The sequence below is a fragment of the Xiphophorus maculatus genome, chromosome 8 (assembly GCF_002775205.1).
Source record: "Xiphophorus maculatus strain JP 163 A chromosome 8, X_maculatus-5.0-male, whole genome shotgun sequence".
NCBI classification, from domain to species: domain Eukaryota; kingdom Metazoa; phylum Chordata; class Actinopteri; order Cyprinodontiformes; family Poeciliidae; genus Xiphophorus; species Xiphophorus maculatus.
In genome coordinates, this window is record NC_036450.1 from 21,994,456 (window position 1) to 22,238,248 (window position 243,793).

General features: G+C 38.2%; 1 protein-coding gene across 3 annotated transcripts; it reads left to right on the top strand.

Moving 5' to 3' along the window:
* Nucleotides 1–20,104: 20,104 nt before the first annotated feature.
* LOC102221672 (netrin receptor UNC5D-like) lies at nucleotides 20,105–242,204 on the top strand. Of its 3 annotated transcripts, none has more exons than XM_023338523.1 (18): nucleotides 20,105–20,516; nucleotides 138,425–138,631; nucleotides 166,293–166,436; nucleotides 166,637–166,740; nucleotides 189,318–189,498; nucleotides 190,316–190,483; nucleotides 193,064–193,228; nucleotides 193,532–193,564; nucleotides 197,610–197,795; nucleotides 202,218–202,367; nucleotides 207,412–207,630; nucleotides 209,087–209,171; nucleotides 219,736–219,904; nucleotides 222,569–222,799; nucleotides 231,186–231,335; nucleotides 233,776–233,940; nucleotides 235,486–235,664; nucleotides 238,474–242,204. In XM_023338523.1, exons 1-18 carry the CDS (start codon nucleotides 20,432–20,434, stop codon nucleotides 238,667–238,669), a joined length of 2,817 nt encoding a protein of 938 aa, XP_023194291.1. In that variant the 5' UTR covers nucleotides 20,105–20,431; the 3' UTR covers nucleotides 238,670–242,204. The 3 variants fall into 3 exon arrangements, with proteins under 3 accessions (XP_023194291.1, XP_023194292.1, XP_023194293.1); XM_023338524.1 differs by having other exon boundaries at nucleotides 197,610–197,714; XM_023338525.1 differs by lacking the exon at nucleotides 235,486–235,664 and having other exon boundaries at nucleotides 238,474–238,681.
* The last annotated feature ends 1,589 nt before the right edge of the window (nucleotides 242,205–243,793 follow it).

Below are 243,793 nucleotides of genomic sequence, written 5' to 3' on the forward strand. Positions count from 1 at the left end.
AATTTTTCACGTGATTGTTAAAACTGTCACTATCTCTTGACAGTATAATACAAGAAAGACATTCTGTGAAAAAAATCTGCCTCCTCTGTCTTCTCCCAGTGTTAAAATAACCAGCTCGGTCAGAAACAACCAATCAGAACCAGGAGGCGGACCTTAGCGCTGTCAATTTTGTACACAACACTCACATCGTCCCCCTTTTTCTCTGCTACGCTATAGCTTCTCCCCATCAGCAGAGCTTGTCATGAAAGCGTAGGATAGTTAGCATAGCCACCGAAGATGTCGAATAAACAGTTTTTCTGGAACCGTAAGTTGCTTCTCCACCATTAGCACATTGAACAGTGCATACACTGCCCAACCACAGCACAGCTGCCCACAGATTGACAGCGCTAAGACCCTCCTCCAGGCTGTGGTTGGGCTTTTTTGACCTGGAGCTCTGCATTTCTGTAGATGGTAAAAGTAGCAATGGGAGGAAGTGGAGGTGCTTGATTTTTTTTTTTTCAGATTATCTGTATCATATCCTTCTCTCACAACATGGAGACAGTTTTAATAAATATGTAAAAAAAAAAAAAAAAAAAAATATATATATATATATATATATATATATATATATATATATATATATATATATATATATATATTTCAATTAAACTAATACCCAGCTTTAAAAGACTTTCTCCATTACTATTGATTGCACAGCTGCCATGTATTAGATCATGCATATGTTTTATTTTTTTTGTGTATTTACTCATGTTTTCTCATGATTATTGCAAAACAGATTTTGATTTTGCACAATACCATAGTTGGCAGCAAAGTTACCTTCCGGATTTAAATTCCAGCCTGGAGTATTTCTGCATGAGTTTGTGTATTACATGTCCTTGTGTTGCCCTGTATGGACTGGACCATAGACTGGTGACCTGACCAGGGTGTACCTCACCTCTCGTCTCTCTTGGGACGATGGTGGTGATGGTGATAGGAGTTCATCCTGCAACCGGGGGGTTGCCAATTTGATCCGCCCGCCTCCGTCATTGTGTCCCTGGGTAAGATACTTCACCCGCATTGCCTGCTGGTTGTGGTCAGAGGGTCCAGTGGTGCTGGTTCGTGGCAACCTCGTCTCTGACAGTGTTACTCAAGACAGCAGTGGCTATTATGAATGTGTGTGTGAATGGGTGAATGATTGCATATACTGTAATCTGAACTTGATAAAGCGCTATACAAATCCAAATTCCCCGTACCCTCAATATCCCTCCCTTCCCTCGTAATCCTACAAGAACATGCAGGTATAGAAAAATAAATAAACCATTCCCCTCACAAATTATTGTGCTTGTTTGGAAAAAGGGGAAATTTAAAGTTGCGAGCTTGACTAGAATAAACAAGTAATTGGTCTCAGAGGACATGAGATATGATCTGAACTTTGTGCTGAGATAACTCCGTGCTGTTTTAAGATCTACACTGCCTATGGTAATGTTGGCAGATAGCCCAGTTTCTCACTTGTTTTTTCTTGTTTTTTTTCTTTGTTTTGCTCATATTTTCACAACTCTTCTACTTGTAGACTCAAAATGTGTTGAAAGTGGTGCTTAGGAAAAAAAAGGAAGTTTTAATAATGGGGATACATTATGTAGTTTTTGTTTTTATGAAGTATAATTGAGTAAATGAACCAGACAGTTTTATCTGTATCTGGATCAGAAATATTAAACCATCAAAACAATGAAAATAGTTTCATAAAAAGGTTACGTAAGCAAAGAAAACTAAATCTATTTGTCACAATGTAATTTCAGTATTCCCAGCTTTTCTTTCAGACAACCAATATCTGTTTGTTATTGCAGTTTATCCTCGACCTGCCCTCAGCTTTTGGTGCATTTTCACCTAAATATAAATAAAACCACTAAAAATTTTCATTAGACTTTTGGCAGAAGTGAAGTTAGACATACAATGAAATATGCTTTAACTTATCAAATGGTCAGAATGTTTATTTTTAGTTCTTGTGAACATGACAGACTTGGGGAGGGAAAAGGAGCTCTAATTGGCAGATACACTCGTCCTGCAGGCAGCGTTGCGCAAGTCGACAGACTCGGTTGGTTTTCATCTTTGCATGAATATCAGACCCTTCAGGGCAGGATTACAGGAGGGGAGTTTTAAACAAAAATATAGTTTTACATCTCACACAACATAAGATGCACCATACCTCTGCAGAATAACAAGTAAAAAGCAAATACTGACTTAAATAAGAAGAATGGATGAGAAAGGTGAGTGATGAGCTCAACGTTTTTGCAATTTTCTTTTTTTTTGCTACGTTAACACTGTGACATCTTGTCACTAAATAGGTAATTATGACTAGGCAAAATCTATAAGTATAACTTTATTTTTTAACTTCATTCTTCTAAACCATCCAATGAATAGTCATGTCATATACTTGTATGCGTGTGAAAAAATGAAACATTTTCCTTGACCTTGCATTTTACTTGTAGATGCGTCTCATTTTCGATCTTTGATTTTTATCTCCAAATGTGGCACTTAATAGTTTTTTCTTTAAAACAAAAATATTATCACAAAATAATCTCTCTAAAGGATTTTGAACCCATTCAAATGTTCGCTGGAACAACATTCTCTTTCAAAAACAGTAGATCATGCAGTGCCATGAGAGTCTCATGCAAATATTTACTTCAATAAGAAATTAACTTTCATTTCTTGATCTTGTTGTTCGTTAACTTTAGCTGAATCAGCAGTTGGTGATACTTCCTTATTTATTTATATCAATTTGACGTCTTGCCACATTCTGCTGTCCTCCCTGTGTTCGTTACTGTTCGAAAGGTCTTGCCGTATCACTTCACTCCTTTGTATTTAAAGCCTGTTTACATGGAGCTGGCTTTCAGAGAAACCATAACACTTTGGCTGCGATCCAGCCGTTCGTTTACACGTCACAGTGATTCGGCTTCTCTGACGCCGGAACATTTAGAACCAGGTTTCAGAGGGAAACTTTTCAGAAACTCTCCCCGCCGAGGTGCGAGCTGCTCCGCAGGTGTGCAACAACTCACAGCTGCAGGATTTGTTCTAGACAAATGTGACAAATAAAAAAAATTAAATCAGGAAGTGAGCAACCACTTGTCTTCTGTTAAACATCTTGACTCTGTTTACAAAATGTGTGCCTTTTGTTACAATCAATCAATGAATCAAATTTTATTTGTATAGCACATTTCAGCAGCAAGGCATTTCAAAGTGCTTTACGTCATATCAAACACAGAAACACAAAGTCATGCAACATGGAATCAATAATCAAAACATGACATCAAGTCAAGTGCCATCATTAAATTCAATTGATTACGTTTTGAATACAATTCTAAACAGGTGGGTTTTTAGTCGAGATTTAAAGGCACTCGGTGTTTCAGCTGTTTTACAGTTTTATGGAAGTTTGTTCCAAATTTGTGGCGCATAGAAGCTGAATGTTGCTTCTCCATGTTTGGTTCTGGTTCTGGGGATGCAGAGCAGAGTCACCTGGTGACATCGTAATGTAGAGCTGTGTGTCATCTGCATAGTTATGGTAGCTAATATTATTTCCTGTTATAACCTGGGCTAGTGGGAGCATATAAATATTGAATAAAAGGGGTCCTTGAACTGAGCCTTGGGTACCCCACATGTGACCTTTGACCTATTTGATGAGACGTTTCAAATTGAAACAAAGAAATCCCTGTTCTTTATGTAAAATTCAAACCAGTTTAGCACTGGACCGGAGAGTCCGACCCAACTCTCCAGTCGATTCAGTAATATGTCATGGTCAACAGTGTCAAAAGCTGCACTGAGGTCCAACAGAACCAGCACTGTGGTTCTGCCACAGTTCGTATTTATATGGATGTCACTGAACACTTTTACGAGGGCGGTCTCTGTGCTGTGGTAACCATGGAAACCAGACTGGAAGGAGTCGACGCGGTTGGTTATCGTTAGGAAGCTAGTTAATTGTTTACACACAGCTTTTTCAATAACTTTGCTGATGAATGGGAGGTTGGAGATCGGCCTGTAATTCTGCATTAGTGATTTGTCCAGATTGTTCTTTTTTGATCAGTGGTTTGATTACTGCTGTTTTCAGAGCCTGGGGGAAAATGCCTGATGAGAGCGATGAGTTTACTATTTGGATCAGATCAGCAGCAATAACAGGCAGGACTTTCTTAAAGAAATGTGTGGGTAAAACATCCAGACAGCAGGAACTGGAGCTTAGTTGACTTATAATTTCCTGTAGGGTTTTATAATTAAGTAGTTGAAATTGGGACATTTTTCCTGTATTTGTTTTGTTTGGGCACAGCACTGGTACTGACTTTATAGTGGATGTACAGATTAATCCTCTGATTTTTTTAATTTTCTCTGAAAAGAAGCTGGAAACCTGGTTGCAGGCGGCATTAGATTGAAGTTCAGGCGGTAACATCACAGGAGGGTTTGTGATTCTGTCAACTGTTGCAAATAAAGCTCGAGCATTGTTAATGTTTTTGTTTATGACATCTGCAAAGAAAGCCTCACACAGCACATTTAATTTAGGGGTATCAAAGTGGAGATACCTCTAACTGTTGTAGTACTTCCAAAACATTTAGAAAAACATTGTCTTATTTTTGTAATAATATAATCCTGCAAAAAAACCTTGATATTGTAATGTGACAAAATATAACAGTGATATCACAAGGACTTCCCTTGTGATATTAATTTTTATAAACAGTGTTCAAGTGTCATTTTTTCCCCCTCAATTGTAATCTACTATTAAAAAACCCCCAGCTGTAACAGTTGCCAGACGACCCTGTTGTAATCGGTTATGTATCATCACTGTATATTATTCTAGGCGGTACAACTTGTATATCTTTTTCTTTTTTGGGGGGATAAATTGCACTTTTTTCCCCTTGAAGTGTTTATTAAATAATGATGTATTGCATTGCTAAGCACTCATTTAGTCAATGAGCAAGGGGAGATAGTCCTTCGGATTTCCTGCATCCCGCTGTGTCCTTGTTTGTCAAGACTCTCCTTAGCATCCCAAATGAAAAATGTTGCCTGGGAGCATGTCTTTAGAGGTCTGGGCCTTTTTTTTTTTTTTTTTTTTTTTTGTATGCTAACATAGCCTTACGTCGTTATTCATTATCAAAATGGTTGAAAAACTGTTAGTGCTTTACAATTGTCTTTTGCTTAAACTCTTCTTTTCTTGGCTTTAATGTATAGCCAGCTGTGTCAATAATGCTACACTGCATGTTGCATCATGCATGTGGTAATGCGCTGACCTGACCAGTTCAGAAATGTGATGCCATACACATGGGCATATATTTCCATTCATTAATTCAGCGTTGTCCTGCGGTCATCACCCTGTTGAAGGTGTGTAACAAACAAAGGAGGAGAGGATTTGGTGGGTGTGGGGTGTGGAGAGATAATTTTAAACCTCTCTGTCCTTATGTGTTGTGAATCCCAGAGCATCAACAACTGAAACGGTCGTCTGTGAGCTTGTCCCAGGGGTCTGATTAGCTTCACGGACCCCCAGCTACAGCCACTAGAATGGCTTTCTCAGACTAGACCCCATTGTTTGTTGATAGCGGGTCTTTGTGTCGTCCCTGGTGTGCCGTTGGGCCCATAACACACACACAGCCACAAAGAATACATTTTTTAATACACGGGTCCCTCTTCTTGTGAGACCGGGACCTTGGAAGAAACACACACACGCACCTAGATATTCATTTTCAACTTTAAAGAAAGAAGAAGAAGGCACCCGATCCTCTCAAGGTCCAATTTCAAACAATGTAAGAATACCTACTCTGTCTTTTATTTATTTTTTTATTCAAGTAATTCCATCATGTCTATTAACTTCCGTGACCACATCCATCATTTGACCTTACTCTCTGAATGCCATTCATGATTTTTTTTTTCTTTCTTTCTAAATTGGCAGCTTTCTTTTGGTTGTAAAATAAAATGATTTTTTTTTCCTTCTCCCCTATGTTCAGACTCTCAAAAATAAAAAATTTATCAGCGAAATATCAGAGTATTGGGAGAAAATTATTAAAGAAAATAACTCTTTATGTCATTGGTATGGTAGTAGGTGCACAGAAAAGGTTTTGCAACTTCTCAAACGTCTCTTGGTCCTTCACCCCACCCTTACCTCCTCCATTTTATGTCTCCTGTGATGATTTAACAAACAGATTAGTGGTGGGGTAAAAATTCTATTAGTTTCGCAATAATAATTGCTTTTTTCAAAATGTGCAATCAAAACACGTTTTTAACAGCAACAATATAAATTATATGCATTTTATCAATATTAATTTAAAATGGTGTTAATAAATAATTAGTAATACCATGAGATGCACTATTTGTTTAAATCTGACGGTGCCTTTTAAATATTCACCCCCTCTATGGATGAATCTATTCTATTAAAGGTGCTTATTAAAATGGCATTTGTTGTGCAGGCTGTGGTCTGGTGGCTCTTTACTTCTTGGAAACACTAACATGTTTTTACTCTTTGCACTAGGTTGTCCCTTTTAACAAATTGCTTTTAAGTTTTCTATTAGAGATCTAATTGCCTTAGCACTATTTTAAGTAATTGAGAGAAACATATATTCTGAACACCAGTTTACATCGTCCTGATTGAATATACAGTGCTTTGTATTCTTGATGTGTCCTAAAAAGTAGAAAAACAAGTGCATAAATCTGAACTTTACTGCTTTTTCTGACTGTGAGTCATCTTAATTCATTCTGTTGAACTTTTACTTAATTTATTTTGTCTTAAAGTTAAATGTGTTTCTTTTTTTCGATCTCTCTGATTCAGTGCTTTGTAGAAACACAATTTCAGCAGCAACTCTTCGAGGATCCAACTCTAAAATGTTTGCATTCAGAGACTGAAAGTTTGTTCTCATTGTTTTTCAGAAAAGCTCAAATTAAAGCAGCGTCTTGTTCTTCGCTCACAGACGACCCTTACCTAGAAAGTCTTGTAGTCGCCTCCGTCACAGTAAAACTGAACTGTTTTGTGTATAAATTTTACTACTAAAAAAGATGTTGCTTGTTATACAGTGATTAGCTAACTTTATGTTGTTCTTCAGTTTACTACCAACATCTTGCTGTACATCAGTGCTGACATCCCTTTCGTCACAGTGCTGACAGCAAAATTTGCTATAGAATGTCGCAAATAAAGCAAAAAGACTGGGAAAGAGAAAGATGTTGCATTAAAGTTGGAGAAATCTTAATGAAACCCGGGTATAAATTTGAACTTCCATTCCCTCATTATCCGGTTTCTCCACTCCCTGTCCCCTTTATCTCAAATCTCGCGATATCTTTAATGTAATGTCAGCGATTCTCGCGAGATTTCTACACAGCCAATCGCTGTTGGGTATCAGTGTCACATGTACCATCGCAGCCTATTAGCAGGAGCCGGGAGGTATGAAACATTAGGACGCGTTGGGAGGAGCAGAGCTGTGTAATTCATCATTCACCTTAAATCTGTACGATGCTTACATAATGTGCTGAACTGTAGGAGCCATAAAGGAGGTGAAAAAAATCTGTTTGTGTGAGATAAAACTGCGGAAATGGTGAGTGTTTCCGTGTGTGATTTAGCATTAGCTCGTTGTCACTGTTTGTCGGTGTAGCTGCTAAATGACTGTTAACCCGTTTGATGGACAATAAGGTGCCTTAAATATTTATTGAGCAATTGTTTCGATTTGGTTTTTTTACATTTCATGTTGACTAATTTATATGGTGCATATTTATTGGATTTTTCATGGAGGTAATTTATATTGAATTTTATAATTATTGAAAATGCACATTGACTGAAATTGACTGTTGTAGAATTATTTATAGTGCAAAGAGTGACATTCAATGAATTTGTGTGCACACAAGAATGTTTTGATTATATATATATATATATATATATATATATATACTGAGAAAATGGTCCTGTTTATTATTCAGGCCAGGTTGGATGGCGAGCTAGAGCCAAGAAAAGATTTCACTTTTGGTGCTGGAAGACTTCTGCTTCTCATGCCAGGCTGGTAGGAGACTCCTTGCAGCTAATGAACAATTTTGTCCCCACTCTGATCTGACTTTGGTCAGCTGATGACCTGCACTGCACCAAGCATTTTATTAGTAATTTGCTTGGGACCTCTAATCAACCCCAGCTTGGGGGTAGATGAACTGAAGGGTTCATTTATGTCGGAACTGTGAGATTGATAAATTTTTGTTTTTTGTTTATTGTTTTGTTTTTCTTTCTTTGTTGCGCATTTTTATATGACCATTTGGATGTTTCCACTGTTGTAAATATGTATATAATTTTTTCACACTATAAATACAAGGCACTCGCAACTGCAACCTTCTAGTCTGTCTGCTCCTTCATGAGTCGCATCTACCTTCTGTGAAAACTAGCCCGTTGATCTCATTGGTCACAACCCATTTACATTTATTGAAAATATAATATATTATCTTTACAAATATGCTACATTAGTTTTAGAATTTTGAATCTACGTTTCTTTTCCTGGCTCTGACTTGTGCTTTGGTATAGGTCGAAAGCCTGAATATAATCTGCAAGAATAAATTATTTTTATTATTTGAGGCTGTGGAAGCAAAGTTCTCCATGTCCAGGGTGTTTCATACTTCACAAGAACTAAATTACAGAACTCCTTAGAAGTCTTCATAGTTATTTCCCAGGATGACACACCCACTTCATATTTCTTAGATGCAGCACAAAAGAAGGTTCTGCCCAAGACTTTGTGTGTAGACCGGTTTGTAAGAACAGAATCATGTCATGGAAAAAAAAATCTAAAATTTTGTACATTTAAATTTTATCTTTCTTATTTTTGATTGCAATTTGTGGCTAGATGCAAACGGAATTCATGAATGAAGAACCACACTAAGCCAGTCCTTAAATGCATCATGAAACTGAGAGCATTAGGCACCTGTGCTTTGAAACGTGTTTGCAGGCAAACGGTGAAAAGAATTTAGCAGTTCTGTGTTACTGGTACTTCTATTCCTACAAATTTGGCGTTTCTTCTTTCTTTACCAACAAAAAAAAAAAAAACACAGTGAGGTTTATTTCCTCTTAGAAATCCAGAGAAATTAGACACATTTACTATGTGCTTGGTTTTTGTTTGTTTTTCCTGAATGCTCGGGTGGCCTTCAACCAAAAATAATTGGACAGAACAGTGTTAGCGCAGGTACTGAGTGGGAGGCTTTATTTAAGAAAAATGTTGTTTTCTGTGTGTGACAAAGAACTCCTAGATTAAACTTCATTAAAAAAAAATCTTTTTTTTTTTTTTTTTTTTTCCAAAACTAAAGGTCAAATAAGAAAAGATAGTTTTGTCCAGTTAAATGGAAAAACAAAACCATTCAACTGGTTTTGTTAAATGGTTTTGTTTATACCACTTATGTGTGGTATTTTTCTTATACCATGCAAAAGAAAAATAATTATGCATTTTTCAAGAGATTTCATTGTCTCTTTTCATTCAGCTTTTGCTGGGAATAATGTGAGCAATGCACCAATTATTACAAGGAAAAAAAACAAAACAATTGTAGCCTTTTTCAAAAACTAGATCGCATTTTTTAATAACTAAGAATATGAAAGCCATAGATTGCAAGAAGGCATTTTCCACTGTGTATGTAATCGTAGTTTTCTGATTCATTCAGCACAGAAAGCTATAAGGAGATAGAGCTGATCAAAGAAATACTTTGTCAAGAAATTGTGATAGACAAACCAAGCCAAAAATAAAACTTAATTTATGTGAGGCTTTGCTTCCTGCCAAGAATAAAGAATAAGTGATGGAGGCTTATTTTGGCCCTGATGTGGGAGGTGGAGGGTTAGGTCAATATCCATTTCCACCCTCAGAAATCTGGATAAGCCCTCTCTCCAGCTTAAAGGGAGGGCTGGTTTGACAGCTTGAGTTCAGCAATACAGACTGCAGGTACAGTAAACACCTTCGTATTTGGTGTTTGCGAAAAACCTTTAGCCTCACAGTCGATTGTGAATTCTGGTTTTAGTGCTCCATGAGTTGGACATTGTCCTCGTTAATTGTGATGTAGAACTTTACACAAAATCGGTCACCAACAAATTCATTTTTGGAAATGGTAACAAATTCCAATGATTATCAAATGTTTTATATGACTTAGACAAAGGACACAGTGCATGTTAGCCCGTCTTAATGCTGCTGTACATAATATTTACACAAAATGTTTTGTCCGTATTTGTTGAAACCGTCACTGTGTCGTGACAGCATGTCGAAACCCCCCCCCCCCCACCATGCTCCTACATGAGCTGCTACTGCCATCTGATGAAATGCACAGCTTCCGGTCAAAAACGACCAATCAGAGGCAGGAAGAAGGTCCTAAAGCTGTCAATCAACCTTGTGTACACGCTGCTCGACGTGCTAATGGCAGAGAAACAACTTACCGTTCTAGAAAAAAAAAAGGTTTCCCTGTAATCGGTGGCTATGCTAACTAGCTTTCGTGGCGAACAGTCTGTAGCCGAGCAGAGCACGCTAAACCCCTCCTCCTGCCTCTGATTGGTTGTTTCTGACTGGTGTATTTGTGTAGCTTGTAGTCGGAGCACTGGGGGAAAGCAGACGAGATACATTTTTTCACATTTATCTGTCTTTTATGATACTGCCATGACTTAATAATTTTAACAAATGTGTAAAAAAAAAGTCTTTTTTTTTTTTTTTTTTTTAGAAGTTGCAAATGGCACCTTAAATGAGAGGTGATGTGCCTCATCAGTCTCTAATTTATTCAATAAATCCACTGCATTTAAAATGTATTTATTAAAACACCGATATTGGTGGACCAGTTCAAAAGTAAGATTTTTTTTTTCTTTACAGAAACTGTTTCGTTCAAACATTACTATTTTTGAAAGATTCATATTAGATCAACCTACATTAATGTAGATTAATACAATCAAGATCACACTAATGGTCCCTTGCGATTGATTGAAGGAGTAATTCTTAACCAGTTGAACGCACTCATAAACTGTGAAAAAGGCATTGCGTTGGTTATGGTTACAAACTTAATTCCACGCTGCACACACACACACACACACACACTGTACGAAACAAGGGCTGACCGAAAGCAAAACGTGTTTGAAAGCCGCAACAGGACCTCATGTTCCACGAAATGCAACTTCTTAACGTTCACGACCAACTAAGATGTTCCATATTTGAAAAGGTAATCCGTGTGACGGCTGCTTTTAGATTCCCTCTGCTCAGTTAGAGCTATGTTTTCATGTCCCTTTGTGTTTGGAGACGGCGTTAACTGTTTATCTGGTATGCAAAGCCTAGCTTAAGTCTTATTTTGTGCGTACCTTATATAACCGGTTTGCCTAACATCTACATATATGGTAGATCTGCTTTTCAGACTTCTGTTTTGTTTTTGTGTTTTTGTTTAATTTGGATTAAAATAACCTTATCTGTGCAGTTTTTCTTTAGCGATAGAATAGGAGCTACTCCTATTACATATATTTCCATAATACTAAATACATATATTTCCACCCTTTGCTTCATACCCCATTAAAACAGAAAATAAAAAAAAGGGAAAACCACCCACTCCTACTATATATGCTTGATTTAGTCACAGGAAATTCCTGTCTTAATGCAGTCTATTATGGTGTAGTTCTTCGGTCCATCACAAACTGATCTACTGCTTATGTTTTTTACATACATATATATATATATATATATATATATATATGTATATATGTACAGAGAAGCTGTGCAAAGCCAAGAAATCAAATTACAGATTCCGCAGACAAAGTAGGCGAGTGCATCTGTGATTTCTGTGTACATGAAAGCCATAGGTCTTAGAAATGATGCCTCGAGAGACACACATCAAGGGATTATTTAACATTAGAGCTTCTTGTTTTCCAAGTCATTAAAGTAAATCCTTCAGTTATGTAACCTGGGATAAATAGTCACTGTCATATTTGGTCAGGCTAAAAGGGGGGCGGGGGATTGTGTGAATGTATAGGGAAATCACTTTTACAAAGTTTAAAGGCCACTCCTCCAAAAAAAGTATATAATTATTTCCTTATACTAAGTTATCTTGTAGATCCTTACATTAAATAAGGTTTTGACTTGTCGCTATCCTTCTATTGAAATGACTGTTTTCACAAATCCTTGCAACTTTCCCATTACGTCCTACAGCATACAGCTGTACGCAGCTCCCTTTTTTCACTTGAAGTCATTTTCACTCGCTTTTGATCGCAAGAGTGCAACAACTAATCACACCCCCAATGAGCTTGTAGGAGGTATGCTTGACTGCCTGAGCATGTGGTTTGATACAAGGAGATCTGGTCCTTATCTAATCTTGAATTGATTGCTGTGTGTGTTTTTTCTTCCCTCTCAGTGGTAGAGCTCAAAGTCATCTCCTCTTAAGTCCAAAACGTCCCAAGTAAGTGTTTTAAGGAGACTCTCGATGATTCACTAGACATTTCTACTTTGTCTTGACTTTCACCGCCATAATATATAGCCTGTTTTTCTTTTTATTTATTTTGGGTCTTACTGTTGGCCTACTTCAAGTGGATGCGACACCTAGTAGTTATGTATTAGTTTTGTGGGGGGGTTTTGTCACACCTTGCATGTTACATGGTTCTAAATAGGAGAAATCGAAGCACATTTTGGGGAACATCGTATTTTTTAGCTTTTTATCTCGATGTTTTCTGTCATGTCTCTCACGACAACAAATTTTGCTGAAATTTGTTATCATGATGAACGGTAATATTGTTATCCAAGAACACATTCTCAGAGATCAATAAACTTTAAATTCTATCAAACAGTGGAGCTGGAAGATATTTTAAATATCCAAAATAAATAAACAAAACAACAGAAACCACAAACAAACTGGATTATGAAGTCTTTGCAAACAAAGATGTCTGCCATAAAATGAGCTTGTTGAGATCGAAGCACCAAACTGAAACTGAAAACTCATCCAGTTTTTGGTAGAAAGAGAGAGGGAAAAGAGAAAACGATAAATCATGCCATGATAAATTAAATTGTTTTTAATTTATCATGCGATTTATTGATTTATTGGTAATTGCGACAGTCCTGTGTACATTATGTGTGTATTGGGAACAAGAATGTAGAATTCATAGTTACTTTTGCTGTAAAATCACCATCTCCTTTTATTTAATTTGTTCCCACATTTAGAAATCGACTGGCCGTCTATAGTGGGGAAAGTCCAAGGCTGAATTTATCTGAAAGCACATGAAGAAGTGGGTGAGTCTTTGTCACCGTAGACAAAGTGTCTGCATGCCGCAACTTTGCAGTATTCCACTTTTAGTAATTCTCAATTGGTGGCAACAATTTCACAGTTGCCATGCTAACAATGACAGTACATTTTTACCACATGCAAAAACTGTGTGGCAGCTAGGCCATGTTGATAAAATTGAATACAGTGTGTGAAGGAGGACGATGCTGGACAGTTATTTATTCAAAGCTCCATGTTTTCCTTCATCAACGCAACACCAAAACACAATGACGTGCTGGAGATATTAGTCTCTGGCTTCTTAGCTGTCCTTCTGTCTTTCCTGTAACATTGCTTGTTTCTGTTCCAGCTTTCCCGTTTCGTTTGATTCATGTCACCAGTTTTATGATGTCTGGGACGTTGACTGCCCGCCCTGTTGTAGTTTCGGCTTGTTCGGTAAACAGCACGGTTCTTTTCATCTTTCCCTCCTCCATTATTGATCCCAACGACTGATAAATGAAAAATAAGTTGCCGACAAACGCACCCCGAAGACATTGATTCTCTTTCATCTCCTTTGTAACATAATTGAGTCTTTTTGGCTCCTTTACGCCCTCGTACCCTCTAAACAAAACAAGTAAAAAGTGCGGAATTGGAAAAATGAAAGTCGTTGTTTCAGGATCGGCCAACACATAAAGCAGATGGTAGAGCAAGTGCCCCGAGGAAATCTAGAGAATGTCCCGCTCAACAAAAAAAAATAAAAGGGTAACTTTGAAATGAAAGCACCACTTGTGTTTTTCCATTTCTCTCCCTCTTTCTTTCTCTTTCAAAAATCTTCACCAAAAACATGGGAAATAAATTTCAAACTTTGCTACTTTGCCTTGAACGCTCACCAAGGTGTTCAATGTCACAGCGGCTTTTCTATGCAAGTGAACGAGAAAGTCCTCACCTAGACTGGAATTTGTGTTCTAGTATGTGCAGCATGTGAAGAATGAGCCTGATACTGCGGAAGTTATGCAAGCTCAGCAAAATGCCGTGTGGATCAAAACAAAAATCATTTTAATACATAGTGCCTGTGTTAAAAAAAAGAAAAGGTGATTCTGCTAACTCAGTAAAGACCCTCCGATGTTTGGGGGAACAAAAAGCTGTAGATATGCTGATCAACATATATCCTGAGGGGAAAAAAATGCATTCTTTTATGTAAATTCAATTCAATGCACTGAAGACAAATGTGGACTTTGTGTCAGTCAAAGAGGTAGTGAGTCACTAATGCCGCAGGATGACGGTAGCTCTTTAGCTCTTTACACGGTTACATATTGCTTGGGCAGAATGTTTTTTATATATTTTTACTCATGAATTTGTACAAAGCAGAGTTTCGGAGACGATCCTAAACCCAGTGGCGCACGGTGAGGTTGACGACTGCAGGCGTACCGACTCCTCGGGAGTCGGATGTACAAATAGATTAACCCAGATATAAATATAGTGCTTCAATATTTTGGTATTGAAGCACTTGTTTTAAAAATAACTTTTAATTTTGCTTTAATTGGTTCTACACATTTAAAAGTCTGGCTGCTTCAACAGAGATGATCGCCCTGAAGAAGTTTCATCCTGTGTCAGTCCTATTCTGCATATATGTTTTCAGTCTTTCCAATGTGTAGAAGAAGAGCGACATGCATCTGTTGCTCATTTTGCCTATGGGACTCAGCACTGCCCCCTATCAGTGCAGCACGGTACTTTCTACCTCACCCTGATCAGAAAGATTAAATATGGTACACATATTCATTAAACATATTAGGCAGGCCATGGAATGTCGGCATACAATACATGTGTAATAAAATCGTGTATATTGCCGATTTAAAGAGACATGATGAATAGACAATGCAAAAATTCAGCAATTCTGACTATAAAAATGTTGAAGTTAGTGAGCGCATTTCTTGCTAGGCCTTACCCTAAAATCCAACATGGCTGCCAAGTGTTAGAAAAGTAGTGATAGTTATCTAATTGCACTTTGAATACTTAGTATTTTCATAAGTCTCATACACAGACAGTATGACACAACATATTAACACATTTCTTAATTGTTTGAAAACAAAATAAAAGAAACGTTGTCTTGTTAGCTTAGCGTTGCTAAAAGTGGTTAGCTTGTTGCTAAACACAACAACTGGCCTACTTCCCCTGTATTTACTTAAACCTTAACTATCCTTGTGTTGGGTTTGCTCTTGTAATTCTCAGATCCATATTTTGGCTTCAAAGCTAAATAATTAGCCACTAGGCCTTCTGTTAAAATTTGTAGTACTCAAACTGCTCTTCACTCCAGTCATTTCCTTTTTTAAGTGGTTTTTATCCAAGGCAGATACATGCTTCTTTTGCAAGTAAAGCTAATCCTCTTGACTGTGGCGTCTTAAACCTCTTGTGAATACAACTGTTTGAAAAACTCAATCTTAAATATTTTAATATTGCTTAGCGACAGACTCATCTAAATACAGCTCATGTTTAAAGAGTTTTTTTTTTTTTTGAGAGAGAGAGAGACTAAATATTCATCATTTCAGAAAATGTTGGGGAAGCTCAGATCTGCTTCAGTGCTTTCAGCTTCTGTATGTGGTGCATGAAATACTTCTACAAAGAGCGCAATTAATCAACATAATTAAGAAAGTACAAACCTGCTCTGTATATAATGGTTGGTCTTGAGTTGAAAGATTGCCTCCAGCTTTTAAAGATAGGACTGTGCAACATAAAATTATATGAATAAATGGATGAGTAACAGGCACCAAAACAGTGCTTAGAGGATGACTACTATACTTGAACAGGCTGCCTGCATCTTCCTGCCCAGCCAAGTAGAGTGACCAGTGGTCCTAATGGTGACTTGAGCCTGAGACACTTCATGAAGCAGGGAGACTCTTGCAGAAGCACAACCATATGCACAGCATCACAGCGGATGGAGTTTCTGTTTTTTTTTTTGTTTGCAAAATGACCAGAGAGAGGTCAACAGTCCTTCAGAGACAAATGGCAGCCAGATGGAAATTTGTCTTTTATTTTGAAAAAATAAAAGACATTTGGTGAAAAATCTAAAGATTTTTCACCAAATCTTTAGATCTGGTGAAAAAAGAAAATACAGAACTGTTTGGCAATAATTCCAAACAGCCACTGGGAAATCATCCACTCATTCATCCCCTAGCTACACTTTCCTAATTGTTGCAATTAATACAATTAATTCATTTTTTTTTTTAAAGAAACAATTACTTTTTGCTCTAGGACCTTAGAGCCACCTAAGTTAAATTTGTACTACTTGAAGAGTTATGTACTGCGAGTAAGACAATTCTGTCAGGATGCTTGTAGCAAGCCTAATGAAGAATCTTATAATAATAATAATAATAATACACTTTTTCCAAAACAGCAAATGTTCTATTAAAACAGAGAAAAAATAATTAAAACACGTTGAAAATACATAACTGTGACTGAAGGGAAAATGTTATTTCTGTTTCTATGTAATCACATCTATTTCATGAATTTTCATTATAATTAAGTCATTTGTTTACTAGAACGGCCTTGTACATTACACTTCTATCAAACTGTGAATGTGTGTTTTACACTTTCTGAGTGCAAGTATGCCACAATTAAAGGTGAAGATGGAGACGGAGTACCAAACGCTGGAGGTCAGGACACGATGCAGAATAAAATAACTTTATTACAAGCGGGAACCGGAGACGAGATAAACATAGGCTTGGCAAAGCTAGCTAACATCAGAGGAGGGAGGGGAAGCGATTTTCCTCGGAACAAAGAGACATTAACACCAAAGTTTAAAAACACTGTGAAAACTGATTCCACAAAACAAAACAAACCGTAAAGCTGTCAGTACAACACGGACCAAAACAAGCTGATAACAGATTTGAAAAATGAAGTCAGAAATCAAGACATCAGAGCCCTCAGTGGTGTTAAATGACTCTTAATACCTGCGTTCTTTGTAGTCTTTATCTAATAAAAACATATCAAAATGTTTACACTGTCAGCATGTTTTCATGGAAGAAAATATTCATATTCATATTTGATATTTGTAATTTAGGAATAGGTTGTCTTGGCTTACTTGATTTACTTTATTCAACAGACTCGTGGTCCACAAAGATGATACACAGACAACACAACATATAAAGAATAAAAGACAAAATAAAATAAAAAAAAATAAAAATCTTATAAAAGACTTGCATACCAATGTTTCCACAGAGCCGATTGGCATCTTGGCGCACTGGGAGAGGGATGTGTTATTGATGCTGTGCAGTTTGGGAGGAGTTTGTCTCAACAAAATAATGAAGCCTTGGCGTAAATTCAAGCTGGAAGACTCTCTGGTCTCACCTGCATCATCCAGTCAGTTGTTCCCAACACCACTCTGCAGTCTGGAAATTGACCAAAGCTCTCACACAGCAACTGTCTTCGGTCAGAGGCCTCTTCAGATTTGCAGCAAGACTGACTGCCACTGAAGAGCCTTTCCGTCTACAGCATCATCATCATCATCGACTGTTTGAAGATGCTTACAATGTTTTTTCTCCCCTTTGAGAGAAGTAAAGTATTTTTGAATTGAATGATGATAATCTGCACAGAGCAAGAATCTTCCTCCTGCATAGTCAGCTGTTTGGATTTGTCAGTTGGCTTGCTACAGTAAAAATAAAATAAATAAATAAGTTGTTGCTTAGCAACATCAATATCATTGTTTTCCACGGTGAGACACTTAAACGCTTTTTAATTGTCAAAGCCTTTAACACAAATATGGGACAATGTGAAGTCCATTAGAGATGCAAGGGGATATTGCTAGCATTATTGTTGTGTTTCAATATGTAACGTGTGTCCCGTCATATGTACTGATTATTTACAAGTTACTCATAACTCTGGCAAGTAGAACAACAATTGAGCTGTAACTCAAACATACAACAAAAGGCTGTTTTGCAAAAACAATTCCAAAGCCTTTCTTTTGTTCATAGTCGGACAGTTAGCTCAATAGCCTTCAGCCCATGAGAAATAGTTAATGCACGGCCTATGGGTCTCTTTTGGGTTATTATCTAGTTAACCTCGCCTGACAGTGGAACCCCAAGCTCCAAGCGGGGGAAATGAACAAATTAGGTTTCCATCAATACTGCAATAAGCAGGGTTAAAGTGGCACGATTTGCATTAAAAACAGACCTACGTTCAAATATATGTCTCAGAAACACAAGTTAATAAAATACTGTATGTAATTTACAGACGGATTGTGTCGAGATGGATAACTTCTTTCAAGGATCGTCACATTTCTGATGACAGCAGCAGCGCGTTGTGAGCCATTTACAGTTACTAATGAAAAGGCACGTTTGTTCTTGTTTGTTTTTTATGGTTAAATGCGCCATCTTAGAAACAGTGTAGAATTATCTTTTTGCCATAACACAAAAGAAATCCAGTGATGCCAATAAAACTGCTCAGCTGTGTGTGTAGTGAGTGCATGAGGTCCTTGACTGAAGCATCTTAATTTCACTGTAGTGTTTTCCCCCAGCATTTCAATAAGAATCGTTAATTTGTGCCCCACAACAATCTGACTGCTGTAATTACTTTAGAAATCCACATTTTTAAAATAAGCAACAACAAAAAACCTTTAATAAGCAAACCTACCCAATGGCAAGAATGAGCGTATCCTCTGCTATCTAGTGTTAAAACGCCATTTAAATCCTAATGCCTCTTCAGATACAAAGCCAGTTCTACAGTATACAAAATATAAAGAATTTCATAAAGACACATATAACGATGAAAGAAAATGTTTCTGGAATTGTTAATATGGCTTTCTGCTCAGGATGGCATGGCGTAATGGATGCCACAAAGAAAACAAAAAAGTTACCTGTCAGTTGTACAGTGTGTCCCTTGTGACTGGGTTAAGTTTTAATAGCTGAATAAAATCTGAATGTCAGAAATTGGTATCTGTAAAAAAAAAACTGATTGGTGAGTTAATTTTAATTCTATCTCTAATGAGTAACATAATATATATATATATATATATATATATATATATATATTTTTTTTTTTTTTTTTTTTTTTTTTTTTTCCTGCCAAAAAATCGTCCAGGTTTGTTAGGAGGTGGTAGAAACTGGGTTCCATTTTTGTAGGGATTGCCAAAGACAAGAAAAAAAAATTGATGTAATCTGAGCAGCATAGGAAAATGTTGTCACTGTTTATGGTCCCTGGCTGGTTTTACAAATGCACCAATATACGCACAAGATGCAGCATGAAGAGTCATATTTCAATACTTCTCAATAATTTATGTTGCCTGAGCTGTGGTCACATTTTCACTTTCATTATAAGGTACTAATAGTTTTTTTTTCCCTTTTTCTTGGATTGCTTGTAAATAAAACATTAATCTTTGTCCTTCGTCCCCCAACTCTCAGTAATTGTCATGACTTAGCCGGAAGCAACCCCTTTAAATAAAATCCTGCTCAGAGCCTCATACAACCGCGGGTCCGTTCCGGCTTTAATGTTCTGCTTAAGAAGAGAATATTCAATCATTTCCAATATAAAAGAGAAATAGAAGCTCTAATCATTACAGTGCAAGATGAATTATATTATCTTGCTCCATAGCCTCGTTTAACGGAGATAATGCACGCTTAATTGGCAAAAGGACACCAATCAGAAGCCATATGCTCAAAGGCTGCAGATAGTCATTAATTAGTAAAAACGCAATTTCAAAAGCCATTTGTAAGAGCCCACCCCAACCCCAAGACACCCGCTCCGATATCGGCCACCACACTGCTGTCTTGAAAACGAGGCGTGAATAACAAACAATTAAAACAATCTGACTGCTTGTATCTGCTCGTGGCAAACAAACAAACGACCGCACGTGCGTTTATCCACACATTTTATTTCGCAACAGGTCCTCTCTCTCTCTCTCTCTCTCTCTCTCTCTCTCTCTCTCTCTCTCTTTCTCTTCCGAAAACCCCCAAAAGCCACTACTGCTGCTGCTGGCCGCCGCGCGCTCAGTGATTATTCCGCTCTCGCTCAGCTGAGTGTCGGCAGCTTCAAAGCTCAGCATCACTTTCTTTCCCGTCTCTTTCCCAGTCACCGCACTGCGATTCCGCGAGGTGAGCTCCACAGCTCCACAGCTCGGCACCTGACTGACTGTGCGCACTAGCAAGCAGCCCGCCGGGACACCGAAACCGGTTAAAAAAATAAAAATAAAAAAAAAGGTGGGGTGTGGAGAGGGACGACAAATGCTCGAGACCCGCGCCAGGTGGCCCCAGACCCGACGGGGAGGGAGACGAGCACAGCAGTGATGGGACAGTTTTCCGGAGGATGCTGCTGGAGTTTTTCCATCCTCGTGCTCCTTGGTTTGCAAGTCCCGGCGACGTTAGCTCGAGGTAAGCGCACGACTTTCACGAGCTCCAAGTCTGCGAGAATAAACTCAAAGGTGTGTAAATGGAGATGTTGCTTCGTTTGGCGCTGGCTGTACTTACCTTGGAGGGTGAAGTGGGGGGAAAAAATAAGTAATTTTCCTATTTCTCACGTGCGTGCACTTCATAAGAAGTACCACTGGATTTTATTGACGGCAAGTTTTTGTTCTGCTTGGCGTGTTTAATTACATATAATTGATGTTTTAGACTGTATAGACATGAAGTTGAATAATTTCTGCTCCTCGTATGCTGCATTAAAACTGGTCACGAAAAATAATTGCATGTTAGTGAGTGAAGAAGTGTCCACTAGTGCTTAGCTGCGTATGTGCGCTTTTATAATTAATTAATTTATTATTTTTTTTTACATCATTTTTACATGACAGGTCCTTCAGAGTTTAGTGAGGGGGAAAAAATAGTGATATTCAGCAGGTTCACATGTATCCAAAAGCGTGGGCAGTTGTTTTCACACATGATGCATTGTTCTCCTGTAGGCTTGGTGATGCAGGAAAATAATTGCTTAGTAGCAAAATTGTCCAGAAATGAATACATGATAATTACATGTTACGTGCAGCTTGCAAATCGTGGCCGCGGAGTGGATGATCATAAAGTCTTTTTCTCTGGGTGAATCCATGCTGACCCATTGACTTCCATTTAACTTGCATGCCAGTGTAACAAAGCAGCATTTGCAAGTCAATTAGTTAAGTAGCCCTGAAGGTTTTCATCTCTTTGCGTCGCAAGTTTTGAAATTAGCTTCGACTTGGAAATTTGCATAGCATACATATTAGATTAAGCATAAGTATCTTAAGTACAGCTTTTCATGCAAGGATCAGGCTGCTTTTGTTGTGATATATGGAAGGTCCTGGAGATGACCTTTAAAAAAAATACATAAAAAAAAACAGGCTTGCAATTGCATTTTGTAGCATCTCCACTGTGACCATATTACATTCGTGAAATGTTGCTGTGATGTTCAGAAAGAGTGACCAGGGCTTGGCAGGGAAACAATGCTACAACTGCATGAAAGTAAAATGTGCCTCTGTGTTTGAGGAGGCAGTTTATATAAGCTGCATAGGTCCTTTTTGCTGGCTGGCGATGGCTCTTACTCAGGCGGTTTGTGATAAATATTTATGTTTTTCAATAATATAAATGTCAGCAGTCAAGTACATTATGCAAACATGAAAGGATGCACAAAGGAAAAGCAACTCTAAGGGCAAAGAAATAGAAGAATTTTAAAGCATTTCTAAGTTATGGTTGAATTAAAAAAAAAAAACTACCTATATACATTTTGCATTCCCTGCAGTTTTCTCGTTAGGTTATTCATATTTTCTGAAAGAACAGCTATGTTCCAATTTTGTTACTCTCTATTTTTTTAATGGATTTTTCTTGTTACTTCTTCTCATAAGCCTTGTTATGAAAGTGATGCATTTACTTTTCATGAATTACATTGCAATGTTCAGTTCTCAAACAAAAATATGCATATTAGGAAAAAAAACACTTGTTTTTCTCTAGAGATTTAAAGATCTCAGTGTTTATTTATCTCAAGTGTCAATCACACTTGTTGTACTTGCGAATATACAGTGTATATATATATATATATATATATATATATATATATATATATATATATTGAACCAAGATATATTTAGCACCGATTCTCAGTATGATGCTCATAACATGTTTGTGACAAAACATAATTCAGCATTTTCTCTAAGTTGACAGCTAGTTTCTTTTGTGTTGGAACTGGAGCATTAACAGTTTGAGGGTGTGAGCTACTGATGTTCTGGCAACGACATGTTCTTCTGACACTGGAAGCAGCCGTTTTAATATCTCCAACGCTGTAGCCACACGCAGACATTTTGGCAGGCTTTCAGACCCTTCGTTTTTATTCGTTTTGGGCGCTAGGAGGATTAGCACTTGTCGGGAAATCTTTTTTGCACTTTCATTCTCCAGACACATTTTTCTCAGCCTATAAGTGTTGTTGTTGTCACCTAACCTGTCTTCCCTGCTGCTCCGCTCAGCACTATCAGATACCCAAACACAGTAAGAGGAAGCGCGGGCAAGGAAATAATCCCACTGTAAATAACAGAACAAGTTGGATGTAATGCTCACGCTGAGCTGAAATAGAGTGACTGCACATACATTTGCGGACTAATGTAATTACAGAACTTTCTATTGGTTTTAGAACAGTGTGAATCTCATAAAGGCTCCCAGAGGCTGTTGTTTCCTGATGCAGGCTTTATTTGTCATGTAAAGATTTCATCGTGTTTCAAATTGTTGGGGGGGAAAGTTAGTTACTTCAAATTTAATAGCAAAGAAGTAAAAGTGGCAAAGTCAAGAGAGTTGTACAGCTTGGATGATGACTTTCATGTACAGTAGGATGTTTTAGTATTCTAATAAGCAGTGAAATTGTATATATTTATTTATATTATACATATTTGACTTGGTAAGCGGAGTTTTTTGAGCCCAATTTTGGTTACTGGCTGAATCTGTAAACACAATGTGTGTAATAATGCACATAACTTTAGATCTCAGTTTAGTAAAAAGTGAAATTTCGTGGCTTTACCTTTATGCTGTGACTCATCCAACCACACAGATCCAGATTCAGTAACATTCAAAAACGTCTGAGTGGAAAACCAGGAATTTTGCATATCATGCTTTTCTAAATCTTGCAGCTATGTTGGGGGTGGGGGATAAATACATCTATACTTTACAGTCACTTAGTTCTAATTATGCTGCAGGTGTGCTATCTCTCTGCATCTCTCTTTAAGGTCACTGCAGTTTAGTGGAAATGTAATTTTTAGATCCTCTACATGCAGTTTATTATTCTCAATGCCTCACCTCTCAGTCTTAAGGCTTTAAAATGAACCAAAAGCTTAAAGTATAGCATAACAACACTGACATATTCTGCTGTTTCTTGGGTATTTTCCATTGTTGTAATGCCCCATCATTGATATTGCTTGGCTTTAGGCTTTAAATGATGACTCTTTGAGGAAATAAACATCTGTGAAGTTTACTTACTAAACCCAGTTCTTGGTACACTTTAACTCCAGTTGTCCAGCACTGTTTAAAACGCACGATCTGGTCATTAAACAGGACTCTCCTTCCCTCGGTCCTCGTCACCTGCTCCCCGCCACCAGCCAAACACTTGAGGGAAAAGGAGCACTATGTAGCTCACACATAATTATACACTACATTCACTTGCTCTTGGATATCAGGTATTTACTCATTTCAACACTCGTTTGGATAGTATTTGGGTTTACATTCCACAATGCAATTTAAAGCATTTTTAACGTATTATTTGCTCTTGTATTATGCCCCCTATCTGTCTTTTATGCTTGCCACCGGTATAGTTTTTGTGGCTGAGATGCAAATGCTTACAGATAGTGTTGTAGGTTTGTATGTTGTTAAAATGTTATTTAGGTACTGATAAGCTTAGTTTCAAAATGAAAGTAACACCTCAGTCTGAAATGTGTAGCTTGTTTGCCCAAAGCAAGACACCAGCATCTCTAAATGTATAGAGAAGCTGGAGGAGCAGCAGCTTTGTGTCCTTCCTTACGAATGCCAAATTAACCTTAGATCACGTTCAGCTGAACAAACACCATTTTCAGCCCTTTTGTAACTAAAATGTCTTGCATTGCAAATTTTACATCACAACAACACAGCAGTGCTCCAAAGCCCAGGCACAATACAAGAAATTTCATTTTATTGTTTGATCAAAACGATTCAGCAAGCTCTTTGTTGAGGATTCACATGGGAGAACATGTAATCCAGACAACCTGCTGGTAGAAAAGCCTCATGGTCTGGCATGGTTAAAAAAACAAACAAAAAAAGACTGTATAGATGGGCAAGAAGAGAGCCAGAGAATGGAGAATAAAGGGCAATGGAGTCATCTCTGACATGTTTTATTTATCTCAGAAATGACTGCCGGAATCTTGCTCAAGCTTCGAGTTTGATTTCACTGACGTTTCACACGATATGAACTCAGTGGCACAGTTGGGAAGGCATCCACAGTTGTGTTATGGTGGTCATACTGCCCACTTCACTACTGTATTATTCAAAGGGAGTCCATTACTTTATTCAAACCCATCAAGCCCCTCTCCCATCATTTCCTCTCGACATTCAAAGAAAACCAGGCTCACCAAGAGCCAAAGACGGGTAGGGGGTACTGCTTAGGGAAAATGGACTTTAAAGCAAAGCATTTTGTAACCTTATACTGGGAAGCTTTAAAGTACAAGAAAATGTATTCTGTAAGATATTAAAATAGAGCAGTGAAGTTTTATGGCATACCTGTATGACTATTTTGTTGAGTCTTGAGAATTTCATTTAGCTTTTTCTATAAGGAAGAAGGAATCAGCCTAGCAACCATTTGTTTTCTCCTTAAAAAAAGTTCCTGCTTTCAGTCATAAACATTTTTTTTTTTTTTTTTTTTTTTTACCCCTCCAGGGGGTCTTTTTGTGGGCTCTAGAGTCCCTTTTTACAAAGTAGGCTGACAGGAAAGGGGGAAGGAGAGGGGGGGAAGACATGCGGTAAATGTCGCCGGGTCCGGGAGTCGAACCCACGACAGCCGCGTCGAGGACTTGAGGCCTCCAAATGTGGGTTGCGCTAACCACTACGCCACCACGGCACACCCAGTCATAAACATTTCAATGGCTAAATAAGGTTGTGTTTATGTATAGATTGTTTTGCTTCCAATTTCCTGTTTGTCTTGTCTTTTTTCAGTTTTAGAGCCTTAAATTGTTCTGATATAGTACCTTAGTTTTTTTGTCAAAAAGTACTGAATATTCTGGCCCAAATTCTGATCTAAAGATACTTGTAAAATTACCCCATACTTGCATTGAATTATTAATGCTAACGTAATAAAGTAATATTACCTGCTTTTAAAAAAGAGAACAGATACATCTCCATGAACTCTTATATGGTTTTCCAAGACACTCTGGACTGCATCAACAAAGACATTCACATAGTTACACACTTATCTAGGGATCATATTTTAACTATTCCCCATCAGTTACACGTGCTGCGTGTTTTCATGCATGCATCGTTCGACACAGTGCTAGTTTTTAATGTTCCATGTATGTTAGGGCGTGGAGACAATGACAGCATGTCAAGTGGGGCCATTTGCGTTACCTGTTTGCCTTGCAGCCTCTTCTCCTCAGCCTTGAGGCTTTCTCTTCAGCAAGACCCGGCATTGCTGTTATGTTTTTATACCGCTGAAAGGAAAGCCTTGGAGATAACTGCCCATCCCAAATGCACTCTTCAATGCCTCACTGGCCAACTCAAGGGCATTGCCACAAATGTTAGATTCAAACCATACACTGTTTACCTCAATGAGAAATGTTGTCCACACATCTATCTTTCTTTTTTCTGTCTTTCTCTTTCTGTGTTTCTTTCTGAACTTCCAGTTTGTGCCGATATGTTGCACTCTTGTACCCTCTAAAGTGCATTTATTTCATAAATGCCTCAGCCCTTCATCCTTTCTCGTTGCCCACTCTTCTCTCGCAATTTCTTTCAATGTAATTTAGTTTCAGTGGATTGTAGCTCTGACAAATGCTTGGGTTGTGTATCATTTCTCAACTCACCTGACTAAAGAAGAAAGGAGAGCTCGGTGTGGAGCGGAGGAATAAAACCACAGGGAGAGCGAAAGACGAATAGGAAGGTTACAGTGCAGAATCCTTAAGCAGCTCATGTTATCAGTAACTGCCACAGCATTTTGTCAGTAACAGCAAGGGCCTGTCACTGCTCTTCCTGATGAATTAATTTCAAGAGTAATCAAAAGCAAATACATATTTAATGACTTTGATCCTAAAGAGAGGGAGTATTTTTGGCACCCAGTAGTAACAATGACCATAAACGAATTTTATTGTTAAAATGAACAACAATTAATTGTTGTTAATTAACAATTAACAACAACAGGTCTTCATCAGGTTTTTGATTTAGATGTGATGTACCATATTCCTTCACCATTGAAGCCAATTTTGGCATAAAGCTATGAATTTTACTTTCAATATGCATGCATATATTTTCATTTTTTTTTCCTTTTAGTTGTAAAAAAAATAAAGTGGGTTACTAAAAAGGTAAAAAATTAATTCTCATAAGGATTCTGTCTCTAACAAGTATTGGACTCTTGTGACCCATCAGAAAAGGCATGCGTTAGGTGGTTTAATTCAGTCATGACATTTATCCTAATCTCTTGTAAATTAATTTTTTGCGGGGGCATTTTGAGTGTGTTTTTAATCATTTTATAGCATGACAATTTAAATGAATCTTTGAGTTGTCATTAAAATTATTTGACTAAATGCGCTGCCCCAATGTGGAGTTGTCTATAAATGACATATACAGATCTGCCAATCACTCGTCCAGATATCAGGATTATTTTTTTTAATTTTCTTTAAGCCCATAAAAACTACCCTTGTTTGGTCTATAAACAAGTCAACCATCAGGCTTTACTTTGAAGCTTTTTTTGTTGAGATGAATAAAAATTAAATAGCTTGGTAGCATATGCTTTGATGGATAGCCGATAATATTCTTATGTCTTTTCCACTGGAGCTACTTCTTGCATCAAAGTATCTGCTGCACATTTTTCCTCTTTTATGTGTTATAATACATAACACATAAAACAAATAGCAATCCACATCAGAGCTCAAAGAAAATCAGAAATTAGTATTGGTCAGGGAAACCCTGATCAGTGCATCTCTGATATAACTTCAAGCTTTCCCAAGAAGCAACAGTTACAACAGACACTCTTTGTTTTAATTATGTAACCGTTGGTTACCTCTGATAGGCCGGTTATGTTTAAAAGTCCTTGTCAAATATTTTTTCCTTTTTTTTTTACCCCTCCAGGGGGTCTTTTTGTGGGCTCTAGTGTCCCTTATATGATAGTAGGCTGACAGGAAACGGGGAAGGAGAGGGGGGAAGACATGCGGCAAATGTCGTCGGGTCCGGGAGTCGAACCCGCGACGGCCGCGTCAAGGACTCAAGGCCTCCAAATGCGGGTCGCGCTAACCACTACGCCACCACGGCACGCCCATTGTCAAATATTTTTAATGGGATGCAATGATATAAAATTTGGACTGATATTGATATCTGATGATATGACCACAATGCTTGATACACAATATGTACCAATTCTGTAACATTATATATGTTTCTCTACCCTTCTGACACCATAAAAATGACATCCCACAATTCCACGCTGCTTGATTGTCACATGACCAAACAAATAACACATGGTCAACACTCTCTCCTCCTTAAGCAAATGCACAAACATCTACGAGATGGAAATACTTATCAGTTGCTAATATTGACCCAGTTTTACTTATGGGATCAATATTGATGTGCTAAAAATGAGTAACATTGACCGATACCAACATTATGCTTATATATTGAATGTTTCTAATTGGCATTATAAGGGATTTGTTTTTCTTTAGGTGCAGGGTTAAAAAAAGAAAAGACAGAAAATATCTTGAAACAAATAAAAAGAAAGGTCAATGTAATCATGTGAACATCCCTAATTTATGGAATGTGGAGAAAATTTTGTTTATACTAACTTACTTAAGAAAAGTACGTTTCAGTAAATATAGGGGACATGCCCAGAAAATACATTAAATAAATGTGCGCAAGTAAAATCTTGTACAAAATTCTTGCTTTTTCCCCCATGTTTAAATTATAAAATGTGTTCATATATTCTATTTTCCATCCATCCATCCATTTTCTGTTCACCCTTGTCCCTAATGGGGTCGGGAGGGTTGCTGGTGCCTCTCCAGCTACATTCCGGGCGAGAGGTGGGGTTCACCCCGGACAGGTCGCCAGTCTGTCGCAGGGCAATATATTTTTCTTTTAAAATTTATTTCAGCTCTCACTCTTTCTAACTTAGAACAACAACAACAAAAATTCAGTGACACAAGTTGCAGAAAAAGAAAGAGGCTCAGGCTGTATTTCTTTCAGCACTATATGTTCTCAAATTCTGTTTGATTCTTTTGTAGGTGTCAGAAATACAAGATGAGGTTTAAGAGTCCCTCTTGGCATATGAAACCTGCATAATAACTCTCTGAAGTCATGCGTGGCAGAATGTTGTAAAACCAACAAGGCTCTATCATTCATAAATTGAAGCACAGAGCAGTTAGGTAGGTCCTTCATGCTTTCTCTTCAGAGTCGTTCAATCTTCTTTCAACAGAGTGAGTGTTCAGAAACACTGTTCTAAAGAAGTGCATAAACCAACATGTGCCTAAAGAAACTACCAAGGATACAGCAGAGCAAGGAGAATGTAGACGGTGTTCAAAATTAGGTGACTTCTGAAGGCAACTGGGTGCACTTGATTTTATTTAGAGGTGTCACAGTAATTAGTCAGGCTCTCTTTCTGAAAAAATAGAATAACTTGTATCCTTTTTTTCACTCTACAATAATGTGTTACTTCAAGTTAGTGTATCACATAAATTCCAAATTAAGTACGCCAAAGATCGTGGTGGAAATGTGAAAATATATAAATGCATTTGGTGCTTTTATCATTTTAAAATAGACTATTTTATACAAGTTGTGGAAAAAAGGAAACTAAAAACCAGGAGAGCATGACCAGCTGCTAATACTCCCACTATTAAAGATAAATTACAAACAAAATCAAATAGAAATGAAACAAATATTTTAATAAAAAATAAGTAAGTTGGCCAATGTGTTGCATTATTTCAAAAAGTCGCCGGTGTAGAACTGAATGTAGATTTTGTAAATGAATAAAGTTGAAGATAAATCGTAACTTTATTGTCCCCAATGGGAAATTTGTTTGCAGCGGGTCCACTCATCAAACATCTACATAAAAAAAGAAAGAAAACAGTAACAACCAAATTTTTTAAGTGTCGGCATCAACAAAGAGTAATAAGCAATAGTGTTGGAAATGGTGCTTATGGTTTTATGTTATGAAGCATAATGGCAGCAGCAGGCACAAAAGAAACTATAGTTTTAACTGTAGGCACTTTTAAAGATAAACTGTTGTAGATGATCGATGATGAGATGGATTATCCAACAATCAAAACCACTAGAAATGGTTAACATTTAGGAATTTTTGAATAAGACTGTGGATTAAAATATTTGTTGTATTTCCTACCAAGTCGTTTTAATACATTAAAGACAATCCAATCAATGAATGTACTATAGAAGCCACTCGATTGTTGAATCATCACATGTTGGCAATTTCATAGGAATCGTCTCATATTCTCGTCCGTTCTACAGTATTTACTTTTTAAACCTAATTGACTCCCTGTTACATAAAAATTAGCACATATAATCCAAATTAGTAGCATTTAAAGTGAATGTGCTGTCAGTAGATTGACTGTAGCAGCACAGTAGCAGAAAGATCAGTGGTGTGAAGAGTCCCATGCTGTGAAACAGCAGCTTAGCCAAATGCAGACAACACACACGCCATGCTACCCGTGTGACTGTGAGACATAAACCCTCCCAGGAATTTCTCAAGATGTTACCACATGTCATGTGTAAATTAGGACATTGTAGATATGACTGCATCACTGCTGATGTTCTTTGTATGTGTGTACGTGTTTTGTTTTTTTTGGCATCTGTGGTGATGCTGATATTTTAATAAATTAGAATTTAATCAAAGGACTTTTATTTACATATCTTCCCGTCCCTCTTGTATTGGAAACAGTTTCTCATAACAGGGCTTAAAAAGGCAATGCTAGAATATACTGGAAATACAATGTTGCATAAAATTTTGTATTTATGTTTCTTTCACTTCCAAAGCATTTCTAGTAATTTGTCATGTTTGGTTCCTGGTTGAACCTAAAAGCAGGCAGGACCAGAGGCAGAAAGGTGAAGTGATAAGTTTCTAGTAATGGAAAATAAAGTCTTACAGAGCTGCTATGAAAGGAACAGGGCATGGAACGGGCATGAGTATGGAACAAAACAAGAAGGAGGTTGAATAGAGGTGGAAAAATGACAAAGGAACCAGATGAACGGATCAAAGAAGATGTGGTACAGCTGTGGCAGAAGGAGACCAGGTATACTGAGGGGGGAGGATAACTAACAAAGTGATCTAAACTAAGACACGAGAGGAACCATAACACAATAATGCAGTAAAAGAGTTACCCGGATTTGAGAAACACAGCACGAGAAAAAACAAAGAACCTCAACACAAAACGCTTGACTAACATCTCCAAGTCATTGATTGCCTCTCAAAACAACCATCTAAATCTTATTGGTATGGTGATCAGTGATATTTTGAGATGCTAAGATGTTATTTGAAAAACAAAAACAAAACTTAAAAAAAATAAAATCTCAGGGGCGGTGTTACTACTTTCTCTGCACCTGACTGAGCAGAATGAAGATGATGTTGGAATCCCTGCAGCTTGTCTCATTTTCATTAAAGAAATTCCAGCAGGTTTGCCAAAAAAAAAAAAATCCTTCTTATTGAACAGTGAGTATAATCTTTAGGGGACAAAAGGCACATCTATGTTTAGTTTGATTCACAATGTCTTCCTTTTCAGCTGTTTACCTCTCTTACATTGTTTTGTGTTTGCATTCAGCAGCAAAGAGCAAGTGAGTTTAATAAAAGGGTAAAGCTTAGGCAGCACAACTTCCAGCATGCCTGCTGTATTGTCCCTTTTTAAAGGTGCTCTGCATCACATCTTAGACCCTTTTGGCTATGATCAGCAAATAGTGTCTTTATTAACAATCACCATGGCATTTCTTAGCTGCTTCTTTTACTCATCTAGCGAGGGCGGCTTAAGTAGGATTGTATGACGTTGTGTAAAATAGAGTTGAAAGGGGATGCGTCTATCGATTTAACTTAAAAATCTCAGCATTTTCTCATTATTGCAATGATAAACTGATGATTTGTGTTTTGTTTTTGGCATTTTTCTGCTGCCTGTCTTTGGTGCCAGTGTTATAAGCCTATGACGACATCAGTTTCATGTTTCACTCGTTTATATTGAGCGACATTTAACCAATAAAGAATTACGCGTTTCAAAAGAAAAAGATACATTTAAATTACCTCTTGACTTAGTTTAATCTTTTCTTTTCATTCTGTATGAACTTTGTTTGGGTTAATTTAAAAGCTTATCTACTCTTGGGGTTGAATGTTTTCCTTTTTCTTTCTGAACACTGATGCAAGGTTATGCATGTGTAGCTTTGATGAGGTTCCCCTTCAGCCAAGGACTCCCCTTTGTCATTAAGACAGATAACATCTATCCGGCTCATCGATACATTCATTTAAAGAGTACTTTTGTTTCAACCCGCAGACAGGGCAATCAATAAATAGCTTTGCCTATTTCAGCCTCATTCTATCTTGATTCAGCCCCAGTTGAAATAAAAATAACATTTTGCAGGGCTTCACATTTTATGTTTCTTAAGATCTATTATATAAGTAGAAACGTTAAAGTTTTACATGGACAAACTATGCGTAAAACCCCCCCAGGAAAGTAGATGTAATTAAACACAAATAAAAACTGGCTAAAAAGAAAAAAAATTGAAACAAATACTGTTTGCAGCTAATGGTTAGCTAGTTGTTGTATTTTCAAAATTCCTCTGTATCTTGTTTGTTTGCCAGACTGTCACAGTTTCTGTTTTCTACCACGTACCAGAAAACTGTCACACAAACAATTAGCAGTGGCCGAAGATTTTTCTAATTTTTGAAAAAGCTTTGACTGTTGTCAGCCAGCCTGTTGAGAAAAAGGAGAATTGGTTCCTTTCTAAAATAAGCATAAGCGTCTCAAACAGAGATACGACGGGGCGAAAAGCTTATCACACCCATTAATTCTTGGGCACCATATATCTTCACCACAAGGTGACATGTTGACATTAAACCACGCATTACCAGAAACACTTCACTTTAACAAGAAATATCGTCATTCTGATATTGCAACATTAGTGCATTCCTGTTGAACTTTACAGCTCTGCTATTTTCCCCACATTCAAACAAATCAAAAAAACAAGAATTAAACAGATACCTTGTTATGTTGGTTAACATTTTTCAGTCTGTTTCTTAGAAAATCAGCAGAATTTGAGGCCAGATTGTTGATGTGCCGGGAAAGTTTTTGTAGGATATGCAGTTTTTCACAGTAATGTTATGGCATTTGTTCCAAACATATAGCCTATTTTGAGTTTAGAGTTTGATATGATGCTGTAACTTAGGCTTGCTGATCAGAAAAACGCTGCATTTGAAATTCAACAAAGGTCGTAAATTCTCAAGCGTCGATTGCATTACGCTAACCTGGCCAAGCTAAAAGAAAAAGTATTTATTTCCCTCAATATCTCTTACTTTTGCAAAAGAATCAGTCCTTGGTGTCAACAGACATATCTATTATTTGTGTGAGAAACTGCACATCACACTGTTGCACATCTACAGTATTTCATTCAGATGATTTTTTATTTTTTGGGGGGGAATTGTTCACCTGTCATGGTCTTCAGCCTACGCATACATGTGCTGACAAGACCCATACTCAAAGCACTGAAATGAAAGAGCAACTGAAATTGAAATGTCAGCTTGAAATGAGCATGCCATGAATTAGAATGTAGACAAAAAAAACAAGCTGTTATGCAGCAGAATATTGTTGCAACTTTTTTTGGCATGCATTGTTTATCAAGTACGTCCAACTCTTTGATTAGAAAAGGGGTATACGAGTGTTTCCACTGAAAGCTTTCCTGCTGCTGACTGTCACGTTGAAGCTGCAGCGATGCTTTTATTCTAATTCCCCGTAAAGCTTCTAGAGATTTGTTAATATCTAGGTATTGCTCGCATTTCCCTTGCAAATTCGTGCTGTATTTCTGTAATCCAAACAAGTCCAGAGAATGTGATTATCAAAACCAATTCCAATCGGCAGTCCACATTCACCCTGTATTTATTTCAGACTTTATCTCCTCAGTAAACCTCTTTTTAATGTTGATTTGTATGGTTTACTCAGAAACCACCCCATCTGATGGGAATCTTTACATGGAAAGAAATGGGATTAGAAAATGTAAAGAAACTGATTAGATAGAGTGAGCTAATCGATGCAAAGCAGGTTGCACAAACAGATCCCTTTTTTCTCTCCACGGGGTAATCTTCCAGTTTGATTTTGTGAAGCTTGTGTGTGGGCGGGTTCTTGAGAGGACCAATTACATTATGGTGGGGCTCTAACCTCCTACCTGGACTGGTCCTGATCCACATTCAGTGGATCATTTTCTGGTTTTGACCAACCAATGGCAGCAATCAGATCTTGCATCACAAGAAAACAAAATTGTCATAACTAAATTTGTGATTGGGTCATTTGGACAATCTGGACAACAGAGACAAATGTTCACAAACATTTGTGAACATTGTTCACAATGTCTCCTAATGTCTACATGCGGACTTCGCATATAGAGCTCCTGAGACAACCCTGACCCTGATTTTGACCTTTGGGGGGGGAAAAAAAGTTTAAGAATCCCCTATTATTCTGAGCACTAAGAATACAATATCAGTACAAGTATATAAGTTTGCATTTAATGTCCTTGCTGCAGGCTTTTTACAGTGTAGCTACCAGATAATGGAGTAATGCACCCCTGACACTCAGCTCTCTCCGCTGACCTACAAGGTGTATGATAACCTACAGAACTACTTAGTTTGTTTTCAAGGCTAATAGAGAACACTCCCAAAGGCACAGTAGAACTGGTGATGCTATTACCCGTCCCACAGGGATTCCCCCATTGGTGTGGAGTCTATTTTACCATTTTCATTAAATAACTAGACATCATAGCTAATTGTAATCCTATATACAATATTCCATGTTTTACACCTTGTTTTCTATATTAATGTTTTATGAAATCCATAAAAATCTGAAATAAAACAAGCTTCTTTTTTTTTTAACAAGGCAAACATGTATGCATACTTAACACATTTATTAGAATTCAGGGGGAATTTTTGTTTCTCTATCCACAATGAAGCTGCTTGAATCTGCTTGTTGTTTCCTACAATCATTGCTGTGAATTCAGCCTCTTTAAGTTTGCAATGTATTTATCATGTTACATATAAAAATGAGAAATATTGTGCTAAGTACACATAATTGGATCGTTACTTCTTGCAGTTTAATTACAGGTCACAGTATATACCTACTCCACAGGAGAGTTGATGGTCTATAATTTAAACTTAAAATTTAACGTGTTTGGAAATCATAGTTTTACTAACAAGTTGCACTATGTTAGAAAAACATGTAGTTGTGATATTACTGCTGCTGAATATTATGACTATTGTAGTTAACCAATATTTTCCTTGCTCTTAACTCTGATTTGTCATTATAGTTTCCATACCAATTTTTAAAAATAACTTTACCATCTCAGCCACAAAAAATATATACAGTGTGCATCAAGGGCAAATAAAGACTGTCAAACTGCAAAAAATTAATTTGTGACAAGAGTCAACGCACAGCACTTCAAATATCATCATCAAGCTAATAATGCATGCAAGCAGGATATTAAGAATTAAATATTTTAATTACTTAGAAGCTTGTAGTTTATATTGTGAAGCTCTAAGTTGTATGGGTTTTATAACTTGCCTTACGTAATGAGAATGTTATACTATTAGGTATTTGTAGCATCACAATGACTGTGTAAAAAGTGGAGAAATATGTTTGACCCCTTTAAGTGAGCTGAAGTATTTTAAGGTTGTAGAAAACTTTTTACGGTGTCACTCTAAAGCCAAAATCTCAGCCATTGGTAACAATAACATTAGTGTTGAAAAGATATAAACATGCTGTTCTGTGCCGTCTCACTAGCTAAGCTATATACATGCACATTTGATATGACAGATTGATGACTGACGTCAGACTTTTCATTTTTAATCAAAAAACAGTGTCTTCACTAACGGCTCCCATTATGCAGCAAGTTATGCAGTAAGTAATCTGATTACAAAAACATATAGCGCTATATTTATGCTGTAAACAGTTCTTCCTTTTTTCTCTAAAGGTAGTTTTTTTTTTCTGTTGCTTTTGATCCTTGATCTCAGTTGTTTTCCTACAGCTATTGCCAAGAAGTACAACTCAAATCCTGCTGTCTGGTCTCTAAGTTGTCTAATTTATAGTCGATTAGAAAATAATTTCTGTCGTTCTGGCATCACCAACACAGGAAGCTCTTCATTAGAGATTAAACAAGACCTCCTGTCAAACGTTGCACAATTGAAAGGTCACTTATTTTTCCTCAACAGGAAGTATGTTTCATGAAGAACTTTTCAGCTGCAGTTAGCATAACTTTCACCAGTTAAACTAATGTACCTGTCCATGTCTGTGATTGCAAAATGGTTGGACTGCTCCGACAGCAACTTGCCCAACGGAGCTATTTTCAGCCATAGAATTTCATTCAGGGACACAGTTTTCTTTTTAAGCCTAACAAGGGTTGATAATGCAGCAGAAATATAAAAAGACAGAATGAAGTGAATTTTCTTACCAGGAAGCCAATGCAATTTTGTATTATTTTTTGGTTTCTAGGAGAGAGATACTCCAACTGGGGGAAAATAGTAGTTGTTTTTTTCCCTCTCCGGTGTTTACGGTTCCCTTACAACTGGTGTATTGCTGTCACTGTGAGAAATGTCACAAAGATCTGGGCATCACATAGACATTCATGAATAGTCTTGCTGTGCCGCACTGTGCAGACAGACATGACAGAATTTACGCCACGAAGGTGGGAACGGACAGCGGAGCTGGGACTTGGGGGTATGAATTAGTCCTTAGCGTTTAATTCCCCACCACTTTCAGATTGTTTATGACATTGACAGGCAAGGTGAGAAAGTTGTGCAAACACAGGAAGTAGCAAACATTGGCTTGCTAAAAACGCTAAAGTTGGCATCCAATGTGTACTTAAACACTCGTTGATGAGAACTCAGAACATTAATGCTGGTCAAAGCAACTTACCATACTTTTAACAGCTTACCGTTTGTGTTAAAACAGATTTGATTTGGTTCCATAAACTACAGGTATATGTGGTGTAATAGACTGAATGACATCCATCTGATAAGAGAAGAATGTTTATTTTAGTCATTAGAGACTTGACACTTGACTTGGTCTTTAAACGAAATGACTTGTGAACATAAAACCTAAATCACTTTTAGGGGTTTTTCTGCTCCACTTGATATAGTTGATTTAGTTGTAACATTTATGTGTTCTGTTTTCCTTATCAAATACCTTCTTTGCATTTAAAACAACCGTGCTAATTGGGATTATAGTTGTAAGATGCCCAACTCCTCCAACAAGCCTGGACTTTGGATTTCCGGTCTTAAAATTAATGAATGAGCTCAACTCGATAAGAAGTGCAAACTTAGGTTATGACGCTGCGTTTTAATAAGTGACTGCTGAGGAATATTTGCTGTTCCACCTTCTTTCCAATTTCAGGCTCTCTGTGGCAGCATTTTAACCCACCTACTCATGAGGCCCAATTTTCCTCTCCATGACTCATAAGAAGGGCTGATCCGTTATATTGATAGAGATTTAGAAGAGTCCTTTCTATTTGCCTTTACATCTCTACAACACAGTGGAGGGTAGATAATAAAGAGCTTTGTTTAATCAAAGAAAATGGCAGATATGAATTACAGGCCCGACCATTTTTATTGGCACTCTAGTGAGGATGGACAAAAAGCCTTTTGAATAATATCCTCTTTTATTGCAGAGACATAAAGCCAACTTTAAGCTTGAGTATATTCATTCAGTGGCCCAATCACTGCTACCCCAGCTGTCAATACTTCCTGAAATGCCCTTTTGCTAATAAGGAAGCATTTAGGGTGTTTTAATACATGATAGTCTAGTAGACTCTGTTCAATTTGGGACCAAAGCTACAACATTTGTTACATTTTTGTACTTTTTCTCTCACTGACTGATAATAATGAAGCAGTGAATGTCATAAAGCAGACATGACATCAGCATGCCTCTACCAAGGCTGTTTTGTTGGCGTTACCTTGGCATGCTAGTGAAATGCACAGGAATCCTTGTTACCAAGTTTTGTTTTAAGTTTAATTATTTAAAGGAAGAAAAACTTATGTAAAAAATTTTATGCTCCTGTTATTTTTGTAGTCACATTTTTTCCTGAGCATTTCCGTTTCTGTATGTGTGTATAAATATTAATGTGATTTGTTCCCAGAAGGGTAATCTTGGGAGTGAAGTGATGACAAAAAGATCCTTTGTGGTCTAATTGTGGTTTTTAGTGTCATTGATTTGTCTTTGTATGCATCCCCAACCACACAGCATGCAGTCGTACTAATTTATATCTCTTGCTCATTCTCATCTGTTCAAGATTTCTTTTTGTGTGCAAAAAAGTTTTTTTGGTCCTGACAAATCGCATGTTTTATATCTGTAACAAGGGAATGTTGCAGCATTACGTAAATGCAAATGCATGCACCTGTGCAATGTTAATTTTCCAAGCCATCAAGCTTTATCAGCGTATGTGAGGGAAAGTGCAGTTGTGAAGAATACGTATCAGAATATTTACTTCACCTTGATTGCTGACTCCTCTGACTCATCAGTTTTAAATATATTTTTTCCTTACAGAAACTACTTTCTTTTTTTTTTTACTTGCACGCTGCTGAGAGTTTTGTGTTTCACTTTACCTGCTTTTCATCTACTAAAAGAACAGGTTTATAACTGAGGCTACCTTTTACTTTAGGTTTACGGCCTTGAAGTAAAGATGAACACTCATACAAAACAGCTCTTGTATTTAAAAACAGGAGAAACACATAATATATTGCATCAGTTAACTATCATAATGATATTTACAGTTGTATTAAAATCTATATGACGTATCTTAATACAAACACAGAACTGATGCAGAGGTGTGTTGACAGCCATTGTCTTTAAAATCAATCACCTGTTTCATACAAATCACATATAATTCACTTCCTTTATACTGTATTGTAGATTAAATATTTTAATATAAAACCTTCACCCTAAAATATATCAATAATCTTCTGTTATAATTCTGGCTCTATATCTAGACACTTTTCTAATGAGAATTGGTACAACTATAGATAAATAATCCAATGATTTAATAGGGTTGAGGTAATGGCCTTTCTACAATCCTAATATTACCTCTCTTTATTCATCACCAACTCAATTCTGATGTGTGGTGATAATTTTTATTTTCGAGCGCTGAGCTTGAATAATTTGGAGACAGTCTTCCTTCATTATTCCACCCACTTTGAGCAGTGCACACATACCAGTCTTAGAATGACGCTACCACCAACAGGCTTGGCAGTGTTTATACTGTTCTTTGGGTGAAAGCCTCACTGTCCACCTTCTTAGCATAATTTCTTTTTTCCAAAAAGCTTTTGGAATAACTCCAAGTTAAACACTATTTAACATGTATAGACTTTTCTTAAAAGCGAGGTTTGTGTCAGGAAAGCAGAACTGGTTTTAGCCCCAGTTTTGCTTCAACCCTGGAGCAATCTCTGTGAAGGGTTGTACAGAGCAGGTGGAACATGAAGGGGAATGGAGTGACAAAAATACTCTGGTCCAGCTACCATTCTCCCTTAAGATGTTAAATTAAGTAAAATTACCCTTTCCTTCAGCTGAGAGCTCTGATATGAGCCTGTGATATTTTCTACAGTGTAGAAAGGGACATCAGTGCATCCTTTATTGCTTTCCTCAAAATATGACAAATTCAACTATGCTGTATTATTACTACCACATCTAGCATCCACATCATTAAAAGCCATGGTCAGTTATACTTTATACAGTCTTTCTTTTTGGGATTCTTGTAGAAAAATATGAAAACTCCAGAGCGAGTCCATCTACGATTATTATTAATGTGACATTATATTTAACTTTTCATGGCTTATTCTTCCCTTCTTCTATTGATGCAAATAGCCACCTTCAGGATGAAGTAATATTTTCACAGAGTTGGTTGCCTATTTCAGCAGCCGGCATGAAAGAACAGTACGAGAACCCACAGGGCGATGCAGCTGAAGTGTCTTGTATTCCATCTTTGTAAAAGTTATACTTGCACCATATCTAACCCATACTGAGGCCCTGTGTAAGTGCTTTCTTTCGTCTCATTTTCAAGTCCTTCAGACTTCTTGTATTTCAGTTGAGATCAGTGACAGGTGTTCAGGGGAAGCTTTTCTTTTCTTCCACCTATAAAGTCAGATACAAAGACTGATATATTTTTGACACCAAATATATTCTTTCTCCAACGTAAAGAGAAAAGAACACAATCAATGTTCAGAGCCATTTTTCAAGGTTAAGCTAACATGACACAAGCTAACCCTCTTCCTATAACTAAATGTTTTCTTTATATAAGTCTTGTTTCTCTATTCCTGAGATCAGCTTGAATCATATTAGATGCTTGTTCATTGTTTCTTCTTTATAGAATAACAAACAGATGTTCAAATGAGAGAACTATTTATGAAGCTACTTTTGGAACATATTTGCATTGAAATATTTGAACTAGTCTTAAGATATTTGAATGGAAATGTGTTGCAAGAGACGCTTTAAAAATATTTTTTTTTCCTTGATGGCTGGTTAACTCTGATTGCATGGGTGCACTTCAGTTGTCACATATTGCAGTTTAATTTCTTGCTCCCACTCAAACATTTTGCCTCAATTTTCCTGTAGATGAATTACAGAATTTAGGAAATTTACTTTGTATCTTTCATATATATATATATATATATATATATATATATATATATATATATATATATATATATATATATATATATATATATATATATATATATATACTGCTCAAAAAATAAAGGGAACACTTAAACAACACAATATAACTCCAAGTAAATCAAACTTCTGTGAAATCAAACTGTCCACTTAGGAAGCAACACTGATTGACAATCAATTTCACCTGCTGTTGTGCAAATGGAACTTTGTACAGAACAAAGTATTCAATGAGAATATTTCTTTCATTCAGATCTAGGATGTGTTATTTGAGTGTTCCCTTTGTTTTTTGAGCATAATTATAATATTGGAAGTGGGAATATTAAAGCAGACCATTAACCCTTCCAGATCGAACGTATTGGCAGCGATCCAGCCAAATTTGCAGTGCCACACTTTGCTCTTCCTGAAAAATTCCAGTGGTTTCTGAAAGGGGAGACGTTGCACTTTCCAGGCAATATTGGGTAATTACAGTAATTTCACCTTGCCATATCAGGGAGTGAAATTAATCTGAGGGGCATTCTTTTAATAGAAAATAACTTGCTAGATATTGAAAGTTTCAGTTTTTATGGATAAATGAGCAAATATATTTTTACTCACAGGACAATTAAAAAACTGCGTACAATTAAAATAAGCAAAAGTATCCAGGCGGAGATTTGAAACTTACATCTTATAGGGTTTAATAAACATCTCAATACTAAAATGTGGGGTTACTGAAAAGTTTACCTGAATAAATGTTATTTTCAAATGGTACTTTTAAGCTGACAAACAAGCCTCATCAAAATGCACGTTCTAATTTATTGGATGTGTCTGTATATAAGGTTATTTAATTTCTTATTTAACTGTTGTAAACTCAGTTAAATAAGAGAAAAAATATGATTTTTTTTTCTTCCCCTGAAGGAAATAAAAACTCTCTGCCTCCTTTTTATAATTTATTTCCATGTTGGTAAAAACAAGTCAATGAACAGGAGATGTAAAGACTATGTATCAGTCTTTTCTAAAGTGAGGACCCCAGACAAATAAAATGGGCATCCTCATTTCTTAGTGACCTGTCAAATTTGACCTGCAGCATTGTTGGTGATAATCAGCGGAAACGGTCAATCAATCTCTAATTAAACCACCTAGATCGTTGCTTCTCAAACTGCGTTGTGTGTATCACTGGTGATAGTTAGGCTCTCAAGTGGTTCTCCAGAGAGGCTTTGGTGTCATTTAATCAACAGTAAAGCAGATTTGTGAGGTAAAACACTGTAGTAGTAAAATATTAAGGGCTTAGAAACATTACAATCCCTGTGACAAACTATAAAACTCCTGGAAATCAAACCGGGTAAGACTTAGAGAACCTAAAGTGTTTGACAATGAATCAGCTATGAGTGGTATTAAGCTAGTGAAGTACAAAACATTGAGAAAGTTACTCTGATGGTATATAATATTTATATTTACTTGGTGTGGGAGCAGGAGAAGATGTTTTTTTTTTTTTGGTGGAAAACCTGAGCTGAAGCAATCCAACACAGGCATTCGAGTGTGTTAGTGAGCAGTTCTTTGCCGTTCTCTGAAGAGATTTAGTGCCACTTTTGGAAAAGAAAAAACAAACAAAACAAAAACAACTGTCACTGAGAATAGAAAACCTGGCAGATTATTAAACATGAACTATTTTTCCACCCAGCATGATGAGAAAACAAATCAAATTTGAGTAGTTTGCTTGCTTATCATATGAGGCAGTATAGGTATAATGGGTAAGAAACAGTCTGATAATTTGTGAGATGGCATTGACTCTAAAAATGACGATTCCTCATTTCATCATCTATCACAGGACAGGTTTTATATGTTTATTATTAGGCTGAACAGGTGATGTCGATCAGATAAATGGCAGAAATTTGTCCTTTTTTGCTACTGGTTGTACATACCAGTGTTTGCTGTTGAGTTTTTAACAGGTCACACTAGATAAAGGTAATGTGTTCATTGTCAGAACAGAAGCTTCTTCATTTCTTGTACTTGCCATGTTTTTGTGGTTTGTTAAAACATTGTATATGTGTACATTCACAAAAATGTGCTTTTATTTGTATTTCCCATTTAATATTTTTGTATGAGGCTGCTGTGCATCAGGGCTTCTTTCCACCGTCAAAATGTTTATATTTGTGACGTAAATTGAGAGCAAAGTGGAATTGAACTCAAATTATTTTTGTGAGCACAAACTTGGTGAAATAATCAGATTCTGATTTCCATTTGTTGTAAAGCTTTTAGTAAGAAGTAAGATTTCAGTCAATTGTAATTTCTCCTTATTATAATATACAATACAGTACAATACAACCTAATATAATATATTATAATATAATCATTCAACATATGTTTTGGTTTTCCTTAAGCGAGAGGTTATTAATTATTTATATCTCATGTCAAAGAAAATACTGTCTTCTTACATGTCTATGCTTTCTTTGACCTCATTTTCAAACACCTCACTCATATCAAGAAACACCATCTTTAAATGCTCTTCACTCAGTAACAACATCCACACTGCAGAATGCTGTCAGTTCAAGCTGGAGACGTTTGGGCCCGGTGTGTCTGGATTTCTGGTTTTTGATCACCAGGCACGATAAAGCTGAAAAGTCTTTGAATTCGGTCACAGCTGATATCGCCGCGTATTTGCAGTTACTACCGATTCAGAAAAGAACAGTTGTCAGGTCTACAAAAGAGTATGATGCTCGACCCTGCGGTGTGCACGTTTGTAGTGGTCTGGTTGTTGGGTGCGAGTTGACAGCTAAATATTGAAAACACATAGCAGCTGCAGCTCTAGGGTGAGTCATATGACACAGATCAAGCTGCCCCCGGCAACAACAAGAACAAAGGCACTTTGACTCAGTAGCTTCAAGTCTCACACAGACATCGTTTATTTTCTTACTAAAATAATTTTACTAATGAAATGTCCACCACTGATTTTTTCCCCCATCATTGTGCAGGCATTAGCTTGAAATCCCCCACCACTTACTCATTATTTTTCACCTAAAGAGCCTATTTTCTAGTATTTTGCTTTGCAATGCAATACTTTTTGTGCCATTTATAGTTATAATAATGAGTTTGTGGGTCACATACCTTGAATATATCTGAAACTCAGCAACTTTTGCTGCTGCACTTAGTATTGGTTTCTATTCCTATTCCTCAAACCTAAAGTCATTTTAGGAAAATGTCTAGAATTTCTGCATGCTCTAATTCGTCTTTTAGAGAAATAAAATATTGCCTTTTCAGCTTTTTTCCCCGTGTTGTGTGTTCCAAATTTCCAAAATGGAAACTAATGCAGCAGATACAGTTACAGATGCAGCTCATTTTGTTGTGGCTTGTTTTCATAAGAAATGTGTTATATGGGACCAGATGAAATATATGTCTGCTGTTAATCCTAGATTCTCTGGAATGATTCTGTCTTAAAAAGCTGTCATGTAAAGCTTTAAAAACTCGTAATATTTGAACCATAGCTGGATTAAAGCTTGACAAGCAGCAAAAAAAATAAATAAAAAATTAGAAACACTTTTGAATGCTAGGTGAACATCAACATTGATTGTTGATTCTATGTTGCATTGTGTTTCTGTGTTTGATATGATGTAAAGCACTTTGAAATGCCTTGCTGCTGAAATGTGCTATACAAGTAAAATTTGATTAGATTTTTGATTTGATTAGAGCTTATTGTACAGTCTTAGTCTATGCTCTTAAAATGAGAGCTATGTTGAAATAAGAGTAACAGGAAGTGATTACAAATGGCACTTCAGACATGTGTAGCAATATTAAGTGAATTGTAATTTATTTGAAGGACTGAGTAAATTAATGCAATTAATTTACCTAACCTTATTCAGTCTATTTATGGACTTTGTTATGTACATATTTAAAGTACATACACACAGCCTCATTCGCATTGTTTCAAACGTTTACTTAATTATGCATCACCTTCGCTGATTAAGAAGCACACAAGAGTATTAATGACCTTAAGCCATTTTTTAAATTATAAACAGAAACCAATTTTGCTCTGCTGCTCCCTCAGTATACCTTTATTCCCACAGCTGCAAACTTAATAAATATTTTTTAATAAAAATGTTTTACGTCTCCCTTTAATTTAGTTGTTCTTTCACTAAGGAATTTATTTTAGCTCCCCCCAAAGAAAACACACAGAGGAAAATCGATGAAAAACTGGAAAAAACAAAACACAAGTGTGGAACAATCTGTGTTTTTGACTTGTTTTAAAAGAGTCCCAGTAAATCTCATCTTCTAAGTATAAATTAAACTGTAGAGTCACCAAAAGATACAACCTGAGAACTTAGGTCTCCGTGCTTGATTTTCTTTTTTCTCCCTAACCCCCTCAAGCAGCAGAGCATTAACCTTTAGACGGTGCTTCTAAAATAAGGGCTGGGGCGGTGGGAGTCAGGTACCCTTACAGTACATCCCCAATTTAAAAAATCTCAGCTTTCTACTCTCATGAGCCTTCCTCATGCAGGCAGAACCAATGGCTCAGAAAAAACCTCTAAAAAGGTGCCTGACTTTAATCAAATGGGCTCCTTTCAGTGAACCCTTCATAGCTAGACAAGTGCAAAACCGCAATTGTGACTTTTTTTTAAAAGTGTTGTCAAGTCTTCAGATAAAAATATCCTGTTTTGACCTAAACTTTGAAAATATACTTCTTTCATAACTTGCAATCCCTCAATAAATTTTAAATACGCGACAAACGCTACATGCACTTGAAGTGTTTCGGCAACACACTAGCTGTCGCAATAAATGAAAGCTTGATTCATAGAACATTAATAGAATATTATTGTATTATGGCATGGCATACAGTTATGTTTTATATGTGTTAAAAATTTTAAATGAAATGGCCTTTATCTTGTCCTGATGACACCTGTTAAGTAGAATTTTCCTTCAAATGTTGGGAGATCTGTCAATGACCAAACAATAGTATTAGCCAAACTAGTCAGCTTAACAAACTTACCCTACCCTAAATGCAGTAACGTTGGTTGACCAGTTTTATTATTCACAGCACTGTCTGTGAGGTAGAGTAAGAAAAGTGTCAAGGAAGGTTGCAGATACACAGCATCAGCAGACATTTCAAGTTTCTTCTGGGTGGATTTTAATTTTAATTTTATTTAATGACACCTCATCTTAAGCTCCCATTTCCAAAACGTTTTGTCTTTATACAGAACTGGAAAACAGTAACTGAACAACAAAATTAAACACGAAGCAAGAATACAATTAATAATCTGAGGTACAAACTCATTTATTCGATTAAATCACAAAACACTTGATACAGTTCAGCTCAAAAGGTCATGGTACTATACAATAAAAGAAAACCCTTCATTTGGTTGTACCCAGTGATGCAATCAATGACATCATCGACCTGTACGAACAGGAAGTGCTTGGCCAACCCCTCCCAACACCTGTCTGGATGTAGGATCTAAATATGCAAATATAAACAAATATTAACAGAAACAATTTGCCAAAAAATACCGTTAGCAGAAATGAAATTCAGATTAATTGAGGATTCAATACCCTTTTCTTCAGAAGCAAATGCTTGGATATGAACTTCAACATAATGCTACCACTAACAAACCCAGGATAAGAAGTGAAGAAGAGTTACAACAGCAAAGCCAATCTTAAGCATCATGGCCAACTATAAAATCAGATGGAACAAATTTATAAGTTTAAGGGACAACAAGTTATGTATAGATACAAACTCAACTACTTTGATAGTTACATCAAAGTAGACAGTTGTAACTACTGTGGTTTTTTCCACTATTATATATTTGAACAATCCCACTGCTTTGTTGTATAGATGGCAGGTTGCTTGTTTGTCAAGCGACGTTGCTATGGAGTTAGTCAAAACCAAAAACTCAACAGGCTTGTTTGTAGGAGGACATGCTGCATTTATACATGCAGCTGCAAAAAAACATCCATGTCTAACAATATTACCGGGAGAAAATAATGCTGTAGTTGCTTCCTGCAGGTCAGCTCAAAGTCAATATAACCTTTGGCTACGATTAGTTAGAGCAGCAGAAGCTCAATGTTTGGGTGATGGATTTATATTGGCATATATAAAAAAACTGGAGTTCTGATTTTTTCTTTTACAAAACATTTCTGAAATTAGAAACATTTCCCACTAAATATTAAACAAAAATAAAAAAAGATTGCACTTGAAATAAGGTAACTATTCTCTTCAATTGAGCCTTAATAGTCATATTGGTCGACCGATTGTGTCCAGTGGTTTGTATTTGTTTGTCCGTTCACCCGTTGACTTGAAAAACTGGTCTATCTGTTCAAGCAATTCGAACATTTCTCCACACAGATCTGTAGGTTCTGGCTCGCCACCCAGCCAACTGGGATCCGTGTCATCCACAGGGTTGAATTAAACATCAGTTTATCTAATTTAAAAACATGGATTCAGATTGAAGTCATGGTTGCTAAGTGACAATCAGCAGCCAGATTGTGGCCGATAGGCTTAAAGATGAAGCGAGGAATATTGACTGCTGCTCTGGTCGGACTTCCCTCCAACCAACCACGCTGCTAGCTGATAAAAACTGTAGTCAGATAACAGTGAATACAGTCCCAAAATGGCAAACAATATTTCAACTTTTACAACATTTACCTTGCATGTACTAACGAACCGCATTCCTTGCATCCTAATTCAGTCAATAGTGGTAACCTCGTCGGCCGTCGGCCGTCCTCCACCATAAAAAATCCATCCATAATCATTTTTACAAATCATCTAAAGTCCATTCTACAAAACTAAAACTAAACCATCTTAGCAAAAGGAGCCAAAAAAATTTCTTGAGCAGGACAGGTCGCTGCGAACATGCACACGTCCAATCTCAAACAAATAATAGAGGCCGTCTGGATGCAAGCTTAGTGCTTATATCGGTATTCTTATAGCATGATTAGTTCACATACAGAATTTAATCAATGCAAAATATTGTAGTTAACTGTTTCACTATAAACGTAAAGAACCTCATTCTTTCATTTATATTCCAGGCTGTAAACTTTCTTCGTATGTGATTCTTCTAAGTTTATTTTTTGATAAACAAATCCAAGAAGGAAAAAGCTTGCCGTTCCTTGATGCCGTCTTATATTGCTTTGCGTATTTCACAAATCTTACATTTTAGTGGATTGAAAATGAAAGGTTTTACATGTCAAGACCTGTGAGAGGGGTTTTCTCTCACAGACTTGCATTTGTTTACTTTGCTCTTAACATCAGGTTATTTTTTAACAACTACAGAAAAATGTGCAAAGCCATCTTTCATGAACCACATTACTTATGTATGCAGGTGGGAGCAAGATTGGAAATTCACAGGATAGTTGATTTTAAAGTAGTGTTTTTTGGTTTGTTTTGTTTTTACTGAGTCAGAGCCATCTGCATATCTTTCATTGCTTTCTGGTGAGTCTATTAAGAATGTTGCTGCATATAATGGGTATTTTTGTTGTTTAATTAACTGACTAAATTTTAAATTCCTTAATCTGAATTGGTCATTCCCTGGGTTGCACAAGACAAAAGGAGGTTCTGGGTTCGGATCCCAGTCTGAGGTCTTCACCTTTGCATGTTCTCCATGTACATGTGGAGGTTCTCTCTGGGAACTCCACCCTCCTCTTACTGTTTAAAAAACATAACTGTTTAGGTATTTGTTTTTTTTCTAAATTGTCCTTAAATATGAGTGTGTGTGCATGGTTGTTTATTATGGATAAAAAACCAATCCATATTTGTCTGACCCATTGGATTGATCAATATTTGGATTGATCCATTGTCTATGGATTGAATATAGGATTAATCCATAGACAATGAATTGAATCTTTCTCCATCAAGAAAAGCTCAATTTAAATTTTCTGCAGTACAACTTTGGACACGTTGAATACAATAACATAAAAGATAAGAACTGCCTTTCTACCTTGCCAAATGTTTAGCCTTTAGCAAGGCCAGAAAGTGATGTCACTGCAATTTACTATTCTCAGTAGTTTTATATTATCAGTATCTTACCGGTCACAGGAGGCCATAAGCAATTTAGTCAAAAGTTGCATGGTTCAAATTTAGGATAAATGTCCCATCGCTGGGTAATTGCTTCTGAAACCCTAATGTACCACAAAAGAATTAAAAACTGCTGTAAAATCTCATTTGGAAGAGAACTGGAAGAAAGCAGGAATATAACTATGTCACGGTTGGATGACGGCTCGCATTTGATGTGAGAAAAAGAGACTTAGGAAATTAGGATTTCAACTCACCAGACATGTGCGGATTCCTCCACTTTAATGTCGCCCTATTTGTGAACATGCATTTAGAAAGGTGATGGGCAGTGAGTGTGAAAGCTTAATCTAACCTTTGGGGGAAAGGCTAAGAATAAACACTTCAATAAACCATTTTTGATAGCCGGTAACTGTTGCTGCTTGGACATTCAGGCAGTGCAGCAGTGTGAAAAGGTCAGTTGTCACAAACATATGGGTAATTGGGCCTAAAATACCACGTTGCATGATTTTTCTTTTCCCCATGAGGTGTTCTAGACTCTGTCAACCTTTCCAGACGTGCGTTTATGACTTGTACCTTAAAGGAAGGAAATGATGTCGTGTCAAATCCATATTCAGGAGCACTAACTTAATTTGTGTATTATTTTTAAAGTTTAGGAGAGATTTTCTTCATTAACCAGTTTGTATAATTAAAAGCCTTTTTTATTATAAAATCTACAACATTGCTATGAAACCTCAGGAGCTAGTTTTGTCTCAATGTAAATAGATGGCTCTTATTTTTCTCTAACTAGTTGATTTTGTTGCAGGAAAATGACATCAATATTACAATAAAAGAGCTGACAACATAAATAAAAGAGCATGAAATTCTGTAGATTGATCACTTATTATGTTATGTTCTATTTCTGTATGTTGAATTAACAATTTATTATCGCTATGGAATATAACAATACCACCCACTTCACACCTACTCCCCAACTTGGCTGTGTGTTTTCCTCCTTTGCCAGCTTAGATACAAAACGGTGTGAAGTTTTTCTTTTCTCCGTACAGGTCACAGTCGAGTCAAAGTAGCTTCTTTCAAATTATCCTTTTACGTTGTGATCTACACATCGTCTTTACGCCTTGTAATCGGCTGTAAAGACCCTGCATGAAATGGGTAGTAAAAGTCCCTACACCCCGTAATATGATCCAAACAACTATAAAGTGTAAGAGACAATATGGGATTGTGATACAAATGTGAGGTAGTAATGTGATACAAAGTAAAGACAGCTGCCAAAGCAGCAGGAGCCCCTGGTCTGTGGCGGGAGCAGATGTATCGCATAATTTTTCCGAAGTACGTCTGATCTGAGGAATATGCTGCCCGGCAGAGTCTGATACAGATAACAACAAGGTTTCTTGTGTTTGAAGCACTGAAAGGATTTGAAAAGCTCTTTGGGGAATTCCTCTGTGGGAATCTACCAACACATCTTATTCATTACCCGGGTGGATCCTGCAGGTTGTAAACCACACCCTTTTGATTCCATAATCACAGAGCATGCCGTGTAAAAACACAGGGTTCATGATCTGGAGAAGCCAACCTGTCTGATGTAATAGAACAAAGTTATTCTTAATTGGGGATTTAATGTTGGGTGCAAATATAAAAAATGTTCATGACCCTCTCAGATAATTTCAGTTAGACAATAAAGAAATAATTGTGACATACCATAAGTTGGACCCTTTGAAATCTGTTTTTTATTTCAAAATGTTTTTATATTTAGCTTTTAGAATTACATGTTTTACTTTATTTTGCCTAAAATGTATCCCATAATGGTTCAAGTGGGATATTTAATATTTAATTTCATAGGATGAAATGAAAGTGTTTAGTGCTTTCCTTAAAAGAAAATAAGTGCAAGAACCAAAGTTTCTGCTGATGAAATCTTTAGCTAAAAACACACAATTAGATGAAAATAATTCCAATCAACATAAGCAAATAAATTGTATCCGATTACAGCAAAGTGTCAAGGGTTGAGTTTTTTTGTTGTTGTAAATTTTTAATCTGTGTATTACAAGCTTGATTCCCAAACACTGGCTGGCTGTGTTACTTGGTTTAATCATTGCCTCCAGATTCTCATTTACAACAAAGCTTTTTGAAATCCATCACTTTTGATGTTATTCACTCTTGTGGAGGTGGGCAATTGCTGTTCACTCAGAAATGCCAACACCGAGGGGAGTTGTCGAGCTCTGATCTGCGTTAAGGGCATACATCGATCTGACCCGTGCTTGATAGTCCCAGCGGAATAACCACATCCAGGCCTGCTTCCCACTGCTAGCTGATGGGTGTGGGAGACCGCGAGGTGCCCTCTTCAGCTCATTTCTCCTTTATCGGGCTTTCCAAGTCTTGTACTTTTTTGTTTTACTGTTTCAAAGATGAGGAGTGGGGGGGCTTTGTCCTAGAGGCATTTCACTCCGTGCCCTTTGCGTTTCTCTGCTTCCTCTCGCCTCCTGCTTCCCTGCAGTTGTTCTTTTTTTAAATATTCAATGGGCAAAGTTCCCATCTTGCCTCTCTAGGTAGGTTTGCACTTTGTCGTAATTTGAACAGTTCTGTTTTCATCCCACCGTTTCAAAAACAGCAGCGTGCTGTACACCTACGCCACAGTCCAACTAATTCTTGTTGTTTGAAGTGTTTTATTTCCTATTACAGACTGCATGTCACTGTATTCATGATCTGCACTCCATGAAAAGAGGGTGGTCACTGAAAACTCGCACTAAAACATGAAGAACCAGATGGTTTCTAAGAATCCGTGCAACAGAATGTATCTATCCAACACTACCTCGTTATGAGAAAAAATGATTAAACTTGTATCTCAGGATGATTAAAATATAATCTTTTGGTTAAGGTTTTACACTGATTAACTATTAAATAACTCGGGATTCATAACATATTCAGCCACTTTTTTTTTACCAATTTTCGTCTTTATACACTCAGATTCTCTATTTAATTTTGTTTGCCGCTCAGGATTTTCTTTTTTTGTAGATAATTGTTTTATATTCAACTACAACGGGACTCATATTTTAATATATTTGGTCCTAATTTTTTCACCATATTAGAGAACCAAAGTCTTCAAAAAATAATCTTGCACAAGCGTTTCTCCCTTTATTTTTATGTCCAGTAAGAAAACACTAAAGCGTGATGAAAGATGACCATATGGAACAACAATTAGGTGGCTGCATAGCTACAATGAACTATTTTATTTATTCTTTGCTTTTTGGGTTGCAGAAATGTTGTGCTCAGCAACAGGGTACAAAATTTACCTTTTTAAAAGGAGATATGTTTGCATTCAGCAATTAGGCTCCGTCAAACCTGCCGTTTTTCTAGGGCGGTCGTATCGCGCTCGCTCTTAGAACAGGTGTGACTGCACTCCAGACAGACTGATGATGGCTTTGCAGGGATACCATTATCTGTACAAGTTAAGCAGTCTGTCTGTGGCACACATTGAGCAGCCGAGTTATTGGACAGATGCCTCCTGGTTGAGAAACACACACAGAAAAACTTTTAATGGCATTGTTAAACTCAGCTGTCTGCTAATTGTAGAAAATAATCTGAAAACTTTTCCTTCTGCTGAAGGTTTAAAACTCTTGAATGAAATTTTTGAAACTTCTTTAATAAGAAAAATACATCTTTCTGAAGATGCAACATTTATTTTATTTATTTGGAGCTCACTGTGTTAACCCATCCAATTATAACTGAATCAGTCAGTATCCATGTTTATGTCAAATCTGAAGATTGTGTTTAACCTTGAGGTGACAGAAAAGACATACGTGTTGTACACATTTCTTTAAAAAAAAAAAAAGTAGACATTTACACTTTTTCTCCAGTGTGTGCTTAGTTGCTGTTTATGTTGTACAGGTGTCAATGTTTTAAGCACATCACTGACTTTATAACTTTGTTCAAATTTACTAGAGGGAAGAACAATAGCTTATAAACCAATTCTTATACTGTGAAACAGTTGGGATGTTAAATGGAAAGCTATTTTCATGTAGTAGCTCTATACTAATATGTTTAGACTCTTTTCTTTCAGAGATGAATTTTAATGCACTGCAATGACAGCATATCATAGCGGAGGAAACACAAAGTCTTAAAATAGAACGAAAATTCAATAAGGGCATTGTTTTTCTCCATTTGTTCTGCTCCAGAAAATCTTCAAGAGCTAATTTAAGTGATTAATTGCGACAACAAAGTGTTCAGCCCTGGGAAATACTTGCTCGTGGTAATTATTTTACACTGATTCAGAAAAGACTCAGTCAGTCAAAAACTAATTTGGTAAAATGCACTGATTTTCACCACCTCCACATCTGATGGAGCAAGATTGTCTTTTCCTAAATGACATCTTAGCTTGCCTGTGGAAAAACATTGTATATATTACATACTCCCTTCTTATCTATTGGTCTTCATTCCTGTGTTTGTAGAATACAAACCATATAGAGTTTGTATGGTTTGTAAGTATTTATTTATTTGTTTTTTTGCTTGTAGTTTCTTTCTGCACCTTTTGCCAATTGTTTTCCAGAATGATCTGAACATCCATTTCAGTTTCTTCTGTCATTCTCTGTTTTATCCGTTTTGTCACTATGGATACTAAAACCCATCCATCCATTATCTAAACCTGCTTATCCTTGCAATGGGGTCTGATGTCGATCATTGGGCAAGAAAAGCAGGGCACACTTTGGATGTGTCACCAATCCAGGATACTAACACATTCCATCCAAAACATTTGCTGTGAGATACCAAAAAGAGAAAAAGACAATTGAAACAATTTTTTGTCACAATTCTGCAATAGTTGGAAAGTAGAAAGAAAAATGTTTTAGCCCGTCAAGCTTGTTTTTCAATGTCTGTCATTTTGACTGATGGGGACAAATATTCCATCATGAATTTCTACTTGTCAATTTTTAAAATAATAATAATAATAATAATTCAGTTGCACTGAATTTTCTCGAGTCAATGTCTTGATTTGGTCGCAACTTAAAACTGGGTCAGGGTTTTGATCAAAGCATTTTCAAATCTAGGTATTTGTAACCGTTGCTGTCAATAGCCGCTGTTGTAAGATGTGTAATGTTTTTGTTGCAGTGCAGTTGAAACTTTAGTCATTATTAGGGGTGCACCGATTGCAGTTTTCTGGTCGATTGCCGATTACCGATCTTTTAAAAAGCCTAACTTACTGTCAGGTTTGACACCTATTAAAGACAAGTTGAACAACACAGAAAAGACAAGAGAGTTAGATTCTTTTGTACTCGCGAGGAGAACGGACAGAGATGTGTTTACAGTTACAAATCTCCGACCGCTGTGAAACACATTTGTCCGCTCTTCTCTTTTTATTACTTTCAGAGTCCCTATCACAGAGAGCACTGCAACTCTAAAGGGTGTGGTCAAAGCATTTTAGTTGCAGCGCTAAATGACAATCACGAACTAAACACATGTTATCTTGCATTAGAACACAGAGTAAAAACAGAACAGGTCGTATATCTTCAAGGCGACGATTCGTCAGCTATCTAACCGCTCAAAGGAAGAAGAAGTCCCGGTGAGCAATGAACCCCGTGAGCATGGTTATCACTGCTTCTCTTCAGGGAGGCCCTCTTGTGAAGACGGAGATAAAGTAGATCAAAACATACAGAAACAGTCTTTATGTTTAGAGAAAAGAAAACAATCATGGAACATCAAATATGAAACACTATTGTTATAAAGGAAACAACAAATATATGATAATATATACATTTCACCTAACACTTACCGATTCCGATTTTGGCCGATACCAATTTTTTGTCTGAAATCTTGCTTAATATATCAGGAAAGTTGCTGAATTGGCAACAATGGTGTGACTATTGTTAACTGTAAATGTGCAGACATGACCTGGTCGGCCGGTTTGTCAGTCAAACCTCTCTCACTGGAGAAAAGAAAAGCACAGTGGTTGATTTTTAGACCTTTGCCGAGGTTGATAACATCGGCTTCACATATAAAAATCGGCACTGATAAATCGGTGCGCCCCTAGTTATTATGTTGTTTGACACTCAAAGCAAAGTTTATGGAACTAAATTTAAATGTTAGCAGCATATAAAAACTGAGCAAACATATCAAATAGCCTGACAGTACAGCAAACACCTCAACTTGAACACATATTCAACAGAGATGCGTTTGTTGAAGAAGATAGCTGAATGTGTAAATATCAGCCTCCTTTCAAAAGAATGATCACTGCAGTATTTATCACAATGTCATTGATCGAAGGTTAGCATATAGTCTACATGACGTTGACCTTAATAAAGTATTGAACTGGAACACTGTATCAGCATATGTCTAACCATAAATAATTAAGATTGGCATCAGGGACACAAATCCTAATAAGGGCATCCGTAATTAAAAGAAATGTATTGTAGTCCTCGTTAAACTGGGAGGAAGTTGATTTCAACTGTCGGTAAGATTATTAATTAATGACTTTAAGACAGTTAAAAGATTTTTCTCAAAACCTTGCTATTAAAAATAAATTGTAAAGATTTATAATTGGTATTTCAATTAAAATAGCTTTAAAAAGCAAGAACTTGCAACTGTTTGATGTTTTTACTCCTAATGTACACCTACATTACTGTAAATCAATTAGACAGACCTCATTCAAAGATATCTCTCCTCAAATTAACAAAATGCAAAATATTTGGAGATTAAGCAGTAGAAACGCACAGAAATGTATATTTTTGACTGCACTGTTCCATATAGTAGAACCTAAAATGTAAGCAGACAGGATGAATCCGCAGCATCCTGTATCACTCTGGTTTATGCTCCTGTGAGCCTCGGGGTCTTAAAGTGCAGTAGCTTGACAAATGGAGAAACAAGAGAGACAACACCAGTGGTAACTGTGGAGAAAATGTGACTGGTTTTTTTTTCCAGCTATCAAAAAGTAAAACATCTTAAAACATACATCTCTTAAACTTTCCTAACTTTCACAAGTAGAAATGTTTTTTTTTTTTTAGGAGTTTGAAGATTGTGTCTTCAGTACATCACTTTGTTAAAGGAAGAATAAAAGAGGTTTTGATTCTTAAAGTGGAATGAAGTGTTAACACAGTAATGGGGTTTGAGTCTCAGTCTAAGTTTAAGAGCGCTGATAGATATGAAAGTGTGCCGGGGGATGTAAAAAAAGAAAGAAAAAAAGAAGGGGAAAGCCAGTCCTGTTTGAAAGGAGCAAGTGCTCAGCTTTTTTTGAGGCTTCATACAAGGTTTCTTGGTAATTGGAGTGTCAGTACATAAAGAAAACAGATGAAACGCATTGACTCTGCTTCGCTCTCATCCCGCCGTAAAAATGGAAGGGAGCGCTTCAAAAGGTAATTACAATTACTTCAAATAGCGGGAAGCTTTTTGAGCTTAAAGCCCCCCAACCCCAATAAACACAATCCAAAATAAAAATATGTTTTTCTGCTTCAGTGTGTGCTCTCATACGTTTACTGTGGGTCAGCAGGCTGCGGGTTTGCATTGTTTGCATATTGTTCGTCGACTCGTCTTCGACACGAGCCTTTACGCTTCGGAGAACAAAGGCAATGCATCTAATTATATTTGATTTCATTTGGTTGTTGCATTGTCATGGCTGCAGACCTTGACAGGTGTTGTTAGTTATATAATATATGCATTAACTTCCACTTTTTTCTTCTTTTTCCCAGTCTGGGATCGCTGGAGGTTGGGGCGGCAGGGGGGGGAAGTAGGGCTTCTTGTTTTCCTATCCTGAGGGACGGCTCCACCACTCTGCGTATTTTATTCATTACGTATTAGAAAAACCATCAGTACCCTCTCCTCCTGGGAGTGTTTTGTTCAGGGCTGCTGCGGCCTTCACTGTTCATCTGGCACTCCTGCTTGAATGGTAAAACGCTGGGAGTAAATAATTGTTACTGAAGGAATGGCTCATCTCGGATTCACAGATGTGGAGTGATGAATATCAAATAGAAATTAGCATTCGGCGCTCGGGATAATGACACTGATGGTGACAGCATTGACAGTGACATTACTGATGACTGGCAGTGGTGGAAGTAATTGAGGGTGTTGATGACCCTGATACTAATGATGATGTCGGTATTAATGAGGCTGATGGGCCCAGTTGTCGAGGTCACAGGTGTTCGCACCGACGCAATTCCAACCTGACCTTACGCGTGGTTAATCAAAAACTCTTCATACTTCAGAGCTAAAAATGAAGACAGGGAAAACTAGATCATAATTGTGTCCTTCTATATTTGACCAACCATGTAAAGAGGCCCAGTAACCTTGAATGGCAGGAGCGCAGATTGAGCGGTGTCAGGGGTAATCAAGCGGTCTATTTTTCCCCGCGTTCTCATCACTTACGGAAACTGGGCCGTCGTGTCCCTTACTGGACCCATCAGACGCGCAGACACTTTACAGCCCAAACAATTACTGAGGAATTACGTTGGGTCGCTCATGCAATCAGCAGGAGTTGAGATAAAAAGTGAAGTTAATGATAATCCTTGTGAAAGACTCATTGGGCAGAGTTCAGACACCGGCAACAGGTTAAAAGGAAAATTTGCTAATTGTCAGTCAGTGTGCTCCACATTGTAGTGGAAGCAAATTTAATGTTGTATTCGCTGTGCTATACCTGGTCTTACCCACCAGTCTGAGTTAAAACAATAGGAATTTATAGAAAAACTTTAAAATTATTTAGTTTTTATATTTTAATTCAATTATAATAAAGATAATTCTGTTGAACTGAATAATCAGAGCAAGAATAAGTTGTGTGGGTAGTACATTACAGTGCCTCGCAGGAATTTTCATGTGCCTTGTGCCGCTTCACAATTTTGTCACGCTGCAGCTACACACTTCAGTGTAAGCCATAAGGGATTTTATTCGATAGACTAAAACTAAGCAGCACATAATTGTGAGGAGGCAAACCAATTTTTAAAAATGTACTGTACAGATAAAAATCTGGCACAGAAATATAACATTTTGTTTTCAGTCCCCCCTTGGGTCCCTTCTTATTTTTGCTCATCATTCTTTTGCAAAACCGATGAATGATAACCTGAGAATGCTTTGATCTAAAGTCGTAGTCTGAAATCTTTTGTAGCTTTTAAGTAGTTGGGTCCATCCTTGTTCCCTTTAACTGTGACCAACACTGATGTGTCCCCACCGGACAACACTGTGTCACAGTGAGGTGTGTTCAGGATAATGTACAGTAATAGTTTTGGTTGCACATACTTCTGCACATAATTCAATTTAGTCTCATCTGATCAGAGCATGAAACTGTCACCACCATGTTTTTTTTCCCTCAATATTATACTGAAGTTTCATTGTGATGTACAGTATTAGTTTTCTGCCTCACATTTTACATGAAGTCCAAAAGGTTAAGACTTGATCTCCTCTTACCAAAGTTTGTGGCAAACTGTAAAAGTAGATTTTAATTTGGGGCTGAGAATACAAGTTCACACCACATTTTTCAGAGTTTCAGGGAGTGCAAATACTTTTTCAAATCACCGTAATTGTTAGGAAAGCACTCTGGTCTGCTGTTTTATAGCCACTTGGTTTGCAGGCTGCTTGCTAATTTTCTACAAACATTACAAATGATCATATCTGTGTTAATTTCACCACAACAAGCTAAAATCTGTTCTGTGGATATATCCGCTGTGATAAGCTTTGAATTGCGGTCAATATTTCATGCAACTTTATGCTGCATATTTAATACCCTTCAGATTAGCGATGTTGTTTTGAAGAAGAATAAAAAGTCTCAAAAGAGCCACGAAATCTTCTTTCCGCCCCGATGGTAGCAGAAGGGAGAGCTGTGCATTTAAATAGAAATGTCATTTAAAGTTTAGCTCTATTCTCTTTATCGTCACTTCTGCTCTTTCATTTATTGTCCTCAGCAAAGCTTAAAACTCCTCTGCTGCTTCACAACTGGCCCTTCCCTGTGAAAGGGAACTTGTTCAATAATTGAATAAAAAAAGCTGAGTTCATGTTTTATAAATGCCCTCCCCGCTTAGAAGACCTGCGCTTGAGTTCCTGCTGATATTAAAATGTGAGGTTGTTGAGTTTGGTTACTCCATCAGGTGAGTTGATGATATTGCGCTTTATTATTCAGTTTACACTTGTTTTTATGTCTTTGGTACTTCCCCCCCCCCTCCCCCCCATCGTATCTGGTGTCTTTGTGTTCGCGTCGCTGTGTGTTTACAGGGTTTCTGCTGTACGTTTCTCCATCCTGACAGCATTATCTGACTTGGTGTAATACTTCCACTGTATTTTCTTAGCCATCTTTCCCCCCCCCCCCATACTGCTACACTCATACAGCATGTGGAGTTAGCTGACATCCTGTGTATTATAACCTTAGGGTAGTGCAAAGAATCAGAACTCAATCAATGCTATTAATTAATCACATTCCCTCCTGCACACCATGCTCTGTAGGCAGGTAGTGTGTTAAAAACACATACAGTAGAAGTGCTTACTGGACTGCTGTGTGTCTGAGATGTTGGGTTCAAAGTTGGAGGTTTAGCCTATAGCACATCAACCAAGCCACTCATTACTGTCCCAGAGCCAGTCTCTGCACTCTTCCCCTCTCTGCTGTCGGTCTGCCGCTTCCCTCTGATGAGGAAATATTGAGTGAAGAACCACAAACCTCGGGGTTGTGTCTCCAAAGCCTGCTCATGTGCCTGAGCTGTGAATGAGAGAGAGAGAGGGTAGAAGGAGGACGAGGGGGAGGCGATGGTGTTGTGGTAAAGGTGGGAGACGGGGCAGAAAGTTCTCATGCAGGTGGAATTGTTTTCTAACCACTGAACTGGAAAACATTTTAGAGAAAACGTGTGGGAGGTTTTATAGTGAAATGCCAAATCTCCGTGCTGAATAGTAAAGCTTCAACATGCAGCTGAGAAAAATCTTAGGAGAGCAGTGCATCACCAGTGAATGCTGTGATTATTGATCGCTTCGTTTAGGAATTATTTGTTTTTTAATCTAAATATTAAATTGAAATTCCACAAAGCCTGGGGCAACATTTAGATGCCATAGTTTCTCCTGTCAAAAGCACTATTACAATGTATTAGATGATGATATAAACTGACAAAAAGATACAAAAGAGGAGCCAGTGTACAACAAAATTTGGGTGTAATTCTCCAGATGAAAACAATATCTTACTTGAAAAAAAAAGACTATAAATAATTATGTATATTTCATTTGATACAAATCTTGATAGGTTAGCTTTAAATTAAAATAGACAAGGTCAAATTGGCCACTTCAGCATGGTGATGGCTGATGGGTAAAAATACACTGTGGGGGAGAAACTGTAGCGCAGCAAGACATCGCTGTTCTTTAGGGAACTGATTGATAATTACACCGTGTTACAAATTATTATGATATTTTCTCAGATTTTTCTAAATGGTCAATGCAAATGATGGTCAGTATAATTTTCAAGTCATGAATTATTACAGTATAAATCAAATTTTACTGAACAAAGCTCCCCATGATAACAGTATTTTTTCAAAAATAAAAAACTCAAAATGCAAAATGTTCCAAATTATTATGCACAGCAGATTTTCTAAACATTTTATGGATTATAAAGAACTGCAAACGGTCATTCTTTGAATGTGCAGCATTAAGTGGTCACATGTACTAAAACCAAAAGCTTTTTCAATGAAAAACATCTCAACAGACCAAGTTACATGTTAACATAGTAGCCCTGCTTTGATATCACAGCACAATTCTTGATCCATTGAACTTGTGAGTTTGTGGAAAGTTTCTGCTTGAATTTCTTTGCAGGATGTCAGAAAACCTTCCCAGAGCTGCTGGTTTGATATGAACTGCTTTCCACCCTCAGATCTTCTGCTTGAGGAAACTCCAAAGGTTCTCAATAGGGTTGAGGTCAGAGGTCAGAGGAGGATGGTGACCACACCATGAGTTTCTCCTCTTTTATGCCCATAGCAGCCAATGACACAGTGGTATTCCTTGCAGCATTCATTGTCATGCATGAAGATGATTTTGCTACTGAAGGTTCGGCTCTTCCTTTTGAACCATGAAAGAAAGTGATCAGTCAGAAAGTCCAGATACTTTGCTGAGGTCATTTTCACACCTTCAGGACTCTAAAGGGGCCGACCAATGATTCTCTCCCCATGATTTTGGCCCAAAGCATGACTCCACCACCTCCTTGCTGACGTCACAGCCGTGTTGGGACGTGGTGGCCGTCCACCACCAATCCACTACCGCGTCCATCTGGACCATCCAGGGTTGCACAGCAGTCATCAGTGAACAAGTCTGTTTGAAAATTAATCTTCATGTCCGGCTGGGCCCACTGGACCGTTTCTGCTTGTGAGCTCTGGTTAGCAGTGGCTGAATAGTAGGTTCATGCACCGCAAGCCTCTGGAGGATCCTCCATCTTGAGGCTCCAGAGGCTCCAGCAGCTTCAAATAACTGTTTGCTGCTTTGTAAGGGCATTTTAACAGCTGATCTCTTAATCTGATTAATGTATCTAACAGAAACTTTCCTCATTCTGCCTTTATCTGTACAAACCCATCTTTGTTCTGAATCAGCCACAAATCTGTTCACAGTACGATAACGCTTCAGTTTTCATTAAATATCTAATGTTTTCATATCTTGTCATATGGCTCTACACTATCTGATGATTTTCATCAGCAGAGATTCTTTCTCTTTTCCATATTGTTTGAAACCTGTGGCCTGCTTAATAATGTGGAACATCCTTCTTAAGTAGATTTTCTTTAATTGAGCTCAGCAGACAAACTAATCAACCAGCTCTCTGAAATTAATTATAGTGATTCAAAGAGCCCTGACACACAATACCATCTATGAATTTAATAGCACAACAAAAAATTTTTAACTTTATGACACTCAAATCCAATTTGCATAATAATTTGGAACACGGTGTATATGCTTCTCTCCTCACCTTAAACATATATATTTTTAAAATATTTTGCTTTAAACTTAATATAGAATGAAAATCCATGTTTACTAAACTAAACTACACTACAAAATCTAAATAAAACTCAACATAGAATGTATCAGTAGTTTTATACGGAGCCCCTAAAGGCACACTGAAGGAAAAAATAAAAAAAATAAACCATCTCATGCGCAGCAGATATTGTGTACACAAGATGCTATCAGGTGCGCACAAGATTTTTATTTTTTCCTTCAAAGTCCCTTCAGGGGCTCCGTACAAAACAGCCAAACTGATGCATTCAGTGTTTCTTTTGTTTTGTTTTTTTTGGACCCTGACTTTGTTGTTACTGCAGATGGTGTCCAGGGGGTATAAAAGTGGCACCATCTACAAATGTAGTCTCAAAATTTGGAAGCAGAAAACACAGCAGAGAATTAAACAGCTCTAGAAAGTTATCAACGGCAGGATTTGAAAAATTCACTTTGACATAATCATATGCGAGCTGAAGAAAAACGTCATTACCTGAATGTTGAGTAGTGTATGCTAGGACAGCAGTTTTAATTCAAGTTGTTTAGGTGGTAAACATGAAATAATTCTGTTTCAATCTTTACTAATATACAGCTATTCCTTGTTAAAGGTAAAGTTACCCTGATTGTATCTCTCTTTCTCTCACATATTTTTTTTTTGTTACTTAATTCAGGCAGGAAAATCAGTTTCCTGTACCTGTCAAGTAAAAAGTGCAACGAAAGGACTGCATGTCAGCCAGCGGACACCCCTGAGGCATTTCAGATAAAATGCTGATTTTATAACCACAGTGCTATTTCTCAAAATCGCACTTAAAGACACCGATTGTTCTATAATTTTAACAGATTTACTTGTGGGGTGATCACACTGTGAGAAAGTTGGAAGTAACGGACTCAAAAAAAACCCCACAAGAATAACTTTCTGCTTTTCTTGGTAGCGAAATGAGCTTGTTTTGAATATTGAACAACAAAAAAACTCTTAAATGTTCGTGTTTAATTGTGAAAAATATACAACTAAATATGTGCGTAAGAATAGTATGAGATGGCACGAGAAGACAGAAACGACATTAAAAGCTGAAGGTTTGGTTCTCTACGATTCTCCTGCAGCCTTAATGCCACTCAACTTTATCTGTAAGGCACTTTAAAAGCAGTAAGCAAGCATGTCCAAAGTGGTAAACCCAAAAGAACAAAAAATGAACTAAGAATTCACAGGATAAAGCACAATAATGCCCTCTCATAGAAAATTTATATTCTTTTGAATGGCTTCTTACATGTCTGTATGTTGTGAAAAGCTAAGGCTACGTTGACACAGCAGGTCTTTATGCCCAATTCCATGCTTTTCTTAAAAGCTGATGTTTTTTGTGCTGTCGTTCATACTACTAGTTAAATTTAGACTTCTGTGTACATGTTTTATAACTCCAAAGGATCCTGCAAGGTTAAAAATTTAACATTTACTTTAACTCAAAGCTCTTGCGCTTAATATTTGCCATCTTTCTCATTCATGTTTGTTGTCTTTGGTTTTGTTTCTGTAGGACAGAATCAATGTTTCTTAAATGTTCTGCTTATTTTGTCGGATTGCTTTAAGATATAAGGTTCAGCAACATGAATCGTGATTATGGTACTTTGCATATGGGGAAGTCGAGCGATATTCTGACAAAGAATCAGTAGAGGAAGTTGGATCGGTCCCTGGAAGACAATAGCAGATGTATTTTGATATATGTGAGTGCTGTTGATACTGAAACTGTTCACATTCAAGTAGAGTTTAGTCTTCGGTAGTTGCGCCCTTGACATGTTTGTACAGGGAACAAATAAAGTTTAATAAACAACAAACATTCAGAAATTGCTTGCTACTGTTCCAAGGGTGTTTTCAAACCTGGTAGTCTGGTATCCTTGGTTTGATTTGGCACCACAGCGGCAGCATTTGTTACATTTTCAGCTGCTACAGTTGGCTTTCACACAGCACTGTGTCAAACAAACCAAAACATTTGGTCTCTCATTTACTTGCATCTACGTATTTATTCGAACCGGGCCGTAGTTCACTTCAGCCGAACCGACACCTTGGTCTTTATACAGACCAGAGTTCACTTTTTTGTTCATCAGAGTTTGATTGCATAATCACACTTTCCGAAACAAACCGGACTTTCTAGACGAACAAACTAGAGTTCAGTTAAAGCAGACTAAACAGGGCTGGTGTGAATTCATCCTAATTCTGTTAGGCCTTCTGTACTTAGCATTGTGTTAAACTCTACAAAAAAATAGCTTGACCTGCTAACAAAGAGTTCTGTAAATTTATGAGGTGCATGCATAAACAATTACTGTGTTCAATTATAGAATCAGTTTGTGATAACCTCAAATGTCAGTCCACGCTCTTGTTGCTCTTTTAGGTTTATGAGGTTAATTTAGAGTGGATCCACAATGCAGGCTCTATAGCACCACAGCCGCCCTTGGAGAGAGTCACCTCCAGCTATGCGACTGGTGTATTGTGCTTTCCTACATTATTTGTATAAACAGCTATTGATCCTTTGGGGAGGACTGGCACTAGTCAGCAACTTTATCAACAGCTGAAAAGAAATGAAATTACATTTTTTTTGATGGATGCTCCTGTCAGGATAAAAGAAAAGCAAATGCCTACAGCATCAGGGGTTGCAGTGCACGCCAAGCAAGGACTGTGCAGGTGCACCAGGCCATGCTGCAAGATAACATGGGAGCCCTCTGATCCAGCATGGCTCTTATAATTTATTTATATGACTAGAGCACCTCTGACACTCTTGGAGGTTACTAATTTGTCTCTTTTTGGCTGTTGCACCTTTCACATTACTTTAATGTTGCCTTGTTAACTCCAGACTTGGTGATCGAAATGCAATTCCCCGGAGCAGAGCAGGCTTGAGCAGCAGCCCTTAGACTGAGAGCGCTAATGAGATCCCAGTGAGCTCTTTCATAATGAAACAACTTTGAGGCCAATTGTCCATCACTAATAATCATATGGTAATAACCACTGCTAAAGCCTTCACTGAGGAGCAGAGTTACAGTCGTTTACTCCTTTAAGTGTTCTCTCGTCTGTGGTGAGGACAAAGGAAGAGAAAAGGACAGTGATATAAAAGTTGAAATGGAAGAAGATGACAGCAATGAGGAAGGGAGGAGCTTTACAAGGAAGGAAAAATGTGTAGGTGGAATTTCCCAAGCCAAAAAACTTGGAGGACATTTCGTTGAAGGTAAAATTCTCAAAGAAAAACCATAAGAAGCAGCGAACAAGATTTTTCTGGATTCTCAAAGTGTGAAATTTAATTGGTATTTTCCAGGTTTGGTTTTCAGGGCTTCACTGAAAGGAGATATCTGTCATAAATTCATAGAGAACGCTAGTCTGGTAAAAACTATCCCCTTGTTCTTTGCTTTGGTTTGTTACTCTCAGCTCTTGTGTAAAAATTGCTTCCTGGAGGCATGGACTGTGTAGAAGTTTTCAGTTTTACCCAATCGCTAATGTTTACCTGTGATGCATGCAACGTGCCAGTTTGATGCTATGAAGCTTACCAAAAATAGCCTTCGCTGTAAACAACTATACTCCACTGCAAAGAAAGAAGTGGAGAGCTGAACACGGCGGCTATTAATGGCAAACACAGACTGAACGGCTTCATTCACTTCCATGGCTGCCGTTACTAAAACCACAGCCAGACTACAATTCTGAAATGGCACAGAAAATCAACCTCATCGTTCACAATTTCTCCTTCTGTTTGCTGATTGACCCGGTAGAAAATCTAGTGGAGGCACAGGAAGGTAATAATCAATCTAAGAGACTATATTCATAGTGTATTTACAAAGCCCCGAAGGAATTATTGCATAAGTTACCAGTCAAATCAGTTGGTGCATGAGGTCATTAAGAGTGTCTGCTAATATCATTGTAACGCAAGTGCTAACAATCCATCATGATGGGCTTTTATCTTTTATTATTTACTAGAAGCTCAGCTTGGAAGGACTGCATTAGTGCCACAACAGGGACTTGGAAGCTGGGACTGTAATAGAATCTAAATTGATGGCATCAAAAATGAGGCGGTGAGCAGACAGTGATCAGGGAATCAAAGCTGCTCCTGCGGCCCATCATGCAGGCTCGTTCTGCTGAAGTGACCGAGTCCTTAAAGAAAAATGGCAAAGAAGCCGGCTGGGAGTGTTATAGTTTTTATCTGCGGGAGGAATTTTTGTCCTCAAAGGCTAATCAGAGATGGAAAATCATTGCACCACTTCAGCCACTTTAAAAGAATTGCAATAATGTGGCCATGGAAGGAATATCTCTAATCTAAAAAAAAAAAATAAAAAAAATGTAGAAACATCAAGCACAAGGACCTCCGTGGTGTTTTTTGTTCCATTTCCATGGTTACAAGGACAAGCCTTATGAATGGTTTTGTACTGAAAGCACATCACTCTGCTGTCATCCATGTAACACTTTATTTTCCAATTTCTCTTTCAGCAAGGTTAAAATTACACAGAGAACAAATGGAAAACTACTTAAAGCTATCTTTTCCTATTTACAACCGATCTTTTTTTTCCTCTTTTTGAAACAGTGGGCGTCTCACGGAGCAACAGAATATTTCTGATGATTGTAATGGAAATATTTGATCTTTTTAGTCAAAATTCCAGCTATAGTTTGGAAAAAGCTTAGTGTGCTTCAAGTGTCAGCGCTTTGTCGCACAGTTTAAGAAGGATCACTCGAATTTGGTTATAGGGCTACAAAATAAATAGAGAAGAAGAGCGGAGGAATAAAAATAAATAAATAAAGCACACAATTCTACTTGGCCCGGCTCTGGTCACGCAAACATACACTGATACTTAGGGGAAAATAAACATACAGACACCGGACTGCTGGACCATGACAGAATGCTGGTCTGCTGATCCCGAGGCTAAACACAGCAAATAGAGGTGGCTCTATGCCCGGTAAACACATGCATTACAATAAAACACAGTCATTCAGTGGAGGAAAAGCAACAAAATCGTCTCCTTTCAAATATGAAACGATTTTGTAACTTACGACTAGCTGCAAGTACGTATCGCATCAAAATGTAATTCTTCCACAGACCAGTCATCAATTAGGAACTAATCAGCCTAAATTAAATTACAAAGAAGACAAGAGCAGTATTAACTTAGGTCCTCAGGTTAGTATTGATGAACTAATTTTGTAATTGCCTTCTAAACCAGCAACATTAATCAGTTAATTAATCAGTTCTGTCTGCCCAGGGGTTAATTTCAGGACTTTGTTAAATCATATTGTTTCCTACATGGCTAGAGTCTGTTGTTTTTATTTTTGTTTTACCATGAAGGTCAGTCAGAAGATTGTTTTATCTAGTGGGATTAATGAATTACACAATGTTTGGAAAAAGCAGTGAAAACCAGGCGCAAAAAAATTGCACACAAAGATGTTCATTTCTGTGCTTTCTGGGAAACGGGTTTCTCGCTCTTATTAAAAATAACTCCGGTGCTAAACCGGGTCTGCTGAGACACGCTGAAAACCGAGATCTGAAATCAAAAATAGCTGCGTGAGAATATTTTATTAAACCATATGCTCTTCACGGATCAAACATCTATAACACTGGAAGCATATCGGAATGTGGAAGTTCACTTTTTGAGGGATTATATTTGTGCATCGTGGCTCATAAGTCAAGGTATGTGGATTTCTTCCTCAACATATCTGATAAGGAACTGCATAACTTCACTTTATAAGGACAGAACAACCATGATGAACTTGCTAGTATATACTTTTCCCTAGGATATAAAAAAAGCTTTCCGATCTTTGTCCAAGGTGTAGTCAGAAAGAGAAACTAAACAAACAGCTGTCTTTGTCAGGCACCATCATTGAAACAGACATAATTTATGCAAGGAAAAGATTAAATGTCTTTTTTTGCTTGTTTATTATGACAAACTTACAATCTTGTCCCAGTGATGTTGATGCAAGTTTTGAAAGTTAAGCATGTGTTTGAGAGGATTAAAAAATGTTTTGGGAATTAATCTGAGGCATTCACTCATATTTTCAATTCAACGAACTTAATCTTGGATACAGTTTTGTTTTTTTTGTTTTTATTAAGTAGCTTGAAGACATTTGCGATTTTCCCTAAAAAGCAGCCATTCTGCATCTTAATCACCCAACTACTGATCACTGAAACAGTCGCATTTTTCCACCAGTTATTCAGCAAACGGTCTACTGTTTGCACTTTCCTTAAAAGTTAAATAATAGAACAGTTTGGACAAGTCGTCATGTTAAAATAAAGTGCGTTCTTTTTTTCTTTTTTAGATTCTTTGCAAGCTCATCATTCAGACATAACAATGAATATCACATTGAAGGAGACATTGCTTATTTTTACAGTTTGTTACATAAATAAAGAGTTAATGTAGCTGAACAGCAAAAACACTGCAGCAGATATTATTGCACCAAAAAAAAATTTAAATAAAGTGACACGAAATGGCTGGATGCTTTTCCTATGTTAACATAGCGGCATAACCTTGAAGAGAGTGTGTTTTTACCTCATTGTCTGTGAGCAAAGGCAGTCATTAAAACCCGAAGCAGTTGCCAGGAGCTGAGAGCTTATTTTTTTCGCCTCATTTACTTCTTTGTTGATCTCTTTATGTCCACTAGAGGGAACTCTGCTGATTTAGTTTGTCCCTAATATTTGGGATCAAAAGATTTTCAGTTGGTATCTGTAACATGAACATTAAATGAAAAAAAAACAAAAAAAAACAAGCTTACCTCTCTACTCCACAAGGTAGTCCACCAGCTCTCAGTTTTAAGCTGCAGTATGTAACTTTTATTTCAAAAAACAAAAACAATGATTTCATATTTGTTAAAATTATCATTATGTTGGGACAGTATAACATAAGACAAAAAAATCTGTGAAAACATCTAGCTCCTCTTGCCTTCTCCCAGTGCTACCAATGCTAACAGCAGAAATACACCACTCAATCAAAAACAACCCATCAGAGCAGGTGGTGGTAGGCCAGGCTACCAAGCTAAGGCTAGTTAGCATAGCTGCCGATGACAGCAGATAAACGGTTTTCCTGTCACGCAAAGTTGTTTTTCCACAACTACCACGTTGAGCAGCGTACAGGAGGTTGATTGACAGCGCTAAGACACGCCACCTGGCTCTCATTGGCTGTTTTTGATTAAGCTTGGGTCAAGAAGGACTCATCTTTTTGTACTTCCTACATCCATACCACATCCTAATTAGCCCCGCAGCCAGCTTTAATGCAAGGATCTTCAAATCCAGGCATGAAGGACCGGTGTCCTCCAACCTATGGATATGTCCCTGGTCCAACACATCTGAATGTAATGGATAAATTACCTCCTTGGTACGGTCAAATTCCCCAGAGTCCTGCTAGTTGCCTCACTATTTGACTCGGGTGTTAAAGTAGAGGCATATCCAAAAGTTGCAGGACACCAGACCTCGAGGCCTGGATTTGAAAATCCCTGACTCCATCCCAGTAGTCCCCTTTTCTTCTTGGATCGTCCATATTTGACTCTTAAGGATTTGCTAACAGCTGGTTCATTGACTTCCATGACTTTGAAGGTCTGAATTTCCTTATCTGTATTTTGTTAGACATGCCCTAATTTGCATAGATCCGTATCATGAGTGCGCATCTCATTGTGGGTGTTTATTTTGTCCCTTGCATATCTTAAAGCATTCCGTGCCTCTTTTGAAGGCCAGTAAATCATTTCCATATTAAAGACATGGTGTACTAGGTGCCTTTGAAATTACATACAGGGACTCAGAAACTTGAGAAAATATCAGAATAACCAGAGGAACTCTAAAAGATGGGAATTCCTTCATGCTGCTTTAATTATTATATTTAATTTTTAAACTGGCTGACATTTACTGAGTTACAATGGATTAATATAGCACACCAATAGACATTTAGACAATAACTGGTGTTTTTTTCTGTCCACAGACCACTCAAATGTCTGACGATCAATATAAGAGGTTGTTTATTCCTTTTGTTGACATATTATTAAGCTAAAATTAACTAAATTGTTATTGTCTGCATGGTTGTTCGGCTGTTATCAGTGCTGCTATGCAGTAAGAAAGTCCTGGCCTGTCAGCAGGTTTTCATGTAACCATTAAATGTTCTCTCTACAAATCTAATCTTTATACTGTATATGGCTAATGAGAAGAAAGTCCAGAAACCCAGACGAAGTCATTTGCAGGTTTCCACAAAAAAAATTGGGGACACGTGGAAGAAAATGGTCTGGTCAGAGGAACCAGATTTAACTTTTGGCCCACATGTAAAACACTGTGGGTGGCAAAAAAAGAAGCTGGTTAGAGTTCATGGACAGGTTGATGTGACCAAATACAGGAAAGTTGTGGAAGTAAACATGCTAAATGTTGCTGAAGACTTGAATCAGAAGCAGAGGTTTATCTTAGTGTGAAAACAATATAGCCAGAGCTACAATGGCCTGATCAAAGTATACAGTCTACGTTCTTGAGTTGCACAGTCTAAATACAGAATCAATTCCAAATGACAGTCTTTTGCTAGACTTAAAAATTTATGCTCTGCTAATTAGATTCAATCTGATCTATGCTGCAAAGGAGACTGGGCGAACATTTCTCTCATGTTTGTTGTAAAACAGTGGGATACAATCCCAATGAAATTCAAATAAAAATTGTAAAATGCAAAAAAAAAAAAAACGTTGGAATAATTGTAGGAGACGCTTTAAGCAACAATAATTTTGTTTTTAAGCTTGACAATGTGACACACAGTTATTGCTAGTATTTGTTTTTGAAGAAACTATCTTTTTTTTAAAAAAATGCTGCTATTTCTGCAAACTTGGAGATAAACACATTTTCTACTGCAGCCTTATCACTTTTTTTCTGCATATCTGTTGCTGCATTTAGAAGCACCAATGTAAGTGTGTGGACCACACATACACACACACACACACCCACGCACACACACACACACACCCCGTGCATAAAAAAAAGGTGCATACCCAATTTGGCACTGCATCCTAAATGAATGTAAGCAAGCATCTGTATTTGACCAGCTCATTATGATGTGGTAATTGGCTAGGGACCATCAGACTGTGAGATGGCAGGCTCCAACCTTGTTAATTCAAATTTCTCGTCTGCTGCACCGTTGTTTGTTAGTGGGAAATGGAGAGAGCTTTATCGTGTGTTCTTGTTAGCAATTTCCATATCTGTTCCGGTGAATAAACTAACTATCCCCACAGAACATTACAATAATGATTTAGATCGTTTCCTCAATGGAAATGATTGTAGTAATGTATTCAATTATGCAATATAGGTTTCTGAAAGATTTCACACCATGTGTCTGGATGATGACCTGTCCACAAAAGTTCGGATGCCAAGCAATTACTGAGAAAAGCCTTATTAGTTTATCTTGATTTGACATGAGCTGACAAGTTTGGACGACAGGTGAAACTTGGCACCCACCTTCACTTTCGATATTATGGTAATGTAAACACAATGTGATGTTTGCTTAGCAAAAAATCTAAAGCTAAGAATCTAAGATGGGGTAATTACTTGTGTATAAAAACATGTAAGCGTACCTAAAATTACCACAATAATTGTTAAAACTTGTGTAATGTTATGCATATCATCTCTACTATTTATATTAGATTTTAGAGAAAAATATAGAAATAAACATCTACTAAACATCACAGTCTTAAAACAGGTTTACCTTGATGAGAGCGATGGCTGGTGTTCCTATGACTGTCCCCCCCCCCCCCCCCCCCCCCACATCCAGAAAAATGTATAAACTGGTTAATTTTCTTCTAAAAAGGAGAAAACAATAAGGGGCTTTGTTACTGTGACTTTGTTTAATCTGATGCTGAATAGAGCAAAGAAAACATTTTTGTACTTTATTTGATTCATCAGACAGTTCATCATTCCAAAATCTTCCAATATCCTTACGCAATGTCTTCAAGCTTAAACAAATTTTTGCGCCACATCTAGGGCTGTCACAATAGCAAATTTTGTTGGATGAAAAATTGTTCCAGACGTTGCTACGATAAACAACGTTGTTTTGAGACCATTTTTAATTAATAAGATGGTAATGGCATAATTATAGTGCAAGGGCACATTCTAAAAGATCAGCAAACTTTAAATTCTAACGTTTAACATTGGAATTGGAACATTTTAAATATGCAAAACAACAAATACAATGAATTTTGAAGCTTTTGTAAACAAAATTATCCTTTAAAAAAAAGGTATGTTGAGACCAAAGCACCAAACTGAAGACTTTTATCATCCAGTTTTTGGTAGAAAGAGAAAAAAAGAGATGAATGATCAATCATGCCAATGGAAATTAGTGAGTTTGTTTTAATTTACCATGTGAGTAATTGATTTATTGATTATTGTGATAGACCTAGGCACATCGTTATCTGAGAAATAAACCGTTACAGATACAAGTTTTATATCTGCTTTTCCATAAAGCAATTTCCACACAGCAAGAAGTTGTTGTGGTCCACTAGTCCACCATATTTTTCCGTCGTTGTAATGCAAGAAGAGTCGGCCCGGGCCTTAAAATATGACTTCTAGGTGAAACAAGTCAATCTGCTTGTAATGTATCAATCCCCAAAGAAGCAGAAAGCGAGAAACACGCTGGAGAAAACAAAGACGTTGCAGAAGTGGGGGTGGGAGATTATGAATCAGGGGTCTTGCCTGTGACAGGGGCCCTAAGGCTGCATGACACCTGACATGTTTCATTTCCAGCCATGTCACGTTCCCCCGCCACAGTCCTCCAGCTAAGGATGCAGCCGCACACGGAAACAGAAATGACAATGTGGAACGAAGAAAAGGAATAATACAAAAACCAGAGGCTTGGAGTCTGGACTGCTCGGAGAGAGAAATGGGGAAGCAGACGTTTTGGCCTTGGATCTATCCCTATCAGTGATGCAAAGACGACCCCAAATCCATTACAAGCCAATTATATGAGCCGGGCCAGGGCTGGGTCTGGGCACTCACTCGTGAACTTCAGTGCTTAATCCATAAAGAGGAACTAATAGGAAATTTGAAAATAGAATCCACACTTGAGTAACTTCGGAGGGATTTGGTTGGATTAATGAACTGTCAGGCTCACTGTCAACACGCTGGGGAGTACAATCCTTTACTAGCCTCTGCTGTTCTCTTTCTAGTCTCAATCTTTCCAGTTTTTCTGTGCATCACTCCTCCATGCGCCACGTGCTTGAACTGCCACAGATGTCGGAACAAATGAAACTACCCATTGTACAACCTGTCTTTAAATCTGTTTTGCACTAATGTTTTGTTGCTTTAACTTTTTTGTACGTCCCATCTATCATATGTTCAGAAATACACGTATATAGATACGCCCACACACACACACACACACACACACACATACACCGGAAACATCCCAGTTCCTTCATGATTGAACAGCCTAAATGAGCTTCTCCTCTCTCAGGAAAGGAAGCATCTGCTTTCGTCCGAAGGGACGAACACTGCAATCACAGGCCTTAGCAGTTAGAGCTTGAAGACGGTGATAGAGAAGTGGGAAAAGGAGGGGATCGAAAGTGAGACGACGAGAGGTTAAAGCGTCTGAGTGGATGACAAGAATGAGAAAAACACTTTGAACAGAGGAGTGAAGTAGAACCTAACCGTTAAAATAGTTTGAGTTTTCAACAAGGATGCACAAAAGTAATTCAAAATCAATGGATTGCGTCCAACACAGTACATCTAGATTTGTGTGAGCAACATGTGCTGGTAGCGCTGGTGTTCATATAGCTAGCTAGGTAAATATGCCGGCCATAAACTTGAAACTTTAAGAGGAAGCTTTGAATTTTTCATTGTTTTGTAACATAATCAACTAGAAAAACAGATAGAATAAAGTGAGCCTTGTGGCTAACCTGGTGCATGAATGCCTGTTAGGACAGATACTGGAATGCCTAAATCCAAAACCAGTACACTAAATGAGCTCAGACCTAGAAAAAAGTCAATCTACAAGGTTAATAATTCAAATTTCATTTAAATGTCACTTTTACACACAAAAAATTTTTAATGCTGAAACAAACAAACCATATGATTATTTTTGCAATGACAATAGGTATTGACATCACTTTAGCAAGAGATGGATACGGCGGCGGGTCTCTGGCTGGAATTAAAGAGCCTAAAACTATTTTTTCTGAATTTATGTGCTTCATTTGATTTGTCCCTTTTCTCATTTCGTGGTAATAGCGTATTTGTACGGGAGAAAACAACATTTCAGGAACCAAGTCACATTTCAACATATGATGGAAAATATTGCAGCCAAGCTCCCTGGCAGTCTGTATTGCTTTCAAATATTTATTTTCCTTCAGATCAGCTGCTTCCTTTGCATTCTACCTCTGCTGAGTCAACACACGTACAGGTGGGGTTTTGTTCTTCTGACCAGATATAAAAATCCTCAAGGGGTTATGGATATTTTTGCTATTTGCTACGTGTAGTTTAGCACATTTTTTTTCTACAACATGTTTTGATTTATCTAAGTGTCTCATCTTTTCTAGAGTTACTCCAAGACACCACTTATTACATTTTATGTTATTTTGTCAAATAAGAATTAGTTCAGCAAAACATAACAGTAACCAAGTTTCTAATGACTTACTCGGTCTTGAGAATTATTTCTTTCCCTTTTTTTGGCTTCATAGAGCTAGACATTAAAACAAGAAGCAGTGCCACAGCTCTCTTAGATCACAATACTGTGCATCTGTGTATGCATATGTGTGTGTGTGTTGAAGATAATTAAGTGTGCCATAAAAGATTCAGTGCTTATTTGAGGCCTTGTTGGGGGCGGTTTTGCATTTCTGAGTAAAAATGAGCTTTTTCAAAATAAAAGTCCAAAGCTTCTTTCATGTTTCTACTGCAGGCGGAAACTGGTTGGCGAGGCAAATAGATGCGTTCTAAGTATATCAGCAGACGTACACTTCAGAGCACTAGCACTGATTTTACACTGAATATTTCAGTGAGGTGAAACGTCATCTCAGTTAGACTTGCGTGACAGAAACAGGATGGTTTTTCCTTGTTAGTCACACAATATTTTGGCAGAAAGAGCTGCAAGCAGCTAAAACAAAAGAACAGCACTCTGCTTAATTAATTTTGCAAAGGATTATTTCACAGACTCAAAAAAAAAAAAGTAAAGGAGGAGAAACTTGTGTGCAAAAATATACCTGATATATGCAGGATGGGGTTTTCTTGCACCAGTTTTAGACATTCAGTTTTTCTATAATGCAGCCATATCAATTGCCCGTGTTGTACATGAGAAGACTTTTTTTATTCTTTTATTTTTGAGAACTCAGAACTGAGCGAATCCATTTTTTTTTTTTAATTGTGAACTTGAAGTGAGCACCTTGGTGTCTCTTACAGATTCTCTATTTGGGGTTGAACAAAAGATTTACTCTGTTTTTAAAGGGCAAACTGGATATTTCATACAGAAAAGAGCGGGAACAACATTTTGCCTCAAGGCAATCTTGGTGTCTGTTCAGTGTGTACACAGCTGCAAAGACGCAATTTAGTTGTTACACTTTTGCAGGGTTTTTTTTTTTCAGGCTGATATTGATAATATAACGTTTGGCTCGCTCCTTGCTTTAAACTCTGCTGTAATGTCTTCGATTTCACTATAATGGATTTAAACTGAAGACTCATGCCCTGACCATCACAACTAATAGATTGAAGTTCTGCACCCCAGATTTATTATTTATGGGTGGGATATGCTGCAGAGACAAGCTGATGAAGCTTGATGTTCCACATCACAGATAAATAGCAGCACAGATGTTGCCTTTAATTTTCATGACTGAAGATTTAGTGAGCTAATGCGGTTAAACATAATTAAAAAGGAACCTTGTGTTGAGTTTTAACCCTCTTTTGACCAAACATCTATGGGCCACTTGTGGATTTCTTATGTTTTTTTGGCTATAGAATGATCAAAAAGGGCGGTGAGTGAGTATGTTTGTCTTAGACAACTTCAACTTTCAGTATGTTGTGTGCTTTTGACAGCACAGCATCAATTTAAAGGGCAAAACAAATAAACTCCTGCCAAATTCTGTCTGTCCTGACTTAAAGGTAATAAATGTGGCCACAGTTACGCTTATGGTGTAAATGATTGACTTTTAGAGCAAATTTGCAATTTTTTTGTCTGAGGAAAGCATTAAAATATGTGAATAAGAGCTGCTGCTTTGGTAGTTCAACTATTATAAAAGCTGCTTGGCTGAGCGAAAACAAAAGGAAAATAGAGAAGATATGGGGCAGGTTGAAAAGCAAGGCAAAGTTTATCAGCACGCTGATTGACAAATGACATCATCACTTACATGACTTGTTACTTTTGAACTGTTAAAAACAGCAAAATCTCCTCACTTCTTTAAATTCCCATAATAAAACTTTTTATGGCCGTAACAATTTAATTATTTGTCCTCTGCTTTTTAAAAACCGCTAACTCTTTTATTTATTGCTAATAACAAGCTTTTATGACCATAATTATTACACACAGCAATATTATTACAATATTGCATTTGTGTTATATTCGTGTTACACAAACAACTTTACAGGCTTGGACCAAGCTGTATAATAAACTGACTTTATAACTATATTTCCTCAAGGCATTGTATCGAGCTGTCGCTACTCTGCAACAAATTCCTCGAAATGGCTTTAGAAGGATAAATTTGGCATTTCCCTAGTAATATTGGCTTGCTAAATCTAAAATAACCTTTTCAACATGACTTTGGGATATTTTCAGGGGCCAAAAACAGTTTTTAAAGGCCATACTAATTGGTCGCAGTGTTAATTTAATTCCTTCTCACAATTAAAACACTTGTCCAATTTTCTCTTCGATCCTCTTTTAAATCTACGCATGTGAATTTCATTTACCAAAACTAATTCTGCTCCGTCCTCTCCGCTGTAGCTATATTTTTTATCGGCTCTTAACTATTCTTCTTCCTTACAGTTTCTCTCTTTTTTGACCTTCATACTTCACCTCAAACACCATAATCACCTTTCCATCCCACTCTTTTTCATCCTCCTCCACTTCTCTTTCTCTTAAGGCTAGTTCAGTGTGCGAGTGGGTGTAGAGAAGCTGCTGTGCTCTCCGCTCAGTTTTACTTGATTGCCTTGCATATAGAGCACATCTGCACGTACCACAGGGAGTACAGTGTCTCTCGTGTCCAATCAAACTGTCAATCCATCTGCGCAGGTCTAACCAGATAGAAGGGCCAGGGCAGAAGGAGCAGGGTTTTTTGGGTGTATGTGTGCGATTGGGGAAAAAAAAAAAGAATGAACAAGGGTGCCATTGATGTTTCACGTGGACTCACGACTCTATTAAAGCAGTGAGATATGTTTGGTATTCTGCCTGAAGAGATGAGACACAAAGCCCCGCGCGCGCACCAAACACCGGCCGCCACATGCTTGTCTTTATTATCGATTTTTTTTGTTGTTTTTTTCTGAACGTGATCCATGCGTTTCCATTTTCTTGTCAGATTTTATGTCCTCAAACACAATAGTGATCTAATAAAACACAGCCGCGGATCCATTCTCGGCGCGCCCCCACCAGCTAACGCAAACGTATTGGCCCATTTGCGTCGGGAACTGCAGAACGGCACGGCGGAATAAAACACCCGGCAGCCTCCGGCATTTTGTTTGCTTTTGTACGCGCACGAGATAGAGGAAGAGAGTGAAGCGATGTGGCATTTGAGGTGATGTGTGTTTTTGTGTGGGTGAGAGCGGGTGGCAGCACCAAGTGACTGCTTTTTCAACTGTTAACAAAGATGAGCTGCTAAAGTTTCACAAGCAAACAAAGTTAAATGTGAAAGTGCACCACTTTGCTCCTCTCTCGATTCAAACCGTGACAAAAAAAACTAACTAACTAAAGAAAAAAACAAGGAAAATTGAAACTGCACTTAAGTCAACAAGATGGCCGTTTAAGCCTGCCTAGACACCCAGGGGAGCTCTGCTGTGTCTTGACACGTCCAGTCTCAATGTATGTACTCTGCCAGGATGATATGGTGAGTGGATGAGGCTAATATTTGCTATGGGTTGACAGTGGAGAAACAAACAAGTCAATTTATCTGGATATTAGTCCAGTACGAGGTGAAGCCTGATTGATGCAGTCATTACTATTCCTGGGCTGGAAGCAGCATGCTTTAAACCTGTTTAATCTTGATTAAATACAATGTTAGGGGAAATGAAAGGATATAATGGCCGTCATGGTGAATTGTTTCTACATCGGGAATTATTTGCAACTCGATTTTCCTTTCATTCATTAATTTAAACTCTAATAAAAATCAAGACAAAAATACTCCTTTTTTCTTTTCCACCCCCCCACCCTGTGTGGTCAGTCCAATTATCCACCTCTTTTGTTCTTTGGTATTCATAAGGCAGCGCCGTGTCCTGCTTGGGCTGAAGTTTTCTGACGTTACTCCAGAAAGAGATAAATATGAAATATGAGAGCTTTCAGTACTGCTTAGGCCTGCAAAATAAGTCAATTAGTCACGGCAGGCGGCAGTCAAATGGAGATTCTGCATGATGGTCTTAACGAGGGCCGTATAGGACAAGCGTCCGACAGCTCGTTAAATTAATCCTTTGGGTCTGCTGCGAGTGGAATGAGGCATGTGTCTGCGTGACCTGCTTATGTCCTCCACATTACTGTATGGAGAAAATGTGCACACACAAACACACGCACGCCCACGCGCTTTAACACACCAGAGCCTGAGCTGTAAATGGACTGGAGAAAATATTTCCGATCAAAGTTTCTTTCTGGCCCCGTGGTCGCTCAGATTACATGAAAGACGCTGCCAGCAGGGAACTTGGGAGTCTCTCTCTCTTCCTCTCTCTCTCTCTCTCTCTCTCTCTCTCTCTCTCTCTCTCTCTCTCTCTCTCTCTCTCTCTATTACTCACTCTGTCCCTTCTTTTAGTTTAGTTTTTTTTTTCAGTCTGTTTGTGTTTTCCCACGTCTTACTCATTACGTCGTATAAACATGGCTCCATGCAAACACAAGCACGTCTCACTACATAAGATCTAACGTTTATTTTATGTGACAGGCTGATTCAGAGAGTCCGAGGTTCCTTTAATGCATGTGTGAATCACAAATTACACCTCGCTGTGTTGTACATTTGATATTATTTCTCAGCAAACATCTATACTTGTGCTTTGAATCGTTGTGTAGGTTTCTCTAATTGAAAAGGAAGTTGCTTTAGTTCTGAATTTGCTAAAAGCTTTATTCTGCATTTGTACCTGTTGTAGTTACAGCCTTAGACCTAAGGCGAGACCTGGATTTTTTATATAATCACTACTAATGTCAAGGAAATAGAGGTGCACCAAGAAATCTGCTGGCCACCAGAAATGACTGATTCTCTGGCCTGTTGAAAACACACATTTTTCACACTAAAAGTCAGACTGCATTAGCCGCTGCAGCTCTTTGTCTCTCTGTGGGATGTCTTTCCATGCTGCTGAAACACTAGTTGCAAAATTTACCAATGTTAAAGGTACTGCATTTTTCGCAATATGGGGCGTATTGGATTATAAGGCTCACTGTCAATGAATGGCCAATTTTTTTATCTTTTTTACAGATATAAAGTGTACTGGACTATATGGCGCGTTCAACGAAACAAAACAGTCAGATAAGTCAGTCAGTCAAAGGACAGTACGTAATACTCTGAGACGCTCCTGACTACAGTAGCCATAATGTAATCTAACAATCATTTTGGCAGTGGGTGCTGTGTACCACACAACATCGCTTTGAGGTCAGTAGGAACAACAAGAATTAATCCATATTAATTCACTACAGGGGCTGTTTTACTCCAGAATAATATATAAATAAGGCGCACCGGATTGTAAAGCACACTGCTATTGTTTGATCAAATTAAAGGTTTTTAAGTGCACCTTATAGTTTGGAAAGTACAGTTAACATTTTAGTTTATTTTTTTAAAGATGTTTTTAGGCTGAAGTGAACTTTTTTGAATAGTTCATACAGGAAATGGGGAGGAGAGAGAACGGGAAGACTTGCAGCACATGACCTGAGACTGAGAACTGAAGCCAGGACAAACTTTATGAAGCAACAGATCTTTCTGACATGATTAACTCAAAATATGCTACAAGACCAGTCATTTATAAGTTGGATCAAAACATCCAAGCATTAGCCCAGCATCAGTATGGAAGTATTGTCGGGACAAAGCTAAAGATGCCAGTTTATGAAAGACTGTAGATTAATGTAAATCCTAATCGGTTCATTTTTACAAAGGTCATGCACACTTTTATTTTTTAACTACAGCCTATCCCTGCATAAATGTGTTTTTGTACTTACTGATTTACTTACAACTTTTCATATGGAACATACAGTAACTCCAAATTGTGCTTGAAAAACTCGTCTATTCGTGGATTTTTTTTCGTAGAACATATCTACAGTATTCGAAAGAAAATACAGCTTGGGAAGCTGAAATACTGCAAACATGCGCTAAATATTATATGTCTTAAAATATCTTCGTTTGCACGTATAACAAAGTCACAGTCGGCCAACTCCTTCTGCTGTCATATATCACAGATACCAGGCGAGTCCCTTGAACCAACTCATGAATATCAAAGCATCCAACATGCTCCATATTGGAGAAGAGGCATTCAGCCGCCCTGGTCAGCCCAGGCTTTGTTCTATCCATCTCAATCTACACAGTCATGTCAGCCGCTGTTTACCCAACCAGAGGAGCAGGCTGCTCTGGCTCGTGTCCTTTATTCTGTGTATGAACAGAATCCAAGGCTCCATCTTGTTCTTGGGGTCCATCAACTAGCAATTTACGCCTCTGTTCTTATATCCCAACCACAGCAGAGGTCTATAAATTGCCCCGGAGAACCATTTTTGTAACCCTCATGGTTTCTGTTTTCCAACAGAAATGACTGCTTCGCCCTATTTGACTCGTATGTCTCTGTGACACAATCTAAACATCCAAAGAACAAAATGATCCAGAACTGCTTTGCAGAGGTTCAAAATGTACAAATATCTTTAACATTATTTGATGTTTTTAATCTCAAGAAATGCATAAACAGATTTTTTTTTTTTACACAGACAGTAATTGTGTTCCCTAGTTGGATAGAAATCTGAGGACAGCTAGGAAGGATAATGGTTGCACAAGATGAAGATGTGAGGCAGACTATTGAGGTTAGCTAGCGACCACCGTTTGTTTTCCTGGGTGCAGAGATTATCTGGTTGAGTGATAGAGGTGGCCTTGATCAGCCCCTCTCTCTGGATGCAGCTGTATATCAGATGTCAACCGGCTGCAAAAACCATCAACCCTTCACTTGCCGGGGTTGTACATATTTACCGTTGTAAATGGCTCCCCGACTCAGTAAATACTCCTGTTTTTCACCAGCCGTCAGCATGCAGGAGCGGATGATGCATCGACCGCCGTTCGTTCTGTGTAAACCGCTCGCTTCTGCGTGCCTGTGGAGAAAAATGACAAGGAGGAGCTCTTTCAGTGAAATGATCCAGAGGCGAAGCCGAGTTTGAAAACTCGAGCCCCTTTCTCTCCACTTTTGATTACGTCTCTTGCTCATTAAGCGGCAGCCGGTCGAATTGCACAAATCCATCAAGACAATCATAACTAGCTGCAGGTCTTGTTTCGTAAAAAAAAAAAAAACGAAGAAAAAAAAACTGAGGAAAGGCTTGTCATGATAGGGACAATGAATCAGCTCAGTGAGCAGGGAGTGGACCTCGAAAGCTGATTGCGAGGATGGAGAGGAGAGGGAAATATGTTCACTCAATAATTAATCTAATAGTTTCCACAGGACAAGCAGAGCATATCTCTGTCTGCATAATGAGTGCCTGAAACAAAGTCATTTGCTGCATCCCATAACAATTATGCAAGTATGTCTTAAACGTGCCGTAAAATTGACTTTTTTGAGTTTTACATCATGTTGTAATGTAATTCAATTCCCTCATCAAAAACATACCTGGAATGTTGCCTTTATTCTTTCATGCGTGTTTGAAAAATCTTTTAATCTCCTGTGGCAACCATTCAGCTGTGCAAAACGCCTGTATGGACCTAGCTCCGCCTTCGAGGACACAGCTCCTCCTTGGAGCTGCAGTTTCCAAAGCCTTCTGCCTCACAGAGAAACCCACTCAGCTCCTTCAGACTAGCCAGCAGCAATTAGCAAACACCTGGTGGAACTGGGCATCTGCGGAGCTCAGTACAGGAGCTTCTTTGCTGATAAAGATGTTGCTAATGGGTAAATAGAGGGACACTGTTGTGATGACTTCCTGAAGTTGGAGTTTTAGAAAGTGTAGGAGCTTCTTAAAGAGATGGAGGCCAAATTTCAAGGTGGTAATTTACAAAGTCAAATTTCTTTTAAGTTATATTTGATATATGCAGCATTATTATAAAAGCTGAATGAAGCAAAGTTTCTTGATTGTGCTATAAAATGGCACAATGTTTCTAGAAAATACATAACACTGCCCTTGTAATGAGCGGGAAAAGAGACAACAAAATATGGTGAAATCTAAAAGGTTCCATTTTAGACCTCTAGATGTTGTTTTGTATTTTGAGTGAGCTGGTAATCTCACATGTTTAAACGGTGTACAATATGCATTTTCTAAACTTTTATCAACTATGAGTGCATCACACTAATCATAAACTAATACATATTAGTTGTCGTGATTGGCTTAAATGGTATGGTGGGTTGTGGTGCCAGGATTTTGAGTGGAGCAGAGGAGTCATATCACAGTTCACTGGTGCAAAACCGTTTGGGAAGCAGCCTAGATCCTATTGAATTTTAATTCAATGATTCTGTGGTGCGTATGATAATAAAAAAAAAGGATTCAGAAACAAACTGCCTTCTATGCATCATAATTTGATTCTTTTTCCTGTGAAATTTTCATTTTATATCATTTTAATCATAGACTTTTTATTTTAACCCAACAAGTTCATAAAAAGGGTAAAAATTGTGACACATGAAGATGACTTTTTTATTTTAGCCATTGATTTTCATCTATGGATTTCATTTTTACGATGTTGACCTCATTCAGTATAACATAATATATATAATATAATACCTGAAACTCAGAGTATCACAGCGTTCTTGATAAGATAAAGGACATTATAAATATGTTATTATTAATTCTTCAGCTTGGCTTTGTGCTCATTTGCATACGTTCACCCTGAAAAGGCTGCTGGACTGCAGCAGATAATTATCTCAGCCACAAAAGATGGGATATTTTAAGCAAGTGGAATGACTTATGCTTTTTTTTTGTTTTGTTTCCAGTGCAACATGAATGATGAAAAGTATTCAGCTAATTAAGTTATTAAACATGCTGACTTCTGCTAGCTGAGGTCAACTTTTTATTTCACTGTGCGGTGTGACAGAAATTAATGGGAATTTAAATGAGAGGTGAGGAAATTCAGTAAAATGTATGATTAGAATGCAGTGATTTATAAAATGAGTTCTGCAAAAAAAATGTAAGATCTTTAAAATCCAAATATTTATCAATGAAAACATTAAATAAAAACACCAGCAATTTGTAGAAACCCCTCAAGTAGTTCCATTGGCAGAGGCAGCGCAATCAATCCAAAGTAATGCCAATTACTTTGTGAATTAATCTATTTAAATATGTTTTAGAGGTAAAATGTACAACAAATCTATTTATGATTAAAATCCCAAATCTATCAGTTACCTGATAGATTTGGCCTGGTTATCTGGTCCTGTATATAATAGGAGTGTTCTGCCAATATATTTACCGTTAGCTCAATAATGTTAATATTTTAATTTAGAATTAATTTTCCATTTTAATATGTTTGTTCAACATTAACAGAAGCAGCTACAAGACAGTAGGCAGGCTTTTATTTTGTTCACTAGATGTTAAAAATGTCAATTTATTAATTTTAGCAAAATATCCAACATGCCATCTATCCTAAAAAAAAACAAAAGAGGTATAAATCAAATTGTCTTAAACAGAAGTAATTCTATTTCATCCTCCTGGTTATTATGTTCAGCCATGATAGCAAATCTTTCCAAACACTGACAGATCTGTATGATGTGGTGTTATTGTGCACCTGGTAAAAGCTCCAAATTGAGGGATTTTTCTTAGTTTTTGTGACACCAACACAATACATTGTGAACAACAATGTGACACTGTATTGTGGAGTTAAAAAGAAAGAAACCACCATAAAAATTCAAACCCAGTTATCATGTCTTTGCAGCTGTGACATTCATTAAACTGTCATGAACCAATGCACACCTCATTAGTGAGAAATTATTAGGCTAAACGAGCTTAAAAAGGCCAAAAACATCAGCAAATACTGTCTTGTAAGGTTACCCATTCAAAGATTTTTAAACCGAAACAGTATTTAAAGCTTTCTTCATGAAATCCGATGTGTTAAACCTGACAAAATTCTCACCATGTGCTACATCAGCAGTTCATTTTTATCCCACTGAATCAATTCAATAATAATTTTAATTAAAAAAAATAATACAAATATTAACACATGCCAGGTATTTGAGCACTAAAAATGATCTGAGTATGTTTTGTGAGTAGAGCATCAAGAGATTTCTGTAACATTTTCTGATGAACAGATAGAGAAACTTCAATAAGTCCAGCTATCATGTTTGATTTTCAGCTTTATTTAAAACAATGGCTTTTTTATTATTGATAAGCAGTTAAGGCTGAACAGGGAAAAATTTGTGATTGAGTTAGAAAAAACACTTTGACATCCAAGTGAAATTTTTCTAAGGAGAAACTGAGCTTCTTTAATACGTTTACAGCAAATAATGTTTACTGCTGTTATAAGTGGTTTGAAAAACAGGCCCCATTTATTTAATTATTTGTTTCAGGACTTCTAAAGAAATTAAGCCACTGGGATACGTAGCTGGAGTGTAAAATAATAAAAAAATAATAATCTGTAAGATTTTCTGAGTGCCTATTTTCCTATGAGATGAAATATGCCGTTTGAACATTTTTAAATGTTTGTGTTTCATGCCACTGAAGAAGCAGCTTTGGCTTTTTTTTTCTGAATTGGGTGTTTCTTTTTAACTGCCTGAAACCTTGGGAAAAAAACAAAGTTAGATTCATTAAAGTGTAATTGCTTTAAAAGTACCCTGTCTGACTAAAGACTTAATCACTTTAAAACAGACTCTCAGCCTACACAGAGGAAGATGAGCCCGGTTCCAAATTAGTTTGAGAAACGATCACAATGTACTTTTAGCAAAATATACGGACTGGAGAAATTTCTTTTTCTTTCTTTTTTTTTTTAACAGGAAAGAGAAAACATTTTGGCTTGCCACGAAGAAGACAGCTGGGTTCCCTCAAAGCTGAACATAGTCTCCAAGATTTCTAGTTTGTTTTATAGTCAATTAATTAGACAGGCAGCAATCAGCAAGAGATCCAAATCATGCGATTTTTACTTGATCAACTACTGCAATAAACGTGCATTGAACCCAAAAATTACCACAATTTTTGGCTCTTAGTCATAAAAAAACACGTAACTTTAATCCACTTTTTACAGTTTGATTAAAAAAAGGAACAATATTGCATTTACAAAAGTTTCTTTTGAATTTAAAACTACCGTCTTTATGGGGATCCCACATCTTTGCGGGTTCCAGTCCTTAAAACATCAGAATTGATCAAAATCAGAGTCAGGGCTCCAAGAAAATCAGAAAAAGCTGAATTTTTTTTCTTCCTTTTTTTAATCTTTACATGCATCTTATTCATAATATGCTGAGAACGAACTTGAAATTTGTTTTAGTGTAAATGTTAATTTCTTTTACATTGTGAAACGACAGCACGACCATGTAAATGTGTGGAAAGAAGAAAACAAAGATTTATCTTGCCTCTGACTGTGCATCCATCTGTTCGGCTGTAGCTTCATATAAACTCTGGATGCAGAAGCTCTGGATGCTGCTCAAAGGGACTCGAGTCCCTGGGCTCCAAAGAGGAATGACGAACCTCAGGTAGTGACTCACAATTTATCTGCAGTAGCACTTATGTGAGCAGTGATGGAAATAAAGAGAAAAAGGACAAAAGAATCTAGAGGACTGCTTATCAACAAGCATTTAACTTAAACTAGACAGGATTTAGGTGTGCTATCGAAAACAATTTTTTGTTTCGTGGGCTTATTGTCCTTGAATGTTTGCATGGACTGGGCTAACGATGCTTTTCCAGTCGTGAAGGTTCTTAATGAAATGATTTCACTCTCGTGGAGTTTCCGTTTTTAGTGAAACCTCTCCTGGGGTTTCGTAAATTTTCTTGCTGGTGTGCCTCTCAGAGAACAGGCCCGACGTATTTCAAAAGCTTATCCCCTCTGAACAAATTCACCTAGGATTCTATTAATTATTAAACCTTTTTTTTTTTATAGAAAAGGTTTATCTGAGCAGTTAGTGACTGCTTTGGTTTCTCTGAAACCACTCAGTGGAGGATTTTTTTCTGACTGATATAAATAATACATATAAAACTATACATAAAGATTGTGTCTCTCTTTGTTAGCTCACAGTATGCAATTAATTTCATTTGTCATTTCAATTTTGTGTATATTAATCTCAAAACACTATCAATAAAATAGTTCAGCAGAGGGAAAACAGAATCTTCAAAATGAGCTGGTCAAGGTGTCGTCTGTGCCTGGAGAAGAGAAACAGGCCCACATCATCACGGGTCCTCCACCATACTTTAAAAATGGCCATAATTTGCTGTTCTACGTGTAGATGTACATTTACAACTGTGCTTTTTATTTCACGTCAAACTCACCTTTAGTGTTTGCTGCCTAAAAGCTCATCTGAATAAAAATCACATAGTTCCAGAAAGCATTAAGTAAACTCTAAGCATATAGAGAAAGGCTTCTTCCTGGCGTGCCTCCAGAACAGCCGGTTTTAATTGCATCTGATGGTTGCTTTAGAGACATGACGGTTCCAACATGCGACTCTTTGGTGCCGTCATGTTAACTTTCGATAGCTTTCTTCTCCTTTCAGATCCTCCTAACTTCGTAACATTAATTTGTGTACTTGTCCGGTCTTGTTTGTCACAGTTCAGAGTCACCTTTGTTTCAGTTTAGCAATCGAAAGTTTTTAAACTTTTCTACTTTTTTCCATTTTCAACAAATCCAAAGTGTGAAAATATGCTTCTACATACGAGATAAATTTATAACGAGGATTGTTACACAGCTTCTCCGCCGATGAATGTGGAAATTATTGTTTGACCTCTTCAATTGGCTCCGACTGCGGTTGACGCCTGCACCCAATTTAAAAGGCAAAGAAAAAAGAGAAGCGGGCAAGGAAATTATTCCTTTGTTTATTACTGAAACATTTTTCTCAGTAATGAATAGTAGTTGCAAAACTTTTCTCCTAAGATCTTTTTTCAGATGGTGTTTGATGTGCTCAAGATTGGGGTTTTAAATTGTTTGTCCCTTTACTTCGACTGGGGTTGCAGGTAGGGATGCTCGTTTATGGAAAAATAAAATAATTGGGATTACTTAGGTCAGTGTCGAAATCACCATTATTAATGAAGTAAGAAGAAACAACACATTTATTGCATTAGAACAGTGAATTGCCTTGAGGCGGTGATATCTTCTTCGTATCAAGGTTTAACAAATTATTTATCAAGCTGTAGGATCTTACCAGCAAAATTTGCACAAATGAATATTAAAAAGGATTTTAGTCTCCTTCAGCAATCAAACAAAAATGTTTACAAAATATTAATATATATGTATATGTATCATTTATAATGTTTCAAGGTAAACACTTAGAATTGCAACAAATAAGAATAGATAAGGTTTTTTTCAACCCACATTTCATTGAATTCACCAAAAGATACCATACATTTATTTACACTTTGGTATGATATAATTGCTAAAACCATTCCTTTCTGTATTGGTGAGTAAAAGAACATTCCCTGTTTAAATCATAGGTAGTTGCGCAGATTTATTACGCTGCTTATTGAAGCAAACGCCATCCAGTCTTGCACGTCATGTGTTTTTGACCTTCTTCTGTGTCTTTTAAATGTTCCGACATAAATAGACTATTTGCAAGAACCTTGTTACTGCTTTCCACATGGGTGGTGGTCATTTCATCCCTCTGGAGCGTCGCTCGTTTCATGCCCAACTTATTCCAGGGAGAAAATGACACCATCTACCTTTTATTTTGTACCAACCAGATGTCAAGTCACAAAGTTTCTTTTTGGGATCACTTAGACCCAGAATCAAAGTAAAAAAGAATATATATATATATATATATATATATATATATATATATATATATATATATATATATGTCTCCTCAAGGAGAATCATCAGAGAGGGAATCTGTGAACATAAAATTAAAAGAATAAAAGACCAAGAAAGGAAGTTGGAGTGTGGCACATTCAGCCAATGGAAAATAGGGGAACGTGGGAAAAAGGAGTGCGAGAAGGTAGGTAATGAATAGCAAATCAGCTCTTTCATAAAACTCCTGCTTGCACTGTTCAATCAGAGTAGTCCGGATTGGCAATTTTCCTCCAGCACAATAGCGCCAGGCCCAAGAGGACCCTGGCCTCGGTTCAGAAAGAGATAGGGAGAGGGGGAATAAAAAAAGATAAAGAGAAAAGAAGCTCTGCCAGTTTCCAACCCGACCAACCAAGCATTCTGTCAAGTTTGGCAAAAACAGTTCAGACAACAGGAGGTACTGAGTACTGACTTGCCCTTTGACTTCTCTCGTTTTTATGAATATTTCAACCTCTCATTGATGCATTGAGAATGACAGCGAGCCTCTGAAGTATTTTCAGTATTGAATAGAGGAACTCCCGGTTTTTTTTCCTCCTGTGGAGTCACACATGCAATAATACCCAGACAGTATCTGGGTATTATATACAGTATCTTTTTTTTCACTCTTTTCTAACTTCTTGGACGTTCTTGTGTCTCTAAAACTCTCTTTTCGACACTGTTTGGAAATAGATGCATATTAGCAGCTGGGCATCCGGTTGGCAGTAAATCATAATAATAATGAAGCTGTGGAAGAATCGTTCATTCGTGCTGTTTGCACACGAGACAAAAGCTGTAATGACACTGCGGATGAATGTTGTGCAATCTGTCTCTTTATTAATGTGTTTAGAGAACTGGCAGATAATGGCTATTGTATGAATACCAGCAGAAAGAGCATTAAAAGCTTTCATCAAAAGTAAACTGAGCATGAAAGAAGAACCACACATAACTAATTTAGTCTAGGCTAATGGGTCACTTGATCATACGTTTGAGCGTTCATGCTGTTAATTCTGCCTGCCTAGTTTTGAAACTGTGGCGGAAACGTAAAACGGGAGAAAACAAAAAAAAAAACCCTAATTGCCTGTAGAAATTGAGATGAAGTGCTTCAAAGCAGGCCAAGCAAATGAATGGCTTTGTTCATTCTGCGCAATCAGATGTCAAAAATATCTCCCCGCGCCCCCAGCCGAACACACACGCACACACAATGACCGTCTGATTTCTGAACACATTCTTACACCTGCATAGCAACGTTTTCACACAAGTCTCAGAATATTGCATACAAAGTAAGGCGAGCTGTATGGCCAACATTAGATGCAACTCTCTGGGGGAATAATTACTCTTGACAGTTGTGTGGCAGAATCCAGATGGACTTGGCAAAGGCGTGTGGAAACCTGCTCCCTATGTGCTCAACTCAACCAGCTACATTTCACATTTATACTCTAGGCCAGCCCGGCCCTAAAATGACACATTTCTCTCCCAATGTTAGCTCCCTTACTGCTTGTCAGCAGTTTAAAAAAGAAAAGAAAAAAACTCTGAATGCAAAATTCAACAACATTCTGGAGAGACAGAAGTAAGCCAGAAATTAAGTTTTTACATTACATTACAAGAAATAGGAATTCCACTGTTGTATTTTAGCTATGGATTTCATTTTACTATAAATTCAAATATGTTTTTAGAGATTCACTGAGAAATCACCTGGTTACTAGAATAAGGACTTTTTTAGCCTTATCGACCCTGGTGGCGCTGACGGCAACGCTATCCAGTGTGGATGCTGTTGCAGACTGAAGAAGACCTGAAATTAGCTATTTTTAGTCTCATTAAGGTTTTTAAAATGAACAGAGTTGGTAGGAGTTATTACAACATAAGCTGTATTTTCTGTGGTTTTTTGTTGCATTCAGGTTGCAAGAGAGCAACAAATAGCAATGTTTTATCAACACTTTTTGTGCACATTTTGAAGTATTGCATTAATAACTTACTCGATTTCAGAAAAAGAGATTTTACGGTAGCTCGAGGTGACTTTTGGTTTTTCTGAAAAAGAGTTAATGTGATAAAAGGGAGAAGGAAACTTGTTCGCCGATTGACGTAGCAAATCAGAGCCCAAACCATAACACTTCCACCTTGAACTTCAACGTGAGTAAAAAATTATATTTAAATTTCAATGTAATGTTGCAAAAGTCTTTTTAGTATTGTTAGTGCCCCTTTATGTTCACATTTTCAGGACTTCACAATTTGTATGCCAATGCCAACATAGTCACCCCATTGGATGTGGTGTCTTTGCAGTAGACATAGATGATGGTGTGCCAGATGAGTGAGAAAGAAAAAAGTAATTTATTTTCAGTTTGATACGTTGTTTATGCTGTTTTGCCTAATATGCCATACCGATGGGAAGGTCATGGCTGTATTGAAAATCAGAGGGAAAATCATCTTAAAAATTTTGATTGCTTCAAAATGTGTCTGCAACTTTTAAAGCACATATTTACATTTCTGCTCTGTAGATGTTTTATATCTGAGATTAATCCTCTGCTTCTCTCTCCCCATTTTATCAAAAAAGCACCCTGGCTCCATCTCTCTAGTTTTTACTTGTGCACCATGTAAGACAAGGCTTTTATTCTATTACTGAGTACTTATGGATGGAACATTTTGGACATTTCTGGGTTTAGACTAGTATTTTTAAAGTGTCTGCGTTTCTTTTCTACTCTGTGGTGCAAAATTCTAAGGAAGGAGAGGTTCTTGTCTCCTAATAAACTTGAAAGGAACAGACTGCGGGAGTTTATTGAGGATTTATGTGTTTGTTTGGTTATATCCTTGAAGTAAGTCTACTTCAGAGGATTTACCTTTTTAAACAGATTGTGTGTTTTCTATAAACGGAAGTATAAATCTTGCTTCTTCTTTTTTTTTATCCAAAACATTTCCATTTGTCTAGTTATTTGTGAGGCACTTTTATGGGATCTTTTTTAGTGAATCAGAGAAAAACATGTAGATTTCACATAAAATATGAAGAAAACTAAAGTGAGAATTGAGGAACATAAGATGTTATTTAAGGACATTAAGTAAGGAGCTACATCCTATGGACATGTGGACCATTCCTCAACAAAGATAAGGATCCACCACTTCATTTACTGATAAGGGGTGCTGTAGGGAATTGATCCACTGTAAAGATCTCAAGAAGCTTGTGCTACTTACTAAAATCTACGTAGCCAAAGGAGGCGGTTCACAGGGCTTTTCTGAAGGGGCGTAGCATTTGCAATTATCAACGTTCATCATGCAGATGGTAATCAGCCCGGGTTTAGAAAACAAATTAAAATGCCCATCCTGGGGGTTTTCCTCAACCATAGGGGGTTTCTTGAGTTTTGGATGTCACAGAAACTTGTCAGAATTAGACTATTACCACTTACTGGATTATCAGCAGTCTTTGTGAAGTTAAGTGCTCAGAGACTGCTTTTATAAGCAAGTGATCGGGTCTTTTATGAAATTCCAAGAAGTTCAAAGAAAGCATTAATTGCTTTGGACAAGGACTGCTGTGCTTTTGGACAGCATTCATTGAGAATTTATTAAGTTTCTTGAACTAGACCAGCAGCCTAGATGTAGTTGCCACTTCTTAAATCAAAAGGCATATAAAAACTGGGGCACTGAGTCTGCATTTGTAAAAAGCCTCAAGAAAAATAATTCAAGGCAAATATACCAAGTTAGAGATATATACTGTACTCAATACTTATATTCATTAATTTACATTAAATGCATCAAAAATAATTGTGAAATAATCTTGACTTCAGCCCCTCAAAAAACCCAAGTGGTATTATTTTAATCACAAACCACTGTCAGTCAAATGTCCCTCCCATTGGGGTACAGTCAGCTGATCCTAAGTAGTTAGACAATGTCTATATGATATCCTAGGTTCAATTCTAACCCTCCTAATGTCCGTCTGCCCATCTGTCACTGATTGACATAGGATGTAGAGTCTTTGATTGCAGACTGAGTTGAATATTCAGCTAACTTCCATTTGCATTGTGGCGTGTTTGTGCTGTGTACAGATCACCGCACTATTTTTGGGACTCTGGGGCCAGCCAGTTGTATGACGACCCCACCCACTAGAGCTGTTTCTTAATTGTAATGAAAAGCTACCAGAAATGTGTAGAGTTGAGGTGAGCTTAGCCATGCTGATAAGTACCGGTGGAAAAGAGCCAATAGTCCATCATTAAGACTCTCAGAGACTGCTAGAACTGAAAATTACTGGACAGGATTGGACACTCAAAATAAATCTAATTTATGCTATCTGATATCCCCCCCCAAAAAAAAAAAAAAAACACTTTAAAAGGTCCTAGGAGTAACAACTGCTTAATGAAACAGTAAGGATCACTTCTTTGAAATGATTGGATATTGTTTCTTTTTTGTAACTTCTCCCCCTTTGTCATTGTTTTTGGTAGTGATCCACAGTATATTGTTATTGACATTGGTATTGGTCAATATTTGTTTTTGTTTTTTTAACAAAGTAAGCAAAACTGAGCCGATATTAACCAATATTGATGTCCATCTTGTTTCTATTTGTGTTTTTGGAGGCAGAGGGCAGGAAGTGGGTCATGTGGTATTTATTTAGACGTGAGGAATAATGATGCAGTACAGGATAAATATTGGTTATAGGCTATAGAAGCAATACAAATTTCCAATATTGTATTGGTCCAAATTTTCAAATTGATGCATCCCTAATTTTTTAAATGTAGCACATAGAGTAGGTTAGTTCTGTATGTTCAGGGTTTGTCTTTTAGTCAGTTTGACTCCAGAATACCTTCTGATAACAACGAATAATGTGCAGGTTTTTTTTTACTACAAAAACATCAGAGAACTGATAAATTGCAGGATGCCCCTGTTTTGTATGGATTCACCTTCACATTCTGAAAAACAAACCCGAATTACCTGAATTGTCACATAATTCTCACCCTGCCAAATTTGACAAGTATTTGTCAAAGGAGTGAGTGTTGGAACTTTGTTTTTGCAGCATGAAGAAGAAGCACCTTGCTACATCTCATCAGATGTAGGCAGGCAAAAGTGGGTGTTGTGTTTTCTTTAATGGGAAGAAAAATGTAGTGGGAAATTTATGGATTATTTTGCCGTGTGGGTGTATGTGCGCACGTGCACTGTCTGGCTCGGAGGTGGGCAGTGGGAGGAGGCTTTGTGTAGAAATACAATATGAGACACTGACAGCAAAACCGGTTGGAAATCGCTTCTTTTAAGCATTAAAATAATTGTTGCAGTGTTGTAGAAAGAGGGGATTACTGAGAATGTTAGGATCCATGCACACATAGCTCCTCTAGTCCATGGATTTATTCATGAGCAAACCAGGCTAACATTTTTAATCACTTCATTAAAGGAGTTTCTGAAACAGATCAGTTTTAGGGAAAATTATCTTTAATCATATTGCTTAAATTCTAGGCATTTCACTCTACAGATTGAAAATTCATCAAGTTAGAGTGGTTTACTATTTAATACACAGTCAGTGGGGATTTTGGGGGGGTTTTTTTTAGTCACAGATGTTGTGGCAAAACAGTAAATGAGACAGGAAACACCAACTTGATTCTTTTATGTGGTTGATATTGAGTTTAAACTCCCCCATTGAGAAGGACATTACCACTGTCAGTAGAAAGTGCTCCTAGACGAAGACTATGTTCAAGATTTATTCTTTGATAGAACAACCACAATTACTTATCAACACAGTGGTCAAAATGACAGCACCGTGTCATGGTCATAGTTCAACTGACGTGACCTGAAGTATTATTCTTTCTGCTTCATGTGGTAAAGACGTATCATCCTCTTCCTCGTATGTTACTTTTATTTTATCACTCACTTTGTCTGGACAGTTTAAAAAGCGACTGTTAGTTTTAGGGAAACAAATTGTGCAAGTGTTGACAAGTGTTAAAGCGATGCTTAAAGTAGTAAGATAAGACAGTTGATGTTTGGATTTTCCCTGAAAAAAATTAGACTCTGTCATTTCTTAAACATTTGTACTGTTGCCATTTATTCATTTAGTGTCTACATAGTAAAAAGAGCGATAGTCCCTACTGTACCTACCTCATAGTGTTTTGGACCAACTTTGATTGAAAGTGATTTTGACTACAAATGAATTATGGTTACATGATTAACTTTTGAAAGATGGTGTGGTACAAAATATTTAGAAAACTAGAGTCATTAAACATAAAGAAATTTGATTCTTTTCCGTTGTATTTATGTTTTAGTAACAACAAAAAACACACCGCAGTCTAAGTGAGGCGTGTTACAATGCAGTGAATTTTTGAGCCACTAGTTATAATCCCAGCTTGTATTTAGTCCATGAGTATGTTGCTGGAAGTGCAACACACTCATCTCTGTGATTCATGACAGTCTCCCAAGAGAGAGCTTGAGGAAGGGATTCAATACGGACAAAAATGGAGCTAGAAATGTTTTACTTTATCACATTTATCTTTCTAGTTTTGTTTTTTAATCTTAAAGCGTATTGTGTGACAAATAGTGTGAGTTTTATGCAACCTACATGGAGAAAATCCATACATACTGCAGCAAAGGAAAGCTAAATGTGTAATTTATGTTTCATTGAAATCCAGAGCAGAAAATGGCTTCTGGCCATATACTGTTCCAGATAAAACGCAACAAACACTGTAAGGATTGTTATTTTTCTTATCATTTTAGTATTTCATTGTTTGTTTTCAACATTTGGTGTTTATTGTTTACAAACGTATTTCCTATTTCTCTAGAACAATACATTCAAGAGCTGGCTGAAACAATAACAATACATCTTATGTGTTAGTTTGTAGTTTCACATAATTTAGTGTTTTTATAAACCAAATTGACCTTTAGTGCACATTTCTCACATTTTCCTTCCGGCTCATCTTTCTGTCATTTACTTCCAGTCTCAGATCACTGGGACTCGGTTCATTGGTTTCCTTCGTGTGCACACCATCTCCATTTATGTTTTGCCCACATGTTCTGGCCCCATGTCGTCGTCCTCTTTCTGCTATCAGCTGTGCCCAGTGTGAGTCCCTGCAGGATGGACTCACAGATGGACACAGTTGGGGTTCCACAGTCAGCCTGGCTGCCACGCCAGCCTAGCGTCTCATCATGGGCCTCGCAGACTGGCAGCACATCACAGAGCAACATCAGGAAGATTTCTCCATTTATGCATTTGGTGGGAAATTGTTTAAATGCTAATTTGCCATAGCTGTTTGTCCGCACTGGTTTTGTGCTTTTTAGTAATTAACATCCAGGGTTGATTTATCCAGCTACCATTCACTCACTGATATTAAGAGTTTAAGACGAGTAATTAAAAAAGTTAAATATCAAAGGGCTATATCATTATGGGTTGTTTTTTTTGTACAACTACAGGTAAACACTTAATTTGTAGAAATAATCATATCAAGGATTTTTTTTCTAAAGAAATATACAGAAATTTGAATTCATTCCTTTATGAGATGGCGATCAGCAAAGCTCCTGTGCCTACGAATAGTGCTGCAGGGCTAAAACATTCAAAAGATCCGAGATTAGAAAAGTAGAAACTACATTAAACTTGCAGCTCATGTGCAGTAATAACTTAGTGATCCAATTCCATCTCTAAGAGTTGTGACTTCATCTTTAATTTAAGTTGAACGTGTCCAGAAAGACAGAGCTGTTAGCTTGTATGTGTGCAGCAGCAATCCTTGGTTTCTAGTAACTCAAGATGGCTAAAAAATGTTTTTTTAAAACTGCAAACAAAAGCAGCCTTCATCATTCACAATTGGTCCTGTTCTAACATTTAAAAAGATAAATAAATATATAGCATTGATATAAAAATGTACAAACTTTTTCTGGAGCAAGAAGCCCCTGAAAACTAGTAGCGATACTTTCTAACGTTTTATTTTTTTTTTTTTTTGATGACTTACAATTAGCTACTGCTAAGTGTATACTATCACAGTAGAAACTGAAAGATATTTTTTTTAAATATGTTTTTGAAATCATATTTTTTTAGCTAATCTCACAATTAGCAGCTTCGTTTGTTAAGGCTGTTATATATCCAAAAATCATTTCAGTACAATTTCATTGCATTTGTATAGAAAGCTGAATTACCTTACGTCTAAAACACTAGCTAGTTGTGGCTGTAGCTCTTACCTCCAGATTTTGTTCTGTTTTGCTCAGAACACCAGCTTTCATTTTGACTGATTATTAGTCAAATATATTCTGTACACCTTCCATGTGCTTCATTAGTTTCCAGAAACTTCCATCGTTTCGGGTGGGGAAAAAAAAAGAAAAAAGTACTTGAAATAATCTTTGTGAAGTACTCTGAAACCTTAATCATTTATTTATTTTGTTGCTCGGGGCTCAGAAAATTCATCAGCGGGTTGATGTATAGGTGTATTAATTTTCTTTCCCCGTTTTGATTGTTGGGAGGCAAGACATTTCTGAATAATTTCTGCGCAATTAACACCCCATGCCGTTCTGATGAAACATTTCGCCGAATTATTGAGGATGGATCACGTTTTAATTATCTTTCAGTTTCCCCTCAAAGCAGGAGTGAAAACAAAATGTGTTCTGACTCGAGCTCTGAGGTCATTCTGATTTAACAATTTTAAAATTGTTGATCACAAATGGTGGAAAGGCAGCCCCCTCTATCTGTTTGCCCCGGATTGGTGACTTCAGGCCGAGGTCATCGGTTCGCGCCCTCAAGATGACCATCAAACTCTCTCTTGAAATTAAGCGCTCGCTCGGTCGCCGCTCCCACCGCTGTGCAGAGGCCACGGCTCTTTATCTAAAAAATGATGACCTTGAGTTAAAGCCCCAATCTCTATCGGGTCCTCTAACAAGGCCAGCGTTTGGCACTGGAATCAGACTTTTCCCCCTGTGGGAAGGAGAAAGGGACCAGACCTCTGGCTGTCATGGTAATTGGCGAAAGGAACCTCAATCATACAGAAGCTCTGGCACACTGACATTCATTACCTTTAATAGTATTTTCTCCATCACTCCATCACCATCTCCTATTCTCCTCTTCTTCCTGTCGCACTTTTTTCCCCTCATTTTGTTTGTGCCTTCACCTCATCAGGACTCCCACTGTCATCCCTCGGGGGGTCACCATGCAAGGTCTCCGTGCCGCCGTTATCCTTGGCACCTCCGAGAGATAAAGTCACTCCCGATGACTGATGACCACTGGTCCAAGCGGGGGATGAGGACCAGTTTGTAATGACACAGATATAGCTGTGTGCTATTTATTCAGGCTCAAGGCTGTGTCTGTGCAGCCGTGTCAGGTCACCGGCTGGATCAGCACCGGCATTATGAGGTACATCATAAAGGCCCTTGTAAATAAACCAAATGTTCTTTCAAGCCGCATTTACAGAATAGACCGAGATAAAGCCATGTCGTCATGATAAACGGACGAGAGTTTCATCAGCATTACGACTGGACATCTGAGGAGATCTACCTGAGATTGGATTTTTTTTTCTTCTTCTTCTTTTTAAATATCTGTTTACGATTCTGCGGTGACTAGAGCAGATAATGACCAGCTGTGGTCGTCGCTCTCTAGGTTGTCTCCTGGACCTCATTGGCACACTAAATGATCTTGTTACGAAACTTTACAGATGCGGCTTGCGAGTTTCGCCTCCCGTGGTACGCTGATGGACTGACAGTCTGGCCACAAGTCAGGGTCCAGTTGGGGACGAGAGGTCAACAGGCGCTCTCTGACTGTGTGCTGCCGTTCATATTCCGCTTGAATTATTCAGCGTCTCTGAACTTTCTTCTCCCTCAGGTTGTTTTAAAAAGTGCATAAAGTGAGAAAGCCAAATGTATCGTAGATGGATTTTGAAGTGCACACAGACAGCATTGTATTTAATCAGGTTGTGGTGCTTTATATAAAGCCCTGCACTCGTAAAAAGAATCGCTAAATTGGTGGTGCGCTCTTACACACAATACAATACCCGCAGTGGCTCTTAGCCAGAGGCATTATTGTAATCATTTGTGCAGGAGTTTGTTTAAACCATTTTAAGCATTGCAGGATATTGATTTACCCATTTAAACCACCTCTACGCAGGATTGGAAATGTGGTTGTCCAAAGGTTAATCAAGTTAAAAAAAAACAACTGCACTTTAAAAAAAAAAGAAGCCAAAAGCTAAACTTCAACATGATTTTACCAAATTAAATACAATCAAATTAACATCAAGCAACGATTATTCCAATAGTAAGTTTGGTAATAATAAACTTTTACATTTTATTGACCAAGTTTGTGCAAAAAAGCAAGAAAATGATGGTGGCCATCTTCACTCACATTTAACAAACCAACAACCTATAAATGTCTTGCTTCAACGCTAGAAGAAATTCCTAAGTTTGAACGTAATATACAGTACAGTACACCACCAGACAATTTTGACTTCACACTTGAGCTTTAGTAGTATTCCAGGAAGAGGGAAAAAAAACTGTTGCTTTGATATTGCAACTTTAATAAAGGAGTTATTTTGAGAAATGCTGATATTTTTGTGTGATTAAAGGAGAACCAAATGTGGGCTGTCATATAAAACCATTTTTGGAGTGGACTTCATATTTGAAATCAAAGCAGAATAATACATATCAAACTACTAATGGACGAGTTATGAGCAAAATCTCACATCAGAATTTGGAACATATTCTTATTTCTAAAGAGTGATTAATCAACAACAGTCAATTATTGTTGACTGTTGTTAACACTTGCAGTTTGGTGTTTTAAAGAGCAGAAAAATGAGGCATTATTATCCTTCTACTACTACTCATACATAGACTGAGCAGAGTTATACGCTGCGCTTGACTACACCTAATAAATTACTTTATTAAAACAATAACCTTTAAGAAAGACACCATGTCAACTCTAGCACACTTTTATAAAACATGACTTAAAATAAAACCACAACCTTTAGGCTGCACATGTGACTAAGACTAATTTAGCAAGTCAGCAGTGAGCAGGAAAATGCATGTTGTATATCATGAACAATAAAGCGCATAGTTAGTTAACATGGCCTGTTTTATAACAAATTGCTTCATTGGTTGTTTTTTTTACACTTAAAATGCTGCTGCAAATAAATACCAATATCACTTATAAAAGTCACCTTCATAATCGCCCGCTGTGCTCTTCTATCACTAACTCATTCTGCACTCGTAGTTCTTTGCAGCACGCATCTGTACGCTTCATCTCCTCTGGGAATGAAAGTTAAGGTTGATATAACTTGATACTGTTCAAAACACACAGGCGTTTCTAAATACATGCTTTAAATGCATTCTTGAGTTAAGAATCAAGGAAGGTTCTTAAATCCCTTGGTTTCAGTTGTGGTATTGTGCTGTGTAGATGACTCACATTTCAAGGTGTTTCAGGAGAAATAAGTGCTGCTCACAACATGGGCAGTTTTGTAGAAAGAGTCCTTTGCTGCTGTTGTGGTAACGCTGTGGAAATAACCAAATTTGGAAGAAAAAGTTGTTTTACAACTGTTGTCAGCATTTGATTGTCTAAGCAAAACCGTAAACAAGGTGTCTGGTCGACTGCTGATTCTCTTATATGTGCAATTGTTTTTGGTTTTTTTTTACTATGGGCTGACCTTGGTTATTAAAGTAATATTGGGAGGCTCCTCTAAAATCTTCCCATAGTAAGGTGTTTGTCTGCAGCATCATTAGTCACACCAGACAGATGCATTAATGTTGGCATTTAATGAACTGCCTCTTGCGGCTAATTTGATTTTACTGCAAGAAAGAAACGGGCTTCTTTTGATCACTACTGTATCCGCGGCATTGATCAATATGATTTTATATTACCTAGTGTATGAAACAGTGAGCTGCTACTAATTACATGCATTGTAGTTTTTATCAATTTGCTAAAAAATCTACTCTTTTTTTTTTTTGTTAGAAGACACAATGCAGTGGTTTGCTCGTTATTTATTTAGTTTTTTCTCCAAGAAATGTACTGTCCCAGTTAAAGCATTGCAGCTCGGTAATGAAGCATGGATTCCCAATGCAGCGCGATGAAGAAACAAAACATGCTGTGTGTATTTGGGTTGAGGACATCACAAGCGGCACAAGGATCGAACTGATCAGCTGTCGTTAGTGTAAACACTGTGGCGGACGACCCTTCAGGAAAGAGTTCAGCTTAGATTCTGGAGCGTTTGCGTTTGCATTCCAGTGTTTTCTTGTCTAATTTTCGGAAATCCGTGCAGTGCTCTCATATGAGGCTCAAGCATTTTGCTATAACTGTACAGAATACTAGTAAACAGAAGAATTTTATTTAAAATGTGCAAACAAAGAAGGAAAAGTGTTGAGGAAAACACAAATGGAGCCGTTACTGTCTGGTTAATCACCTCCTGCCTTATGTGATGTCATCAGCAAGGCCATTTTTAAGAGTAGGCCTTACCTTACCTGATCTTCAACACATCAGCAAAACATAAAAAAAAACCCATAAAATTATGGGATTTTATTCTTTAAATTCTAAGCTGTATTTATGTAACTAATTTTTTTAAAAGTCCAGCAAGTTTCCTCAAACTTTAATACTGTGTTCCATACTATTATGTGAAACATGGAAAACAATATTGCATGCAAATGTAGATATGTATAGATCAGGGGTGTCAAACTCATTTTCATTTTGGGCCAAATCAAGGTCATGAATGCTCTCAAAGGGCCGGTTGTGCCAGAATGTATTGATAAAACCTGTTTACAAACTGTTAAAATTTCAATGAATTCTTAAACTTTTATGTTATTGAACAACTTTTCAGTCCCTCCAGGATTTTATGGTACTTTATATGTTTTTTGGGGGGGGATCTGCAAATCTGCAATAAAAATCTGTGTTTGTGGTACTAATTTGGAAATATTTGAGCTTATTTATGACGGTACATGCAGCTTTTTATTCCTCACTGTACAGATCATGTACTATAATCTGACATCAATTAAGGCTGAGGCAGCTGGTTAGTACAAGTAAAAATGCTTTTGACAATTTTTAAGAAAAATCTGCAATAAACTCCCAGTTCTGTGTTTACCTCAAAAAAAGTGCGGGGATTTGTTGATTTTGTTTGAATTTCCAGTCAAGAAACTAAAGGGACTGATTGATATAATTTGGTAGTAAACAGATAAAAATTTCATTGATTTGATTGATAAAATAATATGTCAGTACACTTAGTGTTTAGTCTAGGATCTAGAGGGCCACATAGAAAGCTACGGCGAGCAGGATTTGGCCCACGGGCCTTGAGTTTGACACATGGTTTAGATGATGCAGGTAAGTTGCTGCCTGTAAGAACTTTTTTTTCCTTGCAGGTAGAAGAAGTGTAGCATATATTTGCATAAGTGCTTCGATCAAACCTTTTTGTTTTGTGTTTTCCCCTTCAAATCCCTTCACTGATTGCAATCTAAAACCAGCTGTCACTGGAAGAATATTAATGCCTCGGCGTTCATTAAAAATCCTAATTTAGTTAGCGTCTTGGTGTGGCTCAACTCTAACAAGCATGTTAATTTTTGTTAGTCTTTTCTGAATATCAATATGATTTGAATCAATAGCATTATTTAGCTTTTTACCACACTTTAATGTTCCTTATGCCTTTGTGAGAAAGCACTCATTTCATACATTCGTCCAAATTAACCTCACTTAGTTCACCTTCTACCATTATTCCCTATATCCTATGTTGTTATTTCAAAAGTCTCCTGAATTGGTTTTTCTTGCTCTTGTATCGATTTAAATCTGACCCAGTCCATCCTTTGGGAGACACTTAGGAGTCTAACCTTTCTACTTCTATACGCAATTTTGCTGCATTTCCTCAATTTTTATTAATTCCAGACATGATCCACCCTCTACAGATTTTCCTTGGTCAATATGGAATACTCTGAAATAATACTTCTTCCAAAGCATGTTGAAAGCATCATTATATGTATAAAAAAGATATGAAAGCATGTTTGTCACAAATTGAGATAAAAGAAACATGTCTGTTCTGTCGTTAACTACATTTAATGATGTTTCTTAGAAAATGTTGTTTTAGCATCTGACTTTACTGCCACAACTTTTAGTCAGCAAGTTCAGCATGTTTATTTCAATAGAGCCATTCATACAGACTTAATTCAAAGTGCTTTACTAGAAAAACAAAGGAACAGAGATAGAAACAGAAGAAACTACCAAAAGCACAAGTTTAAAAACCTACAAGTGTGAGACAATCACACAAAGTGATAAGAAAAGAATTAGGCAAACCGAAAGCTAAAACGTTGACGAAATGGTAAAGCAAACTTCGGAGTGTTTGGGTAAGCTGTGGGAAACTGTAATGTTTTTAGTACTGGTTGTAATGAGCTAATAGTTTATCCACATTTGTTGTAGAGTTGTAGCACTAAATGCTGCTTCCACTCGTTCTCTGTATGGTTCATACCTAACCAACTACTCTGAATTGAATATAGATACATTATTCATTCATTTGTAGACCACCAATAAGCTTTTAAATTCTCTCTGTTCACAAACTGTGAGTCGGTGCTTTGATTCGTTGGCAGGTGTAATGTGATACATTTTCTTAGCGTTGGTTGAGATTTAAAAAAGAGAGGATATCCAGTTAGTGAATGCAATAGAACATCTTTGATGATGTCAGAGGTCAACAGAAAAATGTCAGAGTGGTTCAAGAGATTAAAAAGCCAATAGCTCTCTAAGTAAGCACATTTTGCTTCCGAAGTAATCGGTGGACGATCTCTGAATGTCCGACAACGAAGCAAATGATCTTCATCAGCAGAAGACCACAAGGTAAAAGTCCTGTTGGCTAAGAATAGAAAACTGAAACTACAGTTTTCACAGCCTTATTGCACAATGAGACTGGAAAAATGTTGCTTGGTCTGAAGAGTCTTGATATCTGCTGTAACATTAAGCAATATATAAACTTGGATTCATCCTACTATCTATCGAAGGCCATATAAATCAATGGTTAACCCTCACTCAGCAGCTGTCTCAAGAACCAAAGTCTTCACCGCAGTTCTTATCTTAAACTGTTTAAATGATAAAATCTGCCTCTCCTATCCAACAACAAGTAGCAGAAGAAGAGGACATAAAGGAAATGCACTCTATCACAATGCAACTACAGTTTCGCCTCATCTATGTAACTTTTAAGCCATTTTTGCAAGTGTAAAAACATTTTGGAATATGTATTCCTCTAATCGTTAATATGCTTGTTAAGAGGGGGAAAAAATAGTCCTGGTGCAGGTTGCTACAAAAATGGAGAACGGGTACAACTGGATGAAATGACTAAACATCCACAAACTCAACCACAAGTCATTCTATCATATTGACATGGATTAAAATCTCTGAATACTGTTTCTGCCTACACAAAACAGAAGTAAGGCAGTACTCTGTTAATAAAGCTGACGGTGAGCCCCTCTAGAGAGTCTGGATCTGCCCTGTGGTCTCTTTTATTCTCTGTAGGGAAGCGACCATGAGGTATTGATATACGATGCCAGAAGCCCCTAAGCCAACTTAGCTGGGATCATCATCTTGCTTTTTACTTTTATTTAGGGGATAAAATCTTTCACTCTTTCAGTCATGATCCATATCTCATCTCGATAGACGAGGGTTGAACCGATCGTCTCTGCGTTTCACAATTTGTGCTTGCCTGACTGATCTTTGTCACATTCCTCCGAACACTAAAATTACAGCTATGACAACAGGACACATATTGAATCAGGAAATATCAGATTAGCGAGGGATTGAGGGATTTTAATTTCCATATTTGAGAACAGACTTTGACGGGGGCAGGACTACTTGGAGCTACATGGCTGTCAAACCCGTCACCAGACTGGATCGGGGAAGCTACGCTGAGGCTGTTTACAAAAAGAAACAGAGCAGACTTGCTAGAAAAAACGAAAGCTTGGGATTTTCAACTTTTGCAGTGAGATGTTGCCTATCTTGTATCTTCTGGCAGGGAGTAAAATAATCTCCACAGCCATCTGCTAGGGCAGCAGCAGCAGAGTCGGCTGCTCAAAGAAACTGAACAAACGGATAAGAAAAGGCTGGTTGTGCGCTACGGACGGCTTTGGTGCCCAGACACCTGACAGGTTGAAGAAGAATGTAGACAAGCTGCTGAATACTGTTGGTATCAATAGGCAACCTGAACACAATGTACTGATGGACCAACAGAAAAACTTAGTCAGAGGTTATTTGTTTATCTGTGCAGCAACAAATAACATAACACCACGGTTGTTGATAGCAGTGGCTTTCTTCCTAAAAATATGCTCTTGGTAAATATTTACAATTTTTATTACATTACACATATAACTTTTTTGGAGTTCTCACAAATAAAATAAAGTTTTCATGAATTTCAAATAGTGTTTTCAGGGTCCTCCATTCGATATGGAATAATCTGGTTCACATTCAATCAAGTTTAAGCTGAAATCAAATGCTGGCACGGCCCAAGAAATAACTGTGAGCTCCAGTTATGAAAAGATGTGAGGCAGATGAAAACTTCTGCATCGTTTGCAGAATTGTCACTGCGCTTATGAATCATTGTATCGTCTTTCCACTCTGTTCCTGCTTCGTTTTGTCATCGCGTAGCCTACCGAAAATGCTGGCAAGCCATTTAAGTTTCTTACGTGCTTTTTGGCCCGACTGTTATCATCCAGCTCGACTTTATTAGTCGACTCTGTCAATACACTGCAAAAAAACCACAAAGTAAGATCAAGTATTTTTGGTCAAGTTTCAAGTGCAAACATCTCAATGCACTTGGAATAAGACTAACCTAATTTACAAGTAACTTTTCTAAGTAAATAATTACTTAATATTCAAAACGTACTAGTTCTACTGGCAGACTTCACATAACATGGGAAAAATCTCTTCTTGAAATAATCTTCCAGTGGAACTAGTCGTTTGTAATCAATACTAAAGAATTACTGACCTGAAACAAGTCTTGCTGTGTCTTGCTGAAAAGCTACTTGTAGGTTGGTTTTGTCTTATTTCAAGTATACTAATATATTTACACTAGAAACTAGACCAAAAATGCATTTTCTGTTGTGCAGTGTAGAATAGGGATTCTCAAGATCTGCTTCCTTTCTTACTTCAAAATAAGAGTCTCAAACATATATTAAACCCAAAGTACTCATTCAACCCTTCTCATGTTAAGACATTCTCTGAAAAGAGTCGTACTCTCCATCTTCTGTTTTCAGTTCAGTTCAAAGTACTTTATTAATCCCAAAGGGAAATTAAATAATTCCACATTTGATGGACTTTTATTTACCCATCGGCTCATAGTTGGTACGACTCCCTGTAGGACACTCAAATAAGAAATTTCACACTGAATTTTCAGTCCTCTCTTTTGGACAATGTTTAGATTATTTGTAAAATAAAAATCTGAAAAATGCTTTGATATTGCCATTAGCAAGAGCAGCATCTTCCTTGTCACTGTGGCATTCAACAAAGTGACTACATTTCACTTATATTAGGTGTTTGCTTTTCATTGAGTCTCTTCACCCTTTACTTGACTAGAATTAAAGTAATGATGGTTTCTATCATTATTTACATTTACATGGTTTCTTTTTTTTGCCTGAAAAGATCAAAAATCATTTACATTTTGGCACGCCATTTGAGCCCCGACTCTTTCTGAAGTCCCTGTTTGTCGCCGTCTTGTAAAGTCCTTCATCATATCGATGGAAAGTAACCCTTAAAGCACGTTTGCATTCCAATTTCACCCGACTTGTGGGCAAGATAAATCTGCTTCCCAGATTATTGCCTCTTGCGAGAAGCTGCTCTCGCACGAAATGATGGTTTCTGTCTCCAGCTTTAAAAATAACGTCCGTGACTTTTAAGGTTAAGTACTGCTCCCCGGACACACTTTCTGGTAGTTAATAGACAGAGACTGGAGAGACGCCGGGCTTTCATGGCAGTATTGTCTCAAATAAAAAGCAGCCAGCCAGCTAAAGCACTCTTTCTATAATGAATATGTGACTACATGAAAAGCCTTTAATGGACACAGCCTTGACACTGTCATCGGACAGTTCCAGGCGCAGATATGACCTTGCCTCCCAGAGGAAAGCATCAGACTGGTGCAGCAGCCTCAGAGGAGAATTATGATGAAGGAAAACTGATGGACTTGAAGTGTTTTTGTTCTGGAGGCTTGTAATTATAGCCAAGAGAGCTGAGGTATAATTACGTGAGTCCTATCAGTGGATGATAGAGGGGTAGTTGGAGAAAATGAAAATCAGATATTCTATCATCCGACTCTCTAAAAGGAGAGTCTGGCAGGACATGACTGCCTTCCTTTTTTTCTTTTCCTTTTTCGTTTTAGAAGTAAAACACAAAAATAAATGAAGATATTTTTTTCTTCCCTCTGAGAGCAGCTTCCCTAACCTTTAACCTTGTTCTTTTCCTTTTTTCTTTTTCCCTCCATCTCTGGCTCCTGCCATCCTCCCTGCCCTCCCTGACAGTGTTCCAGCGTACTCAGAGCAATTACAATTTAAAATGACAAAATGGAGATCATCGCCATGTCACAGGATCAAGTGAAGTGAAATGACCCTCGCAAAAAAAAAAGCCGACGTTTGCAACCGTGTGCCGTGTGCTCTGTTGTACATTTGCTCCACCGTACATTTAACAACGTGAGGCATCTGACCGCAACGCCGCGTTTCGCCCTCGTTTCTGACTGACTCGCCTTGAGACGCAGTCAGAGTTAATGTAGTGTGATGGTAGGACGGATGTCCTGATCTGCTAATTTTTTCCCATCACCATTACTTCCAATATTTTCCCAAACCTGCGATGGCAAGCTGCACTTCTTTTCCTGTGAACTCAGAATATTTCTATCTTCGAAATAGATCTAAATGTGTTGCTTTTTGGTAGTGGGGGTATTTTCTTTTGTGTGATTTCACCCGACGTCTTGCCACACTATGATTCCCTTCTCTAGTTTTTTAGTAGCGGAGGGCATCTGATGTAGTCAGATCACACATGGCAGAGAATACTGTGTTTTCTTTGAGTTGGGGAAATGGACTTTTTCTTTGTCAGATCTTAGATTCTTTTCCATGCGTTCTAAAAAGGGTCTTGGTTAATCTCATTTTGACAGTATAACTTGATGTTTCTCTTTTTATTAAATAATCTAAAAACCGCTATAACCCTGGTTTCTGTTTCCCCATGCGTTTTGACACAATTAAAAACATGCTATGAGGATCTGAATGTGAGAAAACTAAGCTTTTTTTTAATGTGCAGTCTTAACGTCTGTCAGTTATGTGTGGCATGTATTAGGTGCATTTTGGGATGGAGGTTGTAAAAGTGGCATTGTGATAGGGTTGTTGCTAACAGTAAGCAGCTAGCTTCCTGCCGCTCTGAAGGACATATCGAACAGAGCGATAGGTCGACTCTGATCCACAGTCATACGTTTGAGATGTTGCAAACCGTGACATTCAGAGACAAAGAGACGAGAAGAAACATTTTGTCATTTGGCAATTATGGTTAGAAATCAGGATGTGTATTGGAATAATCAAGATGGTTGACATAATATTGCATGGAAGGATTTACCTGATTATACATGGTACAATGTCTGCATCATTTCATTTTAGGTTTGTCTCTGTAGTGTGGTTTATGATTTTGTTATTTATTATCCTCAGGCAGATGCTCAGACTAGATCTAGGTATAAGCAAACTGATAACATCATTGCAGGCATCTTTTTTTTTTTTTAATATTTTTTAAAATACTGTTTTTCTCGTGCACGTAAAAAAGAAACAGTAGTTGACAGTTTTACTGTTTTAGACAAGCTAGGTACATGCTGAATTTGGTTTTTCTGCAGTGTAGCTCACAGGTTTTTCAAATCAATAATTTGTGACAGGTGGTCTTTGTCAATAGTTAAATAAAATAGGAACATGAGAGCCATGTTTACCTTTGTGCAGGCTGATGACGCGGCATGTAAAGTGGTTGTGTACAGATCTGTCTGTCTTTGTCAGTTAATCCAATCCAGTCCAGCTTTAGTTATAAAGTACTATAAATTGCTGTACAAAATACATGAAAACATTTAAACATAACAAATACCATAAAAAGAGACTAAAAACATACAAAACACAGATTCTATTAGCTAAATTACTCAGGTTATGCTTGCTTTCCATTGGAGTCTCTCAAAAGATCTGGCATACCAAAGTGATTAAATCTTCATCAGCACAGACAGAACATCTGCATCGCGTAAACTGAGATTAAGTAACATGGTTATTGGGGATGGAGTTTTTCAGCCTGTCGAAGTGATATAATTTCTTTATCTACGGTGTCACATCTTCTTATGCCGTCGGGAAAAGAAGACACAAGCCGTAGTGTGAGCAGGATGATTGTGCTTTAAAAATGTTTCTCAAATGTGCAAAGACCGAGCAAGATTCGTCCGGGTACAAGAGGAAAAAAATGTTTTTCCAAAGTTTGTGGGCAGTGACATGGTTTATTTTATTCTTTTACCAACCCCATATAACTGTTTAACTTAAACTCAACACACATTTTCTACATGCCTTCCTCGTTTCTCTTTGTCATTATCAATTTAAATTGTCTGGATACTGTTCTGACCAGTATGCATTGAGAGAGCAATCTTCTCTGTGTGCCTGCTGGTGGATCAGGGCAGGGACAGATGACTCTGTCAGTGTCTTATCCTCTGAATTCCCCCGTACTGTCCAGTCTGACCCGGCTGGTTGTATTTATCTGTATTTATCCGGCCCCCACTTTCTGAATGATGCTTTTTCTACCTCAACACAATTCTCTGTATTTTAACATTTTTTGTGGGAAAAAAGACATATTACAAAAGTTCCAGCAATTTCTGCAAGATTTTTCTTTTGTAAAATTCTTATTTCCAAAAACCACACTGAAAACCATTTCACATTAGTCTGCCTGAAAAAACAAACGTAAAACCAAATCCGACTTTAAGAAACACCAAAGATCTAAAACGAGACCACTCAGCGTGTCTCAACTTTCTTCTTCTTTCCTGTCTGTATGCTAACAGGCATAAATGGCTTCAGGGTTTTGTTGTGGGGTTTTTTTTCCTCGTATTGATCAGCATGGCTGTGAGGGTTGATTGTAGCCACAATGACTTGTCTGAGTATGGTGTAATTAAAGCCTGGGCAAAAGATGTGCTGCTCCTTCTGCATGTGTAAATGAAACTCATTTGTTGGGATGCTGCAGTGTGGGATACACTGAGATGAAGTTTGGGTGTGCACAAAGAAATCTGATATTTTAATGGCACGTTCTAACACCGTCTCCTGTAAGGCTGCGACTTATCATTTCCGTCATGCGGCCCACTTTCTCTTTGCGTGTTACTTTTAAGTCTGTACGCATCATGATTTACTTCACATGTACATTTGTAGATCTTTTTCTCGCAATGAGTAAACCCTGAATATTTCTTGCCGGCATTTCTGGACCCGCGTATCTGATTTTCAGCTGTAAACAGAACCACTCTGGGGTATGATGCCGAAATGACCGCGGTGACAGAGTGCACCATTACTGTACCACTCCGATGGGGAAAATAGGCGAGGGACTGGCAGGGGGTAAAGAGGGAGAGTGATATAAAGCGAGGAGGACAGCGGACAGAGGAAGTGCTCGGATGCGAGGAGTGGAAGATTTGTGGGGACAGAGAGCAATATGGAAGAAGATGATTGAGAGAGATGGATGGGAAAAGATGAGACGCAGAAAAAAGGGAGGTGATTTACAGACAGCGGGAGAGAGCGTGGAAGGAAGGGAGCCAAAAAGCGGGGAGAAGAAGTAGGCGGGGTGCGGTGAGGGTGGTGGAGAGGTGCTAAGGAGCTGGAGACAGGAATGCTATTGAGGAGGTGTCATCGTCAAGGGTGTCTCAATAAGATACCATAAAACACTCTCTTTCTGCCTACTGTCACTGCGTAGATGCCGGAGCCCACAAATAAAGGATGGAGACGCGGACTCAGACGCCAGAGGCACACTGATGCATTAGCATCTCGCTCGCTTTTTATTCGCCAACATTTCTTCTCCGCGTTTGCTGCTGACAACTTTCTCTTCTTTTCTTTTTCCAGAGCAGAAAACAAACAAATGCAACCTAAATCTGTGTGCGGAGCAGTTTGCTGTCATGTTGCTTTTGAAAAAAGCAGCAGTGCTGAGAGTTTCAACTTTGAAACTGCAATTTTTTTTTCTTTTCTCCACTGCAATTCTACCAACGAACAAGATCACAGATGTCCTCGAAGGGCCGGTTGTGGCAGAATGTATCGATGAAACTACCCTTTAATAAACTGTTAATATATTAATATTCGATTAGTAGTTATTAAAGTTAAATGATACTGAAAATGTAGTATATTCACATTGATGGAATTTGGCAGTATGCAGATAAAAACTGCTTTGATTTGATTGATGAAATATTAGAGTCTAGAGTCATAAAAAAGCAAATTCTGTACAGCATTTTATACACCTTCCAACTAGAAATACTATGTTTATTTTTAAGAAAAGTTTAATTTAAGTTTTTTTTAACCACAAACCCTGAGCCTCCATCCATCCATCTCTAGTCTATACTTTCTTAACCTTGTTAAATTGTAGTTAAATTGTAGCTAAGCTGTAGAGGCGCGTCCTCTGCAGCTTAGCATAAACTCAAAACATTTTTAACATAACTGTAAGCTTAGTACTCGTTTCTCTCTAAAATCTATTAAAGTGAAATTAATTTTACTCAATGTTAAGCATCAAGAGTGTATTTTACTCCTAAGTAATTCCAGCTATGTTTTGGATATTCTTTTCTACTTGACGTGTAACGTCACAACTGTGAGAAGAAGTTATTATACTTCTCTAATTCTCCATGATTTATGTTATTAATGTTAGTGAGGGGTCCCTCTGCACCAAGGTTTTACTGATATTTTCAAAGACAAAATGATGAGAAGGCTTTCCAAATCCATCCTAATCCATGACCGAAACAAAAGAAGAGCATTTTTGCGACCTACCATTTGCTCTCCTTCACTTTTTCACTGCCTGAATTAGTCAACTGGCATGACATGCAGATTAATGAGTTTTCTTTTTAAATCTTACATCACTTCATTTTAAACACCTCAACAATGGTGAGTATCTAGTTCTAGTTTCAATATTCTTCTTTTAGAAACAACTTGATAGTGTCAGTGTGGCCTATTAGATCTCAGGTGTGATGCATTCATTGACCAAATAAAAAGTCTGTAATTTTTTTTTTTTTTTTTTACAAGAAGACACTTGGGATACAATTTCTTTGTTGAGAGAGACCTCATTTTAACAATAGTTAAAATGCACAAACAATTAAAACACCATTAAATTAAAAACTACAAAACTAGATTTAAAAACATTTAAAAAATAGCCTTTACACTCTTCAATTAAGCAGCTTTTAAGAAGAATTTCCAACTTGTCTGTCACCAGTCAAGCCAAATGTTGTCTTATTCCAGTCACTTACATGTTTGCTCCTATGGCTGCAGTATTGTAAGGGTTCACTGTACACACTCACACACACATTTAGAGTAGCGGTCATAACCAGATCCTTAAAAAAAGAAACCTCATAATATAAATCTACCGTAGGAAACAGCCAAATTGCTCTCATTCATCTAAAATTAATTTTCCCCCTCTGCGACACACAGGAAGACAAGTGTTTTATACAGACCAAACAATGAGTCAGCCTCATGCTTGCGTACCCTGACTACCGCCAAAGCATTATGAATTGCACTTGCATTAATTCTTCCTTTAGTGAAAATAAATGAACGGCTTTATTCAAGCCCCAAATGTACCTCAGATTTTTGCTCATAAAGATTAGGATATTTGTACTTTCCAGAGACAGGCTGTTGGATTATGTGACAGGAAATAAACACAATCATCAAGAGATTTTAAATTGATCTATACGTCAGAATTACCCTTCAGGCAGGTCATGCCGAGAATACGAACACAAAGCAAATGAAAATAATTATAGATGTTATTTCTTCATCAATTTTAAGACATGCGGCTTTGTATTAATCTGACAGCAATTTTACCTGTCAACATTCTCTCGTGCGTTTTTAATAGCAGGTTGCTATGGTAACTCCACCAGACTTAGTCACACTTACATTTTACTTTAAAAGATAAATTGCAGGAGTACGTTAATGTGAAAAACCTGAGACCGAGGCAGACAATGATACCAATCATACAGCTGCAATGGAACCACACTTGTGTGTTAGAGTGGCATAGTCAAAGCCCACCTGAGGAATTAACTGAATTTTTTTTTTTTTTTTTTAGATTCTTTCCATCCAATTTCACAGAGTTTCAAAGAAAAAATGGGGCAAAAATTTCTATCTCTGAATGACAGGCAGTTATAACGGTATGTTCTGCCCAATATTGACTTGAGGAGTTAAATACAAATGCTTGTAAAATTTTACTTGTAAAAAAATTAAAAAGATGCTGTAAACCTTTGGTATTTCACATAATGTGGAAATAACTTCTGTGTATTATGGAGAACTTTACTGTTTTGTTAGGAGTTCTGACATTTTGTGACACATATAGAGAAGCTTTGACCATCAATCTTTGGTGTTTCACTTCATCCGCTGGACCCTCCGACTGTTAGCGAATAGAAAATATGACGCTTTCCCTCAGTTTCACCCGAAATAATCTGTAAGTAGTTTGTAGCGTTGACCACATGTCACAACTGAAGACGGTTCTATCGTCTGAGTTGTGGCTGAGTACAACAGACGAAACAAGCCTCTTCTCTGCCCTGCACAGACAAACCTATTTTATGTAGGAAGGCCGAATGAATAAAGACATGGCCGAGCAATGTCAGCAGGTGGTCAGCAGCTAAAGAAAGGTCAGAGGAGCGGCTGAAGCGACACTTGGCTCGATGCTCCTAATTGCCCGCGTTTGAGGAGAGCGAAAACACGGACGTGACACGTTGCCGCTTTGTTTGCTTCTGTGAAAGGGCAGCTTTATTTACAGCCCCCTCTGTGTGTTGGTGTCATAACTGGACGTGGTTATTGGTTAATGAGAGCTGTTGAGAAACTCTCTTTGAGGTGGCGTCCCTCTGAGCACAACACAACGCGTCATATATTATACAGCGGAGTCAAAATAAATCTTTAAGTTGCGCTTCAGCATGCTGCGACTGGTTATGAAGGTTAAATTAATTGGTCGGTTGTAAGGGTCCGCACAAAGACCTCTTTCTTTGATGTTATCAGTCATCGCGCTCTGAGGAGGTTCTGTTTTGCTGCCCTTGGAGCTGTGTAGACATACTTAATAAACAGTTTCCTTCGGGCCTCTGCAGCATGAATAAAATATACGCTTTGTGCATATACTGCTCAGTCAGGGAACATCTTGTTGTCTTTTGAACATCTGTTTACCAGGGGTGCTGTGTGTTTAAAAGGCTGCTATAGGTCTCCAAGACATTTTCAAGTGATTGCAGGATTCTTTTTCAAAAAATACGTCAGCGTTCTCTGTTTGCTGATATCAGGATTTCAAGGACATCCCATTAAGCAGCTGTTCAGTAGATTCCCATTAGAAAGAAACTGCCACTAGAAAAAAAAAAACTCCCTGTAATTTTCTCATACCTCAGCTTTGACAATTATTCAGCTTCAGCAGCAGGGGTAAAAATGTTCCCTGAGTTGTGAATTTTTGATATGTGGCTTGTATGCTTTTTTTTTTTTTTTTTTAATTAGATTTGCACGTTTTAGGTGATAAAATCTCTGGCTGGTTACCTTTTACTATTATGTATCACAATACTAGTAGAAACAACAGTGTGGATCTCCTGAACTTCAAACTGTTAGTATCTCATCTAATCCACCTACACGCAACTTCTGATAGGAACGTGACCATTTTACTGTGAAAGGATGAGTTTGATTTATTGGTCAAAAACTTCTGCAAGTTGTTATGTTACATCACAATAACTACACGTTTATTTCTGCAACCAAATTCTGTAAAATATTTTCCTTACAGAACAAACTGTTCCTGTCGAGCACTTCCTGTTGTGCTAATTTAGAAATTTGACTTTCTATAATTCGCACTCACCCACTCTGCACTGCACCTTTATGTTTCTCCAAACACAAATGCACATTTCCACATTTTAATGGTGTTCACATAGTACTTTCTTAATTTCTAAGAATCTTCTGCATTTTATAAAAATTCCGTTGTGTGGTAAATGAAATATTCTGCAACGGAAAAGTCTTGATAAGTATTTGTGTGGCAGAATTAGTAGGTAATAATAATAATAATACAGCAAACAAATAAACAGTAACAAAAGAGTTTATGATTAGACTTCATAGCCTACAGCAATGTAGTTTTATAGACAGATGACATGCAGCAATAAACATTTTTATGAGGAAATCTTTATTGTTGCGGCTATAGACTTGGCTCAGACTTGGAACAAAAGACTTAAGTCTTGACTTGGAGTTACTCTTCCAGATTTTGAGATTTAATTTTGAAAAAAATATGGACACCTCAATTAGAGGCTAAGAATCACGCAGAAGCTGTACTGTTTTGTTTCTGCAAAAGTAAAACATAATGCAACCCGTACAGAAAAGAGATTTATACACACACTGCACAATGTCAAAAATATATTTAGTGTAATTATACAATGAAGTATACTGTAAACTGAACTTGTGTTGCCTTGACTACTCCTTGGCTTCCATCTTTTGCTTCCTATGTCGTTATCTCAAGTGGAACAGAGTAAGACGCAAGAAAAGCAGCTGGGAAAAATAACCAAAGAAGACCAAGCCGATAAGAGAGAGACTGAATCTGTCTCTCCTGTGAAGCACTGTTGAACTATCTCAGGTGTCAAGTATCTCTTGTTCAGTGGATGGGCTCAGCTGCTAAAAACTCACAACCGCATAAAGCCTTTATAAGTGATGGATGAAAAAAAGTTCCTACTTGAGTTTTTTTTTTTTTTCAGATTTAAGGAATTCAACCAAAGAAAAAGAGGTTTATATAAGCTTGGGGATATTTCTTCTTCTCCTGGAGTCCTAGTCAATATACTAGTTGTAGCCACTTAGCTGGCAGGACAGCAGGCAGAAGGTGGGGTTGGTAACTAGATTGCAGGCACCCTAAAGTCAATTTATCTGATAGATGCTTGAACCCGGTCTCCTGAGTTGACCCGTGGAGCCGAGTGTAAATTAGATTTTTTTTCGTTTTTCTTTTTTTTCCTGGCACAGTGTGTTGCTATGTCACCTCTGTCATCCCTTCACCATCACCACCCCGGTGTATAGATATTATGAACTCCCAAGACGGCGAGCGGGCCATGTCTCATGAGACCAGGGCAGTCGTGGACGAGGTGATTATGTTAAGGCGGACAGAAGGAGGAAAAGAAAAGACGAGGAAAGCGGAGACAAAGAGGAAGCCTGTTTGGGTTTTGAGTGACAGATGGCGCACCCAAGGAAATGGTCTGGAAGAGAATGCTGCGTCAAGCGGTAAAGGCATCGATTTAATCTTGTGCACTCTCCTGATTCGACCGTGTCACAATGAGATTGAAAAGCCTAAGTGAATGTGGAGGCTGTGTTCACTCACCTGAGTGCACCGGCGCTGATAAACCCCAAAATGAACCTAAAAGTAGGGCTGGAACACTGGACGAAATAGAAATGGCAATGGAAAGCCGCAACGCGGAGGCTAAGACAGCTGTTTCAAGCCGGCTAACAAGCAGCGAACTCCAGAACGGCTGCCCATCGATTTATTGTGGGGTTGGAGGAGTCACAAAGCTCATGCAATTGGATCCTCTGTGTCCAATAGATTTTGACTCAAATATCGTCCCTTTGGCTTAAAAGACTGGTCGATGAGAGCTGAAAAGATTTTCAGCTAATGAATATCCTAATTACTATCATATGAATCATAGTTGCTTTTAAATATGCTCGTGCTCTCTAATAAAGTGCGAGTACTAATCTGTGGTTTTGATGTTTATGCATAGAGGAAGGAAATTAATATTGATCCTGCCGCCAGCCTGGGTTTTAAATTACAATATCACTCCATTGCTCATCATCCTGACCCTGTGCGGTCCACAGCGCGGGCCAACAAATGTCACAAAATAATCTTTAATTAAAAAAGAATTTGTCCATGAATCGCTTTAAATTTAAATGATCACATTCTGACATTTAGCCCACTCACAATGCATTGTGGGGCCAGTCGATGCCTGGGATTAGTCATAATCCGAGGTGTTTGCTGAATATATCCATTAATCAAGAAGCGTGTGAGCGGGCGGGTGTCCACTTCTGCTGACTTACATACTTTTGATGGATGCAGACGTACGTGAAGCACATGCACACGTTATGCCTCTCTCGTTCGATTCAAAAGCTCAGGTCACCGCCATTCCTCACCTCTCGTCTTTCCCCCCGCCTAACATTATGCGTCGGCACACATGCACATGCAAACAGGCATACAGATACACACTTGACAAGCTGCATAAGCAGAACCCGTGCAGGTCGACACACGGCGGACCCCTCTCTCATGTTTTTAAGATTAGGTGGCCGCCTCACCTTGACCTGCTGTGACTCCCATGTTTTTTTTCTTCTTCTTCTTCTCTTTTTTTTTTCTTTGCCACTCCCGCTTTCTGGGCTTCCATTTGATAGCTTCTTTGGCACAAATTTTATGTTTTTGTAATAAAGACAGACTTTGTTTTGTGCAGATAAATATAATCACATTTAATTATAACTGCCTGTTGTCAGGCTCAGTTTTTCTTTTGATTTAAATACTTAAAAGGAAATGGCCACAGAATCATCAGATGGATCTAAACATTAAACTCAAATCTGTTGTGTGCTCAGAAGCCACACATCTGTTTTTCTCCAAGGTTATTGCCCAGACATGGGTTTATTCACCCGTATGCTAATCCACATTTCTATATAATGTATTTTAAAAACTATAACAGCTGAGGTATCCTGTCTGTCCCACAGTTCAATGCGAATGTATTCTTTATTGTTTATTTCCTTGAAGTAAAGAGGTAGAGTCTTGATTCTGCTTTCTACGTAGCAGTGATCATGGTGTGTGTTTGGGACGTGAACAACCCACGGCAAAAATAAATGGTTTCCTTAAGAAAGATCCAAAACTAGCAACGTATATGGTCCAAATACCATTTTTTAAAATTCCACAAATATATCTCCATATGTCCAATCACTTTTTTTAATTAACTTGTCTTTTAAGCAAGCTGTCGCACCATCTGCTTGAAAAGTCGCCACACTTGCTCTTATTTTAAAGCTGATGGACTAAGGCAACGTAGCTAACTTCTGACAAATCAGTATACGCACAGCTCAATGTAACGTGGCAGAGAGGCGGGTAACGGTTACTGCCTGCAATCTGTGCGGTTTGGTTTCTGACCTTACAATTTCACACAGCCAGCATACTGTCGTTATGGAAAAGCTCAAATGTTTCTCGATCAGGGCATTGTGTTGACACAGTCTTTATACATTTAAATAAGGCAATCGGTACTGTCAGCATCATGTTGTTTTATGTAAATTGATGCTTTAGTTTTTGTCGTCTGAGCGATTCTGAATGATGAAAACATAATTATCAAGCAGGAACCAAAACGTTTGGGATTGCAAGATCAAATTGTCGTACCTTCACTTTGCTTTAGGAGTTCCACAAGGCTCCATTCTTGTTTGCACTTTATATTACTACACATCTGAAAAGGTCCATGTAATTTCATCATTGCAATATTTTAGAGTAGAGGAATTTTTTGTAGGAGGACTAGAAGTGCTATTAGAACAAAGGTGAACACTAAAGTGACTGTAAAGCTTCACGTAGAGCATTTGAACAAGCAGGTTTGACGCACCTCCTTTACTGTACGTATTATATTTAGTACACTTCCTAAATCATATCATAAAGAACAGTGAACACTTTTAAAAAACTTTTATTTTGTTCCTCACTGTTTACTTGTTAGGTCAAACGCTGTCTGATCTTTTAGACACTTTACCCTCAATCTACAGGAACTGCAGGTGAAATGTAGCCTGTTAGCTAAATGTTGCACATTTACTGCATTTAACAATGATAATTAATGCAGAGTGCATTAATAGAATAAACTATTATAATAAAGGGTTTATGTGGATGTTCAGCACACTGTCACATATCAACCAGAGAGAGAGCTACTTCCTTTCTCCACTATCATCTGAGGTAACTGAGTGATGGCATGCTGCACTCATAGTTGTCTTTCTGTCTTAAGGTTTTCCATTTTCAGAAAAAAAAGAAGTCTGGGTTGTAACACTGCTGTTTGACTCAGTTTAACACCTAATCCAGTCTTAGGAGTTGATTTTAAAACTTCTTTTTTTCTAATAGAAGCTTTGAGATGCTTAAATAAATACAGTCTTTTATTCAGATCACAGTACAAAAAGCCTCCTTTAGTTCTAATTGTGGAAACTTGTGTAGACGGTTGAAATATACAAAAACTGCATAAATTGCAAGTCAGAATCTTAACAAAAGGTGCAACCTTTTATAGTATCCGAAGGCTTTCTATGTGCACCTTCTGAACGGATCCGTTTTCCTTGTGTGCTTCAACACCAACCTATGTGCTACTGTACAGTGTGCAGAGTATAAGCGCAACTGGACGTGCTGTGCTTGTTGTTTTGCCCAAAGGCAATGTAGCAGACTCAGAACTGAGGTGTACGCCCGTATGATAAACAAACTAAAGAAATCGCGCTGCGGGTTGTCCTGGTCTTTTTATGGGTTGATTGTTGGTGTAGATTTATACACTTCTAACTTTAATCAAAGTTAGGAAGGTTTTACAAAGCAAAAATAAGCCCTTCTGTACAAGAATGTTTTTTCAAACATCCTGGTTGATATTTCATACCACATCCCCTACATGTGGCTGTTTGAGGAGTTAGCCGGCTTTACTCAGCATCTTTCGTCTTAAATTCCTTACGCAATTACGCCCAGAGTGCAAGCTCACCGTTTAAGTCAGTAAAAGAACCTGACAATGAGCAATGAGCGTGCCTTCGTCTTTTCCCTGATTATTTGTCTGGCGCACACAAATAATGAGCTTGCATAAGGTGGAATCTGGGACACTGTGTGCAGAGGATGTGCCTCACAAGGTGCTGAGCGTCGCTCACTCACAACATTCAACGTTTGCTCGCTTATTTAGAGGGAGGCATTGTTTGCGTAGAGGCGGCAGAGAAATTATCCCGACACACTTCCGCCGTGTCCATCTAAGCTTGACAAATGAGGGCGTTCAGCCCGAAAAGTCTTCAATTCTCATTGTTTTCTCGGCTGTTTCTGTTCCTTTAAAGATTCATCAGGAATCCTTGGCACGGCTCGCCGGGACTCTTAACTTATTAAGGGGGAAAAATGGAAAATTGTTCATCAGTTATGTATTGCGGAGTGAAGCAGGGCCCTTTCGTCGCTTGCTCTGGCAGAAATCAGATATGCCCTCTTGCCGCTGAATGAGCTTGTTAGAGATATTTTTACAGCTGAGTGTTTCTCATCACATCAAAAAAACAGAAGATGACATGCTCAGCAGAAGTCTGTAAACTATCTGATTTAAGTACTACCTTCACCTCGACATCGCTCCCTTGTTTATTATTGATGCTATCTTGATCGCGCACGGTGCCAAGTGCGGCGAGGCTTTTCGGCTGCCTCACATGCTCACCATCCACTCAGGCGGCATCACTGGGGTGGCTAAAAGTAACGTTTGAAGACCTCCACCGGGGCGGGCTGGGATGGGCTGTGATGCGCTGCTTTGAACCTCTGTCCTTTGCTCTCTAAAGAAAATCACAGATGAGATGAGACAGTTGTTTGGTGGAAGAAGAGGTGCAGAATAAAGTCGTACACTGCCTTGCATTTTTCAGCAGCTATTCCCTTTTCATGTATGCAAGAAGGCTGAGGGACATAGAAGAGCACAGTCCAGATGTTTGGTCGGTCTGAATATTAAATACCAAGAAGTCCCTGTATTTCTTTCTGGAATTACTTATGACATATTACACATATATCTGCAAAGTCAAGCCATACTGTCACTGTCAGACAGGTTTTGTCTTATGCCATTTGCTGTTAAGAAAAAAAAAGAAAAAAATATGGCAGACTGCAGGATTATGTAGACCTGTTTTTTTTTATCCTTTTTAATTCTCAGAGGGAAAAATGGAAGTGGGTCTAATGGAGCTGAATGAGTCATCGTGATAGTGGCTGAAGCTACAGCACCTTTCAAATGATAGATAAGCTTTTGAAAATGTTCAAAGCGCTCATAAATCCTTAAAGCTAAACTTTAAAACTTTCTATTGATAATTCTTCCTATTGAAATGAAAGTTTGTTCTGCAATCCATGTCACAAGTCAGAGAATGGTTTGTGTTTTCATCACTTGGTTTTTCAGCTGTTTTTTTTTTTTTTAATCAAAAGCTGTTGATCTCTTTGGGAAGAAAAGAAACAAAAAATGTTTGATTGGAAATAGATTTCACAAATCCTGATTGTGTTTTGAAGAATCTAACGTTCCTTTTGAAGAATCCTGGTGTTGTTGATCCATTTGATGGAAAAATCCTGTCAGAGGCACTGATGGCATAGTTACCTCAAAAAGGTAAGGGCAACGCTGTAGTGGGCAGATTGACTGTGCCACTGTTGAAACATCGAATGTTTCTTCAAATTTAATGTAGCACTTTTGAAGCCAGATAGTTTAACAAGTCGGAAGACTATTATTATACTCCCCGTGCAGAACTAAAAAAAATTCTATGCAGTGTTATAAACAGGTTTGTCAATAACAATAAGTTCCAATAAATAAGAATTCATATTAGCTGAGATAAGCCTAAAAATCGATGTAAATATTGTAAGAATGTTGCTGAAAAGTAATTTTTTTTATGTTGCATTAGTGTTTGTGTCCCGTAATTCAAGAAGATTATTATCTGTACATCAGCGATCAGCTAATAGATCGATTAGTAGCGGCTCCGTCCTCCACTAGGGGGCTTGTGACACTGTGTTATGTAATAATGCCACAGTATGTAATAATGCAACAAAATCTGACTTCAAAATGCAATAAAACATCATTAATACTGCATTACATGTTAATTAACACAAAATGTCAAAAGTCCTTGAATCCAATACTTTCTTTAATAACAATATTACATTTTGCACCAGTTATTATTAAAGTAGCTCTTTTGTTTAGAAATGACAATGTAATAATGTGGTGCATTATGCAATAAATGATCACAAACTGTTTTCATAATTGTTATACTTGTATCATGTTGTAGATCCTACACATTTTTAAATTGAAACTTCGGTCAATAAATACAGAAATTTGGTCATTTAGTTGCCTGTTCAAACTTTAATCTTTTCAGTAATTTTAATCTGATAACTGGATTGGAAAGACTGGCGCTTTAGATTCCTTGTTACTAAAAACAAATTATTAATCAGATTAGAATAACGCGTTACTGGCATCACTGGTTAGAGGTCAATGGTTGAAAAACAAGGGCCAAATTTCAATGGCGAGTTCAATTGATCCGACACAAACACATCACCAGGTCCCATTAAAACAGTGAGTCAACATCTGTCGTTATAACAAAGGCAACCTGAGCTGCACTGGTTGATTTTCACTGATCCTGGACCACATAAAATAAAACACCTGCTGCACAGTGCACTGATGCTCGCTTCGACAAAGCAGCAGTGTACCGCCACAGGAACACACAGGTGGTCTCTGCTATTGAGAATTTGGCAGTGTTGCCTGCTGTGGGTGGTTCAGTGAACCCCTTCGACCTTTGTATTCATGTCACGTGGAGGTGTTTTTTTTTTTTTTTTTGTTTGAGTGCTGCTAATGTTAATGTTTTGGTTTCTTTGTGAGCAGCCTGTATGCTGTTTAGCAGAGGACTTTATAGGCTTGTTTGGGAAAACTCAGTCATAACGGCAGATCATCAGCTGAACTTGACGGGTTATCATTTTGTGACAAAACAGCGATCCACATCCAAATTAAACCTGAGTGAAGCTCAGACAAAAATGGTGTCTGTCAGGATCTGTGTTTTTCTGTGTTTATTTAGAGTTTTCTGTGTCCTTAAGTCTCTTCGTTGTCCTGTCCTCCCCTTGATTGTTCCCAGGTGTGTCTCGTCTCTGTGATTACCCTCCCATGTATTTAACTCCACCTGTGTTCTTTGTTCCTCGTCGGGTCCTCGTCAATGTTACGTCAATGTTAGCTTCTGTTTCGTCTGTGTTTCCTGGTGCCTGCTGCTCGTTGTTGGATTTATTTATAATTAAACTCATCATATTCATCATACCTGGGTCCGCTGCATCTGCCTCACCACCAACACCACCGCACTTCATGACAGAAGGACCCGACCAGACCGATGGTGAGACAGCAGCTCATGGCCCAGCACGACCCGGAGGTATGGTTCCAGCAGCAGTTGGAGTTGGCTCAGCGGGATCTCTACAGGGACGTTGAGATCCTGCCATCTCCGCTGCTGCTGGAAGAGATGGGACTGGTGTCGGACTACACCCTGGCGATTAGCCAACGCCAGATCCCACCAGTCCCCACCCCAAAGCCCTCCGGATTCGGCCCCCGCCGTTACTCACGCCGGGGGAGACAGCGACGTGAGCCGCCGGTGAACCCGGCCCCTCGTCGCCTTCCGGATCCGTCACCTCCGCTGTCAGCCCGGAGACGGCGACGTGAGCCGCCGGCAGACCCGGCCCCTCGTCGCTTTCCGGAGCCGCCACCTCCGCTGCCCGCTCGGAGACAGCGACGTGAGCCGCCGGCAGACCCGGCCCCTCGTCGCTTTCCGGAGCCGCCACCTCCACGGTCAGCCCGGAGACAGCGACGTGAGCCGCCGGTGGACCCGGCCCCTCGTCGCCTTCCGGAGCTGTCACCTCCGCAGCCGTTTCCAAGGCTTCGCTGCGGCTCGCCCCCGCGGCCGGTTCCAAGGCTTCGCTGCGGCTCGCCCCCGCGGCCGGTTCCAAGGCTTCGCTGCGGCTCGCCCCCGCGGCCGGTTCCAAGGCTTCGCTGCGGCTCGCCCCCGCGGCCGGTTCCAAGGCTTCGCTGCGGCTCGCCCCCGCGGCCGGTTCCAAGGCTTCGCTGCGGCTCGCCCCCGCGGCCGGTTCCCAGGCTCCGCTCCGGCTCGCCCCCGCAGCCGGCCCCGAGGCTCCGCTCCGGCTCACCTCCAGCCGGCGCACCCGAGGCCGAATCAGCCGGCGTTCCAGCCGGCGCACCCGAGGCCGAATCAGCCGGCGTTCCAGCCGGCGCACCCGAGGCCGAATCAGCCGGCGTTCCAGCCGGCGCACCTTCCGAGACTCCCAGCGTTCCTTCCGAGACCCAGACTCCCAGCGTTCCTTCCGAGACGACTGAGACTCCCTGTGTTCCTTCCGAGACCCCCTGCGTTCCTCCTGAGACCCTGACCTTCTGCGTTCCTCCTGAGACCCTGACCTTCTGCGTTCCTCCTGAGACCCTGACCTCCTGCGTTCCTCCTGAGACCCTGACCTCCAGCGTTCCACCCGAGACCGAGACTCCCTGCGTTCCACCCGAGACCCTGACCTCCAGCGTTCCACCCGAGACCCTGACCTCCAGCGTTCCTCCAGAGACTCTCTGCGTTCCGACCGAGACCCTCAGCGTTCCACCCGAGACCGAGACCCTCTGCGTTCCGACCGAGACCCTCTGCGTTCCACCCGAGACCGAGACCCTCTGCGTTCCACCCGAGACCGAGACCCTCTGCGTTCCACCCGAGACCGAGACCCTCTGCGTTCCACCCGAGACCGAGACCCCCGGTGTTCCACCCGAGACCGAGACCCCCAGCGTTCCACCCGAGACTCAGACCCCCAGCGTTCCGACCGAGACCCCCTGTGCTCCACCAGAGACCCTGGCTCGTCGTCGCCGCCTCCGGGGCCACGGACGGCCGCTGGGCCGCCTCCTGGGGTCCCGCCTCCGGGGTTCCCGCCTCCGGCGCCGCGGACGGCCGCCGGACCGCCTCTGTGGTTCCCGCCTCCAGCGCCGCGGACGGCCGCCGGACCGCCTCTGTGGTTCCCGCCTCCAGCGCCGCGGACGGCCGCCGGACCGCCTCTGTGGTTCCCGCCTTCAGCGCCGCGGACGACCGCCGGACCGCCTCCGTGGTTCCCGCCGCCGCGGACGACCGCCAGACCACTTCCGTGGTTCCCGCCTCCTTTGCCTCCGCCCACCCTGTGGGTAGTTTTTTGTTGTTTTTGGACTCTTGGCCCTCCCTGTGTTTCCGCCCACAACGGTGGGTTGTTTTTTGTTTTTTCTGGACTCTGGCCCCCCGTCCGGCGCCCCTCCGCCCACCCTTGTTGTGTTTTTGTTTTGTGGGCGTCTGGTAGCCGCCCTTGAGGGGGGGGGTACTGTCAGGATCTGTGTTTTTCTGTGTTTATTTAGAGTTTTCTGTGTCCTTAAGTCTCTTCGTTGTCCTGTCCTCCCCTTGATTGTTCCCAGGTGTGTCTCGTCTCTGTGATTACCCTCCCATGTATTTAACTCCACCTGTGTTCTTTGTTCCTCGTCGGGTCCTCGTCAATGTTACGTCAATGTTAGCTTCTGTTTCGTCTGTGTTTCCTGGTGCCTGCTGCTCGTTGTTGGATTTATTTATAATTAAACTCATCATATTCATCATACCTGGGTCCGCTGCATCTGCCTCACCACCAACACCACCGCACTTCATGACAGTGTCAAACGTTTGTGCCACATTTGTGCTGGTTTGTGCAGCTAAAATTTTTGTTTGTGCCGCTATCATTTTAAAGATATTAAGAAATGTTTCCAGAGGTCGTGAGAGGTCAGTCTTCTGCAAATCATACAAAACTGGTGTCAATCAACTTGGCTGTGTTTGTGCAGCAAAATGTTTTGATTGTGCTGCTTTGGCTTTGATAAAATTAGTGAAATTGTTAAGGTTTTTTTTTTGATTATATAACATTTGGTTGGGTGGGGTGTTGATCTGTTGTCTTTTAACACTCCCATTTATGTCTTCAATACCAAAGCAGCACAAATTTCTGCTGCACAAACATAGTGAAATTGATTGACACCAATTGTGTCTGATTTGCAGAAGGTAGTGGGGTGCTGGTTGACCTTTACTGACCTCTGGAAAGATTTCTTAATATCTTTAAAATGCACAAACCAACACAAACGTTTGACACCATTTTTGTCTGATTTGAAGAAGGTGGAGGGGCCGACTTCACTCCAAAGCAACCATTCATTCCTGCTAGTTGCTAAGGATGTGGACTGTCATACCAGTCAGAGGGAAACTTTTTTCTACATTTTTTTAATTTAGGATTGGTGTGTGATCATCCCTAAGGTAAAAGTGTTTATAGAGACTTTATCATCTGATATTGTAGCACATTTAGAGAAAATAGTGCATCACTTTGAATGCCATCTCTTTGCCAAGAGAGGCAAAGAGAACGTTTTTGCAATAAAAACCCACAACGCATAAAAACATTTAACATGAGGCCAAGAGCTGGAGTGTTTACTCTCTCAAGTTCTCTGTAAAAGGAGCAAAAAAGTTGAACTAAGATATGCTAATTTTTACACCTGCGGGATCCGCTGCAACTTTACGTTTTAAATGGAAGTTAAAAGGCGAACAACTCGACAATATGCTGCCTTCCACCATCAGTCTAGCACATTATACCAAGTGATTATTAATGACAACACAGAATGAGTTTCCCCCCAAGTCTTTTGCTGAAGACTTAAGTTTTTTTTTTTATGTACCACATTTTTTTTCCTCACTCCCAAACATTTATTAATAATGCAAAACTGCTTTCATGGAAATAAATTTTGATACTTCAGACTTCCCCTCGAATAAGGGCCACACAGCGGTAATTTATTCATAAATCCATTTAATAATAAAGTCCCACTCGCATCTGTGGTCACAGTCAAAGCTCTCAGGAAAAGTGAGTGAGTGAGGGAGAAAAAAAAAAGAGTTATTGGGAGGATTGTTTTCTGGAATCTCACTTATTTATGAAGACTCCTTACAAAGTGCACTCACATTAGAGAGAGCTGTCAGGATGCCGGCGTGATCGCAGCCAAAGTCGCATGCGTCACACAATGCTTCTAATTATGTCGCTGTCTCTTCTCTGTCAGAAAAGATCAAATGAATCAAAGCCTATATGGGAAGGAGTAAGTAAGCAATTATGTTCTTTTGTCTGCTATCACTGCCAGTCAACAGAGGCTGCGGCTCTAAACGACGCCGGAGCAAAAGTGGAGCGAGAGAGCTTTGATAGATGAAGTAATAATTCAGCCGGATACAACATGTTAATAAAGGCGCACCGTATCTCCGTTCGCCATCACTCAAAAGTGACTGCGCTGGTCATGCGATACGGGCAAAGAAAGGGAATATAATCCCATCGTCTAGTAGTTTGAAGATTGCTTGGCATCTCACCCTGGTTCTCCTCTATTGTTAGTGACTCCATTTAATTTCAATCTCACTTAATATCTGTAGATATTGTTTCCTGTTTTCGATGTTCGTGCTTGTTGATATTTTTGTAAAATCCAAATTATATCGAGCATATAATATATTATAGAAGTGTTCTTATAGTGCCTTGCATACTTGTTCAAATTTTTACACCTGCATTTTATTGAGACTTTATGTGATGGAGCATCACAACGTAGGGTATATTTGTAACGTGGTTGAGTCTGATTGGACGGAGAGCATCTGTGAACATACATTTTTAAACCTTGCCACATAATCTGAAAAGAACCGTTGTCTGGACTTTGACTACCCCATTGAAACACATGACAATACTATTTAATATAAACCATTCTTTTGGTTTATATCAAAGAATGCTATATTTCATTTCCGCTTTAGGTCTTTTCGCAGTACGGCCCTTTATGTAGCTCCGCGTATCCCAATCGACTCTGACCATCGTGCATGTTGAGGAAAAGCGTTCTCATGGTAGTAGATTACTCAGGAAGGAAAATGTTTGCGCCTTTTTTTTTTATTCAAAATAATTTTAAAACAAAGTTTAAAAATACAGATATGTGGGGCGTGCCGTGGTGGCGTAGCGGTTAGCGCGACCCATATTTGGAGGCCTTGAGTCCTCGACGCGGCCGTCGCGGGTTCGACTCCCGGACCCGATGATATTTGCCGCATGTCTTCCCCCCTCTCCTTCCCAGTTTCCTGTCAGCCTACTGTCATATAAGGGACACTAGAGCCCACAAAAGAATCCCTTGAAGGGGTAAAAAAATATATATATATATATATATACAGATATGTGCCACACTTCTAATTTTTATAGTATGAATTTGAAAACCATCTGTTTTCCTCCTTCTGCATCACATTTATGTATTTTGTTGTGGTCTCACAATACAATCACAGAGAGTTTGGTGCTTTTTAATGTGACAAAGTGTGAAAATGTTAAGGGAGATAAATACTTTTTGGAGACTTGGATTATTTAGAACTTATTTCTCCTCAACATATCATTGTCTTATCATATTTGTATTTATTTCTGGCTATTGCAAATCTTAACAACTTTTTTTTTTTTCCTAATTGTGCCGTCATTTTGCAAATCCAGAGTCCCTATAAGTCAAGAACTAAGTATGACACCATCCACTCCATCCATCCAACTTCTTCCAGCTTTTGCTCTTCAAAGGAAACAACAAAGCTTGAATGAACACATCATTTCTCTCAGACAGTAATTCCTATTTTGATATATTTCTAATAGAAAAAAACAACAATCCAGAACTAAAAAGTAGTTCAGGCATAACTGTCGCATGTAAGAACAGAGCTTTTATCCAACGCGGTGCGGCTCGCTATTGATGGCGAAGCATTTTTCGGTGAAGAAAAGCCAAGTCGACATTTTTGGCCGGATCTGGGAGGGATTATCTCCACACTCTGGGAAAAAAAAATACTCAAGTCCGTAGCTTATTTCTAATACTGTATTTTTTAGCCACCTTTCCTCGTGCGAGTTAGTGGCGGAAAAGTCTTGGAGAGGGATCACCGACATACTGAACACGAAAGGCAAATGCAAATGCATGTGCCATTTATTGGTATAAGTTGTTTTCCCTCTTAATATCAATCTGAGAGTGAACAAGTCCTATAGAAGGGTGGTTGATATTATAGAGTTTTTTTTGTCAGTTTGACATCCAGGTAACCCACTTTTGCTTCAGTATGTTTACTCTTTGATTATCGGGAGAGCTGAGGGAAGCACTATCTCTCAGCTGCCAAAACCAGGCTGGCAGGCTGTCACAACACCGATGAAGACACATATACCACCTGGGTGTTTGTATGCCGTACACACAAACTGTACACACACACGCACTAAGGTTGTGTGCGTGCTTAATGGTATATCCACACAGCGGCAGAAAAACAAAACAAAAGACAGTAGTATGATTTTTTGGAAACAAACATGTTTTTGCTGTTGCTTTTTAGAGAAGCAGAATATGAATTCATAGAGGGATTTTATGGAGTCATGACAACACGAAGCAAACCAGGTCACAATATTTTTTTTATTAGAAAAAAAAGAAAAAAAAACAGCTAAGTTTGTGAATCCAATTATACAACGTTAGCATATGGACTAATTAAATCCTGATCTCTGAATACATTCTGGTCAACACAGATGCAATTATTGCTGTTTTTTGTTTTTTTTACATAATAACCCCCACTTTTTTTTTTTTTTTTTTTTTTTTCTGTGGTCCTTCAATTTTGCAACAAAACTCCTCCAGCCACAGAAAGCAACCCAGGAGACATTTTAAGGGCCCTATTATTTGATGCCACCTAGGCACAGTGAATTCCCATGGGCTGCATTACAAGGTCTACAGAGATTCACAGACGGGAGTTTTTTGCTATCTTTTGTTTTGTTTTAACAAATTATTTGTAGCAGGCGTCTTGTCGGAGCAAATTGGCAGTTTCTGAAAAATTAGCAAAGGCCGAAAAGCAAAAATTGCTTTAAACAACGCCCTTGAATCACTTTTTTTTATTATTATTTGCGTCCTTGGCTTCAATTTCCATGACTCAGGGTGCTGCCAAAGATGGCCGCTTCTCTAAGAGTCGCCAAAATTGCATGGTCTCGAAACATATTTAGAATTATTAGAATTAGAATTAATTATTTAAAATCCTTTAGAAAGGATAGTGGCACATCACAAGGCTTATAAACAATTAGATACACATTTGAGACCAGCTAAGGACGCATATCTCACATCGTCGTTTCCTCTCATTGTTTCTAATCCTTACTGCCTAATTTTATTTACAGTAATTAAAGAATTGCAAAGAAAATAATTTTGACCAGCTTTGATCTAAACCGTTTCAGCTCTGGCTCTGTGTGTTCAGGGTCCAAATTTGTCTTTTGGAGTTGCAACAAGTTTTCTACAAAGAAGTGTGGCTCTCGTTAGCTCCTCCTCCATAAAATGGATGGGAACAAAGTCTAACTTTGGTATTAATGATGATGTTTTACTTGAAAAAAAAAAGTTTCGTAGATGAACACAAGGGGGGAAGAAGTTGCATAAATGGGAAACAGAGAATGAGGGCAGAATCAACATTTGTTTATTTTTGTTTTGATTGGACATCTGGCATGTGTTTCGGGAAAACTGTCTCTGCTTGGGAATGCTCAAGTCGTGGCACACATGCAATCAGCGCATGCGTCAAATGTGCTGGTGTGTGTGGGGGCGTGCGTGTGTGTGTGTGTTGGTTCCTGGGATGACAGATGAGAGGTTTCACATCAATATTTGAACAAACCGCTCTTGCATCTCTTTCTGTTGAGACCAGGCAGTTTTTTTGTTGTTGTTTTTAAAGGGACTGGGAGTCACAGCGGACATGTGCTGCAGAACAGACATCATATGTTGGAGTGGAGATTTAGATCTTAAGGAGTTTCTTTTTGTCTTAAGTTACAGAGAAGCTTTGCTTAACAACAAAGGAGGAAATGGAACTGTGCAGAAGTTTTACTCACGCCTCATTCGTCGGAGAGCGTTTGTGTACATCCAGGAGATGCAAACACCATCTGGTTGTTGGGTGGGAAGAGCCTGATGTGCTTGGGTGACGAACACTAAACATGACCCACATAGTCATGTTTAACACAGCATAGAGTCTGTTGTTAGAATGTGGAGTAATTCAACTTTTAGCTATTTCTTTGAATGTCTCTTAAAGTACTTCCCTTATGATGGGACTGTAGTTACATTTTACGTTCAACATGTTTGAAAATCTTCTGAATTAATGCATTTTTTTCTCTCTACCTTCTTGCCATGGACACGTATGATCTGAACAGATGCTCCCCCAGTGCTTCTCACTATCCTCAACACCCACCTATCATCTGCTTCGGCAATCTCCTGCCACCCCCACCTCCTCTGTTAGCTTCACCTCTACTCCTCAGACTGGCCCATCCATCTGCTGCACAAATTAGTGTTGATTCTGCCTATGAGGGGCCCACCTCATCCGGGTGTATGTAATTAATGCAGTGTTGACCACTGCCAAGCTGTATTTATTCATGTATTTACACGGACACACTTTATAAAAGTCATTGTTTACGACAAGGCGACTATAATGAATATCAGATCTACAAATAGGTTTCTCTTTCAACAGGAAATTGTACACCTCGTTTTGTAAACCTGGTAGGGAAATGTTACTATGGTTAAAAAATATAATAATAATAATAATAATAATAATAATAATAATAATAATAATAATAATAATAATAATAATAATAATAATAATAATACTTTTGGTGCTGATTCTTAATTGGGAAACTCAGCAAGTTATTAAATAATTTGTTTAATCCATGTCGAAGTGCTACTCCATGATACATAATACTGTTGTATGGTTGTTGAGATAAGTGGGGGTTCCCTGCCTTTTATACCATATATCAATCAATCAATCAAGTTTATTTGTGCAGCACATTTCAGCACCAAGACAGTTCAAAGTTCTTCACATCATAAAAACACAAAAATAGGGGCGTGCTGTGGTGGCGTAGCGGTTAGCGCGCCCCGTATTTAGAGGCCTTGAGTCCTCGACGCGGCCGTCGCGGGTTCGACTCCCGGACCCGCCGACATTTGCCGCATGTCTTCCCCCCTCTCCTTCCCTGCTTCCTGTCAGCCTACTATCATATAAGGGACACTAGAGCCCACAAAAAGACCCCCTGGAGGGGTAAAAAAAAAAAATAATAATAATAATACAAAGTCATTGAAGAAACCACACAGTGAACAATTGAGAAAACCGTTAAAGATTACATTTTGCCAAGTGCCATTGTTACACATGAAAATGTTGGTCAGTGTTTCATTTATTATGTTGCTAAAGCAACTCTAACAGGTTTAGTCTAGATTTAAAGGAATCAGAACCAGAAGACCTGAGAGATCTGGAAGGTTGAAACAACAACAACAATATACAGTGCAGACCAAAAGTTTGGACACACCTTTTAATTCTATGAGTTTCCTTTATTTTCATGACTATTGACATTGTAGATTCACACTGAAGGCATCAAAACTATGAATAACACATGTGGAAATATGCACTAAACAAAAAAGTGTAAAACAACTGAAAATACCCCTTATATTCTAGTTTCTTCAAAGTAGCAACCTTTTGCTGTGATTACTGCTTTGCACACACTCTGCATTTTCTTGATGAGCTTCAAGAGGTCGTCACCTGAAATGGTTTTCACTTCATAGGTCAACCTGCCCTGTCAGGTTAATAAGTGGGATTTCTTGCCTTATAAATAGTCATGAAAATAAAGAAAACCCATTGAATTAGAAGGTGTGTCCAAACTTTTGGTCTGTACTGTATATATATAAAGTAAAAAAGGTAGGTATAATTCCATTATATGGTGTGGAAATAGCAGGAAAACATTAAAAGTTTTGTTTTTCTGGTGTTGACAACTTTCCCTCTCATTATTCTTCATGCCATAAAATCTTGCCATATGTTAAGCTAATACAAACTGGGGGAAATCACCACCCTGAGAGCAAATAGTTACAAAAACCTTTTCTTTTTTTTTTTTTTTTTGCTCACATACTTTCAGTTCACCTAAATTAGTGCAGACATTCACTTCACACAGGAACAAAAAACATTAATCAATCACAGCCGAAAGCTATTCTCATGCAAAGTCAAGACAAGTTTATTGTTGTAGCACATTTCAAGGTGCTTTGCACCATAAAAACGCATTTCAGTAAAGAATATGATACAAGCAATAAACATTACATCAGAATACAAAGCATGTACTTTTTGTTACCCACAACTAAAACTGAGAGGTTCACTGTCTGGAGAAATCCATGACAAATATATATATATATATATAAAGAAAATGTGTATTTATGTTTTGACTTTTATTAAATGTATAGATAAATCCATTATTTAAAAATAAAACCTTAAAAAAATTCATTTAGTTGTGTTTTCATGCCTTGACAGATTAGGGCATTTTAATTTGGCACGTGATCTAGTTAGTAAAACAGTTCATTTTTTAAATTCTTTTATTGAAGGTGAATTTCTCAGTAGACAAAATAATATTTTGTTTTTATAGACATCCTTAGCTACTTAGCATTTTAAAGAAGTGAATAGAAACCTAACATTGAGCATTTTTGTAAATTTTTTCCTGTGCTGCTACACGTTTGTGTAAAACCGTCACTAAGGTGCAGCATAAAACAGAAAACGTTTTGGAAAAGTTTAACCAACTCTGACTTGATGCCAAAATTAAAAAAGTTTAAAATTTGCACAAGTTGCTGAAATACAGCAAGAGGAACAAATCATCTCATATCCTGCACTGAATATTTACACTTCCATTGCTTGACACCTACCTGACTTCAAGTAGGAAAACTGTTATCATTTTCACCTTAGTTTGCCTGCTGTACAGAAGTATGAACAGAAGTAGTAACAAGTCACAACGCCTCTGGTTCTTCTTGACACGAGTTTAACATGCAGCGGAAGTAATGCAGGAAAGAATATTAAAGGCATAATTAGTCTTTGCCATTTGTAAATATTTCATTTTTGAATTTGTCCTCTCTTCTCTTCATATCAGATCAATTACAATAATGTACTGTGAAGAGGTGAATAAATTGCTGACACTCACAGAGTAAACCTGCAAACAGCAGAACTAAAGTGCAATTCATCGGTTACTGTAGGTTCAAAAGCAAACGTGAACATTTTTCCATCCTCATAAATTCTCTTGGAAGAGATCTGTTTCAGCAGATCTGGTTTGAATGTTGACCTTATAATGACGTGAGTGTAAATATCTCTAAACTTCGTCTGCCACAGAATCTCAACCTTCAGGGCTTTCTGGATTGGACTGAGATATTCAGTTGTAAATCCAAATTCCTCAGTGAGACGCTATTAGATTTTCAAATCTCAACACTTGAGGTGGGTAATAGCAAGTGTTTGACATGGATTGCTTTGGATTCTTTTTTGCACATGTAGTAAACGTCCTGAACCTTTAGATAGTTTACGCAACCATAGCACAGGTATTCTCCCATGAGTTGTTCTCCTCCACTTTGATTTCTAGTCAGCAGAGCCAAGATCAGCTCAAGCTATGGATGAAACGTCAGATGATTGAAGTCTTTGTTCATCTTTCCAACTTGTTCGAAAGATGCTCTAAGATGTAAGCCAACAGTCATCAGTGGTTTTCATTGACATTTTCTGTAAATGTCAACGAATGTCTTGGGAATTTACCGAAACTATTAGTATTGGTTTCACATGCATAATATGTAAAGTACTGTCTATCATAGGATTGAGTTGCTTTGAATTGTTTCTGTGGGTTGCGTTTTTAAAGATATTTTGCGATCTGATACAATAGGCAAATGTACTTCACCATGTAACTCTGTTCTGAATTTCTGCATAGATTTTTGTCCTAATTATGCATTTTCAGTGCTTCATTAATTGGTTTTCAGTTTAATGATGCACAATAAAACAATAAATTCTGTCTTCTGTTATTTACCAACTTAAACGTTGCTCACAGAAACATCACAATTTCAGTTTTTTGTCATCGCATTGTTTAAAATTATTCACCTGTCACAATTTTATTGCCAAATAGCACTCCATAATGTGTGTAGAATTAATGCTATCCTGTCTGATTGGACTCTTTGTGGAACTGGTTGACCTTGTTGCAGCACAATCCACTTTTTGTCTAAAAGAGCACAAACCTGACATGAGTTGTACATGTCGAAAAATGTTTTATTTTTTCCTGTTCTTACTGGTTTGCTCGGTTGATTGATTAAGCATCCTCTCTGAATTTCAGACCTACTTGGGCCATTATGTACTGCAGGAGAAAGACAGAGAGAAAATTCAAAATGTAACACTTACTTTATAATTCATTGACAATTCGTCCTTCAGGCTAAAGAAGACAGGGCCAATCTTGGCGGTTCCTTCAATCAGAACGGGTCGGTAACTGCACACCTCGTAGATACGCCGTGAATGTGTGAAGAGACTTTTAACGGTGAAAGATTTATAAAGGTAATGAAGCAAAATGCTGAAAATTATTACAGGAAATTATGCCAGTCACATTCTGCAGATTTTCAAGACAAAAGATACTGCAAGTCGTAAACGGTTCTGTCTGCAGCACAAGACCCAAGCAATATATGTGATGACATGTAAAACTTAATCAGATATTACAAACAGCACATAATGTTGAAGAGGTGATTTCTAATACAAAGAAAGGTATTTTTCTCAGAACTGTTACCACAGTGCACTGAAAAACTAGCTTATTTTATCATATTTTGACAAAAAAATATAGTTTTTATCAGAATTTCTTTTTTGTGGTAGTAGCAAACCCCTGCGTACAGTTACAGCTGCAGGTCTACCTGGTTGACACATCTAGAAACCAACATTTCTGCCTTGTATTTGTTGAATTGCTCAGTTTTTTTAACATAGCAGTAACAACTCCGGTCGAAACATGTCAGTTAGATTTTTGACTGCGAATCTGGATTTCTCGTGGTTTCGTTTCAGCACCGACTTTTTATGCCATTCTCCCATAAATGACAGATTTGTTGAGTGTCTAACTAATATTAATCCTATAGACAATTTACCTCACCTGAGCTCCGTAAGCCTCAGAGCTCCTCCAATACTCTTGGCTGATTCTCTCAACAACATTCTCTTTGCCAAATCAGTCACCTTAAGATGACCACTATATCTTAAGTTTCAGTGTTCAAAATTCAATAGATGTTCAAAGCTTTTAATATAAGTCGATGACCTAAAACCTATTTTAAACTTGCCCAATTATTGGTTAGGATGTGATGAAACTGAAAAATGTTGAACACATATAAGAAATACTTTTGGAGGACACAGTACAATGTAAATTGACATATAAAGGGGTATTTCTATTATGATGCAAAATCTGCTTTTTATAACGTATGTATGTATGTATGTATGTATGTATGTATGTATGTATGTATGTATGTATGTATGTATGTATGTATGTATGTATGTATGTATGTATGTATGTATGTATGTATGTATGTATGTATGTATGTATGTATGTATGTATGTATGTATGTATGTATGTATGTATGTATGTATGATTTTATTTTATTGAGCTTTATATCATGTTATAACATCATTAATGCTTGCTCATGCAAAGCGGCGCCTATTTACCCATAAAGCTCCTCCAGACTAGCAGCAGCAGTAATTACCAAACACCTGGTAGAATTGCAGGTCTGCTGACTTTATCATAAAAACTACAATGCTCCTAACAACGCTTGTAGACTGCATGGAGAGGCATTGCTGAGTTGTGCTGAAGGCAGAGTGTCTGAAACAATAGGATCTTCTTAAAGAGACAGGCCAATTTCAAGGCATCAGACACTGCTATGAATTGAAGTCAAATTTCTTTGATGTTGTTTCGACATGCAGCACTTACATTACAACCAAAGGTAACAGTTATTTGATTGTGGTATAAAAAGGCACTATGTACCTGTATCCCCCTTTAGTGAAATATGTTTTTGTCACTGAGTTTCCTCGACTTTTTAATTTAGCATGTAAAGAGATCGAGTGTTTGCTCCGTCTGACAAAAGCATGCCTTCTTCCTGACAAGTTGCTTCACGACTAGCGTGTATTTCCTGTAGAAGCCTTTATGTGCAAGGCAGACACAGAGGCAGAGAAAGGGAAAGAAAATAGAGCCATCACTCAGCCCTTTGGCAGTGATATGTTGTTTTCTCTCCGAGTTGGCTAAATGTATCTGTGCCCCTTATGTGTTATTGCCAGATGGAAGCATTGGTTGTAGATCATTCTGAAAACTGTGAAGCACAGGCCTCAGCGGTCTCCTGAATGGCAGTGGGGAAACATATTGTGGTAAGATGAACCAATAACCGCCCTGCACCAACCCCAGGATGTAAATGAGAGAATGTTGTGAGAATGTCAAGCGGCATCACACTTCTTCGCGAAACTGCTCCGCGGAGCCTTATCACAGTATGGTTTAAAATAGTACGCTGCAACATAAATATTGCCGCCACTACTCCGCGCTGCTGTTTGTGATTTATATTCATCAATTTCATGACCGGAGACAATGTTATGCAGTTTCTAGGGACAGTTGAGTGCTTGTAAGCCTCACATGCCGACACCAGCCCGGGGTTAAATGGCACCAGTTTCCTTTCATGTGTCTCTCTTAATCTGTCTGCCGCGAAACATCCCAGCGGAAATATGGAAGAGAAAAATCAGAGCAGTGAACAGACTGCTAACGGCAATGAAATCTGAAATCATCTCTAATGTTGATATCATTTAGTTGTAATAGTCACCGGTGTTAAACTTTCCTGTTGGTAGGCCAAAATAACATGGGACCCAATCCATTTATCAGATGTCATAATTGCGAATGGCTTTAACTGGGATTGACAGCCTTTGTATTTGGGTGTTCCTGTTCTCATCTATCGTTGCCTCGATGCAAAGTCATGTCTGTGTTTTGCATCCATCCAAACACAAACACACCGTGTCAGTTCTGCCTGTGCAAAACAAAGAGGAGCACTCCAAACAAGAAAAGCTTGCCTGGGGCTAGACATTTTGAAATTAAAAGCATGTCTCTTTGTTCAGCTCCCGTTCCACGAACGCGGCAGAGAATGCGAACGCGTCCCACAGAGGGGTAGACGAACAGCGAGCAAGTTCTGTGATTTTCACAGCCGGGGAATCGCAGAGAGTCTTTTATCTATTTCCCTCCATCAGGAGACATCCAGCAAGGAAAGGTAGGAGGATGGGATTAGCTGGAGAGGGGTGGGGGGGAGAAGAAAATGAGAGAGTGGGTTCCCTAATCCTGATGGGCTTTTCAGAGGTACAGCCATCACTGTGGGGAAACATGGAGTGTGCAGTGGGGAGGTGAGAGTGTATGGGATGGTTTGCCTCAATAAACTCTTCACACTTGCATGAAAGATGTTCCACCAAACTAGCGGATTAGTCAGAGTATAATTACAGTTGTGGGACTCAGAAGCAGCAAAAACGTGCGCCGACTGAAACAGCCCTCAAACAGGCAGAGGAAGGCGGGAGTAATGACTGTTAATGTGCTGCAGCACCTTGTCTGCGAGTTCCTCCACTGAAGTAACTGTTTTAGTGAGGACCGACGTCTGAGATCAAAGCGTTGTTTATGGATGTAGATCAACCTTTGCTTTAAATGGGAATATGTTCATCACTGCAAACATAGAGCTGCACAATATTTAAAAAATCACAGTCATCTTAATGATATGCTTACTATTGCAGTTTCAAAGGACTACTTTGATGCAGTATTCGGGAGGATGTTACATTTCAAGTGTAATCCATTTATGCTTCATATGCAAGTAACACACCATATTTATTGAGACACCCATCCAAATCATTGAATTTATTTGTTGCAATCACTCTCATGGCCAGAGGCGCCGTGTCATGTAAAATGCTTCTATAAACTCTTATGAACAGAAAGGTCGCTGTAAGGGGTTCTGCAACTTAAGGCATATTACTGTGATAAGATGGCACCTGTGGAATAGACTCCTTTGTGAAATGTTCTTGCAACTACAAATTCCCTTGACTTCTCTGTGTGCCGTCATTACATACTGGGAAACGCGAATGCTGAATCACCAACTGTGTGTAAAGTCAATGGTTTCAGTCAATAGCTTCAGTCTTTTCAGGTTACAGCAAAAGCAATAGGTAAAGAGTTTGGTTTAAAAAAAAAAAGAAAAATTGCCAAGGAGGTGCATTATACCTTACATCACCAAGTGTAGTGTCAAACCTCAGATGCAATTAAGTGAAGCCTGGCACCACTGGACTCTATCAATCATGCCTCTCTGGGTGTTTTCACACCTGATAGTCCAGTAGAGACGGTTCGATTGGGGACAAAAATTGCAACATTTGTTACATTTTCAGCTGGTGTTGCTGCTGTTCTCTTTCACACTGCTTTGTGTCAAATGATCCAAATCCTTGAAAAACCTGTTCCTCACTCACGTGTGGTGGAGCTGCACCAAGAACCACTGAAATAAAAGACAAGAAAATCTCTGAGTGCAACTTCTTTCTTTGTGAAATGTAAGCAAAAACAGAGCAGAGTCAGATTTTAGTGGTTGTAGGATTTCTCTTTTGTTGTTGGTAAAAGACCACAAGCAAATTTCCAGCTAACAATAAACTCACAAGTTTGTTTTGCTTATATTCAATCAGAATGCCTTGCGCTATAGTCTGCTTCCCGCTAGAGGTCTCTAGTCTGCTTGGCATTCACATACTGTATGTATTTGAACCATACCAGAGTTCACTTCAACCAAACCGGGACCTAGATTTTTAGGCAGACCGGAGTTTGCATTTTTTGGTCTGCATCAGCATGCGATGGCACATTCACACCTCCCCAAATGTACCAGACTTTATAGGCAAACGAACTAGAATCTGATTAAAGTGGATTGAACAGGGCTGGAGTGAATCTGCCCTCTGTCTGACAATATGATGAACAAGTCTTTGTTTGGAAGTTACTAATGGTGTGAATTTTGGTGGAGCTTTTGGCTTGGCATTATTTGTCAAGGAAACAACTTGAGTCCTTACTTTTAGTGAAAGGAGCACTTAATGCTGCAGCAAAGAGGCTTAGAAAAAATCTCCAAATGACCATTTTCAGTTTTGAAATGTCTGTGCATCAGTGGCTAAACCAAGGCACTGGACTTTGTTTTGTCAAAACCTTAGGAGTCATTTGTATGGGTGACATGTCCAAAATTTTGTGCTTCGTTTAGTAACGTGTGAGTTTGTTTGGAGAAAGTTGACTGGGATGCACAAAGCCCTGACTTCAAACCAATCGAGAAAGCAGGCCAACTCATTTGGGGCAACTGTGGTTCAGTGGGAAGAGTAGTTGTCTTGTAGCTGTTGATGGCTGCACATCCCTGGTGCACATCTCTTGTTCTGCCCACGTTGTGAATGTGCTCTATTGGACTGAGATCTTGTGACTGCAGAGGCCTTTTGAGGGACAAGACCACACAATCACGGCAAGAAATAAAAATGGAGTTCTGGACTGTAATACTGCTTCATCAAAAGATAACTACATGTTGGCACTTTGGAGAAAACCACTTCTGAAACCAATTGTTTTACTGCCAGAAATAAACAAGTATAGCATCCGATGAATTTTGTTTATGGATTCCATTTCACTCTTCTTTTCTTTTCATTTCTTTTCCCCCTTCAGGTCCCAGAGGTGAAGCCCTGCAACATGGCCAGTCTGGGACCCTGCCGCGGTTCTTGGAGGAGCCCGTCGATGCCTACATCATCAAGAGCAACCCCATCAAGCTCAGGTGTCAGGCCCGGCCCGCGCTCCAAATCTTCTTCAAGTGCAACGGTGAATGGGTTCACCAGAGCCAGCACATGTCCCAAGAGCACACTGACGTCGTGACAGGTATTTTAACCTTAATGAACACGTGATGTGTGGGTCAAGGATAAGCAAGGCAGCCATGTAGAAATTGGCTGGTTGATGCATAGTCTCAACAGTCCAAAAATGAAAAAAGCCTGACACTCTCCTTTATTTGGCGTTTCATTTGTGGGCAATGTAAGAGCAAAAAGTAGCCAAGAGCTTGCAGGGTTGAATTAATTTGCTGTGCATTTAGAAGCACCACTGTCTGCTGCAGGTTGGTCTCTACTGTTCACATCCTCTTCCAGCAGTTCTCTCAGCATTCACTGTGAAACCTCTGCAAGTGGTTCACAATATGCCTACATGTCTGATGTTAAATCCACCAATAAGAGACATGAGTCACCCAGCAGACTCACACTGAAGTAAACAACCCATGCCCATAGAATAACAGTGGGGTCTGCACCCCGCTCAGTCATATAATCCACTTTCATGCTCATTCCCAACCACTGAATTACTTTGATAAATATTGTCCTCTATGGTCATCTCAACCTTCGCCTGCACTTTCAAGCCCACCTAACCTGTTCTCCATTTGCACTTCTGTACCTGTTCCACTTGTACTGTCTCTTTTTAAATAGCACATAATGTGTATGCCAGAGGCACTTGGTGTGCTGAGGCTTGAATGTAGTTCCTTGCAAGTCACTTTAGATAAAAGCATCTGCTAACTGAATGAATGCAAATTCCAGGTTGAAATCCAGCAAAAAGGAGTAAAAAAAAAAAAAAAAAGAAGAAGCAAGAAGGGCTTTGTAATTTTTCAGCAGATTTTTTATTTGGATTTTAGATTAGGACTCTTTGAGTGTTGATTTCTACCGCTTTCTTCTGTTTCTACCTTGCACCCAAACTGATGAATAATGTATGGAGAAGACCAAGAATGAGCCCAGGGCTTTGTCTAAGGTTAGGAGGAAATTGTGTGGAAGTTTAACATATCACCTTTTTTGTCTTATTTTCCTCTAAAACCAATCTGAGAATGGATTTTGGCATCCAGAACAAAAGTTGGTAATAACATCGTAACGTACTGGCATTCATGTAAAGTCACGCCTTTGTAATTGTATGATGATGAAATTTTCAGTTATTAACCTTTTCCAATGTGGCCTCATGACAATGTTCACAAAATACTTTTCCCATTACACCACGTGTCACAATTCATCTAAACTAAAGTGACGTTTGAGCCAACTTGTTTAGTTTTAGCATGAGACTTTGAACTCCCTATGATTCCTGTAAGTGATGCAACTTGCTGAAACACTGCTGCTGCTGTTGTTGTTGTTGTTGTTGTCTTAACTTCAAGTGAATCCATTAAAACCACAAGGAAAATGGTTCCTCTTCGAGTCCTTGGACTGTTTTTGTTGCATCATCCCAAAGAGGGAGGGGGGTGGGAGAAAGAATCCTCTCATGTTTATACATCAAACTAAAAAACATAAACATTTTCCAACAATGCACTGGAGCTGTAATTGTGTCTTTCCATGTGATAAGTTAGATAAGGTACAATAAAGTTCCTTTTTTGTAAAAAAAAAAAATCCAGTTTGACAGTAGTTTGTTGTTTGGTCCTTTTGTATGCTTACATGAAAAGAATACTAAATGCAGTTAATTTCAAAGGTATCCATTCGACTTGAACTTTCTCACATTTTCACATGTCACAACTAATGTATTTTCTTGTGATTTTATGTGACAGAAAGTAGTACACAATTGTGAGGAGGAGGAAAACTTCTGCACCTTCAATGTTTATTCAAGTAGAAATCTGAAAAGGGTTGCATGTACTTGTAGGCAGCCCAGGTTGAGGCTTTGAAGAACACAATTTCTCTCAGAAACTACATGTTGTAAAAAGGTCATTTGTTGTTATTGCAATAAAAAATCAGCCCAAATATCAAAGGGGAAATACGAGTTTGAGTTTTAGGAGATTAAGGTTGTTTTCTTGCTGAAATGTGAAACTCAAATCTGATCCTTCTGTTCTCACAGTATGATGCTGCCACCACCATGTTTCACAATGGAGATAAACTGTCCAGTTTTGTGCCTCCACATGTTTTGTTTTTTTTTTTATATTAGCCAACAGATCCTTCTTGTTTGGATTTGTAGCTTTACTAAAAATGTTCAGCTTCAGTCTTGTCTGAGGAGAGCCCTTTCTTCCACACTGTGCTCCCTACATGGCTTGTGGCAAATTGTGAAGTCGGCTTATTGTGGCTACCTCTCAACTATAAGGCTTTATTCTTGCTACTCTTGCGTAAAAAGCACTTTTATGGAGTTCACAACCGATAGCTTTATCGTCTACAGATTCCCTCACCTGGTATTTTCTGTTTTTTCAGAGTTGCCATGGGCCTCTTGTTTGCTTCTGATCAATACTCTCCTTGCCCAGCCTGTGAATTTAGTTGTTAGTTGCCATGTGTTGGTAGGTTGTCTGTGTCTAGGCCTGTCGTAATAAGCAGTAGCTCAATTAATTGCGTTCTAAATTAGAACAAGCTTGATCATTTCCATTTGCATGATTGTTTTTTTTTTATCATCTCTAGCTATTTCAAAGTCTGGATGGCAAAATGCTTCAGTCTGACTCATTGGTCTCAAGCAGCCCATTTTTTTAAGGGACATTTTATTTTTAGAGACTTCGGTATCCATTTTATTCTTTGTTTTTGGTTGTTTTGTTAATTTTTTGGGATTTTTAAAATGTCTTCCAGTACCAATGTTAAATGTTCTGTTGAAATTAAAGTTTATTGATCATTGAGAGGCTGTATTTGCATTTCCATTACCAATATGTCACTTAAACAGTCTCAAAACAATATCATTTATTGGAATAACTTCTGGGACAACTTATCGTCCCGCAAAATCTTTTATTGTGCAAAGCCTAGTTCTGCCATGCTGTTTGTATTTTAGGATATTTCATTGAACAATGCTCCATGAGATGCTTAAAGCTTAAAATATTGTTTATAAGATAACCCTGCTTTAAATCTCTCTACAACTTCTCAAACCAACTGCTGCACTGAATTTACATATGAATTTAAGGTAAAAAGAAGCCGAACCTATGCAACACTTTACATGAATTTGCTAAGAATTTTGAAAACTGTTCTTTCCACTACTTGCACCCAATTTTAGGTTTAGACTATTAAACTACGACAAACTAAAGTGCATTGTTTTGATGAAACAAAAAGCAGAAAAGCTAAAGGAGTATGGATACTGTCATGAGGCGTTACAAGGACACTGGTTTATTTATTTATTTTTTTCAGTTTTGATGTCCGTTCAGGATTACCTCCGCTTTTTGCACCACTTCCTTTGCTGCTGTTATTTGTGCAACAGTGTTAATGGTTCACTTAAAAGACAGCAGCGAGCAATAGCTCCCACCAGAATTAACAATGGACCTCCACAGTTTTACTGCCTCTAGTGTTGTTTCATAGCTTTACTTCCATCTGGCTCCATGTCGACATTCATACGGTTTCCTCTGGGAGAGATGCAGGAAGGGGAAAGCGGCTGTGCAGGAGTGTATCTCATAACCTAACAAGCTCTGTTGGGATCTGTACTTTGTCAGGATGTATCCCTTTAGCCGCAGCACGCAGGAAAATTGAACAGGATAGATTTCAAATTAATGTATTTTTTTTATCAGTCCTTAGTACATGCGAGTGTTGGCAAAGAAAAAAAAAGTGATTCTGTCAAAGAAATTGAGTTTATGAGCTGTTCCCAGCAAGTGCTCAAGGCTGTTTTCTGTCACTTTAAGACAAGCTGAAAGGGTAAAAAAAAAATGTGCTAAAGAAGGGCGGCTCTTGCAAAGTTAGAATTTAAACCCTACATTATGTGCAGAGGCAGTCTGTAACGTCGTAAATTATTTTACCAGTGGAGGCGATTGCATATTTCTTACATGGCAGCTGAATGCATTTTAGGACCTTTGCTCTACCTTTAGTACAGCTATGATTTGATTAAAGTAGCTCGATTAAAATGTGTATTTTGATAAGAAATAACTGAAAATCGATGTCACATCCATACATTACTTTCACTATGTCTTCCCTATGTGCACTCTGAGTCTTTGTAGGAGATCTTCGTGCATGGAAACATTTTATCTTCTCATACAGTAGCTTGTATCCTCTGTGAAACTGTCTTGATGTTTAGAAATGCCTTTGAAATGCCAACCTGCAGAATTACAATGTTTCATTTTCAGAAAGTGTTCAATAGTACAGCTGAAAACAATAACTGTAGACTCATCTTTGCAAAGGATTTGACACTAGGGTGGGAAGATGTGATCACATAACTAAATACGCAACAAATCATAAGCAGTATTTTTTATTATCAAGAATACTAATAGTAATAATAATAATAACATATGGTGCTGATGTTTTTTATTATTAATAGACAAAAAGATAAAACCAGAAACCCTAACCTGCCTGTATTGTAAAACAGTAAGATCAGAGCTTCTTCAAAAGGAGAGGCGGACGAGAACAGAGAGTACCGAGGGCTAAGAGGAAGCGGAGAAAAAAAACCAGCTGTTCTTTCAATATTTAATTTTTTGAAATTATTTGCCAGGACCTCTCCAGAAGTCTTGACTATCTTTAGATGCATGAAGGAGCGAGTTGATTCAAAGCTCGAGATCTCACATAGAAACTACCCCCAGACACCAGGGAGGGAGCCTGTCTCAGAGTCTGGCTGTTTCATATTATAAAAGACCCGACATCAAACTCCGTCTGTCAGTCCCTCCTTCTCCTTTACACTGTTAGTCTGTCTACTCCCAGGGAATCAGTGAGATACAGTAATATGAATAATAAAAAAAAAATTTAAAAACACTATTCTCAAGTAATCTAGAGAAAAAAAATAACAATGAAATGCTAACCACCACAATGTGATAATGATGAAACATCTTTAATTCTTATTTCAAGACTACCCCAAGTATTGGTTGTGATTATGCCATGCTAAGAATGTAATGTTGTGTTTGATCTATTTTATATTAAGCTAATGAAATGCTACATTTTGTCTTGATTTTGTTAACATGATCATCGCTACTTGTTAACGGTCGTCTTGGCCTACATAACTTCCTCCTCATCCTGTTACATAAAGTGTTCTTTGATCTTGCTCAGCTTTAATGTAAGTGGTTCTTTATTAGCTCATTGTCTCTGTTATGTAAACAGTGCAAGAGCAGTGGAAGAGTTTGAGAAATAGTTTATGAGAGTGGCAAAATTAATATGTATGCGCCAGTGTATTTATGGATGCAAAGCTCAGAGATTTCATTTTTCAGCTCTTTATCTTTGGATATTTTCAATATATATGTTGCTGGTTGTTGAATTAGTGAAATGAAATTTGCATTTCCATATTAAAACTGACTAACATCACTACATGAGCAGTTATTCGACTAGTGCGTTTAAGAAATGTGTCCTAACACTTGGCTCTAGAACGAGAAAGACGCACACAAAAAAGATCCAGGATTTATTGAGACAATACCTGTCAGCAAATTTTGACCGTGACCATGACTGTGATCGGTTCAACAGCTCACTGATGTGTTGTGTTTCGGCCCTTTTTTCCTGGCCGTTGGTGCTTCTTTATGATCGACCTGAAGGATCAGGCTCTGGCCTGCTGACAGGATGCAGGCTCACCTTACTGCAAAGAGCCGTAACAAACCAAACGTAGCAGCATGAAATATGGCGTGAAAAACTGGAAATAAACTATGCTGATGCGATAAATATATACAAAATATAACAATTAGATGAGGGTATATAGTCAAATTGTTAAAAGATGGATGAAAATCAAGCTAACCATACCAGATGCTTTGCAGTTTATTGAACCTAGTCTTTTACATTGGAGACAAAGCATTTTATGCTCAATAAAAATTACATGGTTTACTTAAGAAGTGGTCAAGAAATATGCCCTTCTTAATCCTGTTCCCCTGTTTGCATACAAACATCTTTTACACACCTTCACACACCATGAAAGTCCCCAACTCCTCTCTTGTGTTTCTTTTATTAATGGATAATTCTGCATTTATCCATTAATGCCGAATTAATAACTTGAACTGTTTCACATTTGGTCACATTACAATGTTTTTTATAAGGAGTTTTGAAACAATCTGGAGAGCTTGTTGTACCTAAGTGCTAGCCTATGTTCCATATTTTACCCCAAAATACTGTCCAGTGTAACAAATCTGTAAATAATCTATATAGCTATCTAGTTATCTATCTATTTTACTAGCTATATATACCATGTATATATATATATACATGTGTGATTACTATACTATATTATTATACATATGTGAGTACTGTGTGATTTATATGTACATATATACAGTATGTATATATATATATATATATATATATATATATGTATATATATATATATATATATATATATATATATATATATATATATATATATATATATATATATATATTGTGCTAATGACAGAAAGTGGAGCCAAATGTTTCACAATGTCATCTAAAATCAGTTGCAAGAAAAAAAAAAAAGGAAATTGTTGGAACAATAGTGTATGAAAAGACTTCACTTTTTTGTAATTGGGTAAAAAAAAATCCTGTTGATTTTTTTTTTCTCCTTCATTACATCACTTCACACAGAGATGGGCTCCAAAATAAACACAAAGTGCTCTTCAGGTGTAACAGAGGAATATCTGAAAAGTCTTTCTGCATTATACCTCAAAGGATTCTGTAAAGAATGAAATGTTCCCGCATTGATTCCAATATCACTTGATTTTTAAGAACACTAGAGATGGCCAATCATTGACAGCCCACACTTGGATGTTACTGCTCACTCAGAGAGCACTCTTCCTTTTCCAAGTAGAAAATGGCTTTAAATCAGATAACTTTCTTCGTATATCATTAAAAAACACAAAGGACAAGTAAAATGTGTGTCCATGCCACAGCAAATGAAGTTAAGTGTAGCGTCTGTTTTAGGTTTATGTTTGGCAGTAGTTGAAGTATTTTTAAGATAAATGCCCTAAAAACATATATAGAACATTGTAGTAATAAAAATACACAATAGAAAAGCAAATAAAAGCTACACTGGACTCCTCAGACAATCAAATATTCATTTTGGGCAGGCCTCCAGTCGCCAGCAGGTTAGTTAAGCAACCTTTAAATGCCAGCAGAGACAAAAACTGAAAGTACAACTGGATATTCTCAGGAGAACGTCCCCAGTAAGCTTCAAGGAGTCCCTCAACTCGCTTTATGTCTGCTTCATGCTGGCTGAGAAAGGAGAGTTTGTGTTTTTGTCTGTTGTCTTAATCAATTCATGAATATACCCTTTCTTTGTTGACCTCAATCCCTTTTACATTTTCTTCTCATTACATTTTGGCAGAAATATCTCTTTAAATCTGAATTTTAGCCCGGATGCCAAAGCATCTCATGGCCACTGAAGCGTGCTTTTGGCCTTAATGAGGATTATTGAGCATTTCTCAGTTTTTGGTTTTGTTTAGTTTTTTTCTTCCACAACCTGTGTCAACTTGTAGAGCATTATGAGCCTCTGGTGTGAAAATAAATACCCTTTGTCCACTGAAACACAACTTGTTCCTCATCCAGCTTCGTCTGTATTAGGCTGTGGAGCAGCTATAGATCAGTACAAGCTATTATAGTGTGGCTCAGTTGGTGGAATGGCCCCAGGGTTCTGGAGTGAGCAGGGGGCTGTAGTTATTAAAGCAGCAACCTGTGAATTAAATGGAGACAGACAAAACAACAGATGCCTTAACACTATTTGACCAGAGGGTTTAAGGCAGAGGACAAAAACCATGGATATATAAAGGCTGCAAGGGAGACATATGGAGCTTTACCATTATATGTTGTGTATTTATTTCCCCCTTTCAGAACACAGTGACAAAAATACAAAGACATGTTGTGAAAAGGACATATATGACCATCTGATGTTGAAATGCACAGTACGTACATATAGTGGACGTAAAAGATGTACACTGCCCATTTAAAGCATCAGGTTTCTGCTGCGTAAACATGTGAAACAATGATGAATCATTTCTAGACATCTTCCATGTTTACTGTGAAATATTCTGCACAATTCAACTAAAACAGGAGAAATACTTAATTGCACAAATCGTTTCAAGAGTGTACACACACTTTAGTTCAGCGACTCATCATGGTCTCATTACATCACATATTTTACACTTTTTCTAGATCCACTGTGCAAAGCTGACATTGATTGTTTATATGTTTTTCATCCTGCATAATGTGTTGCAGATTAATAAGATGTTTCATACCTGTAAGCTAATCTTCTGTGACTTAATGCCTCAGCTTTGCATGAACAGGAACTGTCAACATGGTGTGACTCTTGGTTTCTTAAAATCTGTCAGATCCTTTTAGAAACATGTCATCTTTTGAGATTTTTTCAGATTCCAAAAGTTTTTCGTCTCTAAATCATGTCAGTGTACTTGAAATTGATCTTGCCCTGTGTTGGAATGGTGACCAGTCTTTTTGCCAATGACCACTGCAGGTACACACCAGCTCCTGTGGACAATGAAGAGATTGAGTCAAAAAACAAACTCAAAGTAAAGCTCGCGCTCTCAACAACTTGGTCTGTGTAGATTGTATCTATTTAAAGCAGCATGCTGCAGTGCATGTAACTCAACTCGCACCACTTCTGACAAAGCAATCACTGCTGCAACGTTAGAGGTTGACGGTACTGTCTTCTCCTGACTTGTGCTTCCTGTATTTCATGGATAGACTCTAGAATATGTTGCGCTCAGCAGGAAGCTGGCTGACTGAATGTGATTGCCATGTAATTAATTTTATGACGTAGTTAGTTAAATCTTTGGTAAACTAGCCAAATATGTAATATGAAAATAAACCAATTAACTTTTCATTTTAAAAGACTGTTTTCATTTGGATTTGTTAACATCATGCAGTCATTGTACCTGATAATTTTCTAAATTTCAATCCTTTACTTTTACTTTTAGAACTTTTACTTCACAAGGTAAACGTTGGTCTCAATGCATTAGATAAGCATGAGTATGAAATAGGTTGCAGAGATCCTAAGATCTTCCAGGCCTCACTAGCATAATGTCATCAGGGGGATACAGTTTGTTCCTAATCCAACATTAAAATATGGATTAGAAATTTTAAAAACGAGGGATCTTCAAAAAGATTTGCAAGTGCCCCCGAATTCCCGCCAGTGTTGCACAAATTCCACAGCCTTCAGGAGCTCAGGGTGGATTCTCATCCTTTCTTTGACTTTGACGCCGCTAAGTTCAGTTCCACTGCGAAGTCAGTCCCCATGAATTTCCTGTGTGATCCTCTGTGTGATTTCATTACATAGTCATCAGCTCGGCTGCTCACCACCTCATCTAACTCATCACCGGATGGTTATCGCAACTCAACTTCATGGCTTAGCCAAATGTCTGGCATAGAAAGTTGCAATTTGATGAAATGATTACACGGCCTGATGACTGGTGCCAATGACCAAAAATAACAGACAAAATAATTTTTTAAAAAAACAAACAGTTTTTGAATAACTGTTTGTTAACAATAATATCATTCGTCCCTCACTTGTTCCTCCCAGAGAACATTTGTGTGTCAACATCACGGTAACAGGGAAATGAAAACACACAAATACACACTAAATATAAGTAATAATAGTAAAAAATAAAAATTATTGGACAATCTAATCAAAGCCCCATACTTCCACAAGGGAAAAACAATCTGACTCTTATCTTGTTTACTGTTTTGCAAAACAGGGAAGTGACACTTTTATTATTTGAATGTTTCTGAATCGGTGCTTGATTGCCTTCAGCATATTGGTTTTGCTATCAATACGACGATAAAAATGGTGCTAAAACTGAGGATTTGGTTGTGTTTTTCTACTCTTTATTAAAACGTACCATAACTGATACTGAATAGTTTTGCTAGTATAAGTGTTGAGTTTGAAATACCCCAGGGCAAACATATCCAAATTAGTTTAATCACCCATAAAGCAAAGTACCGTAGGAAAGTTTAGTTCTCAGCCAGTTCACTTTTAAAATGTCCCGAACTTAAATAACCTTCCGTTAGTCAAAGGAAACAATTCAGAGTACGTTGCATTGCCATTTTATGCTTTCCTTTGTCCATTTCATATCCATAAATAAACAACCGTGTGCCAGCTTATTTTTCTTTAAAGATAAGTATTTTATAGAATAATAAACTAGACAGTGGGCTGCATTTGGGATAGTTTTTGTCACTGTTACTTTGCAGCGAAAATATCCTTTATCTTAAATACTAGACGAGAGTCTTTTTGCATGGAGTTTGCATGTTCTCTCTGTGCATGTATGAGATGCGTACTCCCACTTTCCCCACGTTACAAAATAATTTTTATGTTAGGTGAACTGAACTCTGATACTTGTGCCATCCAGCCTTACAAGAATAAGCAAGTATAGACAATGGATGAAAGCGTGTACTGCATATTATATTGCGGCATCTATATTCCACTGAGCGGCATAGCATGGGTCAATGCGCTTCGGTACATTTTGTTGTTTCAGTTGTAAAATGTCTCCCATACAACCAATTCTTACCACAAGTTTCCTGAGTTCCCTTGAACTGTAGGCTCAAAGGACAATGGTATGCTACGGTTATGGTGGAGCTACTGTCATCACATGAAACAGTTCGTTTACTGGGGAGAGAAAAACTACATTTATTATGACCACAACGAGGCACATGCGTCACGTTTCTTGATCCACTAGTATGACGCTACGTTAGCTATTTGGGTTTAACTCCGCCTACTCTGTGAGAGGCTAACTGGTAATGGTAACACTCCTTAAAACGCTCGACCATAAAATAGCATACCGAACTGCATCAACCCATGTCGTACCGCTCAGTGGACAAAGAGGCATTAATGGGCCATTTGATTCCTGTGAAATGTGACAGAATAGGCTCTGCAATTAACCCCAAATAACTCTAACCACAGTACAAAATGTACCTTTGGTGGGTATGAACTGAGGCTTAAGTGGCATGAAATATCCTGTGGCTGATGGCTCTATTTTGTGCCTCTTAAAGTCAGGTTTCAAAGTTACACAATTTTGTCCAAAACACACACAGGAAGTCCATTGTCCATTGAGGCAAGTGCAATCTTTATGGATAAAAGATAGGAAGCTATGGGTAATCCTACCTCTGATTCCTGTGTTTCCACCAGGTCGACACCAAAGTCAAAGAGTTTCCAGCTCCTCTTTAGTAAAATGTTTCTAAAACTTTTAGTTTTAACTTGCTTTCAGAAATGTTTAGATTTTTGAGAAAATGATCTATTCCACTTTTTTGGATTGAAAAAACAACTCAAATGAGGAAGTTTAAGCCTACAAAAAAAAGAAAAGTTACCAGTTTTGGTGCATAAAGGGTAGCTGTTTGCCTTCAGGTTGGGAAAACCACACTGATCTGTTGATGTGGATCTGTTTTAGCCCTGTTAATAACTGTTTCACCACCTCACAGCTCTGCTACTCTAAGCCACTCAATCCACCTAAAGCTCAACAGATCTCAAGTTAGCTAGATGTTAAACACACACACACCAATGGTTAGATTTTTTTTATTATTATTTATTCCCCACAGCTGGACTAAATCATGTGCCCGCATTTCACATCATATGTGGGAATGACCTTCGTATAAAACAGATATTGTAAAATGATACAAAAAGGTATTACCTGGATAATTAAAAAGTAAAGATCTAAACTAAGCTACATGACAGTGGGCCGTGATAAAAACATTCAACTTTTCCAGAAACTCTCATTACTACTCCCATCTTTTTAAACAAATGTGGCGATCAGTGTGGCATTTTAAAACAGCTCAATAAGAGCAGAGCCAGGAGTTTGTTTTGCAAAGACAACAATGCTGTCTGAATGAAATGAGAGTTTATTGACGGGAAAATAATGAGCATCAACCAGTTACTGAAGGCAGATGGTGTGACATTTTAAGGCACATTATCGAACATGGTGAGCTAAACTTACGTCACTTTTGCCATCATATTGCAAAGATTTGTTTGAATCATCTAATTGTCTCTACACTACCGTTGTGTTTTATTTTTGTTCTGAATTTATCGGCCCCTTTAGGTCTCTTAAAATTGAAAAACTGTTTTGTTTTGTTTTTTATTTCTTCACAGATTGGAGTTTTCATAATTATGGAGTGAAAACAACTCACATGTGCAGTTTTAGGACAGAAATATGTCAATGGCGAAAGCACAAATGTCCAAATCTCGGCCAGGTCTTTATCGTATTGTTTGACAATTGGTTTTGAATCGACCCACCTGGATAAATTAAGGTTTTAATAAAAGAAGAGCGAAATGGAGACGTAACATAAACTCCATGTTAAAGCTATCTAACAAGACTGACCAAAATGTATATTCTAATTTAAGACTATTACTGTAGTTTCTGTGTAAATGTATGAATTTCTGTCATACTCTTGGTGTCTAATACTGGAATTTGTTTAATTTGGATCACTGAAATATTTATGCCCCATAAAAGCAACACAGCTGCCCTGCCAGTTTTGTTGTACAACAATAATTCAGAAACAGTTGAGACTTTTGCTTAACAAAAAAACAGACTGAAGAATTAGTAAATTCACCCACTGCTAACTCTTTTTATTATTATTATTTTAGTTACGAACAATAATTTAAAAATGGAGGAACAAAATGAAGAACAGTTGGAACCTGTAATTGTGTGAGTTTTTCAGCGTGAGGTCTTGGTGTGATGTGAGTCAACAGTGTGTCTCCTGAACTGACATAATGACAGATTTAATTTAGTTCCTCTATGTATGGGAAAAAGTCTGCAGTTACTCTGCAGCCACTCATTCCTGTTTGGACTTGAATGAATCAATATGAACATGTTCCTTTTCACAGTGGCGTTAATCAATACTTCCCATTTTAGACCGAGTTTGATTAAATGCAAATTTATCCCGCATGTTTGTTTGTTTTGTTTTTTAGATTTGACCAGAATCAGCCAAAATATTGCATCACACTTGTACAGAAACTATTATAGTCCAGAGATGTCCTCTTCAAATTTCACTTTGACATTAGCTAAACATGCTAGCTGGACATAAAGACTTCTTCTTAAACTGCTTGAATTAGTTTTGATAATGAATGGAAAAACAACACGAGATATTCTGTTAAACTAAAAACAATGTTTATTTCCAAGTTACAAATTTGATCCTGAAGAAAATGTTTTGTATTGCTCAATTCATGATTAGCTTTTAGCAACGCCTCAATTTCTCTTGTGTTAGCATCTTTTTTATCCATTCGGATAAAAACTTAGGATAAGTCCTCAGTCCATCAGAGGGCAAATTTAGTTTACTATGAACAGATTTCTGTGACATGTTTTTTTTCTTTTAAATTTATTTTCACAGAAAGCAGCATAATGCTAATACGATATAAATACTTTCAATTTAGGTGTTTTGTTACAGCCCCTTGATTTATTTTAAAAAAAATTTCATTTTGTCACGTCAAGCTTAGGCTGTTTTGAAAGGTAGAGTAATGGGCAAAAGTTTTAGTCTGTTTATGGTCAAAGATAATTGAACCACACATTAAAAGTCTTTCAGATTTAAGTGCAGCGAAAGAAAGCATTGACTTTTTGAACTGTGGGCTGATTACCAATGCAAGGCAAACTTTCCAGATTTCTATTTGCTTAAGAGGTTTAAAAAACCGGTTTATTGCTGTAAACACTGTATTGCAATTTGATAAGTGCTAAGTGCTGCAGTTCTAAATTCGCAGTTTTGTAAAACAAAAAAGAAATCAGCCTTCCATGTTTTACTGTAGAGTTCTGTGAGACTCGTGGCTGAGAAACAACATTAAAGCTAAAACATATTTTGTGTTTTATAAATTCTATTAATGGCAAAGTAAAATAGTAATTTGTTTCCATTATCTTGCTCAGTTTAAACTGCTGTTTTTGTCCTAATGGTGCTTGTTGCAGTTTTCCTCTGTGTGTTTACAACTGTCTTGGACGAGTAACTCTGTAATGCATACACTAAAGTATTGCCAGCGGCAAGTGGCCTTGCAGGAAGTTTAAAACTTCTGAAAAATCAGGACTGACAGTAATGCAGGCTGCTACATAAACCTAAATCAAACTTTCTTGTTTAATGTTAACTGTATCCAGTGACTTCATGTGAAATGTAACATGAATTATGGACGGAGGTGGAAAACCCGGCACTCCGAGCTCTAGAAAATACTCTCATGCAAACGAAGCAACTTGTAAGCACCCTCTCATTGAAATTGATTTTAAAATACTTCACCCTTCCTACAAACTCTGCTTGAAAACACGTTTAGTGATTATTATTAAGACAGAAATACACTTCTTATTGTGCAAATATTTACCCCGGAGAGTTTGATGTACTGCAGCAGACTCTCTGACCATCTCCGCCCCCAGTGTCTCTACTGATAATTCAGCCAATTCAGCCAAAATAGCTGGAACAAATATCACCACAAGTGGATTAATAGACTGAGACAGAGAGAAATAGAGAGAGAGAGGAAAGAGAGTTTTAAGTAGAATCAGCCTTGATCTATCCTTAGAGCCTATAGTAGCTTAGTTTGGACTATTATCGGATCTCAGAGGAATCAGGTGAATGAGGTGGGATTTTGGCTGCAGCAGCGGGAAGTCAGAGGCTGCTGTGTCCTGATGTGCTCAACCTAAAGCCATTAAGATTTGAGCTTCCACAGTTTGAAGTTGGAAATCTATCCTTTGTGAAATAAATCTGCCTGAGGAATGGGCATTCGTAGAAAAAGAGTTTGCACAATTGCATTTGGAAAGGTATAAGACGGTCAATCGAGGACAAAATTGTTGGTTTGCTTCCACAAAACAAAAACAAAACAACATTGCCATGTTATCCTGATATAGTGCTACTAATCACATGAGCCAAGTTTCATCCTGGTAAATAATTTCTTAACAGCCCTGATCTTAAATGGTACATTTACAAATGATGGTTGGATGAATTGAGTCTCTTGCACAGATAGCTCTATACTACCTCTATTTATGAACTTGGTGTTTGCATAAAGTGCAGACTCATGCTGTTGTTAGCTTGAATTTCCAGTTTCCAGTCTCCAACCAGAACATGGGTATGTTGAGTTTAGCATTATTCCCACCTTCAAGTTAAGTATGGTTGTTAAAATGTTCTCTACAACGCATTTCTTTTTAGTAATATCTGTTTGAGGCAAAACTACTTCTGCATAAACTACTCATCTTTTTTGCTCAGCCTGTTAGCTCTACATTGTAGTTAATTAAGTATCTCCTGAATAGTTTATTCAAAAATTTCCTCTGAATTGTACCAAAGTCAGCCAAGCTACCACCAGCAATACTCTTACTACCCACTCAAATCCTAGCGAGGCTTTTGCAGTAACACACTTCCCTGTTTCATACCATGATGGTTGGCTTAATGAAACAGTTTTTGATGCACGCATTTTTATAGCATCATTTTACCTTTCTCATGAAACTGTCCTTTTTCGTTTTCAAAATTAATTATCAGGTACTGGAACTTAAATATTTGACCCAAAGTGCTCAGATATTTTTTTAGAATCTGAAAACATGCAAAGGTGAGTTTGATGGCTGGTACATTTTCATGACCACAAAAGCAATGTCTGCATGGCATAGAGTGAGATTATGTAATGTGATCATTGTGTTGTTACACATTGCCACTTGGGTATTTTTTATTTTTTTTGCAATAAATATGGTATTTCAGAGTGATGACACACATTCTGCTGAATGACTCATGCTGGTTTAGCTGGTGATCACTGTCCATGCTGCAGTGTCACATTCAGAGAAAGGCAATTCTGCACCACTATTTATATTATGTTGCTAACTATCCTTTACAGTGAACCCTTGTTTTTTGCCAGGGTTACGTTCCAAAAAGAACCCGTGATAGGCAAAATCCGTCAAGTAGTAACCTTTATTTTTTTACAATTATTATACAATGAAATACTCCATAATACATTGAAACCAAAGAACAAAACCTTTTTACAGGCCCAACCATTTGTTTAACAAAAATAAGTACTGTATAAACTTTTTTTTTTTTTTTTTTACAAATAACTACTGTACTGTAAAATAATAATTTTAATCATCAATACAAAGTGAAGGCTTCAAATTGCGGAGATCAGCACCGCCCCACAGCGACCAGAGTCATTGGATTAGAACGGGAGAAAATGAAAAATTATTATGAAAAAAAAATACAGTAGGACAAATAGTGACTCACTTGTATTTCACTGCTCTTCTGACCGAGCTGCTGCATCCTGACTCCGCTCTGTAGCGGTTTGTTCTTCTAAAGCCCGCAGTGCAGGTGTGTTTTTTCGAGAGAAGAACATCGTTATCGGTAGCTGTTGTCGCTGTTTTTTCTTCTGGGCAAAAAGATTCTTGAAATTGCAAGAGAATTTGCAAACTTAAATCTGGCAAGCTGTTTTACGTACATGTACATATTAAACCGCAACGTTGTTGACACACAGGTAGAGAAGAAGCGGAGAGACTGTTTAGCCAATCAGAATGCAGAACACAATGCACGATGCAAATCCGTGAAGCAGCGAGACCGCGAAAGGTGAACCGCGTTATAGCGAGGGCTCACTGTATTTATGTGTGGCGATGAGATTTGTGTACAGGTTTAAGATTAGAAAACAGAAAACAGACTCTAACATCACAAACTGTTTAAACCTTTACCTTCATGCCGGCACTACAGAGCTCTAATTGCAGAAATGAGCCACCAGAGAGACAGTCGAACCGAAATCAAATTTCTTGTTTCTGTGCTTAAGCTTATCCAAAAAAGCTGATTCTGATCATTAAAAGATGGAGAGAGAGCAGAAAGGAGAGGGATGAATGAAATGTGCTGTATTACCAAAAGAAATGTAATCTTTTGAGCTTTAAAAAAAAACATGAAATTGATACTATCTTCATATTTGTCCCCAAGGTATCATTTATAACAACCAGGAAAATCAAATCAGCACGCAAAGCAATATGGAGTCATCAAGACATTTCTTCACAGCTTCACTGCTGCCATACGAAAAACATTTACATATTTAACAACATCTATTTATCTTGACCTTGTGTGAAAAATATTTGGCAATAGAAGTGCTTTCCCCCTTTTCAAATAAAAGAAAAGAAAAATCACTTTAGGAGCCCCTTGTTAACAACGCATTGTTATGTGCATAATGTAAGAGTGAGTCAGCATAAAATGCAAATGACAAATATTTTATTGTACTTTAATTATATGTACATTCTTAAGCAAATCCACGGGTAACCATGTGCCTACCAGCACTCTGGTCAAATTTTGTGCTGTTTCATGTTGGCAGCCATATGCTGAAGCAGAATAAAGTGGATTTTTATATAACAATACGACTTTCTCCAGTGTTTTCACCCTGTGTTGACCTGTTATTACCTGAATTTATTTTTTTAATAATCTGTATTATAAGAAACTTTAACTGAACATAACTCCGCCTACTAAATAGTGGTAAGGGTAAGTGTTAAATATGCATCAATAGACATTTTTGGTGTGCACATAAATTGAATCTAATTTAAATTGAATTTTCTGCAGTTGTCTGGAGTTTTATTCGATTTAGTTGCCATGAAAGTTGAAAAGCTTTTAAATATAGATAACAGAATAAGTAGATGCTGTCGATTTGTAAATTTTCTGGCAGGAAAGGTTGTTACTGGGCTGTGCAGGGCATATTCAAATTCAGTACAGCTACATTTCTAAGGCTGTGGGTTTTTGCAATTATCCAAGCCTTTTGGAAAGAGGCTGAGCCAGATATCCTATTGACTTATCACTATACTGATTCAGCCCTCTCTTCAGGAAAACAACTCGCTCCTTCGAATTATCCCAGGGATAAGTACTTAAAGACTGAATCAATCAGTTAGCTCTGGATTGTTGGAAGGCCTTCCGAAATATCCACAAAAACAAAAACATCCCGGCAGCGTATTTCTCGCTGCGACTCACACCAGGAGATAGTACTGCAAGAGGGCTAAAAGATGGAAATGAGTGATACATCTCAAGAGATTATCAAAGGGCAGACGGAAAGAAAAGGAGAGAGGAAGGGTGGTGGGACAGAGGGGATATCTGCGCCTCTAGGCTCCGGCTGGACGGTTGATACCCTGATGGAGAGATAAGAGAAAGGGGGAATAATAGGAGAAAGAGGACATTGGAAACAGAAGTTGATGGAGGAGTGAAAGAGAGGCCGAAAACGATACCACGTCGGTTGTCTCGAGACGGAGGAAGAGATCAAGCTCCAGTAGATTTTAGAGATAAGGAGATAGTGATTGAGGTAAGCGTGTGAATGCAGGGTGGGTAGAGGAAGTGTGGATGTCTATTCCTGTTGATGGCCCATCAAACGATGTGTATTCTGATCCTCGAACTCTGCGAGATATCATCAACTCTGCTTGAACTCGCAGCACAGAGGGGAAAAGAGAGAGGTGAAAACCAGTCGGGGAGAATTGAGATGCCCCCGAGGGATCCGTGTCACAAACTGTTAGTTAGAGAAATGGAAATGAAATAAATTAAGTGGCCCACTGAGTAAAAGCTACTTGCATATGCACAAGTACGCCCTAATAGGCAAACATGCCGCTTTTAGAAAAACATAAACAAGCCAGCTGAGGAGAAAGCCTCGGATGAGAACTTGTAGCAGTTTAATGGTCGAATTATCATGATTTTTTAGGGTTTTTTTTGTGTGGAGCACCACGCCTTCTTCGGTACTGGGATTTAACATGATAAACACAGCTGGGACCAGACTGATGATGTTGCTGGGAGCATGCTACGCTTGTCTAGGAGGGCTCATCTGTGTCTGGCCCCCGGCCAACGCTCTCTCTCTCTCACACACACACACACACACACACAGCACAGTGTCACATCTCACAAACATTTTCCTAAAGCTGGGTTCACATCGGACAGACCCTCTCCGAAAGCTACATCCATCCGCTGCAACCCGGCTGCCCACGCCGTGTCACCCGTTATGTGGTCATCCGCCTCGTGAGGATCCCTCAAACAAACACAATCCCACTCCTCTGCTGTGGAGTTAAACGTGGCGAAGAGACAGACATGACCGAGCTGGGCCGGACCAAGACAGAGGATCGGATCAAGCCACTTGTAGCTGGCAACGCTCGGCTCTCTCAGGCCCTCTTCATCCAGTGAGCCAAGGCAAAAAAAAAAACAATGGGCCAGAGCTGGGAGGGAGAAAGACCAGGGAGAGGCAAAGGGAAAAGAAACAGAGAGTAGCATAAGATGATAAGAGAACATCAGCCTCTCTATATTTCTCTTTTTGGACTCTTTTATAGAGACACATGAAAAGACATGATTGAATGAGCAAGTGGAACCCACTCCACCTTGAGGTTTGCTGTCAAGGCTTTGCGGTGCTCCATCATGAAGAACTGTAATGAGCCTAAAGGGAAGGCAGGGGAGAAAAAGAGGTGGAAGAAAATAAACAAGCGACGAGGGAGAAACTCGTGGAGGGAGCCGAATCGATGTTTTCATTCTTGAATGCAGAAAAGTGTCCATTAACAGCAGCAGGGCCAAGCAGCTATTGGATCATCACTCCAGCACGCTGTCACCGAGTGTCCTTTTGGGTTGCTTGGAAAAAAAAAAAAAAGGCCGGGGTTCTTTGATCTCCACCAAAAAGCGAAGGAACCTGGGAGTCGAGCTGTTCTTTGGGTTTTGCTCCATTGTTTACCTTCAAAAGCAGGAACCTTTCTTCAGCTCTCTTTGTGTCATTGTATTTTGACCCAGAAGTGACTTTGGTACCAACGCGCTTGTACTCATGATGTCTTTAATTTCACTATCAAAGATGAAAATCTCATTGTGAGAAAACACAAACCATTTTTGTAACCTTTTTCTTCTTCAAATGAAAACAATATAGCATGGTCTGTTATGCTAGGTTTCATAAACTATCCACTTTCATAAACTCGAACTATGTCTTAGGGAATTATTGGGGTTTGCGTTAAACCAATACATTTAAAAAACATTTCAGTGTACAGTTTTATAGTTTTCCAGGCATCTGCAGTCAGAAAGGTCATGTTGCATTTTATGCAACTTTCATGTCATTGTCATAATGTGTGCATCATAATTCTTTATTAAAAGAAGCCAGACACGGTAAATCCGGATGTAAACAATCTTAAAAAAAGCTTGTGAAGTGCATCACATCACAATCACACCATCCAAACAGACTTCTCTACAGAAGTTGCAGTCGGCTTCCTTAGTTTTGTGACCAAACTGTTGCTTTCCATTGCTCAACAATTTTAAAATCCGTTCATATATGGCAGTATACATTTATTACTTCTGTAAACTACTGTGTGATGCCTGTGTTCCTCTTCGTCCCCACAGAAGTCTGATTGCGGTCACATTTAATTAGTAGTATGAATGACCAAGCCAAAAAATAAAAAATAGTGACACTATGTATAAGTCCAAGGTTTCGAAGTATTGAAACAATATCTTGGTATGTCCATTTATTTTAAGCATAAATGGATGAACAAAGCGAAGCTGATAGTTCAAACAAAATTACATTTAACACAGACGAACCCGAAAGATCGCCAGGTCCTCTCTGACCCGAATCTGAGAAATCTGTTCCCTGATAGGAGATGCCATGAGGAGTTGATCAACCAATCAACTTCCATTTATAAATTGGATTGTAAAATTTATAATTGTGTCCCGTAGAGTCAGTAGAACCAAAAATATCAACCATTTGAAAATAACTAGACTATCTGATGACTGCAGCTGTTCTCACTCTTCATATAATCATGCTCAAGTTTTAAGACAGCAAAAAATAATCAATATTTAAAGATCCATATTTTCTTAAAAGTCGATATTGACTACTTCAATGCATTTTTGAATGTTTAATAGTAGTTCATATTCACAGGGACTTTAACATGTCAGACAAGACATATGTTTTTTGAGTCCAATATCCTGGGAGGTTACTGCATATATTCACCATATTTGGGGGATTTCTGGTGTGTAGAATCAGGGCTGTGCTCCACTGAGGACATGCTGAAGAACCTGTGGTAAAGCAGTTTTTGAAATTAAAAAAGTCATATTTAAAGTGTTCAAATGAACTATGATATCTTATGTGATACAGTCCCTGTTTTTTAATAGTGATTGAAGAGTGATATTTGTTTTGAAAATCCTCACTTAAATTTGGACATTCCAGCTATCTTTGCAACGGAAGTTATCGTTTTCATCACTGCAACTAATGTTACAGAATCCATCTGTATTTAAATAATGTTAAAGAAAATCCATCCATCAGCGTGGCATCAGACTCGCACAGCAGTGTCTGGAAATTGAAAGCTGCATGTTGCAATTTGACATTGATCATAACGTAGCCTGACGTTTGTTGATGTATGCTTCCTGGACGTTGACAGGGAAAGGAGAGAGTGAAATATTGTGATTGTGCAATTATGGAGGTTATTATCATAAAACAGCAGAATTTTATCTGCAGACCAAGACCAGTACAGAAGAAGTTTTGTGATTTTTTTTTTTTTTGGTCTTCGTTTGTTTTCCTTTAGGCATTTCAGTGCAGTTCAGTTCCTTCATTGTACCCCAAGGGGGAAATTTGTTTTGCAGCCAGGCATTTGTAGTATACAGCACAACATAAAAGTGCATGAGCAGTGTTAAAAACAGGCATTTCTTCAACGTATAAAAAGAAATTATATGATTTTAAAAAGCTCACATTCTGGTATGACTGAGATTTATTAGCAACCATGCAGCTGAAATCTAATCACTGTTCTGAAAAAATCTGTACACCATTTGATATTATACCGACGTCTTTGCTTCCTCCCTTGACATGTTTTTTTATTGTATAATATGTGTATAATATGGGATCTTATTTTCATTTTGCATGTGAATTGAAATACTGTCTACACCAAATCTCTATATCTTTTCCTTCATTCTGAATTTGTCGCTTTCAACAGTCTGGAGTTGCTTTCCTCAGATATCCTGCTTTATTTGGGAAGGTGTGAAAGCATATCCAATCTCTGGCGGAGCCAAAACAAGCAAAATCTGGGCCACCTGAAAATGTAGGTTGTGCTTTGCATTCAGATGAACCGTGGAGTGGTTCTCTGTTAGTGGGTAATGCAAGAACAAACTATCCCGTGAACAGAAAGAAAGAAAGAAAGTGAACCCGAGGGAGGAAATGACAAATGACATTCAAACATAGTTTTGATCTCAAAACTCTGAAATCTTTGCGGTACCTTGTTCTGCGACAGCGTAACCATAGGAACACGTCACAGACTCTTTTACCTTACTGCTGCATTCAACATGTTGGTTAGCTCATGGTCTCTTACTAGGCAGCTTCTTGTAATAGCGCTCCTAGCTAGCAGTTGAAGCTGTATCCTGGTGCTTTAGTCTAATTTTAAGAGTTCATCGTAAATGTGAACTGAACCTAAAGAAGGTTGGAAAATTTTTGACACTTTCCGCCCTATAGGGTAAAGTCCACTGAACCATCCTGGTGTGAAAGAACCCAACATCTGCCCTACGTTTTAAATCATCTCAGTGACCATTTGAATACAGCTTGATCAGGGCAAATGTGGAAGAGCCTGTTTTATTTATGTCTATCCACCCATAGTTTTTTTCCAGTTTCTGTCTAAGCCTTACCACAAAGCTACTACTACAGGTCTCCTAACTTTACTGAGGTGTTTTGTCAACAATCTGGAAGCGTTTTTGGAAACACTTTATTTGAAGGCATGTGCATAAGACTGACGTGACACTATCATAAATATGACATAAAACCCGTCATGAACATGAAAGAGTCTTTATGAATGTTTATGACTGTGGTCATGAAGTGTCATTGGGTAAATAATGACACTTTTAATGAAAAGTGGCTTTAGTAGTTGCATTAAAAGTCAATTAAAAGTGCCAACTTTGCATTAAAGTGTATTAATGTACCAAATAATGCAAAGGTGTCACTTTTAATGGACTTTTAATGTAACTATTAAAGCCACTTTGCATTAAAAGTGTCAATATTTACCCAATGATAATTCATGACAACAGTCATGAACATTCATAAAGACTCCTTTATGTTCATAACAGGTGTTATGTCATATTTATGGCAGTGTCATATCAGTCTTATGCACAGCCCTTCAAATAAAGTGTTACCGCGTTTCTTTAAATGTGGGAGGTTTCAATACATTCACCATCAGTTTCAACCTCAATGTGGAAGAGCGACACTGTAAGAGGATGCAGGTGCAGATTAGTTCTCACATAGATTAGATATTAGTACTTCCTGGAGTCGGCAGACTGTTGTGCTTGCATATTGGAGTATGTGGAGTCAGAGGGACTCATGAATAAGAAAAAATCTAAATCAGTGTGTTTTTGGCTGATCACTTTGAGTTAATGAGATTGAAGAAGAATCACTTTACAAACCTCATGAGGAAAGTCCTTATGACTAAAGAAGAAGTCACTAAAAAGCCTTGCAATCTGTTTGCCAAACCCATATTTAGTGACAAATTTGTCAAAGCTACATTTGGTCCTGTTTATTAATTTGTCATGTTTTGCTTGTTTGGCAGACTTCTAGACTTCTACTGTGTTGTTTCTGAATACAATAGGGAGATAACAGATTAAAAAAATTAAGAAATACTTTCATATTGCTCATGCAAATTTTGAGCAACAGTTGGCACTCTGACATAGAGGAAAATCCCATTTTCTGATTAGTTTCCCCCTTCCTAGAAACCAATCTTATGTTTTTTATTTCCCCAAAGTTAAATCTGCTGTGCTCTCATTTAATCAGGCATGTTGATTATGACTAATTTGTTGCCGTGGCAAGGAGAAGCAGACAGAGGAGGGCTTTTATTGTACATAATATTAGTAACTCAGTGCAGAGGATTACAGTGTCTTCAGAGAACATTTCATTACTTCATTAGGCTCCCTCAGATAACCTTTCATTTCACTTTAATAGTTTTCATTTAATCCCTGCCCATGTCTAAGCTGCTGCTTGCAATGTACGACATGATGAGAAAAGCCTGTGGAGCGACTGCTCCTCTACAAGTGCAGGTCCAGGTGATTAAGGAGTAAACTACAAGGGGCCGCCATTTCCATCGAACCCGGAACAGCTGCTGGAACAACGTGCTGCTGAACAGGATTTGTTAAGTTGGCTACAATTTAGTGCGGGAATTTGTTTTTGTCGTGTAATTCCTAAGCATCGGCACTTTTGCTAATTCTTTTAGATTGATTTATCCCCGGTTCATAATCCCCACGGGCCAGATGTTACTCGAGCGGTGATGCAGTTTGTTCACCTTTCACAGCCATATGCCAGGCTGTCTTTTGGCAAAAGCGAACCCTAAGTTGCTCCCGATAGGAGATGGGCATTTTGCTCGACAGCTTGTGTCTGAGTTTGAGGAACAAGAAAAACCCTGGAAAGCCCTAGTTAGAAGGAGGTTTTCGAGCAAATAATTTGTATATTCCCATTAATGGCATGCTATAACAGTGTCACGAAAATGTTCATCCATCCCAGTGATGAAGGTTTTTTTTAGTATATTTAAAAAGGCAAACACTTGTTCATCTTGGAAAATGTTGATAATTTTGCTTTTGACGTGTGTGGGCATCACAAAACTAAGACAGAACCAGCTCTGCGAAAGTTTTTGAGAACTATTACATAAAAATGTAAACTAGTTACACAGGCGAACACCCAAAACATTGTCTGGTGTTTTTCAGTTGTTTTCTAGGGTCATTTTGATGTGCCGAATCCAAACAAATCACATTGGTTTTGCTCAATCGGGTCAACTTTCTGAACTATGGATGCAACATGAGCATCAAAATGCATCACTTGTTCTTACAACTGGATCAGGTTCCTGAGAGTCTGGGATCAATGGGTGATGATCAGGAGCAGAGACTCCATCAGGACATAGAAGAGACGGAGAATTTTACACAATGAAGACGTAATGTTCAATTTACACCTACTTACCCTTCTCAGTGTTTATTATTCAATTTACAGAAATCCAAGTTTGTAACATTCAATCAATACACTGTTAGAAAACAATCTTTTTCTCATTTTTGAGGATGAGAAATGAACTGATAATGTCACAAAAATGTCATCAATTTAGTCAGAAGATCAGATTTCTCTGAATCAAATTAGAATAAAATCCTGACCTGACTGAGGAAAAATTGAAGTCATGTTTGGATTCAGCAGTGCAAATAGTCCTAATTAAGTTGAAAAAACATAGACAACTTCCAAAGAAATATTTTTGTACTCCAGTGTAATTTGACTACAAGGAGGATGGTCTGTGTTAGCTTTAGGAGTATATTGACTCAAAAATGGACTGTGGGTAAAAGACAAAGACAGCCTTTCATCCACAACAGCATACATATTTAATGCAGATTTCTTACAACACTACCTGTAAGGCTTGGTGGTGATTGTGTAATAATTTGAAATATGACTTTCTCTTGAATCTGCTGCTGGGTGAAATACTCTTTCTGTGTCCTAATATTGATTGTGAAAGATCAAATAAGCCAAGGCATAAAACAAAAATGGACCTTCCAACAGGAAGACGATCTTTAGGAGTCAAACCATGATTATGAAATTCTGCAACCTGTCTACAAAGGCCTGTTTCTACCTGAAAGAGTAATTACTACTGTTATATAATCTATATTATTTTACATGCTGCATTGTAACTATCTGCTCAAGCTCAGATGGTTGTTTTACAGTTTTATTGAAATGTATGTCAATGTTATAGTTGCATATGGAAAAAAACAACAACCGGTTAAACAATCACGCTTTGTGTTCTACTTTATTTGCCAGCTGTGTTTGACACTTCAAACACTGCTAAGAGAAATTTAATTACACGGCAGCCATACTTGAAAACGTACAGGCAGCATAATGCCGATGATAAAAAGAAAAAAACAACAATTATTACCTGAAGCACATTGATTAAACCCTGCAGCAAGAACAGAAAATCCTTGAGTTGGGTTAAACTTAAGATGTTTGAGCATCACACCCTCAGTATCTGCAAGTCAGCTGAGACTACAGTCTTTTACTTGAAGGAAATATTAAAGCAACATGAGACTATTATTAAATCATAACGTCGTATTTGTTGTAATGCTAATCTACTCCTTAGATCAGGGGTGAGAACAGATTCTGTCAGGCAGAATTTGTCTCTACTCAAAAAAGGAGGAAGCAGTTCCATGTTTGAACAAAAAAACAATTCGGGGTGCTGTCAAGTCGAGTTAACTCAGTTTATTTATAGACCCAAAGATAAAAACAACACAAGTAAATTACATGCTGATTTTGATTTTTGTCAAGTTTTTCTGACTTTACTATGCTACAACTCTCAAATTTTAGCACAAGTGAGAAATTTTAGCCAGTAGCAATTAGCAAACACCTGGTGGAACTGCACATGTGCTGGGCTCATGATGCAAACTACTTCTCACTGGTCAAAACATTAAAGGGTTAAAAGAGGAGCCATGTTGTGATGACTTCCTGAAGGTGGAGTTTCAGAGAGAACGGGAGTTTCTTAAAGAGACTGTCGCAATTTCAAAGCGTCAAATTAGTCAAAAAAGTCAAAAAAAAAATTTAAGTCACATTTGATATATACAACATTTTTATAACACCTGAAGGTGACATAGTTACTTGTTTGTGCCATAGATACCACTATGTGGCTGGAAAACACAATATGTAATAGGAATGATTTTGTCTGTTTTCAGTGGTAACACACCAGACATGCCGCCCACACTATAGAACACCACATTCTGGTGGGCATTTGTTGTTTTCACCCCTCCATCCACTCCATCCAACCCCCCTCTCCATCCCTCCACTGTGCAGCCCTAATTGCATTCTCCGGGGAGTGATGAGTTTGGACACCAGACACTAAACATTAGCTATTCATAACTCCATAGCACCGTATTAAAAATCTGTTCAACTTGGCTGCCTGAAAACGCCGGATTCTGCAGGGCTAGTCAGAGAATCACAGGCTTCTGTTGGAGGCTGCAATTTTCCTGGACACCAGTGGAACAGCCCCTATTATACAACACATTAATGGCCCAATCCTGTCATGCTTTGTACATAGACTGGCATTATTGAAATCCCCGGCTTTTCAAATTCCTTTTTAATTCTCTTAGAAAATGTCCCTCTCATGCCTGGCTCATTACAGGCCACATCACAGACAATAATGCGGATATTAGCAGATGACCCGTGTGACTTCAGGTCAAAGTTCGGCTGGCGAAATTGAAAGGATTTGACGGTTATAGAAAGCGTTTGTGTACAGAAGCAGCTCTCAGTCGAGCCGTTTTGTTTTTCTTTCCCCACATCGTGAATTGTGGTCTTTTTGAGATCTTTACAAAGAAAAAAGATGATTGATCATGCTCTCGCTCACAACAATGAGAAGCTGATCTGCTCCTTTACCCAATAATGCATTTCCCGGAAATTAGTTATTGCCACTTCAAAATAAATATCCTGCGGTGTGCAGGGAGTGGAAGATTTGAAACCCTACACAGTAAAATCTATCCAGCACCAAGAAAAATCCACATTTTCTGGACAACAAAGCTTTATAAGACCAACAACAGCAAAGAATTTAATTGTCAGAAACGAAGCAAACTCCTCCATGAATTTTCGCCATATGAACTTAGAATGCAGGTTAAAAATGTCATCCAAACAAATTCCCAGAAATTGATACGCCTTGACAAGCCAGCCTCTCCTCCCTTTGCTCCTGACAAATGGCAGATCTGTTTACCGCTGATAATCTTATCAGATTTGAAATTGACTCATCACCCTGTCTCCGCACATTTCCGTCTCCCTGACTCATCGACCCGCAGACGTAATGAAAGCTAATCTGAGCCATCGTTCCTTTGGTCCGCAGGGCTGAAGATCCGCGAAGTGATGATCAACGTGTCGCGTCAGCAGGTGGAGGACTTCCACGGCCCCGAGGACTACTGGTGTTTGTGCGTCGCCTGGAGTCACCTGGGGACCTCCAAGAGCCGCAAGGCAAGCGTCCGCATCGCCTGTAAGCGACGTCATCTCCCTTTGATTCCACGTTGACCCGACTGTCTCTGAAATCAGTGTTTCTCTGAAATCTTTTTTCCAATTTCAAACATTCGTTAATCAATATTTTTTAAGGTCAAAAATGTACAACCTTGCCATTTTCTGTTGCTTGCTAATGTTTTTTGGGTTTTTTAAATGTTGAATTTTCATTGTCTTTTCTAGACCTGAGGAAGAACTTTGAGCAGGACCCCCAGGGCACCGAGGTGCCTCTGAACGGCATGATTGTTCTGCACTGTCGTCCCCCAGAGGGAGTGCCGGTGGCTGAGGTGAGGGGCTGCTTGCTCTTCAAAGAAACATTTTACCCTGTGTTGCCTTGAGAGCAGCTGTCATCTGTCTGGTTTACTCGTAGTTGTCACGAGAGAATCTGCTTTCGCTCTGCAGCTTCAACATGTCAGAGACCCATCTGCACTTTACGTTTCAGTTCAGAGGGGTCTTTAGTTGTACGCCGAAGATTCAGATAGTTTTAGAGTTCTGTGTGCCTGTCTGGCATTAGTTAGATTGTTGGGGGTGATTTATATGTCTGTATACGTTGCAAAAGTATTCATCCACTGTGGAATTTCATGTGATAGACAGAAACAAGGTGGTTCATAATTGTAAAGAGGGAGAAAATTGGTTCAGGGTTTTGGAAATCTGAAAAGGGTGGTCCCTCTGTCTTCAAACCTTTGCACTTACAGTTGCAAATGTTTTGTAATAAATCTCTACCAGCTTTGCAAATCTAAAGACTTATATGTTTTCCTATTCTTATTTGCAAAGTGGCAGAAATTCGCTAAAATTGAAAAGGCTAGCATTCTTAGATTGTGTTTGAACGTCCACACTGCAAGAACACAAACTTGTACTTTTGTCTAGTTTCTAGTGCAAACATCTTCGTACATTTGAATCAACACGGTAAAACTTTATTTGAAAGAGTGTCCCTAAGACTGACATGACAGTCTCATAAACATAAAACCTGTCATGAAGATTTCAGGAATCTTTATGACTGTTATCATGAAGTGTCATTCGGTAAATAATGGCACTTTTAATGCAAAGTTGTATTAAAAGTCCATTAAAATTGTCAACTTTGCATTAAAAGTGTTGAATGGCACTTCATGACAACAGTTTTAAACATTCATTCAAGCGCCTTCATTGTCGTGACAGGTGTAATGCCATGTTTATGACAGTGTCATGTCAGTATTAAGGAACCCTCTTTCAAATAAAGTGTTACAATTAAGATAAAACTAACTCACAAGTAACTTTTCAGCAAGACATAGGCACTTCTTTTAAGTAAATAACTCCTTAATGTTGATGGAAAAGTACTAGCTGCACTGGCAGATTTTGTTTCACTTAGAATATAAGAAAAATAATTTGTTTAAAGTAAAATAACAAGTCATTTGTTATCAATATTAATGATTTATTAACTTAAGCTACTTGTAAGTCAGTTTTGTCTTATTTCAAGCGTACAAAGATATTTGCACTAGAAACTAAACCAAAAATAATTGGTAAGATGAAGTGTTTTTGCAGTGCATTGGGTGATTTTAACACATGAACGTGTTTAGAGTTAAATCATTGGATTGTGGACTTGCTGACACTTTTTAAACTATTGACCAAAATGTTCTGACGCTCTCTGACCTTCCTCCACATGTTTGCTGTATCTCCTACGTGCTGTATGTCATGCTGAGAATGTAACTTTCTCTCAACAATCTCTTCCTTCCCGCCACTCCTCTATGAAAGGTCAGCTTAATGGAGTTCACAACATATAGTCGTCACGTGAGCCGATCCCCCTCACTGAGCCGCGGATCTCCAAGTGACCTTGATCTTCTCGACTGGTTATCTGACTGATGCTCTCCTTGTCCAGGCTATCAGCTTAATTGGACACCGTGTCTTGGTAGTTTTGCATTTGTCCCACACTCGTTTCTATTTTTGGATGATGGATAAAACAGTGGTCCATGAGGCGTTCACATTCTGAGATATTTATTTATAACCCAACCCTGCTTTGAACTTCATTGTGACCTTCTCCCTGACCTGTCTGCAGCGTTTATTGGTCTTCACCGTGGTGTTTCTCTCATGTAGGTTTGTGAACAGCTGAGATTAAATTGTGTACGGCTGACATCCAGCTACTGAAGGCGATTAGTTTGACTAGATTTTATGTAGAGGAATCTGAATACTGAAAACTACAATTCTTCTCATGTTTTACTTGTGAAATACAAAAAAAACATCAAAAAAACAGTTGGTCACTTTCCTTCCACCTTACAGCTATTCACCACTGTGTTGCTTTGTCACATTACTTTCCAAAATAGTACATTGGAGGTTGTGGTTTTTAAAGTGACAAAATGTATGAATAAAAATGTGAAGAGGCATATTTTTCCTTTTGCAATTTTCAGTCTTAAAGGGGTGCATAATTGCCTGAGAACAAAACAAAAAAAAAATCAGCTGTCACGGTCTTTTTAATTTTTACTATGAATACAAAATGAGGCTTTCGTGGACAGTCTCGTTGAGTGGTGTGTGTTCTGCTGCTGCCGCTCGCTGTGTGTTCCTTCATGCAGAGGCTCAGCAGGGAAATATGTCAATATCAAAGCCTGTGTGCCCAGCCATCTGAAGCTTTCCGTTTACGAACAGACACAGCCTGTGATCTATACAAAAACAAAGCGCCGATCCCACCCTCCAATTTTAAAAACACAACACCCTAAACAGCGAGCTTTTAAATACACTAATCACAAGGTTATGAATGTTGAAAAGTTAAGGCTTTTGTAAATTAGGGTGAGCTGTTGTTCATGTTTAGGATCTTTAGCGTGCAAATGAGGTTTACGTCACACTTGCCGAGGATTTCGGTTCTCACTTGTTTAAATCTGACGCCTCTTGTATTCTGCTGCTGACACACTGATACCAGAACTTTAGCTCATCAGTCGGCAATGACTTTATTACCAAAGTTCATTGAAAAGCAATCATAGGAGATGAGAAAAGGCAACAGCCACCTTTGGTGTGCTGAGGCTGACGAAAATGAAGAAGAAGAAAGGTTCAAAGAAAAATTTGGGGTGGTTGATCTATAAAGAAAATTTGTGATCAAAGGAATTATTATGGCCTTCAAATCAAAGCATTTCTTGATCTATGTCACTGTTTTTCTAATTCAGATCCAGCTTGTTTTTCAGTTTTTCTGTATTTAACCAAAAAAGGCAACAAATATCTGTTTGATTAAATAAAATGTTCTTAGTTTAAGCTTAGTGTTGAAAGAAAAATGTAAATATTTGGACCTTTATTCTCACCTATGAAAATGCAGTTTTACAATAAAACTTTTATTAGGTTTCCATTACGGTTAGACCTGTGATTTTGAGCTTAGATTTATTACATTTACAAGAATGTGAGAGTCAAGAACTGTAACAAATAATTTTACAAGGGGTTAGGAAATTATAAGAGTGACCTACACTGAAAGAAAACAAAATAATTATTATTTTTAAAACGTCCTCAGTGGTCGTCATTAGGGTTTTCAAATCAAAATGCAGATAAAATCTCAGAATACAGATGATGGAACATGAGGAATAGGAGGAATACACAAGCAAACCAGAGCGACAGCCACTGTAAAATCTAGCAGTGACAGATGGATATCAATGAACTTAAATACAGTGGAAATGCGAATATGGCATTGAAAGAATGTAGATCATAATCTAAACTGGGAACTGAGGGAATGGTGGAAAATGGACAATCTGAATGGAAAATGCTATGGTCTGGTAACAAAAAACTAAAACTAAATGCACAGAAAAGACAGGAGAAAGAATTAAACTACTTCACGGAAAGGAATGAACTAAACATCTTAACACTGTCAAATGATCTACATACAAACGCAAGTGAGAATCAAAACTCAATGTGTTTTCTGTTATGTGTGAAATCATAAAAAAAGCAGAATGCAAGTCATTTTTTCCTCAATCTTTTATTTTTATTAACTGTCCTAAAATTAGCATATTATGGAAAAATTTATTCCTAAAGACAAATACATGATATGCCCGTTTTACATAAATATGCAAGTATGTCTCCTACATAGATTGTAACAACCTGTAAAAATGGCTTTCTTTTAACAAAAGATGTTCTACTTTAAAAGAGAAATCTTCCATTCCTTTGAATCTCTCCAGAGTAACCAATCTTGTCAGTTTATGTTTATGGCCATGTGTTGTGGTAGGTTTGATATTGTGACAAAAACAAAGACAGTTATAACACAATCAATTCAACCATGTGGGGTTTTTTTCTGAACTTCATTTCATTTCACTGATTAACATTTTTTACTGGAAAAGTCTCAAAAGAGTTTTTATCCTTAAAAATCTCTGTAGGCCTGCATGCGTAATGTCATCTTATGTTTTCTCAAGATCGTAGGTTTTAATGCTTCGTCTTTAATATTTGCTTTATTAAAACGAAATCCGTTAGAATACAAGATATTCAACCCTACTTTTGCAGCTGCTCTTTGAAGGCGGAGAAGGACATGCCGAGAAAGAGGACCAAAGCCGTGCGTGTTTTCGCTCAGAAATTAGCAGAAGAGTTAACCAATTATATTTTAATTAGCAGAGAGTGAAGCCCAAGGCTGTCTTCAGAGACCAGCATTTTTCTTGCATGTATTTAACTCAAAGCGGTTCAGTTAGTGCACAAAGAACACGCTGAGGATCACATTGGTACATTAAAAACCTATGTTACGTGCAGTACCAAACTTGCCACCTTACTATTTCCTATTATTTATGTAAATCAAATCCACAAAGCATTAAATAGAATGACAGAAAGTTGTCTCAGAAAGATGGAAGTGAACTTGGCAGCAGTACATGCATTAGAGATTATAGCCATGACAATGATGGACAGATATCCACAAGCTTTCAGACGGTGTTTAACCCAACGGGCAGGAAAATACTATGTGACATTTGTATAAAATCACAAAAAAATTCAAAGTCTGCCCTTGTTTAGTTAGCCAGTTTATAATTGGATTTCTTACTTTGTTTCCCTGTTTAGTTATTTGACACTCACACTACTGACTTTTGATTCTTGTACCACCGCTGGCTTTATTAAGCGTACATTCAGGCACTAATTGGGTGGCGTGCAGGCAGGGGGCTGCTGCTGGCAAAACATCCAGCTGCAGCTAACAATCTGTGTCTGAACATCTGCAAAAATGGACTCCTGGTGTATTTTTTTCTCTGTTTTTTTATGAGAATGTACATTTTTAGGAGAAAACACTACCTGGAAAACACAACCAATGAGAAGAGGATGGCTAGTAGTTTGACATGTCAAAGATATGTCAGATAGATAAAGATATTATGGGTGTTGTAAAAGAATATTTTAGTAATCGAGTACTCTATCGATTATTCTTACAATTAATCGAGTAATCAGATGTCTGTCTGTCGCTCATATATTCCAGCAGCGCTCTCCACACTGTACGCTTTGAATGGTGGCCAAGCGGTTCTGGGAGGAGAAAGGCTGTTATTCTCCAACCATCATGCCGGGCTATATAAGAATACTTATTGGTGACACAAAAACCGAAGAAAACACGGAAAATTCCACGTTATCCTCCTAGCACTTCGCAACAACTCATAGGCGGAAACGAGAGCACTGCCCAACACAAATAATGATCCGGCCGGAACACGATGCACTAAATAATAAAACATAATTTAACAAAGCTTCGAGGCAGATAAATTTTCCTCAAGGAATTTTAATAATCGAGGTACTTGAATCATTCAAGGAATCATTACAGCCCTAAAAGATACATCAACTGTGTAAGAGGATGAGGTTTCTTCAGATCCTCGCAAGGTAAACAGTGACTTCATTTAAACAAAAAAACTGCAAAAAAAAAGAAATATAATTTTAAACAGATAATAATGTATCACATTTCTGGAAACCTTATTAATTTTACGGGTAAGAAAATTGCATAATTGCGTAACATTTTCAGTAATAAATAATGTCCATTTATCACCGTAAGCTAGTCACTACCAAATAACTTCACCTTTAGTACTAGTAGCACAGTACCTTTTCACATCATTGCATAATAGAAAACAAACCACAGTAATAATTCACTCTGTGATTTTTGAAAAATGCAAAAAACATTAAAATCAACATTTGCAGGTGCTTAACTAGTCCACAGAAACCTTTCCAATGAAACCATGTATAAATAAACAAGCATTTCTCCCAGAAATGTAAAATAGCTACAAAGTTCTCAAGAGACAGCACTGACCTTTAATCACAATAACTTATGGCCCAATAATGTATGAACAGAGCTGAAAATCAACATGCTTATTCATTAAATATTCTGAACTTTTCTATTTTCCTCGCATTATTAGGTCTGTATTGCGGTTTTACTAAAAGTTGAAAGAGAAAAAAAGGCAAAAGAGGTCTGTAAAGAGTTCTCAGATATCAACAGGCTCCATAAATATGTAAAAGTGTGTGTCCATTCTCCCTGCACGGGTGGGTGTGTGTGTGTTTGTGTCTGATGAATCATTCAGCGCTCACAAATGGAGCATTGGTGTACCACGACTTTCCCCCGTGCATTGTGGTCATCAAATAGGCACTTCCTCATGCATTCATTAATGCGACTGTGGATAACAAAGAGAATGGTGTTAGTAAATAATGCAGTGACAAATCCAGCAGCCTCCATTAGTCACACCTAGATGGAAATTACTGGTGCCCAGAAGCAGAAATGGACTTTTCTGTTTTGGTGACATCAGCCATTGTCAGGAGGTTAAAGCTGTTTCCGTGGACAGCGCAGTGGAATCTTCCCTCAGTAAGACGCCAAAGCTTAGATTTTAAGGAATTGAGGTCACGATGCAGCGTGATCTACTGTATTAAACGCTGTTTGTGTTCAGAGGCGTGTTTATTTTGGTCATGACATTCACTTAAGGCTTTCACGGCCCCCTCCAGCTTGCAACACATCTTCAGCGAGCTTTCATATTCCGCAACGTCGAAGGAGTCCCGACGCTTAATTTTTTCAGTCAGTTGACAAGACGCAAATGGAATAAGTTCCGACTTTGTGCTCGGTGCTGTTTTAATGCGCTCGCCGGCCGACTTTGCGGCTCGAAATCCCCTTACGTCTCCTCTCTTTTCAAGTTGTCATAGGCAACGTGAGCAGAGAAAGGGGGGGGAAAAAGTTTATCTGTGTCTGGCTGTAACCAAACCATGCGGGGGTTTGCTGGGCTGCTGCGCGGGATGTTAATGAACACCAGAGAACGCCACATTATCGCTCCCAGCAGTGTTAGAAGCAATAATCTGCACACTACTGTAAGTCAGACCACAGAGAATCGATCATAGCAAAACAGCTTAAGTCTTCTTCACTTTAATAGTGACAAGAGTTTAAACTAGATCCTCTTTTTATAGACAGAGCAGTTTTCAGTGTGATTATTTTTTTTCTCCCCCCGCCATCATGTTAAACTTTAACTGGCACTGAGATATACGGACCCCTTGCTCTTATAAAGATTTTCATTATTGTTTGCTTCTCACACTGCTGGTGTTAGGCTGCTTTCATTCACGTACACCCAAAGGCTTACTTAGGGGGTCTTGCAAAAGTACGAGTACCTCTTGCACTTTTAAATTTTTTGTAACATTTGTTAAATCTGCTTATCTGTGTGAAAACTTATTCCTGTGGAAAATGTGTGGCTTGTTTGGGGATACACCTGGACATTGTTTACAGATCTTACAGCGAAGAATATTGAAGATGAAAGGACGGCTTGAAGGTAGTGGGACAGATAAAGGTAGTGGATTAGATGGGGTCGTAGCTGGGGCACGGCTGTAATAAAATCAGCTCGGATCTGTTTTACTGCACTGTAGTTTGAGGGGAACAGCATCTATTGTGGAACGTGGGGTGTGACTTCAGTGTGTGTAAAACTGGGCTGTGTTTCTCATTGCGTTAGACACACACCAGGACGCTACCATGATGATCTGTCTCTTCTTGCATGGTAGAATAAACTGCAAGATAATCTGGAGGACTGTCTCCACCGCCCTTAAGTTAAACTGTTCCTTCTCCTGTCAGTTCACGTTGTAACCTGTGTGCTAAACAACCACAGAGACAGAATGCCATCCATCCATTCATCCATCCATCTTGTTTTCTGGTTTCCATGGATGTAGAGAAAGCTTACAACCGTTTCCCCCACGGACCTTTTCAAAAGTATAGGGAAGTTCTCAAGAACTCAATGAACATCTGTTCATTGTTTAACCTTTTATGACCTAAGTTTCAAATCCCCACCTGGATATTTTTTGCTTATTTTGATTGTACGCAGTTCTTTAAATGGCCTGTGAATAAATACATTTGCCCATTTATCCATAACAACTGGAACTTTCAACATCTAGCGAGTTATTTTTGTAATTTACTATCTATTAAAGAATGCCATCCAGATTAATTTCACTCCCTGCTATGGCGGCAATGAAATTACCGTATAAACCCGATATTGGCTGGAAAGCCAATATCGTCTCCCCTTTCAGAAACCGTTGGAATTTTTTAGATAGTGCAAAGTGTGGTGGGATTACAGTGCTGCAAATTTGGCTGGGACCTCGCCGATCTGTTTGATCTGGAAGGGTTAAATGGAGCCAGAGACGTTTTCTCTACATTCTCAACATAAGGTTGGCCATTCACAGCATAAGGTGTGTGTTGGACTTCACGACTGTCTCAGATGGGGGTTTGCCTGAAAAATTCACATATTTTGGTGTCTTGTTTTGGATGGATCATGAGATGGATGGATGGATTGGTGTTTTTGTCTGCAGTGGGTAGTGAAGAAGGGGTCGAATCAAAAAGGAAAGCTCTCAATTTACCAGTCAAGCTCCAACCCAGCAAACATCCAAAAGGAGGCACCCTTTGAGTCATCTGATCCGGCTTCCTCTAAGGCTGCCTACCTTTGGAAGATCTTTGAGCACATCCCATTGGTAGGATAACCAAAGGCAGAGCCAGAACTGTTTTCCTGCAAATACAGCAATTACAGCTCCAAGTGTTTTGGGGTATGTCTCCTCAAGCTTTGCAAATCTCCAAATCCTAATTAGCTCAAGCTCACACTGAGCGAATTAAAAACATCTGCAAATTTTAAGTTACACCACAAACACCAATTAGGTTGGATATTTGACTAGGCCATTTAAAAATACATGAATAGGATTTGATCTAAATATTCCATTGCATTTCTTTGCCTGTGGAGTTGTTGTAGGGCGACCTCTGAAAGGTTTTCTGCTTGAATTTTCTGTTTTTAGCTCTATTCGCCTGCCCTCTGATCAGATTTATTATGGTTGGTGGGGGAAAAAAGCATCACCGCATCATGATGCTCCCACCACCATGCTTTCATTGTGGATGTTGAGTGTACTTCTTCTGCTTGAACGCAAAAGAAACACTAAACAATGCTCGTTTTTACAAAATAAACAGTGTGCACTGAGACATTCTGGATAAATCTGAGCTGCCTCTTACAGAAGAGCATTACTAGTGTCTTCTCACAAGGGCAGACCCAGTTTATTTTGTGCTGTCAGGCTGTTGCGCACACACATCACCTCTCTATGCTTGTATTTTTCTAATATTTTATTGATAACGTGTGTGGCTCTCCAAGTTTGTCTTAAATGTAGTTCAAAGAAATACAAACCTTCCTGAGTTAAACTTTAAAAGTTCTTTTGAGTTGTCCTCTAACGACGGAGTGCATCCTTGTTTTGGCTTGCAGGGACAGCAGAGAGAATGACGGATGACAAAATAGTTTTAAAGCTGTCTGCTCTCTGGCTAATCATTCCACATAAAACACTGTCAGAATAACTGCAAAGATGACTCCAGTTCACTTACACAAATTCTTTATGTAACAGTTTCAGTCTTTTAAGCAGTCCAGGCATAGAAACGCTGCAATTTGTGAATGAGGGCACGTCGATTAGAATATAACCTTCTGAAGATTTTATTTAAAGTACTTCTGGTTCTCTAGGAGTAAGAGAGAAGCAAACAGATGGGGAAAAAAGCAGGCAGGGGGCAAAATGTGAATGATTCATGATGATCTAGTAAATATGTTAATCACCACGTTACATAATCTGCCAACGTTTAAGATATCTTCTGAAAATGTCTAAAAACGGAATAAAATGGGATAAGCTTCAACTTGTTTGTGTGGGGAATTTTAAAATACATTTTTTTTTGTGTAAGCAGAATGAGCTCTGAGCTTCTTCGTGTTCAATGTGAAACTTATCTACTACTGATTCAGATTGAACAAATACTTTTCTAATGTTTGACTAAAAAGCTGTGCCTTTAAGTCTTCCAGTGCCGCATTTAATCTACAAATTAAAACAGTGATCATAAACTTTGAATATTCAGAACTATCAGTTCTGCTTATGGCATACCATAGTGAAAATAAATATACTTTAGCATATTTCAAATATACTTACATTTGTGTAAATACATTTGAAGTATACTAAGTATTAAGTACCTATAAATATATATATATATACGAAGTATACTAAAAGTATGGTTGCACCAATTTTGACATTATAACTTTAAGCACACTTAAATGTAATTCTACCAAAATACACTGTTAAAAACTATATTAAATAAAAGTATACTTTAAGTGAACAAAATATGTATTTGCCCAGGAGTAAATATACACTTGTTCAAGTGTATATTTAAAAGATATTTAAAATATCTGTCAAAGATATTTTGTGTATATTTCAAAATATATGCTCAAAATAAACATTTTTAAAATTCACTTAACGCTTACTTTAAATTATTAATTTCTGTATGTTTTAAATTATATCTCAGTGTATACTTTAGGCTTATACAGTATGCGTTTTTAGGTGCCTTAATAATCTTTTGCTATTTTTGTTAAAATGGCAAAGAATAAAAAAAAAATTCTTATAGTGGAACTTGATGTAATGTTGTTTAACAAAGTAACTAATGTGTTCATGCCAAAATATCAAACATTGACACTTTAGTGACAGAAGTGCTACAACAAAAACAATGCTTGTCCTTAACAATAAATGTAGCAGGTATCTTCAGTTTGACATCTCTCCGAATAGGATCTGTTTTCAGTTTTTTAACTAAAACACGGAAGCTGTTTTTTTTTTTAAAACTTTATTTAATATAGAAAACAACTATACAAATGTACTGTGAACAAAATTCAGGAAGATAACAAAAATTTACCACGGGGAGCATAAAATAAAGCAAGAAGATAAGAAAACGACAATCAATATAAATATGTATAAAGGAAATGGCACAAATTGTGATATGTGTGCCAGATGTCACAGTGCATTAACATAAAAGATAATCCAAAATTCCCAGTTGATTACAAGCCCGTATTCGGAAGCTGTTTTTACCCAGTCCATGTTCAGGTGTGTGATGTAAGATCTATAAGTAAACCGCATTAGCTCCAGTTCACACTCCAGACCAGATGGTGGCGGTATTGCACACTTTTAGTTTTTTTTTTTTTTTAAAGCGCCATAAAAAGAAGAAAAGCCAAGAAGCCAGAGAAGAGTTTTGAGGGGGGTGTATATAGTTAGCGTCCCGATCCACACTCCATTCCAGTAGATGGCGGTAATGCACATCTAAAAGTTGTTTGCCAACCGCCATAAAAAAGGAAAAGAAGAAGAAGAAGCCAGAGAAGATAACAGACGCTGTTGAAATTCGCCATTTTTACTCGCATAATATTGCCTTAAAAGTAGAGAGGGCCTTGATAATAGTTAGTAGTTTTGGTAAATTCAAGCTGTTGACGTCATAGTCCGAGTTAAACAACAACACAACAGGACAAGAACCGATGGAAATTAAATGTGGGTCACGAAAAGAGCCCAAAAGGACGAAGGCTGCTAACGTGTTGCTAGCTGGTGGTAAGTTTTCTTCCAAATGCTAATTATCTTCGTTTAATTATAAACAGTGCAGTAAAATTATAAACAAACTTACGTTGATTTCAGAAATAATTAATTTATCAATTTTATTGTGACTTTTATGATTATTACTGTAACAATCATTCAGCTTCATGTTATAACTAAGCACAAAATTAGTTGTTCCAAAATGTCCAAATTTAAGTTAACTAATCCTAAGTGAATTTGAAGTATACTCATGATTAATCTGACTTAAAGTATCCTCAAGTATGTTAAAATTTAACATACTTAGTATATTAATTTTTCACAAATGTAAAGAAACAATGTAACAAAGTAGCTAAAAGACACAAGCTAACTTTACCAACTAGCTAAAGGGTATGTTTTATACTTTGCAGCTAGCACATGCTTTGTTAAGGTCTCCGTTTCACGTGCTAAATCTGTTTGTGATACATTTCAAGTTTAAATAGATCATTTAAAAATGGCACTCAGCAGATGCTGAAGCCTCAAACAAAACTCTTCCAATTTAGTAGTTTCCATTTCTTCACGGGTTAGACTAGACCTTACCAACTAACCACATGAATTGCTCGTATAGTTTACTGTAGTGACACACATATCACACATTTTTAAAGCTAATGTCATTTTTATGTGACACTAGCATTTTAAGCTAATCTCTCTTTCTGCTTTATTATGTGGTTACTGTGACACTCTACAAGAAATACTAAACACATGCATGGCAAACCTGAGTGTAAATATGATTTAAAATAAATATGTGGTCAGAAATATTGCTTTTACAAGAAAAGCCAAAAATTACCATCTGCTGTGTTAGTGCGCTATCTTCCAAAAGTTGAGTGGATGTCTGCTTAGACTAAAATTTGAGTAGTTGTGGGAGAAATATTCCTCTGGTAACTTCAGCGAAAGTGTTTTACAATCATTAGTCCCGCATTAAACATCCTAGTATTCTAAACCAAGCCTCATTAATCATCACGCCTCCCATCCCAAGTCATCTGAAGTGCTTAAAATGTAATTATGAGGCGACAAACAAAACACTCTGATATACAATGTAAAGATAAACCACAGGCACAAAAAATGCACCTTGGATTATGGAATATGTTGCTGTCAAATTTGGAGGCCTCATTTGTTTAATGTGATGACGTGACAGTCTTTGGTGGGTTGAGGAAAAAGTCATAGATGACTGAGGTAGAGCAGAGTGCAGACATGAGGGAGGGGAAAGGAAGAGGGTGTGTGCTTAATTGAATCAGATTGTAGAAAAGTCAGCAAATTGCTTTTTAATTGCCTTCATGTTGCTTTCACCTCCCATTTAAATAATTACACATGTAGGTCATTAGAACTCCTCTATTATTTAGACTATTTTACTGTCCCACTATTCATATCCTGATTAATATACATGAAAATATGGTACCTGTAGCTGAATTATAACATCTTTTATTTTCTGAAAGGCTGCTATGGGAAATTTTTTATCTTCAAAGCATTTTGGATTGCCTATGAGTACAATTGTACAAGAGTTGTTTTAGTGCAAATTGACAGTAGCATATAAAATCATACGACTCAGATAAAAATTAGACACAACAAAAACATACAAAAGTAATTCAAATGATAAACAATACAGTTTAAGAGGCTTTTTTGTAAATGAGATCCTGGATCTCAATGAGACAATCTGTATAATTAAAGGTCAAATAAATAAAACTAATAATAAAAAAGAATATTGTCCATATACTGTAGTAGAAGTTGCTTTAAAGCTTTCATTGAGACAAAATACTGAGGGACACAATATTTAAAATGTTTCTCTCTGACTTACTTCAGACTCTTGCTACAGATATGTGAATTAAAAACGATAACCTCCTCCTGTACTTCTTTGGAGGATGAATGCTGTTAGGTACAAATTAATGCATATATGGTAATGGTTTTAATATTTTCATTGACAGTAATCAAACAAGCATACGTCATTCTTTAAACACATATTTTCAAAGCCCCCATTTTTGTAGTCCAGCTTTACTATCCATATCCAGCCTTGAATGTTTCCTGAACTATAGGATCAGTAAATCAGTTCAATAGGTCCGGCCTAAACAAATAAAAAAAGGTAAAAGCAGCTTTTTATTCTAAATAAACTAAACTAAATATAAGAACAAGTAGCATTTTTTAAATTATCGGTTGGTTTTTAAGACCTGACAAATGCCAGATGTTGGTGTAAAGCCACACGACAAAGACAGCAAACGAACAGATTTCACCCACAACAATTCAGATGTCAGGTGCTAAATCTCACAAAACCTCTTGAGGTCAAATGTGAGTCCAGAGTAAATACAGTTTACAATTTTTAACGAAGGAAAACAAAACACAAAAAGCATGTCTTATGCTTTCTGCTGCGCCATAGCAGTTGTCTTGTCTTCCATGTTTAGGATTCCCCTTTGCTTTCTGTTTGGCTACACATTGTTGCCAAGACAATCCAGCATGTTGAATATCCTCAATTTGAGGTTGAAGTAGTCAGGACATCCTACTGGGTCGCTCTTTATTCAGCATACATAGGAGGAATATCTCATAAGATTATCTTTCAGGCATCATGTTAATATGGGCATCCCTAAGATTGTCCAAAGGGGAAGACTGTGTCAAAAATCAGCTTAATTATCTTGCTGTGTGAACCAGGCTTAAGGCTTTGGGTCTCCAGCAAGCCACACTGACAGCCATCACCACCAATAGAAAGCCATGGAAAAGTGGTGAATTTTCCCAGGAGTGGTACCATTAATCCTGCTCTCCTGCAGAAAATCCTGAAGGGTGACGTCTGACTATCAGTGGTGGACTTCAGCTCAAGAACACTTGCATTATGCAGCAGTACATTGATCCAAAGCACTCAAGCAAGTCCACCTCTGAACAAAAACACAAAACTGAAGCTTCTGCAGTGGCACGATCAACACCTGCACCGCTTTAGAGATCAATCTTATCTGACTGCAGTCGCTTTGGTCATCCTTTTGTTATGACGCAGTATGGAATTTATTCTGACTTCGACTTGATGAAAATCGGTGTTTCGATCTGATCCGAGGAGATGCGGAAATTCCCCTGTGTGTTAAGATGATGCCTTTGCACGGTGCTTCAGGTGGGCCGGTTCTCTCTTTTCAACATCTTCAAAAACAGCTCGAAGCTGTTGAAAAGAAAGGCGGGGGGGGAAGAAAACCTCCTCTGTGTAGTTCATGGAGTCCCTACCCACAGTGAACTCTGTCTCGTTCGGCTGCTAATGAAGACAAAACGTTTTAGGGAAAGTCTGAGATGTACGGACATGATCGTGTTCCATCTTAATTTGACGACGGTTTTTAATGGCCAACGTCGTGACCTTGACACCTGGCTGGCAGATTCGCCCCGCGGGGCCCGGTCTGCCGGGCGAGGCGAGGTGTTGTTCAGCACCCAACCGCTGCTATCTAAGTGGAACAAATTTGCCAATTAAGCAAATCCGTTTCTGTTCCTCCCCAGGCGCAGGGCTTATCAGGCTCATTTGAGTCTGTCCTGTCCCTGCCTTCTCATCAGCGTGTGCATCTCTATCGCTTCCCCTCATCTCCCCCAATCTCCCCCCAGCCACCCAGAGGGGAGACTCCAGGTTTGACACAGCATGCATATCCTGCTCTGGGATTATGCTCATCCTGTAGCGAACAAGGAATAGGAGCAGAATGAGATAGATAGATCAAAGCATAAGCATGAAACAGAAAAAAAACCTTTCCAGCTAAAAAAGAAATTGTAGATCTAGCTAAGAAAATTGAATTGCGATACTCTCAGCAATCACTGAGAAATTAGATTCAAGATTATTTGGTCAGTTTAATTAAGGAAGACAACAATTGATGTTTATTGGTTTAATTAAACTACGTCTTTCTGCTGCCGTTGTCTTCCACGTTTTATCATGGCTCTCAGATGCTTCTTACAAAAGAGAGAATCGCAATCAAACACTTTCATGATCAGTCTAAGTAGGGCTAATTATAGCTTTAAATGTATTCCTCCTAATAATTATATAATTTCCTCTGACACTGACTTCATTTCAAAAATAGGACTTTTAGGAGTAAGCCAGTGCTAAAAAAAAACATTTTATCCCTTCGGGTTCCATCGGCGCAAGCTTCCCAGATGCCTTTGGGAACACCAACCCGTCCGAAAATGTGCACGCAACCGCACAGATTTCAAACAGCCAAACATGAGAACACCACCAATAATTTTCCGAGACACGTATCATCCTAAACAAGTCAGCAGTATTGCAAAAACAGCGAGTGAATGATCCTTAGTGAAGGGCAGATCGAAGCGGCTGTGATCACTACTTCTCTCAGACACAGCTCACGGGTTATCAATACCAACTAGATAGATTGATTAGGAGGCAGTCGCTTTAAGTCCGGGTGCAAGATTGGGGCAGATATAAAAAAAAAACACATAAATGATGCATTTTACCTTCGAGGGTGGCAAGAACGCACTTGTCGCCTCGCTGCCATCATCCTTCAGGCAGACTGTGTAAACAAAACAATTACATTTCTGGGAATCTGTAAATGTCGCCACTGAATAAAGATGACTTGTGCTGCCTTGCGAAAGTATGCATACCCCTTGAGCAATTTCACAATTGGAATTTGATGTGACCGACTGACGCAAAACAGAGAATAGCTTGGTAGTGGAAAGAAAACGATGCATGGTTTTCAAATGTGATATGAAAACGTTTGACTGTGTGACATACATTTATGTTCAACCTCATGCACTGTGGTACCCTTAAATAAGTCCAGTACACTCAGTACGTTCAGAATCATCTAGTTTGTAAATGTGTGGGCATAAATGCAGGTGTTGTTGTGGAAAACTTTAAAGTAGCATCATTCAACCCTTTCAGATTTCATTGTTGTTCTTTTACTTTTTAAACAAAGTAAAGCTTGGACTATTCAAACGATAGTCCACGCTTGAAGCATGTTGCTAAAATGCCAAGACTTGGACATCTGCCTAATCTGAAACATCCATATATGGAGAGCATTAGGCAGCCACTCTGCAAAAACACAAAATATTATCAATTACTTTTGTCTCGTTTTTAGTAAATAATAAGTTTTTACACTTGAAATGAGACAAAACTAGCTTACAAGGAACTTTTTAGACCACTGGTAGATTTTTTGACTTGTATCTAGACATTTTTTATTGTTACAAGTAAAATAATCTGCCTTTTTTTATTAATGCTAAAGAACTATTGACTTATAACAAGCTTCTGTGTCTTGGTGAAAGGTTACTTTTCTCTTATTTCAAAAACTAGAACCTGAGCCAGAAATACTTGGTGAGATTCTGTGTTTTTACAGTGCACGAATCATGGTGTCTTTGGAGGATCAGCAGAGATCTGCAGCCCATGTAGGATAATCTGTTGATAGTGTGACGGTTGCCTAATACAATAAATTAGTGCAACAAAGCAACAGGAAACAGTCAAACATACAACAAATGTATCTCCATCTGATCTGACTGAACTTGAGTTCATTGCATCATTTTGTACAACTTTGTGTTGGTCTGTCATAAAGAAAATACCAAGAAGTAAAAAAAAAAAAAACACTGACAATTGTAGTTAGGACAATATGTGAGAAACCTACAAAACTACAGATTTGAGAAAGTTGCCTTAAAATTTTAGATTTTTATTTTAAATAATGAGCAGACTCTCCAAGCATGAATTGGTACAGCAAGGCCAGAACTTTAGTTTAAGCGATATCTTGGCAAAGTTTGCCCTGATCCATTACTTTTAGTGAGCTGAACAGATACGAGACCGGCAGTGAATGCCTGTATGGTGAAATGACACATGGATTATTAAGGTGGGGAAAAAAAGTTGTTCCCTAAGTTTCTTTGAATGCAGTGATGCTTCTGTCATAAAATGTGTTTCTTTACTGCTAAGGGTCAAATCCCAGCTGGACCCTAATGTCAGTAAATCTCCATTGTAACTTCCCGTACTCTAGTTATAAGGAGTCTACAAACTTTCATCAGCTTGTAAATCTGGTTTAACAGCTTCAAATAACCTGGTTTCAGACATCAGCATTGGATCATTATATTTAATAAACCTGCTCCAGAAGGACAGCTCTGCAACTCTAATAAATTTAAAACACATCCACATTTCTGTAAAAAGTAACTCTCAGTTTGGAGTCTTCACATGCAGAGGTCCTTGGACTTCTTCAGTTTATTTATGCCTTTAATCAAATCACAAGTTGCATTATTTATGTTTAGAGTTCGGACTTTAAATAGCACGCACGTTATTGTCTTTGTACAATAGATTTAATTCAGATCAGGTGTAAATGTAGAAAACAGATCTGCGACACGGTTTCCTAGCTATTTGTTTTTGCTTCATTGTCAGAAATTAGACATACATATTTTGTCAGAGGCCATCTTTAAGTCTTAAAGAAATTCCTTTGGTGGTATTATCTGCTAAATGTTTAAATGCATTAAATTCGCACAACCCAGTCGTTAAATTCAGTTCCTGTCTAGTTCAATTCCAACGTTTTTCCATGAATATGCATCTTATCTGACGGCAAGAACAAAAGGGTTGGAGGTTAAGCTCCAACGCCTTTTACTCCTCCATCAAGATTAATAAAATGTGGGGAAATGGTTTTTAGTTTAGCTGCTTTTTACTATAAATGGAAACACATTTCCAATTTAAACAGGAGCCTTTGGATGCTAACTTTAAGAAATAAAAGCCATACTATTATGCTTATAAAGTTGCAAATTGTTTATAGTAATATCCCATTTGATTACCTTTTCCCCTGGTACATTGTAGAAAGATTTTTTTTATGTAGCTTGACAATAAAGAGTATAACATTCAATTAGATGTATGATTCTTCCTTTAAATGTCATTTGTTGCTTGATCACTACCTGAGTAAACATATGGCCATGTTGAAAAATGCAGTTTTGGTTTCATGTCTGCTTGTTTCCGAGAACCAGTGTCGATTATGGAAATTAAAGAGCGGCTTGAGGTGGAATCTTTTTTCAGCATGATTCTAACTTGGTCAAGGCAAGAATTATTTCCACCCACTTCATCAATGAGTTTTGTTTTCCGTTATTCTTTCACACAAAATCTCCCCAGCATACATGGAAGACGTGGTTTTGCTGTTTTATTTTATTCATAGGTTCATCGGCTGATCAGTTTTGGTGAACATGGGTGGAGGACTTAAACATTGCTTAAGAAATAAGGCTGTCTGATGGACCAATTCAACCCACCAATGTTTAGTGCGTGCTGAAAGGTCCGAAGCCAAGTCCTGTAAAAAAAAAAGCTAAATTAAAGCCACATGATGAAAGACTTCCTCAGCCTTCAAAGGCAAAAAAAAGCACAAAGTTGTGACAACGTGACTCTTGATTTATCGATTTTCTGACTTCTATATTTTTTTTTCTTATCAAGGGTTTTGGGAAAAAGCAAAGCAATCTCCAAGTTCAGTGGTTCTTGTTAAATTTCTCTGGCAAATGGACGCCCCCTTCCACCCACACGCCCCCACCACCCCCCACCTCGCCAATGCACAAACACATGGAGCTCCCAGCGGGGGCGGAGTTTTAATCCCCAAACACACGGCCATAAATCAAACCCCACTCCTCACGCTCCGGCTCGTCCCTCTCAATGAACAGCTCATGCTAGTGGCGCATTAATAGCAATTTACAGAGCCAGTCATGCGAGGAAGGGAGCATCAACAGAGCGTCTTTTATTTTGTAATTCCTTATTACTTTCACTCGGTGCACGGACAATGAATTGGTAACGGTAGTGGATGTGACCTACCTACTACATCACTCACTCTGGGTTGTTGTCAGCAATGTGCTTCCTTTCTTACAAACTACTTATTTTGCAATTACTGCAGAATGGGCCCCATCTCGTCTTGATCAATGTCAACTATTTCTGGTATTTTCTTTCTTTTTTGTGACCGAGGTTAAAATTGACGTACACAGTGCAGCGTTAAAGTCTTTTTTCCACCCTTTCAGATTTCATTGTTCTTTTACTTTTTAAACAAAAGAAATGTTTCAGCTCTTCACGTGTACTTTGACAAGGATAGTCAGAGTAAATATAAAAAAGCAGTTTTTATGTTTTAGTGTTTGGTGGAGCATTAATCATCATCAAGTCATGGTAATTTGGAGCTGAGTTTGACAATTTCACTTATTAGAGGGTGGGGGAAAAAAAACTACTCAAACCACATCTGGAAAACGTCCGGTAATTGACAAAATAAACCTGAAAATCTGGAACGTTTCATTCAAATCATTAAAATAACATTCTGCGCCATGGTTTTCCAACTACTTCCTGTTGTTGTCTTCTTCATGGTTGCGCCAGTGGCAACATCCGGTTGTTGATCATGTGACTCTGACACAAAAAGAGTTTCCATTGCAGTTTTGCAAAATAAACCAATTTTGATACCACCAAATTAAGAAATACCTCATCCTGGCTCCAAAACATTTGATCAAAAAAATTTGTTTTGTGTTTTTTAAATTGCTATGTCTCCAATAAGTGAATTTGTTTTCTTAATGTCAAATTGCGCAAATATTTGGCCAATGGAAAAATACTGCTACTGATAGAAAAAGAGACTCACTTCCAATTATTGCAAACGCTTAATGGCAGTTAGACAGTGCAACCTGCTAATAGGTTTAGGGGGCAATTACTTTTTCACTTAGGGTCAGCCTGGTTTAAATTGCTGTTTTTCCCTCAATAAAAGAAACTTATAAGAACTGTTAAATTTACTCCGAATATATTTGGATGAAATGAACAATTTGCTTAATTATCTGAAACTTGCAATAAAAACCAGCGGAATAAATTGACTTTTTCATGACACTGTCAATAAAGTTTAGAGATACATTTGAAAGTGCCATTATAAACAACTCAATAGAAGAATGTCCTTGACAACATTGCTCAGAAATAAGAAGTGAACTGTGAAATTACCACACTAAATTAAGTAATTGGAGTTAGATGTTTATTTTGGCTAAACTTTCCCCACCGTATAAAGTGTATGATACTTGGTAAGCTATGAGTTAAAGTCAATAATAAATTAGTCCAACTTTTTACTCTAGTAAATATTCCAGGCAAATATTACTAGCTTGATAAACAGTCTACATCACATTAGTAGATAAATGGATAAAACACGCAAAATTCTTTTATGTGGGGGGTCATTTTAAAATCTGACGCCAGTGACACTTTCCAAAGAAGAACTGGAAAGTTGACAACAAAATTATAGAAAATTTGTGTAAAACACTCGGTGGAGCATTAATCACCAACCAAGTCGTGATAATTTGGAGCTGAAAGCACATTCCAATTAGTCCTTCGGAAAGAGAAAAATAAGGAGGAGGGAGAAGGTTGCACTGCTGTCAAAAAGTGAAAATTGCTCAAAATTTTAGGAATATTGCCTATCAAAGTAAACTCAATAACAACTTTTGAGATTTTGTCAATTTAGCAAGCAAAAAAAAAACCAGGAAATTAGCAGTGAATGGCTGTAATCCCCCAAGTATTGAACCATTGCAGACATCCTGTGGTGAAAATCGCTGCAAGTCTCAGAAACACAGCTGAACTTCAGATGCACAAAATTCAAGTTGCAAACACACCATGCAAAGATTCAAAACACACAAAAAGTTGATCTTTTAAAGTTGACCAAGGAAGGGAAAAACTTCAAAGACTGTATCTTGAATGTGGTGTTTTAAAACTTGAAATTCTTTTGCATACTATAAAATCCTGAGCATATGGGATGAGTGTTTATCTAGATGGCACAATTAATGCCGCATGATATCCAGAGCAACATGTGCTTCCATCAAAACAGCCGTCTTTTCCTGACAGCAGCATCTTTGTCTCACCGAGAAACCTTAATCTGCATACGTTACAACGGCAGAGCTTTGTTTTCGGCTCAGCTGGTCTCTTTTTAAAGTTCTGACTTGTCGTCCACTGAAAACATTGAAAACAAAGTACTCGACAAAGGGGGCCCTCCAAGGTCACGGAGCTCAAATCTCGAAGCAAACATCAATAGACAAAGATTTTGCTTTTAACGCTGCGGGCAGCGGGTCTCTTCACTTCTCAAAGCTTACAGAAGTGATGCAACGCAGTGGTAAACATCCCTATATCACTTATTTTTCTTTCTCTGTCAGTAGCATCATCTGACAGTCTTTTTGAGACTTTGATATCGTTGCATTCTTGCTTATATTTCATTCTCCTGAAGCATTTTCCCCGAGATGTTTTGAAGGAGCATAGTACAGTACAAGCTCTATCATTCAAAATTAGCATCTTAACATAATTAACCTTCTAAAGCATCATGTAAATTGATATAAATTGTAAAAACCGGCCTGTTTTGCATAAGCCACTGTGCTCACTTGCATCAAGTTGATGGCATAATCACAGCATCTCTGAGTGAGTTCAGGCTCTGATACGTCTGCCGAAAGTTGACAGATAAACACCATGTCATCCTTAACAGCTAAAAATGGTTCTGGTTTGTAACTCAGAGTTGTGACCCACTTTTTTGCATGTCTATTGGCACAAAAAAAAGATTTATGAAAAGTAAGGAAACTAATTTTTAAATGTATTTATTTATTTATTTTTTTACTATGGTCTTGCATTGCCACATTTTCAGATTAGCTGGCCTTTAACTTCCCTGTGCTTGATGGTAACATCATCATCAGTCTTTAATAAAAAAAAGTAAGGTATAAAAAACTTGCATTATTTACTTGATAGGAATCAAAAAATTTAATAAGAATGTAGAAAAAAAAACTCCAAACGTAATCAAAGGTTGAAAATTTGAGTGTGAGATTATGCTGGTGCTGTGAAAACGTAATCTAATTTCCCGCTTATTTTTACACATCTTATCAGGGGTGCTGTAGTGAGTGCGACTTGGAGCCGTGTGCAGCAGCAGGAAAAAGAGCAGCGTGCTCCAAAATACTAATCAAAATCACACACTTATACAACAGTCTTCCATAATAACATATGATAAAACAAAAGGGGCGTGTCGCTCTTATCTCAGCGTAATCCTCCTGAAAAGTCTCACATTAGAGAGCCCCCAGTACTGCGGCGTTTCATCAGCTCGTGGAAAAGTTGCTAATACAGGAAGTGCACCTCCTCTCGTACTTGAAGTGCTAAAAAAAAGAGCAATCTGATTCTTTTTTCTTTATTTTTTTCTAGGTGGAATGGCTGAAAAACGAGGAATCTCTGAACGTTGGCGCCGACGGCGTGATCAGTAAAAAGAGCGACCATGAGCTGATCGTCTCGGAGGCCCGCCTCTCTGACTCCGGCAACTACACCTGTGTTGCCAGCAACATTGTGGCCAAGAGACGTAGTGCCACGGCTATGGTTGTAGTCTACGGTAAGATATGAAAGTAAAGCGCAGTGCAGTAGTGTAGAATAATAAATGATTTGCAATACACGGAATGAAAGCAGTGGTAAATCAGATGTCAATCTCTTATGCTATGGTGTCAAATTGCCTCCTATAGACTGAATAGACACCGCTAGAAAATGGTCCTTTTTGGACTCTTGAGTCTAGTGAGCGGCTTATTATCACTGATCAGTCGTATCGAGCATGGAGGCAGTCACAATATTTACAAGAGTCTTATTATTCATGATTGAAAAGCAGCTGCCATGAGGTCAGTGACACTTCACAGCTTATTTGTGCCTGCATTAAATACCTTTTTCAAAGCACTTTATGTAGCTACAGGCAAGCAAACAATGTTCTCGGGCTTCTAATGGGCCAATGCAGAGTGAAATCATAATGTCACGCCTGCATCGCGCTTCTTTGACTAAAGCGAAGCATTGATTAGTGTTTCCTTGCCCATTTCACCGACCTCCCGTCTCGTACTCTTATTTATTCAGCGAGAGCATTAAGCTGCAGCAGAAACGTATCTTGATTCTTTCTCACTATGGCGGCTTGCTGAAGACCATCAATTATTAAGTTCCATAATGCTAATGAAGGGCTCTGACAGGCCTACCATTGCCAATGTTTAGTAATGGAACAATAGCGTTTGCTTCCTTCTTTTTCCTGTGACAACAACTTAGCAGATTAGTCAAACAGCTTGCATTGCGTCGGAAAGGCTGTGACTCACTCGGCGCTGCGGTCGCCAATGTTGTACATGAAACAGAAAATGTGGCGTTGACTGCTTTCCCGTTTGAATCTCGGTTGCACTCAGTGAACGGAGGCTGGTCGTCGTGGAGCGACTGGTCGGCCTGTAACGTGCGCTGCGGGCGGGGCGTGCAGAAACGATCGCGGACCTGCACCAACCCAGCGCCTCTGAATGGCGGAGCTTTCTGCGAGGGCATGTCAGTGCAGAAGAGCACGTGCAACACTGTGTGTCCAGGTGAGAGCAATGCGTGCGTTGTCGTACGCTGCAGCATGCATGGAAAAAGCTGCACTTGCATTAAATCACAGATCAGGAATATTAAAATCTTTGGGCAGGTTGGGCTGAATTGGACTGTTTGTCTTACCAGCAGCTCAGCGTTCTGCTGGGACTCCTTTGGATTCTCGCATTTATGTGGCTGCTATGCTTCTACAAAAATTACACACCTCGACTTTGTTGCTGAGCAACCTCACAAGTGGATCAGGCAACACAGCAAAAAAAAGAAAGATAAAAGCCTCTAAATCTTAAAACTCTCTAGATCCCCATGCGATCAAGCATCTGTGTGATTCACTGGAACAAATATAATCCACAGTAGTCACGCCCTGCCGTCCTCGGTAGATCCACAAGATCAAATGTTCTCTGATATCAGTGTCAAATTTAGGCTATTGGGTTCTGACAAAAACAAGGAGGCTTTCATCAGGAGAAAGAACGTGTTAGTTTGCTTTTAGGACTCCAACGTTGACATTTGCCTGGAGTTATTTATCAGCCAACATGATTGAATTAGGCTCAGCTCTTCTGCCCAGGGACTTATGTGATCAAACAGAACCAAGAAGCAATAAGTTCCTCAACTGAAAGTTTTCGAAGAAAAGGTAAAAGTCATCAAAATTTCCTAGGTTTTAATATGCCGTTGCCATATATGCTAATGGAAGGTAGATAAGCTTAAAAGACAAGAATAAAGACAATAAATAGACACAGTAAACAGCATTTAAAGCTTTAAAGAGAGGGGTAACAGTTGATTGAAACTGCTTATGCATAGTGACAATTTGAGCTACGTTAACATGAAGGTTGAAAATATTTTTGCTTAAATGTTCCTGGTCAATCCACACTGTTACTTCTGTCTGGAGTTGCACCAAATAAGCTTCTCGCAGGTGGATCTTATTAAATTAAACTATAACTAAAAGGTTTATTTTTTTCCAAAAATATAATATAAAAAGGCAAACCTGCATTACATAAATGCACTTCACATAGTGGTACACTTCAACACACTTATTTTTGTTACCTTTGAGGGTGATTATTATACTAATGAAAGCCCAAAATATTTTTTCTCAGAAAATGGCAACAGTGTGTGAAAAAAAAACATTTGGTAGAAAGGGAATTATGAGAGGTCTGCACAGTGGTGCAGTTGGTAGAGCTGTTGCCTGGTCCTGGGTTCGATTCCCGGCCTGGGATCTTTCTGCATGGTTTGCATGTTCTCCCTGTGCATGTATGTACCTGGTTCTCTCCAGGTACTGCGGCTTCCTCCTACAGTCCAAAAACACGACAGTCAGGTTAATTGGTCTCTCTAAATTCTCCTTAGGTGTGTGTGTGTGTGTGTGTGTGTGTGTGTGCATGGTTGTGTGTCCTGTCTGTCTCTGGCAAACCTTCCCCTCCTGACCCCACTAGGGAAAAGGGTGTTAGAAAATGGATGGATGGAATTATGAGAAACAGGAAACTGTTTGTTTCTTTGCATTGTGAAGCAAAGAAAAACTGTAAATATTCTTTTTAAATGTGTTTATTTTTTCCATGCCTAAAACAATTAAACACATAAAAGTCTTAAACTTACTTACTAAGTTTAAGTTTTGGGCTGTGAGTTAAACAGCTCACAGTTTTAACATGTCCTTAAAGGCAAGGTGGCCTCAATACACTGAAAAAGGAGACCAAGTAACCCAGCATATTTAAATATGTTTATTTTAATCACAAGTCATCAAAATAAGTTTATTCTAGTTCATTTTAGTTGTTAAAGTTAAACATGCGTAAATAAGTTAAGTTTGACAAACCTCTTTATATTACTTATGACCAATTAACACAATTTATTTAAGTTGGCACTCCATTCTCCTTTTTCAGTGCAATAAAAGCAAAACAAAGAGAAGTACTATCTCACACAATATGATGGTAGTTTAAAAAATCTTTGGGCAGCTTTTGGCCTGAACTTAATTGGCCTGTGTCTGAAACCGGAAGCAAATTAAAATAAAGAAACCTGGAAAACATAGACGACTGGAACAGCGGAGCAACTTCCGACTTCTACAACTAACGCTTCATCTGCTCTGCTGACGTGTTTGAATAAATCCCAAACTGTAGGATTTCAACCACTGTACGGTTTGAAGAAAACATCTATCACATTCAATAAAACTGGCTATCAGGGAAGCCAGCGCTCTCACTCTTGGGAGGAGTTCTTTCTCATGTCTGGAGACATAAAAAGGGTTCATGAGATCAGCGGGAGGAAGGGAGCTTATAGAACATTTGGAGGCGGGAAGGAGACTTGATTGGATATGGCACAAACAGAGTCTCTGTGCTCCGAGTCGAGAAGACTCCGAAAGTATTTTGACAGGCCGTTGGAAGGAGCCGTTGTAAGTACCGCAGCGGTTACTTTAAAAGTGTTTCCCTTAAAGAATCAAACAACTTTTGAGAGAGTCAACTTGGAGTGGAATCTGTACTCACGAGAGGAAAAACACAGCTTTATTCTTCTGTGCGTTACATTTGTGTTTGCTCGTCTGTTCTCTGTGAATTCCTTATGCTAATGATATGTATTTTTTTCTTTCCTGCCTGTGTTTTATCGCTCAGTCGATGGAGGCTGGGGGGAGTGGAGCGAGTGGTCTGTGTGTAGTTCCGACTGCGACAGGCAGCACGCCAGAGAGTGCACGGCTCCAGAGCCCAAACATGGAGGACGGCTCTGCGACGGCGCGGCTTCGGCAGCAGAAAACTGCACGGGCGGCCTTTGCACACAGAGTGGGTAACGTCATCTGCTTACGAAGTAAAAAAAAAAAAGGCAGTTGGGGATCATTACTGTCTGTAAGCATGATGCTTAAAGACTGTGTCATTATACATTAAATGTTTATCATCTTTGGCAGAGCAGGCTGGATCATGATCATCATTATAATCATGCTCATTACCAACACCCTCATCCGTCTTCATTATTCATCTACTTGACTTACATTAAGCATAGTGTGTTCAGGCAGGGACGCGTGCACAATGAACCGACGCTCCAAACGTACTGCAAACTCTGAAATTAATTTGTTTGTCTGCCTGCAGATCGGAAGTTGCTCCATGACGCAAAGCCACAGGGTGAGTTTTTCCCTCATGTCATCCAAACTTTCAAATAAATTTTAAACTTCTAACGTCAACTCCACTCACTGACAAAAAATGTATCTGACAGATTAGAGTATTTTGATCTGCTGTTAATGGATTACTGTCTGAAATTGGTTAAAATTCTACCTACAAAATGATCTATACATTTAGGTATTTAAAATAAAAATAAGGCATACCTCTGACCACTAACTGGTCAGGAAGTTTGATTTCCAATATGCAAATATCCATTGACCAGCATTAAGCCTTTTTATGACCAGAGGTTAATCTGCAACAATAGTCTAAAAGGGCTTAAATAAATATCTCAGCGTGTTAATGTAGTTAAATCCACACCACAAACACACACTTGTATGGAGTAAGCGCATCCTTTTAAGTGATTCATTTAGAGTCTAAAATCATTGATCGAAGTTAACATTGTATTAGACTAAAAAAAGTATTAAGACTACTGCTGGTGGTAATTGGATTGCTTTCATTGGTCCTCAGAGGAAATTTTGGAATCACTTATTCACAGAAACGGCCAATTAACTGGAATATACAGCTAATAAAGCAAATCAGCCAAAGAAAGATTAGTTCAAACAGATTGAGCTTTAGAAAATAGATCTAGAAGAGTGTTTTAAAAAAAGTTCCTGTTTCTGCTTATGTTCTGTTTACTTCTGATGTCAGAACCTGAATCAAGAAATAATATATATACAAAGTTTCAACAACTTCAGGATGCAATTAAAAAACAAATTGTCACATTTGCCAGTTTTTTTTCCCTGAATTGCCAACAACCCCTAGCATCACAAGCTAATAGTAATTTGTTTTTCTGCATTCACATTCTAGTGAGGCATAAAGTAACCAATTTCCTTACGTGTGAAGAGTTATCATAATACAGACTGCCAGAAGTGCAAATACAACTCTCATTACTACACATGTCTCTGTATTTATAACTCAGGACAATGATTGTAAATTTTGAGGTTAGGGTTGTTCAGAAGTGTTTGCTTTTCTCTCTGCTGTAAAAGTTCTAGTTCAAATCTGACCCAAAACTTGGTCCACAGAAAAGTCTGCGTGAATTTTATTGACAATAATCAAAATCTAAGATTTGATCAGCAGTTTCACACGAGGATTGGCGTTCAGATCAGACTCTGTGAAGTAGATAGGTTGATCTGAACAGGAAGTAATGCACAATTAGGAAATGGTGAGTTACCAGGTTGACTGGGGCCTCCACATCGATCCTCCTCAGAGTCTTGGACCTCCATCGACTTGAATCCTCTGTGAATTGACAATAGAGGATTGGAGATTGTTCTTTTATCGGGGAATGTTTCGCCCGCAGGACTTTAGAGAGGAGCATCCTTTTTACAGTGGAAATCATGGCAGGAAAAGGGAAATCTTGACGCCCCTAGAGGAACTTTTTGTTCTTTTTTTTTTTTTCAATACAACTATACAAACAGTAGCACTGTTTGGACATTTCTCATCATAATATTCCAAAACCATAAGTTTTAAACATATTTTCCATGTTGATTTCAATTGTTTTAAATGCTGCATTTAGTAGTTATGTGTAGGTATTTTGTATAGTCAATACATTCTTAAAAAAAAACAGACAACCATTCATAACGTCCTTTGACGTGTGCTTTAGGATAATGTGAAACAACACTGCACACTAAATGCTAAGGTGGAGCTATTTTTTTCTTGCCCCAAATGCAAGACATAATTTTTTCTTCTTTTTTTTTTTTTACAATTTTGCTAAGCTATAGTCATCCATTAATGTATTCAACAGACTCACCATTGGATCCCTGCCATACTGCTTCTTGTTCCTACTGGGATTACTATGAGCAGCAGTTTTAGTTGGCTGGGAAATTACTGTCATCAGGACTTCTTTTTGGATCATATGTAATCATTAATAAGACTTAATCCAGTTTTACCCATTGTCATCAGTCTTTGCTCTTAATCCTAAATTTCCAAGGGGTGCAATGTCCCAGTTGTTTCTGAGTCATAGGCGGAGGACGAAGGGTTCATGGATTACTTGGGGTTTTTTTTGTGCGACACTCGACAAATGAAGAGGTAGAAGCTGAGCTTGCACATCCGTTCACAAATGCACTTAGTCTTTTATTATTTCCTTATATAAGATATTTTAATGAATCAATAAGCACTGCACTCTCTAGTCTTGATATTTTTTTCTTCTCAATAATATCAAAAAGAAATAACAAATGCTGGAATTTGCTGCAGTATTGATAATCATTTATACAATACATTCAGAAATATTAAGTCACATATCTTTTTGTTTTCCCACAAGGAATCAATAACAGCTTGTTAAGCTTGCTTCTAGCAGAGGAACATCCTATGTCCCAGTGCAATCTATCTGAATTTAGCACCTATATTGTTTTATACTATGAGTTGAGGTTTAGATCCCATCAACAAGACCAGTTTCCATTGGATAACAATGAGAATTTTTAAAAATTGAGAACATGTGATTTTTTTGTGTTTGGTGCTTCAGTAAGCATCATGGACCTAACATCCTCTACCGTGCTCACATCAAGAAGGAAAATAGTGCAAACATACGCAACCAATGTCATACTTTTACAGTGATCATTTATGATGTTAGATTAAATAAAGTCACCTTGTTATTATAGGAACTTCCAACGAGGGCAAATTATGATTTACTGATGAAACATATAAAATAGATTACTTTTCACTGCCTTAGTGAAGGTTCATCCAGTAATATATTGATGCAAAGATAAGGATACTAGGATGTTTCAGCTATAAAATAATACAAAAGGAAAAATATAGTTATCAGTGATGTCTGAACATTCACCTGAATGTGGAACCAGGTGTGTTTCAAGTGTTTTAAGTTGGTGCTTTTTCTTAATAATGGTGCCTCAGCCTGATTGTTAAAACATAGCATACACCCCACAATTGTGGCAATGTGAAGAATATAGACCAAAAAATAAAATATAGCCCTACATTAGTTTAACAAATAAATCCCTTTAATACATGTGAGTCTGGAAACTAACTCCAAGTGGAATCCCCACATTTTAAATTGAGACAATTCATTGATATTCTGATCTTTCTGACATTTATTTGCCTTGTAGGATAGATAACTAAGCAGGCTGCTGTTAAAAGCAGCATTTAAAGCATCTTGTGTCAATACGTAGCTCCCCTTTAATAAATCTCTTAATTTTGACTTCATCCAGTTTGGTGTGCCAGGTCACACCTGTCGGTGGAAATCCACTGCAAAGTCACTGGTTTATGCTTAATGGCTGTTTAGGGAAATGAGGAATTTGCTGCAGTGTCATTTTGATCCATACGGAGCCAGAAGCTCGTGTTCTCCTTACTTGTCCTTTAACAACAATCAGTATTTCCATTTGTCACCAACGGTAAGAAAAATGCATTCAGGCTTCCGTAACTTTCCTGAGCCCTCAATTAACCTGCCACTGTAGCTGCTAATACCGCTTTGCATATTTTGTCAATTTTCTTCCCTTTGAGCTTCAGGCTACTTAGAGGATTTCTCAGCATGTCCTGTTTTTAGCAAAGATCTCATTATCTTTCAAGAACAAGCTAGCAGCTTCTGTTTTCCTCTCGCTCTTTTTCTTTGTGGAGTTGGACGCCGCAATACTGGTGGGAGCAGATAGAGCGTAATCGTCGCCGATGAGCTAATTTAATGAATTGGTTTTGTCACATTATCCCAGTGGAAAGCAGAGAGCCTCCACCACCAGAGCCAAGCAGTGTTTGAAATGACAGTCAGGTGTTGGGTTGATTATAATCGCCTTCCTTCCGAGGTTCCTCATTAGTAGTCTTAACTCTGCAGAAAGGAACAATAAAATTGTGCATCAGGAGGCAGGCAATGGAAAGAAAACAAAAAGGCTCTCATGTAGTTTGGAACAGAGGTAGATTTGCCTCCCACCGACTTCCACAACTTTAATATTCTTTAGCAACACGGATTCTTGGGCTTCTAAGGGAAGAAGCTGCTTCTCGCGTCTTAATTAGACACAATAACATTTCCCAGACTGTGACAGAAAGTCTAACTTTTCCCTTCTAACCTTCGAAGGAGTGGAAAGAACCAGTGATGTGGCCCTGTACTCAGGCTTGGCTGCGGGAGTGGTGACCGTGGTGCTGCTGATCGTCGCCGTCACTCTGTATCGGCGGAGCCAAAGTGAGTACGGGGTCGATGTCATCGACTCCTCTGCCCTCACTGGGGGCTTCCAGTCTTTCAGCTTCAAGACGTCTCGTCAAGGTAAGCCAGTGACCGAGTCTCACAGGGATAAGTCAGCTCAAACTAAACCTTCACCTACGAGACTTCCACTGTCGGATGCAAAAAAAAAATTTCCAGCTTTGTTTTAGATTTTGCCTGCTAATTCCAACTTCCTTTCCAAAAACTAGACACGCAAACTTCTGAGTGTGAACTAGTCTACATGATATATGCCAAAATAACTTTAAAACCTGTTAGATGTTTTTATAGCCACTTAAAATAAGCAGAGATATGTATCAAACCTTAGGTTTTGAATGATGTCTTGGTAGTTTTAGTCATGCTCCCCCGTTCATCTTCTCAAGGATGATCAGCCACCTAAAATTACTTCAATGCCGCATCGATGATTCACTGAGATTGGAACGCTGAATAACATATAAAGCCTAGCAGTCCTCACCAACAAGGACATTCGTTAGGGTCATTGTTAATGATTCAATTGGACAAAAATGGCAACTATGGGAGACCAAAACAGCTTTTTATCCTGTTTTACCAAACAGGATAAAAATATCCATCTGATTGACGAGACAAAAATGTTAGTTTTTGAAACACATGCATCCTGCTACTAACAAAGAATTTCAGACAAAAAACATCATGGGTACTACGCTGGTCAACTGGTTCTGGTCTAGTTAACCACAACCTGGACAACTTGCAGTAATTGATGGAACCATACATTTATTTACTTATCAGAAAATCCTGCTGTTGAACATCTGGATGTCATTTTTTTAAGCTCAAACCTTCCTAAATATTGCAGCAGGACGAAGATGAGAAGCAAAAAAAAAAAAACTGTCTAGAGGGGCCTAGTCAAGATGCTCTAAAATTTGATGAAAAGGCCAAGGTATGAATTTGAACAGCTGTCAGTTTGGCTGATTCTGCCTAGCTCCTCCATAGATATACACAAAACCGATTGCCAGTTGTCACAAATGGTTGATGTCACCATTTGCCACCAAGGGGGAAACCTAGTTGTTAAATTTAGGGTCAATTATTTTTTACATACGGCCAGGTCGGTGTGGGCCACTTCATTGGAAAAAATGCTCTTTACACAGATCATCTTTATCTTATGCTAAACTTTGACAATAGATGCTTTTCTATTGATCATGAAATTGCACATTTTTACATTTCAAAAATAAATTTGCTTAATGGGAACACGGCAATTTAAAAAAAAAAAAAAACTCATATTTTTCTCTAAAAGCTTTTGGTAGTATAATGAAGTAGTTTTTCGGCTGTATCAAAATTGGTTCAACTGCAGTGGAAACACCTTTTTGCATCCCACAGGTCACATGATCAACAGGTGGATGTTGCCACTGACCTAAACCACGAAGAAGATGACAGGGAGTAGATTAAGGATGATGTTTTTTAATGACCTAATGCATGAACACCTTTTTCACATGTGATTTTAATTTTGTTTCTCATTTGATGGAAACACCTTAATTATGAAATAGAGATTTTTTGACATTAGCAAAATATAAAAGTTTTGCACACATATGTAATGGAAATACATACATTTATGTATGTAGCAAAACCACAAAAACACATGAAATGATTAATAGTACAAATAATTTTAACAGCTCTGTGCTCTAGCATGTAGGGTTTGATTTTCCTGTGCAATGTGAAATCAAACGCAGTTGGTTTTCTACTTGTTACCTAACTTTTCAGAAATCAGGAGAGTAAAAAAGGAAAATAGTGGAAAATAAAGCTGCGAATTGTTGGTATTGTCAAAATTATACATTTCGTGACTTCGACATGTGATGCATAAAAATAAAATCCAGGCAGTCATCTAGTATGCTAACTGGTTTTATGATTTGAATGAGCCATAAACAAAAAACCCTCCAATCAAATCTGTTTTGTTCCTTCTAAATAAAGTGAGAGCATATTGCATTCTGAATATCATTCTTTGGCTGCATAGACATTATGAAAAATGTAATTTCCCTTCAAATAGCAGAAGAACACAAAAAGAGAAAAGACAGAAAAATGTCACTCTTGCAGATTGGCTTTGTAAGAAACAAACACAAAACACACCATCACTAGCTCTTTACTTTCCCAAAGATTAACAGTGGAGCAGAGATTACTTTTGCAAAGGATGAAAGATTTTGTCCTTTTCATGTTGGTATTTATTTTAATTTGAAAACCATAAAAAATGCTGAAATATTGATGCTAATGTATCTGAATGAAAGCACCATCCACACAGTCCATACAGTGTATGCATTCATGTAATGTCATGAATTATACATTCATTTCTTTGTGTTATGACATAACTAATGGGCATCAATTTTTAAAATGCTGTAGGAGCCGGGATGAGAATGACAGTTTTTATTTTTTCAGTTTGTTTACTGCAAGGCTTTTGGAGATTCTTAATGTCTGAGTTGGAGTTAAAATGACCGATATAATGTGGCTTAATCTATAAAACATGCAGGGCTTTTTGAATCTTATTGGAACCAACGCCACGGCCCGACTAATAAAACTTTGTTGAAAACAAACGGTAAAACATATAAAGAATCTGTGTAATTTCACTCTTATCTATTATTACTTAGATATTTGTTCTCCTACCGTGGCGTTCATTAATCAACATGGTAGAAAAAAGGCTTATGTTTAGAGTACGGCGCTTTTTTTGAACTTATCATCCTAAGTTCAACAACACCTCAATCAATTATTCATTGTAGCAGAATAAAAAATCATTTTATTAGTGTTTCCAATTTCTTTTTTGTGAAGTTCAGGGATGAAATGTTCATGCTGCAAATGCAAAAACATTAGAGTGTTCTGGCTTGGTCTGTGTGTTTTTTTGTTGTTTTATTTTTTCCATACAGGCATTATGGTTGGCCACAGCAGGAGCCCTCAGCCAGGCATAATACAGTTCATTTTGATAACACCACAGGTGGCAGAGAAGGCTTTAATCTTGGTCTCTGCTCCTTGTGTTAGAACCTTCATAATATCCTGCATGTGCTCCCCTCCTGATATGTCACTCAGTTATATGCTGCTGCAAGTAAAATCACAGCAATCAGTTACAGTTTTTCTTTTCTTTTCTTTTTTTTTCTCCAGTCGGTCGAACATATTACACCGACATGAACTTTGCTGAGCTTGTGTCTGAAATTTTATTTCTTACTTCAGCCCGTTTCTTCTGTTGTCATTTTACGTAAAATAAAATGTTATTTTATCAAATCTGTCAAATAAAAAGAAGAATCCAATTCCTTTTTAGCAAACAATCCCATCTTCTATGTGCTCTTTGAACAGACTTTGCCGTAAAAGTATTAAGTCACAACATTGTTTGTATAGGTGAACACTGAACATTTTTACTTTACAGCTAAAAACATTTAGTCTAATTTTATATTTTATGCTCGCTTAATCCCCTTTCTCTGAAATCATCTTTTCTTTCACAGAATCTCATTTACACTCACAGCACTTTGACATGATTCTGCCACTATAGAAGATCACAAGTTAGATGCTGCAACATCATCTCTTAAGCTAATTGCTTTAACTTGTGCAAGTTAAGATTTGTGGTGTTCGTGGGACTAAAGGACCACAGTCGTCTGTGATTAGCTAAAATCCGTAAAAAAATTGAGACTCCCTCTAAAAACGGTTTTGGGGATGCAGCTGATCAACGCTGAGGAAAATGAATGGCGCTCCTGGACTGGCTGCTTTGCCAATGCTAGCCAGTAGCTTTGTCAAGTAGCATTGCACCTCCCACGCAACATTTTTTCCACTGAAAATTTGACATGTGCTCTATGAGAAACGTCCGTGACTAGACGAAAGTCCGAGAACAGTTTGGAGCTACGTTCTACCGGTCCATTGTATAATTCATTGACCATCCATGTGCATCACTTATGGTTTTATTGTCACTGATGAAAGCATTTAAACAGCTCTGTGTTACGGTCACAGGGTTTCTCTGCCGCTGTACCAGAGTTCCTCTGTTCGGAAATTATGAATCCCGCTGAACAACAGACATTTCAAATATAAATGCCCTCCTCATCTTTTATTTGAAGCAGATATAAAGAAAACATGCACTTCCCTTTCATTTCACAATCATGTGCTACCTGGGGGTGTTGTTGTTGGCTGGAGTAAGTCAGTGCATCTTTCAGTGGAGGTATCCTCTCCTTTATGCCCTGACGTTATTACTATTTAAATGCAAATACGTAAGTTTTTGTAGCTGTTTTGAACGTTGATTATCAGATAACACCGCCTGCTGCTCCTGTTTGTCATTGCTAAGCAAGACATTATTTCTGTAAATGCATGACATTCTTGAAATGATAGTCATTTCCACACAATGAAAAAAAACAACTACATTATATTGATATGCACTCAGGTTATATAAGTTGGTAATAACAACCCTCTTGTCTAAAGTGTCAATGTGTTGAAATGTCTTTAAAAGAAATCTATCTGCTGTCAACAGTTCACTCTTTCTCTGTGTGTGTTTTTCAGCAAACCCCCTGCTCATGAACTCATCCATGCAGCCGGATCTCACAGTGTCTCGTACATATACCAGCCCCATATGTTTCCAGGACTCCATTGACAAGGAGTTAATGGCCGAGCACTCACTCCTCGACCCGCTGCCAGATCTGAAGGCGAAAGGTTAGAAAGCTCAACTAGCAGTAGGAGATTTATTCTCCTTTCTTTGAATCTATTTCATTTTGTCTCTAAAGAAACTTTTCATCCATAACAAACTGATTCTCCAGTTCGTGTTCCCTGATATGTTAGTGCTAACATCAGTCCCTCCAGGAAGTTGCAGTCACAGCTATTAATGCAAATTCAGTCATCATTCAGACTTGCAATCATTGCAACTTTTCCTTAAATCTGACCAATCCCCTTAACGTATTTTGTATTTTGTTCTTTTCTGACCAATCACTGCAACCTGGGTGAATTTTAACCAATCCCTTTAGCCCTCTTCTCAACTCAACCTCCTGTTTCATGATGTGTCTAGAAAGCCAAACTTACAAGATGCTAAACAGTAACATTTGCTTCTTTTTTTTTTTTTTGCAGTAGCCATTTAGAAATTTTCTGTCTTGTTAACTTGATCAATATGTTTTGTTTTTTTGCACTTTGACAACTCTTTGTGACATGATTTTATTTGCATTAAGGGAGCTATTTCAAGAACGTACTTGTAAATTTTATTTTCACTTTAAATATTAACTATGTTGAAATTGTCAAAAGTCTTTCTTGCAGAGGTTATGTGCAACAATGTAAACTTTTTTGTCAACTGCCAGGTTATGGCAAAAGTAAAGTTTTAAAAACTTGCTACTTTTTGAAAAAGTAAGTAATTTTAGGCCGCAACAATCACAAAAAGAAAAATTTAATTAATTAAATCACAACATATTACAGAGAGACTGTAATATGCTTTTAGTGTATTTTACACTTGCATATTAAAAGAGCTTTATTTGTTGACACATGTTCAGCAAAAAATCAGAAATTACATGCTTTTGTTTGTTTTTTAATGACTCATTTAGACGAGCCGTACTACAAGTTTCATGGTCATACTTTATATTCTCCCCGCTGGGGATCTTCTGTGTTGAATAGACGTTACTAAATTTTCCTTTCTTGCAAATTTCTGAAAAGAAACGGTAAGATGAGTTGAGATTGAATAGGGAAATTATTTAAATCTTTGAAAGATGACAGCGTGCTCCTCTCAGGTGATGCCCGTCTCTAAACACGAAGCAGTCTGAGCACAGACTGTTCTCATTTGCGGTTCCCTGTTGGTGGAACGAGCTGCCAAATTCTATCAGAGCAAAGAGCCGTCTCTGATTCTTAATAAAACACACACACGCACGCACACCTCCTTTTCTTACACCTTTAACAGTAACACTTCTATCTCACACAGACTTTTTTTTTTTTCGTCCATCCTTTAAATAGATGAGCTTAACTGCACATAAAGGAGGTATGTTTCATCCTTTTTAACAAGTTCAAGCTAATTTCTTGAAGTTCTAAATATCTAAGAAAAGGAAGCACACTGCTTCAGCGCCACAGCTTCTGTTCTTTACAAGGTTTTAAAATTGCTTAGATGTAACCTTGAGCATACCAAATCACACAGCCGATTCCACTCAATGTCTGTGAAACAAAAAAAAAAAAACCCCGCTATGCTACGTGTGAAAAACTAACAACTTGTAGAAACTCCTTTAGCAGCAGTAAATTGGTGTGGCCATTTTCTGTAGGGTTTTATGTGAATTCATTCGTAACATTGCTTCAGATTTTTAGGTACTGCATGCAATTCTTTCTGCAAGGCCCTTAAGTTCTGATCAAGTTGAGATCTAGTACTTTGACTGGGCCATTGGAACACACTGATTCTACTTTTTTCTGTCGTTTTGTGGCAGAATTGCTTCTGTGTAGGAGATCATGTCTCTAAAGATGAATCAGCTGCTTGCCTTTAGAATAACTTAGTGTACAGAGGCGTTTATGACAGACTGAAGGTGCCCATTTTTAATAGTTAGTTTGTGTTGAAAAATGTGATTTGCTCTTCAGCAGTATAGTGTATTGCAGGTTAGGTTGACGTCAATTATTTGTTTGCGTACCTAAGATCTGAACCGCAATTTTTTATAGACGAGACATTCACTTGGAATTCCTTACACATGAGCTATACTTTGTAAAGCTTTTTTGATCCATAAGCAATAAGATTTTAAAAGCTAAGTCTGTGGAGTGCGAGATGAACCTGTTTGGGTTTTATGCAATATCTCTAAGCATAATACAACCTTACCTTTGGAATGTATTTCCTGGAATGGAAGACTATTGATGCTTCTCTAACTGTTCCTAATGTTTCTTGCCACAGAATGATGGACTTTTAATTGTTCAAAAACAGCCTTGTGACGCTTTATATAGGGAGATACAGTTGCTTTCATTAGTCTCTGCGCTATTTCTGTTACCAGCTGTGCTCTCTACTCTGTTTTTCATCCTACAGGCCCATAACTTATCTGTTTAGCCGTGTTTCTCTCCTAGATGAAACTAAAAGAGAAACTGCTGCTGTTAAAACACTTTCAGTTTCCGTGTCGTCTCCCAGCCCACAGTCCTTTGTGACGTTTCGCTCAGTAAAGCGTCCTGAAATGATATTTGTTGGGAATTGGTGCTGTGTAAACAAAATTTAATTCAACTGAATTACTTATGCCTTTGGTAAGACATATCAGTATTCTTCAGACCAGGATACAGCCAACAGGTCACCTTTTCCAGGGTAGACCTGACTGCTGATGTGTTAATCGTGTGCTTTCAGGAGCAGCATGTTCCTGGTATTTTGCCTCTTACCTCCTATGAAAGCAGTAAAGCTGGACTTTGATACTGACCGTTTCTTTCTTCTGGCCTAATATTATTTTCTGCAGACCTGAAGTCAATTTAAATAATGTTAGGACCTAATAATAACCAGACCGCTTTTATGATGCCCTGAGATTTAAAAGCGCAGAATTCTTCAATGATTGGCTTTCTATTTCCTGTGGCTGTTCCTTTGTCAGAACACAACATAACACACTACTGCTCTCTTTCTACCCAATCTCTTCTATTGAGACAATTTTAGAGGTCAGATTGAGCAGCGTGGCTCCACTCTGTCTTTGTCTTATGTGGGGTGTTACCTTTTTGCCGTTAGTGTAAACAAGTAGACATAAATTGCACTCCGCAACAGCAGAGGCACATAATGACCGAACAAGAAAACATGTGGTACCTGGCCCGGGAGCTCACACATCAAAACCGCTGCCCAGAAAACTGATATTAAAATACGTGACCTGCAATTTATTTCTCAAATACTTGCAATTTCATGACCCGCAGCAGCTCAGCCACAAGCATTTGGAAGTATCAGCTGGGGCAGGTTGAGAAACCTCGACTCTGCAGATAGAAATGCTTGACTGGTCACAAGTTGTATACCACCAAAAAAATAAAAAAATATCCCCAGTCATATATCAGCTTCATAAACCGTGGGTTTCACTGTCAGGCAATTTCTCTGTCTATAAAGACTTCTGACACAGGCGCTGACATTAGGGTCTTTTGTTTACATGGATAATTTATTTGCTCTCAGGCGATGGTAAATAGTAATTAGTTACATTTACTCAGCTACATTTACATAAGTAACAGTTTGGAAAAAAAGTACATCTAGGAGTGATTTTACTACAACTTTAACTTAAGCAGCATTATTATGGAGGAATGCTGCTCCTACTTAAGTAATTTAAAAAGACGTTTTAGTTTTAGTCCTGAAAATACCAGTTTGAGCATTATGTTGGATTTTTGTACAATGGCTGCCAGGCGCAAACAAGCAGCCAACAGCAGAATGTGCTGCAAACAAGAAATTTTGCCATTAGAAAAAAAATAGAAGCAAAAACCTACATTCAACAAGACAAATGCAAACCAAAAAAAATGCTGCAATCACAGATAAAATCACAGGAAATGGAAACAAAAGGGAAAATACCCACACATGGCAAAAACAGAAAGTAAGAAATGCTGCAAATAAAATTCACAAAACAGAAGTGCTTCATGTCACTAGGGGGAGTCTGGAGTAGACACTATTATTTATGTGTTTATTTTGGTGCTGTATAATATTAGAAAAGACTACGTCATTAAAAAACACAAGTATAACACACCTTTTCATCCTTTCTCCATCTTTCTTTTGGACATCGAAGAAATCAATCCTGAGGGCGTAGTGATTGACTCCCCCTGCTGGTCTGGAGCTCTTCCGTTCAATGGACCGACGTTTTAAATATATTTAAATATATTTAGAGTTAGATGCTTAAAAAATAATTTGGGCTTTCAGATAAAGATCCATTGACACTATTAAATAAAAATAATTGATATTGACCTCATCGGTAACTTCAGTGATGTCAAAAGAAAAGTATAAAACAAGACTAAGAACAAAACAGATGTGGATGACTGACGAGTTGACAGAGTTTTTCTGTCTTGCAAAGTTGCTCGGAGCAACATCCTATATCAGAAAACCACAACATGGCCGATCTTGAACAACTGCCCTATTTTCCATGGATTTGTGCCACCAGCAACAACAGCGGCTGAGAAACTGAAGCAGCTGTCACACTCTTTTAAATCTCCTACCTTATGTTGACATGAATAACATAGATGTGTTGCGTGTCTGTAAATGTTAAGAAATGAATTTCACTTTGCGAAACATCAAGTCCTGTCACATCTGTGGAGTGTGTGTGACATGCATTTTACTTAGGGCCCGGTTAGTTTGGAAAGCTTTTCTTACACAATGAATACAATACTAATTTAAAAAGCACATTTGTTTGACAATCTGAAGCGTATTAGTTTGACACAAGACAGAAAAGCAGCAACTGCTAAATGCTGAAAACTTAGACGTGACGGATGTAAAAATCACCTTTTACATAGAGTCTACCGTGTAAAGACTCTACTTTGCTGATTCTTTGGATGCAAAGTGATGCTCTTGCCTCAGGCTCGTTGTTTCAGCTGGAGGCAAAATCCTTGGCAGAGGCAGGCTTGCTGCACTTTCGGTTGCTCTTTCAGGATTAGCTTTGGTGAACAGTCAGAGGGCGAATCGCTTTACTATGAGCGTGTCATAAATGTAAACAAAGCTGCTTACTGAGCGCCGCTTGTCTTTTGTTTGGGCTGAACAGCTGTACCGACGAGACGTCAGAGTTCATAAGTTTACAGAAAGCGAATTTCAAAGCGTTCATTGTTTCCGCAGGGGCAACGGAAAGGGCAGAGTACCACGTCATGTCCCACCCTCAGACATTTCCACGGGGCTTGGCTCCAGACTACAGAGGGGTTGCAGTAGGGACAACGCTGGGCAGGAGAGGCAAAAACCTTTTCACTCCGCGGGTCTTTCAGACGCTCAGCAGGCCTCTACACAAAGCAACGGCGGTGTTTGGCCATGCTGGAGGCAGGCTGGTGTTGCCCAACACAGGTGAGCCAACTGTGAGGCAATTTGATTTGATGCGACCCTCCTGGGAATGTAAACTCGGGTTTCTTTAATGTGAAGGTGGCAGAAGATTTTTTTGTTTGTCATTTACAAACCACCATCTTCAAATTTTTCAATTTGCAAAATGACGGTGGTTTTTATGTTAAAATCTAACACAATACAGTGGATAACAGTAAAATGGAAGGAAAATTATGCCTGGTTTTTAAGTTTTGTTTTTTTTAATGTGAAAATCTAAAAAGTGTGATTTTTATATTGAGCTCATATGAATCAATAGATGTCAAGTTGACCAATTTGCTGTCTAAAAACACAAGATGTGGAATATTTATATGTCGTAGAGCACCTCTGGATAGATGCAAACTACATCTCGTTGCTTGTACTTGTGACAGTGCAATGACAGTAAAGTTGAATTCTATTCTATTCTATTCTATTTTGATTGGGAAGCTGGAATCGAGTTCAATAACTTTCTATAGACATTTTCTGAAATTCTCATAAAAATGTAAGTCTGCTATGAATTGGCCATTCTGGTGCATGAATATGCTATGACTGAATGTCTAGCATTTGTTTCTTGTTTAAAAATGACCATCCACCCCATTCTCAAGTCTTTTGTAGCTTCTAACAGGTTTTCCTCCAGTATTTACTCTATATTTAGCTCTATCCATATAAACGCTGTTCAGCTTTCATGTCCCAGCTGATAAAAAGCATCAGCTCAACAGGTATGGATTTCTATTAATTGTGATAATTTTCCACTTAGAAACATGCCATTTAAAATTAGGATATTACATCACATCAATAAAAAAAACTATCTTTACAAAACAAAAAAATGTATGTTTAGTTCCTGCTTAAAGGTTTTTAGTTTTAAAATGTACTTCTAATCTGACAAATGACACTCATTGGGACAAATATTAAAATTTATTTGACCACTTTTCCTTCCACTCTTTCATCCTCTTCCATAAAATCAAATAAAATACATTAAGGTATTTTTTGTAACTACATCAGTCTTATGCTGTATATAGAACATCTTTAGCTAAATATATATTAATTACTGCCTTTAATTCAGTACTTGAAAGCATATAATTAACACTGCAAAGAAATGTGTGTACTTTTACGTAGTTGTGGCAAACATTCATCGTTCTTTTCCTCCACTCCCCAGACTGGTAGCAATTGTTTACAATACCAAACAACGACGCTGCTAACGCTTTTTGCGAGGACGCATTTAAGAAAGATGCAGCGTGTAAGTGTGTCTGCTTGCGACAAAGGCGGTCTTGGCAGCATTGGGTTTCACAAGGCCTCCGAGACTCTCTTCTGTCACCCTTTTCTGGGGCCGTCACCCCGCTAGCTGTCACCCTCGGTAAAGAGGCCTGACAGCTGAGCAGGTGTGTGCCACGTGTGTGCACGGCCGGCTGCCTGCTGATCAGCTCTCGCGTGCCTTTTTTCTCCGCAGGTATCAGTCTGCTGGTGCCTCATGGGGGGATCGCGGAAGACACTACCTGGGAAATGTACATGAGCATCAACCAGGAGGACAGCAGGTGAGGGACTCTCACAGAGGCGGCGCCGTCTGCCTCTCAGGCTGCTCTCTTTTAATCTCTCAGCCCTTCCCCATGCATATCTCATCCATCTTGCCGTGACACCGTCACGTTGTCTCGTTGCCAAACAAGCGCCTGGAACATACAAAGGCGACAACACACACGCTCTCTTAAGAAGCACACAAAGTGATACACAATGTACATATTCTCGCTTACAGATGCACATGTTCTCGCTCGGCTTGCCTTCTTTTGTCATCTTGCCGACACCACAGGGGGAGGATGTGATGTGTCATAAATACATTGGAAGCCGTAGACGTATTGCATTACTGCCCTAAGCAACTCTCTCAGCGGAGGAAAACACACTTCATGACTACGGTAGTCTGTTTTCTATTTGCAGATATAGCTGTGACAGTATCTCTTTCCATCTTGACTGGTAAGAGATGCGAGCGCTGTGAACTCTGCAGTGTGAAGGCGATAAATGGTGTTTGGTCAGATGGACAGAGATTGGGTATGATGTGCTTCAGAATGCAGATGCAGCAGGAGAATGTAAGATTTTCACCAATTTGCGACTCGGGGGAGAAAACGTCACGATAAGTAAGACCTGGTGGAGAAAGATCACAAACACAGACATCAACCATATTAGGCACATCTGTTTAATTACTTGTTAATACAAATAAAAGATCAAGCAGGCAGTAGCTACCCAATATGTTAATGTATCTAGTTGTGGTGAAGACAACTTGCTAAAGTCAAAAAGGGGAAGATAATAGATTTACAGTGGATCCCCTGGTAGTAGCTAATAGGTGATAATGTAACACTGCGATGTGAGTTAAATCTGTGTTACCATAAAATAAGAGGTCGTGGGTGGAAAAAGAGTAAAACACTGAGAGGGAATAGCATAGCTGTCCAGACTTTTATTCAACCTCCATTTCAACAGAACAGAACCCGTCTCGGGCACTCCTAAAAAAAACCAACGAAGAAGAAAGAAACGGCTCCTCTTAAAGGCACAGCACAATTCCTTAGCTATGGATCAACTGTAGTAAGTAACTGATCTTGTATGTAACCACATTAATTCAAAAGGAAAAATAAATCATCTTACACTTAAGATCCACAAATACTTGATACCCCCTTTAATAGCACCTAAAACTGCTTTTAGTAACAGCTCACACATCAAATATACCTTTATATGAATTAATATAGACAGTATATTAATGCTGTCTATATTTATATGGACACTATTAATACTGTCTATTTATATAAACACTATTAATACTGTCTGTTTATATAGACACTATTAATACGGTCTATATTTATATAAACACTATTAATACTGTCTATTTATATAAACACTATTAATACTGTCTATTTATATAAACACTATTAATACTGTCTGTTTATATAGACACTATTAATACGGTCTATATTTATATAAACACTATTAATACTGTCTATTTATATAAACACTATTAATACTGTCTATTTATATAAACACTATTAATACTGTCTGTTTATATAGACACTATTAATACGGTCTATATTTATATAAACACTATTAATACTGTCTATTTATATAAATACTATTAATACTGTCTGTTTATATAGACACTATTAATACTGTCTATGTTTATATAAACACTATTAATACTGTCTGTGTTTATATAAACACTATTAATACTGTCTGTGTTTATATAGACACTATTAATACTGTCTGTGTTTATATAGACACTATTAATACGGTCTATATTTATATAGACACTATTAATACTGTCTGTGTTTATATAGACACTATTAATACTGTCTGTGTTTATATAGACACTATTAATACGGTCTATATTTATATAGACGCTATTAATACTGTCTATGTTTATATAGACACTATTAATATGGTCTATATTTATATAGACACTATTAATACTGTCTACTGTATATAAACATAGACACTATTAATACTGTCTATGTTTATATAGACACTATTAATACTGTCTATATTTATATAGACACTATTAATACTGTCTACTGTATATAAACATAGACACTATTAATACTGTCTATGTTTATATAGACACTATTAATACGGTCTATATTTATATAGACACTATTAATACTGTCTGTTTATATAGACACTATTAATACTGTCTACTGTATATAAACATAGACACTATTAATACTGTCTATATTTATATAGACACTATTAATACTGTCTGTTTATATAGACACTATTAATACGGTCTATATTTATATAGACACTATTAATACTGTCTATGTTTATATAGACACTATTAATACTGTCTACTGTATATAAACATAGACACTATTAATACTGTCTATGTTTATATAGACACTATTAATACTGTCTATGTTTATATAGACACTATTAATACTGTCTACTGTATATAAACATAGACACTATTAATACTGTCTATGTTTATATAGACACTATTAATACTGTCTACTGTATATAAACATAGACACTATTAATACGGTCTATATTTATATAGACACTATTAATACTGTCTATGTTTATATACAGTAGACAGTATTAATATACTGGAAGATAGCTAACATTCAACATCTTCCTTATTTCTGCTTTTGGGGGGTACAGACTATCAGTGCCCAGAACAAAATAAATGCAGCTCCTGGATTGGCTGTCGGCCAATAACATCTCTAGTAGCATTGAGGCTAGGTATTTCAGCGTCCCAAATTTCATTTTCTTTCAAAGATTTTAAGAGAAAACCACAAATACTCAACCCCAAATAGGCGTGGATTTAACTATAAGTGATTACAAATGTGGTATGGCCGTGTCCTAAGATTTGCAGAGTATGGTCTTCAAATATTCAGTGAGTGTCAGTTGTGTGGATGAAATGCCTTGTTGATTTCAGAGGTCAAAGGGAAGTAGGAAACTAGATTTCAGATGATAGAAAGTAGTTTAAGTAGTTTAAGTAACCACTTGTCACCCAATACTGTCTCTGAATGCACAACTTCTCAAACATTCAAGGACACTGACTGAAGAAGAGGAAGAGATACAATCTACACTTATTTGACAAATTTGGACAATGTCAGATTGGATTACACATCTTAAAGAGTATTGATGTCAGCTGAGATATTTAAATGGTACAATCAGAATTTGGTGTAAATGAAATCAAAGAATGGATCACTAATGCTGTGTGTCAAGGGTTCAGTCTGGCGGTGGTGGGGTAATGGTGTGGGGGATTTTTTTCTTGTCCTTATTCAGACAATAAAGAGGCCGTAACAACAGACACGGGGTTGCTCATGGATGATTAAGAAGCCCCTTTATTGTCTGAACACCACAACCTACCATTGATTGGCCATTATCTGATGGCTACTTGATGACAGAATGAAAGCTTGACACAACTTTGTTTTACTGTGACCATGAGGCACCACTTGGTGTAGTTCCCCAAAAAAATCTATTGAAGCACAGCCAGGTTTGTTCAAAAATCTCTATGGATATGAACATTTTTGCAAGGCGCTGTGTCTAACACGTCTGATTGCTTGGCAACAGACCCTCAGAAGACATCTTACAAGCAGAAGTCAGTCTTATGACATGTTTCTGATTTAAAGCAGCCACTATCAAGATGTCAGCATGTCTGTGCGAACCATTTCTCACAAGATGTTATCACACGGACATGAGTATCTGCTTGTGCTTCTGAATGTGATTTGATTTCCAAAGTGAACCCAAATAGCAGTGGGCAGAGAAGTGACATTTGGCTCCATCTGAAATTCAGCCGTCATCTCGCTGCAGTTCCGCACACCCATTAGGTGCCTGGGGTCACAGGGGAGAGGAAACACATCCAAGGTCGAATAGATGCTGTGGCTCAGAGCACAGTTAGCGGGCTCGTTGCACACTTCTGTGCCTTAAGTCGCTCCCGTTCAGCCAAACTGTTGCCCTCCAAGCTGCTGCTTTGCTCTGATAAGCCTGATGCTGTTTACTTCTCTGGCTGTCATTTAAGTAGCTGCAGGATCCGTGCACCGCTGAGCTGTCAGTCACAGCCTATCTTCTGACAGCCGCACAGTCCAGGGGAGAAATTGGATCCTTTCTTCCCATTCAAACCTCGGTCATCTACATAAGACGTTGTTTTTCTTCTCAAAGAATAGGAATCGATCAGCTCCGGCTCAGTTTCAGGTGCTCAAAGGAGCTTCCCCATGTCCTCCAGGCATCAAGAAGCTATTTTTTTTCTTCTTCTTCTGTGTGTGAACTTTCTGAGCTCAGCAGGGGACATAAGGTTGCTGAAGGACGAAATCATGGCGTGTGGCAAAACGCGTCTAATATGATACGGCTCACAAAAGTGGATAAGTCGAGGGGTGCCTTTCTTGGTTGTGCACATAGAGAGAGTCTGTAGTGTCAAAACTTGGAATAAACCTGTCTCCGATTGGTTCCATCTGAGTCTTTGGCTGGAGGTTGTTTTAAGCGAGTTTTACGAAGTTTCTTTGCTAAAACTTTCCTTTTACAGCTGAACCCTAAAGTATACCTTCAGATTTTCTCGTAGGCTTCCCAGTGCAACATAATGGCCGCCTCCAACTCACATAAAGAGAAGAACTAAAGAGAGTTGTATTTTTTCTTTCCCGAATCACCTGAATGAAAGAGTCGTGAATATTTAATAAGTCCCTAAGCACTGCATTTGTTTTCTCTATGCTCACAGAGAATTATCTATCTGATTAGCGTCCCGTTCCCCTCACCCTCCATGTTCTTCAGTTTATCAGCGAATTTGTCTCTTTGGGACTGTGGAGCTTTTGGCTGAAAATCTCCCTTTCCTTCTGCTAATGAGGGCAGCTGCAATTGGGCAGCGGCAGTGAGTGATCGAAACACAGCAAAGCTGTAAAAATAATCAATTAAAAGTGATTAAAAAACTTAGCAGAGCTGAGATTAGGCACAGGGGCATGATGGTGATTCTCTCCAGGGCTGTCACTACATCTTTTACTGCGTGCATTATCATAAGAGCCTTTGCTCATTTAAACATATTGATTTCTCCAGATTGAATTCCCTTTTTTCACCTTGAGATGTTCCCAGACTGAGAGGCCAGGCCACATGTTCTAAAAATAAGAGTGCTTTACAAAAGGCTTCAAAGTAAGAAACATTTATTGAAAATGTCCTCATTGTGGTACAAAAATACTTAAAGCTGAAGTTAAATCAGAGACATTGTTGTTAAATCTTATCTCCACTGTTAACCAGTTTAGATTAAATCAGCATATCTTAATCTGGCCACTACAACACGTTTCCTTTAAGTGAAAAGTATCGACTAAATTAGGCCTTTAGTCATTACAACTACAGTTTTTACTGTAATTTCTTGGACTTTAAGTAAACAACCAACCAAAAACTAGTGCATAATTGGGGATGAAAAGAAAAAACTGGGCATTCTTACAAAGGAAGTTAGTTATTTACTTTTATTTTTAGTTATTTTACCTCAGAATGGCCAACTTTCTGTTATTAATATCTCGATTTGATCCAGAAATCTATAAATGTTCCCTCTGTCCTCCACGTATTTTCAGCCGTACATTTATTTGAGTAATTCTTTTGGAGGTTAAAAAAGGTACAAGAGTGGTTTTACTGCACTGTACTTTTTTTTACTTTTGCTAATAGTAATGAACTATTGCTACTCTTACTTGATTAAATTGATTGTGCATTTAAAGAAATAGACTTCAGAGATGAGAAACATTAGATTACTAGATTATTGTAACATATACTAATGTTTATGCAAATCTGAGCGTAATTACTCAGCATTTTCTATAAGTCACTGTTTACATCATAAGCTTATTGTATTAATAAGCCAAGTGTGTTTATGTATTTATGTCAAATTAAATGCTTGTTTACTGTTACCCCCCCAACATAAGCCATTGCCTCCCCAGCAGCATTCCTCTCTGTACACATTCCACCATTTTCAAACGTTTATTCATAAAGGAAATAGAGCACAAGTTATAATTTGCCCTCCATTTTACAATATTATGTCATTTTCTGTTGGTCTTTCATATTCTCCATATGAAAAAAAATCACTGCATTTTGTGGCTATGGAACTACAAAGTGTAATAAATGTAGCTGGTATGAAAACTTTCTGTGAGACATTGTATATGTGGTGCTGGTCTCCACCAAACAACTAAAAGGCTTATTTCACATTAAGGCACTATTAAAAGAGAAAATATTGCTGTAAAATAATTAGTGTTTGCTTATATGAAACAGTCCGAAGCTTTTCATGGTTCAAATGGAAGCTGCACTCAATCTGTTACGTTTTTTATTAACTCGTTGTTTCCTGCGTAAAACACACAGCGTTATCATACAGCGGTCTCGTGTTCGGCATTAACATTTGACAAGTTAGTAATAAAATGGAAGTGCTGTCAGCAGTTTTCACGGGGACTATTTGTTTGATAGAAAGGGCTGTCACACCACAGCTGTTCACATCCTGTTCTGTGGATTAAATCCAGACTCACAGAGGCAGGAGAAGGATTTTTTTTCTTTCTTTTTTTCCCCCATTTGCCTCCACTGACAACTTGCCTGGTCCAATACAGACTGTGAGAAGTGTTCGCTTTAATTAAGGTCCCAATTCATAAGCCCATAAGCGTTGTAGCTTTATTTCAGGACATGATAGATAACGTGTAAGGCATTGTCAGCAACACGTTTGACAAACTGCATCCTGCGAGGTTTTGTTTTATGCAGAAACGCAGCATGATGTTCATCTGCACACGAGACCGTACTTAATCAGCAACTGAAATTGTAACCAACAATGACTGCAGTGATAGCTCTTTGTTCCCATAACCACAATCAGGGATGCTAAAGAATCATCTTTAATCTTTGTTCACAGACAGTCTGGCTAATTACCATAGTCTCAGCAGCAGGTAACCTTGGTTTCTTCTGAGCTGGGGGCTGATTAGCACAAAAGTGCAGCTGTACGGACAAGGTGCCGCCTGACTGAAAGTGTGAAATTACATTTGGACTGCAATTCTTTTCATTTTCTACTGTTGATTGGTAACAGCATAATGAGAAACAAAGCTTCTCACAGCACTCTGAATCAGAAGAATAACGCTGGTTAAAAAGTCCGAAAGCAAAACATGTTATCTAGTCTACGGGTAACATCTGCACAGCTGCCAGCAGAACTGTATCATTTTGATTCAGATCTTCAAAAATATAATAAATTAGTTACTCAAAAATTATCCATCTGTTAAAAGTTGAATAGTTTTCATAACTCCTTCAGTTTGCATGTTTTAAAGAAGAGCACCCAGACATAGAATGATGAAAGTTGTTGAAGGTGAATGCAAATGAGAGGAGATTTGGTGTTATATTAAAGCACTTGAATTTGAAAATAACAAGCATTATCCATACGAGGGAGTATGCATTGCTTCTTTTATAACTTTCATTTAATTTTCAATCATTTTCCAGCTGATATTCAGCTCTGGAAAAAATGAGGACACCACCGCACTGAACCCCGTTGAGAACCTCCCGGTTATTCCATCAAATATTGATTTCTGAACTCTTCCTGAGTTACAACATTAGTATTGTTGTTTATAAGTGAATATGAACTTGTTCTCTTTGCATTATTTTGAGGTTTGAAAGCAGTGCATCTTTTTTGTTATTATTTTTGTTAATGTTTTGCAGAGTTGTATATTTCTAAACAACATCATAATTTCTCCATGCATTTTTTTCTTGTTTCCTATGTTTTGTCTTCTTGCGTTGGGTATGTAAACAACCATTTTAAGTGAATGTAAAGATAAAAATATGGTGTTTTTTCTGAAACATCAACTGCTGTCCCAACATTTATATATATTGATGCATTCGTGTTTTATAGATTGTGTGTTGACATCAGTAGATCACAGTTTAGACTATGTTACTTATTTCTTGTGTCTCAGTTCCTTTTCCCTGTTTTTCATATTTAATTGAACATGGCCTTCCTGGAATGAAAGTTAAATGTTTCATATATTTTCTATTAATGCCCCCAATCCTTAATAACTGCTGGTCAAATTAATCAAAAAGGACAGGCTGTTGTCAGCTGCAGCCACTTCGAGCATTAGGAAACCTATGATGATTTAATCGTAAAAGTACAGATAGAGCTTCTGCATAATGTAATATGAGATTAAGTGATGTTTTAAATAAGATGTCTTAGGCAAAAAATATCTTGGGTCACTATTTTAGGAAGGTGACTTTATGTCCGTAAACATAAAGCCTTGGCAGGCTGACTGAGCTGCAGATCAGAATTGTGTATGGTTCAATATTGGTTGTATAAAAGGGTGAGGCAGGAGTGTTGTCGATATTACTTAAGGCTGCACATCTTCCTACAACTTAAAACGCAAGACAAATGGAGAATGGAGTGGTGGCGGTTTCAGAATAATTACTGAACACTAATATTAGTTTAAATGTGCACTGGGTGATAGATTAAAAACGTACAATCACAACCTATAAGCATGATGCTTTCCGTTAGTCCCTGCTGGTGTACGATTTGACACACACTCCACATTTGTGATGCATCTCTGCGCTCACGTTAGGGTCCGTTCATGCCACAGTTATATTAATGATGCCGAGAAACACCCATGCTGCTGCAGCGACAACAGCACCAGCGTTGTGCCCTGCGTACGTGAGGTATCCAGCCAGGCCAGCTGCATGACTGATGGTGGTCCCATCGATTGCTCTCAGTCTTTAGGGCTTCCAGCCAAGTTTGGGCCCCTGGCCAAGAGCAGCTTGGCCCGGCTAATCTGTCACCAGGCTGGCCGGAGCAGCCTTCATAAGCTCCATCGACCCACAAAGCTTACACACTCCGGTCTAAAGTCTGTCCTTCCCACCCTCACTGTCCATTAGTCTTGGTGCTTTAATCTTCCTCTATCTGTGTGTCTGCGCGTCAGCTAGTCAGCGATTGATTCATTATGGTTGTCCAGGGATTTGAGTTTACGGTGTTCATGTGTAAGTTTTACACTCCAAGTCCTAATTACACAGAGACCAGTAGGTAAAGATGTACAGTGCCTTGTGAAAGCGTTCAGCTACGGTGTTTCACATTTTGTCGTATTACAACCTTAAACAATTTTATGTATTTTATTGGGACGTTGCGTTAGAGAACGTTAGAGGACAAAGGAAGGAAATTGATATCCAGTTTACAAAACTGGGTACAAAGTCAATAGTCAACACTTTGTTGGTAGAGAAACCATGTCTCTACCGCCTTTGGACATCTAGAGACTGAAGTGTTTGTTCATTCATCTTTCATTCATTCATCTGTGAACATCAATTTTCAAGTCTTGCCACGGATTCTCCATTGAATTTAGGTTTTGACTCTGACTTGGTCACTTCTGCTGTAGCTCCAACTGTTCTATTGTCGCTAGCTTCCTGTTTCAAGTCATTTGAACCCAAATAGGTTTGTTCTTGTATTTAACTCCTTCTGTCTTTCCATCAACTCTGACCAGCTTAATTGTCCTTGTTGGGTAAAAGCAGCCTGAATAATAGAATCCCCTAAATATAACGAAAGACAGGAAAAAAAGGAGCGCTCCAGCTGAGATTACATTTAGCCACCTAAAGATATCTTTTATGACGGCTTCATTTTGAATAAGATCTGAAACTGAAATAAAATCTATTTTAGCTCAAAAGAAGTTTGTAATAATTTACATAGCTTTAATAATTAAAACCTGTAAGATGTGTCTCCTAGGAACAGCAACCATGCACACACATGCTGGAGCTGCAGTGGCGCCTCTGCGCTATTCAAACCCAACATCGGTGAATGATCAACAATCCTTGGCACCCGTGATCCTTTTGATCTTAAAACATAAAAGCTGAAAAGATATTCTTACTTCATTGATTACACGTTTCTTTAAAAGGCTTTACTCTGGGGCGTGCCGTGGTGGTGTAGTGGTTAGCGCGACCCATATTTGGAGGCCTTGAGTCCTTGACGCGGCCGTCGCGGGTTCGACTCCCGGACCCGACGATATTTGCCGCATGTCTTCCCCCCTGTCCTTCCCTGTTTCCTGTCAGCCTACTGTCATATAAAGGACACTAGAGCCCACAAAAGACCCCTTGGAGGGGTAAAAAAAGAGGCTTTACTCTTTCTCGTTATCTGTGGAGATGCCGAAAGGGGAACGCCATGCTTCCTTTAATTTAACTTTTCCACTAAGGTTGATGGATTTTTTTCAGTGTACTTAAAGGCAAACTGTTCAAAACTGTGATATTTGGCATAGGTGGCTGGGTTTAAATGTTACAGAAATTATGGTGTGTAATTTTAATGTAACAGAAAATATAAACTACAGAGGAGGATAAAACAAATCTCCCAATTAAAGACAATGGACAAAGATCTTCATGCTTTCATCACCTTATTTGGATTATTGTAAACATTTGAATGCTGTTCTTTACCTTGTGCCCATGCACAACTTTACAAAATATTAAGCTGTGGCCTTATTTACTTATCCCTAGGTTTCCATTTTTGTTAGGAATGGTCCCATATCTTTTTCTTTTTTAGTTAAAATGTTTCCAAATCTTTTTTTTTAGGCACTTCTTGTTTAAAATGTCTTATTTACCACACACAGTGACTGAACTAATGCAGCAAATTTGTTCAGAAAATGCATAAAACTGTTATTATATTTTACATGTGTGCAGCACTGTGCCGGAGGACGGGGCAGAGATCTTTTTGAGTCCTGCCGTCACATACGGCCCGCCAGGCCTCGACCTGTCCTGTCCAATAGCCATGACTATAGCACACTGTGCAGAAGTCGCTGCTGACAACTGGACCATCAGGTTAAAAAGACAAATCCAGGACAAGTGGGAGGTGAGAGAACTCGTTTTATCTTCAATTAAAAGTAAGCAGATTGAGTTTTTTTCCCCATAACTTCGACACTGAATGCCAAAGTATGCGCACGAAACTTTTAAAAGGGGAATATTATGTATTTTCCAGGTACATTGTGTCATTTTATTACACACTCAAGTAACTGTTGCCTTCACTTGTTCATAATCAATTCTATATCAATTTTATATCTACCGACACCAAACCTCAATTTGGTGTCGCAATTTGATTCCTTGAAATTAGCCTCTGTCATTTTAAGAAACTTCTGCTCTATCCAAAACTCTGCCTTCCATACGTCATCACAACAAAGCTCCTCATTACGCTGTTTACGATGTTTCTTAGGAGTGTTTAACTGAAAAATAGTTCACATGCTATAATGTTATGATTTTATAACATTATAACATGATGTAAATATAAACAACATTTAATATATTTATTATATTTCAGCTGATAGTTATTTTAAGTCTAGTACAATTAAAAATATAGTAATTAAAACTGTATCTCATACTATTTAACATCCAAAAGTCTTGTTAGAATAAATGGTAGTAGTAGCTTTTTAGTAAGGATACAAATTCTCTTTTTTCTTAACTTGAATAAATGTATCTGCTTTACAATTAATTCGTTTTTAATCTCCGAGTAATAAGTGCAAAAGAATAAAAAATTCTGTAAATGATAGATTAAAACAGGAGAATTATTTTGTTTTAGGTTTTAATAAAAAAAAGTATCTCACCTAGCTGCCAGGATATTTAAAACAAAAAACAACAATTTAACAAACAGAATTAAATATTCGAAACACTTATAAGGCTAAATTGGACATCTCTGTCTCAAAGCCGTCCATGAGTAGGCAAAAACCAAAAGAAATAAAAAATTGTGAAGTGCACCTTTTAAAAGATTCAGGACCTCCCTTCCCTCGATGCATTAGAGTGTTATTTCCGTGATTTTTTTCTCACATCTAGCTCTTTTAATAAAATAATAGCTGTAAAAAAGTCCTTCAACTCTGCCCTTTGGAGTAGCAGCCTATCACCATCGCACAAGAGCACTTAGACACCTGCATTCGCTTCCACGCAGTCACCATTCTTCTCCTCGTGTTTTCTCTGCTCTTTTAATGTTTAAGTAACCTCATCGAAAGCCTTGGGAGACCTCATCAGGTCACAGTGACCTCACAGCCAGACTCTCCCTGAACTGTGCAGGGGGAGGGTGGGATGGGTGGGATGGATCTGTGACTTTGCCTACCTGGTCCTTTCACTCGGCGTGACATTTACACAGATGTAATTTGCCACAAGATGTGTTGCACAAAGAGGAAGCTATCAAAATACCCATCGCTGATGGGAGCTATATGCCGACGTAGAACGGGAAGGGGGCGAGGTCGGACGCGGACAGGAAGACGGAGGTTAAGACGGGGAATATATTTTCCGAATGTAGCACCGTGGCCCATCTCTGTCATGGAGAATTAATGAGGCTTTTATCTCAGGAAGGGTGCTCACTCAAATCCTAATCTCTAAATTAGTGATATAATGAAAGATGAAGGTCTCTTTCCCATTCTGTCCTCTCTTTCCTTTGCCCTCACTTTTCTCTTTCACCCCGTCTGCCTCTAAGCGCCATTCCCATTTAAGCTTCCACTTTTTTTTGTTTTTACACTTGTTTGACTCCATCATTTCTCCTCCAGCTGCTGCCGCCTGGTGGGGGGGTGAGCTATATCATAGATATCCGTCATGTATGCCGCTTCCCTAATGGCCCGGTTTGAAGCAGCTGTAGGCCACAAAATCACTCGGCTTTTCTTTACACGGCCATATGCAGAGGGGGCCGCCGGGTCGCAGGTACGTTAGGAGGTGATTCAGGGAGAACTTAGCACATGATGAGGAGCAATTGGCCACTGGAAACAACTGCCCCCTGCTAATCCGTTGTGTCAGTGTTACCAGTTCCCCCATCTGTTAAGAGAGATGCCTCATTATTCATTTGCCCATTTTTTTCCCCATACAGCTTCTTATCCGAAGTTTTCTGGGAGGTTTCCTAGGGAATGATCTGTAAATTACACTAATAATATCGCTCATATTCCACATTTAAATGGTTTAGAGCAAAAAATAAAAACGCACACGTTGAGAAAGCATACCGATGCTGATACAATGCCCTGCAAGAGGTAGAACGTTAAACTCCATCCATTTTTGTATCACCTCTGACCAGCTAGCTTGCATGCCTCTGCTGAAGAGAAGCGTCCCCACATCATATTGCTGTCGCCACCATGTTTCGCTGAAGGGATAATGTGTTCAGAGCATGTAGGCCAAAAACTTCAAGTTATATCTCACTTGACCAGAAGGTTGTTAAAGAGCTGATAGAGGAGCAACAATGCTATGACTTCCTGAAGGCAGAGTTTCAGAAAGTTCAAAAGTGTCTTAAAGAGACAGAGGCCCAATTTCAAGTCAATAAATTAGGAAGTTGTTTATTTTAAGTCATCTTTGATATACTCAGCATTTTTATAACAACTGATGGTAAGATACTTATTTGATTGTGCTATAAAATGGCAACAGTAAAGTTACAAAATGTGGATAAAAAAAAGTCATTTGTCAAAGGTAAGTAATTTGCTTAAGTAATCAAATGACTTGCAAAAAAATTCTCACGATTAAATTAGCTTATTTTTCTCTCCCACCAAAGGAAGTGATGTCAGTGGATGAGGAGAGCACGTCCTGCTACTGTCTGCTGGAGGCTCAGACGTGCCATGTGCTGTTGGAGCAGCCGGGTCGTTACGCGCTGGTGGGGGAGGCGCTGAACCAGGAGGCCGGCAAGCGACTGAGGCTAGCCGTCTTTGGCAGTCCAGACCTAAGCAACTCGCTGGGCTTCACCCTCAGGGTGTACTGTGTGGACGACACTCCCTACGCCTTTCAGGTATCAGGGAAGAAATATAACATATAAAAGTTTTTTTTTTAATTCCATACTGATTTCGTAAAATCTATATGTGAAGAATGGAGAAACTTGTTTTCATATTTTGTATGTTTTTTTGCAAAAGAATTAAGGTTGAATATATGAAAAGTCCATTGATATTAGCGTGGAAGCTAGCTACAGTGAAGTTATGCTGTGTGTCGCCTTACAATGTGTTGTGTTCTTTTATCTTTTACTTTATGTTTAGCGTTTCAGGTTAAAACAGAAATAATTGGCTTACATGTCTCAGCAACTAAATATAAATAAACTAAGCTTACACTTCCGTTCCACACCAATTATCACCTAACATTTTCATTTTGGCCTTGGGCAGCTCATTCACATGCATCAAAATACTTCTTACTGTTTCTGTTCTCATAAAACTTGAGTGTATCATAAAGCTGATATCATTAACATATTTTCCTGCTTTAGTTGTCAGAAAGAAAATGGAGTCAAACACCAGGATCCTGCAAAGACAGATATATATATATGAATGACAACCAGACTGCAGTTGTTTGTTTTTCCTTTTTGTGAACTGGCATACATCTAAAAATGTCTAAAGACATAAGGTGAATTTTGTGAAAAATTATTTCACCTCTATGGAACATGAGTGTTACTTTGATGCATCTTTGAATAGTGACTAAGCTGAATCAGTAGGAAATGGTTGCATTGTTTTGCCTTCATGTGAATGTTTTTTTTTTTTACAACTTATTTATTCCCAGATGAAATGTCAGAGCTTTATATGCAGATGAGCGCTCCTTATTGGTCAGTGAATTAATCAGAAAGTAGATCGCAATATTGTTTGTTGAAGCCAATTCAAGGTTTAAACCTTCCAAAATTAGTAAATTCTTTGTGGAGACTGAGCACCTGCATAAAGTAATGTGATATTAAACATTGAGTCATTACTGAGTCATTTAAATAACGTTTGCATAACCTTTGCATGAGTTGCATACATATGCAGTGTATGTAATTATTTATACTCCAAGTAGATTTACATCATTTGAAGTAAATGTTTTAATGAATAAGCTAATGAAGGAGGTAATATTTTGTAGTAACTCAACCACAGTCCAGGCTTTAATCTGATAGATCTTTATTAAATAGATAGAATTTGTGGAAGTAGCTAAAAATTAGTAGCTAAAAAGTAGCTTTGACCCTTAAAGCTTGGAGCTCATCACACAATTTAAATTCAAAAGGCCAAAAAGCTGCTCAACAGTTAGGAAACGGCTCGGGTTGCTATAATCCCTCGCCAAAATAGTTCCATTAATTTCGGAATCAATAATTTCTTTATGCCAAACACATTTTGACCTGACACTTTTTTAATTAAAAAAGTATTTTTATCTAAAATAGCTACAACTTTCACATTGCTTTTTTTTTTTGTCAACTTTTGAGGAATGCTTCTCTCATTTCTTTCTATACCCAGCGTTCTTGATTGAACAAAAGTTATTTAAAATCCAAATCCGACTCGGCGGCAGCCCGCCTTAGCTGGTGATCAGATGGCCTCTTCTGCAGTATTAGACTTGAAGGAAGGTAATGTCTTATTTAGCTAAGGCGGCCTATATTATTACATTACTAAATGCAAAGGAGATATGCAATGTTGTTTTGCAGGAGCACAAGGAACAGAACCAGACATCATATCTTGCCTTGACAAAAATAGCTTGTTGTTTGTAAATGGGATGGCAGTCTTACAAGAAATAAGAAGAATTGAGTCATTTTTCATCCTGAGGAAAGAATTCTCTAAATGAAAAGCAGATGCCTTTATCGGCAACAAAGTTCAGGTGAGGAGAGAAAAAGAAGACAAAGTGAACGTGTAAAACAGTATGTGCCAAATAAAGCCAACAAAGCTAGCTGAAGAAAAAGGGGCCTCGCACCAAAGATTGAATCATGATGAGCTAGCAGGTCTGTCAAACAAACAAATTATTAAATTCACTTACTTTGTCTGAGATTGTAAGACAAAATAACAACTTTAGCAATCAAACAAAAGGTGCTAAGATTTAAAAAAGAAAAGAAAGGAAAACTTTAAAAGGCAACCGAGCTTTTATGATGCTATGCTTTATTGAACTTGAGCAGACAGAGGCAAGAAAAGGTCCAGAACTACGATTTGGTTGTAATCTCCTAGGTTGCCGTAAGTTATAAAAAAATCTTGACGCAATGTTATTTCAGTGCTTTATACAAATAATAAAGAATTCCCTATATAAGTTACAAATTTTAACATTATGGCTGTGCTAGAGGGAGCTCTAATTTCACCGTGAATTTCACATGCCTGTGAAAATCCATGCAGTACTGAATATTTTCAGACACAATAAACTGCTTACTGTGGGTCTTAAAGCACATTAGTTGTAAGACTTAAAGCAATGGTTCCCTGAAGATTTCTTGTGTAACATACAAGTTTATCAGACGATATAAGGCTCCAGCAGTGTTGCGTGTGGAAGAACTGCAGCCTGTGCAGCGCTCCATTGAGGATCCACTCGTTAAGTAACATTGCCACTGGGAGACGCTTGATGACGAGGAGACAAAGAGGGACTTTTAATTACAAAGACAACAGATGCTCCAGGGTTGCTTCTCTGCCCTTTATTTGCGCGGTTTAATTTGCTGTCTGTTAATTAAATGTGTTTCTGCGACACATTTCATCTGTAAAGTACTTGAACACGTTAAAATGAGGCACAGCTCGACACGGAGCCGGGGTTCATTGCCGCGTTCTCGAGTGTGGTGCTGTGTGGAAACGCGGTCCTCATCCTTCCGCCGCACAAAGAACACAAAGTGCTTTTTTTTTTTTCTTTCCGTCTTTGAAACTGCTCTTTTCGGTCAGAGAGAAATTTCGCAGCAGCCATTGTACCATCTGAGCCGAACAAACAAAACGAGAGGTTTTCTGAAACGGTCCCGTTAGTCGCCTCTCACTACCCACTTGTTCTGCATCAGTACTGACTTCATTTGAGAGACAAAATTGCAAGTACTCAACGAGAAATTGGATGTAGGTGCCAAGAGTCAACTCACGCTACCTCTCCATCAGTGACACGTGGTTATTTGGTCTCTTTGTTTTGTTTTGTTTTCTGTTTTGCTTCCTTGCTTTTGTTTTCTTTTGTGCTTCATGCAATAATTTCCCCTGTGAGCTTGAAAATCGATAGGCAGCCTGCACACTTGGCATTGTCCTCTTTTTTTCGCCTTCAGAATTATCTGCAAAGTACACTACACAACTGCACACATCCAGCATCCCCAAATAGTATATCGACAGTCAAAAAAAGTGCAGATTTTTTTGTTGTTTTCTCCTTTTTTGAGGGAGGTTTCTACCTGAGAAGAATTTTCATTCTTAGTCTGTAGAAGTGAAGTATTAGAAATATATATATTTTTCAGCTCTTGAATATGTATTTTTCCATTTTCATTCTGCTTGTTTCCTACAACACATAACACTAGCAAGTCATTTCAGTGTGCTAATTGCATTGTTTTCTTCAGATATAGTGTAAGTGAATGGAAGCAGATGAAAGTCCCGCTTTTTCTATTCTTGGTTAGTCCGTGTCATGCTTATGAATTTGAATTACCGTACAATAAGAATGTTGACATCTTGTGAAAACCATAAAGCTGATAACACAGTTTCTCACTCCAATTAATCTTATAAGGTTTTCTATAATTTCCTTAAAATGTAGTTTAAAGCTGTTACAGAAGCTGCTGTGTGTTAAAATCAGCAGCCGTTAAGTATTCCTATGTATCCAGGATGAATCTTCATCTCAGATGTCGTCCGATGGAAACTGCTTAGAAGAGAAAAGAAAACTATAGCTAATAAGTGAAACCATGAACGAAAGAAGTGCGAAGAGAGATTTTTATTTTAGCTCATAATAGACACAAAAAATTACTAATAGAAACACTTTAAATTGAATTTAAAAAGAGAAAGTATGCAGATACTAGTCTGAAAGACTTGAACTTCAGGGAAGAATTTCATTTTCTGGACAGCGAACGTTAATGCAGAAACCAGCCCCACAAAAAATCAAGACGACCTTGATAGCCAAGCTCCATTAGTACTTTCTGGAACTTGTCTTTGTGATTCAGGACTTTGGGATAACAGCCGTCCTCATTTCCAAATCCGCTGATCAGCGTTACTCAGAGCTCCTTGATTCCTCGTGCCTCCACGATGATAAGATCCTGAGTCTTTTAGCGATGGAGAAGCTCCCTCATCTGCTTTCAGCCGTGGCATTAGCTCTGTCAGTCCAAACAGTCCCAGCCAAACACTGAGCCAGGCAGTCGCTCTAGTACTCGAGCGTCGGTGTCTGGCAACTTTCAGATGTGTCCCCGGGGTCCAACACACTTGAATCGAATGGCTAAGTTACCTCCTCAGTATTTCTTTTAAATCCTTTCAGAGACACAATCTGAAAGTGTTGAGGGCTGGGCTTTGACAGCTTGTGTTTCAAGTCAATGACCAGAGCAGATAGCGCCCGGGAGTTTGAAGAATGCCTCCATGAGATCCCCGAGTCACTGCCTTGGATCTTGTGCAGGCAACTTACGGGAAGATTAATGACAGAACCTGTTTGTCCACTGCTGGTTGGATCTCATCAATCTTAGGCAACATCCAGTTGGTTGAACTGAGCTGAGTTCAGGTCCAAATTCTGCCGTCATCACTTCATGGTTACTTGGGCTTGTTAGCTTAGCGATGGCTCTTACCGTCAGGGCGGGATGTGAGCCATTTCTTTTTTCTTTTTTTTTTACGAGAGTTAAAAGTGAAAGCGTCAGAAAGCTTTAAAGTATTGTTGATCACCGTTAGGGCAGAGAAGATGCAAACCCACATCTGCACTGTGCTGATCCAAACAAAATAACTGCATAATCTCCTGCTGACAGATACTAACTACTGGAGTCATATGTATTTTCTTTCCAGTGTATTATGAATAGATTATAGAAAATAACTTTAGGTCGGGTACAAATTGATGAATAGGCTGTAAGCTCATTTCATACATAAAAATGCCAGACACCAAAAACTGTAAAGGTATGAAACATTAAAGGGACTCAATGACCATTACATACTTATAGTAGTAAAAAAAAATACATTGTTATACTGTATATACTTGTTTTATCATAATAGCCAGCCAACATGACTGATACGTCTTAAATGTTAGAAACACCCTGCAGTTTTGTTCGTCTTCTTTATTGTTTAACTTGGACTATCCTTCATTTACTGTACTGTAAACAATAGCTGTTAGAATGGCAGATCATGCTTAAACAATCAGATCATTTATGGATCTTCATACCTGTTGAGAAACCACAACATGGTACACAGAAATAATAAAATGAGGTATGAACGCTTGATCTGTGCTTTGTTTGAGGTGATTTTTTCCTTTTGCTGCGGTTTTTGTCCATTGTTCTCCTCTCTCGGTGTGGCCTACTTTGTTCTCTGTCAGATTATCGTGTCCTCTTTTGGTTGTCATCCTGGGAAGCTTTTAAATACTGTCAACCGCCCTGTCTTTTGTTTTTTGGTTTGTTTTTTTGTTTTTCTGCTTGTCTGCCAAGAGGAGAACCTTTGTTTTTCTCTTTTATAGACAAAGTCTTTCAGTTTGGTTTTTTTTTTTTTTGTCCACCTGCCTCTAAACTGGCATTTGGCTAATTTTTCATGCAGTAGACCTTTTTCACTGCATCTATTTTGTCTGGAGACAGAGGGCAAGCACCAACAATTTATTGATGGCTGCTTTCCACTCAAAGGAAAATGCTACAATGGTAAAATGCATGCGGTTTCTTAGCATTTCTCTCTTTAATTCTTAGATATTAAGTGAAATATTGTGCTCTAACTAATATGCCGCTATGACTAGAAATACTATTTTACGCACATGTTTGAAATCATGCAGGCCTTAGTTTACTACTGACATTTTTCACTTTTTAAATGTAATTTTATGTCTTTTTTTTAATATAGTAAGACCATCAAAACTACATTTTCAAGTACAAATTGATTGAAGCACTTTTCCACACTCTTTTTCTCTCCTTGGTGTTTTATGCACTTTGGTTTTCCAGCCAATCATAAAAAATTCAAGCAAACATCGCTTGTTTTAATCATATCTCTTATTATTTGACAACTTCTTTTAAATTCTTTTGTCTGGTTTTCAGCACAGAGCCATCTTAATTGTGTTCTGCAATAAGGTTATTTAACATTCATCTGTTCTGCTCAGAGTAATAGTTTTATTTTTATATGAGAAATCTTTTCATCTGCAAAAGATGTTGGGTTTTTTTTTTGTCTGTGAAAAAATCAGGAGGTAGCTGCATCACAGCCAAGAGAGAATTTCTCCACCTGCTCATTTTGACCAAATCTAGACTTTGAACTTAAGGAGCGGTGCATTACTGTCGAAAATGAAAACTGGAAAAAAACTTGGGTGAAAATCTAAGAAACTGAACACAGTTAAAGGAAGCCTTCATGTTTTAGATGAACCATAGGTTGCCTTGGTAATAAAACAACAAAGTTTGTTGTTAATACGTCTGTTGATATTAGAAGACTGACAAAAACATCTACATATAAACCTGCACAGTTTGTTCAAGTCTTCACAGTGTGAACACAAAATTCCCAGAAAAAATTTTCAGGAAATTTTTCCTGTAAAATTTTTCAGGATTGTTTTTTTTTTCAATGAAAATATTTAAAAATATATTTTTGTTGTTTAGGCAAGAAAAATAATTGTTGCCCAAAACATTTTTTTATTTTTATTTTTTTTAGGAGAATAGCTTAAGCTCAGTCTGATTAAATGGAGGGTATTTGTTCATCTCAATTGTCATGTTTTCCCACAAATTTAAAATTTGGTCTGAATAGATCTGGACTTTGACTGGGAAACTTTAACACAGATTTTCTTTGATGTTTGCAAACTATTCTGTTTGCAAACTAACTAAGTTTGGGGTGATTAGCTTGTTGGTAGGTTCTCAAGTCTTTTGCAACTACAGCAGGTTTTCTTCCCTGTCCTTGTTAAATGAACGCATCCTCACAGCATGGTGCTGTCACCTCCATTTTTATGAAACGTACAATGAGTTCCAACTGTCTGTCTCACTTGGTGTTTCCAAATCGGCCAAAAGAAATTGGCCGATTAGCTCTGCTAAGTATTAACTTAGCAGAGCATCACATTTCTCCAGGATCTCTTACATAAATCATTTTTAAATCTAAACAGGATTTGTTTTTATTATTATTTTTTGGCTTTCTTTTAGAACGACTTTCCTCCAGCCACTCTTTCATAAAGGCTACTTTGGTCAGTGCTGCCAACAGATTCTCCCACCCAAGCCGTGGATCTCTGCAGGTCGTCCGGAGATACGTTGGGCATCTTGGCGCTTCACTGATTTATGCCTTTCTTGTCGGCTTCGTAGGCAGCCATGTGTTGATCGTTTTGCGTTTGTGCCGTACTCTCTCCCTATTTGGATGAGATGTGCAAAAGCTTAGGATATTGTTTAACCACCAACACCTCTTCAAAAAAATGTTCTCAGAAAAAAACCCCGACAGGTTCGCAGAACAGCTGGACTCATGTCCACTTGCAACCAGTCAGGTGACTTCGGATGAGTTCACAGCCCATTAAATTTTTTTAATGGGTTTCAGAATAAAAGAGGCTAAATAGCAGCAGGTGCCACGCTTTATAGATGAAAAAATTTAAAACTTTGATTTGCTTCTGCTTGACAAATATCCACGACTTTGTGTTCTTTCACATAAAATTCTAAATAAAGAGAAAATAAACATTAAAGGGGCAGCACAATGCAAAATCAACTTTTTTGAGCTTTACGTCATGTTACAGAATTATTCCCTCTCCAAAAACACACCTTGAGTGTTGCTTTAATTCTGTTTTTTCGTGCATGTTTGAGAAATCCTTTAATCTCCCGTGGCAACCATTCAGCTGAATTGTGGAGGGGAGGAGGTTTGCACAGCCTTCAAGGACGAAGCTCCTCTTCTTAACTGAATCTTCCAAGCTTCCTTCACTCAGCTCCTTCAGACTAGCCAGCACCAATTAGCAAACACCTGGTGGAACTGCACTTCTGCTGAGCTCATTATACGAGCTGCTTCTCCGCGTAAGAACGTTGTGAAGAGTTAACAGAGGAGCCATGTTGCGATGACTTCCTGAAGGCGAAGTTTCAGAAAGAGCAGGAGTTTCTTAAAGAGACAGAGACCCAATTTTAAGGTGCTAAATTAGGAAGTCAAATTTATTTAAAGTAATATTTGACATGTATATGGCATTTTTATAACAACTGAAGTTAACATTAGTTGATTATGCTACTCTATGTCTGGAAAATGCATAATACTGCCCCTTTAATTTTTGCAGCTGTGATGGTAAAAAAAAAATTAGCAAAATAAATTCTTTTGTAAGGCAACTGTTTTCCTTCTGTGCCAAAGACACAAAGCCCATTAAACTGTCTCTTTCCCTATCAGGAGGTGGTGGTGGGGGAGCGCAGCAGGGGTGGACGGCTCCTCGAAGAACCTAAAATTCTGCTGTTTAAGGGGAACACGTTCAGCCTCCAGGTGTCCATCCAGGACGTCCCGCGGTTACTCTGGAGCATCAAGCCTTTCACCACCTGCCAGGTTGGACTATTTCCACCCTTTACTGTTGTGTAAAGCGGCGAGGAGTGTTTACAACGAGTTTATCGGCGTTAAAGTCGAAAGCGCACGCAGCTCCGTGGCGACCATGTGCATGAAAAGAAGGCGTTCGCCCTCGTTTTCAGCGGCAGCCTCACTCTTCCATCACACACGCCTTTTGCTTGCTTGGTCACATCAAAGCTAAAGGGCAGCAGCAAGGGCACAGTAGGAGGCTAGCTATCTCACCCACACGCACAGCATTACAAACTTAATTATGACTACTAGGCAGGAAAAAGCACACACACACACACACTCAGATATATCATAGTTATCTTCCTAGGGGTCTTCATGCTGCATGTTCTGTTCTGCCCTGTGATGTTTATCCCACCAGCGACATCTTATTAGCAGAATTAGCCCACCGTAGCAACTCCAGAATACCAACAAGGAAACCCGAAGATTCGACCAGGAAGACGGCTTCAGGCTCTAATTCAGACATGACTGCCACCTAAAGCAGGCAGTTATAAGTGGCTGTCCTTTTCTGATGGGTCTGAAGAGCGGGTGATTCATCTGTACAACTGCGTTTTGACCCGTTCCGGCTGCAAAAGAGTCTGGGTCACGCAGCAGTGAGTAGCGGCGGCAGAAACAGCGACGGCGTGCTTCAGATTGCATATGCTCAGCAGATGTAGCTTTGGTTTCTAAAGCTTACTACATTTGAGGTGGAAATGCAGAGCAAACTGTGAGCATTAAGGGATCTTTTGTCCTAATTCTATAATCACGACATTGATCCCCATCTAAAGATCGGCATTAAGATACGAGCTTAGCAGCAGGACTGTGGAGGAGAGGAGAAGAATAAGACAATAAATCCTTAAACTAACGCAGTTCAGTGAGAATATATACATATATATTTAGAGTTGAGGTTAAAGCTCAAAATGAACTAGTTCTGATAACGTGGACTTTGCTTTGTGGTAAACTAATGTTTTTTTTTAGCCAGATGTACAGAAATAGAACAAACACTGGACATTTTTTTCCCTTCTTAACCAAATGGTTAAGAAGGGAACAAACGTTCTGCAAACTAAACAGTTCAACGATCAGTATTACTTCTTATTTTTCCAAATTGGTCAGTTTTTTCCTGCATAAACAGTCGTAGGATGTAGTAGCCCCCAGGGAAAGAAATAAAATGCTGCCGTTTTAAGATGATAAATATGTTTTATTCTATTAATATATTTTTCCATGTAAGAACGCCACTTTATAAAGTAAAAGATCACCCTTAGCACTTGCCCCCAGCACCCCGGTGAACTAAATTAATGTGTTATTGCAGTTGCCCTAATCTTACACTGTAAACGTTTTGTAAAATGGAACCTGCAATTTGTTTAGGAGGGATATAATAACTTTTCTACAAAACCACAGGTACTACAATCATTCAGATAAAGATTTGCTTATATTTGTACTTTTTAAAGTTGATCAGTGTGTTTGGAAATGTTTTATTAGTAATCCATGAGCATCCTGTGTTCCTGCAGCATAAATATTACATGGCGCAGAGAACTGGATATTTCTGAACCCATTCTCAGACTGAGAAACATGACAGAACAAGCCACTCAAGTCATCATACGTGTTTAGCCTCACAGGTCAGGAAATGGCGACAAGCAAATAAAATAGGTTCATACCTTAACTTCCACATATTCAGAACAAGTGAGGCAAAAGTGGAATTGGGACAAAGCGTGCTCTACGAAAAAGCTAGTTTAACTTGCCACCACATTTGTTTCTGAAAAATACTGAATTATGTTTCTCCTCACTTGTCTATTTCAGTTTTGACCAATTCCAGAATGTTAATTCTAAGAAGAATCTAATATAGAAGAGAGGGGAAAAGGGCTGTAGGGTCCCTGATAGAGGTAGCAGTGTTGAATCCAACATATTATCCCAATTTTCAGTTTCATTTGATTTTAAGAAAAAAAGAAAGTACTTGAAGGTACACGCTGTTGTTTGTTGCTTTTGTAGACAGAAAACATTTAGAGTAATAAGAGGAACAATCACTGATTCGGGATGTTAATTGGTGAATCCAGACTTATAGACAGACAGACTGAGTATAAATCAAATGTTTATTACTTGTGCTAGCATTATACTAGCAAGATCTTTTTTTCTTTTTTTTTTTAGATTTAGCACATCCTCCACATAACACCTGACATTTCTCAGATTATTGCATTTTCTCTCGTTACTGTACAAAATACTTTACAACTACCGGTTTTCCTTCTGTTGGGTGAAGCTTTTTGATTCGTTAACGTCATCGATTTTCTAACAAGGCCACTCGCTCACTAGTAATTAAACATGCAGAACAGCAGAGCGAGATTCAGAAACAACAACCGACCCAAGTCGAATTCAATGAGTTTTTCCGTTCGCCCAGCCTAATCCCGTCATCCTGTCCCACCCTCCGTCTCTCTCGACTCCGCAGGAGTTCTCCTTTTCTCAGGTGTGGGCCAGTAACCGGTGTCCCCTGCAGTGTGCCTTCTCTCTGGAGCGCTACAGCCTCTCCTCGTCTCAGCTATCCTGCAAGATCAGCGTGCGACAGGTCACAGGAGAGGAGCAGATACTCCAGATCTACACGTCTGTCGTGGAGGTGAGCCGCGCTCATACAGCGCTGCGAACACGTACCTGAAAGACTTGCTGTTTGTTTCTTGTCTTTTTTTGTAACTTGCATGTTTCAGTTCATCAAGCTAATTTTAATATCAAGCAGAGATGTTAAGAGTGAATGCAAATTGCAGTTTTCTAAGCCAGCGTGGTTCTGTGGGAGAAAGTAATCACCCACTAAACACGTAAACACACTGCAGAACGTTGTTTAGCATGAACAGCCTGCTTAAGGTGATTGCACAGATCCTCAATCATATTTAAAGCTGCAGTATAGCTGAAGTAGCTTTAATAGAAATACATGTTTAAAATATATGTTTTTTACATATTTGTTGAAACTCTCACTCTGTCATGACAGTATAGTATAAGACAGATAATCTGTGAAAAAATTGAGTTCCACTGCCTTCTCCCAGTGCTCCCAGTACTAACTAACTACCTGAAATTGCCTCAGAAATATGTGGTTGATCACAGATAATTCAGGATTTATCAAGTGGGGCAACAAATTCACATAAACCCAGGTTAGCATTATTTGCATACTAAGGTTATCTTTAGGTATCTTTACGCCCACACAGCAGGGTTTGATGCTCAATTCAGATTTTATTTCTGAAATAAATATTTAATTTTTTTGCCTGGCTGTTCATACTAATATTTAAATCAGACTTTTGTGTGAATGGTTTATGACCACAAAGCAACCCTCATGCGCAGAAGAACGTTGACATCACACAGCAGTTTACGGAAATAATAATAGATGAAATTTTAAAATTTGTTCAGCAATGAAAACTGACAGTACTGTTACAAAATCAGAACAACCCGCAGGAAGCGAATAAAACGAAAGCACGACTAATAGCGACAGCCTTTTGCGGAGCGCCGACTGCAGCATCTGTAGGGAAGAAGTCTGTCTGGATGTAGTCGGAGGTAAGAGTGGTGGGATTTTGATCTGATGCGCTTCGCAGACTTCTCTCATAAGTTCATAATCATAATTTTCACACATTGTTTACATCCACATTTACTGCGTCTGGTTTCTTCTTGTGCAAAACTACGACGCATGTCTCACATCAGTGACATAAAAGCCGAATAAAATGAGACATAAATGTTGATACTGCAGACACTTTGGAAAATGTTGGATAAGTATCCAAATTAGTACCATATATGGAACTGGCACAGATTGAATTTTTGGGGGAATGAAAATATTGAAATTGGGATGCTCAGACTGGAGTGAGAGGTGCGTGTACGCAAAAAAAAAATAGGCAAAGAAAGCAGATTTGAGTCGCCTGCCGTGTGAACGAAGTCTTATACTGCCATCAAAATTTGGTTGATGATCTTAGCATTCAATTGAACATTCAAACCTGTAAGAGGGTAAATACCAAACGGTATACATCGATTGTGATGTGACTGGTTGCGGTGTTAGCAGATGCTACGCTTAACTTCTTGATTTGATTCAAGAGCTCGCTGGATGAGCTTTTCATTTCTGGATTCCGCATTGTCTCAGTGACTCTTTGTCCTCCGTCTTCTCTCTTTCCTCCTCTGCCGCTTTCAGAATGAAAAAGGAGCGGTTCCCTTTTTCACGCAGTCCGACTGCACCATCACCTCTCAGACAGGGTCAAAGGCCTTCAAAATCCCCCCGTCCATCCGTCAGCGGATCAGCGCCACCTTTGACACGGCCAACGCCAACGGGAAGGACTGGCAGCTGCTGGCTCAGAAGCTCCACATAGACAGGTCTGAATGAAAGCCTTCACGTTCCACGCCGACTCCATTGGCACATTTTCCAATGACGCTTTTGTTTTGAAGCACAGCGTATCTCATGCCTCCTTCATCAGCGCAAACACAGCTCTCCTTCTGAATTGCGCGTTTAGGCAGGAATTAAGCCAGTGTCAGACTTTATCTTTCATCGCCTACCAGCCTTCACTTGCGCACCACTCTGCTGATTTCATTATAGATCTAAAACACGAGTATTGAAGGCGAGAAGGGAGGGAGGCGGCAGGAACGGGGCGTTGGGGTCAACTTTAGCACAGTTTAGCAAACAGTAGCTGCAAAGCGGATGTGGTGCCTTGCAGAAATCTGAGGAAAGGTCTCTGACTGCTGACAGCCCAGCCCTCTGGCGATAAAATGTGTTCGTGTTAGCGCCTCTCATTAGCAGCAGCATCAGCTACGCGCGCTCCGTCCTCCCCCGCCCCTGCTGAACACTCCGGAGCTCGTGTCAGGTCAGTGTTTGTGTGGGCGTGGGAGGATTTTATTTATTTGGAGATCCGCCGATCTCCGCTTGTGCTTCAGAGGAGAAGTCAATAACCAAGTGCTTATTGTCACGACCGCTCTCAGATCTTTGCGGTTGGCTCGCGACTGCCTTTGTTTCTCTTCGGCTAGAGGAACGCGAGACGAGGGGGGGGAAAGTTAACTGGGAAACTATGCACCAACTACACAGTTAGGGGAGTTTTGCCTAAACAGGTCTGAAAACAAACATCTGTAGCTGAGAAATGGGAACGGATATCAGAGTTATTTTTTTACGGCATAGTCAAACACGCCGAGAAGCATGTAATAAGAATGTCTCTACCTACTTAAGCTGATTTCTGTAATTATTTCTGTGAGTGTGTGGGAACATAATGATATAAGGAGGGTGAGGAAGTGGAAAAGAGAGCAAAAGAGGAGACAGAGGCAGCAAGATGAAATGTCACTGCGATGAAACAGTGCCCTCTGGTGGAGAGATTTTGTAAGAGTAATGAAGGTAAAGAACAAATGGGAGTCTGTTTGTCTTGCAGAATGAACTGTCATCCATGGGAATAGTCTGTTTAAGTAGCCTCTGCTGGATGAGGGAATGGAAACTAATAAAAAGTCCTTCACATTTTAAAACATCTTATGTGCTTATCTTAAATCGGAACTTTTCATGTCTATAAGTTTCATACAGTACTAACATAGACAAAATTCAATTTCTATAAAACTCTGAAACTCATGCCATTTTCCTTCCATGGCACTGTTATGCGCTATTTTATATTATTTTGTCCCATGAAACCCCAACAAAATACATCCAAAAGCTTTTATTTGTAGGTGTGTTTGTGTGTCAAAGTGTGTGAATACTGTTTCAAGGTGCTGCACCATAAAGGCTGATTTATTACTTTTATTTCAGAGGGAAAACACTTGTTGACGTGCAGCGCACCAATCTGCCATGTGTTGGATGAAACTATTGTGCACTACTCTGCATTCCTTTAAATAAAATACATTCCACAATACCGCTGAGATTTGTTCCGCTTTAGAGTTTTGACTGGCTTGTGATACATATATTACAAAGCAAAATGGAGATGAGACAGGAAATATATATATGCTATATATAAAACGACTTAACGGCCACCACCTTGTCAAAAAAGGCAAACCACATGATCAGTGAAAATGTCTCCAGTACGGACAAATCCTCTGAGAAGAACAAAATGCAAAGATAAGAAGAATCAGCACTCTCCAAATCATCTCAGATATAAGTTCTTATAAAGCCAATCAATTACATGTAAAACTAAACGAGAGACGGAAATGTGTAGACATTTTGGTAACCTTTATTTGAAGGGCTGTGCATAAGACTGACATGACACTGTCATAAATACGACATAATATCTGTTATGGACATGAAGAAGTCTTTATGAATGTTTGTGACTATGATCATTAAGTGTCATTTGGTAAATAATGACACTTTTAATGCAAAGTTGCTTTAAAAGTTTCATTAAAAGTGTCATCTTTGCATTGTTCAGTAAAAAAGGATACTTTAATGCAAAGTTAGCACTTTTAATTTACTTTTAAAGCAACTTTGCATTAAAAGTGTCATTATTTACCAAATGACACTTAATGATCACAGTCACAAACATTCATAAAGACTTCTTCATGTCCATAACAGATGTTATGTCATATTTATGACAGTGTCATGTCAGTCTTATGCACATCCCGTCAATTAAAGTGTTACCGAGATTTCCTTACATTTGGTGCAGAATAGTTCTTAGATGTAAAACGTTTAACTTTGAGCAATTAGTTGTCTTGATTGACGTTGCAGCAAGTTGGTGTCAAACTGAACACCGAGATGGGAAAGCATCAGACATGCGTCAGTCGATTTGATTCATCAATCATTTCTGATTGTCTTTTTATATTTGTAACTGAAAATTCTAAAATAACGCACAAACAGCGCTTTGCTCAAATCTTTAAGCCTTTTGAGAGTTTTCACGTTTTTTGTCACATCACAACCACGAGCTTCAACGGATTTTGTAATCCTGACTACGAATTACCTGATTACCATCGGCCTCTTGGCTGCTTATGATTATAGAATTTTGTGAAACTTCTATTTTAAATCAAATCAGTTCATTCATACAGTAAATATTCACTAAGATGTCCTTCAGATGCACCTACAAGAAAAAAAACATTTCTGTCAGTTTATAGTAATAAATCCCAAACATCACCTGACCTCTGTGCATTTATTCGATTGTTAATGTCCTTCTTTGTATAATCACATCATTTTCTTGGTCTACTTTTAAAATGCATCCATTTCTCCAACCTGTAGGAACCTGGGCTACTTTGCATGCCAGCAGAGCCCGTCGTCGGTGATTCTGAGCCTGTGGGAAGCGCAGCACCAGGACCCCGGGGACCTGGACTCTCTGGCCAGTGCCCTTGAAGAAATCGGAAAGGTCCAATCCCCCCGGGAGGCCGGCGCTCTCGGCTGCAGCAAAGAAGACTCTGAGCTGACGAGACTCGGGTAGGGAAAAGGGTTTCTGGCGCAGTCCGAGTCCCGACAGACCTTTACTGCATGAACGCCGACGATTGGGTGTGCCGACGTACCCACCGAGAAGAGGAGACTGTTACTAAAGGAACACCTCTGCTAAACCAAATGGTCCACACAAGACACGACAAAGTCGAGGACAGATCAAGTGTTTGTGTTATGAGAGGTACCGATGGGTTTTGGGAAAGCTCGTCAGCGAGGTAAACCACCTGCGATTGAGGAACGCCCAAAAAAAAAAGCTCCGGAGCTCAATCCAGTCGCTCGTAGTTTCGTGTGAAGGATTTCCTTCAACTAGGACAGAGTCTGTTTCAAACGCACCCTTTCCAGAACCAGACGTAATCAAATAATCCAAGTGGCCAGAACAACAAAAAAATATCCTTACAGTATTTTCTCATTCATTTTATAGATTTCTAATGAAATTTATTTTCTTCAGTGTAAATTCAATGTCTCTGCAGTTTTGATTTAAACACGAAGAAAGATATAAAGTTTTTTTTTTTTCCTCTCCATTCCATAAGGTCAGAGACACTGACGGTGATTAGTATCTAAAAGGATACGCGTCCACTTGCTGAGAAGATAATGGATGGATGAATCACGCTGATAGCTGTAATTTTAAGAATGAGCCACAAGCATGCAGGAGCATTTTTCAATCGGCGGCAGACGGAGAGAAATATCAAAGCAGAGACTGCAGAGGCGGAACGAGCTGATCTGTGCCTCATCTGGAAAAGCAGCCAGAGGTGAACCACTTACCTCCCCCAAAACCCACTACACACACACACATACACACCCACACCAACCCACCCCACCCCATGAGTTCAAGTAATCAGCGTCTGGTTAATTTGGAGGAAATTTAATGTGTGACATGTGACTTCATTCCACACAGCCTTCATATTTCTGGCACCAGTGAAGTGGGGTGTATTTCCAAGATCCCTGGGGATTTTTCCTTCTCCTTCTTCTTCTCCTCCTTTATGGTTGAATTCAAATTTGGTTTTTTGATGTGCGGTCAGAGCGGAGTCTCCTGCAGCCGGAGTTTGTCCATTACCACCGAATCATTGTCAACCTCACCAGCAACAATCTTCTGTTGACTCAGCTTTAAAAAAAAAAAGAGAAAAAAAAAGCTCCCCGCAATCAGTGGCTCCTTAGCTTAATAATAAAGTGACTTTGTGTTCAACTCGGTGTTGGGACTCGCTTTCCATCTGTTTAACTCATTTGCCTCTTACAGACCAGGCAGTTCACATTACGGCGCGATGAAGGAATCTGGTGTTCAAATAAAAGATGAAACAGAGACTCCTGATATCCCCCCCATCTAATGATTTTATATCGAATTGGGTTATAGATTTGTGAAAAAAGTAAGAACGAAGTACAGAACCTGTTGGTGCTGTTGGTAAAAAAAAAAAAAAAATGTGGAAGAAGCCTTAAAATAAATGCAACTTTTATTTCAGTGCCATAATCTTATGTTCAGAATGTAATTTGAGTGCATTTATTATGGAGAAATAATAGTTTAAACAAGTTATAGACAGCTATGATGCCAGTACTTGGTATAAGCGCCTTTCATATGTTTCATAATGGTCATAGAATTATTATCCTTTAGAATGACCAAATGTTCAGTCAATTTTCTACCCAGAATCCACCTGGTTCACCCAAAGCATCACAGATCCTCCACCGTGCCTCATGTTTGTGCTTCGTCTAGGCTGCATCCAGGCGGATTATTTAAAGCAGAAAAGCTCCATTTTTACCAAACATGGTTCCAATTAAATACTCGACACACTTTAGTAAGCACATGTTTATGTTTGTGATGGTCGGATGGAAATGTTTTTCTGTCTAATGTGTCCAATAGTTGCTACGGAGATCCCAGGAGATTCCTCTGTGCTGCAGTTCTCGTAACAAAAAGCTTCGGAGGGTTTTTTTGTTTTTCTTCATTACTGTGTGTGGTAATGAGAAAATTATTCTACATAGAGGCCAGTGGCAAAAAAACACAGCCTCTGTGGCTCATGGTGTTTATACTTGGAGGCAGCATGAAGTTATGAATTACTTATTAAAAGTTCCCAGGCACAGTGGTCAGATTAAAAATATATTATAACATAAAATAAGCAGAACATTTTTATTCATCTTATAGCAAATGGTGATTATATCAACGATTATGGCACTGGGGATTTCTCTTTACATTTTTTTGTTACTTTATTAAATAAATGGGTGAATTTTTCTAAATTTAAGATTTTGCCACTGCTATGAAAAGTGAATTTGCTTTCAGGCTTCTTTTTTTTTTTTTTTTAACCCATCTTTACCAGGAATGACACAATGGGTTCTGGAGAGTCAGTAATTGTGGAGAAAATTGTCCTCACTAAAGTTAACTTGAATAACTAGACAAGTGGAAAAGCAGTTTTTAAAAACTCTTAAATCCCTCAACGAGGTCAATCCTTTTCCACTCTTAGCTTTTGAGAAACAGCTAAAACTCTCAGGTAGCTATTAGCTTACTTGCTTGTTTATCTTGGGATTTCTTCTCGCGATAAGGTCGGAAACCTGGAAACCAGCAACCAATAATCTGACTGATCCCAAAAGCTTAAAAAAATGATTCTTCAGATCTTTTAAAACAGAGGATTTCCTGAGAGCTCTTCTTGCGTTTGAGTGTGGAGTTGTGAACAGGACAGATTCCTGGTCTGAATTTGTCACGGCTCGTAGTCACAGAGGTAACGGATGAATGCAGATTGATGTGGTTCTTCTGGCTCGGCGGCAGGAACTTCTTGCTGATTTGTGCGTTTATGGAAATAACTTGGAGATATTCAACCACACGAGTGTGCATTTCATTCAGCGACTGCTGAGACGGGGTTTCAGTCAGGACTGCGTGATGAAAACGATGCGGGCCTGCAGTTCTCTTCAGGCCAAATGCACTCTGTACAACACCACAGAATAAAGAGCTTATGGCTTTATTTTTCATAATCTCCTCTTCATATCACTATGTAAAAATATATATATATAAGATGTCACCTGGAATTCAGCTCAGCTGTTGAAACATGTCTCTAATTGGACTCAAGTGGATCTTAAAGCTCAACAGTTTTATTATCTGCTGAAGTTTATGACGTACAGTGCCTTGAAAAGGATTTATAACCCATAACCCTTTTTTTTTTTAAACATTAATGTTATGTTACAACCAATACTTTCATGCTGGTTTATTGGGATTTTAGTGCATAACTATATAAAATCCCAAGAAAATACCTTGAAGTTAGTGGTTAGTGCTTAAGAAAATGTTTTCAATGTTCTTAGAGTCCAGATTGCTCCGTTATACATAGATATATTTTAATGGATTCTAAACCATACTACAGTACAAACCAAACAGTATCTCCCCTTATAGAGAAGTCATTTCCGTTCCTTTATGTTCGTGCTTTATTGTTTTTCTGCTATGTTGCGCTAGCTGCTCCAAGTGTGTCCTGATTTGTGTTGCATAATAAGCTTCTGCCCTCATACGTCCAGTGAAAGAATCTTCATGGCTTTCCTCATCTAAAAAAAAAAAAAATTCTAATCAGACAAACATAAGTCTGAATTCAAATTCACTATTTGATTGATGAGCTGCTTTTGGGCTCTTAGTGAAGATTGAGTTCCATTTAAAGGAACAGTGCTATGTAATAAGGACTTTTTTGAGCTTTACGTCATGTTGTAATATTATTCCCTCATCAAAAAAAATACCCGGAGTATTGCCTTGACTCTTTAATGCATGGTTGAGAAATCATTTAATCTCCCATGGCAACCATTCAGCTATGAATAAAGCTTGGTTGGATCTAGCTCCGCCTTGAAGGACGAAGCTCCTCCTCTGGGCTGCAGCTTCTGAGCTTCTGCCTCACAGAGCAGCCCTCCCATACGACGCCTCCACTCAGCTCCTTCAGACTAGCGAGCAGCAATTAGCAAACACCTGGTGGAACTCAGTGAAACACCGGTGAAAATGTTGCTAAAGGGTTAATATAGGAGCGATGTTGTGATGACTTCCTGTTTCAGAAAGAGCAGGAGTTTATTAAAGAGACAGAGACCCAATTTTAAGGTATTAAACTACAAACACGAATTTCATTTGTCATATTTGAGACGTAAAGCATTTTTATAACTGAAGGTAACGTAGTTACTTGATTGTGCTATAAAATTGCGCTACATGCATGGAAAATACATAATACTGGCCCTTTAAAAAACATTTGAAGAGAACACAAAATGGTAATCAATTTAATGTTCATAACTCTGTTATAGTAGGAGCAGCTATATTCCAGGAAGATTTAGGAAAAACTATTAATTTATTACCACCTGTAGGCGAATGAGTCCCAAGGCTGACCTTCAGCAGAGGTTGGCTTTGGCAAATCCCACAAATGCTATTAACATCGTTTCTTACAGCAAGAATCTGAATTCCTTTACTTCTTTAGTTTCCTGATATTTTGCCCCAGACATTCCAATTATTTGCCGTCTTTTTTTTTTTCCCTGATTTCTGCTGAGGCACAGAATGTGTCCTGAAAATCCTGCCAAACCATTTCTGGCAACATGACATCATTGTGCAAACCATCGTACTTATTTACGCTTCTGCATCAAGCTGAGCTCTAGAAATAGCTTTCAAAAAATTAGATAAAACAGTCCATTGGAGCTCCATACAAATATTTCTTTGGGGCAGCTACTTAGGAAGTAAAAACAAAACAAATCCCAGCCAAAAGAGAGAGGGCATCGAAACCAGAGGAGACTTTGGAACTGATTAATAAATCCGTGAAAAGCCCGCCCCAAATTTTTCTCGGCTTTCCTTGTAGAGAGCAGTAAAGCAGTTGCTGTGGCACCGATCCTCTGCTTCATTAGAGGAAAACATCAACAGCTACTGAAGACCGAAACAGAGAAGAGAACAATATCTGAGAGAAGGGATTGTTTTTTTTTGTTTTTTTATTTGTCTGCCTGAAGATCGAGGATGGGAAAAAAAAAAAACAGTAGGCAGCTGAGCAACCAAACCGCTGGTTTCATTTAGAGACGGCACTGTGAGATGGGTATGGAAATATTGACCTGTAAGGAAGGGGGAGCCTTCAAGTTACACTAATACCAACTGAACACCTGCGTTAAAAAAATAAAAATAAAAAAATCCATTTTACTGCATTAA

Coding starts and splice junctions, on each gene's coding strand:
- LOC102221672 (XM_023338523.1), top strand. CDS start 20,432: ATGGGACAGTTTTCCGGAGGATGCTGCTGGAGTTTTTCCATCCTCGTG. Junction 219,905..222,568: donor AAATCCAGGACAAGTGGGAG/GTGAGAGAACTC, acceptor CTCCCACCAAAG/GAAGTGATGTCAGTGGATGA. Junction 231,336..233,775: donor AGCCTTTCACCACCTGCCAG/GTTGGACTATTT, acceptor TCGACTCCGCAG/GAGTTCTCCTTTTCTCAGGT.